Source organism: Meriones unguiculatus, chromosome 21, assembly GCF_030254825.1.
Source record: "Meriones unguiculatus strain TT.TT164.6M chromosome 21, Bangor_MerUng_6.1, whole genome shotgun sequence".
Classification (NCBI taxonomy): Eukaryota; Metazoa; Chordata; class Mammalia; order Rodentia; family Muridae; genus Meriones; species Meriones unguiculatus.
The window spans coordinates 22,796,365-23,084,722 of NC_083368.1; the positions used below are offsets into that span (position 1 = coordinate 22,796,365).

Here is a 288,358-nt window from a genome sequence, read left to right on the forward strand (position 1 = left end):
TAAAGCAGAGGACTCAGGAGGTGACACGAGAAACACAGCCCTCATCTGCTTTCTGTTGTTCAACAGTCCTGTGATCACTCTCTCGTGTTGTTCCTTATTAGATAAGCTCCCTTTAACCTCCTCTTCCAATTAACACCATGGGTACACATGCAGATGATTTTCCACAGGGTGTGTGTGTGGTGGCTTTAAAAGCAGGTACATGTTTTCTGCCCTTTCTGTCTGGGAAAGGGTCCTGGTTCTCCTTTCTGTAGGGGTTGGCTTCAATAACTAATTTCTAACTAATACCATGTGCTGGAAATGATACTGCTTAACACAGGTCAAATCCTATCATGTAGCTTTGTCTTACTGTTGAAGCATGCCATTCTGGACCATGAGGCCAGCATGAGATCATCTTGGTTACACTGTGTAAAAAATAACATAGAGGAAGTCACTATGGATTTCTGACACTTATGGATTTCTGACACTGCCATTCTCCAAGTAAGAAGTGAGTTCCCCATCGTCCTCAGCATAAAGATGAAAGGAAGCTTTTTGGATGGCTTCAGTCTCAGTCATAATCCTGCTGTAACAGAGACATGAAGTAGTCAGCACAGTTCGGCTAACATGATAAAAATGTCATAGACAGCCGTACTTGAAAAACTGCATTCATTCACTGTTCTGAAGGCTCTAGATGAAGGTGTCAGCACAGCCAAGTTCTGCTGAGGGCTTGTCTTTTTGAATTACAGTAATCTTCTATGGGGACTTTATATGATAAATAGCAAATAAAGAAGTCCATCAATCCAGCTCCTCATCCTTATGATTTCAGCTTATCCTATTTCCCTCCCCCAAAGCTTTATTTCTATGTACCACCATTTTGGGATTGAAGGTTTCAACACAAGGATTGGGATCATGGTAAGGACAGATGACCAACTGGTAAACAGCTGCTTTGGGTTACTGGATACAAGGGCTGGGAGAGATAATAAGCGACTGTGGTTGTTTTTGCCTGAATTAAGCTGCAGATAATTTGAGACATGATAGAAAACCAACTTTTTCATCTTTTGGATTTCTGTTATTTCTGCAGGAATGAGTTTTCTGGCTTGCCCTTCCCCACTTCTTCCTGCCAGATGGAAGGCAGACATTCTGTCTATATAATTACTCCCAAGCTTTCATTTTGCTTTAATAAAACTTTTTTATTCTCCAGAGACATGGTTTCTCTGTACAGCCATGGCTGTCCTGGACACGTTTTGTAGACCAGGCAGGCCTCAAACTCACAGAGATCCACCTGCCTCTGCCTACCTGAGTGATGGGATTACAGGCGTCAACCACTTCACCCAGCTTTTAAAAAAAGATTCATCTCATAAAAGTGCTTTTACGTTTTCTTTATAACATAACCTCTGAAGTGTGAAGCAAAGAACACCTTTGGAAATTCTGTTTACATTTACAACATCATAGTATTCCTGAGGAGCATAGTTGTAGGTTAAATACATGGAAACATTCTTTTGCAGGACTATATATTGCACTTAATTAAAGAACATGAATTTACTTCTTATATTTCTATCCCCCATAATAGTAATAAGTCAGCAAGAGAGCACTAGGAAAGAAGAGAGCACAAAACAAACAAAACCAAAACCAAAACAGACAAACAAACACCTCTCCATTCTCCATGCATGGTCCTTGGTTGGAGTATTGGTCTCCACAGCCACGCCTGGGTCCAGATATTTTGGCTGTGTTCTTCTTGTGGAGTTCCTGTCCCTTACAGGTCTCTTTCTTTCTCTCTCTCTCTCTCTCTCTCTCTCTCTCTCTCTCTCTCTCTCCCCCCTTGAAAATGTTCTGTTCCACCTTTCTTTTTTAATTTCTTTTAAAATTTTTTATATTAATTACAGTTTGTTCACTTTGTATCCCAGCTGTAGCCCCTTCTCTCGTTCCCTCTCAATCCCACCCTCCCTCCTTCATCTCCTTCCATTCCCCTCTCCAAGTCTACATTCTACTCTCCAAGTCCTCCTCCCCTTCCATGTGACCCTAGCCTCAGCTGGCCCTAGATCTCATCAGGACTGGCTGCATTGTCTTCCTCTGTGGCCTGGTAAGGCTGCACCCCACTCAGAGGCCCTCCAGGCCCCTTTCTATCTCCCCCTTCTTTCATAAGAGTTCTGGCACTCTGCCCAAAGTTTGGCTATGAGTCTCAGTATCTCTTTTGATACATTGGTGGGTAGAGTCTTTCAGAGGTCCTCTGTGGAAATCTCCTGTCTTGTTCCTTGTCTTTTCCTACTTCCGATGTTTATCCTGTTTGCCCTTCTGAATGAGGCTTAAGCATCTTGCCTAGGTCCTTTTTGTTGTTTAGCTTCTTTAGGACTATAGATTTTAGTATATTTAGCTTATTTTATGTGGCTAATATCCACCAATAAGTGAGTATAAATCATAGTGTCTTTCTGATTCTGGGATACCTTATGGATGATCTTGTCTAGTTCCATCCATTTGCCTGCAAATTTCATGATTTCCTTGTTTTTAATTGCTGAGTAAGACCTAACTCCCTGTGCAAAGGAAGCCCATTGGCTTCTCAGTTTCCAAGTAAGGGGTACATGTACAAGTAAGGGGTACAGTTCCCTAGTAAGGGGTACAGGGTCTGTCTCTGACATGAACGCAGTGACTGGCTATTTGATCACCTCTCCCTGGAGAGTGCAGCCTTGCCAGGCCACAGAAGAAGATGATATAGCCAGCCTTGATGAGACCTGATAAACTAAGGGGAGGAGGCCTGATAGAAGGGGAGGAGGTCTTCCCCTAACAAGGGACTAGGTAAAGGGCATAACGGGAGAAGAGGGAGGGAAGGTGGAACTGGGAGGAGCTGAGGGAGGGGGCTGCAGTGGGATACAAAGTGAATAAATTTTAATAAATAAATATATAAAAAATTAAAAAACACATAGGAATGTGTATCTACAAATCTGATCTATAAGTCTCCATTAATCTGAAGGCTTCGCAGACACACAGAGGGTATGAAGCTTCATGCTTGGTTTGTATATAACTATAGAAGAATTCAGCAAAGCCACAGATGGTGATTAATACTGTAAACATTAAACAGAAGAGAAAGTCCAAATGCACTCAATTAATCAAAGCATATTTAGTAAGTATCTGCTGTGTCTGCATTTATTTCACTTGCTATGGAGGGAATAATAATATTTTCCAGGATTTGGTTTACTAGGCAGTGAGATAAGAGAAAATTACCTACTCTGGAAAGGCCATAGTTAGGTTTCCATGGTCGGCTATAACAAAATACGAAATAATCCATGTAAAATGTGTCTAACGTTATGCTCAAAACATTTTTTTTCACTAGGAGTTTCCTTGGGTGGGAAGAGGAAGAAATGGGGAGACAGAAGGCAAAGCACCAGAATAAAGGATGGATAAATCTGAAACTTAACATGCAACCTGAGAATGACAGTGAATGATGTATCAAGAATTTTTGCTAAGATTTTAGCTGTTCCTGCCATTAACAAAATGGTGGCAATGTTATATAGTTAAGATGTAGCTTGTTTCTCTACAGTGACCATCTTATCTGCATGCATTATGTGACAATATGTGTTGCAATATTTTAAGTATGATTCATTAACAAATACTTTTGAAAACTAGGCATATATGATTTAGCAGTCTGTATTCACTATGCCAACACAAAATGCAAAGGGACTGTTTTTTCATATCTTAATATAAAAATTATATGCAAATAAGCATTCCCTGATTGGAACAAAAATACCAGGATATTAAACATATAGGGATTAGCAGGAAACATTTATGTTAGTTTCCCTGTTTCAACCTTTCATTTACATAAGGACATTTATATAATGTTGCTCCTTAGGGTTTTTAAGTCTCTGGTGTTTAATTTTTTTCCCATTAGTGTATAGAAAAAACACTTTATTAAATTTTATTTGAGCTATCAAGTAAATTATGAGTAAGAATTTCTTTTTGTTTTCATTTTTACCCCAAGGCTCAACTCAGTAATTTTGTTTGATAAAAATATAAAGCTTTTCTTTCAAATAAAATGAAGTTAGTATAACTTCAGAAGTAGCAAAAAAATACCTAAGAGGTGAGACAGTACAGATAATTAATTTAGCACATTTATATAACTCTCTATCCTGTTTGTTTGTTAGTTAGTTTGTTTCTTGATAAGAATTAATGAGTTCCTCACTTATCCTGCTCTGAGGAAGATCAATTTAACTAAAGATTATTTTCCGGGCATGCAAACAAAAAAAATGACATGTCAATATATTGTTACCTCCTATGGTAAAGACAGGGTGGAAGCTCATGGGACCAAGGAATGGGGAAAAAAAAGTATAACAAACATAGCTATGGATGAAAACAAATAAGGGCCAATTTTGTGAAGAACTAAAATCATGTGAAGATTCACAGGACAAAAGAAGAATAAAGGAGCTGAGGCAAGCTCATTTGCAATAGTGTGAAAGGGATATTGAAGGCTGACCACAGCATAGCTGGTAGAAGGATAAGTGTGAAAAGGGAAAGGCTCCAAGAAGCAGGCTAATGGATGCTGAACTTACTGACTGAAATATAGAGATACAGGATTTTAAAAGGGAGATTGATGTCATTGTAATATTTTAGAAATATTTTACTGAAGAGCATTAAATGAATGATTGTTTAACAAGTCTGATGTAAGATACTAGCAATCTGAACCACGACAATGAAGTTTGAAACTGAGGTAAATTCTATTCAAGAAACACCAATGGAAGAGAATTAAGATTTTAAAAGATTTTTTTTAAAAAAATCTGTATACCTAAAGAAGCTAAGCAAGAAGGAGGACTCTGGGTAAAATGATCAATCTTCATTTAGAAGGGGAAACAGACAGACATCAGAAAGAGGGAGAAAACAGGGAACAGGACAGGAGCCAACGACAGAGGGCCTCTGAAAGACTTTACCCAGCAGGTTACCAAAGCAGATGCTGAAACTCATAGTCAAATTTTGGGCAGAGTGCAGTGAATCTTATGAAAGAAGGGGGAAATAGAAAGACCTGGAGGGGACAGGAACTCCACAGGAGAGCAACAGAACCAAAAATTTTGGGTAGAAGGGTCTTTTCTGCGACTAATACTCTAATGAAGGACTATGCATCGAGATAACCTAGAACCTCTGCACAGGTGTAGCTCATGGCAGCTCAGTGTCCAAGTGGGTTCCCTAGTAATGGGAGCAGGGACTGTCTCAGACATGAACTCAGTGGTTGTCTCTTTGATCACCTCCCCCTGAGGGGGGGAGCAGCCTTACCAGGCCACAGAGGAACACAATGCAGCCAGCCCTGATAAGACCTGATAGGCTAGGGTCAGAGGAAAGGGGAGGAGGGCCTCCCCTATATGTGGACTTGGGGAGAGGCATAGGAAGAGAAGAGGGAGGGAGGGTCTAATTGGGAGGGGATGAGTGAAGGAGCTAAAGCTGGGATACAATGTGAATAAACTGTAATTTATAAAAAAATAAATAAGCTTTTTTAAAAAGAATTTTTAGAAGTTGGCCCTTGTGTATATGGATGGATAGACTGATATTCATCACTTACATGGCCACTGTAGAAATAAAAATAATTGGAAATGAGTAGTGTAGATTAGTTATGCTTGTTGTTTGAAACACTAATATTTCTTAGGTATGTATAGAACTTGTCAAGGGAACGGAGAAGAGAGGAAGAAAGTGATAGGAAATGGGCATCTTCCTTTGACTCACTTGACAGAGGTAATTAAAACCCAGGACTTGAATGAAATCACTCAAGGCATGAGAATCAGTAAAAATATAAAGTAGTCTAAACAGAAATCCGAGGAGCACTGACTTTATTGGTGGGCTGGAAGAGGAAGCACTTCTGACAGAGATTGGAAGGAATGCTAGAACAGAAGAGCCACAGAGCCAAGAGAAAATGGAGCTTTAGAAAGCAGGCTTGGCGGGCAGCAGCCCCCATCCTGCCGGAAACCTGTTGAGGGGATGTGACAGTGGTGAGTGGAGGTGATGGCCAAAGAATGATTAAAGTGCTAAGTGTCCAAGAGAAAATATGTCATTGTGTCCAGGCCTGAAAAAAAGCTCATCATATAGACAAGTCAAGATTTTCAGGTCTGCAGGATGGCTCAGTGGGCAAATGTTTTGCCCACAGCCTGACCAACTGAATTTCATACCTGGAACATACTTGGTGGAAAAAAAAAAAAAACTGAATCCTGCAAGTTGTCTTCTGACCTCCACATATCACAGGCACACACACACACACACACACACACACACACACACACACACGTAATGAAATAAAACTTTAATAACTGCTTGCCCTGAAAAATTTAAAAGCAAGTATCTTGGGTTTTATGACAGTTTCTCTGCTGCTACAGTTTCCATGCTGCCTGAGTGACATTGTGTCAAAGTCTACTGACAAGTTTTACAAAGCCCATACATTAAAGATCTAGGCTCTTTAACACTTGCCCTGTTGTGTTAAATTTCTAATACCTTCGCATTTTTCCTTAGTAAAAATTAAAGACTTGAATTTTCTACTACTACCAAAATGGAAGTGACTCAAGCCAGGTATTGGCAAGAGCCTCATGTTTGGTCTAGACAGGAAGAATACAGGTTTAAAGTATGTCTTCTAGAATCCCTAGGAGCCATTCTTAAAATATGACCTTAGCTTGGTCAACCTACTATGGCATTTAGGTATTCTGAAAGCCTCTATCAGGAAAGGAAGTACTTTATTTGTTTATTTTTTAAATGAGTTTCAAGGCTTATTTTCCATATAGTTTGAGCTTTTTTTATCATCTGACATCAATAGGCACAGCCACCTCCTCGAGAGCAGTCCTGGCAGTGTATTATACCCGTCTTTTCCTCTGCTGAATTTGTGAAGACACAGCTACATTACTGTCATAACTTAACATAAGCTATCACCAAATTAAACCTGTGAAGCGACTCTGCTTTTGATGGGATTATTTTGACTCCAGTGCCTGCCTGCCAAGGTTATTTCAACCGAATAACAAAAAAAGACTACAAACTATAAACTTTGTTCAAAACAATCGGTCCAATGGTAGATAACAGAATTTTGATACTCCAAAAAAAAAAAAAAAAAAAAAAAAGAAAATGAATTGAGCTGGTGGTTGTTACAGAGTTTCAGTTTCTTCAAAAATTGAGTTTTAACTCCTTTTTGGTAGACAGCCCATGTAATTTTATATACAACTGGGCTAGTATGAGTGTTCCTTGCACCATATAAAATTATTCTGGCTTGTCTAAGTTACCAGAATTAACATAAACTTCATATCTTTTTTGCAAACATCGGAACAATCTTGATCCAAAATGCTTGTATGCAAATCCTATATCTGTCTCTTAGTAGATTTGCAACACTGGGAGAAATAGATTAGTCTCTCTGCCTTCAGTTTGCTCATCTCTAACACGCTGATACTCATGAAATCTGATCCACTGGCTTAAAATTTAGTGAGTTAACATTTCAAAGAACTTAGACTGGGACATAATACATAAAACCACATAGTCTACCTCACACGTAGTACATAGTAAAACAGAGTGGAAGGAAGATTTCCAAACTCCTTGTGAAGGTAGAGTTACACTTACATCAAAGCCAGATAGAGATACCACAAGAAAACTATGGACCAATACTTACAATGACTATGAGACCAAGTGTTCCCAATAAAATCTTATGAACAAAATCCAATGATACATCTATAAGATCATATAACATGAAAAACTTGGATTGTCCTTGGACACAAAGGAAAATCAGCCAACATGATACCTTACACGAGCAGACTGATTGATAAAACTATATAATGCATTTATAAAAATTTAGCATTCTCTTAACTACTCAAAGAAAAATTTCTTCAAACCCATAAAAGCCAGTTTTGAAAATCCCATAGTTAATATCAGAGTCAAATGGTGAGAAGTCTGAAAATATTCTTCTAAGAGCTAGTACAGGTAAGGATGTCCACTTAGCTACTTTGTCAACATAAGTTCAGGTAAAAATGGAGATCAGGTGAGAAATAAAAGACACCCGAATCAGAAAGAACTAAAATTATCCCAGTTAATGTATTACGCAATCTCACATGTTAAAATGTCTAAAGGCCACACCAAAAATGTTAGAAATGATCAATGTATTCAATGAAGCTGAAGGTTATAGAAATCAACACAAAATATCTATATTTTTTCTTATCCAAATACCTATATTTTATTTAATTTATTTTATATAGAGAGTCTTAAAAAAAGAGTTAAAATATTTGTTAACATTTGTGAATTACAGTGTGAGGTTTTGTGAATATGTATACATGTGGGTATATATATACATATATATATATGCATATATTCATTAAGACAAGGTAATGAATAGATCAAGCTAATTAAAATATAGCTCCCAAGAGGAAAATAACCTCTGCACCTCATGTTCATTGTCATGCTACTCTTAAAGCTAAGGAATATAATCCAAATGCTCTATCAACAGATAAACAGAGAATGAGGTACCCATCCACAATAGCATTGATTTCACCAAAAATGAGGAGGTCCTGTCATTTACAACAATGTAGATATAACTGAAAGTCATTATGGTAAATTTAATAAGACATGCACAGGAGTGACATGTGACCAGATATACTGATTATTTCTCTTTACTTTGATCACAGTGAGGTTGAGAGTAGAATAATTTATGGCTCAAAAGACTAGAACTGGAGAAAGGTTGATCAATGAGGACTGAAAATAGAGGGAAGATATTTTTAACATGCTATTGAATAGCATGCAGATGACACAGTTGTAGTTTTGCAGTTATAAGAAATGGCTCTAAGTGGAGTCATCATAACAACAATAAACCTGAAAAGTCAGATATGTGTAACCTGATTTAAGTTTTACGCAATGAATATATGGATCAAAACATCACATGGTGCCTGTTAAGTGGGTGTTAACTCTGTTAGTGACAGGGTGGTTCAACTGGGAAAACAGCTAAGTTAAGAACATGTAATTTTGTGTCCTATTCATTAGTTAAAATGACTGAAATTGAGTCAAGTGTGGTGATGCACAACTGTAATCCCAGCACTCGAGGAGGCAGAGTAGGGTGATCTCTGCGAGTTCGAGGCCAGCCTGGTCTACAAAGTGAGATCAGGACAGCCAAGGTAGACAGAGAAACTCTGTCTTGAAAAAAACAAAACAAAAGACCAAAAACAACAAATAAATAAATAAGAATTGAACACAAATGTATAGTTCTTCTGTTTGTTGCGATGTTGTTCACAGGAGTAATGATAAAGAAATCAGCTGAATACCTCTGGAGGTGTGGATGGTACAATGTAGCAGTGTTAAGCCTTACCAAAAGAACATATGGCCATTTGCAAGATCACAGACAAACCTGGAAGACTTTATCTTAAGTGAATAAGCCAAACACTGTGATTTAGCATGGGGGTGATTTTTACTATAGGCAAAGAACCAGGGTAAACAGGAAGGTTTTGTTTAAATGCACAGCTTCAAAATAATATGGGTTGACTCATATCAGCCAGTGAGGGTGCAACATGATGATCAATGTTGAGCCTACCCGGTGTCAGAAACACCTAGGGTGGTTCCAGGCACTTTTGTGAGGATACTTTACTTACTGCTTAGTAACATATAACGTGTTACCAACCTTAACGTGTTACCAAGCCATTTCTTAAAGCACATCTCTTACTATCGTTAATTAAAATAATTCTTACACAATCTAAATCACCTCAGTCCAGTTCAGTCACATCTATTTTGCAGGTTACCGAGGCTGGATTCTTGTGGTAGAATTCCCTATGCATTATTATCTGTGTTACCTGAACACAGTAATGTTTAAATGGCATCTTGTTGATTTCAACTTTGTCCCTAATAGTAAAAGCCTGCGTAACACTGAAGAATTAGAACCAGGAGATATTCTATCTGCATGCCAAAAAGAAGACAGGGCTCTGGGATGTATTGTAAGAACATGAGTGTCCCATATGCAAACAATGGGATTTCTGCTCAGAGTTGTAATATTCATGCTAACGGCAAACATTTCCAAATTCCGAAAGTGTGATAAATGCTGCTGTCGTGACTGTTATGAATTTATATTTATTATTACCAAACAGCTCTGGCTCACAGTTGAATTCTCCCTGACCTAAATGTTATCCGCTCTGTGCATACGTGACTCAGTTTGATGCTTCGGGTCTCAGGGGCATCCTTTGGCACTGCTCCCACAAGGCCTCTGTGGTGCATTCAGCACAGCACACACCTCATCATCAGGCACACCCACCTGAACCCTCTTTCCCCTGGCTGGAGTGTTGTCTGAATCTTGCCAGCCTCTTCATCATCTCCCTGAGTAACTATTCCTCGGTGGCCTTGCATCAGGCTGAGGGACTTGGGGAATTACAAGTCCAGCTCAGAATTCCTGGATACTTCTCACTACCAAAGGGATTAATCAGCATCTGTGCTGGACAAGAAAACCTTCAGCTTTTTCTGAACTAAGGAGTTCAGTGGGCTAAGGGTGTCTGGAATGACAGCTGATCACATGCAAAATCCCCAAGCCAGTGCTTAGAATTTTTCATTTCTATCTCATTCTGCAGCACAAGGTCACACCCATACTCTTTTCTTTAGCCATTACTCAGTGAGGATCACCCTAAATGGAACGCAAAGGACTTTTATCTTTTCATGGGATTAAGAAGGAAGGTGGAAGTACTTTAAGGCGATAAAGAAGCTTTCTAATTTGGTGAGGCTTATTTTACTTTGGACATGAGTGAAATTTAAATTGTTGAAAGTTCTATTCTTCATGGTTTAAGTACAATTTCCAACAACCATTCATGCTATTTATCAAAGAAAGAAGGAAAGGGGGAAGGCACTGGGTGGGGAAAATTCTGAGCTATGCTGGGTGGAAAACACAGAATCTAAGATTTCCTTCCTTCTAGATTCTTCTGGCATCAGTGAATACCAGCATAGTACGTAAAAGATCTTCCTCTAGGGACATTGCTACCGACAGGCTCACAGGGTGCTGTGCAAGCATCAGCTATGAAACTGATGATTATTTGACTTGTGTTAGCATGGATATTGAGGACGATCATCATCCACATTTTGTACTGATTTGGACTTAGCTCAGCAGAATCTGTGCTAACTGACTTAATTAGGTTACAGGTAAACCAGCTGAGCACACTCATATCAAGTTCGACTCAGTTTCTTTATCCAGACCGAAAGCAGCTAACCTGTTTTCTTTCCCCAGTCAAGTACTTAAGCTGCTTGACATGATCACTAAAGAGCTCATATAAATGGACAAGTTACAAGATAAGAGACACCTGAGAAGCTGTAATTTCCTTTTAGAAACAAAATTAAAAGCTGGTCTAATTATCCAGTGACATATCTTCTTTTTGTGTTTCTACACTTGACAAAATAATCAAAGATGGACAAAAGTACAAGTCAAGTCTCTGATGAGTTCTCTTCTTGCAGTGACACAGCTGAGAATGACTCATTTTTTGGAAGACACAAAAAAGAGAAAAGTTTCTACTGTCATATTGTGATCAGAGGGAGAGTGAAGGCTGGCTTAAAGAAGCAAGAAAGTGATGTGCCCAGAAGTCTTCAATGCTGTCCCTTGAGAGAATACCGAGTGATCTTCTCTGTGCGTGGAAGGGCTTTGGGTTCTTAGAAAGAACACAGTTGCCTAAAGAGTCTTGTGAAGCCTGTTCAATGGTTTGCAGGGTGTATTGCTCTCTGACACACTTGGTTAGTTCTCTCTGGACCTGTAGAAGTACTGTTTCCATTTTGCCACACAAAGTAATTGTATCATGTAACAGTGTGACTTAAAATAGTGTGTGGTGCGGCAAACTGAAAGGACAGCAACAATTCATTGCAGCAAGAAAAGCAATCCAAACTATATCTCCCATCTGTAGAAGGCACTCTGTCAAGAAGGTGAAAGCTGACTCTGTCAGACTTAGCAATCTTAGAGGGCTTCATTATTGGAAAATATATAATAAAACCTGGGTGAAAAAGGAATACCAGTACTGGGAATATGGCAATATAATGTTTAAACTATGTTAGCTGAGATCTTATATAATAACATATATTAAAATCCCACACTTAGATATTAAGCTTTAGTTTATATAATGACTATAATAAAATAATATATCTAGTAAGATACATTTGATCATAACTTATAGTAAAATTTTTGGGAAATACATAGTTGATGAAGATAATATGAGCCTGTAAAAATTCAGAGTGAGAGTAAAATGCTATTAGATCATGGTAAAGGGATTCACTTTTATCACTATGTATGTGCATATATATAATTAAATAGTAGAAAAATCACAAATATCCATGAATTCATAAGTGGAGAAAGAACGAATGGTGGCATATCCACACAGAAATATTAAAAAATAAGAGAGGAATGAAGTAATGGATGACACTCCTACAGAGTACAGGGTATCCTTTGAGAATACAGAAATAGACTAGATGATGATGAATGTGTAGAACTCTGGGTATACTGAAAACTACTGGAAAGTACATCTAAATGAATAGTATACATATTTTATACTGAAAAAGCCATGCATGTGATAGTGTTCTTATGCCATAGAATCATTTTGCACAATTGCTATATGATGATTTAAAGGTCTTTGTGTGTGTAGCAACTGGAGAAAGAATGCTGAGTTACCTTAAATTAACTGCAAGTGTTTTCTTCTACCTCTTTAATCTTCAAGTAATTCCAACTTTTCTTCGATAACCTTGGGAAGCACTTTCTTATCTCTCTCTCTCTCTCTCTCTCTCTCTCTCTCTCTCTCTCTAGTTCTGTATTTTGTTGACTGTTGCTGTACTTTTTTTTTTAATGTTAGAACTATTTGAAACAATTTCTGCCATTCTGGATTCCTGCTGGTTTTAAAAGTATAAACAAGAAGATTGTTCTTCATTGCGTTATATTGGAAGTAATTCAATGTGACAGCATGCTATAATTCACTCACGTGAGATATGCCTAGAACTGCAGGCTGTGGTTTAATATCAAGAGAAGAAGAAGAAGAAGAAGAAGAAGAAGAAGAAGAAGAAGAAGAAGAAGAAGAAGAAGAAGAAGAAGAAGAAGAAGTTTTTAATGGTTTTATAGACTCATTTTTGAAGTCAAAGCATACAAGTCAGAGTTCTGAATTTCAAAATCACCTCAAACAAGTTGTATCTCACTTAGTAACACAAGCTTTTTAGAAACAATTTCTTTGGAACACCAGGAACAATTTTAGTAGTGTTAGCATGGCAGCTTTAACTCCCATAGGGACTGCAGAAGAGTAAGGGTGGGGGTCTTTGTCGATAATTCTGTTCAAGGTTGGGAGACTCAAAATAGTAGCCTTGATCAAACAAGACCTTTGTCTGAAAATTCTGGCACTTTTCAGGTGCCTGTCACGTCTCCAAGAGCCAAGATATCTATCGACTGCAGTTTGGGGGCAAATGATTTTCCTTCCTTCCTACTTTTTTGAAACCCATTCTTCTTCCTTCCTACTATAGAGATTGTGCCTTTCTTGTCTCTCAGCATGATCTTCACAAAGAGTTCAGGCTTTCTTTCAGAAAGCTAAACCCAGCACTGACTTCTCCAAGACAATATACATTTAATCAGGCTTTGCAAATCCCCCAGGGGATGGGGGCACTGAGGTTTAAGAAGAGAGAAGATGAGGTGGACACAAATTAACCAGTGTTTAATCCACTCTGCCGTGTTTGAACTCCCTTTCTAACATCATGCTCTTAATACTTCTGTTAGTTACATGAAGCAAACTGGGCCCACAGCTGGCCATTGACATCCTGTGACCCATATTAGTGAGCAGTGATTCCTGCTATTGCTACTTAGTCAGCTCATTTGTGTTTCCTTCAGCCATTGCATGAGCACGAGCCACTTCCCCTTGTGCCAATGCTTTCTCATCCTACTCCACGTCATACTTTCATTTTAGTCATCTGGGCTGCCAGCCTTTCTGCTACACAGACTGGCAGCTCCTACAGAACATTTCCCCCAACTGACCTAAATGTTTTTTGCTTGTTTGTTTCTGTTTTCTCATGGATCTTTTGCTCTTTATTTTTATCCTTTTACTCTGTAGACTATATGAGAATAAAGACATGTTTGAAATTTCATCACAGTTTCTTTAAGATTCGTTTTGTTGTGGCTACTGTACTAACCCTGAATATGCACTACTGAAGACTAGATTAATAAATTATTGTCATTTGAACGGGGTTATTTTGGTAAAATTTCATACCAGCTGTGTGTGTATAGTTGTGTGTGTGTGTTCTTCCCTCTGTATGTCATCGAAGAAAAGAATGAATAAAATACTTACATAATGTGAACGAGAAGGGAAACTAAGTCCTCACAATTGCCATACATTTTAACATCTGAGAAAGCTTTGGTATGGCTCACTTTACTATGAAATGGAGCATTTAAATTCTTACCCCATCCAGGAAACAAGTAAGTCTATTTTTACTCCCTTTTTACTTAAGCTAGTCATGAGCAACTGACATAATGTTTAATACTAATAATAAATAAATAAAACGTTGGTTGCAAAGATGGAGACAAGAAATCATCCTCTTTAAGTATAGTAGCCTTATGTCACATTACCTATATGAAGGATTCAAAAGTCATTTGATATGATGCTTCCACATAAGTAAAAGCAAAACATGTAGACATGGACCTTCAAATGTCTGGAGGCAGTTTGTTTGTTTCCAGGAAGCCATCGTACTGATAAACTTTGGGGCTAAAATTAAGAGACGGTGTTTTAAAAATAAGACTGGAAAAAGAAGGCCAGAAAAATTTCAGAAAAAAAGAAAGAGAAAGATGTCGAATTTAAAAAAACGAGAGAGGCAGATATAAACCCAGGAGGGGAAGAGAGGTCGCCGGTGTCACAAGGCTCAGCTGCACCTGTGATGGGTCCTCTGCACAGTGGGAGGATGAAGATGCCTGGCAGAAGCCAAATCCATGTGAGCACATCACTCAGTTCACTTATCTCATTTTTCTTCTGGCAAAGGGTAAACCCCATGCTGATGGTCACCAAGATTCCTTTTTAGTGGGACTCCATAAAAGGTCACATACTAAACCAGGTGGCAGCTTGGCAACTCCAGCAAATGTTTACATTCCAAACATACTCCAAAAGCACCCCATGGAGCCTGAACAGGCCTCTGAATGTGTTCGAAAGAAAGAAAGAAAGGAAGGAAGAAAGAAAGAAAGAAAGAAAGAAAGAAAGAAAGAAAGAAAGAAAGAAAGAAAAAGAAAGGAAAATGAAAAAAAAAACCTCTTAAATATGAACTGCTCTTTGGAATTAACTAGTGTTTTTCCAATCTTTTCTTTGTGAATTCTGTCTGCAACAGCCATCTGGGAAATATTCAACTCACGTTTTCCTGTGGGGTAGAAACACTACTGCATGCTGACTGTAGAAACCAACCCAGAGGTCACTCTCTGACACTGAAAGCCTAAATCACTTTCAGCATGGAGGAGACATATGTGTTGGGATGGATTCCATTTAATTAGTCTGTTGTAGCTGAACTCCAGAGTGAATCAGGCCTCCGCCAACTCTTAACAAATACACCAGATTTTAGCATCTGGAAGCAAGGCCATCCAAAACAAATTATATGATCCACATAGAATGCAGCCTCTGGTGTGGTCATCTGATTCCTGAGCAGTGACCATACCCTGGTTGTGTAGGGTGAACTTTTAACCCAAGAAATGACAATTTAGCAAACAACAGCTGTACAGCCCTTTTGCCAATGGAACTATAAAAATTTAAATAGGATGATTTGTGTTTATAGTGGTGTTAGCGCTTCAGAAATGGCTATTTCTTTCAGAATGAAAAAAAATTTGAGAAAGTTTGGAGCTTCTCTTCAGGAGATAAACCACGACTTAGACAAATGTGATTATTATTTTTCCTACTCTGAATCAACTGGGTTTCTTTCCATTTTCCATTTTCTCTTACATCTCAAAATTGCATGGTTGTGCCACAAATTAATCTGTCCTCATCTCCATGTGGATCTTGCTTACTGACTCATTGTGGGATTCCCTATTCCTGCCACTCTAGGCACTTTCAGGTAGTTATTGATTGAATCAACAGATTCAATTGCAGCTCTTGACATTTTGTCATCAGTCTCTTAATTACTTAATGTAGTCTCTGCTGATCAGGACAGTATGTACAATAAAGGGGGTTGTGTAAGTAGAGCAGAAATTTGATGAACTAAGGCAATTTTTATAAAAGGCCTTTCACCTAAATGGAAAGTATCACAAATTCAGTTAGACAAAGAGTTACAGTGAATGAGAGGCTTCATCTTAAAAACTGTTTGAATGATGGTTTATGTTATGGATAAAGTTACCACATTTAAAGGGAAATTCAATAACACACACACACACACTTCTATAATGTATACTAGGGTACTTTGCAAAGGCTTTTAATACATTTACTTTTCTAGACAAGAATAGGAGATGGTCATCTGCCTGGTCACTGCATAGTTCCACCAGTTCTCATCTGTACTGTGTTTTCAGCATCCATGAAGTTTCTTTAAACTGTAAGTGTGGAGACTGGATGGTCCATAGCAGGGAAAAATCATCTGCAGCATCCTGCAACTTTTTACAAGTTTTAAGAACGAAAAAAAAAATTCTGTTGTTATTCTTTATTCTTTGGTAGGTTGAAGAAGATAATTTGATGATTATTAATATTTTTAATTGTATTCTCATTTATTTTTTCTCCCTCTTTTTTCTCTTTCCCTTCTATTTTGAATAAAATTGTTTCAAGGAAGCCAAGACAAAAAAAAAATTCTTGGCTTAGATAGTCAAAAGAAAGGAAGTTTCTATTTCTTAGAAATTTTATGATATCTAAAAATTCTTTCAACATCAGAAAGTTATGAATATTTTCATACTGATTAACAGTCCTATAAGGAATTACATGCATTTCCATTTAAGAACTTTGCCAATTATAAATGTACCTTATGTGTAGAATGACTAAGACTCAAAGTCCAGAGTTGAAATTTCGTGCTATATACCATTCAAGAGTTGAAATGCTGTGCTATATACCATTCAAGACATGTGAATTCATACATACATACATACATATATGTTTGTATATACACATCCATCAATATATAGATATTGATATAACTTTGAAAACTACAAAGTAGATCAAGGTTTTATCATCAAAAAAGGTAATTTCTTTCTCTGATATAATTATTTTCAAAATCTAGTTAAACCACCACTTCCAAAGAATAATATACTCTACTGTAGAAATATTTCATACTGATTTTGGGATATGGAAAGGGCTGTGTCCATGAAAAGACGAAGGTACTGTCTCACCTAGAAACCAATTCAATTTGTTAATATGCATGGAAGAAAAGTCAGATAAACTAGGAAGCTAGGTTTTGCTCAGGAACTTAACACATGGTAAGTGCATTGGCAAATGTGCAGTGTAGTTTTGAAAAGTATAGTTAAATAACTGTGCCATTTTTCCCCCTATAAATTCATTAAACTCATGAACTCAAAGATCACAAGACTACAGCATGTCTTTAAAGTTAAGGGAACTTGGACAATTCTCTTGTGACATGTGTAAACCACAAACCCCTGTGCCAGTTGAATTACACTGTTGAGTAGTTTCGTCTTCAATAGCAGTGATGGACAAGTTCCTCATTGCTGACCTGTTGCCATCTGTCATCCTGGATTCCTCCTACAGTATATTGTATGAGCTACAGCAACCAGGTTTTACCCTGGCCAAGGTCACTGCCTAGCCAATGGGTGCTGACTGGGTCATTGAAAATACCCAAATTACTTCCAAATGGAGGTGCTGACAGACACTGTTAATGAGCACTGTTTTGTCAGACTTATTGATGACCTTTGACAACATCTTTCTTTAAGACTGCCAAGATTAGTCTAATTTCTCTTTCTCTCTGACATTTAGGTGGTACCCGATACTTAAATGCACATTTGAATGTAATCTGATCACAGTGTCTGAAGATGAAGTTGCAGAAGTGATAAAACTGATGGCATCATTACCCATCCATTAACTAAGAAAATGTTTTATTTTCTTATCTTAGTACAGATCTGAGCCTTCATCCCTAGATAACTGATACGGTGGAAGTAGCTATGAAATGAGATGCGGGAGTCTGTATATTTGGAAGTATCTTCCAAAGATGATGACAGAAGAAACAATCCTCCTTCATGTTCCTCAGTTTTTCAATTGTTGCTTTGCCTCTGCTGGCAAGGGAAGTATAGAATACAGGCAATTACATATCAATGTTATACACTTTCATTCTTAAATATGTACATATGCCTTTGATGGTATTGGCTTATTGACAAAACTACCAGGCATATTGCTCCAAAGATATTACCCTACTTTACATAATAGTCTCAACCTTTATATATCCAGAGATCTTCTGCATTAAATTAGCCATGTTAGAGCCTTTGATAGCCCCAACAGCCCTGAGAAAAACAGATCGTTTTTGTGGTTTCCTATCACCTGACTTTAAATTATACAACAAAGTCATATCAACACACACACACACACACACACACCGAAACAACAAACAAACAAATAAAACATCTGGATGTATAAAATGAAACAGAAGAGAGGAAAGATGGTCTAGTTAGCAAATAATGTTTTTCACAGGCAGAAAACTGACACTCCATTTTTGTCTCTCACTCGGTACAGAGCTTAGTCATTCAAAGAACCAAATGAATCCTTATATAAGACATGAAACTTTGAAATTACTATTAAAAATCCCTCAAGAAACAAGTCTAGAAAAATCTCTTTATAAAGAGGATTGCAAATTTTTAGAAAATAATAGCAAAAAATGATAAATAGTATTTCAACAATTAAAAATTTTCTGAACAGCTGCGTAATGCCACGCCTTAAAGATGGAGCTGGTTTCTGCCTTCCACCTTCCCGATGGTGAGTGCTCTCTGTCACAAACAACTCCATATTTGGCTAAGGCTGAGGATCTGGCTTGCTTCTGTGTATGTGGACCTATCTGCATTGCCCACGTGGCACACTGAGGTTGGCTACCCAGAGGTTATTTAAGCTGTGGGCTGGCTTTCCCCAGGGTCAGAAGATTGTTCAAGGTTCCTGAATAAACTACATTGAGAAGAAAAAAAAATTTTCTGAATAGCAAAAGATACAATCATCCATGTGAAAAGACTATACAAAATGGAAGAAAATCCTTAGTAGATATACACAGAAATTGAGATAAATAATAATATGTAGAATATTTAGCATATTAAAGCAATTACCTATCTTAAACCTCAATTATCCTATTAGTAAATGAGCAAAGGAAATGAGTAGGTTAATTTCTCAAAGACAGAGTGGAAATGGTCAATAAATCCATTAAGAAATGCTCAGCTTTAGCCAGGAAGGAAAAACAAATCATAACTGCCCTGAGAGCTTACCTCACCCAAGACTGAATGGCTATCATCAAGAAAAAACAAACAAACAAACAAACAAAACAAATGCTTTTAAGGCCTCATGAAAAAAATTTGCCTTTAAACATCACTGATGAGGATGCAGATTAGTTCAACCACTAACAGAATCAGTATAGAAATTTCTATAGTAATCTAAAATTAAAATTACCTTTTCATCTAGTTGGAGCATTTCAGGGATTGTACCTAACAGAAGCAAAGTTTTATTATGGAGAAACATGCACATTCATATTTACTGCTGTAGCAAACACAACAACCAGATAGTGGAATTAACTTTCCTGTCCATTAACATAGAGTGTATAAGGGTAATGTATACATATACATGATGAAGCTTGGTTCTGTCATTAAAAATGAAACTTGGAGGTAAGTGAATAAATCACCTTGTTAACCAGACTAAGAAAAACTAATTCTGTGTGTGCTTTCTACCTCATAGGATTCATTTAAACTAGTTCAGAATAAGCAGGGACCCCACAGAGTAGGGAATGAGGAGCAAGAGGAGGCAATGGGGTATTAATATGACCAAAGTATATTATATAATCATATGAAAATACTGTAATGAGAATCCATAATTTAACAATATGAAATGTATGACAATAAACAAAGTTTTACAAAGATACTACTAATTAGAATGTATGAGAATGTCCTGGTAGGACCATAAACCAAGTGCAGAAAACAATAAAGCTCAAAACTGGTAACTTTAATATGAAATTTTGTTCCTTAATTTTAAAAGAGCAGCTTTCTGAGAACCTGTACATTTCCACATGCAGGCGTCTGTCAGAGTTCTAGAGAAATGTTTTGTTCCAAACTTCTGCCTTGCCCCCGGCCCAGCCACTGCCTTCCTTGCCCTTGCTGCTCACGGACTGAAGCGATGTGAAAAGAAATCCCTGATCAACTCTATACTTAGCCTGATATCTGTTTAGTTCTTAAAGGAAATTCCTTCGTTCCTGTTCTCTCATTGGTTTGATTTCCCTCCATTCCGCTGCGTCATTTCTGACTGTAGATTCTACACTTTAGCTTTCCTGAAAGCTAGATTTTAAAGGTTGCGTCACCACAACTTTACCACTTCCGGTAAAATTACTTCCAAAAATGTAGCTAATTCCTAGAAGATTTACACTTTATGAAACATCACACATAAAACCTGCTCAAAAACGTTTACTCCATCAGCCATTCTATTTCTAATTAAAAAGTTGAACATGTGATGCAGACCTTTTTCTTTTAAAATAGTTTCAAATAGAGCCAATATTTATGCTTCCTTTCATCTGCAATGTGGTATTTATTTTTTAAAGTTATTTATTATAAAGAAGCAAAGATTTTTTTTTTTAATTCCTGTCCTCTAATCTGAAGGACAAAGTCAGAAAGTGACAGAGACATAATAAATGAAAAGGGAGCCTTGATACATAAAGCTGTAGAAGATGATGGGATTCTCACCATTCTCTGTCCTTTCAGTTACGTTTTTTCTTGTGTTCTCATCTCTCTTCTTTTAAGATTTACTTATTTATGTACTGTTTGTATTGGAGTGTTCTGTCTGCATATACATGTGCACCCAGAAGAGGACATCAGATCTCTTTATAGATGGTCATGAGCCACAATGTGGGGGCTGGGAACTGAACTCAGGATCTCTGGAGGAGCAGCCATTACTCTTAACTGCAAAACCATCTCTCTCTCTCTCTCTCTCTCTTTCTCTCTCTCTCTCTCTCAGAAGGAAAGAGCCCATTTCTAAGCTGGAAGGCAAATTGAATCATTCTCTTCCCATGCCCATATTGTTATTCTATACTGGATATTTTGGCTTTGGACATGAGAGTGATATTTACATCATAAAGGCAAGCAAATGCTACTTTTGAAAGCTCTGTCCCCTTATTCATCCAGTAGATGAAGTGGACTAGTGGACTGATACTACTTCATAGATGTTCACAACCCTACCTAACTCATTTCAGATACTGTCTTGGTGAAAGCGATTTTGTTTGGAAGTGAGCATACCAAAATAATATTAACTTACTGAGTGACAGCTAAGAAAAGTAAGCAAAATTGAGTGCTTTGACACTCAATCATCACTACATACTACTCCAAAAGATACCAGGACTTAAGAAAAGGGAGAATTTTATATTCTCAGGTGCTGCTATCACTGTTTGAGGAGAAAATATATAACATTTCTTTGAGAAGTACAGGAAGGAAAAGGAAAAAAAAAAAAGAGATGAACTCTGTTCTTCTATAATTCCTTCATTCTCTCTATTGTCGATTATAAAAAGAGTTTTGACACTTAACATTTGTTCCAGAGAAGAGCTTGAGCATCCCTGATGATTTGTTAGAGTTGGAGAAGCTTCAGTATAGTCTTGGGCTTTTTGCATGAAAATCTACCTTCCGATAAGGCTCACAAATGATCCCTGGTTACACTCAGCTTTCAGTAGCAATACAACTGAGATAGGTGGAAGGTCAGGAAGGTGGAGGAAGAGATGGAGAAGAGTAAGGTGGCATCGGGGGAGGTCAGAGGTGTTGCGCTTCCAGTCAGGGACGGATATGCTGCCTTTCTTGTAAAGACAAGGCACACACTAGGGCTATCTTAGCTCTTTCAAGGACTACTTTCAGATGACTTTCCTTTCCCAAACAGCTGTGACTGTTCATCTCCCTCCTGAGACCTATTCAAAATGAAGATGATGCCGACAAGAGGATCCATAACTACTGGCAGGGGAACCTGGAGAAAGTTGCCAATTTGACCCAAAGGCTGAGGCTCTTCACTTTTTCCCCAGGCAGTTGTGGATCCATGAAAAACAATACTCTCCTGTCATTTTGGCTGTTTCACACTGAAGCCACGTGTAGCTGAGCAAAGCCAAAGGAGAATGACCAGAAAAATCTGGCCTAGTTATACAGGGCAACTGAACAGCTGCCAGGCCACGCACTGGAATTCCAGGAATCCAAGTCCTTTCTTAATATGATGCTGACAGCCTAAAAGAATAACTGTTTGGTTGTGTGAGTATTTTCCTTCTACGTAACCATGCCTCTGGGTCACTCCTGTATATGGAAAAAGCACTACATGGAGACACTGAGAACCTGGTTCTGTTGAGGAATGTGTGGCCTCTTTCTAGGCTTCAGCTTTATCATCTGCAAAATGCTTGCCTTTGACAGCTCCGGGGACCACCTTGGTTTTCCCACCTGCCCTCACACTTTTCACTGCAGAGAACTCTGCTCCATGAGAACCACCTAACTGAAAACAAATTGTTCCCTGGCCCCATCTATTTTATTACATCCAGATAAATGTATTTGCTTTGCCTTTCCTTTCCTTTTCTTTTCTTTCCTTTCTTTCTTTTTTTCTTTTTTTTACCATAATCCTTACATTAAGTTTGCCTCAAAGATTTTCTCAAGTAAAATGGGTACAGGTTTCACAAATAAACTTATGTGTAAACTTTATCTTATTTATTAATTCTCTTGTGATAATTTCTCTTGTGCAATTTTTGAATTATTTTTTCGTACTCTTAGTAGATATTCTGACATCGAATGATGAAATCATTATATACAAATGTGAGGATTTACAGATAGGAAAAGCTCTAAGTCCTCACTTATACACATCATATTGATGATTCCTGTCTTAGCACCAGCCTTAAGGCTCGCCAGAGTCTCAAAACACACATATAAGAGTTCTGTATAATAAAGTAATCACCATGCTTAAAATTTCCTGATCATTTTCTTGTTATTGTCATTTCTTAATATCTCTGTGCTTCTTCATTTGTAAGAGGGAAAGAGTAGGAGTAAGAGTAGAAGTCCTGGGTTTGAGCATGAGAGCAGCACAAGATTATGGGACAGACCCCAACCCCCCGCAACTAGTTAGCTTTCTTTTTTTTTTTTAACTTTTGAAACTTACTCTTTTTAAAAATTCTCAAACTTTAAAGATGGCAAAATTAAATGCCTTCAATAATTATTCACTTAACCCAAACCTAACGTTTTTGTGTTGTGGCAATGTGTGTACTGGTATAGTGTCAATTTGCCTACTGAATTGTTGAAAAGGTTAAAGTGTTGTTGTTAACATGTTCCACTGTTTTTGTTTTTGTGTAGATTGGTCTTGAGGTCTTAAGATCACGCTAATCCCAGAGAGCCCCTGTAGGAGAGACCCAGTGAGAGAAAAGTAGGATTTCAGCCTGGAGTGGTTGCTGGAGGAAGAGCCAGTGAGGTAGCGAAGCTCAGTAGGTTGGAGCATAGGGAACCAGTTAGAGGTTTCACTGGAGAGAGGAATGAAGGGAAGGCCACGTGTCATCTTGCCGTGAAGTGTCTTTCAGCCAGCTGGGAAGGGATAGAACACCTGGGCATTCTGCTTCTGTTTGCATGACGCTCATGCAAAGGAGAAGCATTATTTACCTGACTCTTGTGTTCACCATCAGTATTATTGCTGCCTGGATCTGTGCAGTATGTTGACTGTCAGTGAGTGAAATGAGGACCAAATAGACCATAGGCCACCAACCACAAAGAGAGTTTCTGCCAGGTCAAACACAATGCTGCATGAGGCGGTTTCAAACAACTTGTCAAACCTAAAAGTGGGTGTCATGGCAACTATATTCGACAAGGCATGAGGCCTAATCTCCATTGACCTCTTGTTTCTCCAAGTGTATATGCCAGCCTGGACAACAATCAGTTAATTAATCACTCATGATAAATGCTTGTCTCTCATCTTTTCCTTACTCAATATATGTCCCAGACTTCCTACATTGATTAATCCTTCTCAAAAATCAAGGGCAGATAACTTTTATTCTCTCATATATATATATATATATATATATATATATGTATATATATGTGTGTGTATGTATATATTATATATGTGTGTATGTACATATATGTGCAAGCTGGGTGAATGCTATAACATAACATGGAGACAGCTATATGTGACCACCACAAAGGGCCAGAGGCCATAGAGTTGGCTTAACAAAGCCACACTTGCCATTTATTCCCCTTTTTAAATGAGAGTATTAAAAAGAAGTCCATAAAAGGTTTGCATGTCTTCCTCTGTCCAAGTTAAAGAAAAAACTGTTGACAAGCTCAGATAATCTTAAATAGTTTCCTCTGATAATTCACTGACTGTAATAAGTTTTCATGGTGCCAGATCCTGGTTTGGGGCTTGGTGACAATGGATGCTAACACCAAAAAACCAGACAAGCACATAATTCTACCATTCATACTTTCTCTTCCTCAGATTAATATTCCTTAAATTTTTCTGAAAGCTTGTAATTATTCTGTTACAGAGAAGGAAAACTAGATTCTTCTCCAGTTTCCATCCTTATAATCAACTCCTGGTGCAGGTATCTCAGGGGATTCTGGAGACTGTTTTTCTAGAATGTGCTATCCATTGAGTTTTTTATCTTAGCCATTTTGATGGGTGTAAGGTGGAATCTCAGGGTCATTTTGATTTGCATTTTCTGGATGACTAAGGACACTGAGCATTTCTTTTTAAGTGTTTCTCTGCCACTCAATATTCCTCTGTTGAAAATTCTCTGTTTAGCTCTGTACCCTGAGTGAGGTAACCCAGAAACAGAAAGACACACATGATATATATTCACTTACAGGTAGATATTGGCAATATAATACAGGACAAACATACTAAAATCTATAGTCCTAAAGAAGCTAAACAATAAGGAGAACCAAGAGAAGATGCTTAATCTTCATTCAGAGGGGCAAACAGGATAGACATTGAAAGTAGAAGATAGGAAAAAGGACAGGAGCCTTCCACAAAGGGCCTCTGAAATACATTACCCAGCAAGGTATCAAAGCAGAGACTGAGACTCATAGCCAAACTTTGGGCAGAGTGTACGGAATTTTATGGAAGAAGGGGAAGATAGAAAGACCTGGAGGGGACAGGAGCTCCACAAGAAGAGCAACAGAGCCAACAAATCAGGTCCCACAGAAGCCTGCAGAGACTGATACACCAACCAAGAACCATGCATAAAGAGGACCTAGACCCCCTGCTCAGATGTAGACCACGGGAGCTCAGTCTCCATGTGGGCTTCTTAGTAAGGGGAGCAGGGGCTGTCTCTGATATGGACTAAGTTACCTGGTATTTGATCACTTCCACCTAGTGAGGGGGCCATTGCCAGGCCACAGAGGAAGAAGTTACAGGCAGTCCTGATGAGACTAGGTAGGTTGGAGTCATATGGTAGGGGAGGAGGGCTCCCCGTTTCTAAGAAATAGGGAAAGGGGATAAGGAAGAAAAGAGAGGGAGGGCAGGACCGGGAGGACACATGGGAGGGGGCTACAATCAGAACACAAAGTAAATTAATTATAAAAAAGAGACTGATACTCCAAACATGGACCATGCATGGAGATAACCTAGAACCCCTGCACAGAAGTAGCCCACGGCAGCTCATTGTCCAAGAGGGTTCCCCAATAATAGGAACAGGGACTATCTCTGACATGAACTCAGTGGCTGGCTCTTTGATCACCTCCACCTGAGAGGATAGCATCTTTACCAGCCCACAGAAGGAGATAAAGAAGCCAGTCCTGATGAGACCTGATAGACTAGGGTCAGAGAGAAAGGGGAGGAGGACCTCCCCTATCATTAGACTGGGGGAGGGACATAGGAGAAGAAGACTAAAGGGGAGTAGGATTGGGAGGGAATAGAGGAGGAGGCTACAGCTGGAATACAAAGTGAATAACTTTAACTAATAAAAATTTTAAAAAAACAAAGAAAAATCTTGAGTTGTTTCTGAAAGCTTTACTAGTGTGCTCTTATGTCTGAAAGCCCCTCAATGTACACAAGATGCTTGCATCTTCCTCTCATTTCCTTCATACTCTTAGCCTAACTTATGAGATACTTGAGTGACTGTCCACTTATTTCTGCTTATGGACAGCTTCCTACCAAGAGTTATTATTGCATTCTCTATTATGACATCTATATCTGAGCATCTGCTTTCTACCTAATAAGTGTTCTATAAACATTCGGTGAAATCATTTTCAATAACAGAGTCAGTAAAATAATGCCCAAAACTTATTTTATTCTTTTTACATCAGGTAATTCCTGTGCATGCTATATGAATAACCTCAGTCTTGACCACTGGGCCATAAGATTTGTATTATGGTAACTGTAGATCAGCATAGTTCAGAGTAGTGAGTTAGTAACCTGGGCCCATAGGGGCTCATAGAGACTGAACCACCAACTAGAGAGCATTCATGGATCTGACCTAGGCCCTCTGTACATATGTTTCTGTTGTATAGCTTGGCCTTCATGTGCGACTCCTAACAGCAGGAGCAGAGTTTGTCTCCGACTCCGTTGCCTACTTTGGAGACTCTTTTCTCCTACTAGGCTGCCTTGTCTAGTCCCAGTAGAAGAAGATGCACCTAGTCTTACTGCAAGTAGAAAAGCCAGGGCTGGTTGATATCTACGGGAGGCCACTCCTTTTGTGAAGAGCAAACAAGAAGGAGTAGATGGAAGAGAGAGACAGGAGGAAGAACTGGAAGGAAAGTGGGAAGCTGAGGTCAGGATGCAAAGTAAAAATTAATTACTTAATTAATAAAAGAGTTGTGATTGGTAAAGAAAAAGCCTTGGCATTCTGAATTTATGGCCTCCAGTGTTTTGCAAATCAAATACAAACCCTGATATGCAGAAAACCTGACCAAATAGTTCACATTCTAGTAGATATTTTGAAGGTTGAATATACTTAAAGTTTGTAACTGCATATTTCATTTTCCACATTTTAAAAAACTATTTAACTAGAAGCAAGCCTCTAAATGCATCAAACACATCCAAACATATCAAATATATGTTTGCCATTTATAGAACATAATTCCCATTGGTATGTATTACATAAAATCCTGAGAGGGAAAACAGATAATTATGGACAACATTAGCCCCAGTAGAAATTGTCACAGAAAATGCTCCACAAATGAACATTAGTAAGAACGGAACTCCTATGGTGCTGTAAATATAGTAAAGTCTGCATGATGATATTCATTCTCTGCCTGGGTGAAGTCATACTGATGCTCCTAGAGACCTGGATAATTACAAGGAGAAAGTCTTCATGAGGCTCCAGAAGGGAGGACTGGACTGTGTGAAAGTCAAGACCCGAAAAGGCTGGGGCTGAGAAACTCAGTAGTTCAGGGCACTCATTGCTTTTCCAGAAAACTTGAATTTGATTCCCACCACTCACAGATTGGCTAACAACTGTCCCTATGTAGCCTCAGTTTCACTGGATCCAACGCCCTCTACTGTCTTCTCTGTGTGCTAGGAATTCACATGTTATACATAAATATAAGCAGGAAAAACACCCATCCCCATATGACAATAATAAAATTAGATTTAAAAAGAAACTCATTAATTTATTGAGTAGGACTTAGAAACTTTCGAAGTATAGAAGATAGAATAAAATTTTGAAGCAGATATTGAAATTTATTCTGGAATATTTAATAAATTAAATGTGGCTTGTCTGCAAATAGAAGTACATAATACATAGATCCAAATATACCTATGAGTCTATAAAGAAATCACTAGGACTGTCCAGGTTTGTGGGTCTCTGTTACATTTTGTTTCCTGTAGCCATTTTTCCCTCTCCATGAAACAAATATTGGCATCACACCACACCTATAAACTGCCAGTTTACATTTCCTCAAAACAAGTTACCTCATCAGACTACATTTTGTGCCCCAGTATCTGAGCTGTGATTGGTTAGTAAAGAAAATTGTGATTTTTATGATTTATCCTCAAAGTGAATACACAGAAAATTGAAAGGTCTAGCTTGTTTGTCCTATTTTAAATTATAGAATGAGATTATGACAAGACCTGAGAAAATACAGAAGTCTTTTCATCTCATGAGCCACTGTGTCACAACATCAAAAGATATCCAGAAAAGCAATGATGGTGACTTATTTTCATAACAATTTCATCACTCACTGGGCCTGCATACATAATTCAGGTTTGATCTTGTAAGCTCTTTGGATAGCATTTTGCATGGATAACTCAAAAGGAAGAATAGCACTTGAAGAATAAGAGCACACCCTCCTTTTGTTTGGGGGGTTAAGAAGGAACCTTACATAGAATAAACAATGTTAAAGTGTTTGTTATGATGTTATTCTTTAATAGCACTTTATGTAAGTGACACTCAAGCATGGCAACATAATAGCCCTGGGAAACACACAATTCTAACTATTTGGAAAGTAGGATTTTATGAGGTGAATTGATAAATACATTAGAGTCACTAGAAGGAAGACATTTGTTACACAATGAAGATCACTCTTCCATTTTCCAATGCCTGTATACTGAAGATAATATCATCGTGGAACCATAAAAATAGGAATGCCCATCAGAGGTCACCTATGTGAGCAACTTATTGATGGTAAAATTTGCCAGTTGGCATGCACATATGGTTTTTCTTTTGTGATTTGTTTTGGTTTTGCAGAGAGTTTAGATTATTGTGCAGAATTTGGTCAGTTGAAAGAATGGTTGATAAACTCTTGCAAAAAATGATAAACTGGTTTTCTGCAATGACCTTCAACTGTATTGTCATGCATAGAATTCAACAAAGCTCTAAATATCCAGTTAAATAAACACCATGGTTTGCTTGGTCTTTTATGTCTTTGTCTAGACTTTAGCTTTTTAACAACCTTAAATACACAGCAAAGTTGACTGCCTCTACTGCATTTAGCTAGCTCAATACGTGTTGGAAACTGCTATCTGTTTCCTTATTTTTCTTCAATTAGATAAGAATCATAAAATATCAGAAGTGTACTAAAGCTCTATAAAAAGCATGCTAAATAATTTTTAAGAAATGACTTGTAATTCAAATGTGAGGAAGCTATTGAGAAGTAATGAGAGCACTGAGGAAAAACAGAGTTATCCTGTGGGATAAGCTTCTGCCATAAGTCTTTGTTTCCTAGCACTCAGGCTGATGCACGTAGATTCCCCAAGAACAGACAGAAGAGAGCTGCAATGGTCACAAGAGTGACAGCACTCTCATATGCCGTGTGTGTTAATCTGCGGCTTCCTCCTCTCATGTTTATGAAGGCCTCTCTTACCCTCTGAGGTGCCAGCCGCTCTTTTGACTGCAGACTTCCAACCTGGGTGACTGATGCTGAATTTGACATGGAATACAAACGAAGAACACCTCACTCTTCTAGCAAAGCCGGGCAATGTTGTAACAAGTTTTTGAACATGTGAATATGTAATGTGTTCTACGCGAACGCTTTCCAGGTGGGCACTTATACAGAAGACTGAAGTAGAGAGAAATATATAATCTTTCTGAAAATAAAATCACGAACCTATGTGTAAATGTAGGTAGAGTGGATTCATTCATATATATATATATTCCCAAAGTATAACTGTTCAAAATTATAGATGGGATATATTATGAATAATTTATATAGGCACTGGTAAATGCAAAATAATGACTCTAAAATGTATTGCTTTGCATATGATAATGAATATACACATAATATGAATATAAACGGAAGATGGATGTTACTGGTTGGATTTAAGTTTGTACTTGAATAAAGGCTACTGGTATAAGAGTTGGATAAAAAAAAGAGTTGGATAGTTTTGTTTTCATAAAACTGGATAATTAAATTTTTAAATGATAATAACAATTCAGTAGTGTCTATCACATTAACACATACAATGTCAAAAAGAAAAGTGAAAGACATTCTCGGGGGAATTCAATGTTTTATTTTGCCAGACAAATGATTTCTTCAACATCTAATTAAATTTTCACGAGGTGACTATATCTAGTTTGCTTTCTCTACAAAGGGTGAGCATTCACTGTAATGACAGCTTCATCATGCTAAATCTATTCACAAACCTACATTCTGGGGGGAAAAAGTGCATCTCTAGGTAATTCTATATACAACAGAAAAGAAAAACATATCGTCGTTAAATTGTCCACATACACAAAATAAAACCAACGAGTCACCCACATTCAATATGCAGTATGTTTTCGAGAAATTCATATACTTTACATTTGGCAGGGTTATGTTGGACAGTTATTTTTATATCTTTAAAAGAAAAGAATGGAGGATTTAAGATGTAATTATGGTAAAAGCCAAAAACAGGAGGTATTAAATCAGACAAATAATAGCATAGAACTAAACAGCACTGTCTAGCAGGCTGACTCTACAGAGAGCAAGTAAACTGTGCCTTGGAAGTCGTTTTTACCCTGGTCATAAAATAGACTGATGACAAACACAGAGGGTGGTGTTAGCAGCGCCTGTAAACAAACTGCTATGTTTTGCGTATATAAGAAAAAACCAAGATGTGAACATTTTAAGCATGCAAACAATTTGCATATGAAAACACAATAGATTATTGCAGCACTATACACATTTGGGTGACATTTATGCCTTGTTTTAACTGTGGGTTTTACAACACTGAAGTGGGCTCTTGGAACATCAGAATTTACTATCTCTTAACTAAATTTTTATCTTCTGATAATGAATGTATTCCCTCCCTCTTCCTCGTTCCTGCCTTCTTTGATGTCTGTCTGTCCTTCCGTCCTACCTGTCTCTCTTCCTCCCTTTCTCCCTTCGTTTCTTTCTGTCTGAGCCCAGGTTCTTATACATACTAAACATGGAATCTACCAGCAACTCACACCCCTACCCATAATTTTACCTCCTGGAGTTTTGTCTATAATACTAAGAAAAGAGGTATACCCTTATTATTACCTTTACTATGAATTATTAATAAAAAGTGTGTTTCAATAGTGTTTTGTAAAATTTTTCTTTTTCCCCTGGAAATATAAACATACATTATATGAAATTAAATAAAAATGAGAGTTGTATAATTAAGGGAAAATGAGAAAATTTCTCATATTTTACCTATTTTGTTTTTAAATTGGAAAAATTAATTTTAGTATTATACTTACCTCATAAAACAATCCAAACGTAGATAATTATTAATATTAAATTTTCCATGGTTGCACAGATCCCTGAACATGAGTAGCAACATTATTAAAAAAGTATTATCAAATGGAAAAATGAATGAGCAAAATAGATACTCTTTATAAAAAGTCTATTTTGTTCATACTGTGTTGAAATTTTCTTTCTTGACATCATCACACACATATGATTACAAAACCATATTTTGCTTGAAAAATCATTATGATATGTGAAACAAATGTAGGAATTAATCACAGAAGTTGATTGCTAAAATTGAAAACAGGCTACATGTTACAAATTCCTTTACACAGCACATTTTACACTTTGATCTTAATTATCTTTTCTGATAGCTTCACTCTCCCTGGGAACATTGGATGCTTTTTACAATGTTTCATTCTTGTTTTGTTTAATTTTCTAAGTAGGCTAGGAAATTAAAATCAAAACAGTAAATCAATTAAATATGCAAGAGTATATGTAGCTCTATAATAACTTAAATAACTTCCAAAAAAACAAAGTGCTTTTGTTTGGAAGATGATAAAGTAACAGTAGAGACGTCAAGGCCTCACTAATATATCTCCCATCAAAGGCCTGGATGGAACAGGTTATTCGTTTTTTCTTTCTGAAGCAAGAGAAGAAAAATTGATGGCAGATATCAGCAACTGACACATCTTACAATCTTAGACAAAGGAACAAGCAAGATTATAATTCACTGGAAGCATATGAAGTCATCACATTCTTTTTATGAGTCGCTCTTACTTTTATATAACATCTGGATGCTCTCTTGCCTGTCATTTGTCTAACCTACGAGACTTTGGATGGCGATTCTGTCACATGCATTTATATGACATTTACTATGTGAAAATTGTGAATTGGAATTTGTTTTCATATATAAAACCCACTAAAAATCAGAAAGCTAAACCCCTAGAGCAGAAACAGCACAGGGTAATTTATGGCCCTAGCTCATCCGAGGGTGTAACAGTTCTGCTTCTGTTGAAGATGTTGAAGAAAAGACACATAAAGATATAAATAAAATCTGGGATAAGTTAAATATTTCTATGCACCATGAGTACCATGACATGTCTAGTGCTAGTCTGTATCATACAAGAAGATGCATGCTCAGTTCAGGTCACAGAGAAGGCAGGTTAGAGCGAGTCTCCAGCTTTTGTCAGGAATTTCTCATGGGTAAAGCACAAGGCTTTGCTCAGTAGTTGACCAGTGAAGACAGAGCATTTGTTGCTAGAAGCAAAGCCCCATGGGTGAACGCTCTATGACTCTGGGAGCTGATTCCTCCTGTTCCTGCTTTTCCTGCTGTTGATGAGAGCCTTCAGCTTGCCATAGTCTCCTCTCATTTTCTGTGGTTCTTCTCCTAGCTGCTGCTGCTGCCGGGTGTCCTTGCAGTACTGGTTGATGAGCTGCATCTCAGAGTGGCTGAATGCCCCCAGGATGTCCTTTGGATGAAAGGGTAGAGCCCTCACAGAGCCAGCCCATGTCCATGGGGACCACTTGTCTGTCACAACTGCCACCATTTCCGAATCTAGAACTTTGAAGTTAATCTTGGCTATGGTCTGCTTGAAGGTGTTCTCAGTGGCAATGCAGTGGTACAGCCCTTGGTCAGAATCTTGAACAGAGCGAATCAGCAGTCCTTGGGAGGTGGCTATAATGCGCTCATTCAGCTTAACCTAAGAGAGAAACATTGTGAGTGTCCCAAATCAAAGACATTTCTAAGACAGCACAGTCAACACATATAAAAATAATGGTTGACTTTCACAACTAGGGAAAAGCATTCCTTCTCAGAGTACACAGCATTATGATAAGGTCCACCACATACATGCACCTTTTTCTCCGCAATGTGCAATCTTGTCCCCTGGGTACTGAACTAATAAAAGAGATTGTGAATTCCACGATGGAACATATGAAGTGGGTTCCTGCCTGTGCTGGCTGGTTTTATATCAGCCTGACACAAGTGAGAGTTATCTGAAAGGAGGGAACCTCAGTTGAGGAGATGCCTCCATAAGATTCTGCTGTAGGTAATTTTCTTAGGTAGTTATTGACAGGGTGAGCCCTGTCTGTTGTGGGTGGCACCATCCTTGGGCTGGTGGTCTTGAGTTCTATAAGAAAGGCTGAGGCAATCAAGCAGTCTGCATGGGTCTGTCTTAGGTCCTCTGCATGAAAGTTCTGGTTGTTTAGCTTGAGATTTTTACGGGGAAACTTAACCATGGGGGTGAAGTGTCTCTGAATCTTTTGCCTGCTCTTAGAACTCTTTTCTTTCTACTTGGTTGCCTCTTCTAGCCTTCATATGAGGGCTTGTGCCTAGCTTTATTGCTTCTTGTTATGCCACGGTTAGGTTGATATCCCTGAGATGCCTGGTCTCCCTGAAGGGAAACAGAGAAGCAGTGCATCTGGGGGAGAGAGGAAGTAGGCTGAGTGACTGGGCAGCATGGAAGGAGGGGACACTGTGGACAGAATACATCATATGAGAGAAAATAAACAGAAAAAAATGCATCAAACTGATATGATCTCTTTCGATTATATCCTTTTTCGGTGATTTAAAAATAAAATGAAACATAATCCCTGGTAAGAAAAGAAAAAAGGAAAGTCGGCTGAGCAAGCCAAAGGAAGCAAGGCAGCGAGCAGCACCCCTCCGTGGTCTCTGCATCAGTTCTGCCTCCAGGTTCCTACCCTGTCTGAGTTCCTGTCTTGACTTCCTTGATAATGAACAGTGATGTGGAAGTGTAAGCCAAAAAGCCCTTTACTTCTCCAATTTGGTTTGGTCATGGTGTTTTATCATATCATCTGTGACACTAACTAAGACAGTTCTCTTCAGACAAATGCAGTTTCATCCTAAATCAATAAAAAGATTGGTAGTGGTTTTGGCATCTAATTCATAGGAAATGGTTATATATTAGTGAAATTCTTACATAGTTTCTATTTATTCCAGAAATAGTCTTTTTATTTTTACAAATTTATTCACTGGTAAAAGCACAAAACAACTATTATGATGTTTATTTCTTTTGTTCAATAAGTATTCTCGGTACATGCCTATACACACATGTGTGTGCACACACAAATACATGAATACATATGCAGAACCAGAGTTTTGAATGTTTTAAAAAGTCTTGTCCAATTAACACACGCTATAGAATGTCTAAAAATAAGTTGCAATAAGATTACCTTAGAAGACTTTCAAGAAATTTTATTTCCACAGGTAATAAAAAAATGTGGTAATGTTTAAGTACTGTAAGGCTTATAATACTAAATGATTAGTGGCCGGTATTGGCTACATATATGAGATGTGATTGCTTTACAAGTGCAACTATTTTTATTGTCAGTGAGAGATTGAGAATCCATGGGGTAGGAAGATTTCTGACATCTATAAGCTGGATTCTCTCTCTCTGAATGAAAACAGAAATATGACCAAAATCAAGAAAGGTAATGCAATTTGTGTGAACATTATTAGATTATCAAAGTTCCATACAAAAATACATGTCATTCTTTTTTTTTTTAATGTTGGATTTTACTATTTCCCACTTCTTACATAAGATTCCACGCACACTGCCCAACAATTGGCCATAAGTCTCAATATCTGCAGAGCCTTTCAGAGGCCCTCTGTGGAAGGTTCCTAGCTTGTTTTCTGTTTTCTTCTTCTTCTGATGTCCTTCCTCTTTGCCTTTTGGGAAGGGGGTTGAGGATTTTAGTCAGGGTCCTCTCTCTTGATTAGTTTCTTTAGATGTACAGATTTTAGTAGGTTTATCCTATATTACATGTCTATATGAGTGAGTATATACTGTGTGTGTCTTTCTGCTTCTGGGACAGCTCACTCAGGATGATCCTTTCCAGGTCCCACCATTTACCTGCAAATTTCATGATTTCCTTATTTTTATTGCAGAGTATTATTCCATTGTGTAGATAAAACAAGTCAAAGGTTGTATTTAGATTTGAAATGTGTGATTGAGGGAGTTACTATTCATCATGTACCTACAGGTGCCAGCCAGCAGGGGTCAGATAATTTCAATTCCCAGAAACTGCAGTTACAGGGGTATGTGAACTTTCTGATGTGTGTGCAGGGAACTGAAAGTGTATCCTTTGTAAGATCCATTGATTTAATTAATTAATTATTTTATTATTATCATTTATTACAATTTATTCAATTTGTATTCAGGCTCTGGCCCCCTCTGTCTCCTCATAATCTCACCCTCCCTCCCTCTTCTCTTCCTGTGCTCCTTCCCTAGTCCACTGATAGGGGAGGTCCTCTCCCTTTCTATTTGACCCTAGCCTGTCAGGACTGGTTGCATTGTCTTCCTCTGTGGCCTGGCAAGGTTGCTCCCACCAGAGGGAGGTGATCAGAGAGCCTGCCACTGAGTTCATGCCAGAGACAGCCCCTGCTCTCTTACTAGGGACCCCACTTGGAGACTGAGTCTATGGGCTACATCTGAGCCAGGATTTTAGGTCCTCTCCTGTTAAAAACAAGGAAATCATGAAAATTGCAGGCAAATGGTGGGAACTAGAAAAGATCATCTTTAGAGAGGTACCCCAGAAACAGAAAGACACACATGGTATATACTCATTCATAAGTGGATATTAGCTATATAATAAGAATAAACATACTACATAAATATACTCCTAAAGATGCTAAACAACAAGGAAGACCCTAGGGAACATGTTCAATCCTCATTCAGAAGGACAAATGCAAAGACTTTGGAAGCAGGAAAAGAGAGGGAACAGGACAGGAGCCTGCCACAGACAGCCTCTGAAAGACTCTACTGATGGAGGTTTCAAAGCAGAGGCTGACTCATAGCCAAACTTTGGGCAGAGTGCAGGGAATTGTATAATAGAAGGGTGAGATAGAAAGATCTGGAGGGGACAGGAACTCCAAAAGGAGACCAATAGAGTCAAAAAAACAAAAAACAAAAAACTGAGTCCCGGGGGCCCCGAAGAGATAAAAATTTTTAAACTATCAATGAATTCAGGGGAAATAGTGAGCTCCAAAGCCCACCTGCCCTGTCTTCTCCAACCCTGAAATGAATCTTCATTTATAAAAATGGTCATCAGTCTATGATTTAATGTTTCAGCCTCATAGAACTCACAGTTATGAAAGACCACATAACATGTTTGAATAGGCATGAGTGAGAGTTAGATGTGGAATCAAGGTACACATAAGTTTGATATGATGTGTGCATTCTACAATTTTCAGTGGTGTGCACTTGCATAGCCTTGATTAACATTACACGGAACGACAGAACCCACACAAATAGGGGATGGTGTGGAGGGGGTCCAATTTCCATTTGGCTCAAACAAAACTGATGGTGTACTAGCAACATGACATTTTAGAATTAGGGGCTGCAAGTATGTGCATATAATTTTTTCTTCTCACTTGTCAGGACAGTATGACATCAACAGTATGGAATTCAGTATTTAAATATGTTACTCTATGGCAATTTACAGTGCTTCTCTTTTCAAATAGTTCTTTATAATCTTTGAAAATTTAGAATGGGAATGCATTTATTTGCAAATCTAGGGGCCTTTCCCATACTAACAAATAAGCCAATGGTCTCATAAACAGCGATTGCACAAGTTACCTGAGTGACACATGAGGGTCATGACTGCTAATGCAGTGGAAGCATGACCACACGGCAGAAAAATGCTCTTTGCTACAAAGGGTTATAGTTCAACATGATTTCTTGCTGAGGGAAGTGGAACATTTTTAAAGCCTCCTTTATCTCATGGAGGTGCTGCTGTATGCAGTCTTAGCTTCTGGATTCGCACTCATCTTTTTTTCTCTCTCTCTCTCCACAGTGCTTCTTTACATCCCTCTTTTGCCTCAGCAATTGAGCTCCTGTTACCAACACTTAGCTACAGAGGTGGCTGGCAAAGAGGATTTCCAGTTAATCCCTCAAGTCTCAGGACAAAGGATGTTAAAGATGACACTTGACGTGCTGTTGACATGAAAGGATGCCTCTATGTCTTTCCTCCCTAGTTTCATCTGTGCCTCGCTGTGGAGTGGTGATTTAGTGTTCCATGCCCCTCTCCCAGGCTTGATGGATGGCTGGGGCCAGGCACTCACCTCTTTCCTCCTGTCTTTGTCTTTCTGCAGCAGCCACTTGACAGATGCCTGTGGGGACTTGGGAGAACACTCCAGGAACGTGCTGTTATTTCTCACTGCGTACTGAACAATTTCAGCTGCATTTCTGTATGCTGAAAAGCAAAAGTCAGAGGAATGAGAGAGAACCAATTTTAGAGATTACGCTTACATTTCTGTCTCTAAAATTGTGCTCAGCATGGCTGCCACCGTGGGGGCAGAGGTACAATTTACAGAGCAGAGTTTTCCATAGGGTCTAGCAGTTTTGTTTAAATGTAACGTAAAAGAGACAGTACAAAATTATCTAAGGTTGTGTTGGCTTGCCCTGAGGATGGTAACCTAGCTTTAATCACCTACTTATTATGTGATTATCTAATTATTATAACAGCTTTGCAGTGAGATTTTCTCAATTATGAAAAGTGGCACACGAGTCATGAAGGAATATATTATAACATGTATAATATTTGGAAGAATACACTGCAAAGGCAGTGTGAAGTGACAGGCAAAATGGGAGTTTGGTTTTTGCCATCCCTGAACTCATACTGAGCGGGGAAAGGAAGAAGCTCCGACAGAAAGCAGACTATGTTCACTGCGTGATTCACTGATTGGGAAGCCATGCTTTGGAGTAAAAGGAAATTAGGATAAGCTGCACAGTCACACTTCTAGCTATGTAACGTGAGACGTTACTCGAACCATCTCTGTGTTCATTTTACTCATTTCCCAAACATAGATTATAACATTTTAAAATGTTTTAATAAAAGTTTTATGGCAAATACAGCACTTAGTGAAAACAGGCAGATGTTAAAACAAGAACAGAAAGCTTTATTTATAACTCAGGGATAGAAATCGATGTTGGTACCGGTTTTAAACAATGAATGAGATCATCACAAGAAAGTGCTTGAGCCAAAGCTCCGAGCTACAGTCACCACGGATATTTGACATTACCTCAAGTGCCACCATTCTCATCCCTGTGACACGGGGCATTATAAGCATGAACTGACATAATGTTCTATAAAAGTACTCCATGAATAGCAAATGGCAAACTGGATGTATTCCCTGAATTAGATGTATGAAACAATGAAACAAAAATCTGCCTTAGAGTTATATCTTGGCAGGGAAAGGAATGCTATTCTTTACCACAAGAAGGCTCAAATGGGTGGTAAGCATGTGTCTTCATCTCCAGCCCAGGTAGACTGAACCCGTGGTCTGCTCTCCCACAGGTCTGACTAGGGCCACAGATGTGTTTTGACATTCTTCACTTCAGTTCTTGTTGTTTTAATTTTATAAACTTTAAAATATAAGCTTTTGCACACAGTTTTATCTTGAAAACCATATGCCTGCAGCATCAGGAGAAAGAGCTGTTTGAGGTGGAGACAAGTGATCCATGAATACTTTACCAACATGGCGGCTCTTTGTCAGGACAAGGAGGAAGGGGTTGGGGTAATTGTAAGACAGGGCAAGCCTGGATCTCTGAAGGATTATTCTCTGCAATTGTAGACCTGAGAACAGTACATGTCTCTAAGAGTGGGCTGGAAAAGGGGGGGTGGGACTTCACTTATCTGAGGGGTAGGTGAGGGAGAATAGGGGAAACAGGGAGAGTGGGTGGGATCAGGAGGGGTGGAGGGAGAAGGCTGTGATTGGGATGTAAAGAGAATAAATAAATAAATAAAATTTAAATAAAGAAAGGGATGAGTAGATAAACAAAATGTGCTACAAACAAATAATGATTTTTATAAAAAAGAAAAATTTATACACATGTTAAAGAGTAAAGAAACTTTGAAAAGGTGAAAAGAGCTACGTATGACATCACAGATCCTGTGTGATTCCACCATGAAAGTATCTAGAATAGTCAAACTCTTAAGAAAGTTGGATGGTTACTGGCAGGCACTAGGGGAAGGGAATGATTAACAAATATTCAGTAAACCCAGTGGTTAAGTTTGGGAAGACAGTAGGCGTCATACAAAGCCTGGCAGATGGTTACACAGTATCAATCTTCTAAACAGCACAGAGGTCTATGGTTCAAAATAATTAAAATCACAAGTATCTTGTGTATGTTTTCCTCAAAAATATGGTGTTTACTGTATTGTTGGTAAATTTCAAAGGCAAAACTTTTGCTTCAGAAAGAGGTAAGTAGCTGAGAAAATCTGCATGAGAGACTGACTACCTGCTCTCAGGCAGCCCTGCACTCCAGAGCACTTGCCTTTGTTGTTGCTGCTGCTTGTTTCTGTGGCTCAGTATTCACACAAAAAGCACTCAAGTTTAATTACCACCGACAAATGCTGTGCACACTCATGAAGACACAGTCTTAGGTGAAAGACTTGAGAGGAGACCTCTTACAGAAAGCTGCTGTTGAGCGCCATGCTTGACCCCGCTCCCTGCTCGTACCTTTCAGATTGAACCCTCGGCATTGCGTCAGCGGATTCCCGTGCCTCACATCCTGTCTGCGGCTCCTCCTGTAAGTGCAGGAAAATGTGAAAGGGACTTGGCATTAACGACAGCCGTGCTACATTGAAGACATCCCAGCTTCAACACAACAGGCGATTGCCTGGCCTTTAATTCAGAAAGCAGATGAGAGAATCTCGTTATCTCCCTCTGCTACCTGACCACTGTGACCCTACATCTAGTCAGTTCCTCTCCTTCTGCCTTCTGAGAGGAGACAGTAACAGAATTCCTAGATCAGTGCCAGGTGGATGCTAGATATCTAAATAACTGCATCAAAATTTATTTCTCTAAAATGAAAACTGATACACAAACTCAACAGCTTTTTTCTTCTTATAAAAGTTTCCCTAAATAAACATGCATTTTTAAAAAGCCACTACTCTATAGATGTTTTAAAACTTTTTTGAAATATGAATTGTATTGTTGAATACAAAGAAAAACAACTTTTACTTAAAAGATTTTTCAGGTTTCTAAAAATGTGCATATGCGTACAGTGAATTTTAAAATGTTTATGCGCATATTGTTTCTATATATGGTGTATACAATATATATATATACATATATATACATATATATATTGTATATCATGCAAGTATATATATAATAGAGTATAATAGCATAATTAATGTTACATGAACATATATGAAAACTTTTAGAAAATGAGATATAGATATAATGCCTTGCCCTATAAACAACAATATTCTTATGCTAAAGATATTATTATTTATTTAATAACATCATTGAATGTACGGGTTATATTCCTCAGTCCCCAAGAATGCATAGTGAGAGATGTTTTAAAGTTTCCTCATCTCCCCATCAAATAGATATTTGGAATATACTAACGGAAAACACATTTCAAAACCTGAGCTATAATCCTAGTAAGTGGAAAATTATTTTCATAAATTTTACGGTATTTGTTCATTAACGATTTCACTTTGTGAGGCTCAGGTTCATGAGGTCTCTTAATCTCAATTTCATAAGAGAAGAGAGCAACTGCATACATCCAACCTAGAAGCCACATAGATACTCACTTTAAATATTGGGAACACATAGCTAAATGATTTATGAATGAAAATATCATTTAATTTGGTCAAGTGATCAATCCTCACCCAGAAGGGCAAAGAGATGGACATTGAAAGAGGGATAAAACAGGGAACAGGACAGGAACGTGCCACAGAGGGCCTCTGAAAGACTATCCAGCAGGGTTTCAAAGCAGATGCTGAGACTCATAGCCAAACTTTGGGCAGAGTTCAGGGAATCTTATGAAAGAAGGGGGAGATAGAAAGACCTCTTGTGGACAAGAGCTCCACAAGGAGAGCAACAGAACTGAGAAATCTGGGTCTTTTCTGAGACTGATACTCCAACCAAGGACCATGCACTGAGATAAACTAGAACCCCTGCACAGATGTAACCCATGGCAGCTCAGTGTCCAAGTAGGTTCTCTTGTAATGGGAAAAGGGGTTGTCTCTGACATCATCTCAGTGGCTGTCTCTTTGATCACCTCCCCGTAAGTGGGGAGCAGCCTTACCTGGCCACAGAGGAAAATAATGCAGCCAATCCTGATGAGACCTGATAGGCTAGGGTCAGAGGGAGAGGGAGGAGGACTTCCCCTATTAGTGGACTTGGGGAGGGGTATGGGAGGAGATGAGGGAGGGAGGATGGAGTTGGGAGGGGATGAGAGAGGAGGCTACAGCTGGGATACAAAGTGAATTAAAACTAATTTATAAAATAAATAAATAAATAAATAATTTGATCAAGTGTTAAGATATTTTGGCCTGATGATAACATATTGGACAAAATTAACAGAAATAAAAATGTGCACAGTGATTATTAAACATACAAAACAATACTAATCTCAAAATCATCCATGATTTAAAAACCTCATATGGAAATCATAAAAAATGGTTAATACTTTATGGTCACAATTACATTTACAGAATATTGGTATATAAATTGTACCGCTCAATAATATATTTGTGTAGTATGGCACACAGAGTAGTGGACATCTCTGTCACTCTCACATGAGGAAATATGATCGGCATCCTTTTCTAGGCCAACTCCACGACCCGTTTTACTGCCCTGCATTTGCATTATTTACTATTGTTGATCCTAGGAATGTACACCAAAACAGCACTTTGTGAGTGTTCTTATGGCTGACCTGGTCACTTTCAGACTTCTAGACACTCAATATCATTCACAAGGTCTAAATTTATTGCCCTGTCGTCAGCACTATGGGGTGTTACCCATTGACAGTATATAACCTCTCGAGCCGGGCAAAGTGAACGTGCCCCGTCAACTTCCAGACATTCAAATAGAAAATCTTGTTATAGCTCTTTTTACATGACATCATCGAGAGCCTTTAGTATGTGTCAGCTCCCCTGATGCATTCCTGGAGCCTAGCAGAACCATGCTGGTAGGCAGCATGATATTACATTACATGTAGGATTGCAGATTTGGCTCAGTTTCCCAATGTTTCATCACTATTCTCAATTCCGTTGGATAAACAATGAAATCATTTTTTTTTTTTTGCTTTCACAGAAAAGATTTCACAGAAAAGACTGAAGTGATTGTCCTATCTTATATTTTTCTAACTATCTGCCTGAATTCAGGATAAGTTACATTAGACAGTACATTACAGTTTTGATACACACAAATATTTAAGATACTTCAAAGTGCTGAGAAAAAGTATATATTGTTTACTATACACCAAATTATGTAAAGTGAAAGAAACCATTGAATAAATATTTAATGTTATGTGAATGTATGTATTTTGTTTTCTGGTTGTGATTTTAGTTTTTTGCTTGTATGCAAAGGGTATATTTTTGCTTTAGTTACAATAAATTTATCTATGTAGTATTTGCTACAGACAGATAATGCCAGGAAAATAAAACCAGAAACACTAATTTAAAAAGTGAATACTGAAAATATTAAAAATGGTCTTTCTACCACTACCTGTTAATCTCTAAAGAAAAAATAATATGGGGAAAACTTCATCAGTTCATTTCACAAACACACAGTTTATAGAATTTTTTTCTACAAAAAACATACATTTTTTGTATTATATTTGAGTTAAAAATAATTTGGAATATCTAAATAGTATAGATATGAAACTTCTATTGCATTAGCCAGAAAGAAATATGGCTAAGCCCATCCAATCCGTGTGTGTATACATGTGTGTGTGTGTTTTGCATTTTATAGGTTTTTATTGTTGAATTAAGAAACCGGTTAGAGATATTTTAAAACAGTTATTTTAAAAGTTGATACTTATTTTCAGGCAAGAATGCATATTTTAACACTAGGTACAATATGGGAAGAGTAATGTGATAAACATAATATAATCTACAGACCTAAGGAAGCTAAACAACAAGGAGGACCCTAGGGAAGTGCTTAACTCTTGTTCAGAAGGGAAAACAGGTTAGACAGTGGAAGTGGTAGAAGAGGGAACAGATGGAGCCTACCACAGAAGTCCTCTGAAAGACTCCACCCAGCAGGGGATCGAAGCAGATGCAGAGACTCACAGCCAAACTTTTGACAGAGTGCAGGGAGTCTTATGGAAGCAGGGGAATATAGAAGGACCCAGGAGGGAAAGGAGCCACACAAAGAGACCAACAACAACAACAACAAAACTGGGCCGGGCGGACTGCAGAGACTGATAATCAGCCAAAGACCATGCACAGAGAGGACCTAAACCCCCACCTCCCACCTTGCTCAGATGGGGTCCATAGACAGTTCAGGCTCCATGTGGGTCCTCTAGTAAAGGGAGAATAGATGGTCTTTGACTTGAACTCAGTTGCCTGCTCTTTGATCAGTCCTTTCTGGTGGGACAACCTAGCCAGCCCACAGAGGAAGAGGATGCAGGCAGTCCTGATGGGACCTGATAAGCTAGGGTCGGACAGTAGGGGAGGAAGACTTCCTCTATCAGTGGACTAGGGAAGAGGAATAGGGGAGAAAGAGGGAGGGAGGGTGCAACCAGGAGGAGATAAGGGAGGGGACTACAACTGGGATACAAAGCAAATAAACTGTAAATAATAATAATGATAATAAACTAAATAAATAATAGAAATTTGAAAGGACAAAAAATAGTTTCAAAATTTTGTATATAAAGAGCCATGAGTAAATTCATGGTTTGTTGTGGTATAATGACAATGTGTAAGCATGTTTCACTATGAATCTTAGAGAATATGACTGGATTTGTATTAGGTGAGGCAATATGTGACCATACTCTAAGTCAGCTAAAATGTAAAATGAATCTCAAATATGCAATGCTGCTCCACACATGGAATGAAACATTACTTGGAAAAGCATTGTTGTGTGAAAATTAAAGATTCCTGTAGGCCTAAGACAAATGTCTTTGCAAGAAAGTGGTTCGGATTTACCTATAGGCTGGTGGTTATATCCAATTTCTAATTCTCTCTTCACTTTGATCTTTGAAAGAATGATGTACCAGCTTTGTCTAGCATTAAACCCGGTTGAAAGGTTAAGGGCTCTAACGCTGCTGCTGGTGACACCATGCTTAGCTCTAGAGCTCTTACCAGGAAAAATGTATCATCTGGAAAACAGTCAGCTGTGGGAGTATTTTCAAAATACTATTTTACCCTATTTAGGACTACAAGACACAGACTGTTGAAAAATCCAGTGATTGCTAGAAACATAAAGTTTATTTGAGATTAAGTATGAAGTTTGTGTCCCACAGAGTTGTGCTCAGGTTCTACTCTCTTCGGCCGGTGCAACTAAAAACAGTTGCATGGAAATAAACATCTAAAAAATAAAGGACGAGCGACAGAAATGAAGGACCTTCCGTTCAACTGCTAGGAGAAATGTGGGAGAATATGGAGTCTCTAAGAATAGATGCAAGAGTCCATCCAACCCCTCCCCCTGACCATTCTCCTCATACCTCATGCTTGTAAAGATGGGGGTCCAGGCCAGGCCACCCCTCTGTACTCCAGATTCTCATTTCTTTCTCTACTCTTCACCCTGACTGGGGCTCCTCAGAGACAAACTTGGTTTAATGTCTTCATTCTCCCTCACACCTGCTCCTTTTTCAGGGTTCACTTTCAGACAATATGTGTTTTCCACTGCTCCGGTTTTCAGACATTGGGAATTTGTTTGTTTGCTTTGTTTTTTTTTCTTTGAGGGGATGGTTTTATTTTGGTTTTCGGTTTTTTTTTTTTTTTTTTTGCGGGGGGTAGGGAGCTGTCATGATTGTATTGAGTTTTTGTTTTTTGAGAAAGAACTTCAAGTTGGGTGGATGGGGGGGAGGATCTGAAAGGACTTGGGTGAGGGAAAGAATATGATCAAAATAAAATTTAAAGTGGTTCTAAATAATAAAAATATAATATAATAAAAATTTAAAAATCACACAGTGCTTTCGAGGACAGCTCAATGGTTCTTAAGGATGGAGTCATTTGCTTCCTCCCCTGACACTAATTTTTAGCAGGTTTTGGTGCTCTCACTTACCATAACTTACCTCTTTTTTTATTGTTCTATTTTTTATTATTAGTTACATTTTATTAACTCTGTATCCCAGCCATATCCTGCTCTTCAAAATTATTGCAAATACATAGGACCTCAACTAACTCTGAGTTCTGTATGTTCTTTGCCATCTGATCTAGGGCACCCTTACGTAGACTGTGATGCTGTCTAGCAATCATGCATTGACCATTCAACTAGGAATAAGCATGTCCAGTTAGGTTTTGTAAACAAGCCATGTGGATATCATCCCTAGAACAGTGTTTTTGTGACTAAAGTAAAGATAGCTCTAGAAGAACCAATCCACTTCTGCACTGCCTTGTGGAGTTGGGAACTCACCGCTTTCCGGTCGGGTAGAATCTGGAACACGAGTGGCCATCCCAGGCACAGTATGGGTCCCTGGCCAGGCAGCAGTCTGCACAGGCTGTACCATAAATGTGGCAGCGATGCAGAGACACCTGGGAAACTCCCTCATTGGAGCTCACATACAACTGTTGCTGCAAGGAGAGTCACGATGATTTACTTCAGATATAAAAGTTAAAAAGACTTTCAGCAGGAGCACATTATAATATATGACCACAAACCCATGGATTCAATTAGACAAGGACTCAAAACAAGGAGCACAGAGAGTATAAAGGCAAAATAAATAGAATTTTCCTACATCAACATGTCTATAACATTACCTACTGCTTTCTGCTAAAAAGAAGTACCTCCCACTGTACCATTTAGAATGGTAATCGCTTTTAAACATGGGGATCAACTGTTCTCTAAGATTTGAGCTAGCACATTCAGATTTAAATTACGATGTTTTCTTTTCCCTCTGACCCCTGGGTCTTAGCGAATCCCAAGGAAGCTTTCATATTTCCCAAGTCCAGCAGCACAAATCAGTTTTGAAACAGACGACAATTTTGTTTAGAAGAAAGTTCTAGATGTTCAGTCATAGCCAAAGGGAAGCCACTTGAATACATGCCTTTCAAAGGAACTCATTTCTTATTAAAGCTATTGTTTAGAATATCTGAAAAAGACTCATGTTTATTTTTACATGTAGGTATTTGCACTTGTATGTGTGTGTATGTGACATGTAAACATCTGTGTGTGCACTGGTGTACTCCTGCAGAGGCCAGAGGAGGATTCTGGGTAGCCTGCTCTATAACACTCTTCCATATTCCATTAAGTTACTGAACCTGGAGACATTCTAGCCCCCAGCAATTCCCAACCACCCTCCCCCTCCCTTTGTGGTACAGTGATGTTCATGACCACCTATTGCTTTTTAATGTGGCTGCTGTAATTCAATGTCAGGTCCACACGGTTGAAGAGCAAGCATTCTCACTCGGTAGGACACCTTATGAGCCCTAATGTAAGGATTTACATTTAAACATCATTCAAAATTCCTCCTTTGTTTACTAATCTTTATTACCTAACAAAGTCAAAAAATAAGAGTTAGCTGGGCATGGTGATACAAGCCTGTAATCCCAGAGGGACAGGCAGATTTCAGATAGCTGTGGCATCGAGCCCAGCCTGGTCTACAAAGTGCGTCCAGGATAGCCAAGGCTACATAGAGAACAGAGAAAGCTTGCCTTGAAAAACAATACAAACAAACAAACAAAAAAGTTCCTCCCCTTCATTTGTAAGACCTTGAGAAATTTTAAAAAATGCATTGTTATTGATTATTTGAGAATGTTATGTAATGTATAGGGCTTGTGCCGTAGTGTTCTTCTAAGATACAAATCTTCCAGGGCTAATAAAATGCTCAAAATAGCTACTGGGAAGACAATTGACAATGAATATGAATTCATTAAAACAGCAGAAGAAAATATCAACGAACAAACTAACAATCTCCAAGTTTCTGTTCCAATCACATGGATCATGTTTTAGTCTATTGTGTAAAACATTGTTATTTTGTTCAAGTCAATTGAATTTTAAGAAATTGAAAGATTCCCATATAGACATTTAAATCCTAAGGAAAAAAACAACAACAACATATTCTATGTTTTCTCAAGTACCATTCTCCCAAGAACACTGGGCATAAATAGTTACTACAGGATCCTGTGACACAGATCTGGGATTTCAGTCTTGGGAGGTAAAGCAGGAGAGTGACAGGCTCAAGGCTTTTCTGGGCTACACAGTGACTTCACAAAGCCACAATGGGCACTTACTGAGGCTTTGCTATGAAAAGAAGAGTTAAAAAAGAAGGCTGGGGATGTGGCTCAGTGGTAGAGCATGCTTAGAATACAGGATTCCTCTAGGCTCTATCCCCATCAGTGTTTATTGCATAACTATGTATCTAAAGGAGAGAGGCAAGTGACAGTGTCAGACTCATTAAAATATTTTAACAATCTAGTTTATTTGAGAAAGGCTAAAAAGAAGTTGTATTATATACTTTAGTTTTCTTTTTTTTGTAATGTCAATATTTTTGCAATTGGGTACTAAGCACATTGAAAGAAATAAAGGTAAAATTGCATGATTAAGTACACTGAGTACAAAGAAAGATCAAATTCATGATAATTAAACACCTGTGAGATTCTCTTCACGAACTGTAGTCTTTCCACCTCAGAAAGTAACACGGTGTTTAGTGAAGCTCAAGAGTTCAGACTCATAGCCAAACCTTGGGCAGAGTGCAGGGAAACTTATGAAAGAAGGGGGAGATAGAAAGACCTGGAGGGGACAGGAACTCCACAACGAGAGCAACAGAACTGAGAATCTGGGCTCAGGGGTCTTTTCTGAGACTGATACTCCAACCAAGGATCATGCATGGTCCTAGAACCTCTGCTCAGATGTAGCCTATGGAAGCTCAGTCTTCAAGCGAGTTCCCGAGTAATGGGAACAGGGACTGTCTCTGACATGAATTCATTGGCTGGCTCTTTGATCACCTTCCCCTGAGGCAGGAGCAGCCTTACCAGGCCACAGAGGAAGACAATGCAGACAGTCCTGATAAGACCTGATAGGCTAGAGTCTGAGGAAAAGGGAGGAGGACCTCCCCTATCAGTGGGCTGGGGGAGGAGCATGGGAAGAAATGAGGGAGGGAGGATAGGATTGGAAGGGGATGATGTGGGGGAGCTATAGCTGGGATACAAAGTGAATAAACTGTAATCAATAAAAATAAATTAATTAAAAAAAAGAGTTTCAGAAAAGCCACTACCCATCCGTGATGTCTACTACTGCACTGAAACATTTTAAAGTATTCACAGTGTAAGATGTTGAAAACCAACATAGCATATGAGTCATAAAGACGTTGAGACATACACTTTATATATGACTACTATGACACACAAATGGCTGTGAAAACTTAGAATCTTGATTCTATATTGTTTCTTTCCATTAAGCCTTCGTAAACAAAAGGCTTCCCTGCTGCCTTCAAAGACAATTCTGACTTGAGATCAGCTCCATGGGACATTAGCAAAATGACAAATGACTTCTAGTTACATGGGAAAATGTTTGTTATGCACCATGCAAACATTTTTACAGATGAGATCTTTAACTCCGTTATGTCATATTTATTTGTTCTCATAAAACTTGGTCAAGTGAAAAGAGCACAAGACTGCGGATGAACACCACATCATGTCTAGTGCCTTGGCTATGGCAAAGGCCACTGCAATTATAAAGTCAGTTGTTCAAACATCTAAAATCTTTAGTCCCTGATCCAAGAAAAACAGAATCCAAGGTTCTTGAGGACAGCACTAGCTAGTGACATTTTACTCTAGGCAATTTACATACATCATTTGTGAGAAAGGCATCGCTTTTTAGATGAAGAAACTTAGGTCAGGGAAGCTAAACAACTTGCCTGTAATTTATAGTCAAGTTGGCATTAAATACATGTAAGGCTGACTCAGCCTGACTCTAGGGAGGCGTAGCTCTTGTGGCTTTGGGAATCAATCGGAGCAGGGTGCATCAAAACATGGAAAAACTAGAATTGCCATCTCCTGCTCATGGTCATTGAATGTTTGCATGTTCACAAAAAAAGCCTCAGTTAACTAAATTCTTAGTAACCGCCATTACTCTTCCCTTTACCATGTCCACATCCTGTTAAGGGTTCAGGGTTCTGCAGATAGATATAAATCCTAGAAAACAGCATTGCATGATTATTTCAAAGGAAAGCCAGAAGTGGGTGGATCACCCATTCTAGCCCCCTGAGAATGGCTAGATATTATAGTAGCCCAAATGGTATTCTCAGTTCTTTTAGAATGTTGATTTTAAGTATAGTGAATACACCATAACAGCTGAGGGTATGGCATATACAAAAAGATGTAATGCCTTTCTGTATATATGGTCTGCTGTCATTAATTTTCATGTAAAATAAACATTCCATTTTCACTAATAGACATTAAGGTCTGTATCAAGTTAGAGATTCTGTGTGATTACTTGTTTAATAATAAAACTAGTTTTTCAGAAGTTACAAAGCATGCAATGAAAACATTACATTTCAATATAATTTTTGTTGTGGATAAAATGTAAAAATGCCTTAGTTCTTACCTTTTTGGATGAGATTTTCATTGTTGTTATGGGAACATGGTTCTAAAAGAATAGAAGATGTACATTAGTTGCTCATATGATCTTAAAAAAGCATTTTTGCATGTAAAATTTCAAGCTTTGCATAGAAATTCAAAGTGTCATATTTTTCTTTCAGTGCACATACTCTCTGGAAGTTATATTTCTTCTTTGGGACTACGGACAGACTTGTGGTATATAGCATTTGCTTAAACTCGAAAGAACTGAAATTATCACACACTTATCACAACAGTCTTTAAAATTAAAATTGACAAGTGGGATAATTGAAAGAAAAAATTTGGAATATTGAATGGAGAATTGGATCCAAGCACAAACTGGGGAGGCACAAACAGAACACAAACAGTCTGTGTGAGACATCGTTGTTCCCCTGACAAGAGTTGTTCAGGAGAGATGTATGGGGCTAAACCACGCTATTAAGTTCTCCCTGGTGAAAATGAAGACACATATAATCCTTCTGAAAGCCGCTTGACAACGTTAGTTCCTAAATATCACCAATTGGTTTTAAGCTTAAAATTAAATTTCTGATAAGCTGATGATGATCTCTGAAGACTTAAATAACCCAGGCAGAAGAAAGTGTTCAAATTGAATTATTCCCACAATTATAGTTCTTTTGGGTTGAATATATTTGTAAACATTTAAAATGAAAAAAAAATGCCACTCTCACTAACTCTCAGTTACAAAAGCTGCGAGTCATTATCCGTCATTAACATGCACACATACACATGTGCGACAGATGTGAAATTTTACGGTCCCCGAATCAACTACTGAAGTTGTGTCTCAGCTGACTTTCAGCTTAAACAAACAAGACACCTTCAGAAACATGAATATAGGACTAAAGAAGAGATTATGGTTTTGTGCTGTGTAATGCCTGCTCCTAGTTTGTGAAAGCCACACTGCTCTTTCTGCAGAATGTCCATATGACACATAACTAAGGGTTTTTTTTATACTTAAATCCATTACATCCTTGCATGACCATCACAATATATCATACACACCCAATTACTTTTACCTCACCTCAATAATGTGACACAAACACATGCCAAAGGCAGTTACTGCATTTGCCAACAGTGGCTTTTAACTCTGCTGTGTCAACAACCGTACAGGCATAGGTAAGGAAGCTCAAACACCTTGTAGAATGACATCCCCCACATGCATTGTGACTGACTGTGTATTTCCACTGAGAGTTTCTTTTCCTTGATAACAGCGGAGAAAATCATGTAACAGCCCATTCATAGCTCTCACTTGATCAGAAAAACACGCATGTCTCTATAGCTACTCCATACATACATGTTTAGACTTGTGTCAAACTCACTTCATTAAACATCTCCCGATAACTGAAAAAGATACTTCAGTATTAAAAATGAAGTGTCTGCACTATATAACTTTTTGTAATCTTCAGGAAACACCAACTTGTTCCTAGTTTGTTGCATCAGAAAAAAAAGTATAATATGTAATACATTTTAGTTACTGCAGTGAAATAGTCAATTCCTTTACAGAGCTAACCATGCAAAACTTGTTGGGATAGGCACAGTTAACATTTGTTTGATGGGCATAATTTTAATGTGATAGTCACAAAGAACCTAGTGCAAATTAGAGCCAAGTATTAAAAGTTATAAATTTAATAGCACACTGGGTAATAGCTGGAGAACCTCCAACTTATATTAGACTTCATTCTTTGTTACATTCATTAATTTTAAATTTTAATCTCAAATCTAGCAATTATATCCTAATGAAACCAATAGTCCTACCAACCACAATAATGATATTAATGAGTCAATATGTTCTGAGAAATGTCCGTTAAGCAAAACAACTAAGTGGACTAGAGATAGTCAACTTCTGGGAGTTCTGAGGTGTTACTGAGTAAGATCCTTAGTCAGAGTCTGGCTCTGGTCTCCAGGATCCATTGTCTCTTCATTAATGTAAGTAACGATCTACGAAAGGAGGAATTCCATGCCAAAGTTTTCTTGCAGTTCTTCTGTTGTGTTCCTCTACATTTCCAAATGTGGATATGCACACTTGTACAGCAGCAATGGTCATGCCAGGGCAAGAGCAGTGAGGCATCGCATCGCATCGCTACTGGAATGGCTCTGCCACTTCCCAATTACCTGAATAAAGAAAGGCTGAGTGTGCTGGCCTCAGGCTGTAACTGCAGCACTTGGGAAACTGAGGCAGAAAGATCCAAAGCTAGAGCCTGGCCTAGAAGGAAAGGGACTGTCTAAAGCCGAAAGAAGAAAAGGGCCTCTGGGCCTGTATGTTGAATAGTGGAGATCTTATAGACATGAAATTCTCCTGTGTACACTTTTGGCTTTTGTTTTGTAGTTTCTCTTCTATTTCTTTTTTAAATCCCAGATTCAGTGAGAATTAATAATACAGTGAAATCTCAAGTACAGACAGAACATAAGGCTTCAAGTGCTGAAAAGGAGCATTATTTAACCAGAGAGGCATTTAAGTGGAGAGCAATCAAACAAGACCAGCTTTTCTTGAAATGATTGGTTGCAAAAGTATGAGGAAGCTTATCTGTAATCACTAATAAGAAAGCAATGGGGTTACAGTGGCTAAAACAGAATGCTAAAACCCTGTTCACAACAGATTATCTTAGACCTTGGCCATATATATATGATGATGAACTAATTTCTTTGAGTTGTGATGATAGCTGAAAAAAATGTAACCCTTTTATGTTAAGATAACTTGAAGTATAAGAAAATACTTCACAAAAATATTTGTTCTGCAGTTCTCCTTTTATCTGATGCTTTCCCATTCTTAAAATTTATTACACTTGTTTATTTAATCTTTTATTGGGTATTTTTACTGGCTCAAAGAGTAAAGGAATGATGTCATTATGCATGTGCTGAGATGGAGAGAAGAAGTGGTCAAACCTTGAAGACTTCCAGCTCCTCCAGAATGAGCTCCCCGCTGGCAGAGCTGTTGGTGGGAAGGACCACGACCTTCTGCACGGTGCCCCGGTCTAGATGGGAGAGAGAAAGGAAATGCTGCAGAATGCTGACTTAAGACCCAGAATATAGTTAAGACAAGAACCCGGTCATCAAATAGATCAAACGCTTATAACACGTTGAATTTATGTCTAATCCCATAATTTAAGTTGAGAATATGTACAATTGAATGAAACACGGGAATCTTGTATTTTGCTTAGTGATGAGTCATAGGTATCCAAGAAGGAAAGATCATCCACATGTCTTAAATCAAAAGTTGTGGTACCCATAGTCACATACATATGTGTGGGTTTGTGCATGTTCACATGTGCGTGAGCACACACACACACACGTGAGTAAATCTGTAAAAGAAGTTGTGAGCCAAGTATATACATATAATAGAAATATTTAAGTTTGTCATTTAAAACATTTTTATTTCTTCAAGGTAGCATTATAAAATGATACTCCTATCGTTTTAGCATTTACTATGTATTGATTTCCTTATCTGACAAAGCCCTAGTAGAAATGGTTGGCTATCATAGTACCATAAAGTCACTAGTCTTGGAAAACAAACACTTCATCTATGATTATGAGTTTAGATAAAGTAAAATACATCACTCCAATTACAATGTACAGATGAAATGAGAAAAATAAATGTGGTTTGTTTCAGGTAAACGAACCAGTTATAAAATAATTATATGATTTTATTATCATTTGAAAGTATTTCTTAGGATGTTCTTACAATAAGTGGGTATTAAACATATGATATAGGATAAACATGCTAAAATCTCTACACCTAAAGAAGCTAAGCAAGAAAGAGGACCCTGGGTAAGATGATCAATCCCCACTCAAAAAAGGCAAACATGATAGACATTGGAAGAGGTAGAAAACAGAACAGGACAGGAGCCTACCACAGAGGGACTCTGAAAGACTACTCAGCAGGGTATCAAAGCAGTTGATGAGACTTATAGACAAACTTTGGGTGGAGTTCAGAAAATCTTATGGAAGAAAGGGGAGATAGAAATACCTGGAGGGCACAAAAGGTCCACAAGGAGAGCAACAGAACCAAAAATCTGGGCACATGGGTCTTTTCTGAGACTGATATTCCAACCAAGGACCATGCACGGAGATAACCTAAAACCCCTGTACATATGTGGCCCATGGCAGCTCAGTTTTCAAGTGAGTGCCCTAGTAATGGGGAACAGGGATTATCTCTGAGATAAACTCAGTGGCTGGCTCTTTGATCATCTCCCTCTGAGAGGGGAGCAGCCTTACCAGGCCACAGAGGAAGCCAATGCAGCCAGTCCTGATGAGACCTGATAGGGTAGGGTCAGAGGGAAAGAGAGAAGGACCTTCCCTATCAGTGGACTTAGGGAAGGGCATGGGAGGAAATGAGGGAGAGAGGGTGGGATTGAGAGGGGATGGGGAAGGAGATTACAGTTGGAATACAAAGTGAATAATCCGTAATTAATAAAAAAAAAAATTTTAGAAAAAGAAAAAATTAACAAGAGTAGTGACAACTGATCTTTGGAGCTGTTGGGGGGGAAAGCAGTGAGAGTTCAAAGCAGTGAGAATTTTATTCATAAAAACAACAGCCCAAGAATCATTTAGTTAGTAATCCGAGAAATCTTAAACCTTAACACCTAATACTGGTTGTCAGTCTATAAAAAAGTATTACTTTAATGTAAAAAATAAATCATGCTCATGTTTACAATTTACATTCTATGAACCATATCAAAAGAGTCACAAAAGTTTTTATTTAAAAAGTCATGGCTTATATTTATGGTGGTGAGCTTAGCTTTTAACGAGGGTAGGTTTGGGAGGGCACAAGGGAAGGGCCTACATCTGGGATACAAAGTGACTAAACTGTAATTAATAAAAAAAATAAATCAATTTAAAAAGCCATGGCTTACAAAACAGTACAACCCAATAGAATGATTTTAAAAAGAACAAAAACTACTAAATGATATCCATAACAGTAAGAGTGGGTGTTTGCCAGAACAATCACTAGATTTATGAAGATGCAGCATTTGAGAGTGTAACTTCAGAAGTGTTTAAGTTCATTCTTTGAGTGCAATTTGCTCATTAAAGCAAACAAAAATTAACAATGGTTCCAAAGCATTGATGACTCCATGTGTACTGTATAAACTGACATTATTTTCCTTCTCTGAGCTCCTCCCTTAGAATCAGCTCAGGTGATGGCTATTTTTGTTCTAGGAGATAATACAAGTAAAAATTTGCAACAAAAAACCTCCCAGAGATGCTGTGCAATTAAGTCATAATGGCAAATGGATGAATGTTGTTATAGAAGCATCTCATTTTCAAATGACAACCATCAAAATGATAGATGGAGATATCTAAAGGAATATCATATAACCAAATGTCCTAGTCAAAAAAACAAAACAACAACAACAACAACAACAACAAAAAAAACTTGGGATTGTGACATCTTAGAGAAACTTAGATTATGAAACTTAGAGAAAGAGGTGTGTGGTTCTCTTCTCTCTCTCTCTCTCTCTGTTTGTGTCTGTGTATGCATGTCTCTCTGTGTGTGTATATATATATGCAGATGCTCCTGTTGAAGAAGAGAGTCAATGGCCCTCAACGTCTAGAAAAATCAGGACCAGAAAAAAGTGTATCCAGTTTGACTGACATCATATTATGATAAAGGTTATAAACTTTTTCTGGCTCCTTACTATAGCGCGTAAGGACTATTAACATTCTAGCCTTCTCCATGGCATCAGGCTTCCTGCATGAGGGGAGGATGAGAAGAGGATTTCTAGACCACACTCACAAGAAAAATTAAACAAAAGTGTATCTTAATTGCAGTGCCTCTTAAAAATATAACAAAGCTCTGAAAAGTACAAAAAGCTTGGTTTATTTAGCCATTCCATAATGTGTACACACAGCAAATGGTCATGTGGTTTAAATAACATGTGTACAATGCCTGCTTTTCAATGTAAAGGAAAAAAATTGAATTTTCTTGGATGAGTCAGGTGCCTCTTGATTTTTTTCTAATATATTAATGTTCAATGAGAGCAACATTTTTAGAAATCATCGGTCTTTTCTAAAAGACTATTGGTAGTGAGACCTTATTTGTCCATTGATAAAATATGAAAAACTATAACATTAGTTAATAAGATATGGTAAAGAATATGTATTTGACTCATTCATAATAAAATGTAGGATATCACTTGTCTTTTGCTTTTTCATTTTAGATTTTTAAAATCTATCTGTTACTGATGAGGACATAGAAAATATATTTTCAGTATTTCAGGCCATATAACTCACTATAAAATAAAGTAAATTTTGGTTACCCACCATACATTTGAACTCATTGACTTGGTAAAAAATTATTGAGGATCTCCAGTGAGTCAGACAGCAGAGATAAAAACATAAATGGACATAATACTCAAGTGTTCACAGTCTAAAATTTATGGGTTTTTAAGTCCTGTGTTCACATTAAAATGTTAGTCGTTGTGAGATATACATTCCAGAGCGGCCATAAAGCTCCTCAGTACTGACACCCACATAAAGCCATCTCTGTACCGCTTCCTTTGAAGAAAATATGGTTATCAGATATCTTCCTTTATGGGATGCTAAGAATGGTTCTCTTTGAAAGTATGCACTATTATAAATCCATGGTTTTTATCTTTGGAAAAGGCATCATGCTCACAATGCTGTTACAGTGAGGCAGATTCTCACTTGTTTCTCCAGCTTTACTTGGCGTATGCATACACAGAGCCAATACTCTTTCAGTGGATGTCTGTTACTACAGCTCACGTTGAGCTATTTCCCTTCTTGTATTAATATCAACAAGGAGTTTTTGGAAACATCCCTTCCATTCTCAGTGTATACAGTAAAAGATGCTCCGCTATTCACCAGCCCCATGGAGAATAATAGCATCCTTGCCTCTGTGCTCACACAGGAATGGGCCAATAAACAAGTCAGGGCCTGGGACTAGGCCACAGCATGAGTCTCTTTCATCAGGGTATTAAATTCATCCCCATAGCTGTGTTAGAGTCACTCCAGCTACTATGCAGGAAACCCCCTTAGAGAGTTAGAAATATAGAAAGCAGAGCTCAAAGATGCTACAATGGCATTCTGCTGTTCAAATTCCCAAATGTGAAGTCTTTTATTGTTTTAGTTAGCCTGAGAAAGTTATAGGGCCATTTTTAGTTGAGTTTTTACTAAGAATCAATAATATAGAGATTTTTTAAACTATGTCTGGTCCGGTACATAGGGCACCCTTAGCAAGTGAATACACTTTACCTCTATGTATCCCACCTCCTAAACCTTGGACATCTTGAAGTAGCTTTCTTTTCTTTTTTTGAACCTCAACTTCTTCATCAAGATGATGTACATAATAGACCCCTGAATAGATTAAATCACTGATGATATGTGTGAATAACCAGGACAGATCTTAGAAGTGATTTCCATAATGTAAATTTATATACAAAGAATCAATACACATTATTTAATTTTCTTTTGTTTACTCAATATCTAAAGAATTTTCCCTAAATAAGCATTCTTTCTGGTTCCTTATTTTACACCATCTAGATCTCTTTGAATTGTAATATAAGGGATCACAGCAACAATTGTCCAAGTGCTCTTCTGTCTCTAACCTAGAGACCAGCCCGTATGTATTACACAGTAGGTGTTGGCTGTCTCCGGCAAGTGATGAAGCATAGCTCATTACTCAGCAGGTCACAGGAGTCATCATTGGTATTTATCCCCTGGTTGCATTTTAACTGAAGTCCTCAGGTTTCCTTGGAAACAGCCTGTGCCTGCCACTGGATTGGAGAAGTACTGCCTTCTTAATCAGATATAGTCCTCCCCTCTCAGTGGTTGCTAACTCATGAAAGAATTCTAGTCAAGCTGGCCTCCACCATGTGTGATCAATACAATCACATTGGCACCTAGGCCCAGGGAGGTTACAAGTTTGATTTAGTGTCCTTTTATCACCTCTTTAAAAGTCTTAATTGTTTTAGAAAGAGGCACTGAGTTTTATTTTACACCATACCCTACAAATTATACACACAGTTGTGATTCTGAGAGCTTGGTAATCAATCATTCACATCAGATAAGGCAGCCTTACTTTGGAAACGACAAACACACAATCTCAAATCACATACTAATCTCTTTTTTTTTTTTTTACCTCAGTGACCCAAGGTGTCAAACTCTGCAGCATATTATGTGACTTTAGAGAGAATTGTCATGTAAATTCTAGTATTTATTTTAAAAAACCAAGCATTAGAAAAGAATTAACAAATGTGTTAAATATCCACACACTCAGTTATTACCGTTTTTTTAGTCAATTTGTTTATGGAAAGAACAGAATGATAAAGCCAAGGTGAAGCTGTAAGATCCCCATCAAATGGGAGCTTTACGGAAACTTTAAGGAGGTGTGAATAAACTTGCGCTGGGAGTTTCTAAACCTGGATCTAATCAAGCAGCTGCCTTTAAGGTCAGGTTAAACATCCACCCCAATGGAAGCCATTTCCCTGTTTGATTGCCAAACCAGTGCTGCTGGATTCTTTTATTGCTACTTTTATAATTTGAAAAGAAGGGAAAACAAGTATCATTCTCTCTCCTAATAGATAACCGAGGAACTGGGTGTTGACATGCTCATCAGCCACGGTCACTGGTGCTGACCATACTCCATCCTTGGCATCAGTAGCATCTCAAGTGTCTCCACTTAACGGGATATACTTGGGGTGGGAGTACCCATCAAAGCTAAGTTCTCAGTCTATTCCCAAGTTTGCTGATGAGAGAGTTGATAGGAGCACATAACTGAATGTATCGGACACGTGCAAATTAAAAGGGATTTCTTTGGGGAAAAACCTTTCAGCAAGTTAAAATAACTCTCTGCAATGTAAAAAAAAAATAGATAAAATAGGATTTGTTGATTTTCAGTTTCACTTGTTGATAGCATTTAATTTCACTTGGCTCCTTAGCACCTCTCGTCATGTTCAATTATATAACATTTCAAACACGTGGCCTTCAGATTACCCCAACAAAAGTCACCTACTGAGTTTACTAAAAATACAGATGTTATTTCCCATGTTAAATTGCAGAAAGAATTTTTAGAAACACTGCATATGTCTAAACTTTACAGAGAAACCTATGCCTGCTCAAGGGTTTCAGCCTCTCGAGTGACAGTCTAATCTTCATAAATTTGTTTAACATCTTTGTAGTTGTCTATATTCATCAACAGTAGAACTACCAAGTCAAGTCTGTGAAACTTTATTTCCATTTCATATTAATTAAGCTGAAACGACACATGTGTCATTATGTATGAAACAGCCTATGTACAATGTAGTAAAACTATGTAGAACTTATGAAAACTTATGATCAATGCATTTCACTTACTTAAAAAAATCAAATATATGATTTATAAAATCTTGCAGGCATACCTAATCTGGAAAATTATTGTTATTGGTTAAAACTAGAGTGGATGTGGCAATAAGGAATAAGGGATTTCAAGTACTTTTGCACAAAATATAGGAAACTCTTTCTGGGGGGAATGCTTACAGCCAGTGGCCATAATGGAGTCAAGGATGCTGGAGAACATTCTCGCAGTGAATAATGCAAAAATGGGAAAACTGTACGAGACACTCCTTCCAACTTAATTAACTGTGTGCATGTATGAGTGCTCAATTGCATGTACACTTGCCATGGTGTGCGTTGGGAGGTCAGAGGTTAATTTGTAGAAGCAGATTTTCTCTGATTATCTTGTGCTTTATAATAACCAAACTTGGGTGTTCTGGCTTAGACACACATGCCTTTTCCTATTCAACCATCTTGCTAGACCCAGAGGGGAGCATTTTTTTTTTATCATATGGCATAGAATTCCTGCATGCTGATCTTCAGAGACAGTGCACTCCCTGCCTGGGGACACTTTCTCAAAAGTAGTTCTGAGAGTGCAGCATGCAGATCACACTGAAGTGAGGAGCAGTTATTGAAATTGGGAGGCAGAAGAGGCAGAAGAAGAGATGGAGCTGTCCTTTAGTGCAGCTGTAAGAAGAATTCATATTTATAACATAACTTGCATCTGAGTTGAAGATCACACCCCGTTTTTTAACATGAGGCCATCCATAAAGTATATACACAGCCCTAAATTTCAAACACTGTACTGTTTTTTGTTTGTTTTTGTTTTGTGTTTTCCTATTTAAAATGCTTTTTTTGTGGTGACAAATACTGCCTTTTTTGATCTAAATTTGTTATAAATCTGACCTCTATGGACTTGAAGCCATTTACTTTGCTTGAGTTGAAGAATTCTATGTAGAAAATGTAGTGTGTGCTGTTAAGGTACGATCAAGGCCTTGCAAGGTGTCTCATATATGTATACATTAGTGGTTGTTCTTTTAATTTTTCTGAATTTTAAAGTACATTCTGAGGGACTAGGGGTTTAAGTAACTCCCTAGTAGGCAGACAGATTGAGAGAGGGACCACAAATAGACAATCAACAGTATCTTTCCAGCTTCTGCCTCATACTTCTGATATGAGACAAAAGCCTAACGGTATGGAGAACTTTTTCTCCTGTTAAGAAGGCCTTCTCTGCCAATGGACAAGTCTGATTACATCAAGGCAGATCAGGATATGCTCACCTCCAAATTATTACTCTATCAGCCTTCCTGTCTTTGTTCAAACTGAACAACCCTTAATTAGAGAGAAAAGACATGGCAAGAACCTCCAAAGCTCCAGACTGAAGAAGAGTCCAGATTCAGGCTTTCCAATGTTCCATGTGCTTCAACTAGCGTTTTTCTCTGTGTGCCTTGCTGTTTCTCTCCCTTTGCTCTGTCTGCCTGTGTCCTCTGTGATTCCCTGATTCTCTGTCTCTTTGCTCTCTGTGTCTCTCTGTCTCTGTGTGTTTCCACTCTCCCCCCCATAAAAACCTTTCTTCACCAGCTGATTCTGTCTGCTGTGTCTGATAACTCCCCTGAGATTTTTCCCAGTCTTTTAAAATTCTTTAAGTGGCAAAAAAGAAAAGCTAGATTGAGATGGCTAGATGGTAGCAATTTGATTTGAAATAAGGGATGGCAAACTACAATTTATTTTTCTTCTTTTATAAACATGGTTTTACAATAAGCACTTGCAACTTAATCTAAACAAAAAAATTAAGAGACTGATCAAGCAAATCTATAGAGTTCAGTAAGTGAACAGTTTGTAAGTCCCCACAGTTGTGTTCTCCCAGCAGCAGTTGTTAGAAGGGATGCTTCTCACAGCTATGTCCTTTGATGAGCACAGCTCTGCTCAGTAGTGGCTGTTTGCAGTGAGCGTTAAATGGTGAACGAGCTGCCTGCCTATTATCCTAGTTAACAGCTCACCCTGAAGTGCTGCTCAATAAATCATGTCCATACACGTGCAATCCAAAACTATGGCCTGCAAATTCTCCTTTGTCCATAAAATATGGATATTGCATTTTCCCTACAGCTCTAACAGGCTCCTCAATATCAAAGGAGAACAGTGGTATGAACCTTCCCTGTAAACTCTAAAGAGACTGTATATAACTGACTTTACTCTCCCTGGACCCTCCTTATTCCTAGTTCCCATGTGCTACATCACCACCCAACATTCCTAGAAAATAGTGCTTTGCTCTTCAGTTTCTAAAATGCCAGCAGCACCTCCAGCTGTGATTTGTCAGTAAAGGTATTTTCTCCTTTTTCTTTCATCTCCCTCTCTTTTCCTTCTCTTCTTTCCTTCGTTCTCTTCTCCTTTCTTGCTACTCCTTTTTATTTTCATGTCTCTACCCTTGCTTCCCCTCCTCTTATTCCTGGTGGTGAGCATCGATAACTCTTCCTTGGGAGGGGAGGCAGGATGGGTAGATCCTCAGAATTGACAAGCTCCCCATGCTCATTACCTGGTGATGTTTGAGTTCAGTGAAAGAGCTTATCTCAGATAAAATGATGATATTGTGAGAGTGGACAACACATGACATCTATGTCTTGTGGGCATACAAACACACACATATACTGTGCACACATACATATACATTTTAAAACTCAACTTCAAATTTCAAATAAATATGCTTTCTACAAACGATGCGATTGTATTATTTACAGTTCTTCTGGTCCTATTCAGGCTGCAACAACTTTCTAAACATAGAACTGTGCTCAGCCTTTCTACTTACTCCTCTATTACTCAGGAAAGAGCTGCTCTTTTGAAATTAATGAATTGTATGGTCACTAATGAACCTCTTTTCCAGCATCATTTTCACTGTAAGATGAGCTCTTCTTCATTAGACATGAAGTTCCAATCATTTGAACAAAATTGTTTGGAACATGCTTGTTTTTCGATTTACAAATAAGGAAGCTCATCCCTTGTGGTCTTACCCTGACCCACCATTAACTTACCCTTGTTGGCCTTTCCCTTCTTTTTGGTTATTATCTTCTCAGTACCACTAGTATATAAGAAGATACATTGTAGGAAGCAGCATGCAGAAAGGACATTCAAATATAATGATCTTGTCAACCGCTTCTTCCTGCCTGCCCCATCTTCTCAAGGTCACCATAAGATCACTTCCTTTTTAATGCACTTAGTTTCATGATCATTCCTCACTCTTATTTGAACATACTCTTAATTTAATGACTCATTCTGGGAACACTTACAGTTAAATCTTTATAATTATCATTTCCTAAATGGGTCTCAGCGCTGTCAGGGATTCATCTAACACATACTTGGCTAATGAGCCTCCTATCTCTATCTCTAGCACAGCTCTCTCTGCTGAAGTGTATCTGTAGTAACACCCTCTTTGACTTATCCATCGAGATACCTAATCAAAACTTCAATCCAATGTGAGACAGACTTTGGCTTTATTTCTATACAGTTTCCAATGACACTGCAACCCTAAACAAGCCATTCAGTTCGTCAAATTCTTAGTTTATAGAATTTCATTTTGCTGGTTCAATGTGAATTGAATGAAACACTGAAAATTCATACTTACTAAATATAAGTATACATTATATTGTAAGTCAAATGATATAATTGCAGTTTTGATGGAAAACTTAGTTTCTGATGCATAATAGATCAAATAAAAGGTTAAATGTGCCATTCTAAAAAGCATGCACATTTTTCTAATCCACATGCTAATTTTTATTGCTGATTGTCCAATAGTGTTCTTTTTCATCTGTTTGCAGGTGTGTGAGTGTGTAAGCATATGCATGTGTTTAATGACAATGAGTTTATCATCTTATCTCTTCCTCTGCATAATTCTTGATCTAGATAATCCCTTTCACTCTCCAGCTTCCAACTCCCATTTTATATGAGCATCGTTTCCTGTCTTTAGTACAAGGATACAACAAGCTATCTCTTCTTCTGGCCATTTTAATGTAACTTCTGCATTAGTACTGTATAGGGTAGAAGAGGTGGCTGCGTGGGCAACAGTAAATGCCCACCTGAGTTAGGATTCACATGGTGGAAGAGACAAACAGCTCCCAAATATCTCTCCTCTGATCTTTACGCACATTCCATGTCATGAGAGCACACACACGCATGCTTGCAAAGTAAACACTGAAACATAATAAAAGATAACGTAAAAGAAATAAAGATGAGGCTGGAATATTCTAAGTTAACTCTCTATAAGGCATCTTCTTGTTCAATTCATGGAGGAGTATGTGACTTGCCTGTAGGCAATAGCAAAATGTAAGCTGACGGGACATCAGTTTCATGATTGTATTGTATTATACAACATTCAGTCTTAACAGGCCAAGAAAGTGACTCTGCCAACCTTGAAGTAGCCAGCTAAGCATTTTCGTTACAAGGCATTGTGGTTTGTGACTGTGCTGCATCTCAATAATTTAGAAAGTAGCTTAATTTGAAACATGATATTATCTTTATGCATTAGTCAGTACTAGTTTTCCTTTCAGAGTTTAAAAACGGAAAATTTGATCATTATTTTTGAGATCCTTATATTTAACACGCTAAGCTAGAATTCAAAAACTAAATTAGTTTTAAGTTGTTACGTAAACAATTATTAGCAATTTGTTGTTTTTGAATAACACACATTGCTCCTCTTAGAAATACTGGGACTGGAAATTCAGCATGGATCTCAGTGCATCAAAACCAATATTTTGAGCATTGCATTCTGCACAATCTAGGGAGAACTGGTTTCCTGTGTTTTACAATTTTTAGAGACTTCTATTTTCTCTATATATGATTGCTCTTTTCCATCTCCAGGGAAATCAGAGTTACATTTCAGGCATTTCTTCCAGTCTCTCATAGTCTTTGCTATAGCCAAGGACAACCTCTCTCTCTTTCTCTCTCTCTCTCCCTCTCCCTTTCTCTCTCTCTCCCTCTCCCTTTCTCTCTCTCTCTCTCTCTTTCTCTCTCTCTCTGTCTCTCTCTTTTAAATGCCCCCTTCTCCAGATGAGAAACACACCTGGGAGACACTTTTGATAATTAAGTGCTGTTTTCTCCAGACCAGAGAACTATGAGAAAGATGCTTGGATGTTCAATATTCTGATACCACATCAGTGAAAAAGAAAACTGAGCACACACGTTTGAAAAGCAAAGCATGCAATTTTAATCGCACACACTTAGCTTGGAAGTTCTGCCTTAAAATATTTCTATTCTAATGATTCTACTTCAGACCATAAATGAAATATTTAGATTATTTACTTACAAAAGGGAAGGAGAATTTCCACTTCAGATTCTAAATGAAATATTCTAAATGAAATATTTCTTACAATTTTCTAAAATTTAAACCTTTCCAAGGGCAATCCTTCCCCTAGCCTCAACCCCCTTCTCCCCCTCCCCACAGAGCTGGGTTCCACAATAAACAACCACCACAACAGACAGCTATAGGTTTATGGGGAGTCGCAGGAGGCCCAGGCTGCTGAGCAGGAGGCTGGGCATCCTTCTCCTAGGACACGGGCTTTGAGGGCTATCCCCAGGAAGCTGGCAATACTGCAAGAACAAAAAGCTAGCACAGTGATTTACGTATGAAACACAGACAACAGGCTTCACAAATCAACATCGGAACGGTCAAAAACATCCTTTTACTCCTATGAGACAGGACTAAACAGAAACGACACAGTGACTAGGTCTGACTATAGAGGTCCTCAAACCAGCTATAAAAGTACCAGTGATTAAGAAGAAAACAAAGCAAATCATCCCATCTCGTGCTGAGAGTATTAACACTTGCATATTCAGAAACCCTTCAAATGTATCACACCACTAGCAGAATCCATTCAAATTAAACAAAGATAACCACAGCAGAGCTTCTCATGTGTTTTGTTAAATGTGTCAAACATTTTGGATAGAGGTATAATCTCAATTCTAAAACAAAATTAAAATTTGTAAATTTAGTGATATTCCAAAAACTCAGGTGAGTTTTTTCCTGTCACACAAAAAAATTGTGCCTCCATGTCAAAATGGAATATAGCAGACAAGAATGTATCAAGTTCACAGGTTAACTTTTAGTAGTTAATCTACACTCAAAAATCCAGTCTGCCTCATCAAAAAGTTTGTCTTTGCCTTCTCTGTCACCTTGTTAGGTACATCTGGCTCACATGTAGGCCTTGGTGACAACATTTAGATGAGGTTAAGTGTGTGATATTGTCCACACAAAGGAATGCCAAGGCTAGTGTCCTGTCAACTAACTCATTGGCAACATCAGTTTGACACATGTGGATAAAAAGTGCTGTTCGAAGTTATATGAGAAAACGAAAATGAAATCAACTTCAGTAAAAGAAAAAATGTAAATGGTCCTCTCTAAATAAAAGAGGAATTTGAAGATAAATGATTAGAATGTGAAATTAGTCAGCAGGTATTTGCATTCTGAATTGGTTGCAGTCAGTGCAGAAATGTCTTTACACGATCCGGAATTTCATCTGAAACAACACTATGTAGTACACAAAACCCATTTTCTCACTCACCCAACTAATTCCCATAGAGCAGGTATTCTGTATGATATATTAGTCCGGGAACTGGGTTTTCAATAATAATATCAAGATCTCTGACACGCAAAGCCTATCTTCTCGATGTTTCTGTTATGGGACTAGCCTTTAATAGCTGAGCCATCTCTCCAGCCTGATGAAGCCTGTATTTTTTTATAATTACTCACAGAACCTTTATGAGAGTTAGATGAAATTATTCATGTACCCGGCAAAAGCAAGCATCGTTGCAACAATAATAAAATGAAGAAATGTTAGTATTTATTTATTTGCTTAGACACGATTGTGAGTAATGAGTGTTTTAAGCAGTCTAAATGCCCTGTGAACCTTTTTCTGCCTTTCAAAGAATGGATTTCCATGGAACACCTTTCAGGAAGAAATTCTGCTGCTTGAAGTAATTATTTTCAGACATTAAAAATATATTTTGGTTTCAGAAAAAAATTGAATCCATGGCATAATTTATTATTTTAAATGGTTTTTGTGTGTGTGTGTGTATGAGTGTGTATGCATGTACATAGGCCTTCTTGTGTATGTATGGTATATATGGTCCAGCTCCTATGTGGAGGTCGGTCAGTAAAACCCCCTTCGTTGAGACATTCTCTGTTGCTTACTGCTGGGTATGCTGGGCTGACAGATGTATGGATCGTCAGTCTCCACCTTCCATCTTGCCATCAGGTGCTGAATGACACACTACTGCCTCTGGATTTTCAGTGAGTCCTGTGGATTCACTCTTAAGTTTCCAGCTTACCTAGTAAGATCAACACCCTCTGAACAAGCTCTTCATCCTACAAGGCATACTTCATGGGAGAGCATTTCCCTTGGATAGTGGATCACTCTGTGACCATTGTCTTTTTTTTTTCCCACCACTTCCTTCCTTGCTAGTCTTTACATGATAAGGCAGCCATGGCAGCATAAATTATCATTTCCCTCCCCTCACTTTAGCCATCATCCAGTGTGTCTCATCAGTACTGCCTGCTGGGAAAATCCCTGCTAAAATGATGATAAACTCTTAGAAGTTTCCAGCTTATGTCCTGGCAAGCAGTAACCCACATTGTTATAAAACCACAGCGATTTGAAAGAGATTTGTTCTCTTAAATGAGGGAGAAATGCATTTATCATCCTTAGAGTATTTTCACGGGTAGTTCTCAACTGATGGTAGTCTTTTCCCAACTCAAACACATTTCTGCAGCTATCAAATTTTACAGGAGTATTTTAGAGAGTTCTCTAAAAACTCCGAGCTGGCACAGTAGCTCATTCAGGATGCCATTTCAAGAGCAGCAACTGCCAACACCTCTAGTTATGAAGAAAGCAGTTATTCTGCAATGTTGCCAGGCAGGCTTTTTCAGGCTCGGCTCACACATGTGGCACATACTTTCAAACTGCCTACTGGGAAGACTTCTTGGAGCCAGCATTCCAACTCAGTACTCATCCTGTTAAATGGAAGCTAATAAGAAGCATGAAATGGTATATGCCATACAGGAGTTGTGGTAGAGGACCACTCACAGTGATCCTACCTTATAAAACCACAATGCCGTTCAAACATCCTACATCTCTGACACCATTCACGAGAACACTAACCCTTTCATCAAAGATCCAGTCATTCAGATTCATGTGCAGAGCTAGGAAAGAAAACGTGACAGAATGTGTCTTAACTTGACCCAGACACTTAAATATTTTCATAACTCCCGAAGCAAAAAGAAACAGGCTAAAATCTCTTGAGTGTGTAATAGAGTCTGTTCTGGCCAATGGCCTGGGTACAAGTGGTAGGAAGCAAAGTAAAAAAGAAATATTAATCCCATGATAGCTTTTGCCTGCATGTTACAACCTTCCTAAAGAGCAAGAAAAAAAGAAAACTGAATATTAACGAACAAAACAAATAGTTGATTTTATACACACACACACACACACACACACACACAATCAGCTTTTAAAGAGGTAGTAATGGCAGTTATATGAAAATAATTAAGTACACTCAGCTTAAATTTTAACAAAATAGAACAACAGAACCAGAAAATTTGAATACAGGGAACTTCCCAGAAACTCATACTCCAACCAAGGACTATTCATGGAGATAACCTAGAACCCTTGCACAGATGTAGCACATGACAGTTTAGTGTCCAAGTGAGTTCCATAGTAATGGGAAGAGGGACTGCCTCTGACATAATCTGATTGGCCTGCTCTTTGATCACCTCCCTCTGAGGGGGGGAGCAGCCTTACCAGACCACAGAAGATGACAATGCAGCCACTCCTGATGTGATCTGATAGGCTAAGATCAGAAGGAAGGAGAAGAGGACCTCCCCTATCAGTGGACTTGGGGAGGGGCATGTGTGAAGAAGGGAGAGGGAGGGTGGGATCGGAAAGGGGAGGAGGGAGGGACTTATGGGGGAATACAAAGTGAATAAAGTGTAACTAATAAAAAAATTAACAAGATAGCATGTACTATAATTCAACATAAAAGAAATTTTTATTTGGGAAGCATGAATGCCTATATAGTCTCTTATGTATTAGAAAATAGCTTCTTTAAGACTGATATTAGAAAAATTCTATGTTTATCAACACAAATAAAAGGAAGTAATTTTTTTTTTGTAAAAGGTCAAGGAATCTATGTAGGCTTTGCTGTCTGAAGATCTCTGTCTGTTCTGTATTTCCTATCCTCTATTTACTATCCTGCTGATTTCTCCCCTCCTATCCTACCTGTCTCTCTTTTTCCTTTCCTTCCTTCCTTCCTTCCTTCCTTCCTTCCTTCCTTCCTTTCTTTCTTTCTTTCTTTCTTTCTTTCTTTCTTTCTTTCATTTATTTATTTTGCTTGTGCCTCATGGAACATAAAAGGAAATTTAATTTTAATTTTTGCACTTTGGGTTATGAGCCTTTAACTGATGAGACACCTGTTTAACCTGATAGTTTAAAATGACAGCCTGATGATGAGCATAGATTATCAGCATCTCCGACTCAGCTAAATTCTATGATGATTATGATAAAAAGCTTGATTATTTAAAAATCAAGCTCTGAGCTCACATAGAACCAAACTGGAGGTTCTATGAACTACACTGGCATTTGTAATACTCACACTGGGTACACTTACATAATTACATAATATCCTATTGATTTTGAATGACCTGTCACATCAGTTTTCTCAATGGAAGCTTTCTTGACAACAGGCACTTTCCTTGAATCCCCCTCAAGGTCTCAAGATAGCAGAGAAGGGAACTCATGATAATAACTTTCTTTATTGTCACCATTTTCAGTGCACCATTATTCATCCGTGACAATGGAAATACTCTTCTGTACTTAGAAATTTGGCAATATTAAAAAAAAATTGATATTCCCCCAGTTGCATACAGCATTAGCTACGGCCAGAATCATGGGCAAATAGTCCATGATTTTCTCAAAAGCCATTTCAGAAAATGTTAAATGGTTCTCTGATAATGATATACACAAAGAAATCTTTTTCAAAGAACTTTCATTTTATAGCAGTGTACTAGTCTTCTAGCTTTATGAACATTGAAACATTTGTTCAAAGATGAAAATGCATTCTGGCTGGACAATATGTGAAAGGATCAGTGGTTAACTCAGTGACCATCTTTCCAGAAAGACACTGTGGGTAGAGGTCTTACCACAACATGCACTTTCCTACTTGGACAGAGTCCTCAAGACACTCATGAGGCTTTGAAAGCAATCATTAGTGAAGCCTCCACCACAATTAAAAGCATATGCTCAAAGACAGTTTTTGAAATGACACACGTGTTTAAGTACACACATAAAAAGTCCATGTCAAGGTGCCAGGACTTATGTGGGAAGAAAAGCCAAAGCATCTTTGCAGAATGCTTCTCCCTGTCTTCTATTTAAATAAACATTGCTGAACAGTTTAAAAGACTTGAAAATTCCACCCATGAAATCTGAATTTATCATGTAGATTTTCACCACAAAGCAGTCCCACTGTTACACCAATATCCACCTTCTAAACAGGCTTCAAAGGAAGCAAACAGGTGACCATCATCTTCTAACAAGCAGGAGACATTGAGAGAAGCAAGACTCTAAACTGCAACTTTCTTTCAAGATACGTAGGTGTTTTTTCATGCAGACTGCACTTGGAATATTCTGTTGGTGTAAATACAAATCTTTGTATTAATTAAGGAATCATCTAAGAGAACATAATTATATGCAAGTGAAAATTGTCCTTTGGGGGCATGCATGAACTTATTGCCTGAGTAACAAATTCAGCCAGGCAAATATTTATTGGGGTCAAACCCTGTGATGTGCCTATAGAGAAAGTATGGATTACAAAGAGATCAAAACATGAGAAGCATGTACCATAGTGAATGCAATATAGGAAAGTATTTAATTAGAAAGTCTTGGAAGAGTATAAATTAAATATGAGCCACAGTATTAAGTTGCCAAGAATTAATGACACACTTTTTAAAATCCTTTGCACATGATACATAATTAATGGTGGTAAAAGAATATATAAAAATAGGAGGACATAAAAAGACCTCTAGATACACCAACCTACAAGACGAACAGTATGCCACAACGCTGAAGCAGCAAGCAGCAGACAAGGAGAGATTCTGAAATGCCACACAATACAAGAGCAGGGAGGTACTTTAATGCTTGTATAAATGAGAATATTCAAGACTCTGGTGAATCTGCAGTGAAAAAGCACTGGACTTAGGGTGAATACTGACTCATGTTTTATGTGCGGGAAGAAGCTTTCTAAGTCAAAATTGGTATAGGATAAAAATGAAAGAATCTAGGGATTAAGATTATAATTGACGACAAAGGTCGTAGAGATGGCAGGATAGTCGAGAGGAATATAGTAAGGAATGATTAGATTAGGAAGGAAGGATTTCATGCCTCAGAAGTCATGGAAGCAAAGTGGAACCAGCAAACATCCAGCTTCACCCAGGCCTGCCAAAGAATACATTTTAGAAGATTCCCTGTCTCTAGGATTTCAAACAAAAAATTATGTGTGAACGGAAGATTCAGATCCAGGGTTTTAGTTGTAAGAAGGGATAAAATAAGAACTTCCTAAGAAAAGCAGGCTGAAATTTTATTTAGCCAAGAAAAAGTTACCACATTTTGAAGCTGGTTGAAATTTGAGTGCAACTCCCTCAACTCAGACTACAACCGCCACATTTTACAATGACTTTCACAGGCGTGTTTTATATCTGTTTCCTTAATTAGAAGACACACTGGGTACTTCATGGAGTTGTTTTTAAATTCTAGAAGGACCACTGATGAGATCTGTATCACTGGCCACAAGGCAGTAAGTGTGCAAAAATTCTGCTGCTTGGAAAATATGGAGGAACCTCTTAGACGTTGTGCAAATGGAGTCAGGCAGGCACGGAATTTGTAATCTTGTCTGCCCAGCCGGCCAAGGCTCCATGTCCCTTCCAGTAATTTGCAAACAGTGTGCCTGAGGAGCACCAGAAGAGCTTGCTAAAGCACAGATGGTTGGGTTTCGTCTCTGACATTCTTGGATGACAGCCTACAAATGTACTTCTAACAAGGTCTGGGTGATACTGATCTTGCTGGACTGAGGACCACACTGTGAGAACTAATGCTATAAAACACATATAACTCATCATCCCCAAGAAGGCAAGTCTCTGTAAACAAGACTATTTCATTAAGTTTCTGGTTCTATTAACATAGCCACCATAATATTTTCCAATATCTGTACCTATAATATCTACATATATCAATATCTATAATATTTCCAAGTATTTATTTATACTTAGGGTCACTTGCCAGTGTTACAGAAAATACATGCTCTATCATTATCACTCTGGAAAATGACTATAAGTATTAAAAAGTCACATATTCTGCTCCACTTCACAAGAACACCATTCATGTTTAGAACTTCTTTCTAACCCCTAATTTAGCTCTTTATTTTTTATTTTTCACTTTAATATGGATAAAAAACTACTTTGCATCCTTTCAATATATGAACACCAGTTGTTTCTCATAGCCTCATGAGTAATTTATTTTGTTAATTCATTTAGAGTTGTGGAAAATGAGGCAGGGGGAGAGCAAATCCCTCACTCAAGGCTAAACAAAAGAAAGCATTGGTGTCCTTTTAGTCTCAATATTTTTTTGAAAGATTTATTTATTATTTATACAATATTCTGCCTGTACACCAGATCTTACTATAGATTTGGCGGTTATGAGCTGCTATGTGGTTGCTGGGAATTGAACTCAGGACCTTTGGAAGAGCAGCCAGTGTTCCTAACCTCTCAGCCATCTCTCCAGCCCCTAGTCTCAACATTTTGACCTTACCTTTCTAGCTAAGTTACTGTACACCCATCTACAGTACAATGTGAGCTCATATACCTACCTGTCCCCAGAAACAGGACATGGTACCTTCCGTCGGCAGCATTCACACGGTCCACAGCTATCTTTGTATACTTGTAGTCAGTGCCTATGCGGACAATCAGAGGCCGTCTATGGATGGGGTAGATGGAATTGTACATGAGAGGGTGGTTCCGAATAAAAGTGACAACATCGTCTGGGAAGTCCTTGGTGGTTCTCATATTGGGTGTAAATGCCCCTCCTGGGCACTAAAGAAGTAAAAATAAATAAAGAAGAGAAAAGAAATTAATAAAATAGTCCCTTTGTCTTAACAATAACCATTTCCAAAACACGTAAAAATCTACTTGTTTTAAATACACTGGAGAGGCGCTGAGAAGAAAATGAATAAGTCTGATGTTAGAGGTAGAGATGACTATCTGTAGAAAATTAATCCAACATGCATTTCATTAGACAATCGAATGCCTTATGTATGCTTATTCTAGATGTTTTCACAAGGGAGTTGGTGCACCTTTGAATATACTCTAACTTTTCACTCTTTTCTTCAGTAATTCTTCTATTTTCTACTTTTACCAGGAAGTTAATTGCTGGCAAAAACACCTCTGGACACAATCTAATGCTGGTATCACTTTAAAACAAATTAGATCACCATTATCACATTTCATTGGAATTCTGATGTCTCTTTCCATATGATCTCCCTTCCCTAGAGAGATCTTGAGGTTGGAGTTTGGCTTAGTGTGGAGGATGAGATCTGATAGAACCCTTCTGGAAGAGAGTGCCCTTCTGTCCGTCAGCTTCAAAGCAAAACACTAACAGTGTAGAATGGCCTACCTGCTGCTCTCTGCACTGAATCAAGCTTGCCCCTGTAGCTAGTGCTGTCCTTGAACATCAGTCAAAATTCTCTTTAGGTCTTAGACCCTGCAGTTGTCTCTCTGACATTCACTGTTCCAGCCTAGGCCCCGGCTTTCTCTCTTTCCTTGTTCAGTTCTCAGTTCAAAAGTTACTTTCTTCTGTGTGATCATATAATATGAAACTAGCTCCTTCTCTGCATTCCTCCTCTGTCTCCTTAGGTGGACTTTCCTTCACAACCCGTTTTGAAATGGTGAGTTACATATTGATTGCTTTCTTCCGTATTGCATGTTTGCTGTCTTGATTATAAGCTGTGTTAGTAGGAAGTGGGTCTACATATTTTGCTTATTACTTTGTCATATAACAAAACTGGCAATCATTGATGTCTAATGAATGTTAGTTGAAGGAGTGATTAAATTCTTCATTAGATGATGTGCACTGAGAGTTTGGAATAAGGACCACCCGTAAGGGGTAATTTCATTCTGTCCAGAAAAGGAATGATTAGAACCTCAAGTTTTCAGGGGCAGGTAGAAAGTAGTGATGACATTGGAAAAATAGACAACTAGAATGCTATCACAGTTCTGGAAGGGGATCTGACAATGGCTTCAGAGGGAAAAGGTTCCTCTGATACCTAGGACCAAAGTTCAGGTAAAAATGGAAATCATTCACAAACAACATCCAAGTGTTAAATCCTGTGAGCCAAATTACCAAATGCAATACATTAACATGTACAAATGTGTGTGCCTAAATCTATTAAATACTTCATAAATACTTTCAGAAATGAAACTAGGCTTTGTATTATTCCTGAAGTAAAATACCCCTGCTTTAGTTTTTATTTAATCTTTAAAGAGGTTCTATATATATAAAAAAAAATCAAAGCAAAATTGCTGCTCTTAGCATCTTGGTAACTGTGGCATGCTATAAGAACTGTGACCCACTAGGAAATTATGCTTCATTCAAAGCTGACAGAGAACCTTTAAAACCAACTGTTTACTCCTATCAGGAACATAATGTGAACACTGCCAGATTTTAACAGAAGACAGAAATGGGGAGCTTTGTGTGAAATCTGTCAAATCTTTACTGCCAGTTTAGTTAAGAAAGAGAAACAACACTGGAAACCAAGCAAGATGTGTCATCTTCTGTGCTGAACCCCTGCTATATCGAGCCAGTGACATCAGTGCCGTTGGATCAGCCTGGACAGACAAACATTCGCACAAATCTGTCAGCAGAATTCAAGTACAAACCTATTATCATCATGAATGTAAGTTTTAGGCCATGATCAATTTTGCCTAAACTATTTTATAGGATACACACAGGCACACCACACACACACACACACACACACACACACATATTTTCTCTTTTTGAAAAAAGCAATGGGAACAATGGAACGACCTATGAAATAAATAATAAAAGTTAGCTTGTCCTTGGATAGTCCCATGATCTGGAAATATGCTTTTATTATCGGAAAAAAGCATTCTATTTAAATATTCCTGTTTATAAATTTCCTAAAATGAAGGCCAAATGGTGACAAAGAATTCCATCAAAGCTGACAGTTGTGTTCCATGCTTCTTCAAAGTATGGGTTATGGTGTTTTCAGCCCTCATTTCTCACACAAAGTGGAAAAAGGGCAGTATGCTGCCCACTGAATGAAAATATGGAAAGAACAATGCAAGGTCAATTTCTGCAGCTGCAGACACCCAGAAGACACCACTAATTATGGCTTGTTGTGTTGAGACATCTCCTTAAGTATCTGTCAGGACTCTGGTTGATATGCTCTAAAAAAATTCACAGTTAACACACATCACTCAGCAATTTGTATGATTTCCAGTTAGTAGTTTGATTTGAGATCATGTTTAAAATGATTTCTTTTTTTTTTTGAGATTATAATGTAATTACATAGTTTACTTTCCTCCCTTACCTTTCTCCAAAACTCTCTCATATACCCCTTTCGCTTTCTTTAAAATTCTTGTCTTTTTTTTTTTATTAATTGTTGTTGTATACATATATGTGATGATTTTATTAAATTACCAGTGCCCTATTTAGAACTTTCACTTAAAGATGAAGAAAATCTTAGTGGAGACTTTGTTAAGGTTTCTCAAAATCATGCTGGTTGTAACACAAACCAGTAGTTTTTTAAAAAACTTTACTTGTATTATTCCACTTGTTAATATTGTTGACGTTGGTGGTGACGGTGGTGGAGGTGAGGTGATGGCGGTGGTATGTGCGCATGTGTGGTGGAAAGACGACTTTGTGGAGTCAGTTTTCCGTTTCTACTTTCACATAGGTGCCAGAAATCCAACTCAGCAACTAAGGTTTGCACGACGAGTTCCTTTACCTGCTTAGCCATCTTATTAACCCCGAATCAGGAATCTTTACCTTTTTACACTCAATAACTTCTCACACTTTCATTATGTATGCACACTGTACTCCTCCCTTAGAAGCAAGACTCTTCGAGTAGGGCATCATTTTCAAATTCAGGAAAGAAGTAATTCTGATAATGAGTCATTCTTCTGAGTGGTGCCATAAGATTTACCAGTCAAGACAAATTAAGTTGTAAAAATGGTTACAAAGATAAAAAATTGATTTCCTCTTCTCAAACTCTATCTTCACTGGTGCTGTTCCTCAATGCAATAGCAAGTATTTAGTGTATAATAGCTTTTAATCATCTTTTGGTACAGGTAAGTAAGCATATTGGGACGTTGAGATAATATAAGCTATGTTTTCTTTTAGAAATTTCAACAGTTCAGGCTGCACACTAAGGTCTTTTATTTTTTTCAGACTTGGTTGCTCTTTAGGATAATAGATATGTGTCCAGTTTTAGCTATCTAATTGGACATAAGGGCATATGAATTAGATCAGAATCATTCCTGTACTATATAAAATCTACCCAACTGCTTGTGGTTGGGTCAGTCACAGCCCCTACAGGGGAACTTTCTACTTTGATATTTTCCTAGAGCAATAGAATTTCTAGCTGTATTATAAACATGTATTGTTATACCTATGGGTAAGTGTAGCATTCATCCCTCATCAATGAAGTTTTTTGTTTGTTTGTTTGTTTGTTTTTTAGAGGAAGACTAGTCTAGAGTCCAAATGCAAAGAAAAGGTGACTATGGGATGCCCAATTCTAATTAGTATACCTACAATATACTTCCTACAGCTAAGGATTGAAGAATCCCAAATAAGAAGGAGTAAAAGTTTATAAGAGCAGCTGGGCCTGGGGGTGTACACCTGTAATCCTAGCACTCAGGAAGGCAGAGGCAGGTGGATCTCTGTGAGTTAGAGGTCAGCCTGGTCTATTTAGTGACTCCAGCACAGCCAAGGATACACAAAGAAACCCTGTCTCAAGAAGAAATAAAAACAAACAACAACAATGACAAAAATGTTTATAAGAGCAGGAGAATGAAGGCACCTGTTACCAGCTAGCGAGCCCTAGACATGACAGGTAAGCTGATCCTGAGACCTCAACAGTATATTTGCATAAACAGGAACTACCTAATGAATGCTATTTGACATCAGAATATGAATGTAGGAAATTTCACAAAGTCCCACCACTAGATGAAGAGCTCCTGACAGAGAGAGAATCAGTTTTATCAAGAGACCAGGCCCCCTAATCACATGTACATAGGAGCAATATTAAATGGACTCGGTAGTTTGCAAGAGTAAGTTTGTGTGTGTGGTAATAATTATATAAAAAATAATAATTTTAGAAAGCTCATCTGGGGTATGGGAAAATTTGGAGGGATCAAAGGATGGTGAAAAGATGTGAATAGAAAAAAGAAAAAGATGGCGTAGTCACTAAGCACATAACAAAGTCATCATATCATCACACATCATAACATAATCGTCCTCATTCTGTGGACTCTTTGTATTAGAAAGATCATCATTAAATAATTTTAGTTAAATTCCTTAAGTACTTGTCTTCCCAGTTGTTCTATCCTCTTAAGAAGAAGTGTTAAATGCTACTTTCTGAGACATCTTGACTATGCTGATGTGCCAACAGAAAAGCTGAAAACAGCAACTGTCGCGTAAAAGAGAACCCTGAGAGTTGCATCCCCACCTAATGCTGGGCTCCCCTCAGGTGGTTCACAAGCACTGCCACCGCCTCTATTCCCCCTGCGTTCTTCTCCTCGGGTCTGTGATGGAAATTCTCAGAACCAACTAAGTTCTAAACCAATACATATGTGTATCTTCTTTGGACATTTATGGACATTAAAATGCCATTTGAAAAGTCCTGTAGTGAACATTAGATCAAGGCATTGTTGTGGCTTTCGAGATACAAGCACACTAATAACGAAGATAAACATCTTCTTTGACGACAAGGTATTAACTGGAGACACACATAAAATGTAAACAACAAACCGTGGTTGAGGACCAACTGTCATATACGCCAAAGGGTCAGTACTTTAAAAATGAATATACAATGAGGACTCAGCAGGTAAAGGCACTGACTGCCAAATTTGACATGTTTCATCCCTGAGACCTACATGTGGAAGCTATTTTTACTGATCTCTACCTACACACACACACACACACACACACACACACACACAAATCTCATTAAAGTAAATATACAGGTAACATTATGGGACTGGACATGTAGTAATTAGGAATATACATATATACACACACACAAATGCACACACACACACCTACAAAACCATGCATGAAATAACAATTACTAAAAAATAAAAAAAGAGAGATCATGAATTTGAAGGAGAGTAAGGAGTGTTGTGTAAATGGGAGCTTGGAGGGAGAAAAGGGAAGGAAAGACTGTAATTAAATTATAACCTCAAAAAGAAGACAAATTTAGAACTGGGGCTAAATAGGATCACTGAAGAAACTTGTAGAAGAGCAAACAGAAGTTGCTGTTTAGGGAACTCCAGTATCTCCTTGGGATACTGGAGAACACAGTTCTGGAACACATCTAAATCGGAGTTAAAAATGAGTACTTTATTAAGTTCTGCTTCAGCAGGATGGACAGGCTATACAAAGAATCCACAGAAGCTTTGCCCTCACTCCAGAAAGATAATGTGGCACATTCGCTCAGCCACAGAGAGCCTGCTGTCTCTGGATGCCCCTTTGCAACATACCAAAGGTGTCTTGTTTCTTCCACAGACTTGAGATACTTATGGAAAAACATTATGACACAATTGGCAGTCTTCCCAGCACTTTCTGGTGCTTGCTGTTTGGACTGTTTGCTAGCACACTCACACACCCGGCTTTGAAGGAAGCACCTACAGGGAACATGAGAATGAGGGTATAGGATTTCTGCCAGTGTCATTTGCTTAAAAAACAAAGTTATATATTTATGAGGTTGACCTGGCAACCCGACTACTGTGTGGAGAAATAAAGAGTGACGAGCACAGTTGATTCCTCATTGGGAAGGCTTCAGACACAAGGACAGCATTCTTGACCCTGGAGGAAAAGGACTGTTGGAGTTCACTTGGCTAAAGTTCTCTTGGCTACAGTAGCAGGAAGCCCAGGGCTGAGGCAGCCACTGGCAACTGAGTTAGAAAGCTGACTTCATGGTGTTTTTCTGGGCTCAGGGTGGAGTGACCAGATCTTCGGGGAAGCATACTTCTCTAGGAGGAGTTTTGGGGTCATTCCTCCACCCTGCCCCTTTGATTCCCCAAGGAGCACTCATCTGACAATTTCTGGATTTAAAGGAGCTGTTGTGGTCTCAATACCAGATGTAAGAAACCACATTATAGAAAAATGTCTTAAGCACTGACTACTCCCTTTTTGCACAGAGCCTGTTCCAGATGTGTGTCACTAATCCCTGGCTTGTTCCACACTGTTTTAGAACAGAGGAAAATGCTTATTTTTAAGAGCTTTAAAAAATGGGACTGTTAGCAGAATTTTCTAATTTAGCCTCGGTTTATTTGTGGAGAAGGGTTGAACTCTTCCCACAGTGTACACAATTATTGCTTTTCAACAGTGGTTTTCTATGTAATTCTCAAAGCCCTGTGCACATGTCAAAGCGGCTTTTAAGGTGCCACATGGGGGAAGAGCCATAGGTGGAATGAGGCTGATTTCAGCTGCATAAATGTCTCCATCATGGCTAAGTTAAAGTTGCTGCTTTGTATATTGTACAAAATAATATACAAAATCAGTGTTCAGAAGTCCAGAACAAGTTGGCTTCAGAATATTCTTCAAGAGATTCTGAAACCTCAGTTTAATAAATGTGTCTCTTTTACAATGTTTTATGCTTTACTGAGGTTTCATTTAAGCTACAGAAGGGAGGGTGTGGAGTTTTATTGAGTTCACAAATGCATTGCTCCTGAATTATAGGTTTACGTACTGGAAAAAACACACCAGATCAATCACAGGCATCCTTTACTTTTCTGTTTTAAGGTATAAGCTTAATTAGATCAATTTCTAGTTATTTAAAAAATTATAATTCAAGGCTCTTCCCTACTTTTTCTTCTAACAGATTTAGTGTGTCTGTTTTTATTTTGAGGTCTTTGATCCACTTGGGCTTTAGTTTAGTGAAGGGTGCTAAATGGATCTATATGGATCTATTTTCTTTTTTTTACATGGACACATCCAGTTAGACCAACACCATTTGTTGAAGATGGTATCTTTTTCCATTGTTTTGTTTTGGCTGCTTTGCTAAAAAATCAAGTGTGTGTAGGTGTGTGGGCTTATTTCTGAGTCTTCAATTGAAATCTATTGATCCACCAGTCTGTTTCTATACCAGTACCATGCAGTTTTATTAGTGTTGCTCTATAGTACATCTTGAGATCAAGGCTGGAGATACCTCCAGAAGATCTTTTATTATACAGGCTTGTTTTAGCTATTCTGTTTTTCGATATTTGTTTTTATTTTTTTGTTTGTTTATTTTTTTCTATTGATTTTGAGAATTGTTCTTTCAAGGCCTGTAAATAATTGTGTTGGTATTTTGATAGGGATTATATAGAATCTGCAGATTGCTTTTGGCAGGATGACCATTTTTACTATGTTGATCCTACCAATCCATAAACATGGGAGATCTTTCCATCTTCTGGTATCTTCTTTAATTTCTTTCTTCAGAGACTTGAAGTTTTTGTCATACAAGTCTTTCACTTGATTGTTTATGGTTACAGCACAGTATTTTATGTTTTTGTTTTGTTTTTTCATGGCTATTGTGAAGGGTGTTGTTTCCCTAATTTCTCTCTCAGTGCATTTGTCATTGATACAGGAACAATTTCCTGAATAAAACACCAGCAGTTCAGGTTTTAAGATCAACAATTAAAAAGGACCTCATGAAATTGAAAAGCTTCTGTAAAGCAAAGGACACTATCAACAGAACACATTGACAGCCTACAGACTAGGAAAAGATCTTCGTCAACCCCACGTCCGACATTTGGGCTAATATCCAAAATATATAAAGAACACAAGAAATTAAACAGCAGCAAACCAAATAATCCAATTAAAAATGAGGTAAAAACTAAACAGAGAATTCTCAACAGAGGAATATCGAATGGCAGAGAAACATTTAAAGAAATGTTCAACGTCCTTATCATAAGGGAAATATAAATCAAAACATCTCTGAGATTCCACCTTAATCAGAATGGCTAAGATCAAAATCTCAAGTGACAGCACATGCTGGCAAGGATGTGGAGACATTGCTAGTGGGAATGCAAACTTGTACAACCACTTTGGAAATCAACCTGGTGCGTTCAAAGATAATTGGAAACAGTGTTACCTCAAGACACAGCTATACCACTCCTCGACGTATATTTGAAAGATGCTCCACTATGCAAAAAGGAAATTTGCTCAACTATGTTCACAGCAGTTTTATTCATAATAGCCAGAATCTGGAAACAACTTAGATGTCCCTCAAACAAAGAATGGATACAGAAATTGTACATTTACACAATGGAATACTACCCAGCTATTAAGGAAATCATGAAATTGGCAGGCAAATACATGAAGCTAGAAACAATCATCCCGATTGAGGTAGCCCAGAACCAGAAAGACACACATGGTATATACTCATTTGTAAGTGGATATTAGCCATATAATACAGAAAAACCATATTACAATCCACAGACCTAAAGAAGCTAAATAACAAGGAGGACCATAGGGAGGATGCATAATTCTCATTCAGAAGGGCAAGTAGAATAGACAACAGAAGTAGTTGAAGAGAGTGAACAGGATAGCACCCTACCACAGATATCCTCTGAAAGACTACACCTAGCGGGGGATCGAAGCAGATACTAAGACTCACAGCTAAACTTTGGTCAGAGTACAGGGAGTTATGGGAAAGAACAGGGGAACAGAAGGACCCAGGGGGGACAGGAGCTCCATAAGACTGACAGAGCCAACAAATCTGAGCCCAGGGGAGCCTGCAGAGACTGATGCATCAACCAAGGTCCATGCATGGAGAGGACCTAGACCCTCTACTCAGATGTAGCTCAGTCTCTTTGTGGGCTGCCTCTGACATGGACTCTGTTAACAGCTCTTTGATCACTTTCCCTTGGTGTGGGGTTGGGGAGCTTGCCAGGCCACAAAGGAAGAGTATGCAGACAGCCCTAATGAGACTTCATAGAATGGGGTCAGATGGTAGGGAAGGAGGGCTCCCCCTTTCTGAGGACTAAGGGAGGATAATACAGGGAAAGAAGAAGGGATGGTGGGATTAAGAAAAGGTGAGGCAGGGAGCTACAATCAGGATGTAAAGGAAATAAATTATAGAGAAGTTAAAAATTTAAAAACATATAATTCATCCTTAATTCAGTTAGTAGTGAGACTTCCACACATACTTGAAAAAATTTGAGTGAAATAGATGGTTTTACTCAAATAAAATTTTCTCAGCCTTTTTTCCCCTTCTATCCTTCTAGGTCAGTTTTCTTCAGATCTACTATCAGAAATGAAGTACCCTGAGATGACTATATCTATTTGTTGTTTTCCTCAGGTTTAGAAGCAGTTAGTGTTCTGCCCAGGTTATTTTGAGCTATTTTAAATGAAATCATAGATTCTATAATCAAGCTACTTGATAGCCATGATTAAGTAACTAAAAGTTGCTTCTTCTATATAAAAAGAATGTCAATGTTCAGTCTTTGAGTTTCTTACCCTGAGACTCAAACTCGTACGTGTTTGTGTGTGTGTGTGTGTGTGTGTGTGTGTGTGTGTGTAATTTTCAGGAGATAGAGAATCCCTTTAATCTTAGTGGATTAAAAAAAATAGACAGTATGGGTACTCCAGCTTGCTTGTTGGGTCTGTTTGTTTGGAACACCTTTTAAGCAGCCCTTTACTCTGAAGTAATGTCTTTGTTTTTGATGTGTGTTTCTTGTATGCACCAGAATGTTGGGTCTTGTTTATGCATCCATTTGTTAGCACTGCAGTGTCTTTATTAGAGAATTGAGTCCATGGATGTTGAGAAATATTAATGACCAATAATCATTAGTTCTTTTTAGTATGGTGTTAGTGGCAGCATTGTGTTTGTGTGCTTGTCTTCTTTAGGTTTTGCTGTAGTGAAGTTATTTATGTCCTGTGTTTTCTTGGGTATAGTGAACCTATTTGGGTTGGAGTTTGAGGGAATGTCCAACCAATGCCTGGCGCAAACTGAGACCCACCCACCCCACAGGAGAGAGCCAACTTCTTACACTATTAATCATATTCTGCTATGCTCACAGACAGGAGCCTAGCAAAGCTGTCCTCTGAGAGGTCCCACCAGTAGAGGACTGAAACTGATGTTGAGACTCACAGCAAAACACTGGGCAAAGTATAGGGAGTCTTGTCGAAAAGTGGAGGGAAGGATGAAAGTAACTGGAGGAGATAGGAGCTCCTCAAGAAGACCAACAGAGCCAACTAACCAGGATCCAGAGGGGCTTGTGAAGACCAAGGACCATGCATAGACTGGACCTAGGCCCCCTACATAGATGTAGCAGTTGGGCAGCTCAGGCTTGCTTTTGGATTCCTAATAAGGAGAGCACAGTCTGTCTCTGAAATGGACTCTGTTGTTTGATTTATGATCACTTCCCTCTGGCAGTGTTGCCTCGCCAGGCCACAGGAGATGAGGACAAGCTGAGTCCTGATGTGACTTGATGAACTGGTGTGGGTTGATGAGGGGATGGCTCCTCTTCTCTGAGGAACAGGGAGAGATGGGGGAAAAGAAAGGGAGGATGGGACTTGGAGAAGAGGAGAGAGGAGGCTTTTATCAAGATACAAAGTGAATAAATAAATTAATTAAAAGAAAAATCTTGTCAGTGAAATAACTTAAGAAATTAAGAAAACGAAAGATGGGACAATATAAAAAATCCCCTCTGATGTCATAAAGTGAACCAACATTTGAAAACTTTTGTGAGATTCATATCCTGAATACAAATTTTAAGTTTTTTATTAAGAATATTTGTATCCACCGGAAAGGGAGGGAAGGATTGTAGGACCCAGAGGAGTCAAGGACATCATGAAAACACGGCCCACAAAATCAACTAAGCAGGACTAATAGGAGCTCACAGGTACAATCACGGAGCCTGAATGGGTCTGCCCTAAGCCATCTGCATACATGTTGTGCTATTTAGCTTGGGGTTTTTGTGGGGTTCCTCACAGTGGGCAGAGGAGTGTCTCTGACTGCTCTTAAGACCCTTTTCCTCCTATTGGGTAATCTCATCCAGCCTTGATATGAGAGTTTGTACTCAGTTTGGTTGCACGTTGCTATGTTGATATCCCTAGGTGGCCTGCTCTTTCAAGGAAAACAGAGGAAGAGTGGATTTAGGGGAGGGGTAAGGTAGAGGGAGACTGGGAGGAGGGGAGGGAAGGGAAACTACAGTTCAGATGCATTGTATAAGAGAAGCATAAAAAAAAGAAAAAGAGGGAAAAAGTACACTTGTATCTGTGTTCATCTCAGAGAGCAGCCCATAGTTTTACCTCATTTTGTTATGTTTTTTATCTGCTTTTACCTTCAGGAGAATACTGCTTCAGTGGAATTATTTTGTTAATGTTCCTCTTTCTTTCTTTCTTTCTTTCTTTCTTTCTTTCTTTCTTTCTTTCTTTCTTTCTCTTCTCTCCTTCCTTCCTTCCTTCCTTCTTTCTTTCTTTCTTTCTTTCTTTCTTTCTTTCTTTCTTTCTTTCTTCCTTTCTTTCTTTCTTTCTGTTTCTATGTTATGAACAGCTTGATCAGTACTCTTGTCAGCCCTTCCATAAAAGTTTGGTAGAATGGAGCAGTAATCACATCTTGTCCTTCTCTCCTTAAGGAGACTTTTTATTGCTCCTTCAGTCTCCTTGTGTGTTATGACTTGTTTAAGTTGTTTGTGTTTTCGTGATTTAACTCTGGCAGGTCATATGCGTTTCATAATTTATCAAGTTCTTCCAGATTATCAAGATTTCTGGGCTATAAAAGTATCCCCTAACAGTTGTGTACTTCATTAGAGAACTCTCTAGTTGTACTATCTTGGGTCTTTTTTCTTTTTTGTTAGGAATCAGTCTCATGTATCTATTGACTGTGTTGTGCTTGCTTGATTGTATGCATTGCTCTTTACATGTATATTTCATTAGTCTCTGCCATAAAGCTAGATGACAGTGGCTCACACCTTTAACCCCAGGGCTTGGGAGGCCAGCCTGGTCCACAGCGTGCGTTCCAGGACAGCCAAGACTACATAGAGAAACCCACTCTCGAAAAACAAAACAAAACAAAACAAAACAAAAGACAGAACACTCTGCCATAATATTTTTATTCTTGCTGCCAACTGCTTTTGAAGTTCCCTTGTTACTTTTCTAAGACTTTTAAGTACATGGCTGGCTATTGGAGACCTTTGGTATTTTATTAGATTTATTCATTTTATTTGATGTGTCATTGTTTTGCCTGCATGTATTTATGTGCATCCTTGTGTGCTCGGTCCCGGAAAAGGCCAGAAGAGGGCATTGGAGCTCCTGAAACTGGAGGTATGAATGGTTGTGAACATACAGGTGCTGAGAAACAAACGCGGGTCCTCTGCGAGAGTGACGAATGCCCTTAACTGCTGAGCCTTATTTACTTTAAAATATTAGATCTATTGATTTTATTTCATGTGTGTGTTTTCCCTGTATGTAGGTGTATCCTGTGCAATCTTGGTACCCACAAAGGTCAGAAGAGGAATTAGGTTCACTAGAACCGGAGTCACAGATGATTGTGAACCGTGACGTGAGTGCTGGGAATTGAACCTGGGCCCTCTGTGAGAGCAAAAAGTGATCTTATCAACTGAGCCATCTCTCCAGGTCCATTTTCACTTTTTCATGCAAACATTCACAGTTACATATGTTTCTTTTAGAACTCACTTAGACACACCCTCAAAGGTCTGGAGAGTTGTGCTTTCATTTTCAATTGGCTCAAGGATTTAAACACTTGCTTCACTAATTTTTTTCAGTTAACCACTGGTCATTCAGGCAGACACAGAAATTGAAAAAAAAAAAAAAAAGCTGTTAAAGTAAGTTATCTCTAAGTTGATATTCATGTGAGTATCATTATATAAGATAAATTTCTTAATATCAAACTATAAAAAAGTTTAAAAAACAGCAAACAAATACAAATAAAACAACTAGCAGGCTGGGCATGTTGGTGCATGCCTTTCATTCCAGAACTTGGGATCTGAGTTCAAGACGTCTTCCACTGAATTTTTCAAAGTAAGAGCTTTAAAATTAGAAATAGCAATTTCTAGAACATAAATGACATATTAGCAAAAATCTCATGCACAGAGAGGATTACGCTGGAACCATAGGCTGAAGAATTATAATGTGCATCACCATGGCACCATAGTTACATTCAACAAGTATAAATGCAATATTTGCTTAAGTATGATGGAAGCAAATTTCATGGGTACTTACAGTTCCAGGGCGAGGATATGGAATTCTACCTTGGTAGGATATCAGCTGGTGATTGGGCCCTTCTTTGTGGGCAAAAGGCCCATTGAATACCGTCTGTATATCAGATAAATGATACACACACACTGCCGAGCCTTTAAAAACAGAGCTGAAAATGAAAGCAAAGATTCTGTTTTATTTCTCTTTAAATACGGTACAAATGCCTGAGTGAGATGGCTGGTGGGTAACCATACCACCCATCAAGTCCCACAAGCTGGCTTGGACTCCGCTGTCACACAACATGAAAACAGGAAGCCAACATCCACATGTTGTCCTCTGACCCCTCATGTGTGTTGTAGCACACGTGTACACACACACGCACACACACACATATAAAACATAAATGGATAAAGAAGCATGTCATAAAAATACATACTGCACATAAATAATGTTTAAATAAAAAGCTGATATTTACCATGGAAAGTTAAATGCTTTTGTGCACTTAGAAAAAAATGTAATCCTATCCAGTTATTTTGAAATAAGGCATAGAGACATAAATCATTACTATATTTAATTACTTCGCACAGGGAATAGACAGTAATAAGCTACAGTAAAGTTTTTAACATTTCCAAAAAAAAATAGAATGATGGTTATTTCCAATTAGTTTATTTCAGCAGCAGCAAACATTTAGTAATGATTGTATAAAAATGTGAATTTGAGCAGTCTGGCTAGGAAAGCAGATCACTGCCTTGTCACTCAGCAATGGGGATCTTTCCTCCTGCAGCAGATGGGAATGAGTACAGAGACCCACAGGCAAATATTCTGCAGAGCGAAAGCCCTTGGAACACTTCGTCCAAAGAAAGACATCTCCATCAAATCTCTCCCTAACGGGGCTCAGGGAATCTAGTGGTAGATGAAAGAGAATAAGAGCCGGAAGGGCAAAGGGAATACCAGGAAAGCAAGGCCCATGTGTGCTTTAAGATTATTAAGGCACACATGAACTCACAGAGAATGAGGCCCGGGGCTGCATCAGATGGGGAGCAAGAGTAAACCTCCACTCTTTTCCCCAGCCCCAAAGCTATCTCCAATTGAAAACCACTTGCCAATGAAAATTTAGTTTACTCTACAAAAGTTTCACTGACGAAACCAACGACTTTCAAGAGCAGGCAGCATCCCCAGTTGCAGATGGCCAACAGAAAGCAAGCTTTGTAGGTTCCTTGCTGTGTCGGGGCTTTCCCTTTTAAAAAACGAAGATTTATATTATTATTCTGTATTTTTGTATTGATTTACTTATATGTTCTTTCTCGTTTTTAATCCAACAGGTCCTTTGTTTACATAGTATGGCTTCCAGTTTTATAACTTTTCTAAGATTTCTAAGTGTACAATGTGTGGGAGGTTTTCTGTTTCTTGTGTCTTCAATTGGGCTCTTTCCTTTAGTTTGTTCGTTTTGGCGAATTCTGGTGAGTTACTTTTTGTTTCCTCGTATTATATTGTATTTTATTATTATCCCTTACAAATTTATTTGTTTTCTAATGAGAGAAAGAAAGAGGCTGAATCTAGATTGGGGTGTGAGTGTGAGGGAGAATTTGAAGACACAGAGGGAGAGAAACCATAATTAAGATATATTATATGAGAAAAATAATCTATTTTTAGTAAAAGAAAAAATAAAAACAAAAAATAAACAAAATATGAATTTTAATTCTAAACAACCATGAATAGCATTATGATTTCACTCTGAAATAACTCCCATTAACATGTGAATATTATGTCTTTTTATGGTAGTATTAAACTAACTCCAATGTTCTTCCATGATTTTCTGATTAACAGTTGGCGAAGTCTATGTTGTCTTTATTTGTGTATTTTCCATTTTATTTTCTCCATGAAAAATGGTCCAGAGATGAGGAGAGAGCACAATCCATCAAGCACTGCCCATGCAAGCATGAGAACCCAAGTTCAATCCCAGTACCCACGTAACAAACAACAAAAACCATAATTAGTGAAGTGTGGTCATGACTCCATTGAATGGGCGGCATAGACAGGTAGATAACTGGGTCTCACCGCCCAGGCTATCCTGCCCTTTTGGTGAATCCAGGTCTCTGGAAGTGTGTGTCTCAAAAAATGTAGGATAATGACTCCTGTGGTAGAACATCTGACTTTTTGTTTTCTGGCTTCCGCACCCACACATTAACATAGCTTCATGGGTACCCCCACCCCCATACACATGAACTGACACCACACAGCACCTATGGAAAAACAGGCATGTGGGTACACTCATGTTCCCTCAAAGGATCTAAAACTCTTTCAAATTTGTTTAAATCCTTAATAAAAATGATTCCCCTTATTATTAGGGCAGAATAATTGAGAATCATGCTTCTATACTAAATATTGACTCCAAACTAAAAGCTTAATAGAAAAAGCTGTGCATGGAAATAAAGCTATATTGTTAACCATTAATAGCAGTAGTTACAAATGGTAATTTCTAATTTTTAATACTCAAGTTACCTTTTGACACAGATAAACTATAAAATATTTTACTAAAACCAATGTTATAGAAAATTTGATTATTTTGCTGTCCAATTCTTTTCTTTTCCGTTCCTTTCCTTTCTTTGTTTCAAGACAGGGTTTCTCTGGGTAACAAGCCATGGCTGTCCTGCAACTGGTTTTGTATACCAGGCTGGCCTTGAATTCACAGAGATCCGCCTGCCTCTGCCTCCCAAGTGCTGGGGTCAAAGGCTTTCGTCATCCTTTCCCTACTGCTGTTCAGTTCTTGATGAACTGAAGTGAGACTAGTCATCTGCTAGAACAGTAGCTACAGCACAACATCCAGGACATCTGACTAGATAGATGTCTTTCGGTGCAAACATAAATGATAGATAATCAATATTCTTGCCAACTTCTTATTTTGAGAAGCTCATCTAAATTTACAATTGCTACCCATTTTATGATCTCCCCCCCACTTTCTGTGTCTTGCGTATGAGCAAGTGCACGTGTGTAGAGGTGTATACCTACTGTGTGGAGGTATGTGCATTTGTGCATGCAAATATCAAAAGATGACAACAGGCATCTTGTTCTTTCATTTCTGGCCATATTCCCTTAACACAGGTCTCACAGGGAACCTAATGTTTGCTGTTCTGGTGAAACTAGTTAGCCAGCAAGCTCCCCAGGCCCCAGCTCTCTCTCTACATCCCAGTGAACATCAGAGCTATGCTGCCATGCTTGGCATTTGCATAGGTATCAGGGATCTAAGTCAGGGTCTCACGAAAGCAAGACGTCTTTCTCACGGAGGTGTCACTTAGAGAAGAATACTTTCAATCACTGTTTTGAAGTTTTCTGATAAATGAAAAGGAATCAATACATCCTACAGAATGGCCCAAGAGACATGGCTAGAGTATAGGGCTGAATTCACACTAACACTGGAGTACAAAACTAATCATCAGAAATGTACAAAGAAAAAAATTGAGGATATGGGAAAAGTAGCGCAAAACTCAATAAAGTTGCCCTTGGTCTCCAAGTCAAACTAGAAAATATTAAACCTATTTTGAAATGCAAAAAAATTGTCATATGACAGAAAAATGGAACCAGTTCAGTTTTTGTTAGAGGCATGTCATAGTCATCACTTTAGATTAGTGAAAAAAAATGAAAGTTATTTCAATGTAACTTCAAACAATTTTTAAAGTTTTCCTAGTGCACATTTGTTATAAAATTTTAAATAATTAAGTGTGTATGCCTCCATGTAGGTATATACTTGTGCTACCCAAAATCCAGGAAAGAAACATATTCATCACTCACCAAAACCTAAGGCTCTAAAGAGTTTATTCGATATATTACTCTTTAGTTTATATATTTACACGAAATATTTCAAGCATTTTACTTCTTCAATTTAACACATAGGTTTTTTTCTTCTTCTAGAAAACTACATGGATTTGTTTAAGATGCTCTTTGCAAACTATTTCAGAAACATTTGAGATCATACATATTTTAGTTTGGCAAAAATAAGTAAAATGGGAACGGATTAACCGAAGAGTTGTAGCTGTTTAATAATTACCTTGACGTGGTAAAGATGCCATACACGAGGGTGGTCCTTGGATTATCAGTTTCCAGCAGAAACACATCCTCTATACAAAGAAAGACAACATTCTCTTCAGCTTCCAAGATGTTAATAGCTTTTTAAAATTACTTTAAAACAATAATTTCGAATATAAAAAGTAGTTCTCAGGAAGGTATTTTTGAAAAGTACTACATACAACTTGGCAACCTAAACAAAATGTTAGCCTGGCACTGAGGGCATTTATGTAAACTGTATCTCTATGGAAATGAAGATGTATAAATACTAAGCAGAAAACACTATATAGTCTAATCCATAGACTAGAACTTTGAAAACCTTGATTTTTTAAGGGAAAAGAGAAAACAAACCTTAACCGTAGTGTCCATGAGAGGAATACCACATATGCTTTCCGGTTGCCTGCTTTTGTGTTTTATCAAAATCCGTTACTGATGATACACTAGTTTTAATTTTAAAATACGGCAACTCTCAATTTCCTTTTAACCTATGATTTAAAGTTGCAATGCTAAAGACAATCTGCACAGGGCCCTCCCTTCATAAGAAACAAAACTTTACTTATGCTCATGCTCAAAATTGATGGGACTACCTTACCTAACCATTCCTCTAACAAGACTTTACATCCTAAGGCAGATTCAGATGTATTTATAATACAATAAAATAAAACATCAGTATTGAGCCCTGAAGAACCACAGACTACCTGATAGAAAAATGCCTTTTAAGGGGACCAACAGCCTCCTCTGGGTTTATAACTTTTTAACCACTGAAATTTTGCATGTCATTATGGATATTTATTGCTTACCACACCATATGCCTCAAAGTCTGAGAAAAAAACTGTATTATACATTTCAATGAATAATGTCTGAAAAAGAGTTATTTCTAAATGGAGCTTAATTATCACAGTGTTATGATATATAACAAGGTACTTCACCTACAGAGAGCTATTCCTGGCGGCACTATTAATCCTTATTTTATCTGGAGATCATAGTCCTTCTTTCACAGGAAGAATACTTTGTCTGAATTAGCAAGAAGAACTAAGATGGACGCATAACTCTTGTAATTTATAATTGAACACATTTTCTTAAACTTTATTAAATATCCTACTAAACACAGTGGTTATATAAATATATCTCTGTGTATGTTATTATATAAACTGATTTAAATCATAACATCAGAATTTTAAGGAGAATATTACATAATAAAATGATTTTAAAATATTTAAATTTAGATTTATTGCCAGGTGCAGTGGCACATGCCTGTAATCCCAGCAATCAGGGAAGCGGAGGCAGAGGCTGTTGGATCTCTGTGAGATCAAGGCCAGCCTGGTCTACAAAGTGAGTCCAGGACAGCCAAGGCTACACAGAGAAACCCTGTCTTGAAAAACAAGAAAAAAAAAAGGACTTATTTAGATCATGATATTACAACTTTATATAATATAAATGAATTTATAAAAAATCAAACAATCATGCATGTATATAAATTATTGAAGTCCTTCCAACCTACATTCATTCATGTTTTCAGTGCACTCAATGGTGTACTCAATAACGTAAATATTTAAAGACACCAGTGAGCAGAGTAAATAGTCAGAGAAGACACATTCTCTCTGACACTTTGTTAAGACACCTGATACTCTTTTAAAGTCCTTCTCAGACACAATGTTCACTCTCACATCCACGAACCTAATTCATCAAAATGTGTCTCTGGGCCATCTTCATCTGTGACTGAGCACACAAGTCTTGCCTTTAAGAATGTGGTCCACTTGTTGACAAGACTACGCTGTCCGCCAGTGTCATTCTGAAAGAATTTTATTAATACAGTTTAGATGACTGGAGATACACTTTGTGTTAAAAATTCAACTAAAACTCTTACTCATAACTTATTACAATCTGAAGATTAGAAAGGTTAATCATCAATAAAGAAAAGCTGGGATCTACAATATCTTATGATTAATCTTTTTATAGTAGAATGTCAACTGGAATTGAACTGTGTGGAGATATAAATATACGGCTCAGATTTTTACAATATGTGACAGAAATATTCATATTTTGAATATATAACTGTCTGCCCCTTGCTGAGGCAATTACTCATTTTCTTACATAAAAATAACATTTACTGTATACATTTGGCTTTCAGAGCTCACTATGTTCAGCAGAGTGGGTATGCCCCGTATCAGATGGTGCCAGATAGTTCTATTTTATCTCCATTTCTTAGCATTTCTGAGTGGACTGTATATTATATACATATTCCTGGACAATAAACAGATCATCGCTTTTGATCTTTCGAATAGTCTATTGATGACTTTTGTTTTCCTCTGAGTCCAATAGCCTTTTTGTATCTGCTAACTTTGTTATGTTGACCCAAATTATTGAGAAACAGCTGAGTTTTAGTCAATAGAATATTGAAATATTTAAAGATAAGTAGACACTAGATATTTCAATAAATATATCTGATAAAATTATCTTAAATAAACCAATGAAATATATAAAGAGCCCATAGAAGATTATATCAGTTTTTATATGTACTGCTAATACAGTGATACTTGCTCATTAAAATAATAAAAGCACATCTTGATTTTTGATGATTACATGTGGCTCCACCATAATTATGTTTTACTGATATTCAAATGCATCTTATTTACAAGAATTATTTTGTTTCCCGTGGTAATATACAATTTCCCATTTGTTTGAATGCGGCACAGTTCAGAGTTGCAAAATGAGCTCTATGTTGAAAAAAAAATTAAACAAAGTATTTTCCTAAATGCTTTTACTGAAATATGATATAATTATCTCACAGAAACTGTAAAAGGCATTATACACTAAAAAAATATTTTTTCCTATATTTTATTCAGTGATAATGGTAAATAATAAAAATGCTGAAATACTGGAAAACATACTACATAATTTAGAGTCTTTCTTTAAATAGAAATTCCAGTGGCCTTACAGGACATATTCTCGCAATCATGGAATGAATCTGCTTTGTGCTCCTGTTGTTGTCGGTCAGTTTCTCTTTGAAGAAGAAATACACCTTGGCATCATTGGGATCAGTGCCATCTGGGATCACGTGTGCATCCACAAACATAGGTTCTGCAGAGGAAAGACACTTACTGTGATCTCACGATAAAAACCCACCCGCTGCTCTTTAAAATAGGCGATAGATGCATTCCTTTCCCACCAGTGAATAATCCGCTGTTCATAGGCAAGATTTCAAGAAGCAATGATAAGAGACAACATACCTCACAGAGAGTATCAAACGGGACAAATAGCTTTAGTTAAACAGACCAATGTTTGGTTTCTTCAATGGTTGTCTCATTGGAGAAGTAAACTGCTCATTTTTTTTCAAAATTTTTTTTTATAATTTATTCATTTTATAACCTGATTGTAGTCCCCTCTCTCATCTCTTCCCAGTCCCACCCTCCCTCTCCCGTCCCCCTTAATTCCCTCCGCCATTTCTCAAAATGGGGGAGCCCTCCTCTTCTACTATCTGACCCTAGCCTATCAAGTCCCATCAGGACTGCCTGTTTCTTCTTCCTCTGTGTCCTGGTAATCACTTCCGTGGGGGAAGTGGTAAAAGATCAGGCAAAAGAGTCCATGTCAGAGACAGCCCGTGCTCCCCTTACTAGAGCACCCACATGAAGACTGAGCTGCCTATAGGCTGCATCTGAGCAGAAAGTCTAGGTCCTCTTCATACATGGTTCTTTGTTAGTGCATCCGTCTCTGCAGGATCCCATGAGACCTGATTTGTTGGCTCTGTTGCTCTCCTTGTGGCGCTCCTGTCCCCTCCAAATCTTCCTATCTCTCTCTTCTTCCATAATATTCCCTGAACTCTGCCCAAAGTTTGGCTATGAGTCTAGCATCTGCTTCCATACCCTGCTTGATAGAGTCTTTCAGAGGCCCTCTGTGGAAGGCTACTGTCCTGTTCCTTGTCTTCTACTTCTGATAGCTATCCTATTTGACTTTCTGAATGAGGATTAAGCCTCTTTCCTAGGATTTTCCTTGTTGTCTAGCTTCTTTAGGACTATAGATTTTAGTATGTTTATCCTATAGTATATGGCTAATATCTATCTCTAAGTGAGTATATACCATGTGAGTCTTTCTGCTACCTCACTCAGGATGATCTCTTCTAGTTCCGTCCATTTGCCTTTAAATTTCATGATTTCCTTGTTTTTAGTTGCTGAGTACATTAGTACATTAGTGCTGATGTACTACATTGTGTAGATGTACAATTTTTATATCCGTTCCTCCCTTGAGGGACACCTAGGTTTTTTCTAGAGTTTGACTATAATGAATACAGGTACTATGAACACAGTTGAGCAAATGCTCTTGTTGTATGGTTGAGCATCTTTCAGATATATGGCCAGGAGTGGAATAGCTGGATCTTTAGGTAACACTATTTCTAACTTTCTGAGAAACTGCCAGATTGATTTCCAAAGTGGTTTAGGCAGGCCCCATGTCTAAGAATAGATGCCCAACAACAAAATGAATTCAGTGGTATCTTTGGAGGGTCTTTTTCTCCTATTGCTAAGTCGGGAGTTGTTTTGTTTTGTCTTATTTACCTTATAGGTCCTTTAGATATATATTATGTCTTTTGGTGTCATGTTTTTATGGCACTCCTGTGTGAGCAGATGTGTGTGTCTCTGTGTTTCCATGACTTTCTTATGCGTTTTCTTTGGATCTTTTCCATGACTGGTTGTTTTGTCCTTTTCCAATTTGTTTGTTTTTATTCTAACTTACAGAATTTTGCTTTATTAATATTTCTTAGATGTCTTTGTCAGAGGGCGTAAATCTTGATGGGAGAAAAGATGAAGAGGAACTGAGAGGAGTTGAGGGAGGAGAAACTCTAATTAGAATATACTGTATACTATTTTCAATAAATGGAAACAAAACATAACTTTAATCAGGAAAGAATAAGGCAAGGAGGAAGAGAAGTAAGAAGAACAAGAAGAAGAGGAGGAGGAAGAGAGAACAAGAAATAACTGCTGATCGGGAATCAAAAACCTGACACTGTTTTTCCGTAAAACACAGCAAATTAAATTAAAAGGACACTTCCCAATGGGAAAAATATACTTGGTGCAGACATAGAAGACTGGCTTCTTTATTTCAGGAACAAAATAACTCTTAGAATATTTTATTTCTAGATGTACTGGCAGAATAATTTGAAGAAGAAAAATGACAATCATATGTTCCCCCATCAATGAAATAAAACGCTCAATTTTGATGATTCATGCTAACCTGCATTATTAACTAAATGAGCAATTTAGAGTGAGTTTGCAAGTTTCCTGACGACAGGATGGTAAGTGCTCAGTGGCTTCTTCGTCCTCTACGTGACTGAAACTGATTGGAATCTTACAGAAAAATCAAATCAGCCTTATTTCAGGGTGTGAACTCCTTATGACCCTGAGAAATTGAACCAACTAAACAGGATTAACATAAAGTCATTGTAACATTGATTTCTATTTAATGTTAGTCAATTCCCGAATATTCTTTAATTTTGAGTCTTAATGTTAACTAAAACAAAGAATTTATTCATATGAACTATCCATTGTCATGAATTAGAAGAATTCTTTGATTTAGAATTATGGAAATGCAAAAGCAATTAAGAGAACTAAAACCATATTTAACTGGGATATACTACCATTTAAGAAGTGGAGGTATGCATGATATATATTGCTGACATTTGTACTCACCTAGTTCTATGGCTATTGTTTCATAATTAATAACTCAAACAATTTGAATAAGGATATGGCTATTTAACTTAGATATTTGTCACCTAGTGTATAGAATTATAACTATTTATGCCAAAGTCTGATACTTTAGTTTTTAACTCCTTTCCCTATGAGCAGCACAGAATTAAATTCTAGTTTAAATAAAGCAAGACATCAAAGGGAAAAAATACGTTAAATGTTTTCTTACCACTCAGCCATTTTGAATTGTGCTGATCAGTTCGGACTGCATTCCTCTTAGTTAAGCTTCGAAAAATAGCAGCATCTGTTCCCATGAAATCTATGTACATTCCTGAGAAGAGTTCCTCATCTATGGATAAAGAGAAATCCTAATGCCTTTTGAACTTATTTTAAAGTTCAAGGAGGTTTAACTTAGTACTTCATTCTAATTAGGTTGGTATATGATTTAGTTTCTGTTCCCTACCAAATGTACAAAGAAATAATATTGATATGCTCTTGTTGTGATGATTGTTTATTTTTCAAGCAAATCCAATAATTTCTTGTTCTAATTTAAGCAAGTAAGCAACATACTTGGATTCAGGGCAACATCATTCAACACACAAATCTTAAGATTTTCATTTATAAATGATAAGAAATGAGCTATGATCTTAATAGTACTCATCACATGATCAACTTCTAAGATTTTTATCTAAAAGATAGACATAATACTTAGACTCTTTTTATTGCTTGATGACACAGAAACTACATTAATATTATAAAATATATTATTGATGAACAAACTAGTCATTCAAAATCTACATTTTGATCTTTAGGGCTACAAGTTTCCTCATAACATAAACACAGACTACTTTTTCGGCAGTGACTCTTGTAAAAAAATAAAGTGATAGGAAAGAAACAATGTCTGAAATTAAACAGTTTGTTATAGGTGGTCAATTCAATTAGTTTATATACATATATACAAATATATGCTATACGTATCATTAGATATACGTGTCATTAGAAACCTACTCACTTTGAAGATTCATTTGAATTTTTATCCTTCGTAAGGAGCAGTAAACACTGACTTGGTGAGAAGTGATCTGACCACCTAGCTCTAAAGAGCTTAACTATTTGAGGAAGGATCAATTTCCTTGGGTTTGCCCCATTGACCTGAAGTACATCTGTGCTCTTGATTTCTCTCATATTTACCTTCTAGCTGTGGCCTTTTTTTGCAGGACTGGGCCATCTGAAATACTCTTTATAATACCTGTTGGACAGGACAGACTGCAGAACGAAGCATTTCTAAAATGAGTTCATCAGGTTTTGAACTAGGCCCCTAGCAGTTACAGAGCTGGCATGACAGGCATCTTGTCACCCATTTCTCGTACCCAGGTGGGACACAAAGACCATGGCAACATTTGAGAGAGTGATAATAAAGATAAGAATGAAATTTTGGGGGGGGGCAGTTCAGCTATTTAAACACTTGTTTGAATATCTGCTGTGTATATAGATTTAGCTAATAAGCCAATGTAATACAGAATTAATTCCCATTTTGCTATAACTCATTAGTCATAAAACCATGGGTTGTAATCCCTACTGTGTAGTAACAGTGATGAGCACATCACTCAATTATAAACTCATATTTTGGCCTACAGCTTTCTAATCTGATTGCACATAACATTATCAAGTATATTTTAAGTCTTCCAAAAATCCTGCATGTGAAACTGATTTAATTTCTTGCTTCATATTCTCAGTGATTCTAATAGCAGAGAGAAAAATTCCTGTTTCATTTTGTATAAATAATAAGTTCTTAAGTAATAACATTTTGGAAAGAATTTTGAGAGTTTTCAGGATTCCTTTATAGGGTTATAAGCACATAAACTTGTGCCTTTTGACTTTACTCAAATATGTTTTGCTCTATAACTGTAAAAATCTCATTCAAAAGGCTTCAAGAATCGTTTGAGAATTTTTAAAAAACATAACATCTGACTACTTTGTAGTCCTACATTAAAGACTCTAAGTAGTAAAAGACATTGGACATGCTAGTAGATTAGAGGTTTTAAGTGGGTTGTAAAACACCAAGTTATTCAACTTTATTATTTATTTTATTATCTATCTATCTATCTATCTATCTATCTATCTATATTTACTTATTTATTTATTTTGAGGTGGGGTTTCTCTGTGTAGCCTTGGCTGTCCTAGAGTCATTTTTGTAGATCAGGCTGGCCTCAAACTCACAGAGATCTGCCTGCCTCTGCCTCTCCAGTGCTGGGATTACAGGCATGCACCACCATGCCCAGCTAACTGAGTTATTCTAATTCAGAACATTTCTTGGCATTTAACTGATAGAAGTATTTCAAACATCTGTATTATTTAGTGACTTCAACCAAATGGAAAGAGCAAACCTTATAACACAGTGAGAGTTATGAGAGGTTATTTTAGGGTGATAACCTTTTGGAGAGGCAAATAAGAACACACAAAGTTACATGATCTTCTCATGTACATATTTAAACATTTTAAATAAACTGACCCATGTGTGAGCTTTGTGTTCTTTCCTATTTGAGCCCCTCCCTCTCTCATTTCCTACTTACTGATCATAACGGACACAGTGTTCACATTAGGGTTGAAAGAGCATCGTCCTTTTCCAGATTCACACTTAGAGTCAATCACGAAAACTTGGTCCTTTGTAATAGGAAAAGGTATCAGATGATTAGCGCAATGATAAGACAATAAGTACAATGAAACCTAATTATAATTAATTTATTTTAAATGATTATTATTCAACAAAACAATCTATTTTCAAAAGCATTTTTCTACTTCTGTGTTTCCAACATTGCTGTATTAACACTTAACTGTCCTGTAGGAAATTAGGCTCTGACCTCAGCAGGGCTAACTCTCATCCTCCTTTACAGCCCCCAAAAATACTGATGACAGAAGCATGAGTTCTTCTTAAACCAATATCGTCAAAGGTCACTTGAAAATCTAAAACCATTATACATGTAATTAGAAACTTTAGCAGAGTGCAGGGAATTTTATGAAAGAAGGGGAAGATGAAAAGACTTGGAGGGGACAGGAGCTCCACAAGGAGAGCAACAGAGACCAAAAAAAAAAAAAAAAAACTTAGCTCTGGGGGCACTGCAGAGAATGATACTCCAACCAAGGACAATGCATGGAGAGGACCTAAAACCCTGGCTTAGATGTAGCCCATAGACTCAGTATCCAAGTGAGATCTATAGTAAGGGGAGCAGGGTCATGACAGACTCTCGGATCACCTTACCCTTGGGTAGGGGTGCAGCCTTGCCAGTTCACAGAGGAAGGCAAGGCAAACAGTCCTGATGAGACCTGATAGGCTAGTAAGGCAGGGAGGACATCCTCTATCAGTGGACTATGGGAGGAACATAGAGGGAGAAGAAGGAAGGAGGATGGATTGATAGGAGAGGGAGGGGATCACAGCTGGGACACAAATTGAATTAATTGTAAGAACTGATAATAATAATCTTTTTTTTTTAAAAAGAAGTGTTTGTAGAACCCTATCCAAAGGAAAAGAAGTAATGACAACATAATAATCTATGCAATGATGACAATGTTTCTAAAATTAGACTTTTTTTCAGTTTTTTTTTATTTTTTTTATCAGTTACATTTTATTAACTCTGTATCCCAGCCGTGTCCCGATCCCTCATTCCCTCCCAGTCCCTCCCTCCCTCCCTCATCTCCACCGTGCCCCTTTCCAAGTCCACTGATAGGGGGGACCTCCTCCCCATTCATCTGATCCTGTTTTATCAGGTATCTTCAGGACTGGCTGCAAAGCCCTCCTCTGTGGCCTAACAGGACTGCTCCTCCCTTCGGGGGTGGGGAGACCAAAGAGCCAGTCATTGAGTTCCTGTTAGAAATAGTCCTTGTTCCCCTCACTTTGGGAAACCAATTGGTTACTGAGATACCACAGGCTACATCTGAGTGGAGGTTCTAGGTTATATCCATACATGGTCCTTGGTTGAATGTCAGTCTCAGAAAAGACCCTGTGCCCAGATATATTTGGTCCTTGTGGAGCTCCTATCCTTTCCCCATCAGACTAACTCCCCTTCTTTCTTATGATTCCCTGTCCTCTGCCAAAGGTTTGGTCATGAGTCTTTGCTTTGAAAACACTGCTAGTTAGAGTCTTTCAGATGCGCTCAGTAGACTCCTGTCATACGTTCAATGCACATCCCATCTGTCTTTCTAAACGAGGATTGATCATCTTACCCCATGTCCGCTCATAAATGGGACCTCATGAAACTGAAAAGTTTCTGTAAAGCAAAGGATACCGTCATCAAAACAAAATGACTGCCTACAGATTGGGAAAGAATCTTCACTAACCCTTTATCTGACAGAGGACTAATATCCAGTATATACAAAGAACTAAAGAAGCTGAAAAGCAGCAATCCAAGTAATCCAATTAAAAAATGGGGAACAGAGCTAAACAGAGAATTCTCGACAGAGGAATATCGAATGGCAGAAAAACACTTAAAGAAATGCTCATCCTCATTAGCCATCAGGGAAATGCAAATCAAAACGACCCTGAGATATCACCTTACACCCATCAGAATGGCCAAGATGAAAAACTCAAGCGACAACACATGCTGGAGAGGTTGTGGAGAAAGGGGAACCCTCCTCCACTGCTGGTGGGAATGTAAACTGATACAACCACTCTGGAAAGCTATCTGGCACTTTCTAAGACAAATAGGAATAGTGCTTCCTCCAGACCCAGCTATACCACTGCTAGGTATATACCCAAAGTTTGTTCAAGTACACAAAAAAGACACTTGCTCAACCATGTTTATAGCAGCTCTATTTGTAATAGCCAGAACCTGGAAACAACCCAGATGTCCATCAACGGTGGAATGGGTACAGAAATTGTGGTATTTTTATACAATGGAATACTACTCAGCAATCAAAAAGGAGGAAATCATGAAATTTGCAGGCAAATGGTGAGACCTAGAAAAGATCATTCTGAGTGAAATATCCCAGAAGGAGAAAGACAAACATGGGATATACTCACTTATATAGACCTATAAGATATGATAAACATAATGAAATCTATACACGTAAAAAATTAGACTTTTTAAAATTAAAATTCTATGTTATAGAAGGGAGGGTGAGATTAGGAAGGGATGACTGATGGGGATACAGCTGAGATACAAAGTAAATAAACTGTAATTAACAAAACATGAATGATTTTTTAAAAACAAACAAAAATTTGTTACTACTTAATTTTTGTGTAACAAAAATTACAATATTTAATATTATTTAATATAATTTTACAATATTTAAAATTATAACATTAAAATATCATTTATTCAACTATCTGTTTATTAAAATTTTGGTCTACTTGATGATGAACTAAACACTGGTAATAAAATAAACAAAATCTTGGTCATTGAATAATTTATATTCTAATGAGAATGATGGAAATTAAAGAAAACAAAATACAAACATAGGTTATATAGTGTTCTGTTCATTGCTTAATAGAAAAAGAGTACAGATAGATGAAATAGGAAAGACTTGAAATTATGAAGCGGTAAATTCAGTCTGTTATGTGGTGCTCAGTCAACAGCACTAAGGGGATCATTTTATAAAAGGGCATACTGGCATTTTCATATATCAACTTAGTACAAACTATTATTAAAATACGAGGGCAAAGAAAAATGAACACTTTTGTGGATTACATCAGATGATGGAGAACCTTAATTATCAAGTTAAAGTTTTTGAAAGCTATCCTGAATAAATATAGTCTCATAATATTTTTGAATGTAGAGATAAAATGACCAGAACTCTGCTCCAGAAATGATTGATCATACTTCTGCTTTGGATGGTAATACTCCCCAAAGTCATAGACTGTCTAACAGAAATCCCAGTAGCAGACATTAAAAACTTCCTTTCTTTCTTTCTTTCTTTCTTTCTTTCTTTCTTTCTTTCTTTCTTTCTTTCTTTCTTTCTTTCTCTCTCTCTCTCTCTCTCTCTTTCTTTTGTTTGTTTGCTTTGGGTTTTTTTTTTTGAGATAAGACTTCTCAGTGTAGCCTTAGCTGTCCTTCATTCTCTTTATAGACCAGCATTGTCTCTAACTCACAGAAATCTGCCTGCCTCTCAAAGACATGTGCCACCACGCTCAGCTGAAACACTCTTTTGAGTTGTTGGTCAGGAGAGTGTAAGAGTTCCCCCAAACATAGAACATTGATACTAACCCTGGTTGCCTTCCAGAAGTTGATGGTAATTCTTTATTGTTGAAGATGCAACATGCTTACCTGACATGAAAGCTCCCTCTCTGAGAACTTGCTTTCACAGTAGCAGAAAGTGATGTGCAAACTCTTTAGAGAGGAAAGCAATCATTCGTACTACACAGTTGTAATTCCTATGAACCACAACAATGACCACTTATGGCAAGATATCCCTAAAGGTATTAATAGTGTCACTTATCTTGGGGGTAACCAACAATTGTCTAACTGGACTGAATGTTAGCCATGTTGACAGGAGAGAAATTATGCCTAGCATTATACCTAGACAACTTCACATGGCTACTGGGGTCATGGAATTTAGAAGGGAGCCCACTACCTCCACTTTTCTAAAACCACTATAATGTTTATCTGCCCTCTAAGTACTTATTCTTATACCCAGGGACAAGAATTGCATCAAATCAGCAACTGTTTGCGGCAGAAGGAGACCATCACCAAAAAAAAAAAAAAAAAAAAAAAAAAAAATCACAACAAAAATGAAGAAAAGAACTGATCATAGGCTGCCTAGCCTCCACTGATGCACACACAATATGACTCCTAGTGAGCATTATGAAAGAGGGAGCAGCAAGATTGTAAGAGCCAAAAGACTGGGAGGTCATCTATGTGATTGAGCCTCCTTGCTATGATAGAGAAGCTACACCCATGATATATCTCCAACACAGCTGCCTACACAATATCTGAAACTTTCCAAACACAGTTGACACCCCAATTCATATAGGGGCAATTTGCCAGGAGATGAAGAGATGGAAATGACTAACAATTACTGAGAGCAAGAATTGCTTTTGCTTGGGGAAAGAACTCTGATTATCTAATCCCAATTAGGAAAGCCCTAAAAACATACACATGCAAGCAACCCTGAAGGGACTCAGCAAGTTGTATATATGTGCTTATTCATATATATATACATATATATATATATATATATATATATATATATATATGCAGCACAGTAGTTAAAGAAAATGAGGCCATGAAATTGAGAGTTTGTGGCAGAAGTAGACATGTGAGGAGTATCGGGGAGGAGAGAAAGGGAAAATTATGTAATTGTATTTTAATTTTATAAAGTCTGGGCACTAGAAGATAATCATCCGGCCTTCTGTGATCTCAATGGTCTTAGTGAAAACAATTAAAGTGTAAGAGAAATTCTGTGGGGACAATTGGAGTTTAGAGACTAGTGAGAAATGGCTTGATTAAGTAAGGAGAAAATCTATATTCAGTAGTTTTGTTTACTCAAAGAAAATAAAAGCAGTTTCTTTGGGTTGGGTGAAGTCTGCTGTGGCTGAGGGTATCAAAGGCAATAGCAGCTGATTGAAGATAAAAACAGAATCCAAATTCAGCCTCCTGGCACCTAGCACATCTGCTTTCCAAAGAAAGTAATTATAAAATCAAAAGAAAACAAGAAAATTTAATGATCTTGGTTGGGATTCTAGGGCCAGGAACAGATCTCCCCAGATCAGCCAGTGTTGGCAGTGGAGGAATTGATGAAATACTCAGGTCCAAGGTGTTTTCTAATGGGCCACTCCTCCGTTACTCAGTACACTCTTCAATACATGGTCTTCATTACAGTCTAGTTATAGTCGACATGCAGTAAAACGTGCAGTAAAATATAAATAACCTATTTTCAAGCAGAAATGAGACTCTTCACTTGCTTTCTAAGAATCCAGCCCTGTTCTTCCCCAGTTCATCTGACTTCCTTTCCTCTTTTCTTAGTCTTTTTCAGTTGACTTTACATTATGACTATTTTCAGCTTCAATAACTTTTGAATTGGTTTTATCATGGAATCTCCACACATACTTAGTTAAGCTTCTCCTGACTCCAGTCACCTGCCCCTGTGCCACTCAACCACTGAGCACTTTCTTCAGCTCCTGCTCAGTTATTCCATTACCATCCACAGGTCCTCTTCGCCTTTTCACGATCCTTTTTATTTTCAAGACCCACTGCCCCATCCCATATAAAGATTAAACTCTGCGATGTGCATGTGAGATAAATTATGTACTACTTTTTTTTCTCTTCCTTTCATTTCAGACTTTGTGACTAGCTGCTTCCAGTGCCTGCTGCAATATTTCCCTACCACAACGGGAAATGTGACCTGTATCTATGAGCTCACGAAACCCTTTCTCTATCAGTGTGCCTTTAGCACAGTAGTTTATCACAGCAACAGAAAAGAAACCAAGGCAGAGTCCCTGCATCTATCCAGCTGTGGAATCGTTGGTGGGAGTTATCTCTACTTACATTTTTTGAGAAACCCCCATGCTAACCCTAAGCAGCTATGCAAGTTTACACTCCCATCTGCAGTGAGTAGAATGCCGTTTTCATGATGTCCTTAACAGCATTTTCTATATATAAGCAGCAAAATTGCTGAGAAAGAAATTAAGGGGAAAAAAATCCCATTCCTAGCATGATATGATTATGCAACGCAAATGTTTTATTTTGAGAAAATCTTGCAATTTTATCACTAACTTTGCAGTTCGTAATGACCAGAGCATAGGACTGTCTTTTGACATCCTGCATCTATATTAAATCATAGCCTTTCCTTACATTTAAAACCAATTTAAGTGTGACCAGTGAGAACAGGAACGTTTACATTGTGGGTTATACTCTGACATATAAAATAATGACATGTTTAAATTTGTTGACTAAGATTTATTATCAAGACAAGCATATACAACATATACTTAAAAACCACAATTCCTTCATACTCTAATTATTCGCTAAGATGCCCACATGCTATTTAAAAGACAGAATCGATGGGAACACCTCCTGCCTATGAAACACAGAGACTAGTGTAGTTTCAACTTAACAAGGTGATTATAACGATTCCATGCTGGTTTTCGAGAGGAGACTATTTTGGACAGGCCTACTAATTAAATTTTTCAGTGAGTAGTGGGTGACTTTTAAGTGGGAAAACTCTTTCATTTGAAATCTATGTTCTGAAAAGTGTCATGCTCTTGTTGACCTGCACAGAGGCTGTGTGGACTTCAGGGTAGTGCCTGGCTGACTTCAAACATCTACAGCATTAGTTTAATTAATTGGTGATCACAGGCATGTGGCCATAATGATCAGCTCAGTACATTCAATGGCATTCTCTGTAGTAGCCTAGCTTTCTTTTTAAAAATATTAATATCTCAGTAGCATTTTGAGCCTCATTTGGAAAAAAAAAATCATGCTTTAGTCCAACGATAATTATTTAGTTAATCCTTAAGGACTTTTATTCATCTAACTATAAATGTGCATATGTAAATTATATGCATAAAATTCAATTCAATAATATTGAGTACAGATGAATCTTCACCCAACTATAGCACTGGTTCTTACTAAAGAAAAATAACTTTCAAGAGAATATTAACAGCAATATAAGCATTTCCCCCCACAACTGTTAGGTTTTCTGCACTGCTTCTTGACTAAAAAGCTGTCCTGACATCTGACATCACAGCTACAGCCTAGCCAGCATTGTGTTTGCCTATATATTAACTAGCTATTTAACTAGTATTCAGCAAACACCGTACCATAATAACTTGACTTTAAGCAAAAAAGTGTAAGGTGAAAATGAACTAGGATAGGGCAATGTTAGTTTTAAATAAAAGCAGGGTTTATCAATTAGTAAAGTTATTTTTCACGAAAACATTTAATATCCTGCTTCAAACATATCATAAAGTATATATCCATAAGGGTGTACTCAAGTTAATATAAATGAGAATGAATATATATTTATGAAAATATGTATAAACGAAGTATTTCTAATTTCTGTACCTTAGTGCCTTACATTTAATATAATTACTAAATTAAAGATTTTTTTTAATTTTACATCATGTATATTTAAAACAAGTAAACATATTTAATTTGAATGCCAAAAGAGTGCAATTTTTCTTGCCTTGACAGACAAAATAAAAAGGAAATATACTCATGTGTTTAAAAATATGAAAATATTTTACCATCAATAATATTCCCAAAAGTTGTAATTTAGTTTAATTTATATATTTATTTATTACAATTCATTCATTTTATATCCCCACTGCAGCCCCCTCCCTTGTCTCCTCCCAGTCCCACCCACCCTCCCACTTCTCCCCCTATGCCCTTTCCCTAGTCCTCTGATATTCTCAAATTTTTAACTCTAAAATACCATAAAGTTTCTGACACTAACACTGAAGAAACTGACCAAGTGAAACTGTCATACTTACCTCAGACCTCCTTCCTCGGTTCAGGTAAGTGCACACCGGGCTGAAAGCTCCGCTCCCACAGACATACAGATGAGTACGGTTGAAAGTCTGAATAACCCGGACAAAATTGCCACATCCATGCTGGCAAAAGAAAAGGCAGTTAATGAGGTCACATCCTACTCCTATCTACAGAAGCTCTGCTAACCTAATATATGACGTGGGAGGTGGAAATTAGGTGACATCTGCCCTTGGCTCTATCCTGGAGAACTGTGTACAAATTGTAAATGCAAACTGGAGCCACTCATCTAACTGGCAGAAATAAGAATTCTAGTTTCCACCATTTGCCTGCAAATTTCGTCATTTCCTTGTTTTTTCATAGCTGAGAAGTATTCCATTGTGTAAATGTACCACAATTTCTGTATCCATGCCTCCATTGGGGAACATCTGGGTTGTTTCCAGATTCTGGCTATTACAAATAAAGCTGCTACAAACATGGGTGAGCAGATGTCCTTGTATACTTGAGCATCCCTTGGATATCTGCCTAGGAGTGCTATAGCTGGATCTTGAAGAAGCAGTATTCCTGATTGTCTGAAAAAGCGCCAGATTGATTTGCAAAGTGGTTGTACAAATTTACATTCCCACTAGCAATGGAGGAGGGTTCCGCTTTCTCCACATCCTCTCCAGCATGTGTTGTCACTTTATTTTTTTATCTTAGCCATTCTTATGGGTGTAAGGTGAAATCTCAGGGTTGTTTTGATTTGCATCAACCTGATGACTAAGGACATTAAACAATTCTTTAAGTGTTTCTTTGCCATTCGCTATTCCTCTATTGAGAATTCTCTGTTGAGCTCTGTACCCATTTTTTTAATTTGATTACTTGATTTGTTGCTTTTTAACTTCTTGAGTTCTTTATATATTCTGGATATCAGCCCTCTGTCAGATAAAGGGTTGGTGAAGATCCTTTCCCAGTCTGTAGGCTGTCGCTTTCTTCTGATGCAAGTGTCCTTTGCTTTACAGAAGCTTTTCAGTTTCATGAAGTTCCATTTATTGATTATTGATCTTCTATCCTGTTCTGCTGGTGTTCTGTTCAGGAAGTTGTCTCCTGTGCCAATGAGTTCAAGGTTCTTCTTCACTTTTTCTTCTAACAGGTTTAGTGAGTCTGGTTTTATGTTGAGGTTTTTGATCCACTTGGACTTTAGTTTTGTGCAAGGTGATAAATATAGATCCACTTGCATTTTTCTACATGTAGACATCCAATTAGACCAGCACCATTTGCTGAATGTTGTATCTTAAGATCATCTTGAGTGAGGTAACCCAGAAACAGAAAGACACACATGGCATAAACTTGTTCACAAGTGGATATTAACCATATAATATAGAATAAACACACTAAAATCTATACTCCCAAAGAACCTAAACAACAAGGAAGACCCTAGGGAAGATGCTCAATCCTCATTCAGAAGGACAAATGTGATAGACATTGGAAGCAGGAGAAGACAGGGAACAGAACAGGAGCCTACCCACAGGGCCTCTGAAAGACTCTCCTGATAGAGGTATTGAAGCAATGGCTGAAATTCATAGCCAAACTTTGGGTAGAGGGCATGGAATTTTATGAAAAAAGGGGGATATAGAAAGACCTAGAGGGGACAAGAGCTCCAAAAGGAGACCAACAGAAAAACAAAAACCAAACAAACAAACAAACAAAATGAGCCCTGGGAGCCCTGCAGAGATTGATACCCCAACCAAAGACCATGCATGGAGAGCACCTAAAACCCCCTGCTCAGATGTAGACTATAGACTCAGTATTCAATTGGGGTCCCTAGTAAGGGGAACAGGGGCTTTCTCTAGCATGAACTTAGTGACAGGCTTGCTGATTACCTCCCCATTGGGCAATGCAGCCTTGCCAGGCCACCAGAGGAAGACAATACAGGCAGTCCTGATGAGACATGATAGGCTAGGTTCAGATAGAAGAGAAGGAGGACCTCCCCTATCAGTAGACTAGGGAAGGGGCATAGGAGTAGAAGAGGGAGGGAGGGTAGGATTGAGAGGAGATGAGGGAAGGGCCACAGTCATGATACAAATTGAATAAATAGTAATAAATGATAATAATAAAAAAATTAAAGGAATTTTACCATAAAAGAAAAGAAGTAAGAATTCAAATATTGAGATTGGGCATCCTGAAATACCTGGCTATTCAGAGAGAGATAGAGCACTATTACACAAGGGATTCCTCAACTGAGATTTGCCAGACGTAAGCAGGTGATTTCCGAGCTCCAGTAGGTTTCATTGAGCAGAACAGAGTCTTCTCTTCTTACAGAGCTCAGCAGGACAAAGTGTGAATCGATAGCAACTTTGCTGTTTCTGTTTAATTGTTCCTAATTCTAAGACTTCATGTAAAAATGCTCTCAAGTTCGTTCTTCTCAACTTGCTAACAAATCTGACTTAGATGTGCTCATGCGCACATTTTATTTCTTATTTTTTAAGTTATTGTTAGGAGACTTTGAAGTTACAATGAGGGAAGCATCTGGAACCATTCCATTCATCTGTCTTGGGACTACAGAGTCTACCTCATGTATCAGTTAAAATGATTTTTTTTTTCTTGTTGAAATACTTCCTGTGCTGTATGAGTATTCTTCATGTATGTGTAGGCACATGTGGTTGTGTTTTTGCATGCTCACACATGTGTGTTTGTGTATGGAGACTTGATACTGAGGTCAGGACCCTTCTTCAATCACTCTTCACCTTATTCAGCAACAGAGCCTTTTAGTTCAATCCAGAATTCATGGATATGGATAAACTGCCTACAAAGCTTAATCTGGGAGGTTCATGATCACCATCTGAGAAATGGAGTGGCAGAGGCCTGGGCTGTCAAGTCCATCCAGGATAGCATTTGCTTGGATTCTATAGATTTGAACTCTAGTCCTCATGCTTGCTGCTTATATGCAGGGTACCTTAACTCTTCAGCTCTCACTTAAGCCTATGAGAGTCCTATATAAACTTTCATGCTCTGAAGTTTTACATGCTCACTCTTTTATGGGATCAAGTTCAGAAATTCAGGCATACAGCGTCCAGCCAGCAAGATGCATCAATGGGAAAGGTTTATTGATGCCAAGGCTAAAGGCCTGAGTTTTACCCCCAGAACCTGGTGTCAAAGAAGAAAAGCACCTCTGAAAACTTGTTCTCAGACCTCCCCTCCTGTTTGTGCTTACTCACACAAGTATATACACAACAAATCAAGTAAATAAATAGATGCAAAAATGTAATACACATATACAACTAGCTATCTACTCTAGTTTCCTTAAAATATTACACACGCACAAACATATTTGAAGTAAAGTTGTGCTCATCCATATTCCAAATTATCATTTCACTATGGTACTCAAGGCTACCTTTTTCAATTGAGAGAAGAGAATCACTTAGGAATATGTGCATAGCTGCAGCTTTCTATGAAGAATGATGCAATCATTCTCTCTACCCAAGGATCCCATCAAACATGCTTTTTTTTTATTTACTTTGTATCCCAGTTGGAGGCCCTCCCTCACATCCTCTCCCCGCCCCCCCACCCTGTCTCCTCCCTGTCTCACCTTCCCCCACTTTTCTTCCACTATCACTCTCCCCTACTCCACTGATAGGTGAGGTCCCCTACTGTCTGACCCTAGCCTATCAGGTTCCATCAGGACCGCCTGGATCCTCTTCCTCTATGTGCTAGCTGTTTTGCACCTGGCTCCAGTTTAACTAGAAAGGAAAGGGTGTCATTGCTTTACTGCTAAATTAACTGTGATCTTGCAGGAGTCTGTAAGTTCTCTGTGGCCAAATTAATCATCCCAAACTCCATAGCTGATATGCTCATTACTTTTGCTGATTATAAATTAATCAAGTCCAGTCTAAGACAGAATGATGTCCCCTTCACAAAGTCATTTTTCTCTCAAAGAATTTTATTTAAAAAAGTTTCACCATTTGGAGTATAATTTGTTTAATAAAAGCTATAAAATATATCAAATTTAATAGTAGTTTCTCCCTGGATAGTCTATAGTGCACATTTCTTTTTCACAGTTTTTGGGTACATTGAATATCTAGTATTTATGTTACTACACGGTACAATAAAGCAAAGTGCTAAAATAGTTGCTAAATTTGATTTAAAATTTTATGTATTTTATATGTTGTCAATTTTTGTTTCATATTCATCTTTCCTTGTCAGCAAGTATGTATTTCTTTTGGGGAAGGGGAATTTTGAGCAGCTGTTTCTACTATGAATCATTAATCAATCATTAATTCTAATGTCAAAGAAATTAATCTTTACAGTCCAGACTATACACTTTATTTAAAAGTTAAGAGAGTATTAATCTTTGTTGATTATACAGAGCTATGTCTTGATACCTGCTTTTAGAGGTACCTGGAGATTAATTAAATAGCCAGAGATGATAATAATGATACAGAATACCCTGAATAACTGCAAAGCTGAAGGGTGCTCTGTATATAACATGTCTTTATTAAGATTTGTTAGCAAGAGAGCTGTGCGTGTTTTTTCACAGTCATGGAATTCTGTATCGATTACCTTCCAATAAGACATGGTTCGATGAAAATTTAAAAAGGGAAGGTTGCATCTACTTTATCTAGGGCTATGAAGACAATTTACATGAATAAATTGTTGCTATAGTAAAAGAAAAAGTCAACAACATATTTTCATATTTAAAATAAAACTCTACTAATTTCACATATATGCCTATGTCTATTTCTTACAGACAGAATTTTTGTTTTTTTATATGTAATAGCAGATATAAAATAATTATTTTATATATTTAACCATTACTACTTCTCAGGAACTCAGTGTTTATAACTGATATGCATTGAACATTCAGTATCTTTCTTAATGACTTTAAATTTATTCATTATTTTTTTTTGCAACTCAGGTCCCTTCAGAAAAATAAGCCACAAAGACTTTTCTCATTTTAAATTTGTCTACAAGCAAATACAATAAGGAATGTTTTTAAACACATATATAATAATTCATACTTTTTATTTTCTCATAATCCCATTCATTATGAATCCACATTTCTTTTCATAGTTACTAATTGCAACCTTAGTTTTTTTTATGTTATTAACATTATTTGGACTCTCTGTCCATATACTTTGATTGCCTTTACACTCAAAGCAATGCTTTAATTGAGTAGCTGAATTTCAAGTTAGTAATAAAGTTGATATCCAAAAGAGATTAAATAGTTTTTTCACCTCAGACTGAAACTGTGGCCACTACCATTGTCTAGCTTTTCAGCAGCAATATCATCATCAGGAGACAAATTCCTACACAGTGATAATCAGTGCACCTCCCAGCTCTTCCTCAATAGAACACAAAAGTGATGCTGAACACTTCAGTTAATCATTGACGTTCATTATCTTTGAGCTCTGCTTTTCCACCGCAAAGCATCAGTTCCTAACCTAAACTGTTGTGTAAATCCCCTCAGCAAGTACTTGTTAAGGCACTGTATCTAGGGTTAAAGACACTTGAATGCCTGGACTACTTTCTGCTTTCAAAGAAAGAAAAATGTACACATCAAAGATGTGGTAGAATCTATGAAGTCATCATAGGGTTATATACTAATACATCCATGCATAAATACACTCATACATGAACTTTATATAAAGCTTTAGCAGAAATATCGTTTCATCTTGGCCTTTCAGAATAATCTTGATGGTCAAGACACATAAACGAAGACTTTTCCAGATGAAAACAGCATGATCAAACAATGACGGCATAGTGCTGGGGTAATATCTCAGTAGCTTTCCCACTAGACTTGAGTTTGGTTCTCAGCAGCCATATGAGTGGCTCACAACCATGCATAGCTCCAGCTTCATTAAACTGGGTGGGCCTCTTCAGGGAGTTGCATTCACATGCACATAACCACACGCAGATATACACACATGCAAGAAAAAGTAAAAAGTAAAAAGAAAAAGAAAAAAAAGAAAAAGAAAAAGAAACTAAAACAAGTACATGAGTGGGTGGAACTTTCTTATTTTGGAGTAAATTTCCTAGAATTACATTGAGTACAGAATTCCGTGTCATGAAACAATAACCAGAGTTGGTGTGTCAGGATGCCATTGTTGTCACATATGCAGGAGAGATACTGGTAGGAATAAATAATAATCAAATATGAAATTCACAGAGCCAGGCGATCTGAATTCAAACCTTGGCTTCAACTTTTTCCAGACATCATTCAGTCAGTTAATTAGAATTCCTGTGGTTCAAATTTTGCATCAGTAAAATGGCAGTAATAACATTTGTTTTGTGCAGTATATTAAAAAGCAGTAGGAACATTTTGATTTGGGCCATTTGTTCTGCACAGATTAGTACTAGTCCTGTTTATGATACCAATATGTAAAAAAAATTGATATTAGAGACTTCAATTAAAATAAATACCAAAGATGCCTCTTTAATTTTTTTGAGATTAATATAATTATATCATTTCCTCTTTCGCTTTCCTCTCTCCAATACTTCGTATATACATCTGCCTTCACTCTTTCAAATTCATGGACCCACCTCCAAAAAGGATCACAACCTTCAAAACGGTGCCACACAATGAAGACTAAGTCATCAGAACATAAGATTGTAAAGGGTATTTCAGAGTGAAACCATAACACCATATATCTTCTTACCCTGGTTCTTGCCAGGTAATGACATGTGTCGCTTCCATTCTTGGCCTCGGAGAAGACCACCAATATGCTGAGCCAATTCCATCACTGTGCCCACAGTGCTTCTAAATCTGACTCTCCTCCCCCGTGTCTTGGGAAACTAGCAGACTTTGAACTAGCTCTTTGGCTGGGGATAACCTTCTGATCTAAATGCTGGAGTTCTGGGTGGGTGTCGCCATGGTGGACTTATATGGTGTATTTGTGATTGAACTCAAAGGAAGTCTGAGGTACTTTCCCATCCCCTCCTTAAAAGATAACTTTATTTAAAATTTGCTGCAAAAGGAATTTCTGAATTACGATTTTTTTTCATAAATTATGAAATTATTCTAGTTTTTTCTGTTTTTGTTTTAATAAGAGATGGTGACTATAACTTTAAAAACACCAAGATGATTTTCTGAAATAAACATATTAGCTGTAGATGGTGTTAATCTTAGAGCCTTAGTAAACTCATCATCTACCGTGACCCATTGCCAGTGCCTAGTGAACTGTCTGAACAGAGTACCCTGCTCAATTGCTTTACTTGACATTAATTCAGAGCTTGTTTAAAGTTAATGAAGTTCCTATATATAGATCTGGGCACTCTGGATAATGGCATTTGCCACATAGCATTTCCAACTTGTGCATCAAGACACGCAATAATCAATGCAGTGGGCTGTAGAGATAGCTCAGAGGTTAATAGCACTGGCTGCTCTTCTAGAGGTCCTGAGTTCAATTCCCAGCAACCACATGGTGGTTCATGACCATCTATAATGAGATCTTGTGTCCTCTTTTGGTGTGCAGGCAGAATACTGTATATGAAATAAACCAATCTTAAAAAAAAAATCCATGCAGTAACTGGTAGAGTGTTTCAGGGGCACACAGGAAGAACACCCAGCCCAGTGCTGGTGGGGAGAGGAGTTTCCTATATTTTAGATTTCTATGTTTTTTCCTATTTTTATTTTTACAATTTATTCATTTTATATCCTGACTGAAGCACCTTCCCTCAACTCCTCCCAGCCCCTCTCTCCCTCCCCCTTCCCATGGAAAGGGGGAATTCTCCTCTGCCATCTGCCCATAGCTTATCAAGTCTCATTAAGACTGCCTGGATCCTCTTCCTATGTGGCCTGGTAAGACTGTATCACCAGGGGCAAGTGATCTAAGAGCCGGCCATCGAGTTCATGACAGAGGCTGCTCCTGTTTACATTACTCAGGAACCCACATGAAGACTGAGCTGCCTATGGACTACATCTGAGCAGGGAGTCTAGATTGTCCATGCTTAGTCCTTGGTGTATCAGTCTGTGCAGGACCCCCTGGGCTCAGGATTTTTATTGGTCTCCTGCCACCTTCATGTCCTTCTATTCCTCCCTTCTTCCATAAGACTCCCTATTTTAAAAATGTGAAATCTTATTTTTTTTGGATGATAACTACTTCAACACTGTGTATACATTTGCAAACACTTGGCATCACTGAGAAGTAAAATGAAATAAATTGTTTATAGAAAGTTTATTTTATCTAGTGCTCACTGTTTTGTTCCCTTTGGACTTTTCTCTTGAAGTTAAAATTACAAAAGGTCTGTAAGGGCTGAGATATAACTCTTACATGTCAGACATCTACTCACACGACATGAGATGTATTTGCTAGACTGTCTATTCTTCTACACAGATACAGTAGAGAGTTGAAAGAATTTCATAGATTATTATTTCCAAGAACCCATTTTTGTCTGGAAAAGCAAAACCTTCTAGCTTAGTCATCAAAATGTATACAATAGATCTCTTCATGGATGACTTCCCAACTATATAGCTATTGGTCATACAGAAGAATTAACAACATTCATGTTTGATATTACAACACAATAAAGTCATGACAAAATGTAAGGACATATTGAAGATTTTACCAAATAAGTTTTAATTATCACAAAGCAAATAACAACAGGTTTCTATTTCACCAAAGTTAGAAATGGGTCAAGTGACTTGACTAAGACACTTTAGAAAAATCAAGATAACTTTTTTGGAAACTGAATATACAAAAGCATCTGCAGTCTGCGTATTCTCCCTGTACCAACTGTGATGAATTAGAAATTCAAACCTTCTTGAACAAGGCACCAGGAACCTCAGTACCATTGCTAGGGGATGTTGCTATGATAAAAGGCAAGACATGACCAGACACGCATCAGTAGGAAAATGTTTTCATTAGGGAATAGAGGAAATTGTTCAGTTCATGCCCAATTATTGAAAGAATAGCCTCAGGAAATCATCATTTTTCCACAGCACTGCACTGTACTCTGTAATTTCCCTGGCTGGCCATCAAAATCTTTTCTGGATTTTCATTTTCTACATTTCCAATAGACTGTAACTATGAATTGCCATGTTTCTTCTCCCTCTCTTAAGTTCTGTTAACTGGGTGAGATATAAAATTGAAAATATACCACTTAGGTCTGAGCCACTCCTGATAATGGTTTGCAAGAACACTTGTGGAATAACTCTCAGAGATCTTTCAACCTAGACCAGTGGTTCTCAACCTTCCGAATGCTGTGACCTTTTAATACAGTTCCTCATGTTGTGGTGACCCACACCCATAAAATTATTTTTGTTGCTACTTCGCTACTGTAATTTTTCTACTGTTGTAAATTTTAATGTAAATATCTGTATCTTTCAAAGGTCTTAGGTGACCCCTATGAAGTTTGACCTCCCATGGGGTCATTACCCACAGGTTGAGAATCACTGTCCTATAGTCTTCTATTGCTATGACTTTCTCCAGTCTTTTCAGAAGTTTATATCTATGACTGTCTTGAGAGACAGGTCAGACTTAAGTTTTTTTATGCCATTATGGATTAGTCTCCTGCATGACTGGCCTATCTCAATGCCTCTTTAGAGCAACTACTTTCATGGCTCCAAACAGACATTGATGCTTATAACACCTCTTGTCTCTACTGCAATGTGCTCAGTAAAACTTTTCTGGACACAAAGTTGACGCTGCTACTTCTATATGATCTCAAACACAAATGCGTATGTATAAATATACTAGATTTTCTACACAACAAATATTTCTATTGCATTCCTTAATTTGCATTCATTTTCTTGCTCACTTAAAAGAGGTCAACTTTTTTCAACTACATATAATGAAAAAGTGCAAAACTAAGTCTGTGTTTACACAAATTATGTTTTTAGTAACTAAAATTTTGCTAGATATGCAGGTAGTGTTTCATGTTCTTCATCAAATGAATGACTGAGAATACAGACAAATGAACAGAGGAAGAAGCTTTTACCAAATTATTTGTGAGAATGCATATTCTTGATACTAGTTCCATTATGATATTTTTCATGATTTGAAGCAAAAAGGTAATATATATGTATATAGATATTATATATATATGCATTGTTGTGTTCATCAAAGATCAGCTCTATGCATTTCTTTAGTGTCAATGGTTGTAAGTCCTTCACAGAAATCAATGCAGTTTCCTTGCTTGACTCTTTCCATTGAAGTCCATTTAAGGGAATCCAATTTGCCCAAGTGTTGCACTGCACATTTGTCAATATGTATAACTGCTTTGATTGTGTTTTGTGGTTGTTCTAATTAACAAATGTACAATTCATCATTGTTGACTTATTTATCTAGACTATGCAGGCTCATGACTAATTTCTCGCCAGGAATCTTAGGAGTAGTCCCCGTGACATCTGGGAGTGACTCCAGACACTCACACCATCGTCATTCCAGCAGCCTGCTAAGAACTCTGCAGGTGGGAGCCACTTGGTACAAGATTTATTGGTGAAATCCACCATGACAAGTGTTTGGCTTAAATAATGAAAGCAAGGCAGGGGAGTTTAACCAACCAGGAATTCCAAAGTTACAGATGGTACGAAAATTTCCCATCACGTTTACATCTTCAACATTTGTCCTGCCAAGGATCTCCAAACCCACTAATCTCAGCTGCTGCTGCTCTCAAGCTCCATACACCTGAAGGCTAAGTAGTTGGTGTGTGTGTGTGTGTGTGTGTGTGTGTGTGTCTGTGCGTGTGTCCATGTGTGTGTGTCTGTGTTGTAATATGACTGTGGGTGTAGGTAGGTACATTTGTGTGTATGTGAAGTGTGTAAGTTGGGGTGATGTTTATATGTACAGTATGTAGGTGTGTGTGTGTGTGTGTGTGTACATGCAGAATGCAGGTACTTACTGTAGGATCTTTGCCAGCCATTTTGCACTCTTCAACTTTGATTGTTGATGCTGGCCAGAAAACCTATTCAGAAAGAAAAATAAAGTTTGCATAATCTCATCCAGGTACATAGTAACCCAATAGGCTTCATTTGCTCCTGACTATCTGATTTCTTTGAGGTGTTACTATCTCTGTTCTCAAAATCATTCTTTTACCTTCTGAATTCAAGTTATTTGACTATTATGTTATTATACTATTTGCTTATTGCTTATCGATTCAGTTTTTTTTTCCTCTGGCAAAACCTGTTCAGTAATACATAAAAGTTTGTAATTGTATGTTAAAATTAAGTCATTTTAAATATAAATGTGGAAAGCACATTGCACATTCGGACTTATGCTTTTATCAACTGCTTATATCCTTGAGAATTACATTTATGTTGTTATTTTAGTGGGTCTCCAAGTACCTCAACAACGTAACACATGAAATGAAACCACAGAGGCTCCAGAAGCACAGTGCTGGCATTCAAAATCACTGCTGTCTTGAGTCATGTCTGCCAGAGATAAATACTTTTTGAGTCATCAGCCTTTAATATAATAATTGCAAAGTGTCCCGCCTATAATAAACTTATATAGAGTTGACACAATTTTCCTCCTGGTGCTTAATTTTGCTTTCTTACTCTTAAAAAATAATGAAAAGTGCAAGTTATGCTTATTCAAATATCCATGCAGCTGATAGCTGTATTGGTCATACTCTGTGGATTACACATAGATGGCATGGTACTTATTTTTTTATTCTAACCAGGCTTCTCATGGTAAACTTCACCTCAACTCCCTCCTTTCTCTTTTGAATACATGATTTCTTGTATGAGAAGTGTTTTTTTTTTAAATTCACTTGCATAGTTTACATTGATTTTTAAAACTTTTGAAACCAAATGGGAGGAATTGAACTAAACATATTTTACGGTTATGAAGTAAAAGGTAATTTGGTGTGTGTGTGTGTGTGTGTGTGTCCACGTGTCTAGTATTTTCTATTTATCTAATGCAATACACATTACGTTCAATGTATTTGAAGTTTTAAAAACACCTATAATGGCATGACTTTCCTCATGACAATGATAAACTTACACTCAACGGTTCTTGACTGATATTGTTGATATTCAAGGACAAGATATGGTCTTTGCTCCCAACATATATCCGGTCTTGATCCTCATCCATTAGTAATATCCTGTAGTCTAACTGGTGATGGGACAGGCTGAAGTATTCAGAGGTCTTGGTGTCTCGAAGCTCTGAAATAGGGAACAAGAAAGGTTAAACGGGGTGGGCATATTCTGTAATTCTATAATTCTACTGAAAGTTCTTAGAGAAATTTTACCAAAAAGCAAAAATAAATAACCTTTCTTTTATCATAGTAATTTTTCCACATTGCTACTTATAGCTATAAGATATGTATATATATATATATATATAAGATATGTATAATATATATATATTATATCTTTAAGATAACCAGCAGCTGTGAAACTAGACTTGAGGCTTATGGAGTAAAAGGAAATTCATACCTGTTACTATAAACTTTGTCACCTGCTTGTGGCTGGAGAACCCACAGATTGTAGAGGAAAATCTACTAATGCCATTTCCCTAAATTAACATAATTTCTATGTACATTGTAAATATTTAGTATGGTTCTCACTCCTTTTCGAATAAACTTTTTGCAACAGATAGAGACTACTACAGAGATCTACAAATGATCAAAATGCTGAGAATATGCCCATAAATATGTTGAAAGGAAAGCACGAATTCAGATATTTGAATCCTCAGATTTGTAACCTGCCAACGATCAGTGACTCTTGTTCATTAAGCTCCTTTTACATTGAATATCTGCCTGTGAACTGAACTTTGAAATCGAAGAAAGCACCAGGGCAATAAGAAACATCAACATTCACCATACATGCAGCTTGGACTGTGGACAAAAGGTTTTCTGCAAAACTCAAGACTTCTGTTCAGACTTTCCTAAATTTATTTGCTCTTGTGATGATGATGATCTTAAACAGTGACAAGCTTTGAAAGTGAATGCTTTCTAAAGATTTTGATTTAGTAATATATTCATTCTACATTTGTAGGCATAGAACATAAATCGCTCTAGAATAGTTGTTAAAGGCTACTGTTTGGCTTACAGCAAGATAAAAATGATACAGATTCTTATAGGAAGTCAAGAATCCCACCTATGAGAATTCAGACACACCTCATGGGCACACAAAGCAGACAGTTTTCATCAGTTTGTTCAGTTTACCGTTTCAGAATGCCTGCCATAATACATTTCAAGCAGTTTTAGCCAATCAATATAGAATGATAACAAAATGGCATTTTTGGCTGTGTCTAACAATAAACAAACTAACTTTCCTGTGCCTCCATTCCTTTTTCAGTGAGTAACAGTTTAGTTTTTATGATGTGTGTCTGTGTGTAGAAGATAATTTATTTCATCTTATGCTTCATGTGACAATCCATCATTGACAGAATCCAAAGCAGAAACATTAGCCAAGAGCTGAGGCAGGGATCATGACGGAGTGATGATCACTCACTGACTCTGCATGCCTTGCTCATGGATTACTCAGGCACCTTTTTTTTAAATTTTTGTGTTTTAATTAAATATAATTATATAACTCCCTCTTATCTTTTCTCCACCTGCTCTATGTCCCCTTCCAACCTCTCCTATGCATATCCAACTAATAGCCTGTTTTTATTATGATTATTGTTTTATATAAATATATACACACATATACATGAACACATACACCTATTGCAATAATTTCTCATTAATTTTTCAATAGAAACAAAATGAATTAATATCTTGAGATATTTAAAATGAGTGAAAATGTTAAAATTTCACTTATAATATTAGTCATAGTAATATTAACTTTGGATTAATAATTACAGGAAAAAGCATGAGCTAGCACAATTGCCAGGCTACTTCACAACGGAAACATTTATGCTTTTTAAGGAAGCTTGACTAGGCTTTCTTATTAACTGTACTATCTTTTGTAGTTACAGTCCTAAACTGTCGCTTTCTCACCTGCCTTGTACAGTTTATGTAAATCACAGTGTAGATGGCTTCCCAAATACATTCCATTTTCTCATTCCTTTCCTCCCATCTTTCCTCTCTCCTTAGATATTTTTTTCACCACTTTGTTCCCCTGTATGCATTAAAATAAAATCAAACATGTGCTCTCAGCTGCAAAAGAAAAGACTAAGCTTGCAGTTCTCCTGTACCTGTTTCATCAGAAAACAAAGCCATACAGGAGACTCAGGGCCACAGTGAGCAGTAACCACATCACTGTAAAGACCTTTCTGGTCTGAGGGTTTTATCTATCTTCTTTGACCATAAAGTATCTTTAAAGTTAACTATCTGTAGCCCATTGACAAGGGACAGCTGTTACCCAGGAAGATCGACTCTGCAACTGCCACTTTTGTGAAAGAAGCCTAGGGTTGTTGTTAAAATGCTACTTAAATTACTATGAGCAGTAACAACTGAGCTTTGGAGCAGTGAGGGAGAAAGGAGGGAGAGTTCAAAGCAGTGAGAATTTCATTCATAAAAGGAACAGCTGAAGAATCTGCATTTTCCTTCGATGTAGATCCAACTTGAGTGGCCATAGTTCAGGGCTTTGCCACTCTTAACAGGAAATGACTGACCCAATGCTTTGACTACAGTGAAGGGACCTGCTCTCTTTTGTAAGAATTGCCTCCAAAACTCTGCTATCTCTTCAGATCCTCTAAGAACTTGCTCTAACCATGGCAAAGAATGAGGTTGCCTTGCATTTCTTTTAAATGCCAATAATGGCAACATCATTTTGTTTATCAGGGGCACAGCACTGTTCCTCAGGCTGTGCCGAAACGATTGAGAATGAACTTGGCTGAGGACACAGTATGTAGGGTTAGAAAAGTTAAAAAGCCCAGTGGCTTCACAAAGGGCAGCACAAGTCTCCAAGTTCCTGGGAAAATCTCCTGAGAAAGAACATTTAAAAAAAATACATATTTCTGCCCTGATAGCTCCATTATAGTAGATGTCCATGATGGAAAATTACCATAATGCCATTTACGCCAAGCTTCTTTCAGGGAAAATTTCCAGAATAATGCGTTTACCTAACATTGGCATGCTCAGATGAACATTTCTGTGTAATAGAAACCATTGTGAGTCTTGAGATTTTAACTCAAGTGGGAGAACAACAGGGTCCCCTAGCAAGAAAAGCTCCTCAGTTTGCAGCATTTAACATACCATTCCAGCAAGGAGAATATGTATTAGTGTATATCACATCATGTCTGTCAGTAATAAAATATTCCTAACCACGAGAAAACTAATTTTGACCAGGAATATTAATAATTTAGTTTTGAGGGGCTTTGCAACTGAAATGTTAAGAATACTCTTCATTAAAAATTTCATTCATATATGCTGACATGTGATCTTGGTAGAATGAATGGAGATAAACGTTATGAATGATAAACTTTAGTCATGCTTCCTACTAAGGGAAACCAAGAATACTACACTATCGTTGGTCTTTCATAAAAGCCCTGATTGGTAAAGAATTACTGCAGTGAAAATCAGTTCCCAGGACTGTCTCGATGAGATGCAGATATAATGGTTACTTGTTAATTACCTTTAAAGCTCAGGCTATGCTATCAGTTTATTTATTCAGCACTTATTCATGACCTGTTTAACACTGTAGGCTAGAGATGTCACTCAAACCTATGATCCAGGTAAGACGATAAGCTCATGTGAAAGTTTAAAACCTCACCTTTGCTCTATTATTTTATGGAGTTAGCCTGCAGGAAGAGGCTTGGCAGAAACCTCTACTGAGCTGTAGGCAGAAAGCACGGGGCAAATTTCAAAGCTTTTGGTGCTTTTTACTTCAGAGAAAATGATTCTAACAGGATAATGTCCTCTCCTGGATGTCTTATCTTAGACAGATGTTTAAATGGAGAAGGCTTTATGATCTATCCTCTCTCCTTGAGACTCAGTGTTTTGAAACTGGGTTACCAAGTGAATTTTACCTGTCCTTTTAGAAAAACATAGATAAAGAATAGATAAAGAGCTGAAAGGGCAGCTCAGTAAAATTATAGTTCTTAATTCCTAATGTAAACAGAAAGCAGCAAGCAGGTTGTTAAAACCACATTTGCTCAAAATTAACAGCCGTAAATAGCAGCCATCTGTGGGCTCATCAGTAGAGCAAGGAAGGGAGCTTTAAACACTCACCTAGCTCACTTTCTGTTCAAAGCTTCCTTCCGTATTTGGCCCTAGGACCTCTCCTGAGCCATCAAAATTCAGGGAATTTCACTGGTCATCCTAGGCAAGGTCACAGGAGTGGATATTTGCAAGACAAGTATAGTTCTTAATCTGTGAGCAGAACCAGACACTTTCCCAAATATAAAGACACCCCTACCCCACCCCACCCCGTCCACCCTTGGAGTTCTGGCATATTCTTATCAGAATTAAAGAAGCAATAGAAATGCCTGGTGTCTCGAATTTTCTTTGGAAAAGAAACTTTGGGAAAGTCAGAGACCACACTGCAGGCAACTAGCACCCAAGTCAGTCATATCTTAGGGATGTGATACACTCCTCCTTACCCTATGCCAGGGCCCGGAGGCTAGCTGCAGACAGTATGATCAGGCATGGTTCTTGCAGAAGATAAAAGGGTCTTTCTTCTGTTTATTGATGGATGAATAAGATTACAGCAGAGGAACTAAAGTAGCACATGTATGAAAAAAAAAAAAAAAAAAAAAAAAAGGACCAAGGGAAACAGCTCTATTCAGTGACCCTGGCCAGGGAAAGGCAACTGTGACGCAAAATGGATTTCCCAGGCATTGCATAAGGGAAAAGATTAGCAAACATACAGGAGCCTTTATGAAGAAGGAGTCTCACTCTAGTTTGCCACAGACAGAGCCAGTCTGTGCCTGTTTTTCCAGTGTAATTGCCAATAATGCCCCTTTGATTCTCAAAACACCCGTGGTCTCAAAGGCAAGTTATGAGCTCAGTGTACTTTAAAGGTCCCACTTCATAACTGTCTCAAATGGCATTCTATTACATTTGGAACCAAGTCCAAGACTTTAACCTGGCCTTCAAGGCCTAGTATGCGCTAGCTAGATTACCTCAGTAAAAATCTCACTTCTCACTACTAGTGTAATTTAATTTCTTTGTGTTCCTGCATGTCTGGCCTTTTTTTTTTTTTTAATGTTCAAACTTGCCTTGCTTTTTTTTTTTTTTTTGTGCCTCAAGCTGTGAGATATTCTTCTTGATCACAAGATTTTTCCTGCCATTTTCTGACTATAAGCATAACTCAAATAAATATTTAAAGATAGGGTAGGTCTTTAGTTGGGCCAGGTATTGCTTGGCCTCAATCTCTGCTTTGCCTGCTCTGTTTTTATCCCTATACATCTTGTAGGCAGGTAAATTTTGGGTCAAAGTTTTGGTGGGTGGATGTGTTCTCCTTCTTCTGCTAGGGACTTGTCTGGGAGAGGGTGTCCACTTCAGTCTGCTACTGCGAGTATCTGCTTGAGTGCCCCTCATATAGACCTAGGAGCCTACCGTGATTTAGGTCTCCAGCTTGTCACAGAGATACCCACACCTTCAGTTTCTCTTTTCTCTACAGGCCTTCTGTCCTCTCGCCCTTGCTCTCTCCAGGTCTGATCTCCACCCTTTTAAGTCTCTGTGCCCACAATCCTACCTGTTCCCTCTCTCCAGCCACTACCTCTGTCTATTCTATCTCAAGTGAGATCCTCCCTTGGATTCTCCATGTTACTTATCTTCTTTGGTCTATATTTCATGGTATGCTTATCCTGTAGTATATGGGAACTGCACTGGAAACAGACTCACTTGCCGGCTTTTGATCACTTCCTCCTGGCAGGACTGCCTTGCCAGGCCACAGGGGAAGAGGACATAATCAGTCCTGATGCAACTTGCTGATCTGGGGTGAATTGGAGGGGAGGAGAAAGGGGAGGGAGGGAGGACAGTGCTGGGAGGGAAGGAGGGATGAGGCTACAACATAATGTAAAGTGAATTTAAAAAAAACTAATTTGAAGGTAGGTTCAATGAGGCTGAGTTGTCAAAACTGACTTGAGTTTTCTGATCAGGACTGGCCTTGAGTTACTGTTATTCTCTTATATTCCTTTGGGCTTTTGTTTCTTGCAGAACTTTTGCAAAGGATTAGAACCCCATGATTTCTAAAATATACTTTGTCTTTTGAATTTAAGATTCCACATACAAGACAAAAGGTTTTATTCATTTTTTTTTCTTTGCTAATCAGTTTAAGGTATTTTAATGTCTGTAATCTAAAACTTGGGTCATGAATTCATAAAATGAGAAAATACCATCAAGTTTTAGAAAATTAATATTTTTATTAAAGACGTTATTGTGAAGAGAAAAAAAATGTATCTGCAGAACAGAGTGTGGAAAGTGACAACCCAACAGTAAGCTGCTGGGGCTGAATTTCTAAGTCATATATTGTCCACGCAAGGCTTTCACTGACTTACTCTCTTTCTCTCTCTCTCTGTCTCCTTTCCTCTCTCTCTCAAACTCTCTCTCTCTTACACACACACACATATTTATATATACATATATGTGTATTCAACGCAGCATCTAGAAAATTCAATACAGAATTATATTATTTAGATTGTTTATGATCTAAATAGTGGGATGGTTGGTGTTGTCAACTTGCCACAGTCTAAAACCGTGTAGGAGCCAAGCCTCTTGGATGCCTTTGAGGAATTACAGAATAGGTGAATCTCTGGCATGTCTATGAGGGGTTATATGGATTAGGCTAACTGAGGCCAGCTGACTTGCACTAAATGTGGCATTCCTTAGCTAGGGCTGTGTTCCCCCACTGAATCAAAGGGAGAAAGCAAGTTCAGAAGAAACATCCATCATTGTGTTTCCCAGCTGTGGGTGAACTGTGAATAGTAGCCTCCTGTGCCCGCTGCCATGCCTTTGTGACGATGGCATATTTCTATTTCAAATTCAAGTGGAACTATTTCTTCGCCTCTTAATTTGCTTTTTTGTCATAACTGTAATACAAGGAACTAAGGCATTTAATAACCAGAATGAACTCTATGTTCCCTGTAGCAATAAAATACCCACGAAAACAATTTAATCTGTATTGATTGTATCACCCATTACAAATATTTATTTATATCACTATGTAATATCTAAAAGTCTAATACACTTTTTATTCTCCTATGAATCTCATAGGACTGAGAAATATTTCTAAAACTTTTTCTTAGAAATATGGCTCTAGCATTAAAACTGTATTTTCTTCAAGATAAATGAGGCTCTATCAAATAACAATACTTTTTCTTTTTCTATCAAATTCATATTGTATTTCTGTTGTGTGTTTCAATTCAGTAAGGGATCTTAACTTCTGATTTTTTTTTTCTTTAGCTCACTTAGGAGGTTTGAAAGATGCGACATACAAATTTTAGGGTTCTCATTGGTCCATGGTCACTTGAAGTAAAGAGATTCAGTTCCCACATGCCTTCAGAGGCTCTTAATGGGCAGAGCCTAACTTCTGGAAAAGAGAATCAAATCTGAGCCTATTCCTTCTGAGTCATCAACACTCATGTTTCTCTCTCAGAGGGCTCCTGTTTCAGCATACCCATTTGAGACATGAACGCAGAAACCAACCAGTAAAAGAGAAGCACGTTTTCCTGAAAGCTGCTTCCTAGTGCTCTGGACACCTTTGGAGAAGATACAGAGGAGCAAAGTGTTGAGCAATAGTGGTCCCAAGGTCACCGGCAAAGTTGAAGAAGCTTGGTAACAAAGACAAAGAAGGTTGTGTTCTTGTATCTAGAAATCACTTTAACGATGAATACTCTATTAAATATAACATGCTCTTACTATATCTTAGAGGTTTGTAGAATATTTATTCCTGCTGTTACTTTTAAAAGGAATTAACTAAAAATTACATATAAGGTCATGAAGGAAATAGTGTAAATTGTGAATATTACAAGTCCTTGAATGGTGGGACAAACTTAATGACAAGGGTGTGTGTGTGTATGTGTGTGTGTGTGTGTGCTCACGCGTGCACCCTTTGGGAAGGGATGATAACTGGATCTCAGTTTTCTGCTGAACAAATTTTTAGAAAGGATACATGACTCTTTTCCCTTCTATTTCCCACTGTGACAACATTAGCAATAGAGCAACATTTATTATTTGTCTATTACACATTTCCTCATATTGGTTTGTTTTACATTATTTAAAGTAGGCTTCCTTGGACACATGGTAACTTTTGAGTGAGAACTTACAGGGAGCATACTTCATTAGCTATAAAAGCCAGAGGTCTCAGATGCTGGGTAAGGTCTACCCAGTTTACTTTTATGAAAGTACTTCTTGCCATGGGCCTCTATGCGCGAAGCCTGCATGTATTTATAATGCATTTGGCAATGCACAACAAATTATTATCTGAAGCATATACATTTCACTGTTCAACAGATGATATTTGAGTCAATGGATTAGTGCAAAAAATAAAAACAAGAAGGAAGGAAGGAAGGAAAGAAAAAAGAAAGAAAGAAAGAAAGAAAGAAAGAAAGAAAGAAAGAAAGAAAGAAAGAAAGAAAGAAAGAAAGTTTTAGTATCCTTAAAGAAGGCAGTCTGGGAGAGATACATACACACTGTAATCAAGATAACTCAGAAATACTAGAGGACAAAGATTGAGACTTCCAAATTAGACAGAAGGAAGCACTTGTCTTTTCTTCATTCAACAATTATTAGCTGAGACATTCTCAACACTACGTCTCACAGTATTAAATGAACAAAATGGAGTAAAAGACAAATAAGTTTAAAGGCAAGGATAGGTGCCTTTTATTGGGACTCAGGAAGTATCTGGCAAACAGTGACCGGAAGACAAGTACAGGTCAATAAAGTCAAAGGCATTTTCTAGAGAGCACACACAGCGTGCACAGAAAGAGTCGAAGGACAGTCAGACGTGTTTGGGATGGACAAAGACAATTTGGATTGGTAGGCAGAAGCATGAATCCATCAATATGCAAAAGAAAATCTACACGTTTCTTGATTGTCACAAACAGCCTCTGAAGATGCAAACTCTTAAACATCAAACTCAGGCTGCTGGACTGTTCCAAAGTCACTTGAGGTATAAAAAACAAACAAACAAAAAATCTTAAACAAGCAAATAAAAAACATGAAAAGGTGCAGGAGAAACATGTATGAGGTTTTAAAAAGGCAGTTTCAGCTAATAAAGAAGTTGGATGAGATTATTTTTTATGAAATATTAAGAGCATAGAGAATGAGAATGTCCAAATTATTTAATGTCTGCAAAGAAAAAATATATATATATAGAAAAAACTGGTAAATTTTGACCTATTAATAATTTTCTTAATAATTTTATCATTTGGAAATGAGAGGTCTTTCAATGTTCTGTGGGTTCATGTAACTGTAATTACTCTCTGATTAAGGTTCAAGATGTGTGAGCTTTCTGTACAAACCTCTGCGGTACACATAAAATTTCAAGAAGGTTCTGCTAGTATGGCACCTAACAAATGATTCAACTACATAAAGAAGGAAATGCAAATTCCTAACTGGAAAGAAGCTGCACACTGCCAAAAGTTCTCTATCTTTAATTCCTTCAGAACGATGGAAGACCACCCAGTTTTTATGAAGTTAAATTACTGAGGACTTAAGAACCCAGCTCTCCCGACCACTGCAAATTCTTGAACCACCATTTCACTTGATGCCTTTTTAGGGTCCATTTTTAGCTCGAGTGCAGGAAAAATATAATAAACTGCATATTTCACTATCTCAAATTTAAAGGCCCAGACATTATGAACAAAGAGATATGGAGATATTGGCCCTGAAGTGACAGATATTTTTATCTAAATATTACTCAGTTCAATGTGACTCAGTGTTTAGCCAAGTTATTGCACTTGGCTTCAAAACAAAACACAAGTTTGGAGAGTGGCAGAGAAAAAGTTCATCTTGCTTTAAACACACTGCTCAGTCTTCAGTACACAGCCCTGTTCTGTTTTCTGTGCTGTCTTCTGTTTGTCTCTCCTGACGCAGTCTAAAACATAAAATCAGTGACTATTTCACTCCTCAGTCCTGAGGAGTGTGCTTCAGTGTCTTTTGATTATTTTCAAGAGAACAACAAAGGAACCACCCATGTTTCCTGTAGATATAAAGCATGTGTGTGTGTATGTGTGTGTGTATGTATGTGTGTGTGCGTGTGCATGTGCATGTGTGTGTTTGTGTGTGTGTGTAATCACAGCTCTTTACAGCATATGCAAGAACTTTCCTCCATGCTACACTGGGAATCCATTTGATTTTTGCATTTTATGGCATGGTATCTGAGATCCTCACAGGAGAACATCAGTGTCACACGTCTTTGTTTTTGTTCTGGAAATATAATATTTATCATTTTTTTTTCTTGTGCTTCAAGGAGAAATGCAGAAAGTGAAAGTCAAAGTTTATTTTACAAAATGTTGTCGCCTTTGTGATGTAAACATTAGTCATGACTGTCTCTTTAATTTTTAACATACAAATGGGAAAAAAGCACACTCAAAGGTGGTGGAAATAAAGCATATGCAAAAGAGGATATGGCCCGTGTCACAAATTTTAGGTTTAATCTGAACATTAATGAATCAGGGTCATACATTTAATGTGTGGAGATGTTGTAATCCATTTACTGATAGCCATTTTAATCCATGAATCTTAAAAGGCAAAATGTATTTTATTAAACAAAATCACAGGTTTAAATAGCTGAGATCAAGGAAGGGAAGCACTTTTTACTGAATCACCTAAGTGATTTAATGGAACTAAGTTGAGCAAGGCACCTTGGCTGTACAGCCAGAGGAACAGGCAAAAAGGTTGCCAGACTGATATTGCCTCTGGTTTCTTTTATTCTTCTTCTTATTATTATTATTATTATTATTTATAATTCACTTATTTTGTATCCAAGCTGTAGCCCCCTCCCTCATCTCCTCCTGCTCCCACCCTCCTTCTCCCCCCACATCATGTCCCTCTCCTAGTCCACTGACAAGGGAGGTCCTCCTTCCTTACTATCTGACCCTAGCCTATCAGTACTCATCAGGACTGTCTGGATCCTCTTTCTCCGTTGCCTAGTGAGTCCACCTCACCAAAGGGAGTTTATCAAAGAGTAAGCAAAGGCTAGTTTCACAGTCAAATGCATAAGAGGACTCTGGCTTATTTTCACAAGAGACAAACACATTGTATTTCCCAAACGTGAAATACACTGCAAGCTTTGATATTTCAGAAATATCAATGTGAAAATTAGAAAGAGTGCATTTAAGAAACGTCACGGAAAATTAAGTTTTAGGTAATCAAAGCTTAAAATCAATGTACTCAAAAGCATACAGATAAATGCATTTTGTTTCCAGTCTAATACATTTTCCTGGAACAAAGTCTGGCTTTTAAAGACAGATCTATCCTCAGATCTTGGCCCTGTGTTTGGCTAGCTATGTGGCTCCAGGCAAGTTGTTTAAACTATGGGTGTTTAAGCATTCTGACCCGAAAGAAGGATCTAATGCCTGTCTTCTGGGACTACAGAACTAACTGGGTGAGTAAGTAAGCATGAAGGACCACATCCTTGTAGCTGTGAGTTATAGCTGGGGCTCTTCACATCAAGACGGGAGTTTCAGTTTTACAAAATATATTTCTGCATTGTTTGGGCATTAAGGTATCAATGTAAAGTTGTTTTAATATTACTCTTACTAAGTAAAAACTGGTATAATAATGTCTTGTTTCTATTAAAGGTGCAGTCTATCAATACAGATAATGGAAACACCTCAACATTTTAACGAAAATAGTTCTTCATTCCAGTATAAAAGTAAATGAGAAAATAAAAACAATTTCCTTTGATTTTATCTACTATGCACTGTTTTGATCCGCCACTGACACAACCAAATTTGTACCAGCAATCTGTCCCTACAAAATACCTATATTTTCTAATAACATTTGAGAAGCATTGCCTTGTCTAATCACTCCAATAATCTTATTAACTTGGTCTTAGAAAGTGCAGGTATCTTGGGAAACCAAGTTCTCTTGTTTTTTTTCTGGAAGGTAGGACCATGCTCAGACAAGGTGTTTGGTTTCCTTTACTGTCCCTGGGGGTAACGTTGATTTTCAGATTTCAGTGCAAATGAGATATGCAAATTCCATATGAAGATACAATAAAATTTCTTAGGGATTAAAAATAGCTCTTTGTAAAGGCCTGAATGATCAAGGCTGCATCACACTGTTGTGAGACTCTAATCTTGCATATATACCACAGGCAAACCAAGGAGACCAACACCAGAAGACCTGCTAACACTCCCATGCCCGCCCATTCCTTCAGATGATTCATGGCTGCAGCAATCCATGATAATAATCCTGTGGCTAGTCCTGCGTCAAACGAACATCGGTACAAAGTCCCAATTTATTTCTAATATCAGAGATCAGACCTCTACTCTTGCCTGATGCATCTAAAACAAAAAGGGGGAACTGTAGAGAGCTGCGGAATGCTATGCCTTAAAGATGGAGCTGGTTTCCGCCTTCCACCTTCCCGATGGTGAGTGCTCTCTGTCACGAACAATTCCACATTTGGCTAAGGCTGAGGATCTGGCTTGCTTCCATGTATGTGGACCTATCTGCATTGCCCACGTGGCATGCCTGGGTTGGCTACCCAGAGGCTATTTAAGCTGTGGGATGGCTTTCCCCAGGGTCCGAGGATTGTTCAAGGTTTCTGAATAAACTGCATTGAAAAAAAAACAAACAAACAAACAAACAAAATAGCTCTTTGTACAAAAAGTTACATATACGATCTTTTCATAGCTGTTTGTTGGCCTTCTCATCTTAGCTTGAGTACCAAGCTCCCAAAGTCTGCCTTGTTTATTTTTTCGGATTCAGAAATCAGGGATATCTACTTGAGGAGACCTTCCCAACCTCTCATGAAAAGGAACCATTCTGATATTATTCTCTATCACGGTAGTATTTCACTATCTTCAGTTATTCTTGGACTTAACTAAAATTCTTTTTACATATGGATTTGAAGTAGAATTGGTGTCCGTGTGTGATTAGCAGAGTGTTCATTGGAAGTATGCCTTTGTGAGCTGTGGTAACGGTGCTGCATATTTGAAACCAAAATCCATTAAAATTTGTGAAGATCTGTGAGAATTTACAGATGACAATTTCCCTCATTCCCTAGGGAGGCTGGCAAGAGTCTGAACAACGCACGAGATGGAAACGGGACAGTTCCAGAAGCCCTGTCAACAGTGCAAACTCCTGCACTGACAAGCTCTTTCCTCCCTCTGGGTTGTTCATAAAAACTCTACACAGAGATGTCGTTGAGGAGGGAGTTCATGATATGACCGAGTATTTGAGCTTCAAAACTTTTCCTACATATTTTCTAGGGTTTTTTTTTTCCCCTAAGATCCTCAGCTCTCTTGACAAAAGCCCATCTGGCAAATTTTCCTGTATATTACCACCAACATTAATGGACAACAATGTTTTCTCAGTACTGCTTCACGTGATATGTCATTTGTCTTTATTACAGTCTTATAAAGAATAGAATAGTCTGCAATGTGGGCCCCATGGTCAAGGTGCACTCACTTGCATAACTAGCACTTACATTGGTCTCAGGAGCCTGAGTTGCTAATTTTTAAAGTAAGTATACTGATATTATCCTTCTCCCATGCTTGCCCCCCTGGCTAAAGTAAGTCAGCAGATAAAAGCACAGTACTTGCACTTGTAGCCCATTCTTTAGCCCAGTGTAACTACCGTCATTATCCTCATATGCAAACAAGTGTATTAATCATCCTCAGAGAGGTCAAACATTCTCAAAATCACCTAATAACAAAACATGCCAAAGGAGAGAAAATGCAAAGGATGTCTTTGTAGCATAGAACATACTGCTTGGACATATTAGTAGGGAAATGCAAATACATTCTGACTCTTCTCATTGCATCAGTCTCCAGAAGAACTCCTATGCCTTGCATGTCACAAATCATATCCGTATTTGGCAAAATAGATTCACTTATCCGTACCTGTAGGTACAGTTTAAAATGTTACTGCACTTAGTTTTTAAAATCTCAAATACTTTAAGAGAGTGAATGATTATACCTGTTCAATGAAAATTGCTTAAAGTGACCTTGGTAAAGTCTTTAATTTTCTGTTCTATCTGGGAGATGGGGAAGGAAAAGAGAACAGAGAGAGCTATTTATCACAGGCCTCTGTGTTGTCTGGCATTTTTCATTTAAATTTCCAGGCAGGAAATTTAAGGTCAAAACAGTATAGACTACTCTCAGATGGTTTGTGATGAAGGGTAGATATTTTGCCTGTCTTTGTTTCAATTCTATAGCACACAGGAAAGGTAAAAATTTAGGTCATTGGGAAGTTTAAAATTCAGCCATCCAAATACAAGCCAAAGTTTCTCAACTTTGGGCTTCTTATTTCTGCCAAACGTCTATGTGTTTTCTGAAGATTTGCTCCCTTTACCTATACTTGCTCTGTATGGACTGGTGACAACCGTGACCCTGTCAGTAATAGAGAAGCACTATTCTTGGCATAAAAAGTTTTCAAGTTTGTCTTTCTCATTCCAAAAATTCTAATAGCAACTTCAGTTTTCAAAAATTTAGGACATACCACAATTCAGTACTATGATTTGTCAAGAAGGAAAGAGAGAGAGAGAGAGAGAGAGAGAGAGAGAGAGAGAGAGAAAGAAAGAAAGAAAGAAAGAAAGAAAGAAAGAAAGAAAGAAAGAAAGAAAGAAAGAAAGAAAGAAAGGGAAAAGGAAAAAACAACACTTTCATACTGAGACATCTACACGAAGGCTTATAGAGCCAACAGGAGAGACACCGAGCTGGCCTCAACTAAAAGACCACATGCATGCATAATGCTTGAAGTTGATCATATCTTGAGATGCCACATCCTACCCTGGAAGATACTGGGCACACACTATATGAGGCACATGTAGCACAAGTGTTAACACCTGTCTAAATATTATAGGCAGATTTTTACCTTTGGTTCTGTTCCCTAAGCCTCAGTTTTAGTTATATTTAAATGAAGAGGTTTGACATAAATAACAAAATACAAGATAATGTAAATACCAAAGTTTTACTGTTGTGTTTCCTATTATTTAAGAATCTCTAAAACTTGATTTAAAACCTAGTACAGTATAAACTTTCAGTTCCTCTTTATAATGTCTTTTATTCTCTTTAATAACAAAAGACATAATTCTCTTTGTTTTAGTTGTATAAATAGTAGTTACATGATTTTTAAGTGACGGCTATAATAAATTATAGAATGATGAATCAAAAACTCTATTTTAAGCCCCTTCCCTTCTACAGTTTAAATATGCTCTTTTTAGTACTTTTATAATTGAAATACTAACTCTAAGTTTGAACTTGACAGAATTGTCCTGTAGCAATTTAGAAAGCCAAATATTTTAAAAGTTCATTATTCAATGATAACATTGCCTTCTTGACTCCATAGACCCTGAATAAAACCAAGTTCCATCATGTCATTAGGCAGGCACCCTGATCACTCGGCCAAATACTCATTCCTTTAGCATGTCTGTGGAAAAATTCAGTTCCTCCTTTAAATTAGACTAACATAAATTCTCAGCCCCCTCTGTTTTTAAAGTTAATGATGTTTTTATTCTTGAAAGTTATTAAGATTTTTACTTTTCTGAAATATCTTTAAAACTAGACAAAGTGCCGTGAAGTACAAAATTTCCCTCCAAGTTAGCTTTTTCCTCTATCCCTTTCTTAATTTTGTTTTTTTTTTATTTAATGTCTTTCTTTTCTTTATAATTTATGCAGCCATATACTCCATGGAAGATCATCATGTAACACGCCATGTTTGCACTAATTTTTCAGTGTAGGGTGTGTCTGTTGATGACAATTTTTATTGTAGAATGTAGATCAAGGAAGTCTGACTTTTTTTCTAAATCTGGAAGTTCTCCCTTGAAACTAAAAACAGCCTTTACACAGTAGTTGATAAGTTCACTCATAAACCCACTTCAACACCCTTTCCTCCTCATGTTTCACAGCAACACGTTTCTTAATGAAGCAGATAATACTGCCCTTTAATCCAGCTTTTGAATGTCATCTGAAACATCATTTTGCAGCAAAGCTTCCAAATTTAGCCTTAAATTTGTCTACCTAATTCTGCAGTGAGTGGATAATTGCTCAATTTTCTACAGTGTAGAAGAATCTACACTAATCTTCTTTACTGTTCTTTAGGAAAAATTATCCAAGATTATTTATTTGACTTTCATTGTATTCCACTTATAAATGAGATTTTTTCCACTTATGGTTTCACACCACAGAAGTTGTAACACCACATTTTTATAACTGCTGAAATTAATTAAATTTTATGCTTTTGCTGAGAAGATATATAAAAATTACCATTGCTGAAAACCATTTTCCTTGATTTTTAAAGGCCTAGTATTTCATTTTTAAATGAGTAGATTGTACAATATTTTATTACAGCCTCTTACTGATGAAAAATAAAATGTGTTTTCATAATCATGGGTTCTACTAAATGTAGTAGAAATTATTTCTACCTTTCCAGGAGAGAGGCTCAAGATGAGGAAGATAAATAGATGTGGGGATAAAGGTGAAACATGATGAGTGGGTGAAAATACAAATTAGAATTTTGTTTCTGGAAGACATATATGAGAAAGACTGAAATGTGAAAATTTATACAACAACGTGCCTAAACCATGATACAGAAGACCATTTTCACGGTCTTGAGATAGGCGAAAACATTGCATACAGAGAAATCCTAAGAGAAGAGGCAAACTCTGTTCCGCCTTTGTTTGGTACACTGTGCTTTTCCACACTTCTGAAGCCCAACACGTTTGTGTTTAGTGTTCTCGTGTAGCTGGAGCACGTAACACAATGGACAGTGGTCATCAGAATGGAGCACGTCCTCCCTCAGCCACTCACAACTCGGAACAGCTCCTTCATCAGAGCCTCTGACTGTGTCTGCCAGAAGTTCCCATGGAGCGGCAAGACCCTCTCATGTAGCAGCCCTCCACAGCACTGTTACACAGGACAGCTTAACCCCTGACCCTACTCAGGGTACTTGTTTGAAAGCTTTGTTTTATCCTGTACGGAAGCTTACTCCACTTGCTATTCACAGATATATACGGGGGGAGGGGAGGCGGGGAAAAACAAAACTAGAGGGAAAACTTACTTCTTGCATCCTGTCAGTGAAAAATAATGTATTTTTCTATAATAAAACTCAAGTGTACTTTAAAAAAGTTGTTTAACATGTAGTCTGATAATAACTGAGAAATTATAAAGAAAAATGCGAAGGAACACATATGAGTTTTTAGAGAGGTTTTTGGGTTTTTTCTTCTTTATTAAAAAAATATACTCTTCATGGAGATAACCTAGAACACCTACTCAGATGTAGCCCATGGCAGGTGAGTATCCAAGAGGGTTTCCTAGTAATGAGAACAGGGACTGTCTCTGACATGAACTCAGTGGCTACCTCTTTGATCACCTCCCCCTGAGGGGGCAGCAGCCTTACCAGGCCACAGAGGAAGACAATGCAGCCAGTCCTGATGAGACCTGATAGACTAAGATCAGAAGGAAGGGGAGGAGGATCTTCTCTATCAGTGGACTAGGGAAGGCACATGGGAGGAGAAGAGGGAGGCAAAGTGGGATTGGGAGGGGATGAGGAGTGAATAAACTGTAATTACTAAAAAATAAATAAATTTTAAAAATATACTCTTGTCTCTTTCATTATTATGCAACATTCTTTCTGCCCAAACAAAATGCTCTGAGCTAAAACATCAGAAATTCATTCAAAAGTTTCCATCTGTCTTTGGCTGAGGTGACTTTTAGAGTAGACCTTACATGAACAAAAAAGTAAATCATGAGTGTGCATAAAATGGGAGAGCTAGCATGCTTTAGAGGGCAGCCATTTTCCTATGCCCTATCCATTGGAAGATGTTCGGGGATGGGATAGGATCCCCTCTGAAAAGTCTTAGGTGGTAGCCGAGTTCCAAGACCACATACTGACCTAGAAATTAACCTCTTAGGTGTCAGCTTTGGATTAGTCCAAAATTCTTGGCTATGAATTGGAGCACCAATGTGGGACAGGGCCACCTAGTGCTAGTGTCTTTCAACATTAATGGTTCCTCATATCTGGTAGTTTTTGTTTTGGTTTTTTTAGAATTTTGATGGTATGAAACCCACGAACACTGAGAAGAGAGAGAACAGAGAAAATGGACCGTTTTTTAAGTGTGGGAAAAGACAGACTTAGCAATAACGGCTTCTCAACAATTAGTATAACTAGGGGCTGACTGTTCTTGGTAAACTATGACTTGTTAGTCTCAAGTAAGCTACTTTTCTCCTGATACAGTTTAAGAATGCTGAAGCACAGAAGTGTCAATAATGTGTCCACATTCAGAGAGAGGCAAGCCTGACTCCTAAGAGAACTGACTCCCTAATCCTTGTTCTTCACTATGAGGCAGAAACACCCAAACAAACAGTACAAACAGAAGGAAATGGTTTGACATTTTACCTTTTATGAAATGTCCAGGTAATACTTTGAGCCAGGGCTATAGCAACTTTTTTGCTTGTGTTAAATTTCACTTTTACACAAAAGTCTTGAAATAAAACAAAACAAAAACAAATAACAACAAACCAAACCTCCAATCAATCATGTTAAATTTGAACTAGACGGTACTTAGTAGGCTCATTATCATATATGAATATACAAGATAAGATTTTGTGAATCTATTTCTTGCTTCTTAAAAAAGGGCATATGTCAACAGAACCAAAAAATCTGGGAACAGGGGTCTTATCTGAGACTGATACTCCAACCAAGGATCATACACAGAGATAACCTAGAACCCCTGCACAGATGTAGCCCATGGCAGCTCAGTCTTCAAGTGGTTTTCCTAGTAAGGGGAACAGGAACTGTATTTGATGTGAACTCAGTGGCTGGCTCTTTGATCACCTCCCCCGAGGGGGGTGAGGCTTTACCAGGTCACAGAGGAAGACAATGCAGCCAGTCCTGTTGGACCTGATAGGCTAGGGTCAGAGGGAAGGGGAGGAGGACCTTCATTATAAGTGGACTTGGGGAAGGGAATGGGAGGAGATGAGGGAAGGAGGGTGGAATTGGGAGGGGACAAAGGCTACAGCTGGGATACAAAGTGAATAAACTGTAATTTATAAACAAATAAAATTTTAAAAAGGGTACATGTAGAGGGGTATCTGAACTACACATAATCAGATAAATCAGCCTTTACAGCCTTCAACTAGTTAGCAAAAGAAATTTCCACAAACAACTTAATTAAATTTAAGTTGCTTCTTAAATTACTTTTTTAACGAGTTCATTGTTATTATTTCTTAACAAGCTCACCAAAAATATTTGGGGAAACCTCACCGTTGTAGTTTTCTAAACATGTCAGGATTATAATGACTTCAACAGGGTCAAAGCTGCACGTTTGGGATATTTGATGGTTCTTATTCATTTTCTTCTATGAAGAGTAGGTGTCGTATTTTTTTTACTTTGGAGACAGGAAAATTACACCCACACCAGAACAAAAAGGACAAGGAAGGTTAATCATCAAATAACGAGATGATAACCCCGGGGGGAACGAAAATTAGCAAAGGCAGAGAGGGTGGCACTGTCTGGATGCACAGAGGCAAAGCCATGACAGCCCTGCGCGGGGTTTACAAAAGCCAAACCACCCAGCAGTGGGAAAAACAAGTCAGAAGAGGAATTTATGCTGAAAATAGTCTTTGTGCTTCAGGCTTAGCGTTTAAAGGATTAATAAACAAAGGGACATTGTGAGTGTAATTTTTTTTTTCTATAAAAATGTTACAGCCTTCTCTTATCATCTTCCTGGCCCTTCTGTTCCCAGCAAAACTCACGCGCACCTGACTGCGCTGTAGACGAGAATTTGTTATCGGACCCTTTATCTGACTCAGCATGGTGGGAACAAGGAGTGATGTGGCACCCCTATCATCAGCCATGGCTGAAGTTCAAGGTGTTATCGCTCTAAATGGTCATTCCGTTTCCTCCCTTGCGTTGTGGAATGGAAATCACGGCCCATGGGATTGGGTTTCGTGAAAAATTCAACATCATCTCTACTGTGCGTTCCTCCCTTCTTCCTCCCTCTTATTTTATTCTAGCCTCCGCAGGCCACTGGAAGTGGGAGGCTCCATCACCTTGGCAAACCTCACCTCACGTATTTCACCACCAATGTTTGTTAAGGAGAAAACCTCCTCACACTTCCACTGCAACCTTTTGCTCTTGTAATGGAAGATATCATCATTTCGTTTTTCCTCATTCTAACTGCATATTTCTTCTTTAGGATCAAATTCTTGCCATAAATAGTACTTCTTAGAAAAGTTGGTAAGTGCTTCGAGCAATGTGGGTGCCACTTGAATGCCATAGGGGATTTGAATTTCAGGACAGGCTCATGGCCTATTATTATTCCTTTGAGATGAGAATTTCCAAAGGATTTTGTCAGGCCAAAGAGAAGGAAAACAAACAAACAAACAAACCAAAAACCAAACCAAAACAAAACAACTTTGTTGTTGTTTTTCTTCAAAAAATAAAAGCCTCCTTCACAATTCAGGATGGTTCATGGCTAATTCACTCAGGCTATACTAGAAATATTCGTATCTTCTTTTAAGTATCTGCATTGGGCATTGCACACCAGGGTTACTCTTTGGCTTTGGTGCTGGGGACTGGACCTAGAGCTTTGTGTATTTTAAGTTAGAGCTCTACCGCTAAGCTGTACTCCACCTTAGAATTAGTGGCTTTAGTTAGTGGACATAGCCTGATATTAATAGATCTTTATTCAAGAAAAGTTCTTAAAAGCCAATCTTTACAAACATTTAGCTCTATCAGAAAATAGTTTTAGAGAGTATAGGTCCAAATTTTTGATATTTACAAATATTTGAAGGAAATGTTTAGATTATAAACAGGAGTTAACTTGAAGAAAATAATAAAGAGCTCAAAAATTCATTATTAACTGCACCAAGTGTTTTATTTTTTTTGCTAATTCAAAATGTTAAAGAGTTATAGTGACTTGGTTACAAGGGAATATATTTATTAAATATGGTATTTGAAACTACAGATAAGCATAATTTATACTAACAACAAAGATTTCAATAAAATAGACTTTTTTTTTTTAGTCAAAATGTCTATAATGGTTTAAAATCGAACCATACTATGGATAGTTTTTCTGTGCTACCTAACATTGCTTTTACCTTAAAATATGTAAAAGATTCAACCATATTTACAGCATGTCATGCTGAAGAAAAAAACATTATTCATTTGTTAATCAAAATGTTAGAAAAATCTTATGAAGGTAGATATCCAGGCACTCTATAAACAATACAATGATGATTCGTGTTTGGAGGTCAGAAGTGTATGCTGTCAGCACATGTTCCAGAAAATATTTAGACTTGAGTGGCTTGAAGAGGTGCTGATACAATGAGAACATTCATTTGCAGAGCTTCCACCTGGTTTGAAAGAGTACATCACACAAGACTCCATAGAAAAGTCAATTTTGAGGACACAAAGTAGAGATATTCCAAACTAAGACATCTCTTTAATAGAATGCATAGGAAAACAGTGTATTTCTTTTCAAATAGCTTAATATTGGTGCTTTAGGCTGCAAATTGATAGACCCACATAATTTTGAATAAAGGAAATCCCTTTTTTCCCTTTTTGATTTTTTAAATTTATTCTTTCATTTATTACAATTTATTCATTTTGTATCCCAGGCATAATCTCTTCCCTCAGCCCCTCCCAATCCCACTCTCCATCCCTCTTTTCTTCTCATGCCCCTCCCATAGTCCATTGATAGGGAGGTTCTCCTCCCCCTTTTTTAAATTTATTTTTTATTTTTTTTATTAATTATACTTTATTCACTTTGTATCCCCCCATAAGCTCCTCCCTTCTCCCCTCTGGATCCCACCCTCCCTCCCCTTTCTTCATGCATGCCCCTCTCCAAGTCCACTGATAGGGGAGGTCCTCCTCGCCTTCCTTCTGATCTTAGTCTATCAGATCTCATCAAAAGTGGCTGCATTGTCATCTTCTGTGGCCTGGTAAAGCTGCTCCCCCTCAGGGGGAGGTGATCAAAGAGCAGGCCAATCAGATTATGTCAGAGGAAGTCCCTCTTCCCATTACTATGTAACCCATTTGGACGAAACTGCCATGGGCTACATCTGTGAATGGGTTCTAGGTGATCTCCATGCATGGTACTTGGTTGGCGTATGAGTCTCTGGGAAGACCCCTGTGTTCAAATTTCTGGTTCTGTTGCTCTCCTTGTGGAGCTCCTGTCCTCTCCAGATCTTACTATTTCCCACTTCTTACATAAGATTCCATGCACACTGCCCAGCACTTGGCCATAAGTCTCAGCAGCTGCTTTGATAGTCTGCAGGGCAGAGCCTTTCAGAGGCCCTCTGTGGCAAGTTCCTAGCTTGTTTCCTGTTTTCTTCTTCTTCTGATGTCCTTCCTCTTTGCCTTTCTGGATGGGGATTGAGCATTTTAGTCAGGGTCCTCTCTCTTGATTAGTTTCTTTAGATGTACAGTTTTTAGTAGGTTTATCCTATATTACATGTCTATATGAGTGAGTATATATCGTGTGTGTCTTTCTGCTTCTGGGACAGTTCACTCAGGATGATCCTTTCCAGGTCCCACTATTTACCTGCAAATTTCATGATTTCCTTATTTTTCATTGCTAAGTAATATTCCATTGTGTAGATGTACCACAATTTCTGCATCCATTCTTCAGTTGAGGGGCATCTGGGTTGTTTCAGCTTCTGGCTATTACAAATAAAGCTGCTACAAACATGGATGAGCAAATGTCCTTATTGTGTACTTGAGCCTCTTTTGGATATATGCCTAGGAGTGATATGGCTAGATCTTGAGGAAGCACTATTCCTAGTTGTCTGACAACCAGATTGATTTCCAAAGTGGTTGTACAAGTTTACATTCCCATCAGTAGTGGAGGAGGGTTCCCCTTTTTCCACAGCCTCCCCAGCTTGTGTTGTCACTTGAGTTTTTCATCTTGGCCTTTCTAATGGATGTAAGGTGAAATCTCAGGGTCATTTTGACCTCCTCCCCTTTTATCTGACCTTATTCTACCAGGTTTTATCAGGACTGGCTGCATTGTCTTCCTCTGTGGCCTGGTAAGAAGAAAGCATTAAATAACAATGGACTTAATTTATCTGTGCTTGCAAATGGCCCAAGCTCAAAGGAAAGTGTTTGAATCAAATGCAAATAGAACTTGAGAAGACAAATGGACACAAGAAGATAGAGCTGCAGTAGACTGAACAATCAAAGCTTCAGGTTATGCACTGGAAAAAGTTCTTGCAATGGTCATCTCCTGAAGCCCAGGGCCATTAGAGAAAAAGCATTTCAGCTCTGCCTGCCTGCTAGAAGTAGCTCTCCATTACTTATATATTCATTTGCTCTCTTTATTCTCTACTTTTCTTGTCTATTCTTTATTCTCTCTCTTTCTCTCTCTCTCTCTCTTTTCTCCATTTCTACTCATTTTCAGAGTATTAGTCTAGAGAGGAAACAAATCTTTCTATGTTACAGTTTTAGAGAAGTTCCTAGACAGAATAGGATATCCCTTAATAAGGAGGGAATCTGGAACCCTCAGAGCTAATTCTTCACTCCTGCACCAAACCTGAAAATGTTTGTAGTGCTCAGGTTTTCAAATTTACCTTTTACCACTTTTCATCATTTTAAAATTACATCCCAAGATGCTTCTTGATACAACACATTTTGTTTTTAATTGCTATATATTTTAACTAAAATTGTTTCATACAATATATGTTGATCATAATTTTCCCTCTATAAACTCCTCCCAGAACTTCCCTGTCCAACCAACTTTATTCAGTCTGTCTTTGAAAAAAAAAACTACAGAAACAAAATTATAACAAACAAGTAGAAGATAAATGAGACCCCAAAAAAGGCCAAAACAACGTAAAATAAAACAAAAAGTACATACCCACTCAGAGAGAGAGAAAGACAGGCAGACAGACTGACAGGCATACACACATACACACAAAGACAGACATACAGAGAGAGAAAGAGAGAGAGAGAGAAAGAAACATACACACACACACACATATACTCACACACAGAGGTGGACACAAACATAGAGACAGACTATATAAATATAGAGAGAAAGATAGACTTACACAGAGAGAGAGAGATAAGGAAAGCTTATCCTTGCAATAGGGGAGAATGAACACAGAGACCCACAACTGCATATCAGGCACAAAGTCAGTGACTTCAGAACACTCAGTCCTAAGTAGAATGTCTTCATCAACTCTGCCTTCCAAGACTCAGGGATTTATGCAGAAGTGGAGGTAGAAATGGTAAGAACCAGAGGTGATGAATGACTCCAAGGAAATAGCACTTTTTATCCATCGCACTTTCATTTCTAGATGAACAATTAAAAAGAAGTAAATAAAACTAAGGAAGAAATTTTGTATGTAGAAAGAAGCATATTGATTTTAACTGTGAAAAGAGACATAACGGGTTAGCATGTGTTTAGCATACACATTCAGGCATGTTTTTATCTTATTGTGTTGAGTCAGAACCATTGTTTCCTGCAGCAACTAAGCTTGGTTTACCTATCTCAGACTTTAGGATTGCTTTAGGAAAACACCCACAAATTCCTTTCTGAGGATACCGCATCTGTTCTGTCATTTCTAAATCCTCCTTGGAGATTCGCTCAACGGACTGGGATGATGCGGCAGATGATGCCAGGGATGCTCAGGAGAGCTTGTCTGAGGCAGGTGAGCAGCTCAGCATCTCAGGCAGGGCTTCGTACCAGCAAAACAGCCTCAAGGACTGAGTACTACACAAAGAAGATGAGGGAAACAAGGGGAGTTACATCAAACCTGAAGGTCGCGTGGCTGCTGGGGAGCACATTTGTATTTCTAAACACAGCCCCTGTTCTTGGCACCTGTGCTGACAGCCTTCACTTAGCTCTCTCTGGGGTCCTCTGATGGGTGTCTCTTCTCTGTCACAAGGCAAGAGCTGAGCCCCTTATTTGGTGATGAGAGCTCAGTCTCAGCTCTGGGGCTGGCAGAGAATACTCCTTCATGAAGACTGCTATGGAGAAATCTGCAACACCTCTCACATCTGTTTTGGTTTAAAAGTCCTTTGTATGTCTGCCAGACACAAATTATGTTGTTTTTTTTTTAATAATGGGTTTCCTTCATTGGGCTAAAAATCCATATTTAACCTAGGTAAACAATGCTCATAAGCATAAAACACAGCGGTCTGTTTACGGGGCAACCATTAAGTTCCCACTTGTGTATATTAATTCTGTGCACATAATCCTTGAATTACCACGTGAATATAAGTTGTCATGTCTTAAACCAACCACTCTTCACTAGCCATTCCATTTTCTAGGACATATTATTTTTCGCGTAATGTTTACTTCATAAACCATGGCCATTGTCTGACTGTATAGATTGGTTATCTATACAAGTCTTTATAAAAATGGATTTTGAGACTTTTGGATATAGTTCAATAGTAGGGCACTTGTTTGCCATTCCCAAGTCACTGTATTTTATACTACACTACAACACACACACACACAGGATTATTACTCTTTCCATGAAAGGTATTTCTATCTACTTTATTATGATTTCGAGGATTATAAAACACATTAATTTCTTCCCCAAATGTAGCACAGCACTACGTATCTGATAACACACCTAAAGTCCTACACATACAACAGATGCAGCCATGACCAAGAAAAAGCTGCTACAACCAGGAAAGACACCAGTGCAGCATGGCAAAACCTGCAGCATTAGTTCTGATGCAGTAGCCACTGAGGCCTATTTGCCACAGTTACCCAATGAGCCACAATTGCCCTGTGCCCATTGGATGATTTTGAAATAATCTCAGTCAGAGAGAAAAAAGAAAGAGAGGGGGAGGGCTCCAAGTTTAACTTGTAGAAATCCTGACTGGATGTTTCAGATCTCAAATCTCAGAGGTCAAGGGTCCATGTCCATTATTCTTCTGCAGTGGAAGCAACAAAAAAAGGGCCACTGAGTTCAAACAAAACAGAGGACAGGCAAAGACAAGGCCACCCATGCAAACTCTGCTTTGCTGATTTGCTTCTTTTCATAAGATACAATGAAGACAGGTGTTCTGTTGGGGAGACCCACTGGTTTGGTGACTTCTTTCTTTGGGGTATACCTCAGAAGCACGGTTTTCTTCCTTAAGAGATATTTACTTTGACATCAGTCACATGGATATAGTTTGACATGTGACTTTAAATCACAGGGACACTGAATGGAATACAGATTTTTTTTTTTTCACTTAATTCACAAGGCCTTTATCCAGTTGACTAAATGACTTCATGATAACATGAAAACACACAAATAAGAACATTACTTTAGATAAGGACATTGCAGCCATCCTGACGATACCTGATAAGCTAGGGCCAGATGGAAGGAGAGGAGGACACCCCCTCTCAGTGGACTCAGAAGAGAACAGGGAGGAGATGAGGGAGGGAGTGGAGGTTTGAGAGGAAAAGAGGTAGAGGGCTAGAGTCGGGACACAAGTGATGTATAAAATTATTTAAAAATAAAAAATATTAAAAAAAAGAACGCTACTTTGCCATTTTCTTTCTGTAAATCAACACCACAGTACCAATTTTTAATATAATTTGTGTAAAAACAATGTTCTTTCCTTTTGTGTGCAGCAAAACTTTATTTTTAAAATCAATTAACAGATCAATTATCTCTAAATTACTAGAATTCCTGTCTTTGAAAGGGATCTGTCTGTTTGTCTATCTATTTCTTTCAACAGTTAAGTACTTCGAAATTAATGGGCTTTGAAACCTTACTTATTATATTGTACAGTACAATATAATAATGTAAGTTTCAGTTAAACTTGCCATCCAATAACATAATTTTCTATAATGACTTTCAGTGTTCTAGATCATGATCGGAACACTCATTGCAACGTCCAAATTTTAAAGGATACTTAAATTTATGTCTGCATAATATTTTATGAGACGTATGTATGGCAAAATATCAAGTTAAACATACAACAAGCCAACTTTAACACAAAATCTTACTCCGTCCTCACATATTAAATAGCTATAAATTTAAGAATAAACTACTTCAGAGAGCATATTCACAAAGTTATAAAAAATGAACTATTATTGACGCGGCAGAAGTCACCTATCAAAGACTACTCTTCAATGTATGGTCTTTCAACTACTGTACTAAGCTCCGAGAAAACTGTGTGGAACTGTTGAACTGAATGTGTCCTTTCCTTAGGGAATTTGCACTCAGAGCTGTTATGGTACTAACATAATGTGCAATTATCCGGTGAGTAGAAAATTGTATCGAGGTAGGGAAAACGCAGTAGAGGAAGGAAAGAAACATCAAAGTATCCTAACTTCTTTGACGGCACCTACCAAACACAGTCACACAAAACTGCTATCACTCCCATTGGTTTACATCCGGTTCTCTAGAGTCCGCTACTCTCCCGAGTCTCTTCTGTAGTTCTCACTCTCCAAATGCCTACTGAGGATCTCTTTGTTGGCTTTTTTGGTTGCAACTTCTAATTGGTATACGGCTACCATATTACATCATCTTACCTTTAATTTTTCACGTCTCTGTTCTTATATTTGGGTTGTGAGCCTAGCTGAGCCATCTCTCCAGCACGGCTTTTCTACTGTTAAATGTGCCTTATTCTTCTTTGTGCCATCAGTTACAGCACGAATAGGAGGCATTTGATAACTTTGGAATATCCCTGCTTATTTATGGACACTGTGGTTTTAGCAGATACTTCTGGGAGAAAAAAAAATTAGCAATGATATGAACAGAAAAGAATCATTGTTCTATATACCTGATCCCTGTACACGGATGTGCAGGAAGCTATGTGAGGTTGAAATGCTAGAAAGAACGGACTTTGTAAAGCTAGAAACTTGGATGGTTTTCAGGTAACGGAAAAAACAAAACAAGAGATAAATTTAAATTTAGGGAAGGGGACAAGCTGGTATGCTCATTGGGGCAATCATGTATTTAGAAAATATTCATTCTTTAACAGAAGAAACATGACAAAATCACAAATTTAACATGCTTTTATGAGATTCATAATAATCCTCTAATTAATGTTCTATAAAATACTTTATAAATAAAGCATGTCTTTAATAAGTCAGAACTCACATTTTATTAGAGTACACATTGTATGTATTTCTTTATCTTTCTGAGACCCTTCTGCTAAATGAAATATTTTAATTGTGACATTGACCGTGTCCTCACATCTTTCTATAATGTGTAGAATCCTTGACCCTTCTAAAGACAGTTGTGTGTCTTATTGCCTCAAGAGTTCTATAAATCTAGAGAGTGGATACTCATACTGGGGGTGGGGGGATGAGCTTCAGAGTAGTGTCATAACAGCAAAAGCAATTTTGTCAGCTCTCTGTATGATGTATATGTATATCACACTACCTGCATATACATACTACCTGCAAATACACTCATATATTGTCTGTTTCCGATTTAAAAAAAAGTCATAAAAAGAAAGCATTCTCTTCTTTTTTCTTCAATGTTGACAAATATTTATTAATTTTTCACATAAACTATATTTATTATAATCTTTATCCTATCCCCAACTCTTCCCAGATTCTCTGCAGCACTCTACCCATTTACCTTCATGTTATTCCTCAAAATAAAATCAAAACCCATGGAAATCAAAACAACAACCAAAAACTCAATAAGTCAAAAATACCAAACAAAATTAAGACCAAAAAATCACCCCCAAAACATGAATTATTTTTGTGTTAGCTAACTCCTCCTTGGCATGTGGTCAGCCCCAAAGTGTGGCTGATGTCATTTTGAAGGAAACTGGTCTTTTTCCCAGCATTTTTCCTTTGCAAAGCACTTCTAAGTTGGGGAACAACTTTTGAGTCGGAAGTAAGCACATATTTCTTGCACTATTTCTTTAAGTGCTCTGTAACCTTGAAGTCTCTCGAAAAGGATACAAAATCCTCATTGTGGACACAATTGTAGAAAACCTCACCCATTCCCATCCACTTTGCTCTGGTGTGACCTTGGAGAAGTAGACTCGTTGTGCCTGACAGGCTCTATCTGTAGAACAGTGTGTTTACACCAGAAAATGTGATGAGAATTAAATTCACCTATTCCTTATATGGAATACATAGAAAGGTTCAACAGTATCTGATACAGAGCACGGACTTGGCTTTTTGTGTTGCTATAGTAGCAAGGGGACTGTCAATCAAAGAGGAGGAAACTCTATTATCCATCCACCACTATCCTTTTCTTATTATTTCCATATTGTTTCCGATACCTAACAAGGCCAGACACAAGCAGCCCGCAGCCAGAGCTGGGGAAGTGGCTCTCTAGTCAACAGGACTCGTCACTCTGGTATTCTTCTGGCCACAATGTCTCTGCCTCTCTGCCTCCTGTGTGTGGATGAGGAGTTTCATGGCGCCTGTGCCATGCCCGTTCCACCGTGATGGGCTATACTCTCTCATCTGGGAGCCAGAATAAATCCTTCTTCCTTTTGTTTCTCTTGTCAGGTACTTTGTCTTCAAAACCATCAATAGCTGGTCACGGCTCTCTCACCCCACACGGTTCTGAAACTCCCCCCATTCCTCTTCCAGCTTAAGAACCCCTGTGATGAATTGGGGAAACGCGGATAATACAAGATGTCACAGTTTAATGGGCCTGACTAGAAATCTTAGATTCACCCAAACCCTCAAGCTCTTCCGCCTGCCATGTAACATGACATTTCATATTCAGGAGAGGATGTCAGTGGCTTTAGAACCTCTCTGCTCTCACATTCCTAACAACCGTCCAAAAACATGCGTTTTGAATTTTAATTTTCTCTGCTTTTTTTCTTTTACCACTTTTTCAAAAAGCTTCTTTTTCTTTTGGGTTTGAAAATACTGCCATTTTTATTTTCAATTTCTTCAGTTAGCTCTTTGCCAACCTTTTGCTTTCATTTTATTCTGCCTGCTCTCCAATATAATTAGCAACAGGTTCACACCTCTGACATTCCCACAATCAGTACACTTTTTAGTATAGAATTATCAGACCATGTGCTTGACGGCTATTGCTTCAATTTCAGCATCTGCCAAATAGACATTAACTCTACCTGTTATGGAAGTCACCAGTTCATTGCCATGTCAGTAGTTTCACTGACACTGGCTAAGCCACGGGAGGGTACAACGGATGGTAAATAGGGACTGTGTTACTCTTCAGAAAATGACAGAAGATGCCAGTGAGAAGACAGCAGAACTTAGAAATCATGCCTTATCAAAGAGGAATAATCACTTCTTGGTTGCTAGATTTTCCAAATTTTTCGAGTAACGCACACGACTTGTTTTTTGCTAAGAAACCTTTATCACTTAAAACTACTGACAACTAAACCATTGGCTTTATCCTGTGTAGACCATGTGCACGTCTGTGAGCCACACTCCTCTCTCTCAGTAACGTGGAGAAAAGGACAGATTAGGGAGAGCAGCTGAGCAGGATATTCCTCCCTACCCTGGCTCCTTCTCTTATATTGTAAAATGAAATTTTGATTTACTAATATATCTCCTCATCCTATGTTTATAGCCAGAGGGAGTCCACGTACATTCTCTGAAAGCAAAGACTATTTATAAAATGTAAGCAAAGCCTGTTGTTTGGGGCGTGAGGGAGGGGAGGCGCTGAGAGTGAGGAAATCCCCGAAACAGCAGCCACAGGGCTCCACAGCTGAGAGCTGAGTGGTTTCAGAAGCTGCTTCTGTGCCAATACACCAGGTGCCACAATACGTCCAGCGACATTCTGGAAAACCACTTATCTATAAATCAGGAGTTACCCCTCCTTTGGGAAGCCACAGCAAGCTCTCCCATCAAAGCAACATCTTCAGCAATGATATAATTAATATTACACTGATTTTAAGAATACGTATGTATAATAGTAAACATAAATACTAAAATGCGATTTTAGAACCAGACATTTTGGAAAGATGGCTGGCTATTCCTAAAAGCAAAGTTAAATTTGGATTTGAAAATGCAACATATTTTGTACATTTTTAACAAAATAAATTACAAATAACCACAACTTTAATTACAATGATGGAGAGGGCAATTCTTCAAAAGTGTATTTGTTTTTGACATATAAAACTCCGGTGTTCCAAATGCTCACAGCGCTCACTCACAGGCAGGAGTGAATTTGTTCAGCTCCTTCCTCTATATCCACACACGGCAATTTGGCAGTTGCCACAAGCAATCACATATGAATTTAATGTTCACAATTGACTGTAATTAGCTAGCAAATGTTAATGAAAGTGTGTCAGCCACAGACACAATCAGCATCTCATTACAAGGGTGGCTTGAAATGTATGCCCAGGAGTTCCCAGCTCCGTTCTCACATGCGAGAAGCTCGCATTTGCTGTGTCTCTGTACCGATTCCCGGCTACACAAAGTCACACAGAAGAAGAAACAGTGTGGAGTTGAAGGTAGTTTTCTACATACATTCGTTTCCCTTCCCTACATCTGGGCCTTCGTTGACCCCATCACCAAAGCAGTCAGTATTAAAGAGAAAGTAGAGAAAAATTGTTCTTGGTTAGCGCCTTTCTCCACACAAGGCACCATGAGTGAACCAGAAAAGCCTGAGACAATCCCAGTTTCTTGAGTGAGGCGTGAGGCTTCCTTTGGGAAGTATTTAGGATGGGATAATTTTAAAGAATTTTATCAATAAGTGTGTTGTTACCTTATCCAAACAGCCTTTCCTTTTCCTAACAGCAGTTCCCCGGTTTCTAAAATTCAGACCTTAGTCTCATCTTTAACACTTTTTTTTTCTTTTTTATCAAATCCTAAAGAGCGCATGCCTTGTGGTCTCTAAGTTGGCGCGCTGAGTCTTTCATGGCCACTCCAAGCACTTGCTCCGCCTACCTTCTGAGATGTTATTCTCTTTTCTCCCTAGGTCTTGCCTTATTTTCTTGTATGGTGAAAGATCTAAAACTCACACTCAAAAATTTTCAGTGCCTTCCTCTTTCTTGCAGAATAAAAGCAATCCTCTATGCGTAGAGTCAGACGTTCTGATGTTTTCTCCCCTGCAGCTCCTCATCAGCACTTACCGCAAGCTCCTAGCATTTATGCAAGTGTCAATCTTTCTTTGCTATCCTGTGTGAAACACTTTCAGCTGCCACTGGCAGTAGCAGTGCACTTTTGATGTGTCCAAAGTCCACTACAATGTGCTTTCTTGCCCATGTTTTGCCTCTTTCCACCAATAGAAATCATTGTTTTCTCTTCCATGACATCTTATCAGTGCTTTATAGAGATCTTAGAAGTGTGAGTACACACTCGTAGGCTGGACTGGTTCCTTCTTGGTACGATTTGGAGCTGCCGAAAACCAAGACCTCTACTACCTCTTGCAAGAAAGCTCTCTTTTTTAGTTTATTCACTTTTATTTTATGCGCACTGGTGCTTGGCCTGCATGTGTGTATGTGTGCGAGGGTGTCAGATCCATCGGAACTGGAGTTGCAGACAGTTGTGAGCTCCCAAGTGGGTGTCTGAACCCAGCTCCCCTGGAAGAGCAGCTGGGGCTCTTAACCTCTGAGCTATCTCTCCAGCCCCGGGGAATCTTTTTAGTAAACAGATTTTCTCCATTAAAGCACAATAACCCTATTCTTCTTTACTGATCTAATTTTTATACAACAAGAGACCAAAGCTCAGATGCACTCAGCATCCCTTGCCTTTTAAAACGTAAAGCTAGCAATCCACTGACTGCACACAACACCTTCCTCTTCCTCATCCTGTCAAGATGGGAACTAACACTGAAGAACACACATGTACTCCATGTCCAGGGTGGGCCTTAGATTTCCATGTGTTCTTTATTTCCCCCAACTCAGTAAGAAGCCCTGTGCTACAAATGCTTAAACCGAAGCACAGAGACCTGTAGACATTACCCAAGATCTTGGAGCCAGTTAAATATAGTCTCTTGGCACCTGATTCCAAATTCTTAATGCCCTCTATTATGGGATTTGTATTTTAAAAGCAGAACAGAGAAAGGCGCTTTGAAGAATGGCTCAATAATTACACTCTAAACTTTCTAGTGACTTTAGACAGTCTTGCCCCTGGATGGGAAGAAGAAAGACCGCCACAGAGCAAATCACCCCGGAGCCCAGGCATCTCACCTCCTGGCTTTACAGTTAGGGATTGTCTTGAAAGGGTTTGTGCAGTTTTGCCTCAGTGAGGTCAGACTTTAATATTGGATGTCTGAACAAGACTTGGCCACCTTGAATTTATGTTCTCCTGTAAAAGTCAATCTGCTTCTCTGCCTATAAATTTGTCATGCTCAGCTAATGAGCTAAACTGTGTTTTCTGTCAGTGGTCCACTTAGGTTGGGGTGACCTCATTCCTTAGCACATAGTGTATTTACAGTTGGGGGAAAAGGCACTAAGATTTCATTAATGTCCCTTTACTCAGGAAGCCCACAGGGAAATGAAGCGATGACTGCTGCAGTGAGTAGAAAAGGGGCAAAGATGGAAACTTTATGTCATCTACCTTTCACTATAAACTAATATTTCTTATAGACAATTTTAAACAGCACCTTGCCTGTTTGGGGGATATTTAAGTTTTCCGTGTTGATTTCACTGTCTCATGTTTGTTGTTGTGAATTCAAAGCTTCCTACATGGCCAGCTTAAAACTGCATTGCTCATTAACGCTCCCATCCAGATGTCTTGATTGGCTCACTCTCATTTCTTCCCTTCGGTTTTATGCTTCAGGTGCTCTTCTGGTTGCTCATGAGTGTGTAGGTGATAGAGGACATCCCACAACCCACCCCTGATAATGCTTACATTTTAGAATATAAAAAACATAAATAAGTGAAATGATTCTACCATTTGATTTGTTTCCATAAAATAATCTTCAAAATTTCTATTCTCAAGCCTGTTTATAGTCTGAAAATGTGGTAAAGAAAATTTTGAACAACTGCGCTTGCTGAATTTTTTAACAATAAAAAATAAATTTGAGGTTTCATTGACTTAATCATATTAAGTAAAAATAAAATTTTATGAAAACTGAATTTTAAAAACAGTTATTGAGCAGACTGATAATGTTTCATGTTTTCATCAATCTCTTTAACATCTGGCTTAGAAGACTGAAATCCTCATCATGTCTTCATTCAGTCTGTCTCAGGGTCAAGTGTGTATCTTTTCTGGACAATTATGTATTCATGACAGAAGGAAAGGAAGAAGTAGAAAGCTGTGTCTTGCTCCCTCATGAAACCGGGATTGATGTTTTCCATCTCTAAGCATCCAGGATTCCCCAAAGCATAATTTGCAAACCACAAGTATGTGTTAAAGAGATTGAAGACAAGGATTGGGAGTCATTTTAAGGCAAGACAAGGGTCCAGGAAGCATAACTGTGAGAAACTGAGAGATGAGCTGAGGTCTGAGACATGGAAAGGCCCCAAATCTAATCATAGAAAATGAACAGCAAGCGGGGCCTAAAGTGGCAAGGGGCTTGAGACACTTGAGAACCTGAAAAGAAGGCGCTGTGGTAAGAATGTGGAGGACAAGGGAAAGGCCAGCTGGAACTGCGGCCACAGAGCAAGCAGAGCCAGGCTTCACGGGGCAGAGGCCACAGTCAGCAGCCTGGGGTTCTCATCTGATATCTGCCGCACACATTGGGTACTGAGAATACACAGTCCTTTTGCTACTATGTTTATAATATGATGTAAGTCAACTTTTAAACTTTTTTGCACACAAAAAAAATCTGGATTCTCTTAAATTAGAACAACAGGCAACATTAGTCCCACTTTTATATGCAGCAGGAGAATTGCTTAGCACCTACTGCATGGGAGGAAGCTACAGTCCTCACCACTCCCTACTGCCTAGTCAAAGTTCAAACTCTCTCCACACAACCATTCTCCCTTGAGGCCTTCCTCAACATCAGAAAGGCTGTGAGAAAGAGGGCGTGTTGTAGTATTTGGCTTTTCATTCCAATTTAAAATCCCTGAATTATGGCGTTCCAGGGAGGGATAAATTATCTCTCTCTCTCTTTTTTTTTTAAAGACTACCAGTTGTGTGAAAAGTAGACAAAACAGATGTGTGGGAAATAAGATGTATTCAACATCATAAGCAATATCTTTCATTGCACAGGTACAAACTTGTTCTTTGTGCTGTTAACGCCCTCACACACACCTGCCTTTCTCTTTTGTCATGTTTAATAGTGTCACAGTAAGTATCAGTCACTACGGGATGTTGAAAAGCGTAAGTAAGATAATTCATAGGAACGACAACATTCTTGCTGACTAGGTAGCCTGTAAATGCTGTGTGTCATCAGCCGCCTCTTAGGTATTTGTCCCTCATAAACGGTAATGTTAAGTCATCTACGTTATTCAAAATCAGTTAAATACTATGAGATTCTCACAAATCTCCCCTCCACTAACGGCCACACTGAACTCTTTTATATTCATTTTTAGTGAGTCTATGTATACACAAATATATATGGTGAAAGCATAAGCTGTTAATTAATATATCATTAATGTATTAGGTAAAGCAATTTCCTGGTGACTGATAGCTCCGTAGCTTTACAAATTTTGATTCTGCACACTGGGCTCCAAAGCTCATAACTTATCTTTGTGCTACCAGCAGGTAGGCTGAGCTTTAAAAGTTTCTGCAGCACACTGTGGGAAAAGACTGAAAATGGCCACTCTGGAGACAAATGGTTTGCTTAGGCCCTGAAACAGCTCCCATTGGTTTAGTGTAACAACCCTAGGCCCACCTTTTCCGGGTTGACCTCGCAGCCTCATTCATCTTTATCTCTCTCTTCTGTATATGGGAAGTAGTAAGAATGCCTAACTTGTTATTTTTTTTAACTGAGAATTTCTAGAGATGCATTCTAATTTTTTTCATAAAATATAAAATGTTTGGCTTAATTATTTAGCAAATTATTAAAATATAATTGATGTTGCTTTCTGATAATTGAAATACATTTTAAACTAATTTTGATCATGGAATGGATTTCTTTACGTCATAAATGAAAAGATGTTGATAATAAGTAGGCTACACAAGTCACGTGTTTTTCAGTTCCCTTGACAATTAGACCTGACATTTGGAAAATCCACATCCTTTTTTTCCCTTATAAAAGAAAGTGTTTATTTGGGTACTTGATTACAGTTTTAGAGGATTAACCCATGATCTTCAGGGTAGGATTCAAGCAAGCACGGCACTGGCCCGGAATTGAGAGCTTTACATATTGATTCACAGGGAGCAGGCAGAGACAGAGTCTGGGCTTGGTGTGGTATTCTAAACCTCAAAACTCACCTTCAGTTATATGCCTCATCCAACAAGACTAACAAGTCCATATCAACTAATCTTTTCAAACAGTTGCAATAAGTGCGGGTGACTACGTATTCAAATATATGAAAGTATGGTTTCCTTCCTCATTCTAACCACTTCTCTACAAGCCATTAACTGTCATTAGCAAGCAAACAGACACAGAAAACAAGTTGGAGTAGCTATCTTAGCATCTAATAAAATAGACTTTCAACCAAGATTAATCAAAAAAGATGAGGAAGGACACTTCAATCTCATCAAAGAAAAAAAAAAAAACACCATGAGGACATCACAATCCTGAACATCTATGCCCCAAATACAAGAGCACCTGCATTCGTAAATGAAACATTATTAAAGCTCAAATCACACATCAATCCCAACACCTCAATAGTGGGAAACTTCAGCACTCCACTCTCACCAAGGGACATATCATATAAACAGAGGGTAAATAGGGAAATAATGATACTTACAGAGGTTGTACATCAAATATACCTAATAGATGTCTACAGAATTTTTCACCTAAACTCAAAAGAGTATACCTTCTTTTCAGCACCCCACAGAACCTTCTCCAAAACTGACGATATGGTCAGGCCCAAAGTAAGCCTCAACAGACACAAGAAGATTGAAATAATCCCTTGTATCCTATCAGACCTCAACAACAGAAGTACCAAAAAGCCTACACATGCATGGAAATTAAATGACTCTCTAATCAATGACAGCTGGATCAGGAAAGAAATAAAAGAAAAAGAAATCGGACACTTCTTGAAATTCAATGAATATGAAGCACAACATACCCAAACTTATGGGACACAATGAAAGCAGTGCTAAGAGGAAAGTTCATAGCACTAAGTGCCTTCAGAAAGAAGTTCCAGACATCTCCTACAAGTAACTTATCGTCACACCTGCAAGCCCTAGGAAAAAAAAAAAAAAAAAAAGAAGAAGCAGACACACTCAAAAGGAGTAGATGGTTAGAAATACTAAAACTCAGAGCTGACATCAGTAAATTAGAAACAAATAAAATAATTCAATCAATGAAACCAAATCTGGGTCTTTGAGAAAATTAACAAGACAAACAATTTTCAGCCAAACTAACTAAAAGATAGAGAGAAACTATCCAAATCAGCAAAATCAGAAATGAAAAGAGGGACAAAATCCACATTATTAAAGTGTGAAAACACTTGTCAGTACAAGGTGTATGCCCCTGTCTTCTAAATCACTCCTTTATTGCTCTTAGCTTCCTTGCTGATGATAGCAGTTCCCGGAAAGTTGCTTTGGCATCATGTAAAACTGGACCAGATAAACTACAACAATTGTATCCCACTCTTGCTGATAGTCAGCTTCCTTTTGGGAGCCACGCAGAACAGGCAGGGGGCCATCTGCCAGGTCAGACAGTTCCAGCCAGCTACGATGTCAATGTACTGATTATTTGCAGTCATTCCACAGTTGGGGTCTAAGGGAACTTGAGCACAGCAGCACAAGAAACAGATATGCACAGAACACTTACTTACATACAAACTCTCTCTATCTACTGTGGTGACCATGTATTTTTAAGGACTCTTAATTTATTATGTTTGCCAGGATTGGATACGTATGTGCTATGCTTCCTAAATTCTTTTTCAAATTTGAGTGTTTGGCTTCACCCTGCTCCAAATTTCCAATGCCTTTAGAATCTCAGGTTAGCCTGCTTTGACAGAAATAGTTTATAAGGAAACATGATGCTTGTGATGTAGAATGTAAAATGAAATTTTAATTTCCAGTGATCCTTGTGTAATCTGGTCTCATCTCACCTGCATGTTCTCTCTAATACGTAGGAGATAGCATGCATATTTACATACACATGTAAATTAACGTACTTGTAGGTATAGTGTAGCAAAGAAAGGAAATCAAGAAAGGCTAAGTATAAGGAAATGAGAAAGGACAAAATACAGGAAATGGGAACATGCAAAGGAAAAGGAAAAGGAAATAAAGTTCATGGCCTTTCTTGTTCCAATTCCATCCTGGATTTTTAAATTTTGTTTGTGGGTAACTACATAAAATATATTTAATACTGAAAGTGTAAAGTTTCATGTGAAGCTCACAGCTTCTATTCTGAATAGCTATCCTAAATGTGTAAAAGATTGTTGAAATGTGTAGACTTTGGGAGTGAGTGGTTAATGTGTGTGTGTGTGTTTGTGTGTGTATGTGTGTGTGTGTTTTAATTTATCTGCTCTTGCCTAACAGTTTAGAAAAAAATAATTAACCTAAATATGGGTTTTCATGCTATTTGCTTATTTCAGATAGTATTTGAACTCTTCTGAACGCAAATGTTATTTGGTAGATGCAACAAAAAGGATATATTTACACTGTTTTCCTCAGTTCATAAACACTACATTTACACATATTTAATAATTATATGACTATTTTTCCATCTGGATTTTTCTGTGTTGATATTGTTTATAGCACAATATCTTTAATTTTTCCTCCAGATTTATTTCTGAAATATAAGAAATAATTTATATGTAAGAACAAATATACTATCGTGGAAACAATAAAACAAAAAAGGAAAAATTTTTCCTCAAAATATTTCACATCATGAGGTCACACCCAAGAGGAAACCTAAATCACACCTTTTGTTTGAAATATATAAGGGAAACTTTAAAATGCATCTTCTTCGCTTAAATTTAACTTCCTTTTATGATGTGAGCCTCATCTATTGATGTGAAATTAAATTTAATAATAAATTTTATTTGCTTCAAAGCAAATAAAATAAAAGTAGAGACAGTCTTAAAAAATGATATTGGATTACCAACATAATGTGTAAACTTTAAGTTGTGAGTTCTAAAGGGCAGAGCTATTGAGAGTGTGGTTAGGCATGGGAGCTAAGCCAGGTACTTAGATGGTTGGGCTGACAATATGTCTTCCTAAGTGCACAGAAGTCATGAGCTCAGGACTGGATATGAGAATATTGCATACACCAAAGGCTTAGACTGGAGATAATTCTAGAAAGGAACTGCAGTATGGTCATACGGCCATAGCAAGGGATGACATTGCCTAGAAAATACAGTATGATCCCTAAGAACACCGAGTTCAAATAGAATGCACAAAATGATGTTTGTGCAAAGACTTGTAAGAACATTTAAACACAAGGTATGAAGATCCATGCCTGTAATCCCATCATGTGGGAGGCAGAGCCAAGAGCACAGCAAATTTGAGGCCAATCTAAGCTTCATACTGTGACTTTAACACTCATAACGTCTAATAAGTATTCACAAAGTTAAGGAATGATATGAAGTAATATCATCATAGCTCTGAAAAGTTTTTCACATTACTAAATATTATAAGGAAATCAAATCAAATGAATGTGAAGATAATTCTAAGGAAGCCAGTAACCCTTTCACGAGGTATGTGGAGAAAGACTTTAATTACCAAGGACTGAAATGAATGAACAGGCGAAAGGACTATAACTAGCAACTAACAAAATGTATATGAAGAACTTTAGTCGATCACAATACAGAACAACTGCAACACTGGGACTAGCAGGGCTTCTTATTAAGTAATAGGTGATATGTGAACACATGAAATGAAAATGGTCCTTTGAGATCCAGAAAAATAAAGTAAATGATGGAACATGCTTTCCTTAAGATCAAAATGCAAGTTTCCAAGATACAAGTAACCAAGACACCTGAGCAAGGAAACCACATGATTCACATTAGCAGGAAAGGAAGAAAGAGAAGGAGGAGGAGGAGGAGGAGGAGAGGAGGAGAAAGTGCAGGTTGTCCTCTCTAAAACAATATGAAGACAGGAATAGAGGAATGATGGAACAGACTCCATCAGACTCCAGTCACATATAATGCTCTGAGGAGGTCCTTAGTACAATAAGTAACCAAATTTCATGAGTAATTCATGAGTGGTTAATTCATGGCCTACTTTTGATATTGTAAATTTCCTTCCCCCATCCACGTTGAACACTATTATCCCACTCATTCTTCCCTCTTTCTGTCTCTTTTCTCTCTCACTCAAGATTTTTCCAGTCTCCAACAAGAAAAGATAAAAATGACATAATTTTTTTTTTTTTTACAAATGAACCTCAAATAATGCCCTACCTATAGTTTTATGGCTAGTCTTCCATCACTGTATTTGAAGATAATGGTAAAAGAGGGGGAGGTTTGAATGAACACGAAATTGAAGTAATTTTTACTATGAGCATTGCACCACTAGCTTCCAAGAAAATCTAACTGATACATCCTTTGAGTGCACTCTATGATTTATATAATCCCTACAAAAAATAATGGACAATTTCTGGCACTGCTAAAGGGCTTTGCATGTGTAAATGATTAGGAAAGTGAATGCCATGATTGCTACATTCACCCTGAACTTATCTTTTGTAATGTGGAAAACCAAGGCTCTCTCCTACATGTGATGTTTATCTTAGCAATCATGGGAACAATTAACTGCATTTGCAATTGGCTGCATAGCTGCAGAAATGAGTTGAAATAAGGTTAGAGAATTTTTTTCATATTGTCTCTTGGGCAGACAACCAATTAGTAGGACTTAAAAACCTCTAATCAGCCAGTGCAAGAGAAAGAAGACAGTATGAGGAGCAAGATGTCAAGCCATGAAACATTTGCCATAGCGAGAATGATTTCTAAGTACCTTAACAGCCTCAGGCTGTCTACGTGTGAATCTGCTTCCACATGCCTGCATAAATATGACTTAAAGACAAGAGCGAAGCTGGAGAGATGGCTCAATGGAACACGGACTATTCTTCCTAAGGGCTCAAGTTCAATTCCCAGCACCTACATGGGAGCTCACAACTGCGTGTAATTTCAGTTCCAGGGGATCTGGACATACATGCAAGCAGAACACCAATACACATAAAATAAAAAATCATTTAAAAAAAGAAAAAGAGAAAGTAATGATGAATTCATACAGTTTTGTTAATTTAATAACACATTCTGAAATACATTATACCTTACCCAAATTGAGATTCTTATAAATGAAAACTGCTGTAGCAAACAGAAGTACCTGTGTTCAATTCTATATGTACAGTCGAAAATTCCCTCTTCTCATTGAAAGAACCATAATAAATCCATCTCCCAAAATGCTACTGATGCTAGTGTGTACTTTAGATTACTAAAATGGCTCTCTCCAAATCTTCAATAATCTCCATTAGCAAAATGTGCTCTATTAACCATGTCTATCAAAGCAGTATTCATTTCCTGGGAGGCAACTTATTAGTCTGAAATATAACTCAAATTGAAGCATGTTTTTGTTTACTGGAGACTACATTAAAGCAAAAATTTTGAATTGGTGTATAATAGTCTTCCTTCAATTGAAGCTTTGCATTTCAAGATTTTATAGGCCGTCAACCAGAGTTGACTTATTTAGAATTTAGAATTCCACAAGTAAATAAGTCTCATTTTAAATGACATGCTGTTCTAAGAAGCATGATGGATTCTCTCATTATACCTATTTCATTTTTTCCCAAGATGTGAATGATCCTTTTGCCTAAAGTATCCATCCATGTTGCATATATATGCTACCTTAATTTTAGTGACTAAATAGCTAACTGTGTGTATTGTGCTGGTTGATTTTGTGTCGTCTTGACACAAGCTAGAGTCATAGGAGAGGAGAGTCTCGGCTGAGAAAAAGACTGAACTATAGGCAAGCCTGTAAAGCATTTTCTTAATTAGTGATTGATGTGGGAGGGCCTAGCCCATGGTAGGTGTGGCCACTCCTTGGCAGGTGGTCCTGGGTTCTATAAGAAAGCAGGCCAATGATGGGGAGTAAGCCCCTCCATCAGCTCCTGCCTTCAGGCATCTGCTCTGTTTGAGTTCCTGTCCTGATGTCCTTCAAGAATGGGCTATAATGTGGAAATGTAAGCCAAATAAACCCTGTCCTTCCCAACTTGCTTTTGGTCATAGTGTTTCTACATAACTATAGTAAGCCCAACTAAGACAGTTATCTTATTATATCACAAGGCTCTTTTCAGGTAACCCTAACTCTACTTGATAATGGCCCCAAAGTGCAAATGTGGTAATGGAAGTGAGGAGTCTGAGCACAGAACAAAGATGTGGAGATTTAGTTTAGTGTTAAATGGCAAGACTGCAGGAAGCAAAATACAATTGGTAGTGTTCAATGGGGGTATCAGGCATGCATTTAAAGTCTTAGAAATAGATAAGTTGAAGTTACGTTATAGAATCTTTAAGGACTACATTTTCTGGAATTTCATATGGTAAGTTAGACCGTATATAGTTTACATGTTTGTTACAACACAGTCATATGAAAAGCCACTCAGTAGAGTTATTGGCATATGGAAGTATTCACTGGACATTAGGTGATCATCTAAGAACCAATGTCAGTGAAGAATTTCATCTCAGGAGCTATGTTAGGGCAGATTAACATTGGCGTTCCCCTGAAGGAATCACAATTACCTCATGTCTCACTTCAAACAATTTATTTTTCTTGTATGCATGGCTAGGTTCAAGAGTTCTTTCCTTGTTTTAATTGGATATATTCTTTATTCCTTTTTGTCTAAACCCTAGAATAGAGTAAAGACATCCAATAGAACTCTGAGTGTTATCTGGAAAACTTTTATACATCAATGTTTAATTTGGATGCATTCCACATTAAAATGGATATACACATACGGAATTTCTTTAAAAAGAAAATTTTGTAAAGGAAAGACTCATGCCAGGAAGCAACATTCACCTAACCCTTTTATGCAGCAAAGAAAGATGGAAGATAAATACATCTTTAGGCTTGAAATGAGGATGCATGGCACAAACAGGATGGCCCAAGGAAACAAGATTCTCTCTTCATCATGTAAACTGCTTGAAGCATGTTCTTCTATTACACTACATTAGATTTTTTTTCTTGACTATTTAGGATGCCTCATATCAATTTATAAGTTTATCATTTTAGTTAGTAACAAATCCAAACTGTACAAATGAGCAAATGTTATTTCTAATACATCAACCTCTTTCCAAAGTAGAGGAAAAGTGTGTTGTTTGTTTATTCTTGGGTGGATGGCTTAGCTGCTTGCTGCTTGCTGCTCTTCCCAGGATCCACTTCAGGCAGCTTTACAACCACGACAATTCTAGCTCCCAAGGACATAATATCTGCTTCTGGCTTCCTTGGACTCACATGCACATATCCCTACCAGACTGACACAAGCACATACATAAGAACAAAGTAAATCCTAAATTAATGAAAAAATTAAACAGTTGATTCTTAGGACCCCAGTACATGCACATGAAGATTAGGTTCCCCTGTAGGTCTCAGGACACAGAGGCATACACAAGGAAAAGGTCGGATCCAGGAAGGGCTGTGCTTGGTTTGGGACAGACTGGAACTACTGAAATGAATAAGGGGCCAGTCACTTGAATAGCCAAGTGAAGCTAATTTTACAAGAGATCAGCATAAGCTTCTCAGAGAAAGTTTGGATTCAGTCCTCACTGCATTAACCTCTGAGGCAAGTCTCTCACTGCATCTGGGCACCTTTTGGTACCCAGACATATGATCAATCCCTCATTTAGAGTAGCATTTGTGTTTTTGGCTTATGACTTATGCATCGTCCTTGTTATTGTCACAGTGGACCTCAGTGCAGGGTCAGGGCGCCCTTAGGACCACTCAGTAGGACGTTTACAAGTGCTTCTGCTCTGTGCACATCTTTAAATCATGAGAAAATGGTACAGAATGTCAACCTGTCCTTCATGCCATCAGTTTTTGTTCTAATTTGAAAGACTCACCACTCATTTTTTTTCCACTTAGGCATCAATATTTTCTTCAAGAAAAGTTTCTAAAGTCCACAGTATCAGAGAGTCACTGTGATAACCAAACTCAGGGAGTTCCTTCTCTGACCTATGAGATGTCAATCACTGTCACCAATTTTGAGGGCCACTTTGTGAGCAAAAAAGATTTCAACAAAAATGATGTTAGGCTTAATATGTTTTGCTTGATTTTTTATTAATTCAGCTATTAGATTAGAATAAAATAAAAAATATCTAAACATAATTTTATTTTCATTTTATCACTATAACATAAGCCAAAGAAATTTATCCCCAATTTAATGTATATGCAAATACATATAACATTCTATATATTTAATCAAACTGTTCACCTTAAAAGATATGAAATATTTCAGTTAAAACTGTACATTTGAACTGCTGTGCTTTACAGATAAGATGATTAAGATTAATCTAGAACCCTAAGATCAAGATATGTGTTGATTTCATCTCTTATTTCACCAGAGTCTTTTGAGCTTCAAAATTAGTCCTTACTTGATACAAAAATTTTAGACTTTATCACCCCCTCCTTTTTTTTCCAAACATGATACACTCTAGAATATCTGATGGGTCCATTTAGTGTTGTTCATATTTTTAGGGTTCATGCTTTGGAAAACCAACTATACATATGATAATAATTAAAGCAAAAAAAAGTAATACAGATAATAAATTAAGGCAGAAGGAGAGATTGGAGGTAGAGGGAAGGGAAAAGCTGAAGAGAAAGGAGGATTTGATAATGGTATTGAAGATGATCAGAGTAGAATGAAATTCATTAGTTTCTGCAATTAATATACACTAATACAATGAAAGAATATCTGATGAAGATGGAGCACAAAAGAGACTACAGTGCGACAATATGGCAAACAAATAAATCGAATGAAACTTCTGACAATTCTATCGTGAAGATAAGCAGAACGTATTTTCCATCCATGTAAACAGGAAGGCCACCTCAGTGACCAGTGAAACCAGCTTGGAGAAAAAGTGTTGATGCAGGAATATAAGCTGTCTACTCCTTACAAATGGCAGCACTGTTTTCCAAATAAACTAGAGGGAGGCACTGCAGATGTGAGCCCTGGCCACATGTCCAACAGCAATAGCGAAGTGACTGCATTTCTGTGAATGTCTGAGGAATGTCTTTATGTGTTTATGACTGCTTTGATGTCCACCCTAAATTTCTCCTTAAACATCACCAGACTGCGATGACACAATCAGAGCCCAGCTTGTGTATGTTGATGATACTGGAAAACTTTCTGAGGAACTGGAGAATAATAAACATCAGGACCAGCGTAGGTACCAACAAAATACAGAAGCAAACCTTTAAAACAACATTAAGAAAATCTGGGTTCCCAGGCAGTGTAAAACTAATGTTTTATAGTGAGTTGATTATCCTTTCTATGAAATCCTGTCCATGGAAGGCTTCCATAAACTATGCTTCTGTGAAAACATTTCCTTAACAGTAACTACCATCACTGGAAACAATTCTCAAGATCAGGTTTGTTAACTGGCTTATAACTTTGCAGTTCAGCATTTTTTCTTGTGTTGTTTCTGAAAGAGAACTTTACATGGTGTCAGGAAGTGAAATAGAATGTCTCTTTGTTTGTTTGTTTGTTTGTTTTCATTTTGAGCATATGTATAGACATCACCTCCCATTTTTTTCTCTCTATACCTACTAGGTAAACAAGAAAGAGGCCTTTTAAAATCTCTAAATATTGACGTGTTCATATTAAAAAATACTTTTAAAAGTGAAAACAAAGAGTCTTGTTGATATGAGAAGTAAAGTTATATCAATTTAAAGTGATTGCTTCATCCATATAAACTTGTCACATTAAAATCCATTTTGGTTTTTTTTGTACTTCCTTTTGTTTCATTTTTATTAATTTTTTCCTCTTTAAATTTTTTATTATAATTTTTATTAATTACAATTTATTCACTTTGTATTCTACCTGTAGCTCCCTCCCCCCTCCCCTCTCAATCCCACTCTCCCCCCCTCTTCTCCACCCATACCCCTCCCCCAGTCCACTGATAGGGGAGGTCTTCCTCCCCTTCATTCTGATCCTAGTCTATCAGGTCTCATCAGGTCCTCTGTTGCCTGGTAAGGCTGCTCCCCCCTGAAGGGGAGGTGATCAAATAACAGGCCAATCAGTTCATGTCAGAAACAGTCTCAGTTCCCATTCCTATGGAACCCACTTGAACACTGAACTACCATGGGCTACATCTGTGCAGGGGTTCTAGGTTATTTCTATGAATGTTCCTTGGTTGGAGTATGAGTCTCAGGAAAGACCCCTGTAACCAGATATTTTGGTTCTGTTGCTCTCCTTGTGGAGCCCCTGTCCTCTTCAGGTCTTACTATTTCCCATTTCTTTCATAAGATTCCCTGCACTTTTTCAATATTAATTACGGTTTATTCACTTTGTATCCCAGCTGTCACTCCCCTCCCTCATTCACTCCCAATTCCACCCTCCCTCATCTCTTCCCATGCCTTACCCATGCCCATTGATAGGGCAGGTCCTCCTCTTTTTCCATCTGACACTAGCTTATAGGTTCTCATCAGTACTGGCTGCATTGTCCTCCTATGTGGCCTGGTAGGGCTGCTCCCCTCTCAGTGGGAGGTGATCAAAGAGCCAGCCACTGAGTTCATGTCAGAGACAGTCCCCGTTCCCATTACTAGGGAACTCCCTTGGATACTGAGCTGCCATGGGCTACATCTGAGCAGGGGTTCTAGGTTATCTCCATGAATGGTCCTTGGTTGGAGTACATCAAGCACAGGCATCTACACACGTTTTTCTGTATTTCCACGGAGTGCAATTCACTCAAAACAGGGCCCGTTTGTTCATTTGACCCAAGTGAGGGAGTCTGCCTATTCAGTTCTCTAATCTCTCATGTCTTTGCCCAGCGTGTCCTTAGTTTACACAAGCCTGCTGAGCTGAGCATCTCCCCCAACAAACCTGCTGAGAAAGATTCCTTTTTCTGACTTAGCTGTCTCCCCTGAGACTGAGAAGCTATGTGTTTATAAGATTATACTAAATCTATAACATACTCAGATTATTGAACTCTCTCAAACGAACATGTCCAACATAGTGAATCAAAACTAACTAATTTGAATATCAACTCCATTTCCTTTACATTTATGAGCTTATAAAATGACGTTCTATAAATATATGCACGACCTATTTTTATTTATCCAAATAATTGGGATACATGTGTTAGAGTGTGTGTGTGTGTGTGTGTGTGTGTGTGTGTGTGTGTGTGCCATAGCATACATGTGGAGGTCAGAAGACCAGGTACGAGTGTTAGCTCTAAGCTCCCATCATTTGGGTTCTGGGACTGAAACTAAGATCATCAGACTTGGTGACAAGTACCTTTACCCACTGATCTATCTCAAGAGCTCTTTGAAATTAGATTCCTTAAAGAGCTGTGGGATACACTGGTCTTATTGTGGCAAAGTACTTCAAAGGTTGGTGAGCAAGGGTTCAGATAGTGAACGTTCAATCAGTTACAGATAATGTCGAAAGGTTTATAAAATTTAGCTTGTGCTAAAAAGCCTCCAGTGCATATTCAGTCCCTAATAATTAAAAACTGGTAGTGGAATTTGCATGTGGAAATAAATAAATGGAATTTATTTAGTGGAATTAATAATTCTACTAATTAATTAATTAATTTTACAGCTTTTTAGTAATTCCACTAAATAAAGATTTTACAATAGCAAATTCTGTAAGAAAGGAAATAATGTGCTGTTGAGTAATAGTGGTTAGTAGTTCTCTCATTCCAATACTGACTACGTGTATCTTCAGATGTATGCATACAGGCTTATAATCATTAACAAGTTACATTAGTTAAAAAAAGGAATGTATTTATTTATTATATAGGTTCCAGACTTATACATGTAGCTGCCAAAGACTTAAACGAAAGTACTCCATGACAAAAAGTTAACTTTAATGCATTGTAACTTAACAGAGCATGTCCAAAACTTAGGTATGATATATCAAATTAATAAAAAATATCTTAGATTAAACATATACTTAAAAATACCCAGTGTTTTTAATATTGTTGTTAAATTTCTAAACAAATCCTAACCAACTATAAGACATCATTTAAGAGCAGTTCAATATGGTATGGTAGAAATAGAGACAGCAAGGAAGTGAGTAACAAATGAGAAAATATGTCTCATCATGACTCTACCTTCAGAAACCGAATTTAAAGTAAAGTGGAAAGATTAAACAGATGATTCAATGCCTAAAGAAGATTAAGTGTATGAATCAAATCCCTAAATCAAAACATTGTATGGCACCTAACAAATTATAGTATTAAGTAATACAGTGTCCTGCGGTTACACACTATTACCTTCGCTCTGTCAACCTACTTATTAAGATGTTGGTTACGGGTTTTGCTTGTCTTAGAGGCAATTAGAACGAAAATATATTGAGTTACATGAAAGACCTGCTTACTTTAAACTCAAACTTCTTTTCAAACTGGATACTTACTAGCCATTACATGTTATAGAAAAAAAAATCTAAAAGCTTCCAAATATATTCAACTCTCTAAGGCACTAGGGTAGTGTTACACATGTTCTAATAGGGTTTTAAGCAATGTTTGTGATGTATATGTTGCCTGATAAAGGCATACACATGTGTGCCTGGGAATGTCAGACACCAAAAGGAAGGGTCAAATGTTTTTCTCTATCGTTCTGGTTCCTGCTCCCTTGAGACAGGACCTCTGTTTTAAGCCGAATCCGATGTCTTTTCATCTCTGCTGGCAACCAATAGTGACGTTCTTACTCCTACTACACAATGCTGGGCTTACAGACATACAGTGGCATGTACAGCTTGTTACCTGGGTCCTGGACTCTGAACACAGGACTTCATCATCGCACGGAAACTATTACCACTGAGTCACCTCTCCAGCCCCAATGAAGAGATTTTTAAAGTGCTGAGTTTATATCATACTAGATTTGTTTTTCTCCTCTGTATGTGTGCGAGAGCTTGTGTGAGTTCATGTGCTTGTTAAAATATGTGTTCTCAAAGAAGTACGGCAACTAAACTGTTGTAACAGTGTATATTACTTTGTCTATCGTGAATTCAAACCAGAGTAAGCACAATTCTACTGAGAGAATGCTGTGTTTTGAAAATGCAGATGGAACGCCTCTAAACACCTTCTTGATGGTAGGCATAACAATAAATCACATGTGTGTGAGAACTGATGGAGGACAGAAGAGGTTGCTGTGTGCGCCGGAACTAGAGTTACAGAGCAAGCACTTGAGTGCTTTGAACCAAACTTACGTCTTCCGCAAAAGTAGTAAGTATTCAATCTCTCTCTGTAGCCTCCTATGTTTATAATTTAATATCAGACGATAGATAGTACACAGCCTATGTGAAGATTGCAATTAACAGCAGTGAAATGTATATTAAAGCTACTTACTAAAACTCTTTTTACACATGTTTTAAATAATACCGGGGAGGAATTAACCTTAGTGCTAAAAATCTATTATCTGATAACCGTGCCCTGGTAAACTGTGCACTTAAGGCATTACATTTCTCAATATGTAAGTCTTTAACATTGCTTGTCTTCACTTTTCGATAAAATACTTTCATGAATAAATCAAAAGCAGGAAAAATGACCTTTAAAAATCTCTCTTGACTTTATGAGATCATATTTGCTAAAGATGAGGTCCTACAAAGCTCCGAGGCTGTCAGAGATCCCTCATTTTACAACAAAATTCTTCTTTGGTTCTTAACAGAAAGACTAACATTAGGGCTAAAAGTGTGGAAAAGGAAAGGAAAACAAATTCAGAAAGCTGATCATCTTCAAGAAGAATCTGGGAAAACAGCTTTTAGAATACGGTTCTAAACAGTCCAGTGATCAGGATGAGCTATGCTTCCTAACGAATTTAGGCTAAACTATTTTATTAAATGTCCTTTCTACTTTAAAATCTGCTGGTCCAAAAGCTGAAAGGCCTTCTTCTTTTTTTTTTTTTAGACTGAACTTACCCAATTTTATTGACACATGAGAAAATGCAAAGTTCATGGAGTTCCAGAGACACCAAAGCAGAACCAATAGCTTAGAGCAAGTTTTTCAGAGAAATTGCACAGACTGGCAAGATTCTAAAACATTTTGTCCTAGGTCATGGGACATAGATAGCACAGCATTAGTTTTCTCCAAACTACCTCTCCCAAAATTCACACACACACACACACACAGAGAGAGAGAGAGAGAGAGAGAGAGACAGAGAGAAGCACATTTAATGGATGCGTCATCCAATTCAATACCATCACTTCATAACCTTGCAACACCTTTAAGGAACGTATCCTTTTAATCTCAACCCTGTTGCAAGCTTCCCTGAATTAACAAGATTAAATGTTCATATTCCAATTCCAGAGCCCTAAACAACTAATCTCTAGGAATCTCATACATCTATCCTTCATGTATAGTTTGTTTCTTGGTTCAGAACCCTCTTGCAGCTTCCTTTCTTGAGTTGAAGATTCTAACCTGTGTATTTCTTCACCATGAAAAGTCTGTTAGAGAGTCAGCCCCAATCCACTGCCCTTACCCATCCCCATCCCTGGGTCCACAGGATTTCTTCTGCTTCCTTAATAGAAACAAGACAGAGAATCAACATATATCATTTCCTGTCCCTGGTAAAATCTGCAAAATGAAGTATTCATCTAAAATTCTTCAATAATTTGGAAAGCTTGAGGCTATATGGAAAATAGAACAAAAATAAAAGAAAGAAAAAAATGAAAAAAGCATGTATATTCTCCATTTACACTATTATATTCTCATGTTATGTGATAAAATTCATGGGGTCATTGAATGCAGTGGCCCATGCCGATAATCCTAGCACTCAGGAGGCTGAGGCAGAGACATCACAGAACTGAACTAGACTAGACTACATAGCAACCTTAATGTAAGCCTGGACTCTATAGCTAGATCCTATCTGAGAAAAAGCAAAACAAAAACTATAAATAAAGGAGGCAGTCAATTGATCAAAAGGATATCTTTAAAGGTATGTGTTAACTTTAAAGAGGAGGGCAAAACAGAAACTTCTTGAGTTAATAGAGAATATTCTGTCCTTGCAGAACTGGATACTTAGAAGTAAACTTGAAGTAAGGAGATTGTAATCTCTTTGTGGGGAAAGATGCTCCCAGTTCTGTAGTGACTTAATGTTCCAGGTCAGGTTGGTACCCATGGGGGACTTCTCCCTTCTCTAAGGAGAAGAAGAGGGTTGGTTGGAGGTAGGAGCACATGAGGAGGTGACTGGGAGGAGAGAAAGTGGGTACTGTGACCAGGATGTGAAGTAAACAAATAAATTAATACTGGAAAAACAATTTTTGTGTTAAGTAGAATATCTTGAAAGTGGAGGAGTTAGGATCCTCTCTGACATGCATAAGAAGCAGTTTGTGATACTGAGCAAAGAGGAGTTGGACCGGTTTTCTTTCTTCTGTTTTACATACTAACAGCAAATCGCAGGCAATTTAAGCAATCAACTTCTGTTTAACTTCTGTTCCAAGTTCTGGGTCATGGTGTCTTCTCCTTAAGCAGACCCTTTAATACAGTTCCTCATGTTGCAGTGATCCTCACCCATAAAATTGTTTTGTTGCTGCTTCATAAGTGTGAAGCAAACAATTGCTACTGGTATGAATCGTAACGTAACTATCTGATATTCAGGATATCTGATAAGCTTCTTTTTTATTAATTACACTTTATTCACTTTGTATTCCCCCATAAACCCCTCCTTTCTCCCCTCCCAACCCCACCCTTCCACCCCCATCTTCACCCATGCCCCTCCCCAAGTCCACTGATAAGGGAGGTCTTCCACTCCTTCCTTCTGATCTTAGTCTATCAGATCTCATCAGGAGTGGCTGCATTGTCATCTGATAAGCTTCTTAAGTAGTTAAGTAAAACAGAACCCAGTTATATAGAGGATCACTCAGATGGAGAAGTAACAAGTTCAAGCCCTTGTACTCCTCTTGCCCAGAGACCAAATTTCTTAATCTCTTGGGGTCACTATCAGCTGTAATATAAAAGATTAGATGACATCCAGTGTTTCTCTCAGTAACTAAATTCTGGTTCTAAATATAGGAAAGTGATGCTTTTTTTTTTCTGGGTACCAGGATATTGCTTAGCATTTTGCCTCATTTAAACTTTTAGAAATAAAACTACAGCATAAGACATGCTCCATCATTCATGGTACCCATCTAACACCCAGTCACTGTTGTATCTGAACAATTCACAAACAGACTTGGACTCTATACATCACATTCTCTTTAACAGTGACGTTTATTTTAGTTAAAAAATGTTCTTATCCCATTCTTTACAAACAGAGCTTACCCTCCATGTGGTTTAAAGTAACAGACTAAAGTGTGTGTGTGTGTGTGTGTGTGTATGGTACACCAGTGATCATGAGAAAAAGAAAGTCTAAATTTCAGCAGCAGAAAGAAGAACTCAACTAATTTTTCGCTGTTACACTGGCAAAGAAAAATCTAATAAAATGGCTTTGTTTATTGCCTCATTAGCTCCCTCTATTTACACAGACAATACAGGGATCTACGAATTGCACAAGCACAGTGATGTTTCAGTTTTTATAACAGATTTCTTGGCACCATAAACTTTCATAAACATGTTAAAATCTACAGAAAATCTAACCTCTGATATACAAAACACATTCAGGTTCTTAAATATGCACATCAAACTACCCAACTAATACCAAGAAACATCTCCAAATGTCAGTGGTTATGAACTATAGCCCTAAAAAGGCCTTCAAAACATGAAGTCCATGACTAGGTGACAAGAATGGACTTTCCAGAAAAACAGACAATAAACAATACAAAAAAAATGTTGCTGCTGAATTTTCTAACACTTTCCTCAATCACAAATATATCTCTGGAATGTGGAAAACTCAAGGTGATGTTTCAATACGGAAAAAAAAAAGTGACATAGAAATTATACTTATGTCTTTCGTTTTGAAATCTCCTCCAATGCACCATCTTAATTCATTTATCTCTAGGCATGTAAACACAATTTGTGGAACTTCTAAGATATCATACTATTTTCGAAAACAATATAAAATAAAGGGGAATTACAGAGCAAAAGAGTAGAAATGTCATATTCAGGTTTAGCTTTTGTTTTGACTGTACAAAATAACATCCCCATACTACAGTGCTATAATCCACACCACAGCCATCTCTAAGTGCTTTAACTTTCAAGTTCCCCAATAGAATAAATTCCTTTTTTGAAATATCTTTCCAACTATTATATGAGATACATTTATTATTCTTTAATTACATGATCCGGTCATAGAAAACGTACAAGGTTTTGAACCTCAAAGAAAAGGTCATAAACTAATAACCATGGCTGCCTTTTTATATAATCATTTGTATCAAATCAAGGTAATAGAAAAACTTTGAAGTCTCTACACATCCATTACTAAAACCATAAAAATCTCATTTATTTCACTCTCCCTGTTTAGTATCATTTTGCAAGGCCTCTGCCTCAATCAAACCTACTGTCAAGAAGGCACACCTTGGGTTGTCTTAGATCAAGTTTTAAATATACAGATACATATATATGTATATTTTTAAACATATGTATAGCTTTAAACATGCATATATGTATATTTAAATATACATATACGTGTATGTATGAAGTAATGGGAAATCACAGAACCATTTCCACAGCTACTTGGGGCATCTGGCTCTCAGCTAGACTAAGCTGTCTTAGAAGCAGAGTGCATCTTGTGACCCTCTCCCCTCCCTCTTTGTCAGTCTTCAGTGACTGTTACAGAACTTTCTGCTAGACATGAGCTTACTGCATCCTATAGTCACCCAATTCACACCTTGGCCTGTCTGCTGACTTCGTCATTCTCCACAAATGAAGTTCTCCCTTGCTTCTAGGGCTAATTTCACGTATCTACTTTTCTCCCTAGGTATGTGGATGTTTTCATCCTTACCAGTGCTCTGCTACAACTTAAAAAAAAAAATAGTACCTTATACCATAGCTGGAGTACCTTGAGACCTAGATGGGACAGGAGTTCCACAAGACCAACAGAGCAGGGAAATCTGGGCCTGGGAGTTCTGCAGAGACTGATGAATCAAGCAAGGACCATGCATGGAGAGGACCTAGACCCCTTGCTCAGATGTAGCCCATGGGCAGCTACAGTCTCTGTGTGGGTTTCCTAGTAAGGTGAGCAGGGGAGTCACTGGCATGAATTCAGTTGCCTGCTCTTTGATCACCTCCCCCTGGTGAGGTGGCCTAACTAGGCCACAGAGAAAGAGGATCCAGACAGTCCTGATGAGACTTGATAGGCTAGGATCAGATAGTAAGACCTCCCATATCAGTGGGCTAGGGGAGGACAAGATAGGGGAAGAGGGGGAAAGGAGGCACCAGGACAGGATGAGGGAGAAGTGACAGCCAGGATACAAAGTGAAGAAACTGTAATAATAATAATGATGACAAAAATTTAAAAATAGGGAAACCCAAAGAGCCTATGTGTGACAAGCGGGAAGGATCTGTGGGATTTGAATAAACAAGAGAAGGATGCACAAGCCACTCAGGGCCACATGGGTCTCTGAGACTGACAAGAGCCTTAATGTGATTCTACTCTACACCCCTCACCCACACTCCCTGAAATCAGTAGCCTTTAAATCTACACCCCTGACCCACACTGTCTGAAACAGAAAATCATATTTTAACTTTTCTATGTACTAGTCCCCTTTAGTAACTATTAGGAAAATATGTCTAACTCTACTAGAGACAGAATAATATATTACATTTAGTGTTGGCTGTACGTACTATCTAAAAATGGTAAATGGAAAATTTCTACAAGAATCATAAAATGTAAGACAAATAAAAAATAACATTGTTTAAAATAGCCAATGCTCTTTTCTTTTTCCTTTTTTTCTGTTTTTTGTTTGTTTGCCTGTTTGCCTGTTAGTTTGGGTGTGAAATACACGGAAGACCATATGTCCTGTTTTTAGGATGGGAACTGCAGAAAGAGTGGATTAGTAAAAGGGCCATTGATGTAAGCTTTTTATTTTATTTTTTAAATATTAGTTACAGTTTATTAACTTTATATCCCAGCCATAGCCCCCCCTTCAGTCCCAATCCCACCCTTACTCCCTCATCTCCTCCCTGCCCCTTTCCAAGTCTACTGATATGGGAGGACCTCCTCCACTTCCGTCTGACCCTAGCTTATCAGTTATCTTCAGGCCTGGCTGCAATGTGCCTCCTCTGTGGCCTAGCAAGGTTGTTCCTCCTTTGGGAGGATTGGGGGGAGGTAAAGGAGCCAGTCATTGAGTTCATGTCAGAGACGGTCCCTGTTCCCCTTACTAGGAAAGCCACTTGGATACTGAGCTACCATGGGCTACATTCAAGCAGGAGTTCTAGGTTATACCCATACATGGTCCTTGGTTGGAGATACAGTCTCGTAAAAGACCCCTGTGCCCTGATATATTTGGTCCTTGTGAAGCTCCTGTTCTCTCCAGGCCACATGTTGTAAGTGACGATTAATATTTACTATTGGTTTATCTTTTATTAATGCTCCTGTTTATCCTAAACAGCTGTATACCCAAATCACCACACAGAGACTGGGATTTATTTAATTTAACCTGAAACACAATGCTGGGCAATAGTTACTCCATCTTAAACCTCCAAGACCTCATAGATTCCTAACATTTAAGATTCACCCATTATACTTTCTTTTTGTGAAATCTTAGGTCCGGTTCATTCTCCACTTAGTTCCAAGACATCCCCTCCAGCTCTGCTCTCCCAGCTCTCTCCTGCCCTTCTCTCCTCATCTGCCTCCCACCTTCCTGTCCTCTGGCTCCTCTCTCTCTTCCTGCTTCGTTTCCCTTACTCAACATTGTGGCTGGTTATTTTATTTTGTCATGTTTACACAAAGTTGAGACAGGTAATGCTTAGAAAAAGTATCACAATGCAATGTCCTGATTGAAACCAGAGAGTAGGGGAGAGAAATCAGCATTTGAATGAACAAGTGTAAGGTGCATACATTTCAAAAGAACATTATACCAACAGTCTATCTCCCCCTTCTTTCATATGATTCCCTGCACTCTGCCCAAGGTTTAGTTATGAGTCTCGGCATCTGCTTTGATACACTGCTAGGTAGAGCCTTTCAGGGGCCCTCTGTGGTAGGCTCCTGTCCTGTTTCTCGTTTTCTCCTACTTCCAATGTCCATCCCATTTGTCTTTCTAAGTGAGGAATTGATCATCTTACCCCAGGTCCTCTTTCTTGTTTATCTTCTTTAGGGTGCACAGATTTTAGTATGTTTATCCTATATTATAGGTCTATTACCCACTTCTAAGTGAGTATATACCATGTGTGTTTTTCTGCTCCTGGGATACCTCACTCAGGATGATCTTTTCTAGATCCCACCATTTGCCTGCAAATTTCATGATTTCTTTGTTTTTAATTGCTGAGTAGTGAAAGTACCATAGTTTCTGTATCCATTCCTCCATTGAGGGACATCTGGGTTGTTTCCAGGTTCTGGCTATTACGAATAAAGCTGCTACAAACATGGTTGAGCAAATGTCCTTGTCGTGTACTTGAACATCTTTGGATATATGCCTAAGAGTGTTACAGCTGAATCTTCAGGAAGCACTATTACTAGTTGTCTGAGAAATACCAACACAATTAATTACAGACCTTGATATAAGCTTAACCAGTGGTCTTTCACCTGACAACATGCCTCAGCCACTTTCAGCCTCCTTCATGGGGCTCAGAAAAGCAAGTAATAATTAAAATGAAAGGTGACATAGTTTATGGAAAAGATTTGCTCATGTGAAAAGAAGAAAAGGAAGTAAAAATGAGAAGCAAAGAGATATAAATAGCTGAGGTAAAATGATGATAAGAATCAGTTTGGTACTGTGTAATGTGTTCTTCTCTATCTCTGTGCAACCAGGAAGAAGGTGCTCTTCTCAAAACTATCATTCTATTTAGAAATTAACTTTCCATTATTCTGTGCCACTCCAAAGAATAGAAACTCTGTGCTGCAAGATTTTAGAGAGGTTGAAGAATGGAAAAAAGAAATCTGGGCTAGAAGCTCTGCTTATGTCTCACCAGAACCACTGTCTACTGACTTTTCAAGAAAGCAAGACTGTCCACTAAATATCTTTAGACCTATCAGTAGTGCTTTACTTGATTTCATGTAGTAAATGAGCCAGGAACATTCTCTCCAGACAAGTGACCATTAAATCTTCTCTCTCTAGTTTAATGTTTCCCAACACATTTAGGCAAAATACTTGTTTTAATTTCTTTATTTTATACCAAATAATTATATTCAGCATTTGTCATTGTATGTCATTTGTTTTGTAAATACTAGGTCATTTAACATTCACAATGACATTATCAGGGTAAATTAATATAATCTTCATCTTGCCATCTAGTCAATAAAGCTTAGAGTGGATACATGCCTTTAAGTGGTAGAGAAATCTGAGCCTGTGTTGTGTCTCTAAATCAGCTGGTAAAGGCTGTGGAAAGTAGCATCATTTTGTGTGTGTGTGTGTGTGTGTGTGTGTGTGTGTGTGTATTTTGTATCAATTATAGCCAGTTAATGGTATGAGCACCATTTCTTACTACCTTCTAAAACATGTATTCAGTACAAATATGAAAAGTTTCTCTATGTAACAAATGAAGACATGAATTCAATCATTTCAATATTAGTTCTTTGCATTGCATTATAAACACTCAATTGGTTTTCTTGTGGTTTGGGGTTTTTTGTTTGTTATTTTTTTCTTTATTACTGAGATGACATGGGAAAAAAGAATGAAGCATTCTCTCTGGGAATTTGTGTTTCAAGGTGTGTCACATAGGACAGAAGATGTTCTATAAACAGTTGACTGGGTGACTTAGAGATAAACTGTAAAATACTACAGCAGTACCTCATTGGTTCGCTGCACTTAGCAGTTCTGCTGTAATCGGGTGGGGACGATGAGTCATAGTTTTGCCTACTTAGAGGGTGGTACAGGGAATTACAACATCTCATTTTGATGGATAAATGCCAATCACAAAGGGAGGAAATGAAGATTAGAAGAAAGCAAGCAATTTTTGAACTGTTGACTTAGAATTAAGGCTGATTTAGGCTGGTCAACAATGTTTCAATCAGCAAATAAGTCCAATATTTTGTGAAACAATATGATTCTCTTTATCTACATATTGTAATTGACTAATATGTTTATTCTGCTATTGAGCAGAGTAACTTTTGCTGAGAAATTTAATTTACCTGTGTTCTATTACAGAGAAGTACAGCTGTTCAATTCACATTCTCCTTGTCACGCTCTTTAATAAAGTTTACCAAGCTAGATAATAACATTTTACTCCTCGGTACGTCTTATGCATTTTTTATATGTCATTTGCTTCTCTCTGTCTATGGTCTGTGTGAGGCTTCCTGCAAAACGTGTGTACTTCAAAGGGAAGATAGACATCTTTTTTTATTAAATAACCAAGCAATGAATTCATAGATGGAATATTGGAAACAAGAATTGTTTTATTTGATACAGTCTCAAAAATATATTTTCCTAGAATATCACCTGTTGTAAATTTAATAAAACTTTTCTGTTCTCACCTACACTGCATGATAATGCACAAATGCAGCTTCTGATGACTTTCTTTCTGTTAGGGATGTTGAAGATTATAAAGAATTAAGTTTATATCATCCACCAAAAAGGTAGTTTAGCTTTTTTAGTAATTAAAATATTGTGTTTGTTCACTGTGTTGATATGATGCTAAAGAATGGTATTTTAAGAAAAACTTTAAAGAAAAACATACAAAATTTAATTCTCATTCTTCAAAACTTCAAGATGACATATATGCCACAGAAATCTGTCCATTATCAGGTCCATTATCACGGGAATCTCTTACTTCCTCCATGGCAGAAGAGGCATCAAAGGAGTCACCTACAGCAGCAGAATCTTGATAAAAGGATTAAGTTTTAACACTTAAGACAGTTTGCCAGTAAGGTTAAGAGCACAGAGTTTGCAATCACTGGTGCCTTATATCCCTGTAAGAAAAGCCAAGTAGGATGTGATCTATTACTGTGCTCCTGCCTAACTGTGAGAAATTTCATGCTGTCATAGCACAATTGTTAAGACTGAGTAATTTTAAAACAGCAGAAGTGTACTGCCTCATTCTCTAGGTGGAAAGTGGAGGGAAATGGGTGCCATGCAGGATAGGGATGGAAGATGAGGCTGGAGAGAGAACAAGAAAGAGGGAGCCCAAAGCTGCAAGACTGAGGTGGATCTTGGCATGAGGATTTTTTTTAATTTTTATTTTTTAATATTAGTTACAGTTTGTTAACTTTGTAACCCTGCTGTATCCCACTCCTTCTTTCCCTCCCAATCCCACCCTCCCTCATCTCTTCTCTGCCCCTTTCTAAGTCCACTGATAGCAGAGAACCTCCTCCCCCTTCCATTTGATACTGGTTTATCAGGTGTCTTCAGGATTGGCTGCAAAGTCCTCCTCTGTGGCCGAGCAGGGCTGCTCCTCCCTGGGGAAGAGGGGAAGTCAAAGAGCCTGCCATCGAGTTCATGTCAGAAACAGTCCCTGTTTTCCTTATTAGGGTACCCACTTGGATACTGAGCTACCAAGGGCCACATCTGACCAGAGGCTCTAGGTTGCATCCATTCATGGTCATTGTTTGGAGAAAGTCTCATAAAGGACTCCTGTGCCCAGATATTTTTGGTCCTTGTGGAACTCCTGTCCTCTCCAGGTCATATTAAACCCCCCCCTTTTTTTTATTCCCTGTACTCTGCCGAAGCTTTGGTTATGAGTCTTAATATCTGCTTTGATACACTGCTAGGTAGAGTTAGAGGCCCTCTGTGGTAGGCTCCTGTCCTGTTACTTGTTTGCTCCTACATCCAATGTCCATCCCATTTGTCTTTCTAAGTGAGGATTGATCATCGTACCCTGGGTCCTCTTTCTTGTTTATCTTCTTTAGGTGTATAGATTTCAGTATGTTTATCCTATCTTATAGGTCTATGTAAATGAATATATAGCATGTGTGCCTTTTTGTTTTTGGGATACCTCACTCAGGATGATCTTCTAGGTCCCACCATTTGCCTGCAAATTTCATGATTTTCTCTTTTTTAATTGCTGAGTAGTATTCCATTGTGTAAAAGTACCACAATTTCTGTATCCATTCCTCAACTGAGGGACATCTTGGTTGTTTCCAGGTTCTGGCTATTACGAACAAAGCTGCTACAAATATGGTTGAGCAAATGTCCTTGTTGTATACTTGAGCCTCTTTTGGATATATGCCGAGGAGTGGTATAACTGGATCTTGGGGAAGCACTATTCCTAATTGTCTGAGAAAGCGCCAGATTGATTTCCAAAGTGGTTGTACAAGTTTGCATTCCCACCAGCATTGGAGAAGGGTTCCCCTTTCTCCACAACCTCTCCAACAGGTGGTGTTACTTGAGTTTTTGATCTTAGCCATTCTGGTGGGTGTCAGGTGAAATCTCAGGGTCATTTTGATTTGCATCTCTCTGATGACTAAGGATGTTGAGCATTTCCTTAAGTGTTTCTCTGCCATTCTGTATTCCTCTACTGAGAATTCTCTGTTTAGCTCTGTACCCCATTTTTTAATCAGATTGCTTGATTTGCCACTTTTTAACTTCTTTAGCTGTTTATATATTCTAGATATCAGCCCTCTGTCAGATAAAGGGTTGGTAAACATCCTTTCCCAGTCTGTAGGCTGTCGTTTTGTTCTGATGACAGTGTCCTTTGCTTTACAGAAGCTGAACATTCAGCTTCATGAGGTCCCATTTATCAATTTTTGCTCTTAGGGCCTGCCATCAGGATTTTTAACAGTCTCTAGGTGACAGCAATCTGTACCCATGGTTGAGGATGGCTGTTCTACAGTCACAGTTTAAACCTACCTGTCAATTTCAAAACTCACAGGTATAGTTTTTTTTCCCCACATTACTGTCTAGTTTTCTTCTAAGTCCATGTCTTATGTTCTTATAATGATTGGCAAAGTACTAATGAGCATGAAACCCACAGAAACTTCTAAACTCTGGGCACAGAATTAGTCAGCAAGCATGAAAGATATTTCAATTTATTATGACTAATTAATTTTGGGTACATGATATTCAAATAAATTTTGTAGCCCTCACACTCTGAAAGAGGCTGAGGCAGGGAGTTTAAATGTGTGCAGAATTCTATAATAAAATGGGTAGGGATTTGGCACTCAGCTAAGCTGTGGAGAGCTTGCGTAGCATGGACCCTGAAGAAGAAAAAGAGAACAAAAACCAAAAACAACAGGCAATAGGGAAGGTGCTCTTTTGGATTTATTCCTTAAATATGGATAATAGAGGAGGAGGCAGAGCAGAGACTGAGATATGGGGAGAAAAAAAAAAAAGATACTCAGAGCTTTGTCTACCACCACTAGAGGTGGTTAAGATTTTAAACAATCTGGGCATTTCGAGTCAACTTTGCAATCAGGAGTCAACCTTCTTGTCAAAGATGAATCATGCGGCCATAATGACCACAGAGTTACAGGCACTGGTAGGAATTTGGAGGTAAAAACAAAACAAAGCTTAACAAAAGCACGTTGGCTCAGACTTTTAGAGACCTTGAGTTCAGGGCAATAGCTTCATCCTTGGTATTCCAGTTCTATTTAGTCTTAATTCTGGGTACAACTGAGACACAGCTACTGTAACTGTTAGAGATATGATTCATTCCTACATGGAATTTGGAACTAAAAGTCTAGATTCACTTAGGATATATTTTTTCATACATCACCTCCTCTGTAAGGATCCCTTTTACGATCCACACGAGGCTTTGGCTGCTGTAATAGGTATTTATGTGGTTGAATTATTCTGTTTACTCTAATGGGAGGCCCACAAGGACAGGACACACGCTGTATTCCTTCCTTGTATATACAGATACAAAACAGGACATTGCACAGGGTAAGTTCTAAACTACCTGCAGAACGAAATGCAGTTTTGTCAGCTCTTCCCTTTACACAGTTACTGAACTACCTCCACAAATAGAGCCAGTGGGTTAATGAGAAAAAGAAACAAACAAATAAACAAAGAACAACAAAGAATGAGACAGGTGGATATACAGCTTCTCATAAAAGAGACCAACTTTTGTTCTCGTACAGATCTTTCATTTTCAGAAAATCTATTCTAATTATATTTTCCAGCTTCTACTTTGAAGTGAATGAGATATGGATGGCTATACCTGAATAATAATATATATCTTGAAAATGTCTGTGCAATGAATTTCAGGAAAGTCACCTTCAGTTATTAAAACTCTGATATCCTTTTTTTTTTCTGTTAAAGCAGTATTAGAAAGTGTTTTAAATTTTCTCTAAATTGCATAAATTAACTGTGAAAATTGGAAACCAGTCATTTTAGAGGAAATTTCCCTGAAATGCCACTTGGCACTGAATTCAATTTCTAAATGTGAATAAGTAGCACATCTTAACACATAGCTTCCCCTAACTCTATTCCTGCTAAAAGAATGGAAGCTGGAATTTTTGCCATCCTGAAAAATACTATTATCAGCTTGATCATCTTTTCCTCACATTGTGAAAACCCTCACACACATAAACAAAAGGCCATAGCAAAGCAAGTATCAAGAGATCCCACCATTACATGAGTAAGTATAACTTACATAAAAATTCTACCTTTTGACAATGTTTGCAGGCATCTGTGCATATGTAAGTGTGTGCATATTTCCATGTGGATAGGTACACATGTGTGCCCAGTTGCTCATGTATGTGTGTGTTCATGCAGGCCACATGTTGATGTCAGCTGTTGTCCTCTATCACTCTCCACTTTCTATACTGAGGGTGGGTCTCCAGACAAATAGGTTGTCTAGTCTGGCTAGCTAGCTACTGGAGGTCTTCCCTGTCTTCATCCCCTGAACACTGGAATTGCAATCTGGGCCTTCTACCTATCCAGCAATCTCATGGGTGTCGGTGAAACTAATTCCATTCCTAATGCCTATATGGCATGCTCTCTCCCCACTGTGCCATCTCCTCAGCGCTCACTTTGTGAATGGATGGAGTGACTTTGTCTTTGTAGACAGTTACTCATACGAAAAGCATCAAAGACATATTAGACCACTGGACGTTAGACACGGGATGATGGAAACAACTGTGGCTTATGACAACATTTCTAGGAAGCAAACTTGAAAACAAGCAGCTCTAAGGAAGACACGGACCTTAGAAACATAATCAGAAGGGAGGTAATTATTTACTTTAGCCTCAAGTCCAAATGTTTAATACCCTGCAACTAAACTGTGTGTACCGTTTTTCATATGCCCAAAGCCACCGAGTGCATTGTTCCTTCTGTAACAGAAAAGTCCTTACAGCACTCCTGTCAAGAGAATTAAATGAATAACAAGCAATACAAGATTGTCATAAATAAGTCTTTGTTTAACCGGTTTCGTATATCAAAATTCAAAAACATAACAACATGATGGACATTAGCAGACTGCCTGAAAAGTTCTTGCATAATTAGACTTTCACACGGAGGCTTTACAACTCTAGCAGCAGCATGTTTGCTGGACTGATGGAAGCTGGAATTGAGGCAATTATGGAGAACAGTGGCAGGAAGCATGGCTTTTAAGAGAATCAGCTTAAAGAAGAAAAGCCCAGTGGCATGTGCATTAATGCTGTCAAAACTCTAAGCAAGCTTGGCTCTCTGTGCTAGCTAAGCCCCTGCCTGACTCTGGAAAGTAATTTTCTGAAGCCATGCCAAGCTCTTTGCTTGAAAATAACATCTTAATTGGTTTCTTCTAATAAAATTCAAAATGCTCTTTTGGTGATGATAATACGCTCATTGTTTTATTCCAACTTAGCGTTCTGGTCTCCTGAAATGTTCCCAGTGTTACTGTTCAGGGAAAGGGAAAGGAGCCCATATGCTTATATTTATAGAGCGACAATCTGGCTGGAAGGATCAACAAAGTTGGAAGCTCTTGAGGCCAGGGAGACCGGTTCTCTAAAGAATGGTTATTTTTAAACTCACATTCCTGGAAAATGGCAGCGAGACTCCACTCTCTTCCCATTAACATCCTACAGGTTTGAGATGCAGATATGTAATGATGGTGTTCAGAAAATGGTATGGTGTCTGGTTGCCCACTGACACAAATTAAATCATCCACTGATTTAATGAAATGAAAAAAAAAATTATGCCATTTTCTTTTCTTGGGCTCAGTGTGACTAGTTTTTTGTTGTTTTTTTTTTAAATTGTCAGGATTTGTTCTACTGCCTATTTTCAACAGTGTATTAGTTTTCTATAAAGATTTTATGTTACAAATGTGTGTGTGTGTGTGTGTGTGTGTGTGTGTGTGTGTCTCACTGGGCTAGCACTGAGTAGGGAGGTCAGAGGATAGGTTGTGGGAGTTGCTTCTCTCCTTCCTTTTAGGGATTGAATGTCAAACTTGATAACAAGTGTCTATCTGGTAAGCCAGATCCCAGACCAATGGTGTGCCCTCAGGTGTTAAATTACAATGTGATTTTACTCAGACTCTTCATGAAAAACCATATCATTTATATTCAGATATAGATCCCTTATCCAATATCCATTCTTTTTTTTTTTTTTTTTTTTTTTTTCAGATTGTAAAGATTTAATCTTAGGAAAGAAAGGCAAAGAGGATAAATATCAGAGGAGGGAGAAAACAGGGAACAGGACAAAAGCCTACCACAGAGGGCCTCTGAAAGGCTCTACCCTGCAGTGTATCAAGGCAGATGCTGAGACTCATAGCCAAACTTTGGGCAGAGTGCAGGGAATTTTATGAAAGAAGTGGGAGATAGTAAGACCTGGAGAAGACAGGAGCTCCACAAGGACAGCAACAGATCCAAAAAGTCTGGACACAGGGGTCTTTTCTGAAACTGATACTCCAGCCAAGGACCACTCATGAAGATAGCTGGAACCCCTGCACAGAGGTAGCCTATGGCAGTTCAGTGTCCAAGTGGCCTCCGTAGTAATGGGGACAGGGACTGCCTCTGACACAATCTGATAGGCCTGCTCTTTGATCACCTCCCCCTGATGGGGGAGCAGCCTTACCAGGCCACAGAAGAAGACAATGCAGCCACTCCTGATGAGACCTGATAGACTAGGATCAGAGGAAAGGGGAGGAGGACCTCCTTTATCAGTGGATTGGGGGAGAGACATGAGAGGGGGAGGGTGGGATTGGGAGGGGAGAAAGGAGGGAAGTACAGGGGGATACAAAGTGAATAAATGTAATTAATAAAAATAAAAAATTTTTAAAATTAGATTAAAAAAAGAAAGTTGCTTTTTGAAAGAATCTGGCAGAAGTATTAGCATGGTTAATCTAACACTGAATCAAAGTTTCATTTTGATAGGTCTTACATGTAAGATTCCTCTTACATGATATACATTGTCTTCTGTACAATTATTTCCCTTTAACTTTGATCTATGTATAGCAGAAAGATTGGAGACTTGACCTTGGGCCCTGCATTATACAAGACTGACATTTGTTTGAGCGATTAATGAGGAGGCCATTTTTATTCTTTTATTTTCAAGCACCTCAACTGCTAGTCCAAGTTAAATTGACTATAATATTTAGCAATAATATTTAGCATTTTCACTGGTATCACTTGAAATCAGACAGAAGCTGCACTTGAATATGTAGGGAGAATAATCTAAGGACTGATGATGGGGGAACTGAATTCTGATGCACTCAGCACATCAAGTTAACATGATTATAAGAGCAGCGACATGAAAAAGACAGGAGAAACATGCTAATTAGTTTCCATGAATTACAGGATATAAATAAGTAATTAGTAGGCATAAATTTGTGGCCTACATAACATTATCAGGCTGAACATGTTTGTCCTTAAGAATATAAGACTATACATATATATGAGTATTTGGGGGAGTTACAATTGTTAACAAAAAAAGGTCATAAATGTGAAAAAGAAGGGGTGTATATGAGGATTGAAGGGAGGGAAATGATCTAACTATATTATTATCCAAAAAATAATAATTTTAAATAGACATATAATTTAAAAGTATGATTATTCTTTTTTAAAAGTAACGAATATGACTATTGGTCTGTCTCAATCTTTGAGCCCTATTTAGAACAAACATATTTGTTATGTAAACTTATTTGCAGTCTGTTATTGTCCTGGGTATATGGGTATATAGGTCAGTTATGAAGTGCCTGTAGAGCACATCTAAAACTCTGGACATGATTTTAGTACTATAAATTAGGTTATTTAGATAAAACTCTTGCTGTATAGTTGCCTTAAAATATTATGAAATCAAGAACTAATTAAAAATTTAAGAGAAAGATTTTAGCATGTTTATCCTATCTTATAGGTCAGAGGACTCAGGGTAAGATGATCAATCCTCGCTTGGAAAGACAAAAGGGATGGACATTGGAAGTAGGAGAAAACAAGTAAGAGGACAGAAGCCTACTGCAGAGGGCCTCTGAAAGACTCTGTCTAGCAGTGTGTCAAAACAGATGCTGAGACTCACAACCAAACCTTGGGCAGAGTGCAGGGAATTATATGAAAGAGGGGGAATTAGTATGACCTGGAGAGGACAGGAGCTCCACAAGGACCAAATATATCAGGGCACAGGGGTCTTTTATGAGACTGTTTCTCCAACCAAGGCCCATGTATGTATATAACCTAGAACCCCTGCTGGGATAAAGCCCATGGCAGCTCAGTATCCAAGTGAGTAACCTAGTAAGGAGAACAGGGACTATTTCTGACATGAACTCAATGGGTGGCTCTTTGACCTCTCCCCACCCCCACCCCGAGGGAGGAGCTGCCTTGCTAGGCCACAGAGGAGGACGTTGCAGCCAGTCTTAAAGATACCTGACAAGCTAGGGTTAGATAGAAGGGGAGGAGAACCTCTCCTATCAGTGGATTTGGTCAGGGACAGGTAGGAGATGAGGGAGGGAGGGTGGAATTGGGAAGGAAGGAAGGAGGGAGGGGCTTATGGCTGGGATACAAAGTAAATAACCTGTGATTAATATAAAAAATTATTTAAACAATTTTAAGAGAAAGCTAACTAAAAAGAAACAAGGTGTGTTGAAGCTGAGTGTTGTATATACTTTAGAGAAGGGATTGTGATTTATGTTTGGTAGTGTTCATTTTGATGGCCTGATATTTCTTTGAATTTAGTGCTTTGATTTGTGGTGTCTCTCTGGTTTGACACAAGATCTGCTCAGGATTAAGCTTCTTTTATGTGATCCTGTCCTCTCATGCTGTCAGGGCCACTATCAAGCTGTGGGAGGTGAGCAAATGCTTAGGGCCTTTGTGCTGAGAAAATTCTGTAACCGATGAGATAACACAAAATTCTTCAAAAGGAGAAATGCGCGCTGCAGAATTAATGTGTTAACCTTGAGGTCTCTAAGGCAGTAAATTCCTACGGGAAAGGAAAGGAGGCTCGAAGTGGTGATGGCTGAGAAGAAGCCTTCTCCTTGGGTGAGCAAAGGAGAATTGCCATTTTTACAGCTCAGCACATTGCTTCCTGGCCTAAAATAGCACATGGCTAAACCCTAGGCTCTGTCTGTCCGGGACCTTTCTTGCCAACTGGTACTCAGCCCTAGCTAGAATCTCACCTTTCTTTTCCGCACTTACAAATGTGTCCTCTTTGACAATCGAAGCAACCCTTAATCCAGATGTGAAAACGTAAAAAGCAAAGGAGTGGTGATCATCTCAGAGGTTGAAGCATCCTCTCCCAATGCCTTTATATATCATTATTGTTCATTGCAATGGACTTAAAACCAAAAGCATAGTATTCTCAGGCCTCCTTAATTAAAAGGTGTTGAAGAAATGTGAAAACTGAATGAGTTTTATTGCTATATTTAGGCAGTGCTGCAGCCTTGTGAAAAAATAAAATAAAATCATGTGACTCGCTATTTCTTTAAGAGAAAGCGTAGGGCCCATGACTGTGGAATACACCTTGATCGCTCTGCAAGAGAAATGATGCATTCTCCCATACTGTGTTTTCACCTGATCTCAGATTCCTGTCACAATCACAATATCAGTTGCAGCAAACAAACAACTGTGGTCAGGGGAAGACTTCTTCTCCAATTCCTCATGGTAGATTGCCATTTCTAGGAATCCTGCTTCCATTTTATTTTTAAATTACTCTTCGGATCTACACAAAATAATTCTGCCTTTATGGGGTACACCCAAATTATTCAGTGTGTGCTTATAACATGCAATGATTAGAAACACCAGCATCTCCATTTCTTTAAGCAGTTAATAGTTCTAGATATATCTGTTGTTCGTGCATGCAGGATCATTTGTTTTGGTGCTACAAATTAAGCTCAGGACCTTGGGCACACGCTTTTCTCTGAACTATACCACTAGCCCATGATGTCTTTGTATTAGAATACTTCGAATACATCCTATCTAGTTCTTTATGGCTCACATAATATGTTATTGTGATCTATGGTACCCACTGTGCTGTGTAGAGCCCGGGGGTGGGAGGAGGTGCTGGGGAAGGTTTGTTCTCATTGCATGATGTTTTGGTCCCTCTTATCCAGACTCCCTTAGTTCCTCACCTAGAGTCCACTGTGGTATTCTCTGCTGTGACATGGAAGAGTGAGTTTATGAAATGCCATCTTCTTCAACTTTGACTTTTATAGGCCCTAAAACTAACTCTATAAGAGTTTGTGGAAATGGCTCCAGCTCTGGAATCAGACATGACAGCTTGTATTTTGGTATTTCTCCTTTTTATTCATGTGACATCAAGCAGTCACTTAATTTTCTTACCTGCTTATTGAGGCTAGAAATAGTGCTTAACACACAGTGTTTACAGAGTAACATGGAGTAGCATGAACTGTTTAGAATAGTCCCTTCCAAAGAGACCATGTTAATGATAGTTATTATGCAATAAATACAACTTACTAAACATATTTTAAAACATAGAAGAAAAATATTTCACACTTAAGAAAAGAGAAATGACAAAATTTTACTTCTCCGGACTGAGACATTCTGCCTTTGCTTCCATTTCTGAGCATACTGTACTTTTGTCCTAGCATTGTATCATAACCTCATATTTTGGTATCAAATGAAGTTTAATAAAATCTAAGAAATTCTCCAAGAATAATTGATTGTTAAAGAGGTATATACAGATTTCCAAATTCTTTTTAAGAATTTCTGAGACTATATAAACAAATAATTTCCATACTAATATTTTTTCATGTCATTCTTTGCAATACCTGAACTAAAATTTCTCCTTCCCAGTTCAAGGTTATGAATGAGATCTGGCTTCATGTGGACTTGCCAACTCCTAGAGCAGTGTCCAGGAAAGGCTGCACTTTCATTCTTCAAGCATCTCCTAAGGTTTTAATTGTTTTCAACCTGCTCTCTTACATTAAATCCTGTATAACCCTACTCAATGCTCTGTTTTAATAACATCTGACCCACATTTGCATTTATAAATAACTTTGTCACACACAAAAAAAGTTAAGTGCTTTTTTTTTTTTGCACTGGACTCTTGTTGAATTTGGGCTCATCAAAAAAGGGGAAAAAATGCAGATGAGCAAGATTCTGAAGGTGCATTTAACTTAAGCCACTGTAGAGCGACTTCAAAGGCACCATGGTATCCTGGCTTCCCTGAGAACTAAAGATTTCAGATTTATCTCATCCACAGTGAGCATTCTGCAAATAAATAGTGCGATCAGGAACAACCGGCTTTATTTTGATCTCTTGGGGTAACCAAGAGATCTGTTTTCAACAACTATGCCTGCTAATGTCAATGTTAGCAGACCTCATAAAGAACTAATTCATTATTTTCAGTTTATTCTCCAGTAACAATTCATCAGGTCTTGCATGTGGTGCACTAATTCTCTGGGGTTCTTTTATGTGCTGCTTAATTAACTAAGGTGATTGTCAAACAAGGCAGATATAAGATAAAAGATGTTTTGTTTTCTTTAATCTGAAATAACATTCTCTCATTTGCATACGTCCCTGGCCTGAGGACATTCAGAGCTTATTACTGAATATTCAGTAGTGAAAAAAGGCAAAAAGAAAGACAAAGTGTGTGAAGGGAGAGCCAATGGGTCTATGAAAGTTCAGTCCCTGTACTTGACGCTCCTGCTTCCCACCTCCAAACTCAGTCACTTCTCTGCATTTGAGCCTGTTGCACTAGTATCTAGTGGTGAAATGGATCCTTATGCTGTAAGACTGGTCAGTTTTAACAAAGAAAAAGATATCAAAAAGAAAAGCTCAGGGAGTTTTAAACAAGTATGTGTCATTTTTCTTCTGAGGTCCATGTAACATAATCATTAGCTAATGAAAGCAGTTTTCCAGTGGAATGTCTTCACTGTTCTAGTGAGCCCAGGCCAACAGTGAATCTCAGAGTCATATAGTTAATTTCTCTACCATGTGTTTTTCATGATACCTTGATAGCTATGAATTTTAAGCCAAAATAAAATGTGAAGAGAAAGCTAAACTTCAGCCTGTTGAATGAGAAGATCTCATTCTTATCCTTGGCTGGCCTCGAACTCATTATAAAGATCAGGATGGCCTTGAACGCCCACAGATCTGTCTGCTTCTGCCTTGAGAGTTTTAGGATTAAAGGCATGGATCATCACACAAGGCATAATGATCTACTTAGTAACAGGCTGCTTCTGATGACCTACCATAATAACCTCGGCTGTCAGTCAGTTGTGAAATACAGCTACTGAAAGTTTCTCATGTTGATAACAATAACACATGTCCTTGTGCACTCATGTAAAGTTCACTAGTCTATGTAGGCATATCTATAGTCTATTTGAGGTATAAGTGCTATAATACCTCACGGAAAAGCTCGAGTTGGATTTCTTTTCATTTCTCCACACCGGGGGCATGTGGAAGAGCAAGTACTTCTGAATTTCAATTTATTCAACTTTGATATCGAAAAAAACATTCTAAAACTGTAAAACCTCTTTCAATATATATATGCATATACTTTGCATTTATGCAAATTGACTAACATTTTTATGGACAATTTTCATACATATAATTCATAACATCATGACATCAGGGAGCAGAAAGAAACCCACATGCTCTTTTTTCCTGAGGCTTCCTGACACCGTTAACTACTTCAGAACATTTCAAGCTATACACTGTGCCATGAGGATCACAGCAGCAAACCAAGGACATTGCGTTCTCATGAAGCACAAGCCCATCACAATAAAATAGATTTTTAAGAGAATCTTAAAAAGAGTAAAGACTGTGGCCGAGATGAGTACCTAATAGTCTACACTCTTGGAGAGATGCTTGCAAATATGGAATTCAATCAAGACCACCAGCCAAGATCTCATATAGACCCAAGAATATATAATACTTTTTCATTACTATTCACAGGGCCAGAAGTCTATTATGAAAGAATCTTGTAAATTAACTACAAAACACTCATATATAAATTCAATTTTTGGTTGGAATATGAATTTCTGGGAAGTTCCCTGTGTTCAAATTTTCTGGTTCTGTTGCTCTCCTTGTGTGGTTCCCATCCTCTCTAGCTCTTACTATTTCCCACTTCTTAGATAACCTAGAACCAGTGCACAGATGTAGCACAAGACAGTTCATTGTCCAAGTGGGTTACATAGTAATGGAAAGAGGGACTGCCTTTGACATAATCTGATTGGCCTGCTCTTTGATCACCTCCCACTGAGGGGGGAGCAGCCTTACCAGGTCACAGAAGATGACAATGCTGCCACTCCTGATGTGATCTGATAAACTAAGATCAGAAGGAAGGAGAAGAGAACCTCCCCTATCAGTGGACTTGGGGAGGGGCATGTGTGAAGAAGGGGGAGAAAGGGTGGGATAGGAGGGGAGGAGGGAGGGGCTTATGGGGGGATACAAAGTGAATAAAGTGTAATTAATAAAAAAACCTCAATTTTTGGAACATATAGACTTTTGAGGGTGTTAAGAAGGAGAGGATCAGGCTTGGTAGATTTTTAAAGCATCAGTCAATTAAACATGTATCATGGAATAAATCTATAGGCATCTGTAACATGTAACAAAACTCTCTGCGATATTTACGTTCTGCTAGTGTGACAGATAAGTAACAATCTATTGCATTCTTTGTAGGATCTATCATATTTTTAGGTAACCAAATTCCCTGCAGAACGGCTGTGGTTTAAGGTGTTTGTTATAGCTAAGATAGTGTAGGGTTGAAAGATATCAAAGCTTATTTTAATTGAAGATTTATTAAGTAATCAGGAATGCCAGTCTCTAGAGCAGTGATTCTCAACCTGTGGGTCGCCATCCCTTTTGGAGTTTGAAGGTCCCTTTTACAGAGTCACCTAAGACCATAACAAAGCATAGATATTTACATGATGACTCATATCTGTAGCAAAATTACAGTTATGAAGGAGCAATTAAAATAATTTAATGGTTGTGGTCACTCAATATGAGGAACTGTATTAATGAGTTGCATTATTAGGAAGATTGAGAAGTACTGTACTAGAGAAAATAGAAAAGAGGCCATTACAGCATAAATGGAAGCCACTTTTTAAAATTAGGGGTATTTATAAATACTAATTACCACACAAACACTCAAGGATTAAAATATATATTATAGACCATACTTAAAAAACATAATTTATGTAGTTTTCAGAACACTCATAATGTATATACGATCTTTATCTTACAGGTGATAATATTTGGATTAGAGAGATTAACTAGCTTCAATATACCACACCCAGAAAGCATCAGACAACCAAACTATGGATTTTTAAGAAAATTTTCTTTTTTCTTTATCTAATACAGGAAATTCTTTCAGGAAATTAAGCCAGAAATCTACAAAAATAAGTGTATGTTTTTAAACTCAAATATTGATGAATCACTAATATATAGGTTAAATGAAGAAATAGCTAAGCAAATAGAAAAAAATCTTGGCTGAATAATTGTAGTTTAACAAAGTTTATGGTAGGTACTTGAGAAAAATCTATAGCATGAATAATTATATTAGAAAAAGAAACCAAATTCCTTTAGCTAAGCTTCCATGCAAGGAAGTTCCTAACAGGAAAAACGTTGAACATCATGGAAAAAGAAATTAGACAATAGTGAATGTCAGCGCATGAAGTAATAAAGATGTAAAAGGTGAGAAACATGCTCCTGATCTAAGGAGTAAAATATAGTACACTACTACAGACCCTACAGGCTTAGACAAAAGAGAAAGAAAATACGACAAACACTTGCACTTTTAAGAGTCTATTTCATTTACAAAGAGAAATAATATTTAAACTACTTAAAATCATAATTGGACTCCATATAAATTCGACATGGATAACATTATCTGAAGTACAGAAACAGTCTCTTAAACATTTAAGGACATCTGACTCATTTTATCAAGTCACACAGTACTGATTCCTGATCTTGCAAGATAGTATATAAAATAATACATGCTAGAATCCCTGTTGAGAAAAGATGGAACTTTTCAACAAGTCTTTGCCTAGTAAAGTAGCACGTAAAACATGCCTTCCTCCTTGACTATAGGTAGCCATTTTGTTGTTGTTGTTGTTGTTTTGTTTTGTTTTTTCCCTTACAATCCTCACAGAGTCTAAAGTTTTTGATGTGGAAAAAGGAATCAATGTAAATAATGCAAAGAAATGTGAAACTGCGGATCTGTTGGGATTTAAGACAACAAATAATCAATTCAAAGAGCACTGACAGAAAGTTTCTTATTTGTTTGAAAGCTCTTTAGAATAAAATAAGAATTCAAAAACTTGCAAAATATCTAAGAGAAGTCTCCATGTTATGATATGAAAGATTCAGCTAGCAGGAATGTAACCAATTAATATCATCTGACATACATTTCCAGGTAAGAACGATAGCCATCTGCCTGACCTTGCACTAGATCAATGTTGAAAGCGAGCCTGTAAATCTTTGTTTCCAAATGTTATCAGTGCATCAATCCACCCCTAGAAGGGAAGGAATGTGGAAGGTGAAGGTAGTTCTTTTTCACACACCTTTATATTGACAGCAGTGTTTACTTGGACTTCAAGTAAGACAAGTCTGGACAGTTTTTAATAGAAAGAGACAGACAGGAGAGCCAGGTTCAGGCAGGGAGATTACAGGACAAAAGAGCAAGTAAGCACAGTACAAAAGAGGGGTACATGTGCAGAGATGTAAGACAGGTGAAACAGCCAGCCTCTGTCTGATACAAGAATTTCTTCAAATTCCAGAACAGTGCTATAAATTTAAAACATAAAATAAGACCCAGGTCTATGTAATCATAGACCTGTGCATAGATGTATACTTTGGTGTTAAGAACAAACCTTTTTAGGTTGGGGGTGGTAGCTCGAGGCTAGAATCACAATGTTCATGGGGTGCATAAAAAGAATTTTCAGAATTTTAAGGCTAGCAGAGGCTACACAACGGGTTCCAAGCCCATATATGCTAAGTTTTAGATAATGTCTCAAAAAATACATAAAAATAAAATTTTGGAGAAAACTTTTTAACTTGTTCTGCATTATTCTAAAATAAAGTTATTATAAAGTAATGAAAATCTTAAATAATAAGAAGTTTATGCATTTTACTCAGGTAAATGGTAAACTATCTTAAGAATATGATCTTAAATTAATTATTGAAACATACATTTTAACTATTTTTTTCTCAAGTGATTTCTGTAACATACTCTTTAATACATATTACTTTATTATGGAAACATTTTTTGTTAAGTTAAAAATTAAGAATTTAGGTTCTTATTGTAGGTATACATTGTCTTTTTTTCTTTTAAAAAATTATTTATATGTTTATTTATTACAGTTTATTCACTTTGTATCTTTGCTGCAGCCCCCTCCCTTGTCTCTCCAGGACCCCCCCACCCACCTTCTTCTCCTCCTATGCCCTTTCATAGGTATACATTGTTAAATCAGTATTGGAGTTAGAGAGATGGCTCTTTGGTAAGTGATACTCTATTCCAACTGCTGAGGCCTAATAATTGTGGAAAGAACAAATATCAGAAACTACTTACAGGGAGATTGTTTTATCATGCCACAGTCTACATAAGTCACACATTAGGGCAACCTATTTTTTGTGGTCTATTTTGATTTGAAAGCATTTAAACACTAGACATTGAATACTGTAAAAGTCCATACTAACTTCCACTCTATATGGTACAGAACCACTCTCCTGTATAGCACTGGCGCTTCATTCTAAGAGATGGGATTTTTTTCCCCCAGAAAACATACTTGTAATTGTCCCTTCAAAGACAGATTTGCTGAATTATCCTAAGTGACTGATCACTTGTTGCAAACATTTACATAGAAACTTTGGGTTAGTGTTGATGCAAGGGACTAGACTTAGGTACTTGATCCAGTGCGCTGTTTCACCTCCTTACACAGTAAGAAAAGTATTGGTCGTTACTCTTTTCTTTGAGGTTTTCTTTTGTTTGCTTGTTTGTCTTCTTATTCTTAGCTTTGATAATCTCAACTTGGGAGACAAAATGGAAGCAACTATAAAATGATTTTGTGATTCAAGAAAAGAAGAAGCATTTCAAAGCAGCTATTGTTTCGCGTCTTTCACACGTAAACCACGTGACTGTGTAAGGGGAAATGTCAGGCACAAAGGTTAAGAGTGCAATGAGAAGCTCACACTGGATAACCTCTAAACATGGCTTCTCCGGTGCTTCTGGTGACCTTGGGCTGAAGCACTTAGTAACTTAAAAAGAAATGGCTGATTAGCCTATCAATGTGCTATTTGCAACTCCTAAGTAAAGGCCTTGGTGTATCCTCATTATCAAAAGCCATTAAACATTAAACAGTGACAAGAGTTCATGAAAAAATTAGAAACATTATACACACACACACACACATATAAATGGTCCTGCAAGCAAGATGATGCTTTTCATATAGTTCATGTTTCTTCTGTCCAGTTACATGACTGACCCAACTACGCATCTAAAATTGATGTGCACAGTATACATTAACCTCATGAAAACATTTGGTGTACATGAACCACACCTTCAGAAGACCTTGTGGCTTTTTCTATAAATCAAAATTTGAAATTGTCAAACTTGTCTAAGCTCGATAAAACAATATTTTAATACAATAAATATCAATGCATTATCCCACATATTTTTAGGTCATTTTCCCCTTATTAGAAAAACATACCAGCCATGGGAAATATATCTGGAATGGGAAAATAACTAGAATAACTCCAGTTTTGAAGCTAATACTTGTAACACACTGGAGTTATAGTGACTAAACCCATGTAACCCTTTCTAACCCTGAAGTTTGGCAGGAAGGGGCTGTGTCCCAGCACAGCCAGATGACATAAAAGATTAAGACAATAAAGACTTTGAGCTCTTTATTATCTCTCTGAGATACACACTCAACTCATAAGAAACTTAAAGGGAGGAAAGGTAGTAAACACTCCAAACATTTTCAGAAAAGTTTCCTCCAGTGCAAACATCAACCAGTCATAAATAACAGTGTCATTTCAAAAGGTAGCCAGGTAACATTTTAATAACTAAATAATGATATCATATTCTCTTCGATATGTCAATTTTTCTTCTGGATAAGAAAGAAAAAAAAAACAAGACTTCCAATAACATTTTTCTTAAGTTATTATCAGATGTCTTACCGTCAAATGTTAAATAAACCCTTGCTTGGGGCTGCGAAGATCCTTGCACACAAACAGAACAAATAAATACTCCAACCAACACAGAAATCGTCTGGAATGCCATTTCTTCTGATTTGGAAATTAAGATCCAAGAGAAAATACCTTTAAAGGAGAGATAAGGGATTTTTGGAATATCATTTCACATTTTGGCAAACCAGAAATAAAGCACATTTTGGCAAACCAGAAAAAGCCTGCTTAACGTCTGCAGTCAGCAAGCAGTAGGAGGTGCTGTGACTTTACTTCTCAAATAGAAACATTTTGATTTATTTGTTTCTGGGAGTCTTTGCAACAAGAAAATTGTTTTATCTTCCAGTAAAACTGATGCTGACTTCAAAGCAGAAGAAAGCATCAAGGAAAAACAAAACAAAACAAAAAAAAACTTAATTTATTCACCCCCAAAGAAACCCATTAACTGAGCTCCCTACAATCCATTCCATTATACGGATAGAGTATCGATGAATTTGAAAAAAGTGTCCCTAATGAATAAAGTAGCAGAGACACTCCACATTCCTATTCATGGGTACCCACTCATTCCATGCTCATTAGCTCTTCTGGATTAATTGCCTCTGAAATAGTGTTTCCAAACATAAATCTACCGGTCCTCCGTCCCTGATGAGTAAATCACCTCAATCAGTTATGTGCCAATGCATCAAGATGACCAGGCAGCGGTTACATGATGCAGACCAGGCAAGCATGGACTCCTGCCAGATTGAAACCAATGACCTAGTGGTGAGCAATCCACGGGAGTCTCATATCCACCGATGCATATTTTACATAAATCAACCAGAGAGTGGGCTGTCAGGATTTCAAACAATAAATCAAGGAGACAATATTCTTGCTTGAAAATTGTAGCTATAAAATTAATACAACCTATTAACTAATGTCTGAATACAAAGGGAGGCCAGGTACTGTTGGAATAAACCTCACTGGCTACATCATGCCAAGTGAACTCAGGACCATGGAAGCAATCCCATCACTTCTCATCTAGTGTAAGTGTGTGTAAGTAAAATGAAAGCACGTCTAATCTGAAAATGCATCTTTACTGGTCTTATGTTCTATGGCTTTTTAAATTGAAACTACGTTATTGATTCTATTCAGTAAGGAAGTGCAGTTAAGAACTGAAAGCGCTGTTTCACTGACACAGAAGGAAAGAGACAATAAAGCAGAGCGTGCAATCTCAAACAAAAATCTAAACCGGTCCTTTGGTAGCACATATGCTGCAAGAGTTAGACATGAAACTCTATGCCTCTACCGCACAGATGGAGGAAAGCCCAGAGATGTTTGTGTTGGTGATTTTCAAAAGAAACAGTTTCTTCCTGCTTCCACAACCTCTTCACCCTGTCATCCCTAAATTAACTTAGAAGAAAATTGATTTTTATGAGTGACTTTCCCTTAGTAGTTTACCCCTGGGATCTGTTGGCTCAGTAGTTAAAGCCAGGGGGGAGGGGATACTATGAATACGTCTAACCTTAGGCTGGTCATTAACCAGGCTGGAAACGTGTACATTATTACATGTTGCTATTATCAGTACATAATCAGATATGCCTCTCCTGGAGAAGACATGCTCCACAAATCGTGAAGAATGATACTGTCTAGATGATGTGCTAGATCAGATAGCGCTGATCTGTCTAACAGAGCACCCTGGCTTCAGTCCCTCCTAGGGATGGGCTGCGAATGCCCTCTCCCCACCCAAGTGCTCTACAAGTTCTTCCCTTTAACCCTCACACTTAAATGTAATTGCTGGTGCCTGGTCTTCAAATAGGAGAACGCAATGATTATTTCACGTCCTTGTCCACCGACTTTTGCCTTAGAAGGCATTGGAACACCCCACTCATAGTCTTGGCAGGTGCCACAACCTCCAGCCTGCCTCAGCTCTGGGAGCGCTCTCCTCGCGAGCCGCGTGGGCTCCTAAGGAAAAGCCCAGACTTGAGCACAGCGGAGAAAAAAGTCAGTACACAGACCCAGAAAAGTTCTGTTTCGTTAACTGAGTACGGCTGAAAAAAATCTGAGAGCGGCTTACCGAGACGGGCAGAGATCCACGAGCAGTCAGCCACTTGCTCCAGTCTCGGATTCTCAGTTCCCCGGGTCCTTTCCCCAGAAGACCTTTAACGACTTAGAGAGCCCCGAGGGTCAGATTCTGGCCGGCCGGTGCTGAGTTTCTTTGTAGAAGAATCCCGGGCGGCAGAGCCGCGGCACCCGGAGCCCTTCTCCACGTCGCTCAACCCCGCACCTCGGAGTGAATGGCAAGTGGCCGGGCGCCGGGGGCGAGCGCTCGGTGTCCGATTACAGCGACGCGGCGCGCGGTGGAGGCTGCCCGGGCGCACCGCCCAGCCGGCTGCAGCAGCGGCCCCGCGTGGCCCGCCGCATCTGCACCGGCCGCCGCCCCACCCAGGGAGCGCCCGGCCGCCGGTGGCAGGGAGCCGGAGGGCGGAGCACAGGCTGGCCTCGGCGCGGGATGGCGCTGCCGCAGGCTAGACACTGCTCCCTAACGCTGCTGCCTTTTGCGCTGAACGCTCGCTGGGCGCGCTCAGACGGTTTTTGCTACGCGCGCCTCTTGGAAAGCAGGCAGGCTTGGCTAGGCTGTAAATACCCAAGCGCAAAGCAGTTGTTTTGCCAGATGAAGGATCCCTGCATCCTTTTAAGGCAAAGAGTTACCGTTTTAAAAAGGCACGGATCTTGTCTTTTACCCCGCAGCAAAATTTCTAAAGCCGGAGGGGAGAAACCTACTCCCTTCTCCCAGAAGTGTAATCTTTTGAGTATTATTTCCAGTCGCGTTTCCCTAATGTCCTGAAGTCAGTAATTAATCTGACCTTTCCATATTGAATCATACTAGCACCTTCCTCTCCGGGACCCTCCCAAAACATAGTTGTAAGAATTTTCACTTTATTGTTTTGTTTTCAAGAATGCTGTTTTCAATCGTGCCAACACTTCAGGGCTCATAAATCTTCACACCGGCGAGCAATTTCCAGCCCTGCTTTCAGGAAAACTCGTTAAGCTGTGAAATGACTTTGATGTGTGTATGTGTTTCGGGGACGGCGAGGGGATTACTTCTCCTGACCACAGTGAGTTAAATGATTGAACATCAAAAGAAAGGACTTTCACTCCCTGTAAACTGAGCAGACCATGCTTAGAAGTCACTGCGAGCTCTAGCCCGGTAGGTGGCGCTCTGTGAGGGAACCTTGAGTGCCTTTTTTCCCCCTTGTGTAAGACCTGACTCAGTTGCCTTACCAAAACTGTCACGGGAAACGCCTCTACGATTACAAAAGAGCATCACTGCTTAGTAGGACCTAAGGGGACTTTTTCAGGGTGAGTGATGAAGGGGGAACATACTTGTGTCTGTCTAGATACCACCTCTAATGTTCCCTAGATGGGAAGATCTGATTTTTACCATGTACTTAGGAGATATTCTGTGACAATCGAGTCACAGAAGTTTAAAATCTGAGTTAATGTTCCGTTGCAGGATTCACTTCATTGCGATGGTCTGTACTTGAAGGCGCACCATCTGTGTGGTATACACCCAATCCAAGTACATACTGGGCAAGAGACCTGAGTAGATTTCCTTAGAAGAACATACGTGGACGGACAGGAGATACTCAAGAGTGTTCCATACCACTCATCGCTTGAGCCATCCGAAAGAAAGCCCCAGGGAGACATCACTTCACAGGTGTTAGAAGGTTAGTACCAAAGGAAAGAAGAGAACAATTTTCCACAGGATGCACGCGCTGCATGGGGTTGATATAAACTGCGGAAAACGGTGCTAAATGTCTTTATAAAGTAAAACTAGAATTAGCATATAAGTCACAGATCCCTCTCTGAACATTTATCTAAAATATCTGCGGTCAGGAGGTCCGCGTCTCTGTCTCATCATAGTCCTTGCAGCAGTATTCACACTAGCCAAGCCAGCCTGGATGTCAGTCACAGTCATGATGAACCTACCAGGAAAATGTGCCCGGGTCCGGGACACTGTATCATAAAGTCCACTGTACAGCCTTCCCAGACTTACCGAGGAAGAAATGTCTGCCTTTTTCACAAACACGGAGAACACCAGGGTAAGTGAAATAAGCCTAAAGTGAAAAGGTGACTATTCTATGTCTTTACCTCTCTGTGAAGATGGAAATAATTTCCTTAGAGAAACAAAGATGAAAGAGGTGGTGACGGAAATCAAGTCAAATAGGACGGATAGGTTCACTTTTGTGTTAAATTCAATAGCACAATGTGAGGAGTACAGCTAAGAACTGAGTTCTGTGCATTCTAACACTTTCACCTCAAGATATTAAATGATATTTAGCAACTGCTCCTTATTATATTTAGAAGCCATACCACTGCACTGTCCAGTAAATAGAACTATCATTGTACAGTGTGTGATAACATTAAGTCCACTTTTTTAAGCATTGAAAAATTGAATTCAAGAAATCAAAAATAACATTTCAAGAATTATCCCCCAAAATGTATGAGGTTGTCTTGAGAAAAGCTTATTTAATAGGTGTATTATTTCTAAATCAGTATAGAAAGGATTAAGCTACATTTTAGAACATAAATGTAATAAAAATGTGAGCAGCTTCTTCACAGGAATTTATAAAACATGGAGACAAGCCAGAAATATTTGACTATATTAAAAAGCAATCAGAAATGAACACTATGCTCGCTTAATGTACTTCAGAAACTAAGATCACAGTTATAATTTCAACAGTTGTTTTCATGTGTATATAAGCAAACCTGGATCTGTGTCTTCAGGTATAAGTGCAAATTGAGTCACTAGAAGATGATTAAATTATCAAATGAAAAATGTGAAGCTGTTTGACACCAACTAATATATAAACTCAGGTAAAGTAGAATATTCTTACACCTTGTACCTTTTAGTTTCAAGGACTTAAGACAAACCACAAGGTGAATGAGTGTCAAATGATGACTTGGCAGGTATTTTAATTCAAAACCAAGTTCACAAAATCCTAGAGAATTAGCTCTGTCTTTAAGGACTACTCATGAGGCTTTGGAGAGTGTGACAAATAGCTCTGATTTAATCACAGCCTGTGAAATTTGCACCAAGATCCTCTGTATCCAGCCTGAGTAAATCGTTTCAATGTGCTCCTGGGATTTAATGGTATTTACTTAGCCCTCAGATATTTGCAGTTTGGCCACACCTCTAAATGACTCATAAAAATACTGATAGGCATTAACCAAGGAAAGTTCAGCAGCAAGGACGCAGTCAGTGTTTGGGCTTACCTGAAACAATAGAGTATCATGGAGTCACACTTCTCAGGAGCCTGAAACCCTTTGACAAATTAGGATCCAGGTGAGGGCCACTCTTTTTAGGCAGTTGTCTATGACTCTTTCCTTACCGACGGGAAATAACATTTTGGAAGATGTTTGCAGAAAGTAGTTGATGAATGGAAGAGCAACCCCAGTGAATTTGGGGAGTACGAACTCCCTACAGTTTTCTCTTTAAAATTTGAAGGACATGATCTCTTCAGGAAGTCTGAGCCTCCAATTGGTATTTTCCTTGTCTATATCACCTCTGTGTCCCCTTGGCTTAGGCTAGCAGCTCTGAGACCAGGCCGGTCAAACAAGTCTGCCCTAGAAATCTGTACGTGGAATTGCTTTGTATTTCCTTTATTAAAATCCTTCCCGATGATTTTTTTTAATACAGGATAAGTATATTTCCACCTTATTTCTGAATTCATGTCATCTTCTACCCATGACTGTTGATCCTTTTCTTTTCTTTTTTTGTTTTTCCACACCCCCCTCTTTGTTTTTCAAGACAGGGTTTCTCTGCGTAGCCCTAACTGTCAATTGTTTTCTAATGTTAGACTCTACAATACTATGTTTTCTAATTTCAGGATCTGAGGTAGGAGGAAGAAGAACTAGAAGGAGAATGAGGTGAATCATCATCAACTGTATCAGTTTTCCCTATAAAAAGACTCTCAGAAGAAAGAAAACTTTAATTGTTGACACTATACTTTGATACAAGATATATGTGTATGTATGCATGTAGGTAGGTAAGTAATTTAACGTTTATGAACAGGGAAGAAAGCTCAGTGGTAGATGCTAAACACTCCTGAAGCTTCTGCACTTCAAGTAAATAAATATTAATTAAAAATATCAAGCCCCGGTTTTCAATATTTCTTTAAATACTATTGAGCATCTTAGATGCGGTTCAGTGTGTGCATCTGAAGCAGAGTGAGAGCCTACTGCCTACCATGTTTATTTTAGCTTGCACAGGAGAATAAGAAAGGATGGCAGTAGTGAGACTCTGTTTGTGTGTGTGTGAGTGTGTGTGTGGTGTTTTATAATGTCATGTGTGTCTGACAGCAGTGGTAAAAGAATGTTGCAAGCATTCACACTTCCATCACAGGGTGAAATGTGAACTCTTTGTCCTCATGGTATCTACGAGGCAAAAACCCAGCGAGACTGATGTCTGGAATTAAATGGATACAACTGCAGTTACAGGAGTCTCCTGGTTGCTTAATAAATACTACTTCATCCTTAAATATATGTACACATATGCAGGGTTCCAGGCTTTTGAGAAAAGCAATGACTATAGCTAAAGCTTTCACCTCACCCTATCCCGGGAAAGCTTGAAAGGTCTGAAGTTTTGACGCTGCTTAATTGATCTACTTTTAGACACAATCCTTAACAATCTGCAATTCATGTGACATTCACTAGCTCTATAGACATGTACAAAGATTACTTCTGTTAATCTCCAGGACAGACATAACAAGAAGATGTTAGTAAATCCATTATGCAAAAAGAATTCTAGTTTAGAGACTTAGGTAACCTTCCTCTACCTTGGCCCCAGATAATGAATTCGGTTGAGCTATACAAAAACCAGTATGCTTCCTGCTTTAACATTCATGGTGCCTGCATGGAATGGAACATGCACTAAATAGAATCTTCCAGGGTTTTACTTCCTTCTTAGCTTATTAAGATTTTGGAGGATTTCTGCTTATTTTCGATACTTATCCTAGTCTGTTTTTCAGACTAGGCTAACAAATACAGTGTATCTTTGCTATGAAAAAACAGACAGCTTGAGAGAAAAATCAGTGTTTTATTCTAGTTTAGATTTGTTAGAAATGCCTAAAATAAACATGGTAAACAGGAAGCCAAAAATGCAAAAATCATGGTTAGAAGGAAAGAGAAAATCAGCAGGATGTTCCCCAGGTGGAAGACCACACAAGTATAAAATAATACAAATGATTTTATTGTCCATTCAAGTCCATTCATTGTTACATAAATACGTGATATTCCTTTCAAACATCCAATTTGTTGCTTGGGAAGATAGGTTGATTTGCAATCCCATAACAGGCTTGCATGGTCCATTCAAAGTCAGGTTTATCACTGTCTAGAAAAGACTGATTTAAAATACCAAGTCACAGTGAACCCAGTCTGCCAATCGTCAACAGGGTCACTAAAACTCTTGTGTTTTCCCATCTAATTTCCCAAGGTTCATACAACCCTTCACACTTTCTGTTCTGCCTCAGCTCCTCAACCTTCTACCTTACTCTTTTGCTGGCACCTTTAAACTACAGGTGTGCGAAGTGCCTTTCATTTTATTACTTCAACATGCCTCCTCTTCTGCCACTTTACACATTCTCCTTCCTTTCCTTTACCCTCAGACAACCCTCATGCAAGCAAACTCAGCTCAACTAAACATCTCTGTGTGGTCATTTCCTGCAATTCTCAGCAAAATAAATCACCTGATGTTGTGTATAATATAGTAATTATGTCAGTGCTGATGTCAAGTATATTTGACTTTTATTTCTATTTTTTTTTTTTTTGTTTTATAAAATGTAGTTTTATGTTACTCTGCTGTTGCATAGGGCATAACACTTTCACAAGGCTTTTTGGGGGGACCATGGTCAATGATTAACAAACACACAATATGGTGGCCCAACTCTCTAAAGAACAATCACTGGACAAACTGGACACCCTCTCGCATGTGCACAAATCTGCATGGAAAAGTACTAAGCTTTAGTGTTGGATTTATTTCCCTTTTCTAATGTATTAAGAATGGACATTTTAATTTGCTTGGAGCAATGCTTATATTCTGGCAGCAACATGCTACTTCTATTTCAAGGTAAAGTGAATACCAGAGCTATGAAGGTAGGAGGGGTAAGTGAATTTTTATTGGGAAGGAAGTTGTCAACTTAAGCAGCAGCAAATGAAGAATGCATAAGGAAACTCCCTGTTGTCACAGACAGATGTAACCTCCGAAATATGTGACACAGGAGACATTTCAGTCTGTAACCCAAAGCCTAGATGCATTAAGCACTTTCCCATTCAAGCTAACACTTCTGGATTCCTACTAAAAAGAAGTAAGTTAATACGAGCATAGAAAAGTTGCTTCTGAAAGGAAGCCCCAAAAGAAGGTCAGAGAGGGAAGGTAGAAATCAAAAATTTATTATAGTAGTTACTTTATATTATAATGAACTATATTTTCATATCTTGACAGTAATACAAAACACAGTCACTTGCAGAACTGGTTCAGATTACTTAAATACCAAATGGACTGTCAGTCTTCTACACAAGTGTCTGGAAGTTATTGGTGTTTATAGGAACTGACCCTCTTGATGCTTTTCTACAGCAGTAACTGCACACCAGAAAGGTCAAGACAACACAAACCAAGAGATGGAGTTTTCCCAAAGCTGCAGGGTGAAGACTATAGATAACAGTTGATCCCATACACTTGATTGGCCTGACTTGCTATAGAAAATCCAAGAAGGAATGGAGATAAAGAAAGCTTTTCTTGAGAGGAGGAAAGAATGAGATCCTGGATGCCTTTAGTTTTCAGGCCCCTCCACTGCATCACATTTTTCTCCTGCACTGTCTGATGTCTATAATGATAAGTTGTCTCTAAGCTGCTGCATGATGAGGGTGCTCTTTGTGGGAGTCTTCATTCAGTGAATCAAGCTCCTCAATGGCCTCAGCAAAGGCCATTTGGCCGGTGTGCAGGCAAGCTCTGGATTATTAAGGATCTCACAGTGAAAAACAGAAAAGTTAAGAGTCAGCTGCAGGTGGACCAGACATGAAGGTTGCATATCTTTCTTGCTTATATCAAATGTCTCTTGACAGGCCCCTTGCAAATCATCTATGGTATGTTTTCGATTATCACCACAAGCTACTTCTGCAAGATACTGGAAATAATCTCCCTTCATTTTCAGATAGAAGAACTTACTCTCTGAATTAGATGCATTGGCTATTAAAATCTTATCCAACAATTCAAGGACCATGATAGAGATGGACCTCAGCTCTGACTCCAATTTCTCCCAATAGTCACTGATCAGCTGCAACATTTTGTTGGAGGTGTCTGTCTTCTGATTGATGCTCGACATGGCCCTTCCAGTGGACCTGCGGTCTTGTAAGCTACCTACAACAGGTTGGGCTCCTTGTTGGTCAGCTTGGCTCCCTGCTCATCATGGCTTTCATGCAATTGGCATGGTAGCCCTCTGCCTGCTCAACCAATTTGGCCATCTGAATCAGCTTGGTTTTCTTGATGGCACAAGGGTGAGTGCCTAGACGGATCTGGAGTCCTTTTTCTAGTCTCTGTCCTTTATCTCTAATTATTTCTTTTTAGTTAATTAATTAATTTACTTCCTTTCTTCCTCTCCTCCAACTCCTTCCTCTGTCCCCTCTCCATCCTCCTTTCCTGCCTTTCTCCTCAGAAATGGGAAGGCCTCCCATGTATAGCCACGCTCCTTGGCATTTCAAGTTGCATCAAGACTAGGTGCATCTTAGTCTGTGCAGCCCAGTTAGGGGAAAGAGATCCAAAGGCAGGCAACAGAGTCAGTTCCTGTTGTTAGAGTCCCACATAAAGACCTAACTTCACAATTGTTACATATGTGTAGAGAGCCTTAAAACCCTGCCCCACACATGCTCTCTGTTTGGTGGTTCAGTTTCTGTGGGCTCCCAGGGCCCAGGTTTAATGATTCTGTAGGTTTTCTTATGGTGCTCTTGACCTCTTTGGATCCTTCAATTATTCTTACCCCTCTTCTATAGGATTCCCTAAGTTTCTGCTGAATGTTTGGCTGTTGGGTCTCTGCATGTGTTTTCATCAGTTGCTGGGTGAAGCCTCTCAGATGACAGTTATTCCCCATTGCTAGGGTTACCCTCATAGATTCCTGGGAGTATCCATTGTCCTGGGTTTCTAGCTCTTCACAGAGATGCCCTCCACCAATCCAGTTCTCTCTCTCTCCCTCTGTCCTCCCCGATCCCAAAAAGAACTTGAAGATATTAGAAGATGGAAAGATCTCCCATGATAATGGATCTATAAGATTAACATAATAAAAATGCCCATCTTAATAAAAGCAATCTATAGATTCTACACAATTCCCATCAAAATTCCAACACAATTCTTCACAGACATTGAAAGAAAAATTCTCAACGTCATATAAAAAAAAATCCTGAACAGTGAAATAATTTCTGAAAGTAAATAATTCCTGATTTTAAGCTGTACTGCAGAGCAATATTAACAAAAATCGTATGATTCTAGCATAAAAACAGGCAGGTTGGTCAATGGAATCAAAACGAAAACCCAGTAGTACACACACACACACACACACACACACACACACACACACACACACAACTATAGACATTTTATTTGTGACAAGCTAAACCATACAATGGAAAGTATCTTCAGCAAATGGTGTGGCCTAACTGAATGTCTGCATATAGAAGAATGTAAATCAAACCATATCTATCACCCTTCACAAAACTCAAGTCCAAGTGGATTAAAGATCTCAACATAAAACTGGATACACTAAATTTGATAGAAGAGAAATAGAGTTCAAGGGAATAGCCTTGAACTCATTGGCACAGGAGACAACTTCCTGAAGAGAACAACAACAGCTCAGACACTAAGATCAACAATTAATACATAGGACCTCATGAAACTGAAAAGCTTCTGCAAGTCAAGGACACATCAATAGGGCAAAATGTCAGCCTACAGAATGGGAAAAGGTCTTCAACCTACATCCAACAGAGGACTAATATCCAAAATTTATAAAGAATTCAAGAAACTAGACATTACCAAACCAAATAACCCAATTTAAAATGTGGGGTACAGATCTAAACAGAGAATTCTCAACAGAGGAATTTCTAATGGCAGAGAATCACTTCCTGAATGACAGTATATACCACTGTTTGAAATCTGGTAACCTCAAAGGTTCCCCTGATATTCACAACAGAAGGAAGAAGGATTCCAGCACAAAGCAGCCATCACAAACTGTAATGTAATGAAGAATATTCCAACCTCCTCATGGGACACCTGAGCACCCATGGGACACATATTATTTCAAAATAATAATAGTGTGTGGGAGGGTTCATTTCATATACACATGTGTCACCTATTATGCATGCCTAGTCACATGCCTTCGTGACCAGTGTTCTTCATTTTCTGTCACTAATTCATTTCTGAGAGGCAGGTTTTTCTACCTTGATATACAGCATGTATCTCCTTCATATATATCTTCATTACAGATCCCTTTAAGATCTCATGATCTCTCTCTCTCTCTCTTTCTAACACACACACACACACACACAAACACAACTAGTACTCAAATACAAATCCTCATGACAGGGAAACAGGCATTCTTAATCACTGAGATATTCCCTCAGCTCCATAAAATGATATTTGTATTTTATTAAAATTAAAATTCAATTGCAACAACAAAAAAAAAGAAATTCTCAATATCTTTAGTCACCAGGGAAATGCAGATCAAAACAACCCTGATGTTCTATCTTACATCCATCAGGACGGCTATGACCAAAAACTTTAGCAACAGCACATGTTGTGAAGGTGTACAGCAAGGGGAACAGTCCTCCATTGCTAGTGGGAGCATAAACTTGTACAATACATATCATGGTTCATCAAAAAATTAGGAATAGTTCTACCTCAAGACCCAGCTACACCACTCCTGGGCATATACCTAAAAGATGTTCTACCATACAACAAGGACACTTGCTCAACTATGTTCATAGCAGCTTTATTCATAATAGCCAGAAATGGGAATAAATCTAGATGTCCCTATCCAAATAATGGATAAAGAAAATGTGGTACATTTACACGGTGGAATATTACTCAGCTATTAAAAACCAAGCAAATGGATAGAACTAGACAAGATCATCCTGAGTGAGGTGACCCAGACCCAGAAAGACACACATGGAATGTACTCATTTATACGTCGATATTAGCTATAAAGTCAAGATAACAGTGTTACAATCCAGAGACCTAAAGAATTAAGTAACGAGGACAGCCCAAGGGAGGATGCTTGAATCTTACAGAGAACATGAAATAGATTAGACATCTGGGAAGGATAGAGGGAGGGAACTGGCTATAGAGAGGGGTGGGGAGGGGAGCAGAAGGGATTATTTCTAATTCTTAACCTACTCCTTATGTAGGTGGGGAATTGTTTGATATTAAATTTTATTGGGAAATATTAATTAAAACAATGGTTAGGTTTATTGATTTGATTAAATGCAAGTCATGTGCTAATAGTTTTTGTTTTCTTCCTTATTCCTGTAACATTTGTTTTCTATATTCTTTAATGTTACCATTGTATGAATCTTTGTTTGTGAGTTCTGGTTATAAGTCTCGGATCTTTTACAGCCAGCAGCAGAGTACAGTTTGAGTACCAAGCAGTAGCTTGGTAGCTGGCTGCTAAATTAAACCAAACATTTGTATTAAGGATGTTCTTTGGACTATTGCAACCTGAATAAAATATCTTTGCTGTCTTCTATAATGTCATTTCAACACGTGCAGATTAGCAGAAACATCTTAGTAAATCAGGGTTTGAGGGTCATAATTTCATCACCAAACCTATTAAGTTTTCATTTCCATCTTTAGAACACACTTGAACCTCATAGTGGATTAGTATAAACTTCAGGAACTTTTGAATTGTCTTTAATACCTGGTGCTCAGCTATTAAAGAAATGTCATACTAAATTAATTTCAGCTTTTTCCTTAATAATTGTTGAAATTATATTTGATTTCTCTAAATCAAATAAAAATCAAACATTTTTAAAATGTTATGAAAATTATATAATTTAAAAATAAAGTGTTTCTTTTTCAAACCTTAGTAGCAATTCTTGACATAGAAAGGAAATAAATCTGTTCTAGAAATTGAATATATTTTTATTTATTCTCATGCTTAATTTTGTTTTATTTTGGGGTTCTTCTACTGAAATCTTAACAAGATACAATCTTATAAGACTTAAACTTTTACTAAATTTATGTTTATATTTAATTGATAAATTACAAAGAATATCACCTCATTTCTTTCTAAATTTAAGATATGTATTATTCAAAATATATAATTATCTACTACCTTAATAATACATGGTTTTAAATCTTCCTTTAAAAAGAGTTCTTCAATGTGTCTAAAACATATGGAAGGATTAATTTAAAATATTGTCATTCTTAGTATATTCCTTCAAGATAATGTGTTATATTTTCTCTGTTTGTGTTTAGACAATGTATATAAAGTAGGAAAGACACCATTAATGTTTTGTGACTGTTGGGTCATTTGTCACTTCACAAGAGCAAACTGATTGCCGTTGACTATTCTGTGGCCATAGAGTCAAATATTGTTGTTGGATTTTTCCTTCCTGGTTCATTAAGATAAATGTGCATTTGTAATCTAGAATTCTCACCTTTTAACTGCTGCATTGGGTGATATTTTAGCTAGAGAACATCCCTTTTCAAAACTACTTTTTTTTCCTGGCTTTAAAAATCCCAGTGTTCATGCCCTTATAGGGATGCTTTTGCGGGGGGGGGGGGAGGGGATGAGTGTCATTTTCAAGATTTTAAAGAAAAAAATTCTCTTTCAAAACGAAGTGCTTAAGAGCCTTAAAATCTTCTGTGATTCTGTGACAACAAAGGTACAGTAAAGTCTTGACTAATTGTATGGTATGTGCTAACCATGTGTACCTTTTTATAGCTTACCGACATCAGCTCTTGTCTGTGTGTCTATACAGAGACCACTGGAAAGGATTCTGAAGTGCTACAGACGTCAGCATTGAGAACTATCTCGTTCTTTCCTGTTCCATTTTATTTAAGTCACTTGTGTCTGCATAAACTGTTTGTTCATGGTATGTTCATTCACTGAGGTATATATGAGTATCTTTACACACACACACACACACACACACACACACACACACACACTCATGCACTCCTGGAACATGGAACGTTTACATTATGAGATATTTATATAAACCACAAAACGGTTTGTTTAATATTTCAGTGTCTTTAACAGGACTTTAAGTGAATACCCATGCATTGCTTTCATTTCCTCTCTTACTAGTTTAGGGTAATAATTTGAGTGAACCCAAAATATGAAGAGAATATTTTTAAACTAAAATACAAGAAATTATTCATTTCAAAGAAAGTATGTGTTGGTGACATAAACAATGGCTGGCTGAGCAATGAGCTATAATCTGAAGCTTTGGATCATCCCATTCATAAACTGATGAAGTTGTTATATACCTTGAAGGACAAACAAATGTCCTCTGCTTTGAAAGTCGAACACTTTTTTTTTCTATGTTTATCCTAAAAAAAAAAATCTATTATTTCATTGCTGGGTTTCACTATAGTGGCATTCAGAGCCTAAATCCTAGATTTATGTATAAAACTTTTTACAGACATGAAAACCCCGTATCAGGAACCAATGTTCTCTCAGTTTTGTTGAGCCTGTTAATTTACAGGAAGGCTTAACACAATTAGGTTTTTTTTTTTGCTTATTGTGATAACACTTGCGGTGGCTCTTAGATTTATTGTCCATAGACACCGTCAGCTACTCCTGAAGTTACTGTCTTTTTTCCTTTTTCAGTGTTCTATCTCCTACCTCACCTCTGAACTAAATCCTTCTGTTGATCTATGGGTGCCTTTCAGGGATCAAAGTTTGGTTTTCTGTGATGCAAATGGGGGTAGATGTGAAAGTAGAATACTGTGCTTCTTGTTTGTGTTGTCTTCAAACAGAGCTGTATTCAGGCAGCTTTTGTTCTTGTGACTTAAAGAATCTCTGAAGAAGCAGCTCTCAGTATTTGCAGCTTGTGTTCGCAAGTGTTTCCTACCTCACACCCCTCAACCAGGAGGTGAAGGGGAAAAAAAATCTACAGAGAAGGATATAAAGAAGAAAGAAACATAGGAAAGATAAAGTGCTTGCTGAGGAACTCCACCCCTTCTCTTTCCTTGACACTTAAAGGTTAGGAATCCAGCAGTGGGCACAGGCCACAGGCTATCATGTAGCCCTGCTGAAGACCTGGTGTATATAGGCAAAGGGCCCAGTGTCTTGACATAGTATTTCAATGGCCCTTGGGATGATGTCTGCATCCCTCCAGGCAGCTTATGGGATGAAATTTGTTCCCCTTGCCAAGAAAAAGAGAGGAAACGACACACACACACACACACACACGAGAGAGAGGCTGAACTCCTAACCCCTTTGTATCTCTATCTAATATGAACTTATTGGGGGAAATGAGGGCTTTGTAGATGTAATGAAATTAGGATGTGTCAATAGGTGGGTCCCTGTTAGGATGATCTTTTTGTGCGCTGTTTAAAGATTGTCCTTGTATTCTGCATCATATTTTGTAAACACTCCATGCAACACTTTCTGATTGGTTTTATAACTGAGCTGAGGCAGGAGAAAATAGGCAAGACACAATGCAGAAGGAGGAACTCTGGGAAAGAATCTGAGGCACAGGAGATTCATCAGCCAAACACAAAGACAGATGTAAGGTACTGAGGAGAGGTAATAAGCCACATGGCAGAACATAGATTAATATAAACGGGTTAATATAAGTTATAAGAGCTAGTTGGGGAAAAGTTAAAGCTAAGGCCAACCTTTCATAATTAATAAAAAGTCTCTGTGTCATTAATCAGGAGCTGGCATTTCACAGAACGTCCTATTATAGATCCCTTAATGCAGCATGTCTGGTATATTTAAAAGAAGGTCATGTGAAGAAAGAAGCAGAAAGTGTAGACTCAGAATCCAAGGAACCACTGGGGTTGCTCTAGTTAGTTTAAACAAGCATGCAGCCTCTCCTCAATGTGAAGAGACATAGCCTGCTGTCACCTTGAATAGACTTCTAACCTAAGACACACAGAAGGGTATGTTTCTGCTGTTGAATCCACTCTTTTGCTGGTATGTTATTACAAATTACTTAATGTTAATTCTGTGACTTTAATTTTTGAAATTTGGCACCTTCCTTCTTCTGAAACTTACTCATTATTGTAAATTAATATTTTGTGAGAAAATGGGCAAATTCTTTATTCTCTCTGAGCCACAGACTTCTTGCTTCTCAAATATTATTGAATATGTATATAAGTGTATGTATATGGGTTGTGTGCTTATGTGTGTTTTGTTGGTTCTACTTCTTTGGAGAACCCTGTAGAGAACTTATATACAGGTTCATATATATATATATATATATATATATATATATATGTATGTACATTTATATTTATAGATATATATGTATACATAGATAGATAGATATTTCTATCAATTGAAGTCATAGAAGCCCACACACCACAGTAACAATAGACCCACAACATTGATTTTTAAATATGTATCTATAAACACAACCTACTGAGTCCATTTACACACACACTCTCTCTCTCTCTCTCTCTCTCTATATATATATATATATATGTACATACATTTGCTTTATGTATATGCTTGTAGGTATGACAACTTGCTACTGAATAACCTATAAGAGGGCTCTTTCCTGGAGGAAAATGACTTGTGCTATCTCATTAGCTGTTAATTGTTTATAGCTCTTTTGCATTTTTCTCTTTCATATTGTATGTCAATTAGTCCTGTCATTGTGAATGTTTGACTTATGAAACCATATTGTTAAGATTTCATGTGCACAATACCTTGTCATAGACTGAAGACACTGTCTCTCAGCCGAATCCTGCTGCTCTCACTTTTACAATGTTTCCTTCCATTTCCTGAGATGTTCTCTGAGTCTTAGGTATAGACGCGGCATTGTAGCTATACTCATTGTGAATAGGAACCCCATGGAAATACTGTTGGGAATATAATTGGTTTAAGAAAGTTCTCCTCTAGGGTTCATTATCTCATTAGCCATAGGTAGTTGAAAATAAGGCACAAATTTCCTCCTATTGAGCAGTGTTCATCTCCAAATAAATGGTTATGGATACACCCAAGGTTTAAGCACCATTACTACATCTTTGGGTATCTCTTGCAGTGCTGGCCATTGTTGTGCTCAAATAGACTTCAAAGCTGATTGGGAATTTTAACTTCTCTTTTCCCTTGTCAGATGGCATAGCACCTTCATATGCAATGAGAGCTAGTCTTCAGGGGGAGGCTTCAAGGTCAGTTCCCATTCAGTTTCTCCAAACCCTGTCCTATGTTCAAAGCATATGGTGTCTCCAGCAAGTAGGGTATTATGTCCAATTTCTACAGACAATCAAGGAAAACCACAATGTGTTTCCTGTACAGTCTTTTTTTTATTTGGAATCTATGACACCTTTTCTCTTTCTGTTCTTCCTGAAATTATTCACTTTTCTAACCTGTTTTCTATTTAATATGAACAGATCACTTTTGGCACATTTCATATGACTTCATACATTAAATTTAGTATGTCTTGTATCCCTCTCTCCTCTCTGTCTTCTCTCTCTTCCCTCCTCTTTCTGCTCCTCCTTCTAGATTTTCTCTCTTCCTGATGCTCTTCTTTTCTTCTTTCCCCCTCCTCTTCCTCCTTACCTTCCTCTTAACCTTTTGTTAATCTCAAATTATTTCATCATTCTTTTTTCACTAGTTCCTGTAATTCTAGCACTTGGAAAGTAATGACAGGAAAGTCAAGAGGACAGGATCATCCCTTCAGAATATACTGAGATCCAGGCTAGGCTCAATTACAATAAACTCAGTTTCAAAACATTTTTGAAATAAAAAACCCTATGCTATATTTGTGGGTGTTTTCTCCTCTGTCATGAAGTAGGTAATTTATTTATTTACATCACCTTTTTCTTGTTTCTAACTTTACTAAGTTGTCCAGTGGACTTTGGTTATTTAATTATGTTGGCCCATGACTGTAACTTCTACAAAATTCAATTGCTAGGTTTTGCTTCTGCATGAAATCAGTCAACTGGAAGGCTGAGGGGCAGTGTTTTGTGTGTAGCTACACATACAACTTTCCTTAAAGAAGGAATGGATGAGTAAATAAATCTCTCATGTTCTACAGTGAAGGGTGTCTGCCAGCCTAAACCTCTCAGTAGAGCCTGTCCTCCTACATACTGGCTTTTCCCCTTCTCATACCCACATATGTTTTCCCACCAATTTCTGTCTTAATTTCTGTTAGAAAGCTGATGACTATCTCTATTCTGTTTACCTTTGTTGTATATTTAAACAGTAATTACGGTACTAGGTACGACTCAGTTATCAAACAAACAAAAAACCAAACCAAACCAAAACAAAACCCAAGAATCTTTATTCAAAGGTTCTGCCACTAGTTTTAAAACAGCCTCTGTTCCTTCTACTCCCACCTAGTGCTTTTTGAGTGAGAAAACTACTTTGTTTTACCACACTGGTTTTTGTTTTAGTTTTGTTTGTGTTTTTAGTAGGAAGATTTGCCCTTTAGGAAAAGGGTGCTCATTCCTGCAGTTCTCAGCAGACCTTGCTTGAAATACTTGTTCTAAGATGTTACTACACATGAGAATTTTTGAAAAATCCTAAAAAGTAAAAATACTGTTTGTGGTTCAGAAAAGCCATAACCCCTCATTTAACTCTGGGTCCTCATTCCTTACCCAAAGAATGAGAAAATGAAAGTTGAATCCTTCCTCTCATTTTTTGCTTTTAAAATTATCTTGTTTGTTTTTGAGGGATAGTCTTTTGAGATAACCCAGGATGGCCTTGAATACTTAATCCCTCTGTCTCAGTCCCTGGGTGCTAGCATTCTTTCTATAATGCTAGAAGATCTTGTTTAAGTAGATGTATTCACTTTTATACATGAGACACCTCTGCTAATATTTTATATTCATACAGTTACATAAATATCAATATAGTAAGAAAGAAACATGTAAAGTCATTTTTAAGGCATACAGCAAAATAATTTCATAAGTGATTTTTGTTAAGTCATTTGAAAAAAAGTCTCAATTTTCTCACACAATTCTGTCTATTCAATGTCACTCATGGTTTCAATGTACACTGTGCTCTTTCATTTAATTAACTAACAAGAACGTAGGTATCCAGTATTAAAACTTTTCAGTCATTTACTAGTCTTGAACTTTAAGTAACTAACTTCTTTGGGAATATTTTTTCTTTATCACCAGGCAGTATAATTACCTTTCAAGTGGAGTGAATCAGTAGCTTCGTTGACATTTTAATGGGTTTTAAGTGGATCCTGACCCTGACCTTATCTTATTTGTATGTGAATTTCCGTAAACCATTAGGCCTACATTCTTCATTCAGTTGAATTCTGTGGAACAAAGCTGGTTCTCTATTCACCTGCCTTTCATTGCCTTTGTCATGATAAACTAGAATTTATAAGTCAAATTATAATTTAGTGTAAAAATTGTATATATATTTTTTAAATTATAGCATAAAAGTATTGCTGAGTCCATTTTAAAACTGAGCATTTGAACATTCCATTTCTAGTTTCAGGAGTGGCCTCTGTCTAATGTATAGTCATTTCAATGGGAGTGCAAGCCACCTTATCTTTCTCTACTGTGAGTATTTATAGTTTCTTTATATGGTAACTGGTCTCTGCAAATGACTTATTATAGAGCCCTGGCCATCTTCATTTCTGTATGTATAGTAAAAGCTAGATTCAAAGCAAATGCACCTAAGCAGGGGTTTTATAGTCATTGTTTTGTTATGATAACTAATAACTGGCAAAATTATAACCTTAGTTAGAAGGTATCCTTAATTTTCTTCTGTATGAAAAACAATATAATCTTCTAAATATGTTTCTGCTTGATTATATTAAAATGTGGTTGAATAATTCTTTACTTCAAAATTACGTTAAGTTTTTTAATCCTAGAATTGAAAGTGGGTTTTTGTCTCATAAGTCCAGCCTGGTGAAATGCTAGCACAATAATTTGAATGCTCAGAAGAGTCTCAGAGAGAACCCATATGGGTTAAACACCAGACCAAAGCTATCTCCATTGTCACTTCTGATCTATCTTTGTCCCACATCTCAGTGAACAAGAGAAATATTCTCTCTTTATTGTTTTGGAGAACTAACAACAATTATATCAAAATAAGTATCTGTCATTTGACATTACATAAAAATTCAGAGATGATTTGCATTTATAAGATAAGGACAAGGTTAATAGCCATATAATTCATCCTCTATCTCACAAACTTTGTGTGTATCATATGTATTATTACATCTGATTAATATATATTTATATGTGAGTATATATATATATATATATATATGAACCTTCATGTCAAATATAGTTTTGTTTCTGTTTCTATACTACTTTTAAAAAAAGTTTAACTTTCAATTTAATTAAATCTACTCCTTAAGTATTAAGCAAGAAATTTAATGTATGATCTAAGACTGAGGACACAATCTGAAAAAAGGAGTTTATCACTTTGCATCTTGTGTAGCAGTGATTCAAATTCCCATCTATCATTCCTCCAAAACTTGCATGGTGAATCATGCTTTACTTTAGCTCTTTACACTTCTCAGCTTTAAAACTCCATAATATTCTCACTTTAGGATCTTCAACCCACAGAGGAAGACAATGCAGCCAGTCCTGATGAGACCTGATAGGCTAGGGTCAGAGGGAAGGGGAGGAAGGTCTGCCCTATTAGTGGACTTAGAGAGGGGCTTAGGGGGAGAAGAGGGAGGGAGGGTGGGATTGAGAGGGAATGAGGGAGGGAGCTACAGGTGGGATACAAAGTGAATAAGCAGTAATTAATATAAAAAAATAAAAAAAAGAATCTTCAATCCAAGACTCCCTGTGCCCAGGTTCTCTGTCCTCCTTGCTAATGTTTGTCCTACTAAGTAGTACCTAAGATCTCTAGAGGTATTTTAATACAGCAACATGGATGCTCTGCTAAGGGGTCACATCCAAAGACCTTCTGGTTCTATGTGATCCAGTTAGAATGTAGACGCACTACAGTATGATACAGCTGGAATATAGACACACCCTTAGCACACGCCTTTAATCCCAAGTAATGAAGGTAAAGTTAGTTTATAGAAGGAAGCAACCATGTTTGAAAGTGACATCTAAATGAGGGGCTGGCAACGTGAGGAATCAGAGAAAGATTTAACAGAATGAGTCAGAGAGAGGACACACCCAGTTCTCACAGAACAGGACAGGAAGAAGAGACTACTTTACAGCAGCTCAGGGAGAGAGATTTAGAGTTTTTACTGAGAGTTTCTTACTGGTACAGTTTTACAGAGACAGGCTGCAAAGAGAGCATACTAGACATGGGTGAAGACAGGAGCCAGAGAATGAGAAAGAGCCAGAAAATTAAACATATTACCAGAATTAGTTTGAGGCCAGAAGAACAATTCAGTGAGAAACCAAGACATGCCAAGAGAAGCCAGTTTGAATCAGTCAGCTTTCAGAGGAGTTTAGGCCAGAACAGCTGAATTGAACCAGCCAGTGAGAGTTCAAAAATAGTTAGACAGGCTTGGAAATGGTTCTCATCTTATCACCTCATCACAGGAAATAAAAACTTTTTTTTTCTTACTTCAAAGATTTAGTTTGTTGTATTTAAGCTTCTTGGTTGAATGCCATTGACTCTTTTTGGTGTGGACATTTCTTTGTTGGGTGTCATACTGATGTTATGTGCCCTGTAAAATTTATGTTATTCTGCCAGTATTAAGTAACTTCTCATTTCTGAACTACTCAAACATTGTTCCCCAATACCTGCTCTTGGGAAACATATCTCTAAGTCACTCTGAGGTAAATACTTTCAGATATAAACTTTCTTCCCATACATGACAGTATGTCTAAGGATTAATACTTCTGGCTCATTTTATAGATAGAAAAGTGATGTTCCCAGAGTAAACACTTTAATCGGAACTACGTAGACTATGTATTTATGAAATTAAAGAGCTGGAATTTGTTACTTAATGAGCCTCTGTTCAAGGCTTGCGCTTATGCAGTTTCAAGGCCTGCTCACCCACACAGCTTTAATACACTTTCGTAAAATTGGAAGTTTTGACCTGATGAAAATGACAGTTTCCTGTCTCAGCTGCAGACAGCTGACACCCTGATGGAGATTTGAATTTCAGTTTTCCGTTGTCCCGGATTACACTGCATCACTTTTTGATCCCTGCTCCCACCTACTCCAGGCCTTTCTTCCCAGATCACCTTGCTTTCTTCTAACCTGGCTCCCAAAGCTCTACTTTTCCTTTGCATACGAGTACTTGTGATTTCCCCTGCCCCTCTTCATTCTTCATTCACTTCACACTTGTCTTGGTCAGATTCAGCAAAAGCCAATGGTGTGGCATTCATTAATGAAGTGCCTTCAGGAGCCAGTGCTCAAGGAGTTGGAGCAAGGATGGGAGGCGTAGGAAGGCAGTAAAGCCATGGTGAGGAGAAGCTAGCTGTAGTATGGCTGCATGAGCTCTGGAGTATACATAATGCCCTGCAAGTGCCCCAATCAGAGAGAAGAGGCTAGCTCACAGGGAAGCAACCAGACAGACTCTACTCCAAGTCTTTAAAACTCTCCCCTCAATTCCCAGAGGTTTTTGTTGTTGTTATTGTTTGTTTTCATTGTTGTTGTTCTTTTATTGTGTGAAAATGGATCTATAAGAAATTCCTTCATTACATACTACAAGTGTTTAATGTACTGAATCTGGACTCTCACCCACCATGACACTTCCTATTTGTCCTTTTTTCTTTGCTGTAACCACTTGACTAACTGGTAGACAAGGAACACTTAAGCTTGACACGAACAATGCAGGAAACAGACTACTAAGACAGCCTCCTTGAAAATAGAAAACTAAATCAGAGACAATCCATATGTGTGTGGAAACACTGACTGATACTTGCATGACAAATCTCTCCAAAATTACTTCTAGACCACTGCCCATTTCAAAGCCCAAACTAACATAGACTTACATAAAACTGGAATTTTTGATGTGATGAAGATGACAATTTCCTGTCTCCGCTACAGACAGCTGGCACCCTCATGGAGATTTAAAGTTCAATTTTCAATTATCCCCAGGCCATCATGAACATGAATACACCGTAGTAAGGCATAACTAGCAGCAGAAGTCGAGACCCAGAGAACACACTTAGAGTCTTGTTTCGGAGCCGTACTGAAATTGTCCTATGAGTCTTCACACGTAAATTCCCACAACTGAGGGCTCTGCAGCTGTTGCCCAATGAAGTCAATACGGAGATTGTACTTTGTCTTAATTACTCAGTTTCCATTGTAAAAGAGAAGTAGTGAATTAGCACAGGCAAACACAATCAACAAAGCTTAAAATCTGCTTACCTCAGATTCTCTGTGCTTAAACCACAAATAAATGTCAGTTCTCAAACCTCAAAGCAAACTTCATATTTACCATCACTTGCTAGGAAATCTCACACTGTCAATCGGACCCTTCTTGTTCACTTGGCTAACTTTCTTTGCCTGTCTTCTGACTCTTTTACCCAGGTGTCCATGTCCAATTTAGCATTTGTTTCTAAATAAACAAGTTAATGTGTCTTGTAACTATTTCTGCCAACAGAGATTTCCTCATTTTTCACTTGGGGAAAAAAAAATCCCATTATTTTACTAAGCATTAAATTCAAAGAGAAGTGTTAATGCTTACAGATTAATAGTTATTCTCAAGGTATTTTAAATGCATTGTTAGTGTTGGAGAAAATTGTAAGCAGAGATCAGGCTTGTACTCATGTTAATGCTGTTATATTGACAAAAATCTAAACGATCATAATCACACTGCTCTCTAAGAGCCCCTGTTCTAAATAACAGACTCATTTTTTTTCTTCCATGGTCAGCAAAACCTGACTGTTCCTCACAGCCTGCTTGCCTGCCCTTTCCTAGCTACCCCAGACAGTCTATTGCAGAAACTGGCTGAGTCATGTCTCTCTGCAGCTACTCAGTAATGAGCCATCTCTAGGGACCTTGCGAAGACATGCCAGAGATCCGTGTTTGATCTCCACCCAGTTTCTAGTCATGCCTCAGGCTGTGCCCACATTACTGAAATTTCCAGCGCATTGCCCTGCTCAGCAGGACAAAGGGAAATTCTACAGAGTTGCTACTTAATGTTACTCAATAAATCAGTAACAGAAGCAATGAATGGAATGGAATGGAATGAGAAATTCTTGGCTCTTAGCCTTAGAACCACTTCCTTCCTGAAATCAAAGAGTGGTTAGTTGGTGGGCTTGCAGGAGCCGTGGCCAAAAGACAGTTTTGAGCAATTGCTACTACAATGAAAAATGTGAAGTATACATAGAGCTTTCAAGAGACGAATCCACAACTTTTCTCCTCCTTGCAGTATCTACTATATAACGATCCAGATCTACCCAATGAGCAAATATCTGCCCACCTTTAATGTTTTAACGAAGCAGTTCGTGAAATGAGTTTGTGAGCATATAATTGGACACAGTAACTCACACAATGATTTGCGTATGAAATACATTTATGCTCGTTTCTTTAAAATAACATTCTACTATTTTTGTCATGGGAAAGCTTTGAAGAGAAAATTACTGCTGCCAATTTAATAAATGTCTTTTGTAAACATTAATTAAATAATAATGAGATGCTGGAAATACAAAAAATGAAGAATCTATTCATTTATTTGTTTATTTTTCCAAAATATATTTTTATTGCTTATTTGGGAATTTTTCATAATGCACCCTGATCACATTCGGGTCCCAGCCCTTCTAACCCTTGTAACTTCCCACCAGAAATAGAAGAAGAAAAGAAAATACCAAGTCCAGCTTGTGTTTGCCATATACTCCCTGGAACATGGTCAAAGCCCCAGTGGGCAGCCCTTTAAAGAAAACGAGTCCTTCTCTACCTCTACCCCAACCCTTGCAGAAGCCATCAGCTGTGAAGAGCCTCACTTCAGCACCCCTATCACAATTTTCAAGAGTTCTCTTCAATGGCTTCCTGTCTGGACTGTTTCCTTTTTGGCGGGTGGGGGTGGGAGGAGAGACAGTCACAGAAGCCTTCTAGGTCTCCCTCACTCTCAGCCGTGAGTCGGCTGTGATCAACACCACTGCGAAAGAAGCTTCCCTCTCCTTTTCAGTCAGTGGCAGCTCAGATGGCAGACTGCCACGTGGCCTCCGGCATCAGGAAACCCGCAGCCCTCAGGTCTCTGGTGGCAGTACAGACCACGGAGATTAACACAGCCCTGGGGCGAAGCATGGACCACAGACACCATCATGGCCTTCGGAAGCAGGAGAGGTCACACACATCAGTCTGACCTTCCTGCAGCAGCTCGGCGAATGGACATCAATATGATTCAGGCAGCAGCACAAACCATGGACTCTCACCTGGCCTCTTGTAGTAGAACGGATCGCAGATACGTAGATGGTCTGTAGGAGCAGCACAGACCTCGGACGTCCACATGGACCACGGACATCAGCACATCACCCGGCTGTAGTGTGGATCATGGATACCAACATGGCCTTTGGGAGCAGCAAGGACCATGGAAATACTTGGAGGAGGCTCAAAGCCAGAAAATGAACCGTTCTCCATTCAGACACTCTCTTGTTGCTCAGAGCCAGGACGGTCCTGCCGTGGGCAGTGTATTCATGGTCAGAACCTGCTGGCCCTAATGCTCCCCTGTCCACAGCAGTCTTCTCCTCCACCTGTCACTGCCATCGAATCTCTAGTCCCACCTCTATTGATTGCTCATGGGACGCTCTGTCCCTACGTCTTTCCCACCTCTCCATAGTGTATTTGTTTATAAAAGTGACATTGCAAACTGCTGTGTATCCTCCCCCCCCAAAAAAAAGTATTTTTCCCCCAAAAAAAGCTTTATTCATTGTATCAAGTCGTTGGTCTGGTTCAAGGTTTTCTAGTTTCTGAAGCACCGTAAATACTGTAATGTCACTAAGACTCTTCTTGGCTATTCTGCTCTTGCCCAGAGTTAGGGTGATCTTGGGACAAGGCAAGATCCAAGCAAGCCCCAGGACGCCGCACACCACTAGACCCTCTGTGCTGGCAGACCCAGGCGTCCCCGGGCATGACCCACGCACAGAGAGGGTCAGAAGCGGTGGCTCCAGGCTGAGGACCTGCCCACTGTTTGGCTCCCACGCCGCACCTATCATCTTAGTCTCTGGTTTTTCAGTTTTCCGCACATGCAGATCTTCCCTGCCATCCTTCCTTCCAGTTTCATGAGACCGCTTTTTAAGATGCATCTTCCTAAAAGACCTTTTTGTTTTTGTTTTTTGTTTTTTTTTTCTTTTTCCGTCAATTGTTCCGGAAACACTGTTAATTCTCTAGCACTCCAGCTCAGGTTTGGGTTCTGCTGGCTCCAGCCAAGGCTCCTCCTGAGCAGCTGCTTGGCTGATGGTCAAGAATCAATTCGCTTTTTTTGAACTCCCCTATCAGTGGACTAGGAGGGAAGGGGGAAAGGAGGGTGGGACCGGGAGGAGATGAGGGTGGGGGCTATAGCCGGGATACAAAGTGAAAAAATTGTAATAAAGAATCAATTCTTTTATCCTTTCTTTTGCTTATGACTTCTTTCTAACAAAAATCAGACTTCAGAAATGGACAATTTACTTTCAGATAAGAAAACTGATCCACATTGTTGTCCCCTTTTGCTTTTCTCCATGAGTCTATGCAGCTCCTGACTTTTGAAAGCTAACGTCCATTTTCTTAAGTGACACATATGGTCCCCAAATACCCTAGGGCCACAGAATCTGATGTCCCATTCACTCTCTGCCGCCGTCACTCTTGGTCTTACCCCTGACTAAGCTGCTGCCTACATCTAGCAGATATTGCTAATGAATTACCAGTGCTTTCTACACAGTTTTTTGTTTTGTTTTGTTTTGTTTTTAAGAGAGTGAAATCAGAGCAGTAGTTCATGGGGTATGGTAAGAAAACTCTAGTTTCTTCCACTATGTAGTTATTCAACTGACTCCATCGGTGTCTCTCTGCATACAGTAAATCTGTATTCAACTTCCCTATTTAAATGCTAGGTGATTGTTTATTTCCTATACGATAAGAGATAAGCTTCTCCTCATAGTAATGGCCATTCCAATGTGACCCTAATTATCCTGTTCTTCGGGGGGGTTCAGGCTCAGGGCTTTGCACTGCTCTCAGCACCTGGTGACTTCTCTTGCCTCAGTTCCTTCCCTTTGATTTCTTCATTCCCTAAAGTCACTCTCAACTGTACCAATTCTTTTCCCTAATTTTTAATTTCATTGAACTAGTAACATAGGTTAAGTACACCTTCTTTTACTTCTTTTTGTATAGTTTTTCCTAAACTTAGAGATGTTTTAGAGTGAAAACTCATGTTTTATTTCTATTGATAATTTTGAATGTACACCTTATTAAGATGTCCACCTGGCTCTAGAAGCAAATGATCATCAGGAAGGATCCACAAAGCCTTTTGTTTTTCATGGTACCAGAATGTGCCCGTGAAAGCTTTCAAAGGGGGGAAGCAAACAATAGCCCCACCCTGTTCTGATGCCTTTGAACTAACACAAAGACCAGTGTGGCACAGTAACTCTAAAGATGCAATAGTGTTATGTATACCTTGGAGGCACTCAATAGCTCTCTAAGGACTTAAGGCCCATTTAACAAGAGAGAAATCATCCTAGTCCTGTAAATCTACCTAACTTCTCAGATATAGTAATATCATGGATGTTGGAGGAGTACCTATCACCACACTTTACGAAAACAGCATAATCCCTAGTTACATTCTAAATAGTTACCATTGTTCCCACATATAAGAGTAATTCTCATCACTCATGAAAACAACATCTCTTTGAAATAGAGATGGTTACAGAAAGACACAACCAATCAAAATGCATGGCTATAGAACCCAGTCATAGTTAATACATCAGTACCATGACTTCTGTAGCTAAGGTTCAAGGATTGTTGTGGAAGATGGGGCAAAAAGACTGAGATTAGGAGAAAGAGGAAGTTTGCTGTGAGATACTGTCACTGAGAAATGTCAAAGGATACACCCATGAAGACTCATGTACATACCCTAAACAGGATATGAAGAACACAAATAGATTTGCTAACATGAAACGATGAAGCCTCACTTGTATGGACGAAGAACTACAGGCCATTAGGAAGTTCTGGGAACATAGAGCAACAGCCTTTCCTAGGGAGAAGCACAAGAGATTATCCAGTACCAAGTGGGCAGCCCTGAAGATGTAAGGCACTGAGCAGACTGTATTTATGCATTTAGAAATACGTATATATGTATACACACACACACACATATATATATGTGTGTGTATATATGTATATGTGTGTGTGTGTGTACATATGATAACAATTCAAAAAAAGAAACCATGAATTTTAAAGAGAATGTAGCTGAGGGAATATGGAAGGGTTAGGAGTGAGGAAAGGAGAAGCAATGCAAATACATTATAATCTCATTAACATTTTTTGTAAGATACAAAGGCAAAGCCAGGATGGACATTAACACGTCCAGTTAAGTACGGGTCAATGAGTCGAACAAAAGGAAGTTTTGCCACGCCAGCTGTTCAAGTGCCATCACTTCATCTCTTCTTACATTTGTTGCAATGTGTTGACAGCTGCAAACCTGCCTGGGAATGACCTGACTACTAATTATACTTACAGAAGAGTTAGAATAACACCAAGAAACATCAGCAATTACGGGAAGGTGATCGTAGACATAGCTTTAAGAAAAAAAGACACATGATTAACATTTCTCTGTAGTAAAGACAGCTCTCTTCCAAGGGACCACATAGCAAGCATGAGTGCAATGTTCTTCTACTCATCAGGTCTTGAGAAATGTTTGATGATGACCTACTTCATGTAAAATATTATGCTAGGCAGAGGTGACACAAAAGGCAATTTTATCTATCCATTCTGGGGACAAAAAATAAGTACAGAAAAATTTTGAAACTGTACTTTAACAAAATTGGAAAACAAAAGCTTGTTGTTCAGCCCTAATCTGAGATTTGTGGTGAAGGAAGCATTGAGGAATATGCTCTAAGCTTTGGCTTTGGGGAAGTTTATTTTAATGGAGAGCTCACATTTAAGCTGGATACAAAGGTGGTAGTTGTGTAAGTGAGGGTGGAAGTCAGAAGTCTAAATTCAGAGAGAAACTTCTCCAAAGGCCCTTTGTGTGTGTGATGAAGTGTATAACCAAGGATAGGAAGAAGGCAGGAATGTTTGATGGTTAAGCTAGTCAACTTGACCGGACCTGGTGTCAAAGAAGATAAGTTGCCAGACATAGCTACGAGGCATTTTCTTGACCAGGTAATTTAAAGTGAGAAGATCTACAGTAAATACAGGTGGTCCTTCTTGGGGGGCAGTCCATAAAAAAGAATGACCAAAGAAAAGTGTGTTTTGATCCATCGCCTTTACACGTAACTGTGAGTTCATCTATTCTTTTTCTATTGCCGCTGCTCCAACCACTGCCACTGCTACTATTCTTTGTTGCTGTCAGAACCCAAAAGCTTTGTGCTTCTAATAGGGACTAAAGACAAACAGCTCTCTGGAAATCCTCCAGGGCTTCAGCACCAAGTTGAGAAAGCTCAGACATACACCTACGTGGACATATCAACTCTCTAGTCTTATCCCTTCTAATATGAAAATAGCTGTTGTTGGATTGCCCTGACAGTATTGCAAAAGCCAATCTAATAAATCCTTTAGTATATGATCATTCTGTTACTTCTGTTCTTCTAGAGAAAGATAGTTCATGAGAATATGAGAATATGCTCAGAAAGTAGATTAAGATGACAGGAGAGATTTAGGGATTGTTTAGATTTTTCTATTACTGATATTTTATATTTAATTATGCAATAATGGCAAGAACTTTCCAGTAATCAATGGTCAGAATAGTAAGGAGATCAGCTGATTTCCTGTATGGGCTGTGCACACAGAGACAGAAAATGAAACCTTTGGAGGAAATCAACCCCAGGTGAAGACTCTGGGATACAAAGGGCATGACTAAGGAGGATAGGAACTGGAGGCTGACATCTAAGAGCAGAGGAGGAATCAGTTAAGCCAGCTAGAAATACATGTGATGTAATTTACCACCTGGAAAACTTTGCACGAAAGCAAACTAATCACAGTGTTTGAGCTGACTGGATTGAGAATACCTAGAAGATGAGTAAAGTACACCTCAGTCTGAGTGTGTGAGGGAGGTTCCAGAAAGGGTAAACTAGGGAAGTAAGACTGACTGACTGGAGTCAGCACTGTCTTGATAGGTGAGAGTGCTGCATGGGAAGAAGGGGGCAGAGGAAGAAATCTGCAGGTTCAGGCTTCTCTCTGCTCCCTGGTTGCCTTAAGGAGTACTGTCTTGTCTGCTATCTCTTCTCCTTTGTGATAAACAAAAATCTTGAAAAGGAAGAGTCAAAACACTCTGTTCTCTGTAAAATAAATAAGTAAAGAATAAATAATAAGTAAATAAATAAACACAAGGACAAAGTACTGTTTACAAAAAGAGAATTTGCTAAAGATAGATGGTTTCGGTGAGGGAATTTTTGCCAAGGTCTAGGAAAAAGTGACTTATCACGTACAGGTCATTTAAATGAATCTGAGAAAAAGAAGGAACTAGACACACAATTATTATAAAACTTACACTACTTTAAATGAAATGTAAGATGGATAAATAGTGGTTAATGCGATTATTTATCTTAATAGAAACAAAAAAATAATTTCGTACTGAGTCATAGAAGTAATAACATTGGATTATGACAAGTATAATCACCTGTACTTAAGATAATTAAAAGAACAAAATGTTTAAAATGATAGGAAAGCTTGCTGCCAAGTCTGACATGTCAGAACCCATAATTTAGAAGTAAAAAACTTTCTCCTTCAATTTACCCGATCTCCTTATGCAAGCCATGATGCGCGCGCGCGCACACACACACACACCATTTTAAAAGACAATTTTAAAAACTTAAAATAAGGAAAGTTAACCTTCAATAGAAATATCTCAGTTTGGGGCCAGGCATTGTGGCCTATGTTTTTAATCTTAGCCCTTGGGAGGAAGAGGAAGTAGAACTCTGTGAGTTCCAGAATAGTAAAGACTACATTGAGAGACTCTGCCTCAAAAAAAAAAAAAAAAAAACAAAAAACAAAAAACAAAAGAAGAACTTTGTTTATCCAGGAGTAAAAACCTCTAGCCTAAAAATCACATGTTTGCTCTAAAAACTAGTACGCGATTCTTTCTAATTTCTTTAGGTAACATAATTGTGCCAGTTAATACCCATGTCATACATTATTTTGTCTGCTAAAAATAAGAGTTAGTCACAAGCCCATTGCTGATGAGGTCACAGGTGCTGAGTGGGGGACCTAATGTTGTTATCTAGCTAAATGGTCCTGTTGCCAAACTGCCTGTTAAATATCTATGTTTAGTACCCATAGACCTGGGCCATCCTAAACTTTTGTCAGAATAAAGGGGAATAGTCCTGTGAAATGCTGTCATCTTGCCATGACATGGCTATTGCATGGACTCACAGCAGCTATTGCTTCCTATGCACATTGAAGCCAGTACAAACTCTGCCCAAATAATGGAGCGAGAGCCGCTCTTTTTTGAGAGTATGACCACTGGTATGTTTCCCATGCTCCGGTAAGTTTCCCATACACATTCACATATAGACATTAGTAACTGGAGTTAGTGATTTATCAGAATGAGGAGGATAAGGATGAGAAGAAAGAGGAGAAGGAGAAGAAGAGAAGGAGGAGGAGGAAGAAAGAAGGAGAGGAAGAAGAGGAGGAATAGGAGAAAAGAAAAAGATACAAAGTTGGAAGTGGTAGATGTTAGGGAGTAGTTATGGAAGGATTTATATGGGAAAGTGTATGTATAGGATCATGTTTCTAGATAAATGCATAAAATTATCAAAGAATAAGAAAGTATAATTACAAAGTTAACTTTCTAAGTCACCTTTACACCATGATATTAAGCTTTCTTATAATTTGTATATGCTATATTGGTCATGGAGTCCCCTAAAATAGAAACAGATACTGAAAAGCAATCTTAAGTTGAATTCCATTTTAAGCAACTTCTTTAAATAAAATCAAAAAACAAAAACTAAAAAAACACAGTCTTGAAGGGTAGAGAAGCCTCTGAAGGTATCTCTATCCTTGATTCCACCCTGTAGTACAGAGATATAGTAATAAAAATTGTATGGTATTAAATAAAAGCAGACAGGTTGATCAATGGATGAGAAGAAGAGAGGATGCAGACATAAATTTACTCACCTATAGGTATCTGGACTTTCATAAAGAAGACAAAAATTCACAATGGAAAAAAGACAGCGTCTTCAACAAATTGTGTGTTAGCATGCAGAATAATGCAAATAGGTCCATATCTATCATCCTGCACAAAATTCATGTCCAAGTAGATCAAAGACCTCAACATAAAACCAGGTGCACTGAACTTGATAGAAGAGAAAGTGAGGAATACTTTTGAACATATTGGCACAGGAGACAACTTCCTAAAAGGAACAATGATACTACAGGCTGTAAGATCAACCGTAAAAGGAACCTCATAAAACTGAGAAACTTCTGTAAGCCAAAAGACACTGTCAATAGAACTAAATGGCAGCCTACAGAAAGGGAAAATATCTTCACCAATGTGGAGCTTTGCTGGATTAGGCTGAAGTCTTACACCTCGGATAGCCATTTGTTTGTACTGGGTCTATGATGGTGGGTACCCTTTTCTCATCAAGATTCTAAAAGTGCCCTTCAGCACCCCCCCACCTCACCCCCCAGTTAGGATACCACAGCTCTTGTAAGGAGTTTCACATAGCCTTCAGGGCATATTACAGGCCGGACCCTTTCCTAAAAAACAAAAACAAAAACAAAACAAACAAACAAAAAACACAAAAACCAAAACAACAACAAAATCAACTGGTCCCAAGCATCTAGGAATTACTAGAAATGTCCCACCCTGCTAAGGCGATCTTAGTTTTAAGCAATGACCTTCTACTAGGAAATTCTCCCACCGATAAGATAATGAAGTGCTGTGTTCTCCTTCTTGTGATACAACCATGCTACTGCATGTAAAATGAGGCTCCGTACCACTACGTGCAAATCAAGTATCCCTGACCTCCTGACCCCGGCAAATCAAACACATTCACCCTCAAAATCTCTCAAAACTCTCAAGGTTTATAAATCCCTGATTTCAAATAAACATGCTGGGTGCATGCTACACCCTGGCTGGTTGTGTGCTGTGCGATACTGTCAGCTTTTCACCATGGCCACCTGAGATTTGTCATTTATCCCCTGCCAGGTCTCCTCTCATCAGGCCTGTCCTCCGAGCCTGCTGGCCCTGGGCCTTGCCAAGCCCCGGGTCTTGGCTGCAAACCTGTACCTCTGCCGAGCTCAGCACAGCAGCTTAACCAAGAACTGTAACACTTTGGTATTACCATAGGCTCTGGAACACCTGAGTTTCCACTGCCACTTGTGATCTCATACTAACAGAGCTACATTGTAACACTTCATGGAAAGCTCTTTTTATATCCAGGCCTAGAGCGCTCAAGCCTTAACCTAAAATGCTCTAACCGTTCCTGAGAGAACCAGGACCCCCATTCTCTGTTGGGAAGCTGGTCTCCATCACCCTAGGCACTCGCAGAATGAAGAAGGACATGCCTATACCAGATCAGATCGAGGGCTAATATTCAAAATATATAAAGAACTCTAGAAACCAGGCAACAACAAACCAAACAATAAAATTTTAAAATGAGGTACTGATCTAAACAGAGGATTCTCAATAGAGGAATCTCAAAGGGCGGAGAAACTTAAAGAAATGTACAACATCCTTAGTCATTAGAAAAATGCAAGACAAAACTATGAGATTCCACCTTAGATCATGTAAGCACCTAAACAAAGGGTGAAGTCATTGTTTTGAAACCGTTCATTTTTTAATTGGTTTTAAGCTCACAGATCTATATCAAAAGAGTGCCTCAGGGAAAACCCGAGATTTGTCTTTTCCCCCTTAAGGATGAATGGTTCAGTCTCTCACTATTTCCAATAAAAAGGATTCTTCTTACCTAAGGACTCCCTTAGCCACACTGTCAACATCTCCTACCACCCTTCTTGGGGACTTTGAAAAGTTGTACTGAAAATCCATAATTTATAATTTTTGTTTTCGATTCACCTACTTCCTGTATTTCTTGGTTTAGATTTTCATCCTTTTGTTCCCTAGTAGCAAAGAAGTACTATGTCAGTTTTCCTTAATCTTGTTATGTCAGCTTTAAATGTTTAAATACTATTGATATTGGAAGTATAGTACAATCAGTATGACTCAGTACAGATTTTACGTGAATGCTATTCTCAAGTCAAGGATGTATCTAAAGAGGTAATATCCTACAATTGAAAAATATGCTAATTAGCGTCTAGTTAAAATGAGCATTAAATTAGTGCCTGTGAAGCACTAAGACACTTGCTTAGATTATAAGTGCCACTCAAATGTCATTACTATAAATGCCATCACTATCTTAGGTAGTTACGTACAATCATTTGGGAGTGCATTTGACACTAGACACACTTAACTTCAAATCTTGCCCTGTGATTTATTCCCCTGAGTCTTGGCAAGTTATGTAATTTTCCTAAGCTTTGGGTTGTTCTTATTAAAACTATTAAAATGGAGATTCAAGGCCTTCAAAAAGTAATGAGATTAAATGATAACCTGTTTTATGAGCTTATCACAGAATGGAACCTGGATCAGAGCAAGATCTTCTTAGAGGAACTGTTGCTTGCTCTCTGTTGGCTGTGTTAATAATGAAAGCATTTGGCATTCTGAATTCTGATCTCTGTTCTTAGGGCTACTGTTTGCCAGAGGGTGTTTTCAGGAAAGGCATACAAGAGAGGGCAGAGTGTATGTGATGTGTCTGTCCCTGGCTGCCCTCCATCTCCTAAATCCGGTATCATTACTTTTGGATTTAAACGTGATGACATCTCTGGCTCTGAAATGACAGGTGGCCATAGCTTTGTGGCTCGCTTTTGTAGAAAGAAATATGAAATGTCATCAGACAACATGACGGTGACCTTGAGTATATGTTTTGGCAGGCTATTGGAGTGACCCTTTGTCTTTCTGTGGAGCCTCTCATTTGGCTTTTTGTTTGTTGCTGTCACATAATTGGCAGGGATGGAGAAGACGAAGGCATTCCTAGAATGTGGACCAACCTTGTACTAGCCTTCTAGAAATGACTGTTAAGTTTTCAGGAGTTGTTAAACACTCATTTCTAAAAAAAAAATAATAATAATAATAATTACATAAACTTACAAGTAAACACTATATTATACTTAGTGGTGACAAACATTCTCAAGAAATAATTTCCTACTTGTCTATACATGCTATTACTTATACTTTTGAGACTTGTTTTACAGTCTCTGCATGGTGAAATGCTACCAGATTACGTGCTATTTTGCCTAACTCCTTAACTCTGATGATTGATAGCATATTGATAATTTTAAATTAGCTATGATGGATGTGTACACCACAAAACACTTTTCCTTAGTGATTCTTTATCAACATACGCCTTAAATAAGAGGAGATGGATGCATTAGAATACAGAAGAAACGTTAAGAAAACATCATGCACAAAAGCTCTTTACTGTATTTTCTTGAATATCTTTGGTAGATAACTGACAGTACTTTTGAAATTTTGGCCTCATGCACACGTATATTTGGGTGTTTGCCTTTGGGGGGGGAAATCTGGCAAGTTTAGTATGAAGATAGTCTGGCATAGCCGAATGTTAAAAATTCATTAACCATGACAACTGGGTCTTAAACTATTAGCAGGTATACAAATAGGGTAAAACTATACTTGGGAAATTATTTACATAGAAATTAGAATAGGACTTCTGGTTTCAAGAGGTTGTCTATTAATACCATGCTGCAAATTTTTATCATTGCTCCGAAATTCAACAAAATATTACCTAGTTCATCATTGCAATTGCCACATTGGCCTGTTTATATTCAACCTTTCACAATATTCCCAGTAACAAAGAGAAAATCTTCATCAAACATTGAGAACATACAATGAAAATGATTCCATGACAAAAATAAAGCCATTCAGGTCCATAGCGCATGTATTACCAGTAATTGGTTTGATGTATTTTATGTGTTTGCAGAGTGTTATTCTCTGGATGATTCTGGCATGCCCTTCATGGAAAGTAAATTCTGTACATACACCAAACATTTACCAGGATCCTTTGTAGTGGGGGAAGTTTTTTTTTTTTTTTTATAAATGATAAATAATTAAAAAAATAAGGCTAAAAAGCATAATGCATGTTTTGATCCGTTCTCTTGACACTATTTCTGAAACTATATTTAATTTAATACATAACTTTTTCTATTCTAATGTATATAATGGTACAAACCTTAAAAAATACTTACATAAAAACAAGTACTAAAATTGATTGTTCAAAATTTTTGCTTGACTGTGTTTTTGACTTAAGAAATCAGATAATGGTTATGCTAATTTTTTGGAGTTCTAAATTTACTTATTCATTATTAGCATAGATATGTTAACTTCTCCTTTACTTATTCATTAGGATGACAAACTTCTAAAACAAGTGGAGGAAATATTGTGAAAACTGACTGCTTTTAACTATGCCATAGCAAACCAGTTAATTAAACTATTATTTGACAGAAATTATTGTTTCAGGGGTAGTTTTGGAAGACTTTGTAGATAGGAGAAATCTATTTAAGACAACGACAATTTGATAATACAGATGTTCATCTGAAACTTGGCATTTAGCTTTTAAAGCACATGGTAAAACTGGTTCTTCCTTTCCTACTTTGATTGCTATGTACCAGTGCCAAGATTTGCTAGAGCGTGCCTGAGTCTTTTGAAACTTTATCCTTAAATTCCAGAGAGTCTATGACAAAACCCTTTTTGACTTTGTAGATCTGTTAATCCAGTGCCTGCCCAGCTGATGCTCCCAGGATAGAAACACACATAGTTTGTGTCTTGGTTCGTATGACCTAGCACAAAGAATCATAGAGGATAGCCTTTGCTGTTATATGTATTACAAAGAGTATATGCCACTACAAATAAGAACTCAATTCCTGTGACAAAATAGATCTAAATTTTACATCATAGATTTTAGTGGTACTAAAAATGAGCACATTTCCACTAGGCCCCATCTCATAAACTTCTTCCATCTTTCTGCATCACCATACTGGTCATCAAGGTTCTCTCACTAGAACCTCCAGAACACACATTCAAGCCTCATACAGACACAGCACATAGTTTAACACCGGGGGATGTGTTCCAGAGGTGATGTTTCACTCAACTTATGATGAATCAAATGAAATTACTTAACCAGAAAAGGGGCAACGTTACAAGCCCAGGGGCATTACTCTTCTCAGGAGCATTCCATGTTTTCTTTTAAGCACTTGTAAATTATTACAGAGGATATGACTGTACAAGTGGCTTACTGTGAGAAATAAAATATAACACACATTCAATAACATGCTCTGAATCTTCACTCAGTTAATACTATAAGCTTTATTTCAGTATTCCCAAATTTAGGCAGGATTCAATTGACTCAAGGACAGAGGGACAATTGCAAAGAAAACTGACTCTGGAAGACAAGATGAGAGCAATCACATGTGCCTCAATAATCTACCCCTGATTCCTTTTTCTCTCCCTTAGTTACAAACCTGCTGCAATTACATGAAGAATGTTCTATGTATTCATGCATGTGTTTCCATGCATCTTTCAGTGGGAAGTCATAGTTACTCATTTACTTACCAGATCAATTAGGTCTAAAGCAGCAGCATCAAAGAAAAGGCTTGTCACTAATGTCACTTAAACACTTCCCTGTATCGACTTCTCAATGTTTTTATGGTTTCACTTAAAATTCAGCTATATAGACACATGTAAATAAAGTAAGTGAACAAGGTAAAGAGTCAAATTTTCCTTTACAAAGTGTCAAGAAGTAAATATGCTTATCATCAGTTTGTGAGGCATATTTTATTAGATATAATGTTTCTTATGTGTTTGGTATAATTGAGAGTGTATTATAATAATTTATTAATCCATATGTGATTTTGTTCTATTATTATTCTAATTATGGTAATTTTAATGAACTTTCTTAGCTAAGCAAATTATAATTTCATTTGTATTCTGTCTTAATGTAAGTTATTTAACATTATTTGATACCTTATTAAAATTCATCTAATGAGGAGTGATTTGAGAAATGTTCGGCTTGCACATTCAAGAAAAATAATAGTTTTACAAAATCAAATTTTCCATTCATTCAGTGATGTAGTTATCTCAATATATCTATATTTATATGTGTTATACATTTAATTATATATGCATAAAACTTCTTCTTTTATGAATGAAGCAAATGGCTTTAACAACCATTTAATTCTGTCTTAGGTTTTTATACAATCGAATACGAAGGCTCTATATATTATTTTAAAACACTGTATACATACATATACATACATATATATATGGGTGCTATTACAATAAAATTTTTTTCCTAATTTTCATCTTAATAGTTAATACTAGATATGTATTTAATGTAACTATTTTACTTTAATCAGCTTATTCACTTTACTTACCCTAACTGAACTACGGTTGGTTTGTATCCCAGATAATTTACACATAGTCAACAATATAAACTCTGTGCTCTGAATCTTAAGACTACGTGTATTTGGTTTAGCTTTAGTTTTTATTCTACCACATCTTAATTTTCTTTTGTATTTCATCATCCAGGTGACAGTGGACATCCTTGCCTAGGTCTCAGATTTAAAGGCAACTAATGTGATATGTTTGAAAAATATTGAACAGCTCTCTAATTGAGATTCAAGAAACATTGTATTTAAGATAAGGGAGAGTGGTCTCTTGGGGTTTTCTTTGCATCTGGGTATTTCTTTTAAAAAAGAAAACTATTCATTTCAGCATAAAATCGCATTCTGGGTTTTTTAATAAGTTTTGATCCCACACTCTTCCTGATTTCAACATTGGATCCTGATGTAGTGCTTCTTATTTAATTATTGCTTTTTATGCATTTTCAAGAAATAATGCTTCTTACATAAAATGATTCAGCTCATATGTAACTGTTACAGCTTATAGTTGTGAGAGGTGGGGTGGTGTGTGTGTGTGTGTGTGTGTATGTGTGTGTGTACTACCATGCACAATTTTGGCAGTAGCTTAGAAATAGAGCTAACTTTATTTTTTCTATGCAACATCTTTTGAATTCCATGACATAAATCATACTTCTGTTTTAAATTTCTGAGATATTTTTCTAACCCTCTTGTTCCACTTCTGACAAACCACTAAATATATTAGTCTTAAAAATAGCTCTACTTTCACTGCACACACCCACACCCACATACACACTGAGTGTGTGTGTGTATATATATATATATTACAGAGTATATTACAGAGTTTAATAGTAGCTGGTGTAAATCTCAATACCATTTCTTAACTTGGTGTCTGGCATTCCATGCGGTTTTAGGAAAACTCTAAAACTATGGTTTCCTCAAATGTAAGAGACGCTAATGATATTTATTACTTATTCAAATCTTTAGTTTTAAATGTTCTGGAAATTAATCATGTAGAATGGTTCTTAGATGTATTAATTACAATACATGAACAATAATTCCTGAAAGATCATCTACGCACCCCAAATTTTTGTCAATGACCATGTACATGATGTCTCATTTACTCATTTCGATACTTGTTGGAAAAGCACACGTCTGTGCGAGTTACATTATTTTTGCAAGAATACGTTCTCATAAGCCAGGTTTTAGATCCCACCTATCTCTTTCATGGTTGGTAGCTAGTACCATGAAGAAAATGAAACTAATTTGCACAACTCCATAGAGCCTTGGAATATGAAGGAGGATTCATACAGACAATAACTTAAATATTGCATCACACTAACACAGTTAAACTTTTCTGTACATCGAAATGACTCGGTCCTGGAATTGTGTTTTGCCCCATCCTCTTCTTTCACATCTCCCCAGACCCACCACACTTCTTTTCTTTTTCCTTCTCGTGTTACATACACCCATACCACCATAATAAATGATGAGTGATGGCGGAGTCTGTATATCAATACATTTTGAAATTTTTCCAGATGCTTTTAAGAATATCTCAATATTGAATCCTGGTTGCTTAACACCCTGCTAATTCAGGTCAATTTGAATTGCTGGTGGCAGAATTCCTGTCTTCTGGTGGGTCAGGGATGCCTATGAGAACAAATCGCTCTTGACAGCATGTGTATGAAAAAAACTCCCCCCCCCCCGCTCTTCCTCACAGGAAGAAGAATTAGCTGGGGAGGGGAATAAATATGGATACATAGAGCGTACAAAAGTCCCAGCAAATGAGGAACTGTGCAGAATGTTTCTGCACCTGTCATCAGCATGCACTCCTGGGTGCTCTGACCTGCTTCCAAATGCTATTGTTTGTGCAATGATGGTTTTATTTCCCACTAATCTTCCTTGGTTCACTGTATACCAGAGTTTCTCTTGTGTCTTCTTGCTTAAGTGCTTTGAAAAACCACCTTGGCAGTGTTTTCTTTAACTTTCCAAGTCAGCATTTTGATCCAGTTTCTTACTTTGTGTTTATTTTTTTTAAATTATATAAAGTTTTAATATAATATATTCACTATATTTTTGCCTAACTTAAAAATATATTGAGTGCACCTTTTTTTGATTTTTAAAAAATACCTTTATTTTATGTGTATTGGTGTTTTGCCTACACATATGTCTATGTGAAAGTATCATATCTGGGAGTTACTGACAGTTGTGAGCTGCCATATGGGTGCTGGGATTTGAGCCTGAGTCCTCTGGAAAAGCAGTCAGTACCCTTAACTGCTGAGCCATCTCTCCAACCCTCAAAAATATATTGAAATGCAAGTCTATGAAAAAGAATTTCTGCTTATGTATTTCATCTGTAAAACTCAAGCTGTGTTAATTATTTTTTGAAAAAATCAAAATTTTATTGGAAGGAAAGGCTACAGATGAGATGACAAGTTGGTTATGATGGGGATTCTTGTGAAACCAATTATATTTTCCTTTTGCCTAAAATCATGTGCACATTACTTCCAGAAAACAATTGGTCATAATTTGATTTGCATTGTGACTCAAGATTCCAAAGAAAACAATAAAAACAAATTAAAATGCTATGCAAATCTCTGGGGGAAAGTTGTTTACTACAAATCAAAAATAAAAATGTGAGTGTAGAGAATTAAGATAATGCCTCCACAATAGGGAATGTCAGCAAAATGCAGCATATTTCTGGGAATCACATTGTTGGCTCTGTCTGAAAATTACTCACTGGCTTCCTTTATGCAACCAAACATAAATTTTATACTATCTTTTAAAAGTTAACATGTATTTGAACTGTAATGAAAGCTGCTAATTTTAATTGCTTTGTTAAAAAGAAAACACTAATGCTTAAATGAAACTGGTAGATTATAAAGTTCATTGCTTCTGTAGTGTTCTTGACTTCTCTGGCTACTTCAATCCTTCTTCCCCCTCTTCCACAGGGTTCCCCAAAGCTCTGTGTAATGTTTGTGTGTGGGTCTCTCTGTATCTGTTTCCAAATCAGGTTCTTGGTAAAGCCTCTCAGAGGAAAGTAATGTTAGCCTCCTGTGTGCAAGTACAGCAGAATATCATGAATAGGGTTTGGGACTCACAGAGACTAAATCACCAACCAAAGAGCATCCAGAGAAGAGACCTAGGCTCCTTACACATACGCAAGAGATGTACAGCTTGGTCTTGGCTTCATATGGGTTCCCTAATACCAGGAGCAGGGACTGTCTCTGACTCTGTTGCCTGCCCTTGGATAGGATACCTTTCCCCTAATTGGGCTGTCTCATCTACCCTCAAGGAGAAGATGCAGCTAGGCCTACTACAATTTGTTATGGGAAGGACTGTTGATATCCATTGGAGGGGGAAATGGGAGGAGGAGAGGTGTGAGGAAGGGATTGGGAGGAGAGAGGGAGTAAAAGCTAGGATCAAGGTGGAGCGTAAATAATTAACCAATGGGAGGGAGGAAAAGTTCATTTCTGAGAACCCATCTCATATACACAGCAGAAATCATTGCTGACATGACATGTTAGGTAATGAGGCAGTATCACAGCTCCTCAGGAAATGTATGTGAAGTCCTGAAGTCAAGCTTTGGAGGAAACTATTAGAGACTTCGTAAAGTGCTGGAAAACTGTCTTCTGAGAAATTCTACTCACTTTGATCACCATAGTCTACAAAACACAAATCAAAGGAATCCAGTTTTGTTTGTGTTACCTAGGCTTCTGTGCAGGCTTAAGACTAAAAATACAGAAAAAAATACAATGAGAAGTCTTTTTTTTTTTTTTTTTTTTTTTTTCCGAGACAGGGTTTCTCTGTGTAGCTTCGGCTGTCAGGAACTAGATTTGAAGACCAGACTGGCCTTGAATTTGCATGGACCCACATTGATCAGCCTGTCTCTGCTTCCTGAGTGCTGGGATTAAAGACTGGAGCCACCCATGAAAAACAGGAAGGATTTACAAGATATAAAACCCGTGTTACTTTTACAAACTACTTTCTAATTCTACAACTTCCTACTTATATTAAAATGTATCATGGGTATTTTAAAAAGTAATACCACTTCCTAGTAAAGCCAGGCTTTGGTGTCAGTAATGTGCATGTGTGTGTGTTTTTCCTCACAGTCACATAACAGCAAACAGATTTTCTAAAAATGCATTTTGTTTTTCTGAATAATCACAAAATTAGACCAAGTCTGTAGCTTTCTCTTTTTATTGGTTTTACACAAGCAGTGAAAGGCTGGTTCTATAGAAAGCCTTATGTAGGGTCTTCAATGCCATGTCATTGTGTCTGTCAATTTATCAATTTTCTTTTTGTCTGACTGCAAGCCAAGCGGGAAAAATTCATGAGGGTATGTGAATGAAGTATTGGAAGGGGTTATAAAATTATTTACTTCTTTATGAATTAAATAATGTTCCTCAAATCCAACTATGATTTTGAGAAAGTATTCAGTCAAGGCTGTAAAGGGAAATATGGTATCAACAAAGGCATTTCAGTAGTTCATTACCTGCAAGTTATATTTATTTGCTTCTTATTCTTTGAAAAACTTCTCCATGGATATAATATATCTTGATCAATTCTACTCTTCAATCTCCCCATCCAATTTTCCACCCTCAAAACATCTCTCTACAAATTTTGTTTATTCTCTCTCTCTTTTCAAAAATAACTTACCGAATCCAATTACTGTTTTCCATAATTACATGGATGTGGGGTCATCCATCTAAGAGTAAACAATCCCAAAGTAAAGAGATTCTCTTTTACTCAGAATTTTTCAGCTGTTAATAGGTCCTCATTCCGAAGCCATCAACTGCCTGCCCACAGTTCCTTAGTTAAGGGTAGAAACTTTGAGCCCCTCCCTTCTCTAGGACAAAATGTTAAATGGCATGATCACATGCAGACAATTACAGTAGCATTAGGTTATTGTAATACAATAGCCACATCATGCCCAGAAGACATCATTTTACAGCGTTTCTTCATCATCTGGCTATGATAGTCTTTCTACAATATCTGAGACTTGAGGGGATTGGTATAAAATATCTCATCTTTAGCTGAGCACTGACAGTCAATACTTTGAACAGTTGTGAGTCTACGTTAGCATTAGCCACTTCATTGAGAAACTTCTCTGAGAAACATTGAGAGCGATATATATATCTACGAATATAAACACAAAGATGTAGAGGGCAATTTGACCACATAATCACTTAGCATCACTAAGTGATCCTTTGGGGCCCTGTGGCTTCCGGAACCACGGACTTTGGACATGTTTTGGAATTTTAGGTAAGAACTGGGAAATAGTAAGAGCTGGAGAGGACAGGGTCTCCACAAGGAGAGCAACAGAACAAGAAAAATTGAACACAGGGAACTTCCCAGAGACTCATACTCCAACCAAGGACGATTCATGGAGATAACCCAGAACCCCTGCACAGATGTAGCCCAGGGCAGTTCAGAGTCCAATTGGGTTACATAGTAATGTGAAGAGGGACTGCCTCTGACATAATCTGATTGGCCTGCTCTTTGATCACCTCCCCCTGGGGGGGAGCAGCCTTACCAGGCCATAGTAGAGGACAATGCAGCCACTTTTGATGTGAACTGATAGACTAAGATCAGAAAGGAGAGGAGAACCTCCCCTATCAGTGGACTTGGGGAGTGGCATGCAAGCAGAGGGAGGAGGGAGGGTGGGATTGGGAGGGGAGGAGGGAGGGGCTTATGGGGGGATGCAGAATGAATAAAGTGTAATTGATGAAAAATTAAAAAAAAAGAACATAAAAAAATTATAAAAACTTTCAGTCCTAATGCAAAATTCACAAAGTTGCAGGTTCTTATACTGTTATCTTGTAACTGACTTTCCTCTAATTAATTTGTTTATTTTTTTTTCTCAACAAATACCTGGCATACTATCTTTGGTGCTAAACTTATAACAGTGAACTAGTCAGGCCCAGGCCTCACTCCTGCCAAATCTTAGATTTTGGTTAGGCAAAAAGAGTGTAATTCATAATGGATGTGACAGGGAATATAGGGCCACAGTAAGAGCTGCAAAATGGCACAGACTGAAGCAGAGACCTCAGCAGGCAATTCCTGAGGGCTGTGTCCTGCATTCCAACACTGAACGCACAGCTCCAGGCCTCCTGAGCAGTAGCAGAAGTTGAGACGTGGAGAGAGAGAGAGAACTAGAGAAAGAGGTGGGGAAAAGAAGAGGGAGAGGGAGAAGAAAAGGGAGAGAGACAGGAGGGGGGAGAGGGAGAGGGAGGTGTTCTCTATCACAGGGAACAGTATAGTTAGGAATAAATATAGCTGGAGATGAGGCTGGTGAAATATGGCTTCTTGCCAGCTTCAGGGCATGCAGAAGCTGAAGAGAGCCCTTAACTAGAGGAAATGATATACGTAGGAAACAATCTAATTGACAGCTAAGAAAATAGGATTCCTAGGCATTAAGCATTTACAGGAAAGGTTTGCTAAATACCTTACAGTTTTGTTTATCTAAAGCAATTTAAATTATAATTTAAAAATACTTTTTTTTTCCTCTTGGGAGTCTGTATAATATGCCTAATAAGATGACAGCTCAAATCCCTGAGGAGAAGGGGGAAGACGAGGACTAATGCTCTTCATGTATGGTATTCCCGTGTCTCCATAGGTTTCTAAGCGACCTTACCCTTTGTGCCCACAATTTGCTTGTAGCTTAGGTTAGAAAGAAGTTTCAATTATTATCAGCTGCCAGCTGCTGATGCATCTGAAGTTAACAGACTTTCAGACCAGCTCCCAGAGCAGGTGACCACATGGTGAAGCAGAGTCTTGAGTGCCACCAATAGGTTTCCTAAAATCAGTTCATTCTTCCGCAAAGTCTCTAAGAAGGCCAAAGATCATGCTGTTTAATCACATTAGTAAGAAATGGAGAGGGCTGCTTGTGTCACTCTTCCTCTTCCCCAGGGAACACAGCAAACCCACTTCCTGTCCTTTCTCCTTCAGTTTCTGTCATTCTGACTTAGAGTTAATTAAACAATATGAATTCTCTGCTTCCTTCACGAAATCTCTAAAAAAAAAAAAAAAAAAAATCCCGTACTTGTTGTTTCTGCAGTTATTCCCCTCTTTGTTTCCCTCATCAACATGTTGAGAAATCCCTGCCCTGATCTGTATTCCCAGAACTCACGCAGTAATCTGAGTTGTTCAGAGAACTCTGGAAAAAAGAATGGGATGGGAAACTGAATGTCTAATTACCTCAGTGGGTGGTCTGAATATGAAGATAAAAATTTTTAAATTTACCACAGGGGAAACGGTAATCATTATGCGCTATGCACACACAGCACTGTAACAGAGACCTAATGTGTATTTGATATAAAGTTAAGCTGTAAATGACAAACAAAATGCACTAGAGATTGGAGAGGAAAATGGACGCATGATCTGGAACTTTCCATTTGTTGTATATTTTTCAGGAGAATAGATTGTGCATAATTAACAAATAGATGCTTTTGACCATCATGTCTTAAAGTGTGGTAGCTGGCCAGCAAGCTTGAAAGTGCTTATTACAAGTTTGGAGCTCAGAAAAAAACACTTCTGTTGGAGAACACAGGTTCTTTCACTTACTTTTTAAATGTAATTTTCGAAGGTGTCCATGAGCTTATAGTATGACCTTGCAGGATTTCTTATTTCAGATGGAAACTGACATTCGGGGCCATAATAAGAAGTACACAGAGAGCTGGAATCCAGAGCTCTACTCTTTCAAATAATCCTACTTCATCGTCAGTTTAGTTCCTCCTCTTAAAGTAAGATTTTCATTATGCAGGGAGAACGTAACAGAATGCTCTGAACTAAGACAAAGAAGCCTTAGAGTGATGAGGACTGTGGCCAGGAGGGAGAGATCCGCAATGTGTTTTAATAGTTTAGTATTTCACACATGGAAAAGCTGCTTGGGGCCATCTCACACCTGTTTCTCTAGAGCCTCATATATCTGGCTTATATAAACTGCTTTATTTTTCTTCTGATGTGAAGAATTTCACTGTTAAAAACTATGACCACCTATTAAGAGATTGACTAATAACAGAAGTTAAAAAAAAAAAGAAAGAAAAAGAAGCCATGAGGTTTAATCCCTGATTTCCCGCTTCAAAGTTACTTGTAGAACTTTATCAGTAATTTCAAATAGATACTAGTGATAAATCTCCCAGAAGGGAGAGGAAAGTTAGAAAATTAAGATTCTTTTCACCTGTCAAGAGAATCATGGTCAAGTTTTACTTCAAAGTGCTTAACTATTTCATCTCATTATTTATTTATTTTAATTGAAAAATTGAAATCATAGAAGCAAAGAGAGGTTCAGTTTCTAGGGCTCATGGGATAGGGAGTATAAGCTGTTGATCCAGGGCTGTAGGCCTACAGCTGAAGGGACAGTAAGTTTCAGAAACATAGTGTAGTTACTGTAGTCAGTAAATGCATTCTATATTTGAAATCTCACAGAGATTGACTTTACATCCTCTTACCGTAGAGGAAAATAACTGTTCAAATGACAGATATATTCATTAGACTAATGGTTGGGGGGATCTTGGTTATCCCTTTAGAACACATACTTATCCAAACATCCTGTTGTACATCCTGAACATGTACATTTTATAGTTGTGCACTACAGTTTTATAAGGTCAAAAATAAGGAAAAAGTTTAAGATGTATTTTTCCTACAGGAAATGGTCATAGCCCCTGGTGTTCAGTTGTTAGACTAGGAAAGTTCAAAGTTTAACAATGGCAGAATATGGGAATTCTATCATATTCTTATTGTGGTTTTATTTCATCAGCATGGTCCTAATAAAACTGTCCTTCATAGGTGATTTGGTATAAAACGGTTTCATTATCTTTCATGTAGAGGGAAATAGCAGAAAAAAAAACACACTTTCAATTAAGTAATAGACAGAAGATCACCAAAGTCTAAAGGTAACTAAAAAGAACAACAAAAGTAACAGTTATTGAAGTGTTTTGCTTTTTCACGAACCTTGTATTTCTGGGAGCATTTCAACCTTCATTCATCATGGTAATCTTGAGACTTGCTTTCTAGACCATGCTAGCTTCAAACTCAGACATCGACCTGCCTCTGAGGTTTGAATGCTATTATTAAAGGTGGACTGGGGGAGGGAAATGGGCCAGGGGAAAAGAGAGATGGTGGGATTGGAAGGAGATGAGGGAGGGGCTACAGCTGGAATACAAAGTGAATAAATTGTAATAAATATTAATTATAAAGAAAATTGTTTTTTTTTTTTTGGTGAACCTTGAGTTTTATTTGGGTTGACTTACAGGAATATCAATGAAGAATTACTTACAGGAGTAAAAATGACTCAGAGGCAGCTGTATCACCAAAGCTAATCCTAGCATGACAGCTCACAAGGGCTGGCAAACTAGAACATGCTGGACAGCCTACCATTACCTCAACAAGCTGAAGAGTATCCCTTCCAAGTGACTCAGTTGGTCCAAACCTCTTCCAGGCAGCTCAGCTGGTTTATTCTTTTTCAAGGCGGCTGGCCTGGTCTCAGAGTCTTCCTTGCAGCTCAGCTTGTCTGAGAGTGACTTTCAACAGTCTTTACTGCTTACTTTTAGAAGGAGGGGCCTGGAGAATTTAGTCTGTTTTGGGAACTTCCTGAAGTTATTTTGAGTTGTTTACCTTCCTACATAAGGAGTTTCACTACAGGATGGAAATGTTTCAGTCTTGGAGGAAACTATTATATAATATTCATAAAGTTCTTGAACTCAATCTGAAGCTCCCTGACATGATAAGAATCATACCACCTTTTATTACCAAACCCTGTCACTCAGTTTGTCATTCCTAGGCAGATTAAAAAGAATCCTCTTTATTAATAGACTAGGTGGACTGATAGGTTCCAATTTTTTGTCCAATATCTATGAAGACTACAGAATAATGGAAAATGAAGAGTCTATAGCTCCCCTTAGTTTGGATTAGGAAAGGGTGGAGTGCTAGAAAACCTTCCTGAAGATGCTGGTTCCTGGGACTGTACAATTAAGAGACCAGAAAGATCTAATTCTCCTTCAGTGTTTTAATATGGGTTGTCTCAGTCAAAATTTACATTAGACTAAATCCTTGATTAAAAAGAAAAACATTTGATTCAGGTTTGGGGCAAAGCAGTCTATACAGGAGATAGTTAGGTACTGCGGATAAAACCAGCAGAAGAAATTATTATGTCTCATGAGAGCTAAAACTCCAAGAATGGATTAGGTCCTGTGGGTTTCGGTTTGTATGAGCATTTAAAGCCAGCATTTTCTCACTTTCTTTTTTTTTTTTTTTTCAATGCAGTTTATTCAGGAACCTTGAACAATCATCTGACCCTGGGGAAAGCCAGCCCACAGCTTAAATAGCCTCTGGAGGTGTGCACCACCATGTCTGGCTAATTATTTGTTTGTTTGTTTCTTTGTTTTAATTTTTGTAGTTATAGTGAGCAATTCTTTTTTCTTTTCTTTTTTTTTTAATTCTGTAGTTCTAATTGGCACATTTAGCTCAGTACTCTAACACTAAGGTCCATCCCCAGATCTGTTTTTTTTTTTTTTTTTTTTTTTTCTGCTCTGTTTTGTTTTGTTCAGACAGGGTTTCACTATGTAGCCGTGACTGGCCTGGACATGACAGAGGTCCTGCCTTCTTCTGTCACATGAGAACTGGGATTAACAATGTTTGCCACCATACATGACAGTTCACAAGAGTTTTTAACAATGATAAATAACAAGGATTCACACATTAAGGGAATATAAAGACATACTTTGTTGCTTTGTGACAATTAGTTAAATAATTACTGTGAACCAAAGAAGTGTGCTAAATATTAGATAAAAATACTTGCTTTTTAAAAATTTTGTTGAGTATTTACATCACTTATAAAATGTACATCACTTATAAAATGTCAAATTCCCACTGAATGTGAAAGAAGAGGGATTTGCTTATGATGTAATATTATGTCTCTTCATACAGTCTAATTCTGAGTTTAATTAAGAGATGAAATAATACTATAATTTGTACAGGAAAATTTAATATGAAGATATGTTAACTCTAGTAGGAGATTAGGGTAATAAAAGATCTGCAAGTAAGCATGGGAGAAAATGCTAATGTATCTAAAGAATACACATGGAAGAGTTGATATTTCGAGGCTGATAAAAGTATCCATGAACTAGTGCTGTTTTTCTGGGCTATGGGAGAAGACATCACTTTGACTCACTAAAAGCTAGAGAGCTGCTGTGAATTCTACCAATTTCCAGAAAATTGGTCTATCAGAACTTTCCAGAAAGTTACCTCTTGGTAGCTATGGAAAGCTCATCACGGATTACACTATGAAACTACTCACAGAAACTCCTTGGGGAGGCTACTGGTCTTGCGTGTTACTGCAAGAGAAGCTGGTTGAGGTATGGAAGCCTTATGCCTCAAGTACAGTGTATACCAGGGGACAGTAAGTATTGTAAAGGTAGTTTACTGTATACCAGATCCCAAAAGGAGGTGAGCATTGTGTCATAGAAAACCATGGAGGGAGAGAGGGTAAGATGGAATTACGGACAAAACATGCATTGTCATTCTCAAAGGAAGAAACTGGCAAGAGACTGGGTTAGCAGATTTGTTAGCTAGTATGAATACTTTGAAGAGATAAGATTTAATAAGGATGTGGTGGGCTCTATTAAAACCTCTATAACCAACAACAGCAGGGTTCTTTTTATTATTATTTAAATTTATTTTTTAATTTATTCACTTTATGTCTCCATCATAGCCTCCTCCAAATTCTTGACTGTAGCATGACAATCAACAATTGAAATCCCACCAACATTTTCCTTCTGTTTTGTTTATTTTTCTTTTGTAGAGTTTCTGCTCAGGGTTACAACTAATGGTGCAGCCAAGGACATAAAGTGTCTTTATGTACAGATTCACAAGTGTATATATTTGTAGCCCTCAAGTTTCCTCAAGTTCTTGTCACATTTTCCAGCCATTTCCAACCCTAAACATTGATTTATCATGCTCTACCCAATAACACAACACATATTTCATCTCTAGAGTTTTTTCCTGTGTTCTATCAACAAGGCGAAATACAAGAAAAAAATTATATAAACATAGCTCTCACAAGAGAGGTTCCTTTTCCCTCAAATTCCTGCTTGATGTGTGTTAGTCTCTATGGTTTATTAAAGCATTAACTCCTCCTGGTTGTTATGATATGCTTTCTTTTGATCTTTTGTTTCTTGCAAGTGAGCTAGTTTGGTTTCAGCTACTAAGCACGTTTCAGGAATTGGCAGGTGATCTTTTTAACCAGGATTCCTTGAGGATCTGTTGGGACACAGATGTAGTCCATAGTGAGCTACAAAGAGCGATAGATGAGTGACAGTGTGGAGGTGACCCTACAGCATTCTCACTGTTGCTTTGGAAGGACGTGATTTAATTTATTCCTCAGTGTTGTTTACTGTAAAACTTCATTGACAAAATAAATCGTAGTTATAATAAATCGGAAAAAAATCACCGCAGAAGACCATTTTATCCAACAGATTTTCAGTAATATCATAACATATGCTACAGCAGACTTCGGGTTTAATTTCAGTCAATGAGTAATGCTAGGATTTAAGATAAAAGTTGTATTATTTTAGAATTTCTATAAGTGTATGCTTCTTAATTTATCTTTCCATGATACTGAAATAGATGTTAAACAAATATTTTTGTCATATATTATATATATATGTTATATATATATATATATATAACTGATGTTATATAATATAAAAATAAAAATCATTTAAATATTGTGGTTTTGATTATTTATTTGCTACTCTTTTTCAAACTTTTTACTGTCAGGTATAATGTTCAGTTTTGACATTTAATGTTCAAATATATTTTATCAGAGTAATATTTCTGTAAATTAATTTTATATTCAACTAAAGAGGATCCAAATTCTCCAGTTATTACAAAAATGCTGAAATGGATGATGCATTGTTACTTATAGGTTTATGAATCCATTTATGAATTTTTTATAACTATAAGTACAAACAACTTTAGAAAAATAAAACTGGACATGTGGCTTAAAATAGAAATTTTGTAAAATTGAAGTTTTATGTATAAGTTATGAAAAGAGTATTTTATGGCTAAAATGAAGAAGAAAAGGGCACACAGCAGAAGACTGACAAAGAAAGACCATTGGAAACATAGAAAGCCGATGGGACAAAGAAGGTGACCTCATTCTGACCTTAGTAGTAACACTATGCTTATATCAAAATTTACGGATATCTCTTCTCACTTGTAGATAATTTAAGACCAAAGCACATAAATGGATTCTTTTAACTCATAATATTTGTAATCAGTGGGAAGAAAGATTAACTCAAAAAGAGAACACTACTACTCTAACCATTTCAGTTTATGTTACTACATAGGGAAAAAAAAAAGTGAACCAACTGGATTTTCTTAATTAAGACTTCAGCTTTGATAGACTGCTAGGTAGAGTCTTTCAGGGGCCCTGTCTGGTAGGCTCCTGTTCTGTTACTTGTTTTCTTCTACTTCCAATGTCCATTCCATTTGTTTTTCTAAGTGAGAATTAATCATCTTACCCCAGGTCCTCTTTCTTGTTTATCTTCTTTAGGTGTACAGATTTCAGTATGTTTACCCTATCCTATAGGTCTAGTATCCACTTATAAGTGAGTATATACCATGTGTGTCTTTCTGCTTCTGGGATACCTCACTCAGGATGATCTTTTCTAGATACCAACATTTAGCTGCAAATTTCATGATTTTCTTGTTTTTAATTGTTGAGTAGTATTCCATTGTGTAAAAGTACCACAATTTCTGTATCCATTCCTCTGTTAAGGGACATCTAGATTGTTTCCAGGTTCTGGCTATTCCGAATAAAGCTGATATGAACATGGTTGTGCAAATGTCCTTGCTGTGTACCTAACAGTGTATCAAAGCAGATGCTGAGACTCATAACCAAACCTTACGCAGAGTGCAGGGAATCATATGAAAGAAGGGGAGGGGGGTTAGTATGACCTGGAGAGGACAGGATCTCCACAAAGACTAAATACATCTGGGCACAGGGGTCTTTTATGAGACTATTTCTCCAACCAAGGTCCATGCATGGATATAACCTAAAACCCCTGCTTGGATGTAGTCCATGGCAGCTCAGTGTCCAAGTGGGTTCCCTAGTAAGTGGAACAGAAAATGTCTCTGACATGAACTCAGTGGCTGGCTCTTTGACCTACCCTCTTCCCCCCAGGGAGGAGCAGTCTTGCTAGGCCACAGAGGAGGACATTGTAGACAGTCCTGAGGATACCTGATAAGCTAGGGTCAGATGGAAGGGGAGGAGGACCTCTTCTATCAGTGGACTTAGAGAGGGGCAGGTAGGAGATGAGTGAGGAAGGGTAGAATTAGGTGGAACTGAGGGAGGGAACTACAGCTGGTATAAAAAGTAAATAAACTATAACTAATATAAAAACTAAAAAATTTAATTAAAAAAAGACTTCAGCTTTCTTAGAACTTGAGCTGTCTTGGTTCATCCCTTCTCTCCCCCGCCCTCTTCTTTTCTCTTCCTTCTTCTTCCTCTTCTTTTTCTCCTTCTTCTTCTCTTCTTCTTCCTCTTCCCCCTCATTCCCTCCTCCACCCTCCATGTTCCTCCCCCATACTTTTAGGGCACTTAGTGTTGGGAAAGCTTGCACACGTGTGCTGAGGTATACATGTAGAGACCAGAAGATGACTTTCAGGAGTCAGTTCTCTCCTTCCACTGTGTGTACTCTGGCAATATACTCAAGGCATTTGGTTTTGTGAAAGGTACCTTTACCCATGAGACATTTCACTGGCTCTCCATTTTTTCTATTAGTAATAGCTAACATTTTGCCCAGTGACTGATGGTTAAATCCTCACACATGCCAGGTAAGTGTGTTACCATTGCTTTAAGTTTTATTTTGAGACGGGGTTTCATTAAGTTTTCATTCTGGCTGAGGTCTCACTCTAACCTATTTAGCCTTGAAATTTGGGTTCTTCTCTCAGTCTTCCAAGTTTTAGGATTACAGGTCTAAGCCACCTGCTTAGTAAGTGTTTTTCAAAACAGTTTTCTTTATTATGATATTCAGTAGATACTCAAATATTTACGTAATGCGTAGCCACTCATAGGTGTTTTCAATCTTTTAATTCTTCTATTGTTTGCCTTCTGGGGGTTCAAAGTGATGGTGCAGCATTACCCAAAGAACACATCTAGCTTTAAAGATAAACCATATTTCCTAAGACTCTAAGCAGAAGAACATCTCCTAGATACAACTCCTGAATATTGCTTTAGACATTTCTGCCAGACATCAGGTCTGGAACATGTTACATATACAAGCACAACAAACAGGGAAGAAAATAAAAAAACAGAACTTATTTTTTTAACCAAGGAGAGGAAGACTGCTAACAAAGTCTCCAAGTGCATGTACTGAAGCACCTCTCTGTCTGACTGCTATTTAGAGGAAGGCAGGCAGAGGTGGAGAAGGGAACAAATGGGTCTTTGGGTTCATCTCAAACATGAACTTTTGGACAGGTTAACTTTGGTGGTGATGTGACCAGGGAAAACAGAGTGACTCCAAGTTCTGTAAACACATGGTCTTTTCTTTTAGAACACAGTGCTTATTCTACAGGGCACTTCTTGGTTTATCTTTTATTTGAACCAATTTTTATTTTATAAACATCAGTGGGGAATAGTGATGTTTACATGGGAGCAGAGAAAAACAGATTGTTAGTATAAGACTTCAAGGAAGAAGACTTCCCGGAATATAATGTCCGTGAGTCTTGCTTAATTAGGAAAAGACAGACTTTAGGCAGGCTACAATGTTAAAATATATGAAGACAGAAGAATGAAAAATCCCTCTCCTCATTAGGCTAGGATTAGTTGAGTTGTTTCTTAAAGTTGTTCATAAAGGGAATGCCATTGTTGAGGAAATGAAGCCAAAGAGGCAATGGGGACACCATATACGGAGTAGAAACAGCACCACAATAGTGATGTTCTTACGTGAAGCTGCTCAAATAAAATTTAGAAAGCAAATACAGAAGATGTAAGGATAGTGCTGTCCTCTGAGCACCGGAAAGGAATTGCTTCACGCCACCATAGGCTTCTGTCTCTGATCCTGATGTTTCTTTTTGTAAAATGTTTCTACATAAATAAAGACAAAAAGTCAACAGTACTTGTTTACATTCAATAATTTGCTAAAAGGGTTGATCCCACGTTGTGCCCTTACCACATATTCAAAATCCTTGTGTAAATATAATTTGAGAAATACATTTAAAAATATTATTTCATGATTGGATACACACAGCATTGAAAAAATAGAGAAGACTTCTAAGACTATTTCAGGCAAAAGCAAGGTGTGAGAGCAAACCATGACTAGAAGTATTATAAAAAAAAACAATATGGATTTAGGACCACATTATTGGTAAGGTATTTTGACTCCTTTCTTAAAATAAGTGATGGCAAACTAGCTTTAAAAACTGAAAGGACCTCTTCTTCTTTCTGATCTTAGTCTATCTGGTCTCATCAGGAGTGGCTGCATTGTCATCTTCTGTGGCTTGTTAAGGCTGCTCTCCCCTCAGGGGGAGGTGGTCAAAGAGCAGGCCAATCAGATTATGTCAGAGGCAGTCCCTCTTCCCATTACTATGGAACCCACTTGGACACTGAACTGCCAAGGGCTACATCTGTGCAGGGGTTCTAGGTTATCTCCATGCCTGGTACTTGGTTGGAGTATGAGTCTCTGGGAAGACCCTTGTGCTCAAATTTTCTGGTTCTGTTGCTCTCCTTGTGGAGTTCCTGTCCTCTCCAGATCTTACTATTTCCCACTTCTTACATAAGATTCCCTGCACTTTGCCCAACAGTTGGTCATAAGTCTCAGTGTCTGCTTTGATAGTCTGCAGGGCAGAGCCTTTCAGAGGCCCTCTGTGGCAGGTTCCTAGGTTGTTTCCCCGTTTTAGTCTTCTTTGGGGAGTGGCAAGCGTGAAGAAGAGGGAGGGAGGGAGGGACCGGGAGGGGAGGAGGGAGGAGTTTATGGGGGGATACAAAGTGAATAAACTGTAATTAATAAAAAGGACATCAGTTTAATAAATTAATAGGCAAGTATTCATCAAAAAAAGTGAAAGGACTTAGAGGCAGTAAAAAATTACATTCATCCAAACTTCTTTAAATATCATAATTTCTGTTAGAATATCGTTATCCTAAACTCCAAATGTAATGTTTGACTTAATGTCATATTCTTAAAACACCACAGACAGAATGCTAAATTCCAATGAAGATTATATACTTTTCAACACATGAAATATCATAACTAAACTTAGTGACTGTACAGTTGTTTTTCCCAATTGCTTTTTCTTTTGAAATTTCTTAGTAAGTCAGAATTTATGATTTCACCTCCAGCCTTGTTCCATATCTGTTTATAAATGCGGGATGCTCACATGAAAGACAACTTTATCCTTTGCCAAGGGGATCATTGATTCTGGCATTTAGCATATATCATGTTTGGTTTTTTTTTTCTTTTTTTCTCTTTTTTTTCAACCCCTTGACATCACTGTGTTTAGCATGGCCAGCGTCAGTGCAATCAACTTGAGATAGTTTTCTCTACCCTGGAGAATCTTGACTTTCTTGCTCCCTTTCACTCAGTGTCCCTGGCTTTTCCATATCACTCAGCTCACCAGGGGACCCACATGGTGGTTGTTGTGCTAGAGCTACCTCCCTTTCCCAGCATTGTATTTCTGAGGTCCATTCACAGGAGGGCCTCATATTCTATTTTTAAGTGCATTGATGCTTTGCTTGCATGTGTATCTGTATGAGAGTGTCAGATTCCCTGGAACTAGAGTTACAGGAATTTGTGAGCTGCTGTGTGGGTGCTGGGAATTGAACCTGGCTCCTGCGGAAAAGCAGCCAGTGCCCTTAAGCTCTGAGCCATCTCTCTAGCCCTGAGCATATATCAGTTTTAAAATTTTATATGTTAGTTCATATCACTTACTTTATAAATGGCATCATATATTTAGTTAGTTATGTTAAGCTATTTTAATGTGAACGTGACTTTATTGTTTTATCTGTCTTATTCATTTTTTGAGAGAGGTGAAAACGACCTTCAACTTCTGACACTCTTCCTCTACTTCACAAGTGAAGCTGTTGAACACAGAGCAATTTACTCAAGTAGTCTGCCAAGTAAGCCACACCCCAACCCCACGAACATATTAAAAACAAACAAACAAACAAACAACCTGGTCTAAAATCGCAACATTTATTATCTACTTCTACCAAAGAAGTATACAGAAATGCATTTGTCAGAGAAAGTTCTACAAAGAAGGGATAGCAGCTATATATTTATGAAGAACTAGTATAAAGGTTTTGCCTTTTTAGAGTGCTCTGGAAAAAATCACTTGTTCTTATCATCCAAATTTAATTCCAATGCTTCAGGTGATAAATATGCCATCTTTGTCTTTACAAAATGCACACGCACACATGTGTGTGGATTATAAATATATGTAAACATATTACATATATTTATTCTTACAATTCTATGCTAACAAACCCTTTCTAAACATGTTCTTTATATAGCATTTGATTTGCATCTCATTTTTCAAATCAAAAAGGATTGTAAACTATACATTATATATAAAGAGCTTCAAAGAGTCAACCATTCATATTTTGAGAGAACTCATTATAAATTGCATTGAGGTTGGTAGTTATTGGTTGTAAAGATCAAACTAGGGAGTTTCTTTGAAGTTATTTGGCCAGGGAAATTTTGCCAATCTGTATCCAACCCTCTTTTTGGAGAGTTATAGGCCTTGACTCAAAAAATAAAATAAAAGGAAAGAAAATATGAGTCATAAGAAAAGTAAATGGGGCCAACTTACTTTATTGTGATATATATTTTGGTGAAAATCCCAATATCTCATTTAGTATGACTTAGAAAAAATGCCATAGTAGTTGCTTTACTTAAAAATAGGTAACATAAGGTTCCATTTATTGATTGTTGATCTTAGAGCCTGTGCTGTTGTTGTTCAGGTAGTAGTCTCTTGTGCCAATGAGTTCAAGGCTCTTCCCCACTTTTTCTTCTAACAGGTTAAGTGTTTCTGGTTTTATGTTGAGGTCTTTGATTCACTTGAGCTTTACTTTTGTGAAGGGTAATAAATATGGATCTATTTGTATTTTTCTACATGTAGACATTCAGTTAGACCAGCACCATTTGTTGAAGATGCTATCTTTTTTCCATTGCATTGTTTTGGCTTCTTTGTCAAAAACCAAGTATTATTTCTGGGTTTTCTATTCAATTCCATTGATCCACCATTCTGTTTCTTTGCCAGTACCATGCAATTTTTATTATTGTTGCTCTATGGTACAGCTTGAGATAGGGGTGGAGATACCTCCAGAAGATGTGTTATTTATTGTTCAGGACTGTTTTTGAAATTTTGGGGTTTTTGTTTTTCCATATGAAATTGAGAATTGTTCTTTCAAGCTTTATGAAAAATTGTGTTGGTATTTTTTATAAGAATTGCATTAATCTGTAGATTGCTTTTTGGTTGGATGGCCATTTTTATTATGTTAATCCTACCGGTCCATGAGAATGGGAGATCTTTCCATCTTCTGATATCTTCAATTTCTTTCTTTAGAAACATGATTTTTTTTTTTTTTTTTTATACAGGTCTTTCACTTGCTTGGGTAGATTTCCACCAAGGGACTTTAAATTATTTGTGGCTATTGTTACAGGTGTTGTTTTCTTAATTTCTTTTTCAACCCTTTTGTCTTTTGAACACAGTAGGGCTACTGATTTTTTGAATTAATTTTGTATCCAGCCACTTTGCTGAAGGTGTTTATAAGCTGAAGGAGTTCTTCGGTTGAATTTTTGGGGTCACTCATATATACTACCATTATCATCTGCAAATAGTGATATTTTGACTTCTTCCTTTCCAATTTGTAGTCCCTTGATCTTCTTTAGTTGTCTTATTGCTCTGGCTAGGACTTCAAGTACTATGTTGAAGAGATATGGAGAGAGTGGGCATCCTTGCCTTCTCCCTGATTTCAGTAGAATTGATTTAAGTTATTCTCCATTTAGTTTGATATTGGCTATCGGCTTGCTGTATATTGACTTTACTATATTTAGGTATGTTCCTTGTATTCCTGATCTCTCCAAGACTTTAAACATGAATGGGTATTGGGTTTTGTCAAATGCTTTTTTGGCATCTAAGGACATGATCATGTGTTGCTTTTTTTTTTCCTTCTGTTTGTTTATGTGGTGGATTATATTGATGGATTTCCATATATTGAACCACCCTTGCTTGAATAAATTGTAATAATAAAGAATGGTAAAAAATAGGTAAGTTTAAAAAAATTGGTTTATTCTTTAAAGTAGACAGTATTGTTTTATCAATACGTACAGACGATGTACATATACTGGCTATATTTGTTTTTGTTTTATGAAACATTTGAGATACACCTGTCAGACTAATCTAGTACCCCTTCAAAAAGATACCTTAAAATCAAATCTATTTACCGAAAACCCACTGAATTTCCTCTGAAGACATTCATTATGATTTTTTAAAATTTTCTTTATTTTTCTTATTTATTATAATTTATTCCCTTTTTATTCCTGCTGTAGCCCCCTCCCTCATCACCTCTTTTCCACCCTCTCTCTCTCTTTCCTCTTTATGCCCCTCCCTTAGTCCACTGATAGGGGAGGTACTTCCCTACTGTCTTACCACAGCCAATCAGGTCTCATCAGGACTGTGTGGATCCTCTTTCTCTGTGGCCTAGTTAGGCTACCTCACATGGGGAAGGTTACCAGAGAGCTTGCCATTGAGTTCATGCCAGAGACAGCCCTTGCTCCCCTAAGTAAGGAACCCACATGGAGAATGAGATGCCCTATGGGTTACATCTGAACACAGAGTCTAGGTCCTGTCCAAGCATGGTCCTTAATTGATTCATTGTCTCTGCAGGACCCCCTGAGCCCAGACTTTTTGGCTCTGTTGGTCTCCTTGTGTAGCTACAGATTCTGGAAGCAACCTAGATGTCCCTCAATTGAAGAATGGATACAGAAATTTACACAATAGAATATTACTCATCAATTAAAAACATGGAAATCATGAAATTTGAGTGAAAATGGGTGAAACTAGAAAAAGATCATCCTGAGTGAGGTAACCCAGAAGCAGAGACACACATGGTATATACTCACTTATAAGTGGATATTAACTGTCTAATACAGGATAAACATGCTACAATCTATAGTCCTAAAGAGGCTAAACAACAAGGATGACCCTAGGAAAAGGCTTAATCCTCATTCAGAAGGGCAAACAGGATAGACATTGGAAGTAGGAGAAGACAGGGAACAGTACAGGAGCCTTCCACAGGGGGTCTTTGAAAGACTCTACCCAGCAAGGTATAGAAGCAGATGTTGAGACTCACAGCCAAACTTTGGGCAGAATACAGAGAATCTTAAGGAGAATGAGGAGAAAGAAAGACCTGGAGGGTTCATTGTGATTCTAAACACATTTTTCCTATTCCTGTTTGCTTAATGCATTGCTAACCATAGCTAAACATGTAGGTTCGTAATGTATTACTGACGAAACCTGAATCAAAAACTTGGTTTTAGTGTGTGTGTATGTGTGAGTGTGTGCACACACAAAACATTTCTACTAAATCTTGCCAACAATTTAATAATTTTAATGTTATAAAAATAAATTTTATAATACCACATATTAACAAGAAATGCATTCAAATAATTTGGCATGAAGTATGTATTTAGTTCTAGTTAACTGTTTGCTTAAGTAGATAACAAAGATGCACACCTAATGTTAATTATAATTATATTTATTGGTAAGATGAATGTCTTTTGCTCTCAACATAATAGTGTTATTATGAGGCAGGCACTTAGCAGAAGTCAAAATTCATAAAATCTCAGTTTTGAAAAGCTAAATCGTTAGAGAGTGATAATTTGGTGACACTATTCTTGGGGAGAGATGAACAAAGATCAACTTACTTCAGATAGGGAATTGGTGTCAGACCAAAGAAAGGATACTACTACCTATCTTATGGTTTCTATTGCTTTGAGAAGACACTGTCACCCTGGCAGCTCTCATAAGGAAAACATTTAATTGGGGCTGGCTTACAGTTTCAGAGATTCAGTCTGTTGTCATCATAGGGAAGAAAGCACGGCAGTATGTGGACAGATATGGTGCTGGAGAAGGAGCTGAGAGTAGCAGGAAATATACTGATTCAGTGTCTGAGACCCAAAGCCCACCCCCCCCAAGTCATGCACCTCCTCCAACAAGGCCACGCCTATTCCAATGCCACAGCTCCTCAACTTGTCACTCCTTATGGAGGAGGGGCATTTTCCTTCAATCACCACAATACCAAAGTCCAGCCTGGTAAAACAATGAGTTTTATTAGGGTTACATACAGGACTATGTATGCGAGGTTACTTACAGAGGCAGAAATAACTCAATGACAACTGCATTATCAAAAGCTGACCTAGCAAGGGTGAAAGCACATGGAAGTTGAAAACTTGGAGGTCACTGCACAACCCTAACTCTAACCCTAACTTGAACCTGAACTTAAACCCTTACCCTAACACTAACTCTAATCCTAACCTGAACCTGAATCCTAACCTTAACCCAGTGTTAGGCATATCTTGAAGGCACAACTTTGAGGCACAATTTGAAACTCTGCAGGTTGGAAAGTATCATTTCTGGCAGCCAAGTTTGCCTAAGACTCTTCAAGGTAGCCGGAATTGTGTGAGCATGTCTCCCAAGAGCCCCTTCCTATTCATATAAAATTGGAGGCGAAAAGCCTAGCCAATTTCCGAAGTTTCCAGGACTTCTGAAAGCTAACTGAGTTATTTACTTCCTGAGTTTTAATAAGCTTCTCACTAGGTTTGAATGATTCACCTGTCTTTCATCTTGAGTATTAAGGAGCCTCCCTCCAAGGTAAAATCTTTTACTTCAAAAAAATTACTAAACAATGATAAAAACAATTTTAAATGAACAACAGTGTTAATGATAAATAATAAAAAAATAAAATGGAAGGTAAATGTCATTCTGTGAATGGGATAATTTTTTTGATTGAGTAGACAAAAAATGCCAATTGAGCATCTCACAGTTAAACTGAGACAAATTATGATCATGAGACACCAAATGAATGTATAGAAAGGTAGATGTGGGGTAAGAGGGGAAAGTTCTAAGTAAGAAATCTGAAAATATGGTCAGAATAGAACAGGACTGGAAGACTGAGAATCTAGAAGAGGAAGGAGAGAAATAGCTAGAATATGGAAGAGCATGGCTCTGTCACAGTGGGTTAGAATGTGGAAGAGGACATGTAGATAACTGTTAGTTATAATGTCAAAGAAGAAGGGTAGATTATAGTGAATCAGATTATGGAAGAGGGTGGATATATTGTAATTTGTTAGAATATGAAGAGTATGAGTACCTGACACCTGGCTGGAATATGAAAGAGGATGGCTCTATCTCAGCTGGTTTCAATATGGAAAAGGATCCAGCTGAGTTGTATGGAGCCTGCCCGGTGTCACCAGGTGAGAATATTTCACACACACACACACACACACACACACACAAACACACTTGGAGAAGGAACAAAAATCAAACCAACTGGGGCTTTACTGAGCTAAACACCAGCTGTGGTCATGAAGCAGCTCTTATTTATACCCTCATGGTTGACAGAAGACAATGTGTCAGTCTTGGAATTCTGCTGCTTAGTGACCCAAGTTTGTCATACGAGTTTTCTCTCCCCCCCCCTTTTTTGTTTTTCTGCTCTCTTTAGGTACTAGGGACTTTGTGTGCCAGGCTGTGTGATAAGTGCTAACTCAGCAGCACTCGCATCATTGTAGATGATAGTGGATTCACAGTCATTGTTTTATAGTTGTTGTTTGTTTCAACTGTACTGTTTGAGAAAGATAAGTCATAATTTTCTCAACAGAAACTCTTCATGACTTCTGGGTGAGTCATCAAAGAAAAGAGAGAACAGAACTGTGTCCTGAATAAATTGTATACAAAACAGAAGGCTACAAAGTGAGGGCAAAGAAAAGGTGAAACTATGTTACTAGGGGAGTGGCTGAAATTAGGTTTTGCCCAAGGCAGGAGTTGAGTCTTTACTGGACAGTTGTAAAATGTGTACTGAAAATGATCTAATTATATTATATAAATTGATGAAGTGAGGAAAGGTTCAGATGTTTGCAGAACAGCATTCCAGAGTAAGGTGAGGGCTGGCTTAGGGCAGATAGGTTAAACTAAAGAACAATGAAGACCCTATAATTCAATGTTTACAAGCTCATTGTTTGGCCAGTCCAGAGCTTTGGCCAAGATGGATCCACCATGTTGGACCTAGTCCCGCCTCAGAAATGCAAACTTATTGTTCTGCTCTTCTCAGATGTCTTTGAAACTTATTTCAGCAGAAGAGTTTGACAGTGGTCTTCTGCTTTAGTACCAGGCTCAAACACTGCTCCTCCCACAAAATGTTGCTTACAGCAGTCCCCAAACCTGCAACAATTTCCATTTTCCTTACTGATCACTCTTTGCTCTCCTTAAATCACCCTGTTAAAAAAAAAATTCCCTTTTGGTGGGGCTGTTTTCCTTTCTGTTGCATAGCCCAGCATTTCATACCATGAATAAAGATTTATCTTTTAGCCTCAGTGTTGCTTTGATCTCATTATCTCATTAAGCCTCCCACTAATCATAAGTCATTTATAAGCTACTAAGTATTTCCTTACGACTATGAAAGGGAAGCAAAATTTTTAAGAGTTTCATATAAGAAATGATAACTATCTGGCAGTTATTATAATTAAACATATACAAATACTAGTGAATTATGTAAAAAAAAGTGACTTAAGAAATGGACACATATCTACAATGACAGCACAGCCTCACTGTCACTTAGCTATCACATGTTTTGTGATTTTTGAAGGGACTTTAATAAAAACATGTATCCATTGGCCTTTAGTTTCCCTAAAGCCCCTGGATTCTTTTAGCTGAAGTACAGCTGAAAGTCTTGGTGTCAAACAAAAGACAAGCTTACAGATTCCATGTGGATTTCATCTGTGCCTTAATGAAGTCATGTCAATGAATCCAAATAAGAGTGATTTTTCTACCCATGACTGAGGATTTTTCTGTTTCTTGGTCACAGATAATGGGCACAAACCTTATGGCTTTCCCACCTCTCTGATTAAATTTCTTACAATGGGATTTCTACTTAAACTTAAAACAAAACAAAACAAAACTTCTGTAGTAACTCTGGAATTCTACCATGAAGATCAATAAAAGGAACAAGATTGGGTCATCTCAGAAACTGTAGTCACTCAATGGACACCCAATCTCTTTTTCAAGTGATCATTAACATTTAAACATCAAGCATTCAGACCAATAAAAACAAACAAACAAATAAACAAACAAAAATCCCTAAATCAAGCAAAGAAATAGACACAGGGAGAAGACCCTTCTGGCCAATTATATTCAGAGGTCACTGTTTCGTATTTGAGGTTTTATTTAGAGGCTACGTTAGGAGAAAATAGTGAAGCCATTTGTTTTACAGCTGACACAGTCAAAAATGGAATATTCACTTATTTCCTGAATTATTTCTCTTTTGCTCTATTTAATGTCTAATTTCTCCATCTATGAAGAAAGAAGTCTTTATCTATAAAGTCTCCATCTATAAAGACATCAAAGCAATTGGATATTTTATTGCATACATGTAGTTATTTGAGTGCTAGTTTCTTTACAATGTATTTCACTTAACCATCATTGAGAATTCATTTCAAGTAACCACACAGAATCTTATATGAATTGCAAAGTTTTGTTCTAGTGAGTTTTTGAAGATGAAGGAGAAAAGAGTAATTGATGCAGCAGACACATTTTCTAGTGGATGCTGGGCATCTATGTTTATTCATTATCCTTTATGGCTCCTTAAAGCTCTTCAGGAGAATAACATCTCAAGTATTACATGTCAGCAATACAAAGTGATGACAAAGGCAGGCATTAGGCATTTTCAAGCCCTCATATTAAAAATTCCTTTACTGGGTGAGGTGGAGGTCATGGCCCTGCTTTGCTTTCCAGATCCTCCAGAGCTCTAGAAGCCAATGTAAATGGAAAAATCCAGAAACCAAACTATCTAGGGTGTTTATTTTACTGTACTTATTTTCTCGTGTTAACATGAATATAGTTTACAGCCCAAGGAATCTTTTTCTACACATCATTGATTAGTTGGCAGTTTTTTTAAATTATTTTTTTATTATTAGTTACATTTTATTAACTCTGTATCCCAGCTGTATCCCACTCCCTCATTCCCTCCCAACCCCACCTTCCCTCCCTCATCTCCTCCCTGCCCCTTTCCAAGTGCACTGATTGGGGAGGACCTCCTCCCCTTCCATCTGACCCAGTTTTATCAGTATTTGGCAGTTTTTAAACTTCCTTTTCACTGTTGGCTTCCTGGTTGGTTTAAGAAATGAGTGAAGATTATTTTTTTTTATATAGAAACATTCTCTACTAACATACATTATTACTGATGACCTTTTAGAAAACACATTTTAAATGTGCAAGATTTAATGCCATAAAAATAATGAAAAGAAGGATCTTCCCAAGGACCATCAGTTCCTAGAAAATCTCGGGGTTGGTATAGTAGCCAGTCAGCACAGCACTTGTCTTGCACTGTGAGAACTTAGTTTTGGTCCTCAGCACTCTCTATAAAATGGCACACAATAGTGTGTGTTTGCAATCTCAGAGGACGGGCCAGAAGTAGGAGTGTGTGTGGATCAGACTGCAGGTAGGTGCCCTAATTAAGTAGTTTCCAGGGTCAACTACAGATTTGTCTCAACAGGAAAAGGAGAAGATAAAAGGAGATACCCGAGGCCGTTTCTGACCTCCAAGCACATACATACATACATACATAAACATGTACATGCACAAACATACAAACAAACATGTACGCGTGCATACAACATACACATATACACAGAGAAAATGCCATCAAATGCTCCCTGGTCCATTACCAGGCATTACCATCTATTCTTTAAAGAAATATTGCCTTAAAAAATTGCCTAAACTCTAGTCTGTGCTTTTGACTACATAATTTGCATATTCAGATGAATTGCATCATACTAATTTGCAGTGGTAAGACATATTTTTAAAAGATGCTGTTATTTTGATGTTCTGGGGGAAACAAGATTGGCAAGCCCCACACTGTTCTGTGCAAGGTGACTGGCCTCTGAGGCTGTTTTGGTGCTTCTCATCCCTGCTCTCAGAAGCACTGGCATAGATAGCCTCTGCTCATGTGCCCAAGAAGCTACTGATGATGGCTAGTATTGATGACTGCTACACATCAGCCAGAGGCCGCCCTGCTACTCTGGACAGCTTTGCCAAGGCCACAAATGTCTTGATGCCATCTTCAAGACCTATGGCTACCTGACCCCTGACCTCTGGAAAAAGACTGTGTTCATCAAGTTTTTTTTATCAGGAATTCACTGATCATCTTGTGAAAACCAACACCAGAGTCTCTATTCAAAGGACTAGGCTCCAGTTGTGGCTCCAGCATAAGGTTTTTGTTTGTTTGTTTTTATGCAAGAAAAATAAAGAGAATTAAATCTGTTTAAAAAAATAGGATACACGTCCATTTTTTTGTTTGTTTTTTGAGACAAGGTTTCCTCTCTGTAGCTTTGGCTTTCCTGGACTCCCTTTGTAGACCAGGCTGGCTTCGAACTCACAGAGATCTGTTTACCCCTGCCTTTGCTAGTTCCAGGATTACAGGTGTGTACCGCCACACCCAGCTGGCCACACATACTTTTAAGTGACTACAAATTATAAATTCAGAGATAAAATTATTATTTCAGTCTGAGGTAATTACGAGAGTGAAGCATTTTATTTAAAATACATTTCAGGATGGTTGAGGAAATTAAATGCTGTTCTCATCAGTCTGTGTTAAATTGACATAAACTAGAGTCATCTGGAAACAAGGAACCTCAGTTGATGAATTGGCTTTATCAAATTGGACTGGGGACACATCTGTGGCACATTTTCTTTTTTGACTTCAATTATTTAAAATCTTATTTTTTAAAGATTATCGTTACATCATTTTCCCTTTCATTTCCTGCTCGTATATTACTACATTTTGAAATAGAGTCTGGTCAACCCATATAATGTTACTTGTATGTACTGTTTTTCAGGCTGACCAGTTGGCACTAGATTGGTGTGCCCTTTCCTGGAGAAGACCTGCTCTGTTCTTTCTCCTGCTTTTTTTCTCAGCAACCTGAGTTATCTGAGGCCCCTTGTCTAGGTGTGAGACCTGGAGAGCTTCCCCACTAAAACATTAGTTTCTCCCTTAGTGTTACCCTTGTTCAGGTCAGGTTTTGGGAGCCCTGTTGGTGAGACTTTGTGGATGTAGCTCCTGACCTTTCTAGGAAAAGCAATCTCATAGCAAACTTCTCCTTTTATGGGTCTTTGAATCTTTCTGGCCCTTCTGGCTAGTATGAACAGCATCATTCTTACTTAGCCTAGGTGGGCCTGGGCCATATAATAAAGGTTACTGAATAATTCTGAGAGAACAAGCCGGCCATTCTCTGTGCTTTCTGTTTCAGTTTCTTTCTCCACGATTTGATTTGAGTTCCAGCTGGACTACATAGCCTAAAGGGTAAAAATAAATCCTTTCTTCCCCATGCTGCTTTTGGTCATGATGTTTATCCCTGTGACAGGATCATACTATTATCAATGCCTTTGCACAGTCAGGATTTGAAACTTTAGATAAGGCATCCACCTCTTCAAGTTCTTCCACAGTCCACAAGGAAAACTTTACCTCAGAATGTGATTTAGAGGAACTCAGCACCCAGAACAGGAGTCTTATGGATACTTTATTATTATTATTATTATTATTATTATCATTAATTACAATTTATTCAATTTGTATCTTGCCCCCTCCCTTGTCTCCTCCCAATCCCACCCACCCTTTCTCCCTCTTCTCCCCCTATGCCCCTCCCCTAGTCCACTGATAGAGGAGGTCCTCCTCCCCTTCTATCTGACCCTAGCCTATCAGGTCTCATCAGGACTGGTTGCATTGTCTTCCTCTGTGGCCTGGCAAGGCTGTCCTCTACTCAGAGGGAGCGTATTAGAGAGCCTGCCACTGAGTTCATGCCAGAGTCTCCCAATGGGTTCCCTAGTATGTATTCTTCTTAAGCACTTCAATACGAACAAAGAGGTTATAAAGAGCAAATATATCTGGGCACAGGGGTCTTTTTAGAGACTGTATATCCAACCAAAGACCATGTATGGATATAACCCTGCACAGATGTAGCCCATGGTGGCTCAGTATCCAGGTGGGTACCCTAGTAAGGGAAACAGGAAATATTTCTGACATGAACTCAATGGCAGGCTCTTTGACTTCTTCCTCCCCTCCCCACCCCCAAGGGAAGAGCAGCCCTGCTAGGCCACAGAGGAGGGCATTGCAGCCAGGCCTGATGATACCTGATAAGCTAGGGTCAGATGAAAGGAGAGGAGGTCCTCCCTTATCAGTGGACTTGGAAAGGGGTAGGGAGAAGATGAGGGAGGGAGGATGGAATTGGGAGGGAATGAGGGAGCTGGATACAGCTGGAATACAAAGTTAATAAACTGTAACTAATATTAAAAAGGGGGTTATAAGCATTATATAGCTTATTATAATAGAGTAATACCTCTAACATTTGTGATTTTGCTCACTGAGGGACATTTGGGAAAACCCAAGGACATATTTTTTTTATAGTTAATTTTTTTAAATATTAATCACAGGTCATTTACTTTGTATCCCAGCCGTAGCCCCTTCCCTCAATCCCTCCCAATCCCACCCTCCCTCCTTCATCTTCTCCCTGTCCCTTTCCAAGTCCACTGCTAAGGGAGGTCCTCCTCCCCTTTCATCTGACCCTAGCTTATCAGGTATCTTCAGGACTGGCTGCAAAGTCATCCTCTGTGGCCAAGCAAGGCTGTTCCTCCCTCGGGGGTCAGGAGGACGTAAAGGAGCCAGTCATTGAATTCATGTCAAAAATAGTTCCTAGTAAAGGGTTACTAGGGTACCCACTTGGATACTGAGCTACCATGGGCTACATTCAAGCAAGGATTCTAGGTTATATCCATACATGGTCCTTGGTTGGAGACACAGTCTCATAGAGGACCCAGTGCCCTGATATATTTTGTCCTTGTGGAGCTCCTGCAAGGACATACTTTGAATTGTGACAATAGAGACATGCTTCTGGCTTTAGTGGCATTTGTGAGGAAGCCATAGTGCTGATGTTATAAAGTACTGCAGTGGTGACTTCTGTGGTCATGTCTAAATATATTATTATTGTTTTGATTGTTCAATATCATATTTCATCTAAATAAGAGGAAAATTTACATATATAATATGTAAAATTTCTTTAAATTTCAGATACAAAGTGGCTTTGTATATGGGGTTTAATTTTGTTAAGCCATTATCCTTTATTATTTAGTCCTTCAACCATATTTATTCTTAACCATATGAACCATAAGTCCTTAACCATATTTATTAAAATTAAGATCAGGAACTCAGGGTTAGTTTGCTAATTCTGGTTTGACGTTTATTAATATAATGTAATCCTGAGAACTAAATAATTTTCACTGTAGAATGAAAGATGGTACATTTTATAATGCAAACAATTAAGAATTTATCAACTCCCTTTAGAATATATATCCTTGTAGTACTTTACAACTTAAATTGATTAATCTAAAATAATCATCAATAGCCAAATTCACAAAAGGAAGATAAAATTAGTAGGAGAAGATATGAATTTGGGGTGTGTGATCTAAGTTAAAGAGAAAAAGTGATCTAAAACCAAGAATTAAAAATACTTTTCTTTCTATATATTCTTTTTGATTTTCTTGAGACAGAGTTTTCTCCCAATCCCACCCTCCCTCATCTCCTCCCTGCCCCTCTCCAAATCCACTTATAGGGGAGGTCCTCCTGTTTCAGGGTTTCACTATACAGCTCTGGCTGTCCTCTGCCTCTGCCTCCCAAGTGCTAGGAGTTTTAATAACTATAGATTTAATAACTATACCTGGTTGAAAATATTTTTAGTTTTCAAGAGATTTTAAAGCAAACATATATTCTATAGGAATATATGAATGAGTAGTAAACTCATTTGTATTCCCTCCTATAGGAAAGGTAGAAAAATGTTAATAAACTCTGCCTGTGAATTTTCAGCAACCAAACTTCTTCATGAAACCTTAGAAAGTCAATGACAACAGTGACTTTGGAATAGCAAGCATGGCATCATTTTTTTAAATAATTAAATATAATTATATTACTTCCCTCCTTCAATTTCCTCCCTCCAATCCCTTCCATGAACTGCCACCCTCAAACTGTTGGCTGCTTTTACATTGATTATCATAGTTACATATAAATGTACCTAAAAACCTAAATACCTAAAAACCCTGCTAAGTTTGTTTTATGCGTATGTGAATTCAGGGCTGACTGTTTGTATTGGAAAGCCAGTTTAGGGACTGATACATGGGAAAGACCAATTATCCTTTCTCAGCAATTACTAATTGCTTATAATGTTTATCTAGGGGTAGAGCTCTGTGAGATTTCCCCCTTCTGAGTTAGCATGTGTATTGGTATTCTCCTCATTCAGGTCTTGTAGAGGTGTCATGGATGTAGCTTCCCCTGTTGTTTCTAGGAAATACAATCTCACAGCAAACTTTCTGTTCCTCTGGCTCTTACAAACTTTCCTCCACTTCTTTCTCTGTCTTACCTTAGCCGTGGGTAGATGGGGCAGATGGGTTGTGTTGTAGATGTATGCACTGGGAATAAGAAGCCCATGATCAGTTTATCTGTCTGTTATGACCAGTTGTGGTTTCCTGTCGTGGTCTCCTCCAGTATAGAGAAGCTCCTTTGATGTGGCGTAAGAGCTATACTTACTTGTGGCCACAAGGTTATGTTTTAGAATGCAGTCAGGAATTATGCTGGTCTAGTAAAGTTGTAGTGGTGTGTTCCACTCGAACATCAGTAACCTCACAAGTCAAGTCTAGTTGGCTAGGTTTCCAGTATCAGACATGTCCCTTTCCTGTTAAGTGGCTCTTAAGTCCACAAGATAGGAGTGACACCTTAAAATCTTTAGAGTATCTTCCAATGCAGGCCATTAATGTGATTTGTAGATTCCTCAACTGGATAGAACTACGGATTTCTTCTTCCCTTGACAGTTGACATAGCACGTTGTCATGCTACGAAAGCTAGACCATAGGAAGGAGGCTTTCGGCTCTCATCTAGCCTGTGTTTTCCAAGATCTGTTCCAAAAGCGTGTGGTGCCTTAAACAACAGGCACGGACCTTCAACCTCTAAGAAGAAGCCAAGGGGATAGCAATATCCCATATTGTCTTGGGAGTCATATGTACTACTATGACCAACAACTCAAAAGGAAGTTTCTCATGTCTGGTACTAGATTAGTCTAGATAATCTAAGAGTCATGGGGGCATTTTTAGTCCTAGTGGCATAATTTTATTTAAGCTGTATATATATAAATTAATATTATACAACATGCTTATATGTATTACATATAACTTTGGTTGATATAAAGTAACATGATTCCTTAGGCTTTTTCAAACACCTTTTCTGTTATTTTTCTCTTTTCCCTCCCTTTTATTTTGTACTGAAACCTTTTCCTAAGTCCCCCCATTTTTTTCAGTTTCTCCCTTCATTTCTCCCGATTACACTGCTATTCGCTTCTATTCGCTCTTTTTCCACCCTGGTCCCCCTTTACACTCCTGGTTTCTGAGGTTACTCCAGACTATATATCTGCATGTCAAGATTTGGAGCTGTGAAAGGAAGAATAGCGAGAGCTTGTATAGCTTTGCATACTCTCCTGGAAGTGATGCTGTCATGTATACCTAATGACGGACATGAGAGTGACATTGGCAGATGCAGACCCTCAGATTACACTGAGAGACTGATAAAAGAATCATCACAACTGTGATGTAATCAACATCATGGGGAAAGGTTGACACCTTAACAGAAAATGGCTTCCACTCAACACATAGAGTTGCAACCCACTGGTATTAAGCAGGCCATTCATTAGTTAAAGCTTGACAAATAGGAAAATATCAAAGAACTAAAGAATCATTTTTTTTTCAGCAGTTGAAAATGCTCATTATTCAACCTTCTGGTGGTCATCTCAGGTGAGTTTTTCTGAGCTTAAAATACAGTCTACACCCTGCATAGGTCTCATCTCTGTATGTGGGAAAGATGTGTACTAGCAGAAAAGGATGGAGGTTAACAAATCTGATGATTAAGATAAAGCAGAACTTTATGGGGATTCATCAAAGGGAGGAAATTACTTTTTGGACACTGTGATACTGCCAAGGAATTCTGTTTCATAAAATCAGCAAGATGACTGAAGGGAAGCACCAAGAAATTCTTTGCTTCTCCAGAGGAATAATCATAGAAATATGTGAATAAGTACAACAAATGCCTAGGAAGATCACAAGAGTTCAACCATAAATAAAATAGAAAATACAATCCAGAGACCAGGAATTGCAGAGCAGTAAGCACCTGCTGCTTTGGGGCTCTAGCTTACTGGAGAGAGAGAGAGAGAGAGAGAGAGAGAGAGAGAGAGAGAGAGAGAGAGGAGAGAAAGGAGGGGAAATCCCAGACTAAAGGTGACTTTGGATAAGGAGTTTATTCTGTTACTCAAAAAATTCCCCCGTGGTCCAGGCGCCAATTGAAGGGACCTGTTTGAATTTGGAGTTCTTCAGAATAGTTCATCTCTGTTCTTCATAATCTTACACTGCACTGGGTTGAAGGATAGCTCTACTCCAAGGTTCCCCTGGCTTGGAGTGGCTCTCCTATAAATGTACTGACAGTGCAGCACTGTAGGGAACGGGAAATGCCCCATGAGAAGGAGCAGGGGAAGCACACATGACCTGCACTACCAGAAAGTCTGGCGTTTGAGACATGTCTGCCTGTCCCACGTGGTTTCACAGGACTTCAGGCAGCTAGCCCCTACCACAGCCGTCGCTCACTCAGTGCTTCACACATCACTCATTAATAAAGTGGGAACGAACCCCAAAGCTCTCTGTCACAGCGCGCCGCGCTCAAGGAGTCTCCAGCAAAGCTACTGCGCCTTCAACCAGAGGGCACAGCCCCAAAAGGTCTGAACAGAAAGCATTCCCGGTACCAGCCGCAGTGGAATCTTGCTTGCCCCTGCAAGTACCTCAGCTGAAAGGAATTTTACCTGGCTCCGGATGGCGACCACTCCCACTTGATGATCCCTGGCAAGCATCGAAATGGAAAGATTGGGAAACCTCAGACTTCATTCCTTCCCCAATTGCTAAAGCTGTCTGAGGCCCTCCCCATGGCTCAGCACCTCCACAGGAACAGAACCCCCCAAAGTAACAGATACACTATCAAGATGCCTAAGAAACCCACTATCATATGATCGAGGCCTCCCTTTCTATGTAGAAGGAGTCTCTCGGGCATACAGTCGGCACTCCTTTCTCTGTACTACACGTGGCTGAACTACTAGCAGGTACCCACTCTTTCTGATCTGTAGGGAGGATGAGGCTCTATGATTCTGACTTTACACACGATTATCTAAACACACTACACACAGCCATAATATATTTTCTGGAAAAAGTAACTTATTAAGGAGGCTGATAGATGAGAAATATGAAGAAATATGCTTCACCAAGTTTGCAGTCTCTATCCCGTAGATATCACATGTACATAATGCCTGATAAAAAGCTGAAAAGAGGGCAGGCTACATGGTTCAGTAGGTAAAAGGGTTTGCTGATAAGCTTGGGGACCTTAGTTTAGTGATCCCTGGGACTGACAAAGTGGAAGAAGAAAATTGAGTCTCACAAGTTGTCCACTGACCTCCTCTCGCATGGGAAGCATATTCCCTCCCCCATCAAATCAAATAAATAAACGTAATAAAATCCAAAAGAATTAATATCTAAAGGTTCAGTGAAACACTTCATAATACAGAAAAATAGTTTAATGGAATTTAAAAGACTGAATTGGACATTCAGCAAAAAGGCAAAGATTGAAAAGGGACTGATTAGAAATTCTAGAAGTAAAGGGCTGAATGAGTCATATCTGAAACTCACTTAATGTCTCAATGACCAGTAAGAAGGAATGTAAGTAATGTAAAGCAGGTCTTTCAGTAGAGCAGAACAGAACAGAGAAAGACAACGGACTACTGACAGAGGCGCAAAGACATGGATGTGAGAAAGTACTAAAGAACTAGACATCACTAGGAAAAGGATATCCACATATAGAAGACTGAATCTTGAGCCTTGTCTCTCACACTGTACAAAAATTAAATCAAAACGGAGCCAAGACCTTAAAGAAGACCTAAAACCCTCAAGTTCTAAAGCCTAACACACAGGAAACTCTTGAAGACATCATCAGCACAGCCAGTGACTGCCTGGATATGACACAAATAGATCAGGAAACAAATCTGAGAATTGAGAAATAGGATGATTCAAATTGAAAAGTTTCTGCACAATCAATAAAATAAATAGAGAGAATGAATGGAATGAGAGGAAGATTTTATTTTTCAGTGTGTACTTCACTAGGTAATCCAGTCTGGCCTTAAATACAGGGTCCTTCTCTGTCAGTCTCCTGAGAACTGCAATTACATGTGTGTTTCAAAACAGCTGGTTTAAAAGACTTTATTTTTCTTTTGGAAGTACTAAGGCTTGAACCCCAAACCTGTGTATACTGGGAAACTTAGGTACATCTCGTGCTCTGCAGAAAATTCCTGCCAGCTACTCCTGTCATAAAATAAGCTTTACTATCTAAAATATTTTTAAAATTTAAGACCCAAAGAATAATTCATTAGTAATCTAATCAAAAGAGGCAAAAGATTTGATTAGACACTTATGCAAAGAAGAAACATAAAAGGCCAAAAAAATTACATGAACAAAAGCTGAATAATGTCAGCTATGATATAATACTACCAATACTGCAATGAAATTCCAATTATAAATAAAATAATGTTAAAGATGTGGAGGAATGGAAGCTTTACTTACCAAATTGGGAATGAAAATTAGTGAAAGCACAAGGAGTCAAAAGTATTACAATTGTCACTCGAATGAAAAATAAAGCTACTATACGATCCTGTTAATTTACTCCTGGGCACATATCCAAAAGAGTGACGCCAGCATGCCTTATGTTTATTGTTCAACTTTTCACAATAGCTGAGATTTGGGGTCAGCTTTAAGGGGGTGAAGAGGTAGTTCGTGGGTGAGGTGCTGGCTGTACAAGCATGAGGAACTGAGTTTTAACACCAACAGGGAAGCCCAGATATGGCTCCAATTGTCTGTGAACCCAGTACAGGAGCTGTGGCGCTGCACAGAGATAGCAGGATTCCCAGAGCTTGCTGGCCAAGCTCCACAAAGAAAGTCTCAGGTTCAATGAAGAGACTGTCCTAACAAGGCCAGAATGAGGGTGGCACTCTGATGACAGCCTCTTGCTACCACAGACACATACATGTATGGGAACACAGTACTGTACAAACAAGCACACACATGTGCACATAAAATTGCACGCACACACACGCACCGCACAAACACATACATGCATACACACATACAAACACAAAATACGAAGACAATGAAAATTCCAAATTTATAGAGGAAACTGAAACATATGTCACTAGATTCACCAAGCCAAGCTACTGTAAAGGTTTGGTACTATAAATTCTAAGAGTATGTATGTCCTTCTACGAAAAGGTAAAATAGAGAGGTTCAAGAAAAATGAGCAGTGGTTACAATATAGGGGAAGGAGAAAAAAAAAAGAAAAAAACAGATTGAACAGGGGCATTTTTAAGCCATCCTGTATCTGGCTACAGTGTTCAATGTATATCACATACTTATTTACAAGCATAGAGTATACAGCTCCAGTCATGAAGCATAAGTTTTGAGTATACATTGTTAAATTTTTAAATACATTTCATTTGAGGATGCTATGCATGCCTGGGTTGAAGCAATTCTATAGAGGGGATTTCTGTAAGATTTACTCAACTTTGTAGTGAACTTAAAACTATTTTAAAAGGAAACTTTAAAAAAAGAATCCCATTTCATAGTTGCTTAAGTAAATACTGATGTCTCAATATTAAGGCAAGTTCTACTCTTGCAAAAGGCCAGAGTTCACTTCTTAGAACCCAGACTAGGCCTCTCACAGATTCCTGTAACTCTAGCACCAGCAGATCCAGAGTCCTTTTCTGATTTATGGTGGGATCGCTACCCATCCTGCTCATTTCTTTCTTTCTCATCTGCATATGTATATGTCATTTAAAATTATTAAATATTAATCATTACAAGAATTCACATCATTTTATGTTATGTCTACGTTTCTGCGTTATATGAAGCACACAATACTTCATAGGGTAGCCTTATAGTTGAAGCATATTTAGAACTCTAAGTACTAAATCCCTGTTGATCATTTACACCCAGGCTTAAGCCATGCAAGAAAATACAGTGGAGCACGGAACTGCAAGCAGCAGAGGGATACCTAGGGACACATTTCCCAAGGTGGCCATTTGCCTACCACTCGCGAGCACAGCAGATGGCTTAAAGGCAGAGATGGTGGGACTGGCTGGCACCTCACGGGCTGCCAAGCTCCGTCTGGGCTTCTGATAAATATTAATTAAGTGAACTGAATCCATTGAAGAGCAGCAGCCATGCTGCCAACAACGACAGCCAGTCCTTGTTTTATGTACTATTCTCAAATCAGCGGACAAGGAAGCTGATCTGTCACTATCAACACTGACTGAGACACAGACACAACCAAGGTAGAACTCAAACACATAGAATCTATTTTATTAACATGTTATTGAAATCATATCTGAAGAATATGATACTTAGTGAGTCATTTGGGAAAAAGAAGTTATAATACTTGAGCAAAAGCCATCTGTGTGCGATAGAAAGCCTGGGTTATCATAGCTTTGCCTGGGGCCATAGTAGACAAGGAGGAAAAGCAGCAGTCCGGATTCATTCACAAACAAAGGCTTGTGTTTTGGGAGTTCCTGAAGTGTTGTGAAAGAGTTTCTTGATCTCCTGAAATAAAACCATTCTGAGGGACTTACCTCTCTATCTTCAGGAATGTGAAGTCTGTAGCATGCAGCTTAGATGACTGTGATCAAGATGAGTGATAGCTTGAGGAATGTGTGCTGAAACTTATAATAAACCTAGATACTCCAAAGCACCTGTAAGTTAAGGTATACTACATGTAAACTGTGTTTGCATGTCCTGAGTTAAACAGACATAGCAATGCATCCTCTTTGTCACAGGAAGGTAGCAATGATATCTGCCAGTCTCATCAGCTTGTGGGTTCAGATGAGGATTCATTAATATTAATGTTGTAAATTCCACCGGCTCACTCCTAATGGCAGGGCTCTCTCCCTAATGTGCAGTGTCTGAAAATGTCAGCCAGTTATCTGGAAGTCCGCATGTGTTTCTCAGTTTCTTTCCCCTAGCTTTCTTGTTAATGGACACTGCCAGGCAGCCTCATAAGAGAAAGCACCTGGACACTGGCCATTTTCCAAGACTTTTTCCATGATCTTTGTAGGCACCAAATTACCCTGAGGGAATTATGTCTCTTCATCCAGCATGTGCTTCGTCACCATTGTTTCAGAGCAGGTCCGGCAGCAGGGACTCTGTTTTAAGGAGCTGTTATGAGACCTAGTGTGTCAGGCCTGTTCCTGGGCATACAGGCAGAAAACTCTGTCTCCTCTATGTTCTTTCAGAAAGGAGAATAAACGTTGGTTTCATGGAGAAACATTTTCTTGCGGTTGGAGCGTTAGTATCACCTACTGCATGTTCTAACAGTTCTCTTTATTTTTACTAGATCATTGTATTCATTTTGGGTAGGTAAGATCTTTCATGCGTTGTTAGAACTATACTACAGTATCTTGAAATCCAAACAAGAATCCTCTACACTCTACTCACTCCCAAGGATATACACCATATAACATCCCTTTCATGTTGAGGAAACTGATGACGTAGCAAGTACTATTTCAAACTGGATAGGATCTCCATCAACCTAGTTTAATTACAAGATGAAAAGTATAAAACAGAGAAAATACAGGAGATGGGGTGAGGGCAATGCCAAAAGACAAGGCTCTGCATTTATTAAATTACCCCTCTCTCACACCCATAAAAAAAAAAAGAGTTCTGTAAGTTTTTTTTTTCCCCCGTACTCAGAACATAGTGATGGAGATGAAGGAAAAGGCAATAAAATAGACAATAAATAATGAGGTTGTTTTTCAGACAAAAATATAAAAAGTCATCACCTAAAACACAGAAAATGCATATGACTAATTAATACATTGTGGTTAGGGACTTATCTCTTTGAAGAATCAGTCATGAAAAATAAAGTTGTTGGGCAAAGCATTGCAGGATTGGAAAGAGCCTGTTTAGACAAACCAGGTAATGTTATTGAAGTAAATATCCTGCTAGTTACTTTATAAAGTTGCCAATGCCTACTTATTTCATACACACACATCAATATCGAGAGACAGAAGGATGACAGTGATGTGTGCAATCTACTAAGCACTTTACATTGAACTTTTTGCTTAATGTACAATACACACTTATGTGAATGTAAAAATGAAATAAACAAAAAAGAGCCTATGATATAAAGAAGCCAATATCTCCTAACCGCGTACAACCAACAAATGCAAATACTTTCATATAAATAAGAGGAATATCATTGAAAGATTTGTGATTTAACTTAATATGGACTCTGGCAGGCACAATTTTAATGTTATTTGGACATACATCAATGCATGGGAATATATATATCTTTATTTAAATTATTCAAGCAACTACTGTTTTTATATTTAGAAGTAATAATTTGTTTTATTCCTCATAAAAAATATTACTATAAACATTTTCACTTTCATTTTACTGTATTTTATGAAACTGCAATAAGAATCTCAGAGAAAGACTCAAAGAGCGTAGTCAATGGAATGGATTTTCACAGTTCCCAGTGCCGGAATGATTTCATATTACAACTTTGTCAAGTTACCTTCGGCACTTAGTATCTACTTTAGCACCTTAATAATTGGGTTGGCTTTACTTAGAATGAAGAAACATTAGTTTATGAGTATATTTCAGCTGTTTCGTGATATTAGTCTGGTCCTATAATGATCTCTGTGTGAGAGACGAAGGATTGTGACATTCTAGGCTTCATCCACCCAGTTACACAATGTTGGCTTCTAAATACAGCGAAGAAAATATTTTTGAACTGTTAATCTTATAGTATTAGAGGAAACAAAAAAAGAATATTTAAAATAGAATTGGCTTGCAGTGGAGTAGACAAAAGATGGTTCCTCCTGCAGTTGTTCCGGGTACTTCTTGGAATGTTTCTCTTGAGCAATGTTAACAATGAAATAACAACATTGTTATTAATGAAGTACCCATGGTAATGAGCAAACACATAAACAGAATCTGACCACTTCCTGGAATATTTATATTTATTTTATTTATTGAAACCTTGGCTGTTGTGATTTCAGGGACACTCATACTTCACAGATAAACCAATGCAAGCTTGTTCGCAAAGGGGTATTTTTTGTTGTTTTTCTTTTTAAATGTTCTACCAAATTTGCTTATTTAAAATTTCCAGGCACAATGGCCACCTCTGCATCTGCTGCTGCCATTTTTCCCACTGAGCTCACATCACTCTGCTCAAAATCTTTGTCAGGCAGAACCATGACAGTAGGAGTGATAGATTTAACAGTTATGCACTTACTAATTGGAAACACTCTGACTTGATCAGATCATAATGGGAAGATAATTTTAATACTAAAAGGCACTCTGACTGTTCCAGCAGGTAGTGCCAAATAGAAATGAAAGAAATGACAGGTGGTCAATATATTCTGACCAACTGACAAGTGTAATTGCTATAGTGGGGTAGGTCCTAAGTCATACATTTCGCAGGTCAAAAAGAAATGCAGTTTTTGACCGTGCTCAACAAATATTCATTATTTGATATTATTTGATATATAATGAGCAAATGTTTTGAGCAACAAGAGGGTGTTTTTATAAGTTTAATGAGAATACAATTCTTACAAATTTGAGGACAGTGAAAAAACCCATTGTATTATGCATAATGTGTCATTATTCTTGAATGCTTTCACATTTTGGAGAATTTCAGTTAATGTCTTCATTCTTCAGAAGAAATATTTTCATGCAATCAGACTAAAACAGAAAGTAATTAAAATGGTTTGCAAAGTTATATGTCTTTACAGGAGTTTAAATTAGGTAAGCGATAAGAAATGTCTAAAACATAATTAGTGTACCAAGCTTCTTCTGTGTGTAAGTGGTATCTCAGAAAAGAATTGATTTGTTTAGAAATATGCAGGTTGGTATGGATTAAAAGGTTAAAATGAATATTTTGTTTCATATTATTATTGCTTTGATACACAAGAACAATTCTTTATTCTAACACCAGTAAAAAGCTTTACCCCTTTTTTTCACCAAGAAAAAATGTGATCATTGGCTGGTCTTCAAATACTTAACAGATTAGAAATGTTGGCACCATTGACTATTTTAATAAAAACAAAAACAAAACTTGTTTCTTGATTTCATGTTAGGATTACATGAAAGCCAGACTTTTTAAACTCTAACAATGCTTCTGAAGATGAGGACATCTACAAAGGAAGATGCCCCACCCAATGCCCAGATTTGAGACTAACCTATTGACAATCATCTATTCCCCCACACTGGCAGGATTTCCTAGGACTTTTTTTTTTTCTCTTGTTCACTATGAGAATAGGACAGAGAAGTCTTGCCAGATAAAATCTGGTTGAAACTTGGAAGCTAATAGTGTTCAGTTGCTAATTTACATTAAGCTCTTGCTCTGCCAGCTTCAAAAATAAACTGAAAGACAAAGCCAAGTGACCTCAAATAACTCCAGGATTGAACTGTCACCTGGGCACAAATAATTTGAAGCTTATTTGTCTCATGTAGTACTAAAGTAGACAGAGCAGATCACAATATAGCTGACTTCGTTAATGTGTCTACCCGTCATCTTTTTCATCAAATATTTTCCACATTTCCATGTATTTGCTTTTCTGCCCTAATGCTATGGTAGTATTCAGAAAGGTTAATCAAAATTTATTTATTTTTATTCTGTTAGTTTGGGGATTAGCACGCTGTCCTGAAATTTAAAGGCTTGAAACGTCATCTGTTAAGTAAGTATTAAGATAGCAAGTATTAAGCTAAGCTCACAGTTCAACAGACTAAAAAACAGACTGGAATTAGCGCTTTACTTTTCTAACCACCTTTGCTCATCTCAATACAGTGTCCACAGCCCTGGCATTACCTGGAGATGACTGATCTGGAATAGTACCACTTCTGCCCTGCTAGATTTCTGCCTGTTGCCAATGCAGCCTTGACACCTGTGCCTTGGGTTCCTCTGCATAAAGTGCCTGCCCTTATTTATAAGATGCCTAAGAAGCTCCGCAAGCAGCACAGTGTCTCACCTAATCAATCAGTGTGCAATCTTTGTTTCTTGCTCATCGGTTGTTGGCCCATTGACTAAGACAAATCATATTGCCAAGTCCAGGAAAATAGTGAAAATTACCCAGTATGACAGGGAAATGTAGCTGGATACAATAAGAGCAGTATTTGTGCTTTGTCTTCTGCCTCAATTATTGGCCATGGTCACTTTAATATATAACCGAGCACTGATTCAGTTTATTGTTTTAACAATGTTTATTAGCATGCAAAACAAAAGCTGCCTTTGTCTTTAGGGTTAAATAAGCCATTTTAAGCTGAATTTCGTCATCTGAAAATTTGACATTGACAAACTGTATTAATTAGTTTTTGTTTTTTGGGGTTTTTTTTTTTCATGGCTATAAACAATCACTGACCCTGGATTCTCTATAAAGAAAAGTTGTTTAGATTAAAAACTTGGAATTTGGACATTATGACTAATTCAGCCACTGGAGAAAACCTCTGTAGATGTGTTGACACATTTTGTATGGAAGAATGGCTGAAGAACATGCAAAAAGAAAAGATCAACTAGACACAGAGCTGGAACACTGGAAGGAGTTCATCTTGCAAACTGTGAGATTCCTGCTGAGATTTGCAACATCCAAAGACTGAGCTTGGCTTAAGCTACTCCCCACAATGCTTCTATCTCAGCACTGTCGCTTGAGGATCAAGGTTCCAACATATGACTGTTGGAGGACATTCTCAGACTATATTCACACCATAACACTAACAATGATTAAACTTTTGCACATAGAACACAATCGACACTTTCGTTTCTCCTGACTGCTAAGGCACCAATAAGGCAGCTTAGTTTTATATATCTATATCAGAATCAAGACACAGCCAGTCTTTGGCCCTAGGTGATCCTAAACACTCTTCTTCTTCTTCTTCTTCTTCTTCTTCTTCTTCTTCTTCTTCTTCTTCTTCTTCTTCTTCTTCTTCTTCTTCTTCTTCTTATCTCAGGGTAGTATATTAACTTTTTACTTTAAGATAATCTTGTTTACCTCACCGAAACTGCTCTTTCTATCAAATAATTTATGCAGGGACTAAACGGAACTTAAGTGCAGAAATATAATAATTAAGAAGAGAGATTCAGAAAAGATATTATCTGTTGGGTGATGGTCTTGTACACTGTGTATTCAGATGCTGATTTCTGTGCCCTGAGATCTGGTTGCAGTCCAAACATGGGCACAGTCTTTTCTATGAAGAATCTTCTGTATCAGTGTGTAAACATTGCTACCCAATTATCTGCAATTGGTTAATAAAGAAGCTGGACAGCCAATGATTGGGCAGAGGAAATAGGAAAGCTGGACTTTCGATCTCACAAGGAATGGAAAGAGAGAGGAGAGAGATAAGAAGTGTCCATGAGGAGAACAATGAAGAGTTTGCCATGAGGATGAAAAGTTACAGCAGACAGCAAAAGGCCAAGGCAACATTGAGATGACAGGTAAAAGGGCATGTGGCTGGGAGGTAGCCAGAGTAACATAAATGGGTTAGAATAGATGAATATCTATCCAATTATAGAGCTTGTTGAATATATCTAATATGTCTCTGTGTCAATTATTTGGGAGGACAGGCATTAGAAAAGGCCCCTACTAATACTGTAATTCAACAATTATCTCTTCAATAATGAGACCAGGAATCAAAAATATTTTGTTAAACTATACATCTTGGTTCACTTTATCTTTGTAATAGTACATTTGTAGCTGATATTGTAAAATATTATCCTATGTGTCTGTGTGTTTCTTAATGTACTTTTAATGACACAGATATGAATGTAACACATCTTTATTATTCTTGTTTCCTGATTTCATCTAACACTAACATTGCTACTGTATCCTTTAATATGTCACAGCACCCAGTCTGATGCACTCTGAGTGACACAGTAAGGAGACTCAACACCTTGTTGTAAGTGTTTTATCTCCATTTGTTTATATTGAGGATGGCAGTGCTTATACATATCACCCAAGCTTCCATGGACTCATTCTATTTCTATAGAATTCATATTGCCTGAATCAAGAAAAGGGTTTCTAAGAGAAAACATCCAAAAGAAAGGATCAGGCTTGTGGGCTAGGTGTAAAGTCAGGGACAACTGGTGCCGCCAAGTGTATGCCTGCAAGATGTCTAATTCTAAACCGGTTGTCTTTCAATGCTAGAAAACAGAGGTTCTGGTCAGAATCTTAGTGATTTGCTCTGAACCAATTATCTATGGAATGCAAGCAACTTTGTTTTGAGACCCAGTTGAGTGGGACATGAGAACGTCACCTTCTCTTTGAAAATAAATAACTAAATACTGCGCATCAACTACAGAGTCCAAAGAGAGTGTTCCGGATCTACTTGGGAACAGCATATCTCCAACTCTCACAGAGCCTGATGAAAGCCAGTGATCTTGGGGAAAACCAGACATGCTGCAAATTTCTGAATTAGCCACCCAAGCCAGGCTCTGAAAAACACTCAAGAATTCTTGTGATAATTTTTTTTCCTCTTAAGCAATCAGTATTGGACAGCCTAACGGGCACAATAAGAAAAAAAATGCTGTTTTTATTTTGTAAAAGTAGAAAGCAGGCTAATGCTGTCTTTGCTTACTAACCACCGATGCTCTTCTGAGGACTGCTCAAGCTTACCCCTTTCTCTATCCTTCTACCATATTTTGTTCAAGCTATCCAGCCCTCACTCCATGGCCCCACAGGGCAAACTTAGACTGGAGAGTGACTTAGGGTCTTAGAACATAGAGGTTTTTTTTTTTTTTCTATGTCAAAATCATACATCTGCAATGGCCAGACAGTGAAACCTGCACACATGTGCAAAGAAGAAACCAAAGGACCACATTACAACCTAAATTTAAAAGTGTGTTTATCCATAAAACGTTACAAAATAATGAAAAACTTTATGCACATATTACTACTCCAAATTAACAGACACTCTTGGGGAGCAAAAATAAACAGTGTAAATTGTTAACAGATTTTTCTTCTTTTTACCTGGAAGAAATAACATAAAATATGCTTTTTAAATGCATACAATATGGTTTAATAAATTTTGATTTTTGCTCCACTCTTCTCCTCCCTCTAGCTCTTGGCTGACCTATCTGGGACAGGGGCCACTCCTTCCATCTTCCAGCAAAGAATGCATTTGCTCTTCTAACTTACAGTAGCCTGATGTTTCCAATCAAACGTTAGGCTTAGGGGTTTAGCTCTAGTGGAGCATAACACATTACGTGCAGATAAGTTACTCGCAGTGTCACTTTTTCATTCCTGAACTGAATAAATAGCAGTTGAGGATATATTCTCCAGATTTGCTGTAATGGTTTTCACTAATTTAATCAAATACTTTTTTTTTTTTTTAGATTAAGGTTAATTTTTCTCTTTCCCATATTTTAAAAATTAACACTTAGCTAAAATTCCTGTCTGGCAGCACAAGTACGACCCAGTTAGTTGAATAAATGCAACTATTCTGGTGTCAAAAATGCGTAAATCTGGGCACAAGAAAAAAGGAACTGTGCTGGCCATCTCTGCACTCGATTTTCACTTTAAGAATCGGTGTTCCTTTATTACTGAAGTGAGCTGAAGTGAGTTTTCTTATGCTTTTAAAGTCCAAGGACTAGTCTTGCAATTTATGTAGCTAGCAACAGTCCAAATTTCAGAGGAAGCCAAGTTCTGCAAGAGAAGTGAGATGGTTTCAGGATGTCCCTCCGCCGTCACACAGAAGAAGGCACATGTTAGACAAAGAAACAGCTGGGCCGCATTGCAGTGGTCACAGACACAGGGATAAAGCAATAAGCAGCATATATCTAGAATAGGTTTCAAAAGGCACGGCATGCAGTGCCAACATTTTGATAGCTGTGTCAAAAAATAGACGAAAGGAAAAATACTGTAGTTTCTGTGGCATTGGAGGAGGCAGTTGAACCTAATAAGTACACAACACCAGGGAGTATGAAGATAGAAAGAAGATGAAACTATGAAATCTGGTCATGGCTGATTTACAGTCAAAAGCCAGGAATCATAACTCAGGGGAAACCCATCATTGTGCAAATCAAAGGAAAGGGAAAACAGAACTTGGAAATGATAAAATGTCACAAGACAATGTGACCATCAGAAATATGCAGACCTAGAATTGTCATTCCATCTGCGGCTTTCAGCACATTAACTAATAGACTTAAAATAGTTTATCCCAAAGGTATAGATATTAAGTAGGTGTGCAATATCTAGCACAGCACCTGCTGTACATTAGCGCCTTGGCAAACGCTACTATGTAGCCATTAGTCATCAATTGAAATTGGATGCATAATCTACGGTACTGTTCCACAGTGAATAGGGCTTAAGAAAAGATATTCTCAAAGGCAGAGATGCAGGCAACCTTGTGATGCTATGTACCGAGATGACTCTTGAGTTCTGAAAAGCTGGGACCATGCTCCTTCACTCCTGAGGGAGATCCGCCCTCTTCCCAGTCTACTCAGAAAGACATATCATCATCACAACAGCCTCAGCTAAATAGGTTCTTCTCACTTAAAATATACATATGAAAATATATACTGTGGTTTTTTTATTTACCATTGATAAGAGTGGGTCTCAAATCTGTTTCCCAAGTGTATCTGAACCCAAGCATCCTTAAGGTCAGCATTCACATCCCAGTCAATCTCATTGCTTCCCTAACTGGGAGCCCAAATCCACATTTTCCCAACCAGGCTTACACACTCTTTATCATCCAGTCAATCAATTAATAACCAAAATTAATTTTAAGATTGTTCTTAATGTTTCCTAGTGTTCATAAAGCAAAATTCAGTTAAAAAAAAATCTCTAACAATCATGTTCCCAGGGTCACTACGTCCTGTCAGCAAGCTCCTCCTTCAGTTTCGCAGCCACAAAGGCGTTAATATCAGTCTTCTGCAATCTTTTATCATTTACACATTCACTATGTGTCTATTTTTACCAAATATCTCTTACACTATAGAGTTTAAATACCAAAAAGTAGCTGTCTACCATCCAGTGGCAATTAGCCTAGCACATATTAGATTGTCAATACATATTTTAGAATGAGAAAATAAATAAAATGTCAAAATTGAATATGATTCTGAACATTAATATTAATATTATATATAGTACTGTATATTAATATGAAATATATATATATATCTATCTGAGAACTTGGTTTAGTCCTCTTTTTCTTTTTAAGGGTTATTTGTAATTTTTGAAATTCGTATATAACTATTACTAAATGTCTCCCACGATATTTAACTTTAGTTTGTTCATATGTTATAATATTTTTCAGATTAAAAATCTGTCGTAAGATCAACACATGATAATTTTTGCAAACAAAGCATGTTACTACGTCCTGTGGTTCTAGTTTTACATGTGGAATACTAAGAGCTTTTATATTTTGTTTTCTGTTTAAAAGAATGACTATTGTTTACTTTTACCAATACTTAACTTTTTGCCTTGTCTTGTTTAACTCAAATGGCCAAGACTTGTGTACACGCTTCCTAAATGTATAAAGAAGAGATAATATTTAAGATCACAAATTCAAAATGTCACAAGGAAGTGTAATGCTTCCTACTGCTTTTCATAGACTTCTTTTTCCCAGGCCAGGCCAGTTCTATTTTAGCCAGTTTTATTAGTTGCATCACTCAGTGTTGACTTTCCTCTTTTATTACCTCTTTTATTTTTTGAGATTATGATATAACTACATCCTTGACTTCTTGATATCCTGTCATTTTCTACTGTATTCATGTGAGTATACCTGGATTGAGTTCCATAGTACTGTTACATCTGTGGCTTACTTTTGTCAGTTATTATTATTATTATTATTATTATTGTTATTATTATTATTTAGTTTTATAATTCTTTCATTTATTTATTTATCTATAAATTTATTTGTTTACTTATTACAATTTATTCACTTTGTATCTTGGCTGTAGCACTCTCCCTCACCTCTTCCCAATCTCATCCACCCTCCCTCTTCTCCCCCTATGCCCTTTCCCTCATCCCCTCATAGGGGAGGTCCTCCTTCCCTTCTATCTGAATCTAGCCTATCAGGTCTCATCAGGGCTGCCTGCATTGTCTTGTTCTGTGCCTGGCAAGGCTGCAGACCCCAGGGGGAGGTGATCAAAGAGCTGGCCACTGAGTTCATGTCAGAGACAGCCCATGCTCTCCTTACGAGGGAACCCACTTGGTAACTGAACAGCTTATGGGTTTCCTCTAAACAGGAGTCTCCGTCATCTCCATGCATGGTCTTTGGTTAGAGTATCAGTCTTTGCAGGGCTCCCTGGGCCCAGGTTTTTTGTCTCTGTTGCTCTCCTTGTGGAGCTCCTGTCCCCTCCAGGTCTTTCTATCTTCCCCCTCTTCCTTTAGGATCCCTGCACTCTGCCCAAAGTTTGGCTATGATTCTCAGCATCCCCTTTGATACCCTGATGGGTAGAGTCTTTCAGGGGCCCCCTGTGGAAGGCTCCTGTCCTGTTTCTTGTCATCTCCTGGAATTAAGAATAGGAGCTGGTTTTCGCCTTCCACCTTCCCGATGGTGAGTGCTCTCTGTCACGAACAACTCCACATTTGGCTAAGGCCGAGGATCTGGCTTGCTTCCATGTATGTGGACCTATCTGCATTGCCCCCGTGGCACGCCTGGGTTGGCTACCCAGAGGCTATTTAAGCTGTGGGCTGGCTTTCCCCGGGGTCCGAGGATTGTTCAATGTTCCTGAATAAACTGCATTGAAAAAAAAAAAGAATAGTGCTACCTCAAGATCCAGCTATTCCACTCCTGGACATATATCCAAAAGATGCTAGACCACACAAGAACATTTGTTCAACCATGTTCATAGCAGCTTTATTCATAATAGCCAGAATCTGGAAACAAGCTAGATGTCTCTCAAAGGAGGAATGGATATAGAAATTGTGGTACATTTACACAATGGAATACCACTCAGCAATTAAAAACAAGGAAATCATGAAATTTGCAGACAAATGTGGAAACTAGAGATGATCATCCTGAGTGAGGTATCCCAGAAGCAGAAAGACACATATGGTATGTACTCACTTATAAGTGGATATTAGCCATATAATATAAGATAAACATACTAAAATTCATAGTTTTGCCACTTTTTAAGTTTACAGTTTCTTTTGAAATATGTTTCTGTGCCTCCTAGTGCTTCTTTTGCTTCTGAGATGTGAAATATAATGACATGTATGCACTTAATTTTGTAGTGTTTCATACGTCTCTTGGTTTTGTTTTGTCTTTTTTATTTCTTTGCTTCATCTTTCATATTTTCTGAAAAATCAACATTTCAGTTTACAAATTCTGTTATATGTAATTTTAAAATAAATTTAACTATAATTCCAGCACTAAAGAAGTTGAGGCAGAATTATTCTAAGTTTGAGGCCATTCTAGGCTACACAGTAAGACACTGTCTTTTAAAAAAAAATCAGTTTAAATTTTGCAGTTTTAATTATATTAATGATTACTAAATGCTGTACCATTTAAATATAGATTTTGAACTGGTGGTTTTAGAAAACTCAATCTCTGTTAACATAGACCCCATGGCCACCAACATCAATAAGGAAGTGATTTATGTCTGTGTCTCAGTAAAGACAGAGACTTTCACAGAGGGCATTGTGGAGAATCTAGATGGCCTGATGTCTGTGAAGGTTTACTTTGTGTTCTGCTGAAGAAGACATGGGGAGAAGAGCAGATCAAATTGTTGTGCTGAACTGAAATTTTTTTAGGCCTCATTTTGTGTGTCTGATACATTTTTCTGACCTTCTATTCAGGGGCACCATAGAAAGCCTAGGGCATTTACAGGGACTTTGTGCCAATTTTCTGATTAAAATTTCATTCACTTAGGACTAAGGAACTTCTAAATACTCAGCTTTTTATTGGCTTCTACATTTTTTTAAATACTCTTCTAGTGTAGACTTGAATTAACACTTTAAGGGAGAATGCTGATCATCACCATCCCATCTTCCCTTGCCTTTGCTGCCTTTCCTTCCAACTGGTTTAGTTTTGTATATATTATAAAAATATTTTTGTTTTGCTAATACCCTATTTTTTTACATGTAACATGCATTTACTGAAATGGTGTGTGTGTGTGTGTGTGTGTGTATGTGTGTTTTACACACTGCTGGCATCTCAGACTGTTGTCAGCAAATGATACACATTTGTAGACTTCCCACAGGATTTCAGGTCACCTCAAGTCAGCAACTCCGCAATGACAAATCCCCTCCTTTGTAATTTTAGCTGTTTTCCCTGCTTGTGAGAAGTGGTAGTCATCTAGAGCTACATGAGCACAGCCACCTCAGATACTCCTGACGACTTGGTTTTGATGAGTCAAACATTTCCCTTGTTTTTAATGTCAAAATCTGACTAATTCGACCGTATTGCACAAGCTTTGACACAAACAAAGCTTGCAAACTATGCTTGCAATGTTATGTGTGAAATCCTTTAATTACATAACCCGTAGGTATTTTGCCAAAGAGATGGTTCTCCTCATTACTGAAAGATAAATAATCTTCTTAGAATGACACCCCAGTGTTTTCTGAACCTGGGAACAGATACTATTAAAATACAGAGTGGTAAGACGGCCTACACATGAATAGTTCCTCAGTATTTGTAGTGGAGAGAATATTCTGATCACAAAGCTCAGGAATTTCCTAGCTATCCACGGGAGACCTGCAACACTATTATTACTCACTGGTTTTCCAGCTAGGGCAGAGGTAGAAACACGGATGTGTGAGTGGCCAGATGTACAGTGAAGGCTTTCAGAGCCATCAGATCTTTCCAGACAGGGAAATAGTACAGATTCCCGGGATCCAGAGATGTTACTATTGGACACATTATTTTATTTTTATTCTGCCAAACACATTTAAAAAAAAATAAACTGTGCTGCCAGGAAGGTTATGATCGTAAAGAATATGTTCAAATGATTTTCAATCAAACCAATCACTTTAAGCTAATCTTACACCTTAGCTAATAATTAAAATATAGCAAGTCTGTATTTTTCTCTTTATGTCAAAGTAAATACAAACCCTTTCTCTGACTTTTGCTTAGAGAAAAATATTAAAACATGTTAGAAGGTAAAAGATGTCTCTGCTGTTCTACGTTTATACACAGGGACTTAATTTCCCTAAGAGTAATGTATCTGAATTAAAAATGCATGGTGTATACTCACTTACAAGCAGATATTAGACATATAATAGGATAAACATACTAAAATGTTTACACCTAAAGGAGCTAAGCAAGAAGGAGGACCCTGGATAAGATGATCAATCCTCACTCAGAAAGGCAAATGGGATGGACATCGGAAGAGGGAGAAAACAGGGAACAGGACAGGAGCATATCACAGAGGGCCTCTGAAAGACTCTACCCAGCAGTGTATGTAAGCAGATGCTGAGGCTCATAGCCAAACTTTGGGCAGAATCTTATGAAAGAAGGGGGAGATAGAAACACCTGGAGAGAACAGGAGCTCCACAAGGAGAGCAACACAACCAAAAAGTCTGGGCACAGTGGTCTTTTCTGAGACTGATACTCCAACCAAGGACCATGCATGGAGATAACCTAGAACCCCTGCACAGATGAAGTTCAGGGCAGCTCAGTATCCAAGTGAGTTCCCTAATAATGAGAACAGGTACTGTCCCTGACATGAACTCAGTGGCTAGCTGTTCGATCATCTCCCCCTGAGGGGGGGCAGCCTTACCAGGCCACAGAGGAAGATAATGCAGCCAGTCAGGATGAGACCTGATAGGCTAGGGTCGGATGGAAGGGGAGAAGGACCTCCCCTATCAGTGGACTTTGGGGAGGGACATGGGAAGAGAAGAGGAGGGAGGGTGGGTTTGGGAAGTGGCAAGGGATGAGGTTACAACTGGGATACAAAGTGAATAAATAGTAATAAAAAATAAATGAATTTAAAAAAAAACAAAATAAAAAAAATGCTTTTCAATTGAATGAGGATTGAGCATCATACCCAGGGTCCTCCTTTTTGCTTTGTTTCTTTAGGTACAGATTTTATTATGATTATCCTATATTATATCTCTAATATCCACTTATAAGTTAGAATATACCATTCAGCCTTACCAGGCCACAGAGGAAAACAGTGCAGCCAGTCCTAATGAGACCTGATAGGCTAGAGTCAGAGAGAAAGGGAGAAGGACCTCCCCTATCTGGGACTGGGGGAGGAGCATGGGAGGAGAAGAGGGAGGGAAGGCAGGGCTGGGAGGAGAGAAGGGAGGGGGCTACAGCTGGGATACAAAGTGAATAAATTGTAATAAAATAAATAAATAAAAGAAAAAAGTCTTTCAATTTGAAAATGTTGTTTTGAAATTACTTTATTTAAATTTTTAACTTTTTTTTGATAACTTCATACATGCATTCTGTGATAAGGGAGAACTACATAGGCAAATGAAGGTCGTAGTTTCTTTTTAGGATTTATGACCTCGCCTGCCTGTCATAAGTACTTGTACAAGATATAAATTCTATCCTATGCAGTGATCCTTAATAAAAATTAGACAGTTGTTGCCTAACCCCTAGAAATAAGTATTGCTATTGCATCATTGTGGCTATTTTTTTAACTTGTCATTTTTGAAGCTCATAGGTTTTAGGCTGCCTAGAACTACTGACTGATCTTTTTTTTTTCTTTTAGCAGCTTGCATTGCACCTTCCAAAAGTATTAGAGCAAGAAGGTTTCCACTATGTTTTTTATAACAGTGAACTTTACTTTGTGTTTTTTTTATTAATTACAATTTATTCACTTTGTTTCCCAGCTGTAGCCCCCCTCCCTACCCTCCCTCTCCCCCTCTTCTTCTCTGATGCCCCTCCCCTACTCCAATGATAGGAGAGTTCCTCTTCCCCTTCCAGCTGTTCATAGTTTATCAGTTCTCATCAGGACTGGCTGCATTGTCTTCTTCTGTGGCCTGGTAAGGCTGCTCCCCACCTCCCCAGGTGGAGGTGATCCAAGAGTCAGCCCATGAGTTCATTTCAGAGATGGTTCCTGGTCCTATTATTGGGGAACCCTCTTGGATTAAGGTTTCCACTTTCAGAGTAAACTTTTTTGCAACTTCAGAAACCTTTTATACTCAAATCTTCATAATGCTATATATCATTATTCATGCTTAGGCAATTGACTGTTACCTACAACACAAGTTTAGAAATATTGCCTTAATAATATATATTAATAATAATAATAAATGTTGCATTAATAAAAGTTCTAAATAAGCCACCCTACCAAAAAAATCACTAATAGCAACAATTGAGAAAGACCATGAGAAAGGCTCACATTTCTATACTTAAAAGCTTTTTCATCATAGTGTAGTTTTATATACAAACAATATGTTTTATTTTTCTATTCATTTGAAATGTTTCAGTGTATTATAATGTCAGTGGGATAGTCTTCTGTGAATAATTTTGTTGTTGGTGTTGTTGTTGTAGAAAGGATCTATGTATGAAGTAGGAAATCCCAAATGAAAGCAATTGATTTCAAAAAAGAAAAGAGAAAATAGTTGAGGAAGAACACAGGCCCATAATCTCAGCAGTTGTAATGTGTATAGGAAGACCATGATGCAGTCTGGCTACACAGGGAGAAATTAACTCAAAACAACATTAATTCCTATATTTTTGATAATTGTTAGTTTTTGTTTAGTGGCAAAAGGGTAATCATAGAATAATTTTCTTTATTTTGTGTGTTTTAAATTTATATCATAGAGAGGGAATCAAATTATGCCAGTCTTGAAAATTATTGATCACAAAAGATGACAGCAAGACTAGAACAAAGAATATAGTAAACCAACAAGAAATCAATTAGGAAAGAAATCCTTACTTGTCAGTTGTCACCATGAGTATAAGTTGATTAAATTTCTCAATCAAAAGGCACTGCGAGGGGCATGGGAGGAGAAGAGGGAAGGAGGGTAGGATTGGGAGGAGATAAGGGAGGGGGCTACAGCTGGGATACAAAGTGAATAAATTGTAATTAATAAAAATTAAATTAATTAAAAATAGAAAAAAAAGACACAGAGTGGCTAAGAGGAGTAGAGACTGAAGACCCAACTGAATGCTGTCTTTGATTTTTTTCAGATTCAGGGAAATACGTAGAGATGAGCGGCAGATGAATGGCAGCCCCAGCTCTCCCAAGCTCATATCCTGGGGGCCACAAATAGAGCCAGCTACTAGGCTTCCTGGGTGATGTTACCAGGAAGAGGGACAGGGTTTGGAAGGGTTGGGGGTCCTCTCTCTACTACTGCAGCTGATTGGAAGCAGGGTCAGCCCTCCTGCTGTTAAGGCCCCAGAAGCAGTTCTCCCATGATGCCTGTGTGAGGGGTGGGGCCAGTTCTGCAGTGCTCTCAGACATCAACATGTCCCCAGGCAGCAGCCTAGACCGGGAATGTATGCCTTTGGTGGCAAAAAACACCTACTGCTGCAGGGTCACAGACCTAGACGTGGTCCTTGATGGCAGCACAGGTGTACCCCAGTGATGGCACAGGCCAGGACTGTACTGTGGTCTCAGGTGACAGCACTGGTTACTCACTTTCCCCACTACCCTTGAATCTCCTGTTTTGCCTCTCTTCATTCATTTGCCCACATCCTTCTGTTTCTCCACCACTTATTTGCTCCTCTTATTGATTTCTTGAGGGCTCAGAGCATCTAGGTTCATCTTAGGAGTGATCTCAGGAGTTCTATCTCCTGTCTCTGCATTAGGGTACCAGGAAGGGAATCATCTTCCACATGGTCTGGCCACCCTTCTTCCTTCCCCTCCCCCCCCCCCCCCCCCCGCCCCAAGGCCTGCTAGTTGCTAGACTGGTGGTCATCTCTGACTTGCCCCTGGACCAGGCTCAGCCTCACGGCCCCATACAGGGGTCATCTGTCTTGGGCTCACTCCTGCCTGAGGAGTGATGTGAAAAGATTGGATACATCTGTGTGAAAGACTGTCAAAAACTGAAAATTAATAAATAAAACAGTAAAATTGCAAAAGATATAAAAATTAGGAACAGTAAACTATGCAAAAGGAAACCAAGGAATTATTTAATTTACAAATGTCATAAAATACATAGAAATAAATTTAGGAAGGAACAACAACAACAAAAAAGATCCATATTCTGAGACAACCATACACGGTTTAAAGAAATTGACAGAGACACAAATACATCAGGCGGAATTCCTCCCATTTGAGGAATTCATACTGTTAACATGTTTATGTGAACGCTTTCCTGATTCTTGGCTTTGATTTACATGGTTTCAGTTACTCATGACCAAGAATATTAAATGAAAAAGTATAGGGATAAGCCATTTGTAACTTTAAAATGCTTAAATAATACAGTGTTTAAATTATTCTATTTTCTATCA

At 38.0% G+C, this 288,358-nt stretch overlaps 1 protein-coding gene and 1 pseudogene across 1 annotated transcript; both read right to left on the minus strand.

The window, feature by feature from the left end:
• Nucleotides 1-30,020: 30,020 nt before the first annotated feature.
• On the minus strand, nucleotides 30,021-196,529 carry Sema3c (semaphorin 3C). Its single transcript, XM_060374046.1, has 18 exons — nucleotides 196,015-196,529; nucleotides 193,956-194,096; nucleotides 117,472-117,632; nucleotides 116,369-116,431; nucleotides 105,556-105,675; nucleotides 97,703-97,793; nucleotides 95,362-95,481; nucleotides 92,393-92,535; nucleotides 91,132-91,246; nucleotides 89,438-89,507; nucleotides 85,417-85,561; nucleotides 71,810-72,032; nucleotides 52,529-52,617; nucleotides 49,617-49,658; nucleotides 45,486-45,643; nucleotides 39,624-39,691; nucleotides 37,224-37,354; nucleotides 30,021-32,841 (listed from the first exon to the last, which is right to left on the minus strand). The coding sequence occupies exons 2-18, from the start codon at nucleotides 194,056-194,058 to the stop codon at nucleotides 32,428-32,430; spliced, it is 2,256 nt and encodes a 751-aa protein (XP_060230029.1). The 5' UTR covers nucleotides 194,059-194,096; nucleotides 196,015-196,529; the 3' UTR covers nucleotides 30,021-32,427.
• Nucleotides 196,530-202,771: 6,242 nt separating this feature from the next.
• Nucleotides 202,772-220,305, minus strand: LOC110542092 (14-3-3 protein theta-like; annotated as a pseudogene).
• Nucleotides 220,306-288,358: the final 68,053 nt, after the last annotated feature.

What these genes read in the sequence shown, in the direction of transcription:
- Sema3c (XM_060374046.1), bottom strand. Translation starts at nt 194,058, where the DNA reads ATGGCATTCCAGACGATTTCTGTGTTGGTTGGAGTATTTATTTGTTCT. An exon ending in TCAGTCAAGAACCGTTGAGT is followed by an intron (nt 116,432 to 117,471) that starts GTAAGTTTATCA and finishes CTTTCTGAATAG; the next exon opens with GTTTTCTGGCCAGCATCAAC. An exon ending in CATATCCTCGCCCTGGAACT is followed by an intron (nt 72,033 to 85,416) that starts GTAAGTACCCAT and finishes TTACTTCTTTAG; the next exon opens with TGCCCAGGAGGGGCATTTAC.